The sequence below is a fragment of the Diorhabda carinulata genome, chromosome 1, assembly GCF_026250575.1.
Source record: "Diorhabda carinulata isolate Delta chromosome 1, icDioCari1.1, whole genome shotgun sequence".
NCBI lineage: Eukaryota > Metazoa > Arthropoda > Insecta > Coleoptera > Chrysomelidae > Diorhabda > Diorhabda carinulata.
Window position 1 is genome coordinate 8889406 of NC_079460.1, and position 283934 is coordinate 9173339.

Below are 283934 nucleotides of genomic sequence, written 5' to 3' on the forward strand. Positions count from 1 at the left end.
CTTGCATGTAATAAAAATGGCACCGAACCGATGATGTTGCAAGTGCGAGATCTTGCATGAAACAATCAGCTGAAATTCATGTGCGCATGTTTTATATCAAGAAATATTGCAACTTGCATTGCATTGCACGTTGTATTGCATCATGTAAAGCGGCCTTAAGACATCATAAACATAATGACCATTAATCCTGTGTATGTGCCTCCCAGCTTCAAATCCATTAATTATGACATCGCTTTTCTACGACCAATGGGCGTAATGAGAATCGCGCTTTGTAGCCGAATACGATAGGTGAGGAAGCACTAATAGTGAACGGTTGGAAAGTAGAATACTATTACGTCGTCCCTCTTATCACTGCGAGCTCAGTCCAATAGAGCTTACTTGGGCAGATGTAAATAACTATTTTATCAAAAAAATACTACTTTTAACTTTGGTGATCTTCAAAAATAGTTTTTGTGATGCTGTTTTGTTTATTATCACTGAAAACGGAATTAGGGCGTAGCGCATTTAAAACATAAAGTAGAAGTGAAAATATTAAAATTAGATCATCTAATATAATGGATGAATTAGTTGATAGAAAACTGGTGATAATAAATCTTAATAATGATTCTTTAAGTAACAGCTCTTCAGTACAGTAACCGAATTAATAAAACAAGAAGGATCTATTATTATATTATGCTAAAGACTTAGGCACTACTCAGCTTAGAGCCGGTATTATTTACCTATCCCGGATACAAAGTATCAAAAGGATTAGGCTAGGTTCACATAATGAACTTGCGCTATGTGTGGCAAGTATTCAATATTACAGCCTTCTGGATGTCGGCGAAGGTGTTTTTTGGTAATCCCAGTTTGGCGATGCTATCGAGCAAGGTCTTAGGCACGACGCCAGTTGCTCACATAATAACTGGGACTATTTCGACATTTTCGCTCTGCCACATCTGTTCAATCTCAATTGCGAGATCCGCATATTTGGCCAGTTTCTCCTGGTGTTTGTGGAAAACGTTATGAGTGTTCGGTATTGCTACATCGACAAGAAGGACTGAATTGACTCTTCTATCAACCACCACGATATTATTATTATTATTATTAATATTTATAAGTAAAACTAAATAAATATCCTTTTGAAATTCAAAACTGTTTGCAGGTTTGTTCTGCTGAAATGAAATGTGCCCAGTCTTCTGTAGCTCATATAATGTTAAATGCAAATGGTTTTTCTTTTTTCTTTCTCATTAGTTAAATATTGATTAATTTTTCTATACCTAGTTGCATATTGCATTATTTCATGAAATTTAATAATTTTTTTGGAGTACTCCGTTTATTGTATGTATAGAGTAGAGAGTAACCTACGCCGTAGATTGTCCAACGACGAGCATTCGGGACGACCAAAAACTGCGACAACTAACGATATTATCAAAAAAAGGTTACCAAATAGTACTGGACGAACTTTGGATTAATGTGAGAGAGGTAGAAGAGGCTATATAGATATCAAAAGAACGCATTTGCAATATACTGATCGAATAAGTGTGCATACGTAAACTATCCTCGTGTTGGGTGCTGCATTTGCTAACTTTGAAACAAAAGTCTTCTAATGAACATGTCCCAAGCCTCATCGACGTGGTTTAAGCAAATTTAGTCAGATTTTTTGCATCAATTCATAACTGTAGATGACGCCTGGATCCACACTATACAACTGAAACGGAAAAATGAATCTGCTCTGTAAAATCAGAGACCCGAAAAGTGATGGCCACTATTTTTTGGGATAGCCTTGGTATTATGTGCTTTTCCATCAAGACCATGCACGCTCGTACTTTGATGATCGCTATGGCTAAAATTGATTAATTGCACTTCCAGTTGGTTGACTACCCACCGTTTTCATGAAATTTGGCCTCCAGCGACTTTTCTTGTCTCCTATTCTTAAAATTTCACTTGCAGGATAGATATTTCTATTAGACAAGAATTGCAGAAATTGCATCCGTAAACGTTTATTTTGAGAAGAAATTCGGCAACTATTATTTGGAAGACTTCCAGCATCGCCAGAATCTTTATAAACTTGAAATGTGACTATGTTGAAACATAAAAATTATAATAGAAAAAAAATGTCTTGTTACTTTGTTAGGACGAAAACTTTTAAGACAAACCCTGTATTATCCGAATATTCTATTCACGCTTACAGTAGATCACAAGTAATAAGGAGTAATCCAACATTTTGGATGATGAGTGTAAAATAATAACAGTTCAGTTTAAACATTTTTATTGATTATGAAAACAAACATTATAACATGAAGTAAAAGATATATTAACATTGAAAATAAAAGGTGCATATTTTGAAAAATTGTTTTAATATAACTTATACAGGAGAAGAAATTAATAAACCCGTCCAGGAAATTGAAAGCTGTATAAACAAAATTAATTTAATCTAGTATAATTTACTGAAAGTCATTATTTACGATAAAAACGCGTCATTAATTAAAATCATTTGAAATATATTGGGTACAAAGATAGGTCCAACAGCATTTGCTCTATGCTTGGATTAACAAAATTGACCTCCGTGTTGAAGTCAAGCGTCGCTTATCAGTTCTTTCAAAATAATCCAAGGGATTTGTTTAGTTGTTTATTTTTCCAACCAAAAAATAGTTTAATATTTAGTTTGATTACAGTTCAAGGCGTTTAAACAAGTGAATTGTTATTAAAATGTCTTCATGTTGGAAAAATGAGTTAGTATGGGAATTCATGCCCTGACTTGTAGATGCATGAAGTATTGAAATTGGCATCAAGTTGATACAAAAATTAGCTGCAAAATCGGCCCCAATGTGCGGAGCCAGCGTAACGGTGATGATAGATTCAGATTCAGATAGAAAGAAGATTCAACGAAACAAAACAAGTCTTCGACATACAGAAAAAAATGTACAGAATGCACAGTAAAGTAAGATTTTGGGTAAGAAATAATTCATAGATAAAAGTTAATAATTATGATTTTTTCAATTAAAAATATAATTAGCAGTTTATAGTATAGGTTTGTATAATAGTAGTAAAACCTCATTGAAAAGACAAAGTAAACATTAATTCGACGTTTTGTAACGTAGAATAGCACAGTAGAAATAAAATCAATGATGGTTAAAACAACGACGGGCGGCTTCTTCCAATATGAAGACCAGTAATGTATCTATATTGCAGCATATCAATGGAAGGAACAAATTTCTTCTCGTACGTTTGTATTAAATCTTGCCGTATACACCTATTTTATATTTTACTAAATATATCTTCCTATAGCTCCCATTTGTCCCAACTTGTGATATTATCTAGAATTAATAAATAAATATCAATAACTTTGAAGTAAAATTTTGAATATACTAACTCTTCTTAAAAATATTATTATACAGAGGAAACAGCAACAATAAAAAGAACTAATGCCAGAACTCTAAGATATGTCATGAATTTTCAACAAAAATATATTTGTGGTATGCTCAATATCAAGCTCTAAGCATGGTAATTTATAATTTTTTGTTGATTTAAACTCACTAAATTACCAATAGCTGCAATTAAAAATTAGTAATAAAGCAATATAACTTTATAAAGGGGGCATTCTGTACAGTTCCAAAAAACTCTCAATGACAGTTGTAGTAAATTCTTAATATAAGTCAGTAAGTGAGGGTTTGTATTTGAAAGGGTTTTATTTCAAATACAAATATCATATCATACTAATCATATTACAACTGTACACAACATTTACCTGGCGCTAGATAGTTGGGAACGGAAAATACCGATTTTCCTCCCATGGAGAAAAAAAGGAATGAACGATGAAAAAGACGTACAACTAATGAAATATACTCGAGATATAATAAGCCAACAATAACGAACGTAGACAAATAAAAAACTACAATATTTAGGATTTTTTTGGAAAGAGGGTGTTGAGAAAAAAGCGTGGAAATTACCAAAAGGGAAAAATAGAGGTAGAAAGGTAGAAAGTACAATATGTTGCCAAAACTTATTTTGAAACAGAAGAGACCTAAAATCAAGAACATCTAGAAACATAAACAATATCAAAAGGTCTAAGAAATTAAAGAAATTTATATATATTTATAGGTTGAATTTTATGTAGCTTTACTCTTATTCTCCTGAATAGTTTTTTTGAAATACAAGACTGAGCTATCTACGGATATTCGAAGTTAATTCAATATATATGTTTACCCGAATATTATATTATATGAACAGAAAATATTATTCTTACCCAGTTTGGTAATTTTCACTTCAGCTTCATTAGATAAGATATCGAGATAGAGTTTGCGTACTTTTTCAGCTGCATACGTTATCAATGAAAGCGTTAGCACATTGAAGATGCGGAACAATAATATTACAAATACAAGTAGTGATGAGTACTTTGCTACGTTCAACATGTTACGCGCGTTGTTCTCCATATGTACTGCTTGTCTTGTCTGCAATAAGTGACGTGTTAGTTAAAATATTTTATATGTTGTAGAAACTAGCTATTTGAGGAAGAATTCCAGAATGGATCTAGAATCTAAAAAATTCGAAATTTCACTAAACGTAAATTTAATATTTCAATTATCTTTGAAATATTAATATAGGATTCTGAATATTTTGAAATAGATTTGGCTCTGGTATATGAAAATGAAAACTTTCATTCACATATTTAGCGTTGACTTCTTTGTTTCATACCGTTTCAATCCCATTGTACTGTATAACCAATTGAAACAGTCAGTATTGGAATAGAGCTAATCTCAAGATTCTTTGTTTTTGTAGACCATACTCATTTAAAAAAAGTCTTCTTAATATACTACGCGACATTAGAAGTGCCAAGCCCATAAACTATCGACCATGATTTTTTCCCAACATCATACCATATTTATGACAGGCTATGATTTCCACATAAACATTTCTTCTTCAATATATTCACAAAGACAAATTAATTAGTAAAATTTTTTTCTGATAAAAAATGGTTGTGAAAGCTGATTAGTAGAGTTATTGTTAGTTACTGCGAGTATCGGTTAATGATGATCATGCATGTGTATCATATGTAAGCAGAAAAAGGTAGAGAAGTGCGAAGAAAACTGCTGGTTGACCGAGGCATACCACTGAGTGTCGAGATAGGAGCTGCAGGTAACTAGCTCTGCAAGACCCTTTTGCTACTACTCGTACAAATGGTACGGAGACGAAGATAGATCCTTTAATATGGTCTCTTTTCCTGCCGTCCCCAATTAGTGCTTTCTGTGATTGCTGACACTTTTGTTACTGTTTGAGCTGGTGCGAAGAACGGCAACTCTGGGAGGGAGAATGGCATTATATTGTAGTCGGAAACGATTGGCGATTCTATTAAGGGGCGCATGAAGATCGTTTAAGGTAAAACTTTCCTGTGGAGAGCAGCGTGATATAGAGTTTGCTGCTGAAAAGTATGTGCATAGTATTGTTAAAATAATGGTTTTCTTTTGGTAGCCAATGACATCGTTTTTCAAGGATGTATAACAACTAATCGAAATGTTGATTATGTCCTACGAACCATCTCCATATCCACAAGTACCCTTTATTGTACATTGAACTATGGAATCTATCCAAGAAGTTTGCATTAATGCTTTGCCACTGCTACTTATGTCACTTATGTGGAGAAAATAAATAGGAGAAGGCTGTCGAATTTGCACCATATTCTCAGACTCTGGAGTCGTTAATACAATAAAATGGAGTTACCCCCGTTTGTATTGATGGTTAAATACTAAAACAGTGTCTTCTTAATATCGAAGGGTGAATTATTATTTCTAATGTCACTGAGTATACGTGTGCGTCATTCAAGTATAACGAGGTGAATTGTATACTAATTTTTCACTGTTATAATTTTTATTATGTTTGAATATTTCTGTATTTGTGAAATGTTCAATCAATAACTTATATAACTCTGGTAATAATAATTTTACGTTTACTGTTTGAATATTATTATTGTCCTTGAAAATTCTAAGATCTTATTTCCTCCCAAAATTCTCCCATTTATGTAGAATGTTTTATCAAAGAAATAAATTATCCCCTGCTTCATGTAGCAGTTTCCAATTCCACTAACGGTCATAATAATAATAGTTTATGTTTCTTAATTTTAGGTCTCTCCTGTTATGAAATTAGTTTTTACTATAATTTTTGAAAGACAGATAAAAGTTTATTATACAAAAATTATTAAAAAATCTAATTTTATAACTGAAGAGAACTAAAATCAAGACGATTTAGAAACATACATATATGAAAGGTCTAAGAAATAAGAAATTGAAGAAAAATGATAATAGTTTACTATACCGTTTATGGAAATGGATTAAAGACCAAAAGCATAGACTCTATATATTTCGATTAGTTTGTTTATCTGTAAATGTTTTTTGTTTTGAATTCCAGCCATGCCATTGCCATACCACGTTATTAATGTGATATGATTATAAAGAATCATATTTATTTTATCAACTGTTATTGATAAACTCTATTTAATTTCACTTTAAAATATTTATTGCCAGTGATATTAGACTGTTAAAGAGCATATACAGTGCTTTTCAGATAAAAGTATCCACCTTTAATAACTTTTGTAATACTGGTATTTAGAAAAAATCCAAAAACACGTCAATTTATGTTGGAAGGGGCAAGCATTATGGCTTATTTAAACTTACTGGAAAAGCCACCCCCTCACCCCTAGCAGCATCCCCTTTATTTTTTTAAATTACTTTTCATATTTTTTATGTAAAATTTGGATACTCCTCTTTGAGCTGATTTCAAAAATGTATAATACTTGTAGGTTAAAGTGGTTAGTTTATGAGATAAACAATTTTTCTTTTAAGAGCACAAATTTTACTTATTATTTACTTTCACCTTATTTGCCTGTACTAAAATGGGTTGTACAACAGTTCAAACTCTTTAATCTTTTTAACTGTGCTATTTATTATGAAGTTACAATAAGTGTTCAAAATGAGTATCATTCACTTCCATACAATGGTATAATCTATTTTGAAATGCCTCTCTGACATTGCTTAATACGGCTGGATTTAATTGTCGACATTCATTTTCTATCCTCTCTCGTAAATCATCCAGAGATTCTGGTTGGGTAGCATAAACTTTTGTTTTTAAATACCCCCATAAAAAGAAGTCTAGGGGTGTTAAATCCGGTGACCTAGGTGGCCACTCCATCATCTGCCCCCTTCTACCTATCCAACGAGCGGGGAATGTTTCGTTTAAAAATTGTCGGACAGGCATAGCATAGTGTGGGGGAGCTCCGTCTTGTTGAAATACCAGTAAATCTTCGGAAAGGTTATCATCATTTTCTATTATTGTTGTAATACGTGGGTCAACCCCTTCCCTGAGTAACTCAAGATATGATTCACCATTTAAATTTCCGTTGATGAAGAAAGGTCCGACAATGTGGTCACCTAGGATACCACACCAAACGTTTAACTTTTGGGGATGTTGTGTATGGAATTCACGCATAATATGTGGATCACTTTCAGCCCAATACCTACAATTATGCCTACTTACTAAGCCATTTAATGACCATGAGCATTCATCAGAAAAGCAAATATTGTTTAACAATTGTGGATTGTTATTGATAATTTGCGTCATTGATTTGCAAAACTCTAGACGACGATCAAAATCATCTTCATTCAACTCGTGCACCAACTTAACTTTGTATGGGTGGTACTTGAATTTATGTAGAACTCGGAAAACTGTAGAAGATGAAACACCGATCGCTCTACTTGTTGTACAACCCATTTTAGTACAGGCAAATAAGGTGAAAGTAAATAATAAGTAAAATTTGTGCTCTTAAAAGAAAAATTGTTTATCTCATAAACTAACCACTTTAACCTACAAGTATTATACATTTTTGAAATCAGCTCAAAGAGGAGTATCCAAATTTTACATAAAAAATATGAAAAGTAATTTAAAAAAATAAAGGGGATGCTGCTAGCGGTGAGGGGGTGGCTTTTCCAGTAAGTTTAAATAAGCCATAATGCTTGCCCCTTCCAACATAAATTGACGTGTTTTTGGATTTTTTCTAAATACCAGTATTACAAAAGTTATTAAAGGTGGATACTTTTATCTGAAAAGCACTGTATATATATATATATATATATATATATATATATATATATATATATATATATATATATATATATAAAACTGTAAAATCGATATCATCACAATCGGTATCATAACAATGTCTAGGAAAAACGCGCATTAATGCAAAATATCATTTTTCCTAAGTCTCTATATGAAACCTGTAGATTTGGAGAAATATATTTTTTTCTGTGAAATAATACTATGTGTATAAGTTCTAAAGCCGCCGTCAAGCATATGGAGCTCTGCAAACCACATTTGATAAAACGATGTTTAAAATTATTCATCATTATAATTAACTTGAAGAGGAAAGAAATAATTTGTGAAGTTGGAATCAAATATATGAATTTACCACCTACAAAGTGGTATCGCGTCCATCGTCTCGACTGCTTTTGAACTCTGATTGGGTCGATACGTCGCCGTGAGATTTTCGTAATATTTTCAATGTTTCCGAAATACTAATTTGAATATGCAGTTTGAACAAACTTTCTTTTCGATATTCTCATCCACAAAACACTCGAGATGGAATGAGTATAGTATAAAAAATAATGACAAGCTTCTATTACCACATCGAGAAAGAACCTAGAATTCGACCTACAAGAAGAGTCATGCTGCAAAGCCAGTGCCACCAAGAGGAACCATGCTGCAAAGCCAGTGCCACCAAGAGGAACCGACATGGCCTTCCTATACCTACTTAAAGATAATAGATGAAAAGATACTTTCAAGTTTTCTCAGGACTCTTTCTGCTTATAATGAAGAATCTTGAAACATTTCCAATACTAACTAAAACTCTTGTACTTCCCCGTGGAATCGCCGTTGGACATTTAGCGAAGGATCTAGATCTTGCTTTTTCTTGCTAACAACTGTGGTAACTGCTTATCTTATTCTTTTATAACTTTCTTCCTTTCTGTGAAACAGAGATTTTTGGAAACTTTCATCGCGTTTCAGATGTTTTTTGATGACAGCACCGTTTTCATTAATGTCTCTAGTTGATTTGTATTCAGAAACTTCGACAGGACGGGTACTGTGGGGAATCATCGTGTGTGTGTGTGTGTGTGTGTGTGTGTGTGTGTGTGTGTGTGTGTGTGTGTGTGATCAGATTAAAAGTTCAGTCATCCATGAAAGAAATCGATAAACTTCATAAAAGACAAAGATTTTTCTCGCGAAATATGTTCAGTGTTTAAATATCACTATGAGAAATACAATTTATTTCTTCCTATAATTTGAAATAATATAATTAATTGAATTTACTATAAAATATATTATGAAACTCTTCATTCTTGAATTGTCCTATACAATGGTAATTTAAATTTTGAATTTTCATGTCTAAAGAATGCCTATACATGATAGTGCCGATAAATTTCTGGGATACAGAATCAATTTAAAAATAGAATCACAACTTGATGAATTTTTTTCATAAATATATCAGATTATTGGAAAAAGTTCGTTGCTATTTTTCGTTGAATAAACAATTACTTACCTTCGAACACTATAGTAACGCACTACCCAGTATTTCAGTATAGTGAAGACTTCAGTGGTGCCTCTCTTCAAACAGGTATTACTACAACCATTCGGTACCTCTACTCCAATGAAATCTATTGTATATTCATGCGGGAAAACAAAGTTTAAAATAGCCAATGATTATTGATTATACTCATAAGTACTATTGAACACATTGTTTACACCAACACTCATAATTACACTGTCTGATTTTATAACTGACGTTTTGACTTATTACGGTCTTTATTAAAATATAACTTGACACTGACAACTTGCATAATTATATCAATTAGAACACCAACAGCATGCATATCAAAAATATTTTTCTCAGAAGTTATTTTTAAAAAATATGTATCAATTAAATTATTCGTAGTTGCATTAAAATATATAAAATAGAAGTAAAAATCATTGAAATTTCTCGTTCCTATGTATATGAACTATTTCTAAAGATTCTCTTTTTTATTTATTTGATTCCAAATTTCGTCAAGCAACATTTTGACGAACGTTTTCCAGGGCGTAGGATTGGTTGTGGAGGTCTCATTACCACTAGGTTTTTGTTTATGGGGCTGGAGGAGAAATGAAGTCTACAAAATAAAAGTGGACCCACGGGATGCACTAATTAGACGAATTGAGAATACTGCATTGCTTGCTTTAATCTTTATAAGATGTTTGTCAAATAGCAAAAACTGCAATAGAAGAAAATAATTATTCTGAAAAAATGATATATCCAAGTAAAAAATCAACGGGATACTATTATCAAGTAATGAACACAACAGAAACTGAATAAATAAAAATTTTAATAAATATGTTACTAGTATAATTCATAGACATAATACATTATCCTTGAAATAATTTGTGACGCTGTCCATATAGGACAGACATCTGTCTTCCCTTTCTCGTAGCAAGAATATAGATTCAGGCAATTTTTGTATTTTTCTCTGCAAATCTCTTAGGATACGTAATACATTGGATTCTGCGTGTTATGTATTTAATAGTAGTAAATATAGTACACGTTTATGTGTTTATCGACATTCTCTTCACAGTATTTTCCAAATTTATCTAAAAGACAACTTTTTAGGTGTCTAGTAGGAAATTAGACAGTTTTCCTATTTGAAGAAGCTATCTGCTTCAAAATTAATACTGATGCATCAAAAAAATCAACTAACAGCGACAATACAGCTTGCGATGGTGATAAATTTCAATTATTTATTCTTGATACAAGGGTTGTGGTAATGAACGGAAAAATAAGTACATATATAATTTTATTTATAAAATCAAGACATACATTTATAAAAAAAGAACCTTAAGTAATATTGCGAATATAATTTTCATTGAACCACATTTTTATCTCATGTAGAATGGTGGTCAATGCAAATAAGTCGTCGATTATAATATTTTTATAATCTCTTTCTAAATAAAGATACAGAGAGCTATCTAATGAATCTATAACTACTCTAATATCATAATAAAACTGTGTTTAAAGATTTTACACATTTTTATAATAAATTATTCGAAAAGTAAGGACATATTTATATAATCAGATCAGTACCATGTAGAATTTTCTAAATTCAAGGAAAATTCATTAAAATATCTTGAAGAATTGTATCTCAAAAGTTTTTCAGATTTTACTTCTTTAAATGACCATTTGTGAACATGAAAATAAAAAAGCGTTAGTCAGGTACGTTCTACATTTTTGTGAGTCCATTTTCAAAACTCACATCAGTATGTATTATTTCTGGGAAATAATAGATATTTTTTTTGGAGTAATTAAACGATAAATTAATATGATTCTATATTTACGATATAACGAAAATAACCACTGAAAATGCATTCAGACAATTCCTTTGTATAAACTATAGAAATAAAACTGCATATGGTATCTCGAAAAAACAATTTCTGTAAATTAATTTTAATGGATTTGAAATGGAGAATCTTACTACCATTTGTTAATAATATCGTCGATATTGATAGCAATAAATTGTTAATTACATGTATTAAAACTAAATTTTGAATTATTGCACATTTTGGAATAAAATGAAAATTTGAAAAATTACTGAGCTTTTGTGTTACATTCTTCAACATAAGAGGTTTTGAGTAGTTCTTATCACAACACTTAAGATGCGTATATATCTAAGTCATGGCTGGTCAGTATTTACATTTCTAAAGCTATTTACAAAAAAAATCCCCTTTTCCGTATCCCTAGATACAAGAATTAGTGTTTCTGTACATGACGTGTTCCGATCATTTACAAATTTCAATTTTGAGATCAATGGCGACCAAGTTATCAATGTGATCCATAAAACACGACATTTTCCATTTGCAATTCTCTTGCTTAGTTTTACAAATCATGCGTTAATTATACACAAAAGTTGAAGTCGGCCAATGTGATATTTCTCAAAACTATATTTTTTCTATGACTCCTAAGATTTTAACTTGACACTTGTTCAAAAAAGGTCTATTTAACATAAAAGCAAATTTTTTTGGATTGCAGAGAGTTCCCATAACGTTGATTTAAATACATATTAGAATGAACAAAATGTACGTGTACGTGTAATGAATCCATATATTTGAGGTTTTTTGAAAAAATTGTTCTTATATTTAACCTTGAGTGCTTTACAAATATTATTGAATCAAATATCGGCAATTAATGACCTTCATTTAAATTTTCAAAATAATAACACAAGTGATGACCAGAAAAAAAAATATAAAGCAGCAATGATGTAAGTTGGATTTTCCAAAATGTCGAAGGACTAATCAAAAAAATAATGTATTCAAACAATATCGAAGATAACAGTATTGGATATCATCTTATGCTTCAAAAAAGAAATGAAAGGTGTAATACAAATTTAAAGCGAGAATTGCTTGGTTAATATTTTAGTATATCAAATTAGACAACATCATACGAAATGCGAGATTCATTTGGTGGCAATGTGTATACAATATTTGCCAAAATGAGTTTAGAAATCGAGAGAAAACATAGAGGATTCCAAATAAAACGTAGGATCAGATTATATAAGGGATTATAGTATAGAACTTCCCATTGAGATTTAATATTGTTTGAGTTGATTATATACAAGTTTTCACTCCTATAGATATTCCTTTAACTTCTAAATTGGACATTCTGCAACTGATTTGATTGAAATTTTTGAACATAATCGTAAACAATTAAAAATCTAAAAATAAAGTTCTTGTACTTTTGTCTTTGTATTCGATAAAAATTGAATAATCTTGTGATCAAAACTGTACAATTATTATATAAGGGACGTTTTTTTGTAAAACCGTAGGTAGTGCAAAAACTCGTGCACAAATTATTGCTAGAGATTACATTACATTTGGAATATCCACTCTGTTTTTTGGAGAGAAATTTAATTTTTAGCAATTCTCCTTTATTGAAATAACTACAATGGAGCTTGAATTTAGATTAACAAAGTAAATATCAGGCTTTCTACAGCTGCATAAATTTCGAATTATTGTATGGAATGTGAAGTTGGTTATTGGTTTGAAATATATTTAATTTTCTTGTTACGATGGTATTTCAATTTTTAAATGTAATAAATTAACAACGTAGCATAGCATATTAGTTTTACTTAAGAAAACTTCTATTTTTACTGAAAATATGACATATGGGATGAGTCATTTATGATAATTATCTTTTTAAATGCATCGATTACTAATTGCAGTTGAAATTAGTATTTTCAACTACTTAAGTTTCATTTGAAATATAAAACGTCTTTACATAACTCGTATAGAAAACAATAACATTTACTTTTTAATAAGCAAATCATTATCTTTGGCACTAAATAATTTTTATCGGAATTAAACTGGCACCAATTAATGTATATTAAAAAAAAAAGAAATATATGAATAATTGTTCTTCCATCCCACATAAGTATATACAAATTTGATGTCTACTTTAGATATTGTATGACAATTGAAACAGTCAATTCATCTAAATGTTTAGGAATTCACAGCAATTAAAATTCTCTAATTAGTTTGGAATTTTATTTATTACAATATATGATATAATTACTGCACTACAACAATGGCTCATCCTATATTTAGGTTTGTAAAACATGTTGAGAGAATACTGCAAAATAATTTTGTGATGTGGTGTTTCGAGGAGCACCATCAAGTTAATATATAAAATTATATATAAATCGATGTAAACCCTACATTCTTAATTTCTAATAAAAGTATTTAAATTCTCAGAAACAAAAACATTGCCACCATGTAAATAAAAATTGATAACATTAAAGTTACATTGAATGTTAATGATCACATTAATATTTTACAAATATAAACGTAATCATGTCCTTAATAAACATAAAAACAAAAAAACTAACAATAACTTAGTTTGATTATAAATTGAATTGAAAAATCCTTGTAAAATCAACATTCTAGACACTATAAACAAATAATAAAGTTCTGATAAACATCGCTCTTAAAAATTACATTGTTAAAAACAAATCACAACAAAAACTGATAATTCATAAGTACGAGTACGTAATATCAATGGCGGTTAGTGGTTCATCAGTTCCACAAGAGTAATGTCGAAAATATCTTCGTCCACTGCTTTCAAATCTATCAAGAAGAAATCTTCATTGCAGTAGTACGCAACCATATCATCATCAATCTTGGCTATAATGCTGAAACAGAAGTTTAGTTGTATGACATATGTGAAAGTGAATTTAACATTAAATAGTTTTCAATACCCGTGGTTAGTTTTATATATACGAGGTTTGACGGAAGAGTCACTTTTTAGGGTCCGAACATACTACTTCCAGCTACGGCGATTATATTATTACTTCTATTATTATTATTATTACTATTTGGTAATTAGTTTTAAAACTCATATAAGCAAAACTGCTTCCATTGTTGAGTAAAGATGGATAAAAAAGAATTTCGAATTTTACATGAATCTATTAGAAGTTTTAATAATTATTAAATAAATAAATCATTTTATAAGAAAAAAAAAAGAAGAAATCGAGGAAAAGTTACATAATTATTATCATAAAAGGGGCCCGTCCCATGAAATGATTTGTAAGTGAGTTTCTTTTTTTAAAAGTGGCCACATAAATATGATGATGCTAAAGTCCGACAATGTCATTTACTCGAAAACTATTCCCAAAAATGGTTAATAAAATTTGTACGATTGCTTAATGTTGATCAAAAGTTCGTTTGCATTGAAAATTTAAACGAATGTTTTAACAGTAAAATCTAAGTGAGTTTTTTTGGCGATATCTTAATAGTGTATGAAACTTGGATACACCATCACGGCCCAGAAACAAACAGTAACAATGGAATAAAGAAAAAACTTTCTGTTCACAAACAAAAAAATTGCTTGGAGGAAAGCGATTTAGACAAAAGAAGAAGTCATGTCAGAGGGAAACGCATATTTTAGCGGAAATATTATTTTTTAGATGGTTTGAAAAAACTGGAAACGTTACTTAGTCTGTAAAGGTGAAAAGAGATTATCAGTTTTTTTCATGGTGAAGTAAGTTTCTCATTGAAAATTCATCATTCCGTCAAACCGCCTTCTTATGATTCAATCAGATATTATAGTGAACTATTTGGCTTGGAATTTAACTTAGAATTAGAAACTTTTTTAGAGCTGTTTTACATGAATAATTTGGAAGATATTATATGTACAAAAATTAATTTAGAAATCTCTATGTGTATTTTTTATTTAAAATATACAAGTGTATCATACATATCACAATTTAAATCAACGTAAATGATTTTCAAATATATAAAATTACTAATAAAGCATTTAATTGCAAATATTATTTGATGGAAAAGTCACGAAGATGTTCTGTACCCATTATGCTACTCTCTTGATAAGTAAACAAGCATGTCATTCAACATCAGAATGCGAGTTTCTTGACAAAAAAGTAAGGAGGTAACGAGATCAGAAAAAACATAGTGAGAGATCTGACTCCACTAGACTACTATTTTCAGGGTAGTAGTTTATTACGCTAAGGTCGGTTATATTCAACTTTCACTATTAAATTCGAACATCCATTTAACTTTGCAGCGTGTGGCAGGTTTTTGACATGTTCATGCCTGCGCTTAATTTAAGAAATAATAGAAACCACGCGAAAGACGACACCACCCTAATATCAGTAGGCATTGTCTCAAATTGTTGGAAACTATTTCTAATATAGATACTAGGAAAGGGTTTCGGTATGATGTTTTGGCATAATTTTTTTTGAATTAATGTTTAGTCATGCATTTATTTAAATTTATTATATATTTGAGAGTTTTGAGTCTTGTAAGTAGTTAGTAAAATGCGAACTGAAAAAAAATTCAACCAGTTAGTGTCCAGTTCACTATTCACAACTACTCCAAACATTTGTCAAAAAATCTTAACTTACCCTTTTCTGTTTTTGCGATACAAGTTATTTATACTTGAAGTGCTAATTTTGTACTTATTCTCAATCTGCAAAATAAGGAAAACAGAATTAATTTTTTTGTTTAGAAGGAATTATGGATTTCTGTCTTTCTTAATTTTAGCATAGATTTAGAAGAAGTACTGAGCTTTTCTCTAGAAATTAAAATGACAAGTACGTGGAGCTGCAAATGTGAACTGTTCCCACGTTGGTGTTTAAAATGATGTTAATCCAACATGCCAATTTTAGTTTTTAGTGTTATTAAAAACGGAATGAGATGTGTAAAAGCCCAGTACGTCCAGGTCCATGCACATTAGGCCTAGGGCTTCCAGCACAAAATATGTAAGTAAAAGTCAAGCGTTTTTCAAACACATCCTCATTTTTCTAAATTCTCCCATGAATATACTTACATAACTATAAATTTTTTATTTAGAAATAATGATCTATACATACGAGGGCGGTTTGACGGAACGGTGATATTTTAATAAAAAATTTACTTAACTGTGAAAAAATATTCAATTTGCCCAGCGAGTTTCCAATCTATTCAAACCATCTAAAAAATAATCTTTCTGTTCTGTAAAATACCGTTCGTGATGGTAGACCTTCTCATTTGTCTGGACGCAAGTTTGGCAACAAAAGGTAGGTAGAATGAGAGATACAGATAAGGTGAATATGGTGAATGATGTAATAAATTATATACTTTGCTTGGCTATTTTTCTGCAACAGAACCGGACGAATGTGCGACGCGTTGTCAAGATAACATGTTTGGCATGTTCGTCATCAAATAAACAATGAAGATTACATATTTGGAATTCCAAAACATGAGTTCCCGGGCAAAAGCGGTTTTATTTTCTTCGGAGCACGTTTCTTGGATAAAGTCCATTGTTTCGTATTTGTATTTTTGTTTCTAGGGGTAATGGTGTACCCATTACCCCCAAAATAACAAGTAACAGTATAATAACTGCGATTAAAGTGTTTGTCAATTTCCTCAGTCAAATTGCCCTTGTATAAGAAACAAAGTTAGTTTTAATAATATAGGGTACTTTATATATTATAAACGAAGTAGGTCAGCGAATCAGTAACATATCGATTCCTGAATATTATTTTGCACATTCAACAAAAATTAGAAGTTTTGAGCGTAGATGTAGTTTGACCATTTTGTACAACCAAACAAGAAAATTTTTAAATTTAGTTTCTTTAGAACTGCATCACACACCACCCACAAAAGAAACCTAAAACAATCCCTTGGTATAAATGAAATATTTCGAAGACTGAATAATAGAAAATTATCTAGCCACAGAGTTGAGAGTGTATAGTAAGGTTTCGTAAAAGAGCGAAATTTTGTTTTACAAATAAAATAATTGGGTCACGCAATATTATCGATGATATAAATATTCTAATTCGTTGGAGTACATTAAGATAAAAACAGAATGAGAATTTGGAAGAAGAAAATACTGAGAGACCGAAGTAGAACTTTTATAAAATAGACATATACAAAAGCCACAATAGAAGACAATGGATTGAAATTTATTCGAGATAAAAACTTACTTCCACTTACGTGAGAATATTATTTGCATTTGATTGAAGATGTGAGAGGAAATAATTTTCAAAACATTCGTTATATTTTGAAGTAGGATTTAACTGTATTTTCACAAAGTCGGTGATGATTGTGCCAAAGAACTTCATGAAATATGACAAAGAAAGATTATTCGATTATCCTAATCACCAAAACGTAGAATAATTTGTAGAATTATTTGTCTGATCCAATTTGATTTTAAAAATATTTAAAAGGTAGAAATAAAAAATAGAAGGCAATTTAATTTCTGATACTACAAAAGTATTGATTTGCAATATTTGGAATCCATATATATATATATATATATATATATATATATATATATATATATATATATATATATATATATATATATATATAAACAAGTGTTTATATATGTGTGTGTGTGTGTGTGTGTCATGAACCCTTTCAAGGTCCTTTGATGGTTTTTAACCTCTTCGAATATATTATTTAAGTGATATTAAACGGTTGAATTGTTAGTTTTGGAAAACTGTATGACGACTTAATGATTTTATGCTGAAAACCCATGAAGCAAATAAAGCTAAGCGTTATAATATTATGTAAATAGTTGAAAAACCTGAAGCAGTCTACTTGTCGTAATTAAAATAAATAAATACTTATATTCATGTTCAGAATAAGTATATAGGATTGTTTAAACTGTTTCTGCCTAGGTTTTTCGTGCCTTAGTTCAATATTCTTTAACTTACTGCATTTAGAAGTCCAGCCGTAGTAGGAGGAACAACATGTAATGGAGTATATACATCTTCATTCTCTTGACGTACATACAACATCACCCTCTCACTCAATGGTGGAGGCCCTGTTCCACCTGGACCTCCCATCAATTTAGTCCTCTTAATTGGTGGAGAAAAGACATTTCCATCCGAGGATAAACTACTGTCTAATATACTGTTATCCTTCTTGTCTGTTTCCGGGGGAAAGTGGTTGTGGAATTTGAGGGTTGGTGTGGTGGGAGGTTTCGAAGCTGTATGTAGAAGAAAAGGAGAACCTGATGTCTTCACATGATCTACTGGACCACTGAGAGAACCATCTTCTTGTGAATAAAAACCTTGCAGTTCCATCGAAGTCAGCTGGAAATATGGAATATATTTAAGTAATTGGCTTTAAAAATGTTCGTGTGAATATTCGTGATTACTATAGGCTAGTAGTTCCCCCTAACATTTTAGAATCGAAAAAGAAAAAAATACAAAAAAGACGAAATATTCTATATAAATCACATTCTTGGTCTCCGAAAAACATCTTTATATCATTATTTGTACAAAATCCTGTAGCAAAACGTTCATTTTTGAAAAAAATGCAAAAACACGTCAAGTAATACAAAACTGAGAGAATTAATGAGTAGTAGAATAAAGTTGATTGATACATTTATGAAAAACAATCACATAAATAGAAGAATTAAAAAAAGTTATTCAGTAAGAAAATCTCTTTTCTCCCAATTTTGTACAGATCAACTTTATTATTATGGGCCCTTTAACAGGAAGAGAAAGGATAGAAATTCAGATAATGGTAGGTTAGACTTCTGAGTAGTTTGTAGTACAGTTATCAAAGAAAGAAAAGCTGCACCTATATAAAAATTCAACTTTTCCAACGAAGACTCAGGAGTCAGTCATAATTTTGTGAAATTTTCAAGAGGCTTGGTAATAAAAATACAAATTTCCTCAATAGTGGTACTGATTTTGTTCATTGGTTTATCATAAGCCTATATAAATATTAAAAGAGGGTTTCAATCATATATTCAAAAACTCACTTTGTCGATATCTTCTGCTGGTGAAAATAGTACAGGAGGCTTTGTGAGATCACTCATTGTATAGAATTCTGATCTTTCGCACATGGGATGGTATAACTCGTCCAATTTTTTTCTTCCAGTAGCTGTCATTTTACGTTTGGCTGCTCGCCTTTCTTCGTCTCTTGTCTTTCGCTCTGCGCCCTAAAAATTTAAACAATTAATGGGAACTTATTTTTATCTACCAGATTAGTTGAGTTGTAAATTATTTAGCAATATACATGATCAATTATGCTAGAATGTGTTCAATTATACATATCGAGTCGCAATCTTTGATAAATTAAGGTATTTTTTTACTTCAAACATGGTACATTCTAGTGAAGAACGAGTTCACATTATATTCACATTTTTTGAGAACTGGAAGTATGCAAAAAGAAAAACAGAAAATTCATTCAATTAGCCTCATAGAGACAAGCAACTTAATATCACGCACCGATATTAGAGCTATAAGAAAGTTTCAGCCAACAAATAAATAAGATTGGGGCGGTGGAAGTAGCAACTTTAAGGCATATTAATTTAGATTCTACAAGTACAGACGTCTCCAGTTTTACAGATAAAATAGATACTGATGCTAAGTTTCTTCGATTTTTGTTTTTTGTTTGAATGTTACGTTGTGGTAAATATTGAATCGATCTAATTGTCTTTTCTTAGCTAACGAAACTCTTGAGGAAACGAAATACAATACCAACATCCTCTTAAATTAAAAGTGCGAGCAGGAATTAATTATCTAATATATACCAATTTAACGAATACCACCAAATATCGAGGTGAACTTTTTTCTGTGGCCTACTCTCTAGATTATTTAAAATGCTTCATAGTATATTTAATTAATTAAAAGTATAAAAATAGTAAATTTTCATACTTCTTCTAATTCTTCAATATTTAAACTAAAGTATTAATTATTGTTCAAATTGATTTTATAATAGTTAGACATATTTGGATGATCATTGTATAACGAGATAAAATAATTATTCCTTACCTTATCACAGAAAACCTTTATTTGGCAGTAACCCCTGTGGAAAATTTGTGAATCCCTGGGATCTTCGTAAGTGTCTATTTGTAAATGAAGAGGTAGTCCCTTTACTCCTTTTTGACTACTAAAATCTGTGCTTAAGCACTGGACGGCAATGTTTATCTAACAAAAAAAAATAAACTCTATCATATCCACATAGTATAAATGTAAGTGATTAAATACCTTTGCTGGGCTTTCTAGGGGATTCCAGTATACTGCTATCGCATTATGAGCTACTTCTTCGATACAACCTACTAAACCTACACTGTTTTTCGTATCTGAAAAATTAACGTGCATAAACATCAGTATTCTGTAAATTGAACGTTATATTATAGAAAACGGAAACAAAAGTATTAGTATATGTGAGTTGTCCGCAGTGGCGGACCAACAGGGGGCGGAAGGCCCCGTGCCTCCGATCCTAAACAAGACTATAAAAATATGCTTAGTACCATCAAAGTTTTAAAATAAATGGAGCGGCTCAAAAGAAGTGCACTTTTGAAGATGATCAATTCTCACTCCTTCTCAGGACGTAAGATGAACTACACGTCTTCAGTGGTAGTGCAATAAAAAGAAACCAAAATCATGCTTTCGTATATATTAGTTGTTAAATCTCTAGATAAATTATATTCGTTCTTTTCGTCTTTTACACTGAGATAGCAATTACTGAAAGAGAAAACTGGAAAAAACGTTTATCGGTACTCGCTGGAGTGCTCATTACGAGTCAGTAAAAGTTGTAAAAGAAAACATAGAGACAATTGTGAGTAGTTTGGAATATTTTCAAGATCCAACAAAAGCACATCTAGACACAAGATCAGGAGCAGATCTGCTCCTACCGGCTAATTGTGATTTTATTTTTCTTTCCTATATACAATTCTGGATCGCTATACTGGAGGAAATGAAGTTCAACAATATTCGCAGTCTCCAAAGATGATTCTGGATACAGGTATTACCAAACTAAACTCCTTGAATGAGTATTTAGTGACCGAATGAACCACGATTATAGACAATGCTGTAGCTTTTGGTATAAAAAAATGCAATCACATAGACATTAACATCGAGAAACGAGAGGAAGAAATAAGGTAAAGAGAACGATGCCGGGTGAATCAGGTCATGATACTCTCGTCGTCACGATACGGGGCCATGGAACAAATCAATAATATTTTCCAAATTATTGAAATAAAGTTTATGCTAGAAGCTTCAGATGACGCTCTGGCTGTAGCAGTTGATAATATAATACAAATTTATGGTGAATTTGACAAGGAGCAAGTTTACCAAGGAATAAAATCACCGTAGGCATGTAAAAGCCATCGATACGAGTATGGACGTTGCTGCCAAATGGAGAGCCCAAAAAAAACCTTTAATTTATAATAAAATGGTTGGAGTCGTTACCCCGCATTTTGCATCTCGGTTGGATCATGCGAGAGGAGTTTTTCGAAACTTAAGCTGATTAATCTAGCCGTGCTTTCAATAGCAAGAAAAATTTCGAAAGAAATCGATTCCACAGAAGTTATTGAGGAGTTCACTAAATTAAAGGCACGAAAACACATAAAACACGCAACAAAAAATACAAAAAACTATCTTTGATTTATTTTATCTAATGTTTTTTGTCGATCGATTCGTATTTTATATACATTAAATAGTTTTCCGAAAAATGTCCACTTTTACATTGACACTTATGCTGTTAATAAACGCGTATGAAATCAATTTTCGACTGTTTCATCTTCTAAACATTTTTTTCGATTATTTTCGAGCACCAACATTGCCGGACATTATCATCCACTGAGATTAAAACGCAAAAATTGAAATAATTATAGTAGCGAACAATTTTTTTTTTGGAAATTGCTATTTGTGTGTCGTTAGTTCTATTTATTATTTGAGACTTGTAGGCCTGTGAAACTTTTTCTATCTTCTACGTGATTTTTTCCAACGATATTAACTAGTCGATTATAATGGAAAATATGGTTAATAACAAGTGAAATAGTAGTGACATAGGACTCAAAACATCATCATCTCCACATGCAGTAAGCAAATTGCAAAAAACAAAATTGAAAAAGTAAAACAAAATGCATTGCATTCTAACAGCTGTGAATATAAGCAGTGATAAATATTTCAAATATCGAAAATAATCTTCAAGTTCACAGTAAGCTCTTCAGCCACGGGTGTTTTTAATTGTATTTTCAAAAAATACTACGTAAATAATTTTTGATGAGAGATTCATAACAACAAAAATATGGTTCGTTATTTTGTAGTATCAATAGTACAAGTAGCAAAGTACAGTATGATGTAATGACTAATGTGGAAAAAATCCATTTAATCACCCTATAATATAAAATAGTTGTTCACATCATAAAAATATCGTTCTTGGGAGACCTCATTCTGCTCCTTAACTTCGTCTCACATATTAATAGCTTGTGCAACCACCAAAACAATTGCGGTATACAGATAGATTCACATTCGAGGGATGTCACCACATATTGACAAAGTATTCTCAAAATATCCTACAGCATATTTTGAATAGTGCTGTTCTAGCAAGGTGCCGTCATGGAATGTTACCGTTAATGTGTCTAATGAGTGTCAGTGCGTTTCTGCCCATTTTGATAATTTGATTGCTAAATAGCAAAATACCAGCTCAATTTGTTATCAAAATTTTATGTTCTTTCCAGAATACAGCATTTTTTTTATTCATTTATTTCCAACATAAAACTTAGATGAATTGTGTAGAACTAATTGAGTATGTGAGGTGGTACATAATGTATGATATGTTCTATAAAAAACATACTGTAGTAGCTAGTCTGCTATTCTTCATCCAAAATTAATCATCGCTAAGAAGTTACGTTTACTAAAATGTAGAGAATTTGAAAAAGTGCTTTATATGTCGGGATTTCCTAGTTCCTTCATCCAAAATTCGAAAATTTACACTAATTGATTATATGTTTTGTTCTTGTTTACAATAAATAATTAGTCGATTTATTTCTGTTTATTAGCATCGATAGCAATGTGCCATTTATGTTCAGACCTCTTTTTGTTATTTTCATTATTCAACTGCATATACTAATTTTTTTTGATAAACTAATACACAAATATGGCCAGAGAAGACTTAATAATAAATTTTGACATCTTTTGATGTCATACGTAATTATTTATATTTCGCATATTGAGTTCATCCAAATCCTCAATGACTAACTGACATTCATCATCGCTCTGACGAAACTACTGAAGCTACAGTCATAAAATTTACACAGTAGGTTCCTTTTACAACGTCTAGTTTACAATTTAAAAAAAAAAACTCCCATATCGGAAATTTCGTTAATATTACCCAAGAAGGGTAGAAAAGGGGAAAAAGTCCTTCAAATTCAGTTTAAAAATAATCTAATTTATCAATTGAGATCATCATTGATACTTTTTCATTCGACTGTATCCTTTACAGGGTATGCAGAGTATCCACGGCTTATTAAAAAGTGTTTAAACCTTTTTAAACAGTAGGTACTCCAATAAACTCAGCAACTCAGCTGGAAACTTGAGAAAGTAGCATAAAATATGAACAAATGTCTTTGTTGACGAAAGTGCGCCCTAAGAAAGAATTTTGGAAAATTCAACCACTAAGGACGCAAAACGAGGGTAACAGGATTATATGAAATATAAGATAATAATCTTTATTAGTAGTGATATACAATAAACTCACTAAATTTCAAAACTAGCTTCAAGAGGGGTGCAATAGGAAACTATATTTTCCATAAAATTACACAGAAACTTTCACCAAAAATTATTAGATACTTATTTTTCATGAATAAATAAACTAGGTTTACGAATTAGAAATTTTCATGTTATTGTCTCTGAACAGAACTGCGGGAGTACCTATTAACAATACAAGTATAGAACGAGTATAGTGACAATTGTGAAATATTTTTTTGTATTTCTAATTTATTATTCAGACTATTTAGTCTTATTCTAAAATTTGATTCTAACCAAAATTTCCGTTTTATTTTGTAAGTTGATTCTAACCAAAATAATCTTCAACGTCCTTTGACAAATAATGAAATATTCTTAATAGTTTGATCATATCTTATTAAATTATTGTTTCTCATAATATAAACACGTCTTGAAATTATATGGATGGTTATATATTAACCACTTATACCTTCAAGCATTTAGTTATTTGATTTATGTAAAACATTTTTGCAGACTAATACGACTTGAAGGCAATATAATATTTAAACACTGTTGGCGTTATTTTAAAAATTATTATTTTTGAAAGAGTTATAATTTATTGTATCCAGTGAAGATTACATAAACAAATATGATTTATAAATTTGTTCCACGTAATTATTGATACGTTTCACGTCTGCTATTCAACAAATTAGAGCTTCAGCACGAAATTTATGGAATGCTATCAAAACTTTTGCTTAGGAACTATGTTTAACGACATGCAACACAAAAATATCTTTAGAAATTATTAACAAAAAAGTGCAATGCGATTTCAAGCAAAATATACATCAAACTTACCACTTCACGTTTGGGGTATAACGAGGAGCATGAAAAGTAAAATATATGTTCAATTATCAATAAATAAATCTATTCACCACAACAAACTTCTTTAATAATTTTAATATTGTGGTATAAAGGTATAACAAGTAACTATTGTTTGTTTAATTAGTTATTATACGATTGGTGCCGAGTCAATTATCAATAATATTATTGGGTTAAGTAAACACAGTTATGTTCACTTAGTAATGAAAAAAATTTAAAGAAACTTTTTAAATGATAAATTACCAGCTGTTTTTACCTGTATTTGATGGTATTTGGAAAGAATTATATAACCCTCATTATAATTTTTTAATCAACAAAAATGTATACATTTTTCTTCTGATTTGAATTTTAGAGTACTTAAATACCTGAAATCAGTCCTTTTCAAATTGGAAATACTCCACTACAAGAGATTATTTTTTTTCTAATATTTTGTTATTAATCTATGATTAAAAAACCTCAGTTTAACCATATTAACTAGATAAAAAAGGCATATAATTTCCACGTGAAAATGAATATTTTTTGTATAACTATATATTTTTGGGGCTTGATATTATACTTAGGTACCCTTCTTTTTAACTAAATTTAAGTAATTTTCTTTTGATTACGACGAAACGAAACAGATTGAAAATTTTTATATAAAATGCGCAATTAAGTAAAGTAATTACATACTTATAACCTGATATTTTAGTTTGAATAGGAAATTAATACCTTGATCAGTAATTCTATTTGTAGTATGGAGAGAATTATTTTGTTCAATAATAATCATCAATAAATTATCTTTAAATGTAAAAGGAGAATATGTCTTATTTAACTGACATATTGAAAGAAAATAATATTTAAAAATTCATATTTATACGTTGTTATTCAACTCAGAGCCTCCACTAATCAACATTAATCATTAGATTAATATATTAAACCGAATAGAATATTTTATATCGATATCTAGATGGAACAAACGTACTAAAAAACATATGTCCTATAGATTCATGTTGTAATAGGATATTATTTCAAAATTTATCAAGATTGTACAACCTTAACATTTTTTCATGACAGGTTCAAGGTAGCATTTTTGAATACAGAAACATTGCAATGATTTGTTAAATAACCGGTTTCTTAATAAATAAAAAATGTCAAGGCTATGAAATAAATAATCTTTTAAAATTTTGATTTTCCCAGTTCTGAAAAATAGTGTAGATTTATAAAACTGTTACGTTGTGTACATGTTACGGTTATTAAATATTTAATTAATATTAATTGGAATAGCCTTCAGGTTGTATAATTATTAACAATTTTAGTTTTGATTATATAAAAACGTTTGTGACTTTTCTAACGCTAGGAAACGGAATTTTTAATTAATACTTTGCGACGATTGCCAAGTATATGAAAATATGACTTTTATTTAAGAACGAATTTTGATACTTAAAAATATGTGACATCAAGTTGAATGATGGAATATATTCATTGAAATCTTGGTACAAAATAACGAATATAAATTTGAATTTTTCAGTTTTCAGATATTCGGAAGTATTTTTTTATTCAAAATTTAGCAATTTCTGAAGGAGAGATACAAAAAAGTGAAAGAAACCGTTTTTTTCTACAAAATTACAATTACTTTCGAGTTCGAGAAACGGAACTGGAAAAAAAAATATCAATTGATATAAATTTGATATAAAGTATCGCGCACAGCGTCAATTATAGCAGTGACAAGTGACCCAATCATTACAAACAGATTAACCGAAATCAAGTTGCGAGCACAATCAAAATATGTGACAGAATAGAAGGCATATTTTTCGAAAGTTGGTTTTTTCTCACCTTTTTGGCGACCGTCATGTAGTATATTCATCAATACAAAAATTCCTTATCTCTGAGATCATAAAACACTGATTTTGATTTTTCAGGAATTAGAATATTATTGGTTGTTATTTAAAACAATCTCGTATATTTAATTGCAGATTTGAGTATACATAATATACATATAAATTTTTGTTGAATGTCATTATATATAACTCCTACATAGCTGAAGAACAAAATAATAGAATCGATACTACCCACTTAAAACCTACGCTTTGAATATGTTTCTCTGAAAATGTTAAAAGTTCCCACATTTATGTTACATTTCTTTATTGCTCCATATTACCAATCCTACTACAATAATAATTACATGAAATGATTCTAAATCAAGTGGAACATGTGTTAGAGGCTTACAAATTTATTTGAAAAATTGGAGAAAATGTAGGAAATATGATTAATATGAGGGTTGATGGCGATATTGCTTGTTTCAGAGTATCACTGACATTTACGGTGTGAATTTACATTGTTGAAAATAACTTCAATTACAATATTTTGTCATTTGATTGCGTTCAGCGTTTGCAGTTAATTGATAAGTACAGTTCCCAGAAATTCCTAGTACAATTATGTTTCATAACATTCGATGTGGATTATCACAAGAGTGCATTAATGAACCTAATACATTATATAATATATAAATTCTTATCACATTCAATGAATTCAATCGTGGCGATTTTCACTTCAGAACCAAATGCGTTGTACCTGATATCATTAATGTTGTCCATGAATTGATTAAACAAGATCGGCACGTGATATACCGTGATATTGAAGCATCTATATGTTAATAATAAGATACTACATGATGATTTAACTATAAAAAATCGATCATCGACTGCAGAGGTGACAAATTACGGATAGATGCATACTATCCAGAAGCAACCACATAACTACGGAGCTTTTCAAGACGTCTCAAATTAGATAAAAGTTATTCGCGCTCGGATCAGATCCAAGCATATTTCTTTGTAATTACCTGTAAATTGGTTACATGTTGGTTATATAAGACTGTCAATTCGAATGGTAGATAACCATTTGTTTGCCAGAAGTCATTGGAGAAATTTGGAAAACGTCAAAAAAGTAGCGAATCATTTTTCGTCATGTCACGGAGCTAACTGAATTTTTAACCAGTCCGAGTTTATCAGATATTCACCATACGAACTTCATTTGAAATCCAATGATTTATTTCTGATCAAACAGATCAAAATATAACAGCGAGGCCAACAATTTTTAACAACATAAGAAGTCGTTTTTGCATTTAAAACGCATATTTTGTAGCTACTTCAGTCGGAGTACCTCGAAAACAAGTAAACAGCAGCCCTCATATTAATATGAAATTAAAAAAAAATGTATATAGCCGTTGTCAAATATAAAGCACGAAAAGAGAAATAATAAAACAACAGGAATGAAATTACTGTAGAGGATTTATCATGAAAGATTAGAAACTTTTCGAATGAGTAGGTAAGAAAATATTCGGGACTGCACTTGAATCTCTGTATTAATAAAAAATAAAGATATTTTAAAAACTTTTTTCATTTTTGATCTTCGAAATGTAATGTGTAATCTTACGTGTATATATCCTTGCAAATTATCCATAATTATTAGAAATCTGGTATGTTTTACATCATGTTTGGCGTTTCAATACTACATAAGAAATATATGATAAATATACTAACCTGCATCCAATATTCGTTGTTTTACAGAATGCTGTCGACCGTGCCAAAACTGCCAGGCTTTAATTTCATCTTCAGGACTCTTTTCTTCTCGAAACATTAGCATAACGATGCTCTGAAATCAAATTGGGTCATTAAAAATAATTCGCAAATCTATGATAAATAATTAAACTGATCCTTACAAATCCTGCTATTCAAACTGCTACATCGATATATATTTTACCGATTGATTTACAGTTCCTATTATTTCATTATTATTATTCATGAAATATATACTAGATTAGATTAAAAAAAAATATTTGATGAACTTGTTCTTCATTTTTTTAGGAGGCCTATTATTTAAATAAAAATATTTAGTTCTGTTTTTCCTTTCTATGTTTATCAAATGTTGTAGTTAATGTTTGACAAAAGTTAGATTATTAGTTTATTTTTCATTTTTTGTACACCTTTGACTTAAAGTTACTTTAATGATGTTATACATTGCTTTAGTTGAAAATGATAGTTTTTATAAAAAATTACAGAATCGATTCCCATTCATCGCCACTTTATAATAACTAATTATTTTTAACTTCGAACTAGAACATGTTTGCTCATGATAACAACATAAATGATGATATACGTATTTAATAAACATCGGATCATTAAAAAGTCAATAGAAATAAATACAAACATAATTGGAATCAATTAATGTAATTGTTTTATCATGAATGTACAATTAAAAGCAATATAATGGTTTCTTTGCGTAAATATTGTAAATTATTCAATTACAATTTACCTTGAAATTAGAATTGAGTGACCCCTTTGATATATGGTCGTTCACACTAGCACAAACTAGTTAATATTACAATTTACATTTATCTATTTCCATCAAAATATGCAGATGAAATCTGGTCTATCTAGAGCACCATTTGAGGAGCAATATTTTTCCTAATACTCTATATACAACAATTGTTACTATAGTTGTTCCCTAATTAATTTTATTATTGAACATTGTCACTTTCAAGAGTGATATATGTATTCCAATGCTCTTTTAACGTTCAGAAATCTTTTGAAATTGAATAAAAAAAATTCTATTCAATTTCGAAATATACTTCAATCTCGGCAATTGCTCTTTCATTGGAGCCACATTTCTCTTATCTGAGCATACTTTTGAGGTATGCAAAGAGACAATAATCACTGAACATGTAGAGTACTCTGTATGGTCAAGCAATTCGTTCAATTTGACCATGATTTTAATCGATTTTTGACACGGTATATCATCTTGTTCAAACAAAAGGTTTTTCTTTTGGATTTGAGGACTTTTTATACTTCTGCACTCAATTCATTCAATACTGCATGGTAATATTTACTAATGTGACCTTTGTCAACATAGTTGGTCGACTTTTTCTGGGTGATGTTTATTCCGCTGATGCTCCTTTTGACTAAAGTACAGTGATGAATCCATGCTCATTCATTGTACCATATTATCGCAAATTATCTAGTTTAATCAGCTCCAAACAACGCTTTGTCATCATCAATGTGTCGGTGAACAAGTGCGGCACATATTTCTAGCAAAACTTTCCCATGGTGAAATGTAAAACTACACTGCTTTCTCATATCTCGCCGCCTCTATCAAGCACATTGATATGTGATACAACATCAGTTAAGCAAGTTAACAACGTAGTAAAGCATATGCAGTGCCATCTGTTGGCCAGACTAGGGGTTTATTGAGTAACGACGTACATTATTAAAAATTAAAAAGATCCAAAAATCGTTCGACAAATAATCATTCGCATACTACCATCCCTATCTTTACTTTTACTATCAAAATAATTTGATGGATCACATTTACAAGTACAAGGTTTTTATCAACAATTAATGTTTAACAACAATTTTCTTTCTTAGAAAAATTAGGCAGTCGATCGGTTTCAAAACGATCATTTTCTAGTACCTAAGCTGTGATCACATATTATGACGAATACCTCACCCATTTGTCATCCATATAAGGATTAGTGTCGTTCAAAGAAAAGTAAGAAAGGTATGTCAGCGAGACTAAATTTACTGTGTTGAATCTAAAAGCATATACAAGATACAAGGTGAGACAACATAAATATTCAAGTTATAGAAATGAATGTTTATCGATTTTTATCATTACAGAGTTTTTTATATTTTTTAAATATTAAAGTGTTTTTATTTAAATTTTGAATTCTGGAATGAATTTTTTACATAGTGTTTTTATTTTGAGACTATCGTAAGTTTTTAAACAGAAGCTCAAAGGCTAGGAGTAAAGTCTCTTTTGATGATACACAAAAATAGCACATATATTTGTAAGGTCGTCCGATAAAAAGGCGAAATTAACGAAACATTAAAAACCCATTAATTAAATTAAGGGTGAAATTATAAGTGGTTTCCTCTTCTACATATAATTTGTGCAGCAATATAAAAGTTATTCATAATTTCTTGAAGAATTTTCCTCCATTTTTTAATAGTTGCATTCCCAGTTTTTAGGACGCTATTTACTTAACACAAGAAAATAATTATAGCATCTATATATATCTATACCTTCCCGGAATATCTATTTTCTACTCTGGAAGTGTGAGACTTCAACAGCATATTATAGTCTGTGTTTACATCTTAGCTCTCTAAAATTTCTCTAACCTAACCAAGTCTTGTCTTATCTTTTAAAAGCACATTTGGGCTTATTAACAAATTTTCTTGATACAACGCACTGTAGCCGACTTGTTCGATATAGTACGATAGTGAGTATTGGAATTCTCAGAGGGCTTCTTGATCGAAATTATCTTTCTGGAATTCTCTCTGGAAATAAATCCTGTAATATTATCCGCGCCGTAAAAGTTTTGAATCAATTTCTACGCGATAATTGGATTTTGTCTCCATGTAGTAACATGAGGATAGTCACACTTGTTCTACTGACTATACCTCGTATCATATTTAACCGAATATAAATCCAGTGACATGTAAGTGCTTCTTTCCACAAAAAAATTATTCTGCCCTCATTGAAACAAAATTCTATAATTTAATGTGAATGTGATTTGTTGATACCATCAGGGTATGCATATTGATTATGATTCTAATGATGACATTTCAATGGGGTATTTCAAAATCTAAAAACAAATGCTTATGAATCAACTAGATAACCATAATGTAAGTCTCACGGTATTACAGTTGAAAAAATTGTTCTTAATTAAAATCTTCTCAATCTGATTCTGATATGATTTTAACTCATTTTACTAGTTCTTCACTCCACCGTTCACAAAACTCTTCTAACTCCCTCCAATCATTTTTTCCTTGGTCTTCCTCATCTTTCTCTCTCACCTTCTCCACGTTTCAGTATTCGTTTTATCCATCTATTTTTCCTTTATGCCCTAATAATCTCGCTCTGCGTATTTTAATTAAATGTGTTCTATTTGGGTGTTTATACGAATGTTCTTCTGTTCTTCTTCTGTTCACTCCATCTCTTTAATTCCACCGTAAATCTTTCTGAGCATTTTCCGTTCCGTTGTTCTTTTTTGTTCATTATACACTTTTTGCTTGTAACATTTTTTATCACTCCTGCTACTTTACTGCTTTTGCTTTCCTTTTTTCTATTTCCTTCTCATCTTTTTCAAGTACGACGTAATACCCTTAATCAGTTGCATTAGCATTAATATATGAAGAAACTGTATTTAGGAAAAATATAAACCGACTGATCTCTCTGTACATACAGGAGAAGATGTGGCAGACGGTATTCTTTTAAATTGTATCCACGTTTCAGAAGAAATGTAGGTAGGTACCGTTTTATCGACTAAGTAGTCTATATAGCTTCAGTTCATTTCAATGACGTACAAAATCTATTTCAAAAGGATTAGAATTATTTAGTTAATCAATTTCCAGAAATTTTTCTTTCTAATTTGATAAAACAATGCATGAAAAACTCAGAAACAGTGCTGTTTTACGAGGAACGGTCTAAATAGTATCTTTTCAGGATTACTATTAACGAATTTTATTAATATATCCACCACAGGATATAGAACATCCCATAATTGAATTAAATGGTCGATCTTACAAGAAATTCTCAAAACTAAGAATATTCGATACGTGTAAAGGATATCAAGTACAATGAACTCGAATAAATTAGTATTTTACACCATCAGTAACAAAACCAGATAAATAGCTAAAAACATTATATGATAACAGTGGCAAACTTTAATAGAAAATATTTGTTAAACCGTTACTATAATAGTAACGCTTAATGGTATGAAACTATTTTCCGGTTGGAGTCTTCATCTGAACCACGACGACATAGTTGACATATTCATGATCCGTTATAAAAAGCTATTGATATGTTGGTTATTATGATTTTTAGAAGTGAATTACTTTATACAAATCAGTAAGATATTGGCATTTGAACAATTTAGGTATATCTACATATTTTTTCGTTCTATTCAAGGATTTTTTGTAAAAAAATAAAAAAAAGGAATGTACATAACGGAGGATGAATTGTTTGGTACAATTGGCATTGGTATTTCATTACTCGATTTCTGATTAATTTCTTAAGGTTGATGGAATGTTCATGCCCGCATCAAGTCGAACATGTAATCCTTACCTATAAGGTAGTACCAGGGGTTATTTACCTCCAGGAATACAATGCAACAAAAACATTTTGCAGAATTTCGATTTTTTTTGTCTTTGTCTCAGATAGGATAGTTGGATATTTTTTAGAAAATTATTAAGAATCAGTTGATAATGAAAATTCTATATGAGCACAGCCAATTACCGGACGGTTATGACTAAAAAACCAGCTTAGTGACATTTGTTGCCTCTTATGGTGTAATTATTGCTATAGTTGAAAAACAATCCAGTGGCGTTAGAGTGACAAGGTAATATCTAAAATATTCTGTAATTTCAAACATCCATTCGAACTAACTTTTCCCAAAAATTAAAATAAAATTGAGACATTTTTAAAAAATTATGAATATCCCTGAAAGTTTAGTATATATAAATACTGAACTCTTTTTATACCAGTTTTTCAGAACATGAAATATGACATGTTTTTTCCATTTTTAGTTCTCGAGACTGAAGAGTCATTTATTTTGTCATGGACACATCTAAAGTGAGTGTTGTAAAACATCGCTCATATTTCAAATAAATGATTATTAAATGAATGATACGAGTTCTGGCTATTAAATAACGAGACAGGTTACGAAAAAGGATTTTATTACAAAAATTATTCTACATTCGAATGCTCCCCTTCAATATACTCCACTCCCCTCGCTTTTCCACACGTTTTTCCATTGATTGAAGCAGTGCTGGAAGTCTTCTTTGGCGAGTGTCTTTAGGAACTCTGCCGTTTTTTGCTTTGCTTGTTCGATGTTCGAGCACTGAAGTGCGCTTACTGGTCAAATACTGCTTCACAGATAGCGCGTTATGGCAGGTGCGTTGTCCTGGTGTAAAATCCACGAGTTGTGCGTCTACAACTCGGGCCGTTTTTTACGAACTAGTTCTCGCAGTGTTGCCAAAGCCGACAAATAATAAGTCTGGTTGACAGTCTGACCCTCTGGAACCCATTCAGTCATCGCGATACCGTTAATATCCAAAACAACGGTCAACAGTGCCTTGAATTTTGATATCGACATCCTTGCTTTTTTGACGCGCACGAGATAGAGATTCGTCCCCATAGGCAACAATTTATTGCACTCAGTCGGAGTTTTTTCAATTTAACTAGAAATTTGAGATTGATTCGTCACACATGGTTTTCGGAACGAAAAAAACAACATATTCGTTTCAGACCACTACTGCACAAATAGTATTTTAGTGACGGAATGTGTTTTGGGACGTGCATAGACAAGATATCTAGATACCCAACGCACTACTTTTTTTTACCCTACCCGTCTAGGGCGCCCTCTAGGCGTGAAGTCTCATTATTTAATAGCCAGACCTCGTATATCATATATGACGAAATATACATGGTGCTATAATATCGACAAAAATAAATTCTGAAAACGTTTTTATTTAAAAAATTTCAACCAGTTAATTTGATTCAAAGTTGAACTAAGTATTATGTTCTAAAATTTAAAGTAACTGTTTTATGTATTTTCGAAATTATTGCTCACAATTAAGGAATTGACAAACTATTAATTTTAACTCAACATTAACCTTGGTTATAATCTATAAACACCAGTTTTATGTATTTTTACGACTTTTTAACTTAAGAAACGAAAACAAATTTTAAAATATGCGCTGTTCCCAAGGTACGTGTTTGCTTATTTGTATTAAATGGTTACAAAATTTCCATGAATTAGCAATTTCCAAGAGTCCCTTCATGCCGATAATTTTAAATGGGTGTTAAAAACCGGACCCCTGCTTCAAGTTATCTATTAAGAAAATATAGTAATGATTTGTGTCTCTGGATAAAATAAATGTGATCATTTATAAAGCAAGATAAAATTTAAAAAAAAGGGGGTTAAAAGCAAGGATACGTATTAGTATCGGGCTTTTCAAATACTATAATCCGGGTTCAGGTAGATAACCTATCAATTGATCACGGATCCTAATCCAGAACAAGACTTATATCAAAGTTTCCGAGCGTCGCGTTCAATTTTCAGTGAAAATTCCAAATTTGAATTATGATTTATAATAACTTTTGATTTTCATCACTATTTTGTGGGTTAATTCTTCCATAATATTTATTTAGTTGTATAATAGTTTATTCGAGATTAGAATTGTTATTAAGCAGTTATCAACGAGTTACCCCCTCAATGTGAATTAATAGTAGAGAATATAGATAAATAATTTTTAATGTTTAAAAAACGTAGAGGAAATAAAACAACCCATCAGCTAATCGCATTTACCCATTGGTCTACCAGGGTAGAAAGGATTTTATCAGTTTCCGAACGGCGTTAGTTTCTGAACATTCAGATCATAATAAGGTTAACCCGAAAAGTCCTTATTACATACCTAAAGAGATTCAAATGATAAAGTTTTTTTATTTTGTTGACTTGAAAGATTGCAGAGTAGGTAGATAATAAAAATAGAAGAATTTGAAGATCAACAAGATGTAAAGAAACGAAATATAAATATTGCAAATGTTAACGAACACATGCTTCAGATAATATCAACAGAACCGGTTTTTAAGAGCAGAAAAGTCATAAGACATTATTATTGAATAACGATAATAATTTAGTGCAGCAAAATTCCGATTTCAAATAAAAGATTCAAGAGTCATAAATGAGCAACATACATTGAATGTGCTAGTTTTCAATTTAATATAAAAATAATTAAAAAGAAATTAGTCAACTGGAATATCGGTACATGAAAACATTAGACTGCAAACTCAAACGGGGAAGGAATCACCACCATTAATGTGTGTTAGAATCTACGAGAGATGGGACAGTACCGATTTGTTTCCAATTTATTGGTATTTCTTTATTTTTGTATTTTCATTGAGTTTTTTATTTTGATATTGAAAATGATGAAAATAATTATATTTCGACGTTTCGAAAAGAGTGAAAAAATATTTCAACTCGGTTTTTGTTGCAATCAAAGACAACTATAGAATTTCCAACATCAGTCGTATGCAAACACCCCATCCGGGTGTAATCTGGTTCTACATATTTCTGAGTTATGGTGGTTCCATATTTTCTGAATATATATGAAGAATGGTATTTCTTCTGTTCAAATTGGCATATTTTTTGTTGCAAATAGGTCCTCAATTGAAAAATAGTCCAATTTTTGTTGTTTGTCCTTATCGAGATAATCACTTAGATGTTTTCACCAGCACATGCAAAAATAATTATTCTCCGTAAAGTGGCAGAATTCACAAGAAAAATGGAAAACGATTATTAAAGCCAGAGGAAAAGCTGTTCGGCATAACTGTTGTTTGAGTGCGTTACAAGTACGTCTATTATTGTAATCGATAATTCCAAAACAGTCGTAAAAGCTGGTATGCAGGAATTGGATACAGTAATTACAGCAGAGGTAATGAGACTAGTCCAACTATATGGAACTGATTACATTGTGCGCTATTTCACCACTGTATCATTGCGAGCATTATTTCAATCATGTCAATGAAGTACTTTAAATCATTAATCCACAACAGATATTTCAATTTTGTCAAATATCTAACAATCCACAGGACGATGATAGATAACAATGTTGTATTTCTTTCAAGATAGTTGTTTGTGGAACTATAAACTTGAAATATTTATACACACAGAAAGCAGATAATATCAAAATGTCAGATCCAAAAACATTGTGGCTTATTAATTGCAAGTTTAGTGTTAACCATTAACTATAATGACAAAAAGAAATTAATAACAGAACCGATTTACGTTAATGTTAATTTGATGATCAAAAATGAATAATACAATCATTATCATTATATTTGTTTTCTCATTTTAAGTGAAATATTTAGTACTTGTAACCTTCTCCTATAAAAAATTGAAATAACCGATTTATTTGAACTTCTATTGAGATTGAATGAATTTTATTATTATAAATATTTTTTTCCATTTTACTCTCCGAATAACATAAATTGGTTTTTCCATATATTAAACTGAACAATGCCGTTTTTAACTCCAAAACGGTGTTTTATGTATCCGCATTAAAACAAATTGTAGATGAAATATATTGGTTGGCTGATGTTTTAAGTCTGATTTAAAGAGTTAATTATATTTAACAATTTTTCAAGGTAAGAAACTTCAATTACTGAGCTTAATGAAAATTTATGTATTCAATAAATTGTATTCAATTACTTCAATTAAATGTATAAAATTGTGTTTAATGACAATTACGCCGGTGGCATCAAAGATGAAAATATATTCAAGTTTGAATAAAATAATCTTTAATTTATACTGAAAATCTACCGTTAGTTCAACAATTCAGTATTCAGTACATCCGCAATTGAGTTGCAAAATTTATTGGAAATTGGACAACTTGTCACTACGGACACTAATGTACAGGGATAATCGACGACATTAAATTCCAGTGAAAGTACAGTGCTTAGATTGTTAGCCAAAAAGAAAGAAGGAAGAGAAAAGTCGATGAAGGGATAAAATTGTAAAAGAAAATAGTGAATAAAGCCAGATTGTATGTTATATGTTTAATAATAAGATCAGAATATAACCATAGACTTTTAATTTTTTTAAACGTATTACAAGCTCAATCACTTTTCATTAATCATCAAAAACTGAAATGCCCGCATTTTTCTTACGAGTTATATAATACTGATAAAGATTCACAAAAATTTTTTTTAAATAGAAATGCCAATACCAATATATAGTCAATGAGCAAGATAATAGCTAATACACTGTCTAAATTTTTATGAACGTACAAATAAATCCCACATCCTCTATTAGGAATTGAAATTTGAAAACTTGCTTTTCATAATTACCCTCATAGGACAGGCTGCAGCTTCTTTCTGGAAGCTAGTTGACTACATTTTTGCATAGTGTTCATAACCATATTTAGAGATACACATAAATATTATTGCTAATGTGCCTGTAAATATTTTGTATATCTGCAACAAGTGAGATATTAAAGAGCCAACACTGTAACTAGATTCTATATCTGTATTATTTCTTATGTAATTAACCAACTAATCACCATTCTCATTATTTGTATCGAATGCATCAACAGAAATCTCGTTTAAGGCTGATGAGGATGTTGCATTTCTTGTTTTTATTATTGCAATGCACAATATAAGGAAATCTAATTAATTTCAAACAAAAAGGGGATGTTTATGTTTAAATTATATTAGTTAAGAGGTAAATATTCATTTTTCCAGTTTATAATTCAATGCGGAATATTTCGAATCATAAAGTGATGTATGTGATTGATATAACCATGTAGTCTAATACTTAATGACCGCCAGAAAGTTTTATAGGATGGTGAAGGTGCCGGTTAACGATGGCGTTTTAGTTCTGAGTAAACAAATTTGTTTATTAGAGTCTAATTATTGAATACAATTCTGATGTAACAAATCGTACTTATACATTATCCTGAAAAGTATAAAATCTTGGAAAATTCGTTATAAGTACGTTGCAGCTAAATTTTACATGAAAATGGTTGGACGATAAAAAATATTTGTTGTAAAAATTACTCATGAAAGTAATAGCAATAATTTACACATACAACTTAGCACAGGAAGTCATTAATTAATTCTTCTTGTAGATATTGCTTGTGTTATTATTTTAAATATTATAATCCGTAATCATTTGTTTCAAGCTTGTGACAGGTACTTTTCAGGTAGTACGTGTCATTGTTTAAATTCGGCATGCAGGTTATGAACTTGGTTTACGTATCTGCATATATCTCGCTATTGCGTTTCTGGTATTACTTTCTGTCTTTTCTAACGGAATAGAGAAAGTGTGATATTGCACTCAAGCATGTCATTTTGGAAAAGGAATCTTTACTGCCATGTACTATTCCTAATCACAAAATCTATCATTATGTGATTTAGAAATTCCAGGTCCACAATGGAATCTATAGTAAAAACGGTTCTATCATAATTGTGATCAGAATAATATTACGAACCATTCTAATAGGATATGAATATTAAATAAAACCAACTGTTGCTTACCATTTGGCTCACGCAGTTTTGTAAAATCCTCAGACAATAATTTGAAACTTGCTAACAGGTGTTTATATATCTAGTTCATATATTTATAGTTTAGAAAAAAATGGGTGTCTTATAATGCTTGGTAAATACTAAAGACTAAGTAAGTTTCTGAAAAATATGGAATCTAATTGCATCCCATTAAAATTATATTTTTGAGAAATTAGTAACTACATTTTTTATTAATATAGTTAGAAATCAATAACTGTGAGATGAAATAGCAGCCCGACTTATTAAAAAAATCTCTATTAGTGGTTGCTTACGTCATTCAAGGAACATTTTAGCAAATATCAAGTTTTTTGCTAAGTTGCAGAACTTATTGAAGTGAGAAAGTACTGATAAAAATGGCAGAAACCTAGATATCTCTTAGGTCGCATCGTAGGAAGTGAAATTTCTGATATAAGTAGTTATTAGTCTTCAATTTGTATCCTAAATACCAAATTGGAAAACCCCCATCATCCTTTGAGTGTTGAATTTTCTGAAACGTTGAAATACGTAGCAAGTAAATTGAAAGATTCTAGCCCTAATATTGATGGCCTTCCATACAAAATTCCATTCTCTTTTTAATCCACCTAGGAGTGGAAAATCAAAAAATCCTGTCTTAGCTGGAGGTTGCGTTGCTATCAAAATTTCATGATTGTAGTTTTACTGTTGTAGTTTCGGCTAAGAGATGATAAACCAATTAGTCAGAACATGATCTTTATATGAAAATCCCGATCTTTTCTACTCATTTCAAATTACTTCCTTAAAAGGTAGCCAATTACATAATTATTGGTAGATAATTGATCAAAAAATAAATAATTTTTGATGGGCCTAAAAGAGTCATCGAGAAAAATAAAGAGGACAATCTTCGATACCAATGAGTTGTTCAGAGAAACCCAAGACTGCAATGTTTTCTAGAATTGTCGCAAATCTGCACAAAATTATTAATACATCAGTAAAAAAAAGAATTTTTACACTTTAGTTAGATTTGCTAAGTAGTCTACGAAATCAATGAACACAAAATATCCGTAACTGTGTTTGGCTTCAACTTATTCATCATCTAATAAATTTAGGACTATACTTGGCAATAAGCAGAACTCGGAATAAAACTCTTACTGTAAAAATTCACTTTAACCGACCATAAATATTGTCGATTGAAAGAAAAATAGCCACCGTTTGATTCATAGAATGCTGCGGTATCATATTATAGGGCTGATCGAGGATCAAGTAAAATATTTTTTGTCGAAAAGCGAAGATAAAAATCGCGACTTCAAAAATTCTAAACAACCCGTCAGCTGATCTAATTCACCAAACTATAATCGAGTAGAAAAGATCCTATAATATGACTGTAATCCAATTACTTCGTTGAGTTTCCGAACACAGTGACGGGGATCCGCAATACATTCCGATTAAGCAGGATAACTCGATCGTTGTTTCTGAAAACGCCTTATCTATCTCACAAATCTACCATTCCAGATCATTGTTTTGTCATGCTTCAATATTTTTCGCAAAAACTTTCTCTACCCGGAAGAAATTATACAAATATATACGGTATTTTGAAGTTATTAGAAATCACGCCTTATTTTTTGTTATTTTGAATAAAATTAATAACAGGAGCTATGGGAAAGGTAATAATAACCGCTTATAACTAATGAGTTGCATATTGTGATCTACAATTATAATTAATTTACAGGATCTATTGTATGTTGATTTCATTTCGATTAAGGACTCGCCTTTTTCATTAATCATTCACATAAAACGTGTTTTGTTTGCTCTAATTGTTCTAATTTGCGTGGGATACAATCAAATGATATATATATATATATATATATATATATATATATATATATATATATATATATATATAATACCATCTTTATTTGTATTGCATGAAATAAATACAAAAAGGAAGACTTGATATTAAATAAAATGCAAAGAACAAAATGTCATGTTTCTAGATTCTATATGAAACATTTCAAAATTGTATTGTATTGTAATGAGAAATTTTTTTTTTAAATTGTATAGTCCCGCAATTTAATTTTTTTCTTAGGGCAATTCTGCGCAATATATATGAAACCAACAACCTGTAGAATTAGTTTGTGGTTTCTGACTATGTTACCACAAATATAAGATAAATATAAATTAATAAATATATTCTTAGTATTTTTTAGGTTTATTGTTGATATTATTTTTGGTGTTTTAACGTAATTTCGTATGTGAAAATGAGAACCTACTTTGATATTTGATTTAATGGATAAACCTATCACATAAATATCGAATTACAATCCGATTAAAAAATTCAAAATTCAAATTTTAAATTCGACAACGAAGCAATTAATTCTATAGTTGAAATTTATAAAAATTTTAAATTTTATTTAAATTGCTATTATTGATAGGAATATCGATTTGATGTATTTTAACGATTCCAAATGATTTTCTCTTTATGTAATCAAGCCTGTTTCAACGATTTTAAATTTTTATCATTAAATGTATGTTTCTTTATTACAGAAATTTTTTATATCAATCTATTTTCCATATATCAAAATGTTTGTCCTGTGCAAACAGCAGCACAATAACCATAAGAAACCTCCTTTATGTCGTTCATGACTTCTAGTTCTAATTACATATTAACATAATTTAACTGCTACGAAAGCCCTTGTACATAGGATGGGTGTTTAACATTTTGATGTTTAGGAATAACTATCCTTCCTTTTGAATATGATATTCAGTTTTTCCAAAAAAGTTTTCACATAATGCAGTTCATGCTTTTTCATTGGCCCCACTTCTAAATTTAGAAATTGAATGTTGGTTAGCTATCTCAGACTAACAAATTCATTATGGCTTTTTTAAGATATAGGATTATAAGAAATCACGAGTTCAAAAATCTTGGGGTCAAGTTCTTTTGTATACTTTTGTATGACATTAAGAACAGTCATTGATAACAGGAGGGATGTCCGCAACGCCTTTTTTGTTACTACCTTGATGAACGCTAAGTCCAACTTTAGTCAATCGTTGTATTACCTGGTTCTTAATGGTTTATAAAGTCAGAGGGATATCAGTTAATTTATAGTTGTACACGAGTGTACAGATGCCGTTTTAAAATACTGCTTATAAAAACTGAGAAACACTCTTTTAGTTAGTTAGTTTTAGTTATACTAAATTGTAAAAAATAATTCATAGTTTAAAATGACGCTTTTAGTAATAACGAATAGAAAATAAATCTTGATATAAGAATAAAATTTCTGATGAGAAGATTGATGTAACTAGTATATACTGGTAAAACTGTGGAATGTTTTGTATGATATTTCATACAAAGCACTCTTTTTTATTGACATCAATTTTCTGATCAGTAATTTAATTCTTATTTGATTATTGCTGAAAATGTGTTTGGTAGTTTTTATAAACTATAATTATTCAATATTTAGCTCAAATTTTCAATTTTTTATACCGGAAAATAATGGTATATTGATGTCCTCAAAGTACAACCAAAACATTAATCATGTTTATCGTGATATTTTATTGGTACAGTAGGTATGTTCAATACAATATTTTTATAAATTAACTTATTACTGGATAACTGGAACTGGAACTGGAATTTTCATCAGAACTATTTATAAATATATCGTTCTATTAAATAATCAGAAGCGTACTTCTATTTCTAGCATTTGTTAATATTGAATTATAAAAATATAAAGATAAATACTTCACGCATATATTCTAACCATTACTTTGTTTTCAATAGATACATACATTTTAATTAAAATAAATCTTATGATCTAGTTTAAAAATCAAACATAGCAATTGTTAGTCTATCGGTCAAATCGAGACATAGGTACGGCCCTGTTATTATTAGCATTACAATAAAACATTTACAACTTTCACTGATATGCCCGTCAATGCAGGTCAAAATGAAATATTTCGAAACAGTTACAATTAGCTAACAGCGTATAATCTGATCCCCTAGCGTGTGATAAATCTCGCTGTCAAATATTTCCTTGTTGAATATTTGGATTATAGACACGCATGGATAGAGAATTTAACGTGTAGGTACTTAATACTACTAGTAAATGAGTATAATTTTTTTGAAAACATCAAAACAACTTGAAAGTGATTAAATTGAATAATAAAATTACAAGTTAGGACAATATAACGTGTTCCAAAATTTGTTAAAAACACAAGATATCGAATTTCTAAGAATGACAATGTATTTGTATATTTTCCAAACGAGTGAATTGTTGTTGTTATTAATCGATAAATGTATTCATATACAAGGTGTTATCAGAAAATACGTTGAATGAATTTTGACGGCAACAAATGGTATAGATTATATACCCACATGTATTAAGACAATCATGAGTTTTATTGAGGTCGTGTTTGCAGTAGAACGGATCTTCAAATATGCATTAACATTTATATCAAGATTTAAAAAGTTGCCGAAAAGGCTCATAAAACGTTGAAAATCTATAAAGGTTGATACTTTTAGATGAATGATTTGAAAGTGGAAATGAGACAGAATGAGAAACATTTGGGATGACCTTCGCACTCAAAAATAAATAAAACGGTGGAAAAGTGGATGAAAATTCATTATAAGGGAATAACTATAACAGAGGTACTAGGACGTGAACAGAAGTAGATATGAGAAATGGGCTAACAACTCTGTTCTTAGTCGCGATGATTTTTTAGCCACTAAAAGTCTTCCACCCCACACAACAGATTTAACATTGCACTCTTTTCAAAAATGAAAAATGTACTAAAACGGAGAGCCACTTGGAAAGAAGCCTTCCTGAAACGCTTCTAATCATAGATTGAGTACACTTCTAATTATGGGTATTATTTTTTTATCACACCTTGTTAAATTATATTTAAATTGACATATATTGAGATAAAATGTACTCCTAAACTAAAATATCTGTTCATATAATATTGACAAATATGAATCGTGAAGTAGATGTATGTAATATACTTACTGATAGATGAAAATTGGTAATAGAGAAAAGGCAATTAATATCCATAAAATTTGTTTAATAATAAATGGAATTATTATTATATCAACTTACCTTTACAGTCTGTGATTTGAGTTGTTTATCTGGATCTGGTAAATATTCTAAAGTAATTCCATAAAACTGTCCTTTATTTATATACGTAATTCTATCATCTTCTCTTCTCTGCGATGTTGATATGGGAGTCTCTAGGTGATACTTGAAACCGACGGGAGAAAAACTGTAACAATTTCGAATTTAAAAAAAAATCTAGATTACAACGTATGTTTCTCAAAACTTTCAAAACGATATTTTTGAAGATACGTTGTTGGTGTATAAAATGGTCAGGTAGTTATTGCTGACCCCGTGACCTACGAAAATAAAATTATAAAAAGGTAATTGTACATGACACGTAACGAAATTTAGTGAGTGGAAAAAGCAGCCTGGAGTATTATACGTGCAGTTGTGAATCACCTAAACTTGTTTAACAGGCTTTTACAACTACAACTGTTTCACGCCGCCGAATGACATAAGGTACTTGTATCTAGGTAGTGTCAGTGGTCATATCGACCGTTTGTCCGGTTTAAGATATTTTTCAGCCTGTTCAAGTTTCAAAGTAACAAGCAATTGACAATCCGTTTATTTTTCTGTTCTATGCGCATAAAACCCAGTATCAAGAGTTTAGGCTACTTCCGAGAAATATTTGATGGGCTCTCACGCCACATAACGTTTACATTTTATATACGGGGTATTTCTAAATCCATGTAAAAAGTTCAGATAGTTAACAAAATACCCTCAGCTCACAATTTTTCGAAATATATCACAAGCTCACTTAAAAACGAGAAGAGCCGTATCAGTCATTTACAAGTTGAACAAGTTTGGAGATTTTTTTCAGATATCTATGTGTAACAAGTGAAATAATTTATTTATTCCTACTGTTACAAGTTATGCATTATAAAATATGAAAATGATGTTTCTTTTATATATTTTTTTGTTTCCATTTCCAATTAGTGAGTGTAAAGATATAAACGTGATTTAATTTGTTAATTTTAAGCGGATCATACCTACACGCTTGAAAATTATTATTTATCTTTCGAGATGCGAATATAGTTCGTTATGGAGAATGAATTGAAAATATTTTAGATATTAGGGTCGGGGATGCCAATGCTAATCCATTGTAATCCATTGTAAGGTAACAGAAATGTCGACAATATACTTATATGCACTTTGCGAGTCCATGCTAATAACAAAATTCTATATTTACTTGAATTCAAGGGAAAAAATTAACTCTTATTTCTACTCACTCTTCTAGGAATGATATCTTTGGAAAGAGTGACTTTTTTTTGAAGAATACATTTTATTTATTTCCGGATTTTATTAGCACGTCTCGCGATTTTACAATGTAAAGTATGTACATGTAAAAATGAATACATACGCAAAATCGGAAATAGGTAGGTAGGTACTCACATTTTTGGAATTTGAATTTTATCGGAATCGTTCTGACGCCCGAAATCGTGCCAAGGTCGGCTTCTACTAGTTGGTTGATTCCCCGGAGACTGGGAGCTGCTGTTACTTCGTTGAGACAACGATAATGGATCCAATAACGTAGGATTGGTCTGACACAGTTCTGCATAGTCGAATGACTGAAACAATAATGATTGATTGAAATTTAGAAACTTATGGAACAATGCAGTGATGCGAATGACACGAATGATGAGCTTGGGAGAAATTGATAAGTAGTGATTAAAAAAGATAATGTCTTATGAGCGATAAAAGCAATCACTTAATCGTGCTGTTCGCAGTTCCTGCATTGATACTTTCCATAGAAGAGATTTTAATTGAAGTAGGTCTAGGGCTCACCTGCTGCAGCGTATTCTGGTCGCGAGGCGTGATAGCATCGGCGCCTATACCACTATCCGGACTTGGGAGATCAACGGTAAGACCTGCAGCAGCTATAACACCTTTTCCATGATATGTCGACTGACGAACGTATCTTTCGACAAAACTTGCTGTTGTTCCACTGCTTGCCGCTTCATCTGCGTACGCTAGCTGATTTTGTCTTAATTGTGTGGAATAAACAGGTTCCGGAGTTCCACCTCCAGACGCTACTGTTGTGAAATATTCGCGATAATAAGGATCAGCTACCGAAAAAGTTGTTGAGCTACTTGGTCTACCGGTGGAAGAGTAAATGGTAGAATTACCACTGACACTTCCACCGGCCATCGAACTTTGTGTACTATATTGGATATGATCAGTATATGGTATTGGTGAAGGAGTACCGCTATCACCACTATGAGGTGCGTTGTTCATGGAGGTGAATATCTGCGTTGTATACATCGCTGGTTTGAGGCCATTCGCAGAGATAAACTCAATAGGCCCCGTGCTTGAACCGTCTGCCAGAAGACTGCTATGTGTTGAGGTTGGAGTCCCGTTTATAGATCTAGAACCGTGTTGAGGAGATGTAAGTCCGTGATGACTCTCGTCTTTGATTGAGTTCACATCAACAACCAGATCTCCAGTGTGGCCACCAGCTGAAGACACCAGTACGACCTATAACCACGAAGGGATGTTAGCGCCATGCCTGCTGCCCTAGGTGGGCCCTAGATCTAACCTACTTTTAGCTAATCAAATTCTACTTTTCATATCATGCACTAATTACTAGTAGGTATTAATCGAAAGAAAATATGATTAGATTTAGAATAGAAATAAAAAATGATTCATATATTCACGTTTCAATTTCAACCCTACTTTGGAATGTCCAAAGAATAGTATCATTCCTAAGTAGGAGTACTGTATTAGGTACAAATACCTACTCGCGACCACATGCACTTCAATCGCACCTTTCACACTAAAAATGAAGCACGAATCACTAAATAAACGAAACTATTTTTCCAAAGAAATACACCACTAGCTACGTTTGAAAAAATGGCACTGTTGACACTAATTATTCACCTTAGCTCTAGATTGCTTGGGGATGATTATTGAACCATCGAGACTACCCGAACTCGGTGAACTACAGTCCAGTTTACGATGATGACTTAAGTCCTCGGGTTCCCGTTTCACGATCTGCAAATTCTGTCCGCCAGCCACAGGCTGTGTATACCCAACGTGTGGATTAATAAATAAGCCTTGGAACTCTTGAGAATTAAGCTGACCGGCAGCACTAAGAGGCGGAGTCGTCAATTCTATGCCCGCCCCGCTCACCAAACCATTGGTTGCCTTCAGTTGCGACGTTAGAATGCCTCCGGCCTGGGAACCTGCCCTGCAACAAATATGTTACGTCATATGTGGATGTAGTGATAATAGTGGGGTCTTATAACATCAATCCGACTACTTTGAGAACCGTCGTGTAATTAATTTGGTCGTTAAAACGTTTGATAAATTAACAAATAATCGAACGTGATTGCGGTGATTTCACGACTTTGTTATTAAAATTTTATTAAACCAAACCCTTACCGTATTTTTAATTTTTTTTTGTTATATAACGAGTAATAATAGGTATTGCAGAAAACGGTGTGTTTGAGGTTATCGGTTTCGGTAAAATTTTATCCAAATATATTAAGCTGTGGTAATAAACTTCAATTATTACGATTTGGATTTGGTAGAATATTGTGAGTTGGAAAATATATATACAAAATTTTTCAATATTTAAAAAAAATACGACAAATTTTGAACTATATCAAAACGTTTTATTGAACAAAATCCGTTGAAACGTTTTCTTATCTGGTGGTTAAATATACCTACTATTAGGTACTACGAGTTGTTGCTGTGAGAAATAGTTCGCATTTGTTGAAAAAACCAACTATGACAGCTGATTCAAATTAATTAAGTGATACTGAGTCGCGCCGGTCAAGTATTAAAAAAATCTGTTATAGTATGGTAACTTATTGTACAGTTATAAGTTTCGACTATCATAAATTTAGTTTATCAAAAAGATATTATATTAGTAACTTTAATTGAATGATTCATTAGATTGAACATTAATTATATGAGAAAGTTTTATATAATTTATTTTTGATTTACTGAAGCTATTTTGGAGATTTTTCGTTGGAACTGCAGAAATATTCTAATTAACAAGTTAATTTGACACTTGATAGGAATTTAATAACTATGGACTTTCACTAATATGCTCATCTAATAGTAATATAATATTTGAAACAACTTTTCTCAATAAATATTATTAATATTTTATGTATTTTTAGGAATACGATAAGTTATTGATATTTATTCATCTAGTTTTATATTTAATAGAGAATAAAAAATATACTTTTATCATTAATTAATATATTAGAAAATATTTGCTTAGTTTTCTAAACAAGAGGTGCGTTATTGACAGAAATTCCAATTAATTTCGCTTTCTTGTTAACATCAACATTAACATTATAAAAATATTTCATAAATCAGCATCCTGCCACTATTTATAATAATAATGATGATATAGTTTTGATGAAAATTATTATTAAACAGAGTGTAACTCTAATTTGGAATAAAAAGCAATACCGTCTTTCAATATATCTAGGGGCAATTTTTTACAAATAATAATAATGTTTTCGGGGTGATCCCATCATAGTTAATTTTGTTAAAAGGAAAAACTGTCATTTTTATGGCTATTTTTATAGGGTTTCTAAAGCTGTACATAACTACTACATATCTATTAAATTTTTATTCCTTACAATTACAAGATAATAAAAAAAACATTTTAAAAAACCACTAATTGAATTATTTTATTTGAGCACATGTTCATAATGTCAGATACCCATTGACAATATCTGACAATAAAACACAATAGGAATTTGTCTTTATATATTGGGGCGAAGTTAATATATAATCATGCATGAATTTTCATGTGTATAATATCGACAATTTTGTCGATTTATTTCGCCATTCAACCGAAAGTAGATTAGAAAACAGAATGTGTATAATTTATACATTATTTGTTCTTAAAAATACAGTCCTCCATCAGGATAATCTCCCACTAATTCCTGGAGAATTTTGGGTTTGTAAGGATGCGTTAATGTGGTATAATACTATCACAATAAGTTTGATACCTTCACTATAAGAGTTGTCCAAGCTTCAAAACATGACGTTTTCTAATTTTCTGAATCAGGATACCCTCTATACATGATTATTGTGTACCTATGGAATATTTCCAGTGGAAATACTGAAAGATAGATTCCAGCATTAAAAAAATGGTATTGGAGTTATTGAATTTATTTCAAATTCGAGGCTATGGTGTGTATGAGCATTTGAGACCGATGCCTTTAAACTTTTTAATAGCTTAAAACTTCTCCATTCTTTTCTGTCGGCAACGGTTTGCCATATTTCGTAAGCTAACATATACTTTATTCTGAATCTACTTCTTCTTCTGTCTGTAAAATATTTGGGCCCATCTTTAGTCTGGTATTATTTTAAGGTTCCTCAACCATCGCAGATTAGTTGCATCAATCAAACGGCCAATTTTTTGTTTACTATATAATCACTTTTTTCTTTCCCGTCAAAGATTTTCTTAATCATCTTTCTTTTCCATCTGTCGATTTCCTCTTTTCACTTTCTATTTAGCATTCTCAACCTTCTCTACGTTGATCGGTTTCGATTTCTTAGGTTCCATATTGAACGTGCAATCCACTTTTTAATTCATTTCAAATGTAGACAGTTGATTAAGTTTTATAAACATGATGATTTAATAAACTACATTGTCTCTAGAAAAGTTAATATTTCATAATAATGTATATTGCAAATGTATTGGATTAGTTCAAATGACAAAATATTTTTTCGTTTTACTCCGAAGAAAATAATTGGTAATATTATCGCTAATCAAACATAATTATACAATATATATTAATTGTATCAAAAACTCGAAAGATAACTTTGCATAGGCTTTTATGCCTCAAAAAATTCATTCATTTATTGTTTTTTAAATACATTATTCATTCCTCTTATTAATTTAAACGACAATTTTCAATGCATTGTAAAAGTAAGCTCCTGTACTACTAGGCCTAGTACCTAGTAAGTACTCACGTGTTCGTGTAGATTGGCGCGTGCACTGGCGGCATTGTGAAGGTGACCTGGTACAGGTCGCTATAATCACGATTAGCGCCAAGCGGCCAACCAGTCTCTGAAAGATCTAACGCCAGATAAAAACTCAGAACCAGCTTTTATTACTTTGTACGTTTTGCTGTCTGTTTACTGCGAAATCGGGAAGACAAATTAAGACAAAATGGCAAATTACATTTTGGGAACAACTAAAGGTAGAAGTAAGAGCTGATCAGTGTAAAATTTTTTGCAAATCTAATACGAAAAGCAAAATATAACAAGATTCATTTAAAAAAATATATTTAATTGAAACATTTTCGTAAAACCAGGTTATCCGCTTCAAAATAGTCTCCAGTACAACAAATACATTTATTCCATCTGTAGAAATGGCTATCAGGTCCTTCCTCATTTGTATCTTGGATTCTTCATTGTTGTGAAATAGGAGCAAGACAATTTTATTTAACGTCTTCATCGATTTGGACAGTTGATTAGCGTCCAGAACATAGTCAACAGAACAGTTAATAAGATAGAGAGAACGAAGTATGGGGGCTTGTTCAAGTGGGCCCAACATGCTGATGGAGAGAGAAAGAACATCTTCACTCTATTCTGATCGCAATACTATTCCGGTTATTTTTTGGTACCCATAGTGTGGGTACGTGGAGCAGTAGTTTATATATTCTGATATTAACATACAATTACTCTTTAAATAACAATTTCAAATTTTCTATTAAATGATACCATATATTTGTAAACTTGAGTTATAAACTCACGTCGATGAATATTACGATTTACTAATAGCTTAACTTTGTCAACAAACATTTGGATATTGGATAGCTGGTACTCCGTTCAATTTTGTTTATATTTATTGTTATTGCCCACACAAGGGATTCTCGCCTTACACTTATCGAAGAGTGACTCTACAGACTACAACTACTCCAACAATCAAAATTATACTGACTATCGAGCGCTTCTAAAACTCTAAAATAATGATATTATACAATATGAGAGAAAAAACGCCCCGACACGGTGATCGGCTAAGATTCCTACATGTAAACGGAATCTTTGGAATTTGGCAGTATGTTGTACCCTAACGGTGCGGAAAAAATAGGTTAAATCTCCCTAGCTTAGCTCCGTACATTCTGTATACAAATGGGAACTTCCGGTATAAACCAAAGTGAATTAGAGATGTTAAAAAATGTTTTTGGTGAACTAGAAGATAACAGTTTCGTACAAAAAATGTACAACTTGAGCTCCATTGTTTGCAATGATGAGTACAATTCAAATATGAACTAATATACAGGTGACCAATATTTTGATACCATTGCCGACGATATGTATGAGGTATCTGAATAAACCTTCATTGTTCTAAAATTAGGATTATTAGTGCACAGTTTTTTTAAAGAAAATTAAGTCGGTAATTATAGAAATATATGTTTTTCACACTTGATATTCGGTAACTTGACGCGAGAAATGAGACGAGACAAGAGATTAATCTCATCTCGTCTTACGGAAACACTATTTATATTATTAATAAAAAAACTGTTTATTAAAAACAAACTGGATGTAAATGTTCACGATAAGTGTGTACAATTATACCAAAATAGTAACTGCAGAAAACTCGTTCCTCCTCGATACGAGATATAGAAAATGTTCAATAAAATGAAAAAATCGATTAAAAGCTTCAGTTAAAATTAGGCAAAATATGTCCATTTTCATGAAATATTTGATAAAATAATTAATTTAGATTGAGTAGAACTATCTTAATAGCAATAGCAATAGACAATTTAATTCAAATTAATAATAAACTTCGAAACTAAACTAAGTTAACTACTACAAGCTCCTGCTACTTATTTATCAACAGCTACTCACTTACTTTTAGTATTTACTTGTAATGCTGTTTCTGTAATGGCAAATTATCTTTTCCATGGTTACTTAATTTTTCTGTTATTTTCAAAACATTTCACTAAAAACTTCTGGACTGCTATCGTACTCGATAGCAGTCCACCAAAACCTATTTTTTTTTTCTTGGTAATTGTTACTATCAAATTTAAATAAACATAACATAACCAACCATTCTTTCGTATTTTCTCAATATCAACTACTCTCAAATGTGATCTCACACTCGCTCTATACTGTATGAACATTAGGTAAAACCACAACAGTGGTTTTACCTAATTTACCTATAATTTCAATAATTTCAATGATTTCAAAAATTCATTATAGTACATTATAGAGAGAAAATATTCAAAGGACATTTGGAAGTCTCAAAAATACTCTAGTTTAAAATATAATGTTTGCAAATTATTATAAATAAATTACACATATAAAGGTTCAATACTTTTTAATAACATCACAATTACCTCCGAGCCGTTACCTATATTAATTATGCGAAGACCTTAAAATAGTTTGTATTTTTTTCACCTTGTAAATTAACGTAGCCATATCGAGATAGACTTGTTCATTATTGCATATTTTTAATGCTATTTTCTTATTTTAGGTTAGCACTGTATCTGAAATGAAACGATTTAAACGCAATCAAAAATACAGGCAAAGTATGTTTTAGTATTGCATATATATTTTTTATTCAATTTATTCAAGTCCCAATTTCTTATAATATTAATCGTATCAAAACTTACATTAATGAATCCAGTTCAGTTACGTTGAAACTCGTCTTAACAATCATTTAAACGTGGTTAGAATAAAAATAGATACAAAACAATACTATCCTGTTAGACATTCGAATAAAAAATTTGTACAAAAAAACAAATTTATTCATAGGCGTTCATTTTATTTTTGATATACATTTAATAATGAGTTTCATACTCATTGTCGTGCAGTTATTTAATATATAATTTTTATATATAAATACAATACTCAAACATTAATATGTATATTTTTAATCGTGAAACAATTGGAATAGAAAAGTGTAAAATAAGTTTTGAATTGACTGTAATGTATATACTACAAATATATTATCTACGTATACCTATGAACAGAAACTTAAACTTTTACTGATTGGCAATTGGAAAGACTATATTTTATAATATCAATTAGTTATTCGTTTCTTAAAACAAATTAATTCAATTATGTAGGATCAAGTAACGTCATGTATATTTTCGAAAAAAGAATAAATAGTTGCACGAAGAAAAATCTAGCTTATTCTAAAAATTAATGTGCAAAAAGATCATATTTTGTAAACATGTGTCAGCATTTCTTTTAATGTAAAAATAGGATTGTTGTGAACACTTTCAATGAATATTAGTTAATTCAATTGTGAAATTATTTAACTTAACTTCGCTTATTGTAAATTGGGTTTTTTTGTAATAATAATTTTTTTAAAAATAAAGTTTATAAAGTTAAATATATCTACGTTTTTCTTCGAGGGACAACAGGAACTTCAGATCGCTGAAGATTTTTGAGAAATCAGAAAATTGAAGAAAAAAAGAAAGAAGGATGTGAATAGGATAAAGAGAAGCCACAGAACAGGATCTGAGTGGGGATGGAGTAGTTACATGAAGAAAAATCTAGATTATTCTAAAAATTAATACGCAAAATATCATATTTTGTAAACATGTGTCATCATTTATTTTAATATGAAAATAGGATTGTTGTAAATGCTGTAAATTTAATGAATATAAGTTAATTCAATAGCGAAATTAATTAACTTCATTCGCTTATTGAAATTAGATTTTTTTGTAATGATAAAGTTTTTAAAAATAAAGTTCCGAAAGTTAAATATATAATTAAATAGAAATTCAATATATATTTATTTCATCTTTTAGTAGTAAATTTCTTTATGCTTTTAAATAATTAATGAAATGAAATTTGATTTTTCTAATGACATCATTTTAATTAACAGTGCCAACATTATTTAAACAATATTGAAATAAGCATTTCCTTCTATTTTCACAAAACTCCTAACGTTCATATCGTACCTATAGAGATTAATTTCAAATTGAATTTTCAAAATATTTGAATGCTCAGTGTTGATAACTACGGGTAAATTTTATGACAGAATATTCTTTCTTATTTTTTCATCGTTACGCTTGGTAAAGATTTGAATAAACTTTGAACAGATGGCGATTGTCTACGCACTTTTGACAGTGTCATCACTCATCTCGTATTATTCTACTTGTGCCGGGCAACCCTTTCGATTTCTTATACAAATTCAAATCCATTGTGCTTTTTGCCATTCTTATTCATAATCAAAGTGGGTCCTTAATGCGTACTGAACATATAATGTGTAGTTAGTATTGGGGAACACTTCCTTCTGAAATTAGACGCTGAAAATATTGTGTGAATTCTTTACATTAGCTATTAGTTTATATTCTAACAGAGATTTCACAATACTTTGCTTCGTTTTGAAGTGAATCTGCAGAATTTGATTCGAATTTTTACCTAATGAGCGAGTCAGTTCCTATTCAAACTTGAAGCTCTTACATAAAATGGGTGTGTTTTTGGTTTCCCATATTGTATTTAGATTTTCTTAGAGTAGTTGATTCGGTAATAATAATTGTATGACTTGGAAAATGAATCTAGATAAAACGTGATTTTGATATTCATGCTGCAGGCAACTATTTGTAAATTTTATATGGGATAATTTTAAATTTAGAAATGTAGGTATCAACTTATATTTTTTGCATCTGAGTAGAAAAATTTTTCGGTTTTTCGGTTTTGCAATTTTGTGGAGGATATTTTCGAAAATTTTCAGATTTAATTTAATTTATCATTTAGGTTTATAATCTTTTATATATCAATTCTAGACAGTTTGTGGACTACAAAAGAAATATATTTTGTAGTTGAAAATAACAGTATTATTATATTAGAATAGATATGAAGTCGAAGTTTACTAGAATGGCCTAAATGTATTTCGGCATATTTTTAATACATAATCCTTAAACATTGGTCATATTATATATATATATATATATATATATATATATATATATATATATATATATATATATATATATCTAATGGCGACATTCTGTACGTGGAATGTACTATTTCCGACAAACTTTTTACTTGATGAATACTGTTTGAATATGAATATAGACACATATTTTGAAATAATCCATAATCATTAAAATATAGCATTCATTGATTATGGATATAACAATCCCAGTGTATGTTCATAGATTCTACTAGCACCAATAAATATTTATTAAGTAACGGTAAAGTCTATGAACGCTATAAGTAATTTATGTTAAATCTTACGACAAATAGGCGTGACTTCCACCCAGTGTTTAGTAAATATTTCAAATCCCTCCTTCACTGATCCATTTTTGTTAATTTGTTATTTAGGAATTTACTGACAAATGAAATGGTAATTAAATAACTGCTAAATTGCCGACTTCAGTCTGGCATCCCAATTTATTAAAAAAAAAATAAGTGCTTACAGAAGAACTAGTTTGCTCACAATTTCTCAAGTTAATAGATCGTATTTCTTCTGTTTCACGCCTCTTGTCTATTATTAAGAGTAATAAAAGTAACGCGTTTACTATTTGATATTGATAAATGGATCGGAAATCAAAATTAAGCCTAAAATCGAATAAGGATGCTTATACAAACTTTAACATTTATTTTAAATAAATTACGTGATCTATGCTTGAGTTACCAATTAAAATAAATTTCAATATCAAACCAACACTAAATCCATCTTCTGAAGTTTTGATTTACTCCACTATAATTATGGACGGAAAATAACTGATATATTGAAGTACGACCATTCTGTGTCATTTGTTGCCTTAATAATGTGGAAAATAACAAGGTAATGTGTCTGGTGAATATAGGAAGGTATGCTAGACTTTATCATATCAATTGATATGAAACTTCATCATCATCACTTAGCAAAATTTCAAACACCGGAATACGAAGAAAAAAAAAGAGTGATTGATATCTTGAATAAAATAGCAAAACGTGGGTAGCGATATGGTTGCACATATGGATAAAAAACGATAAGAAGATACTGAAAAAGATATTGTCTCTGCTATAGAGAAGTATGTAAATTTGAAAAAAGACTATATCGAATTCTGGATGAAAGAGAACTATTCAATTATATTTGAAGTGAACATAATATTATTGCTAACACTATTACACTAACATTATTAATAATAATTCAAATGTATATGTTTATTATTTTCGCAATTAATTTGGTATATCTACATTATTTTAAATATAGTAAGCATGTTGGTTAAGGAAGCAATATCGAGGTACTATAAACTTGAAGAGAGAATTGAGAGCATTATTAAAATATAAAGTGAAAACGTTGTTTTCATGTTGTTTCAATGATCTAGAGGTTACTTGGCGATCCTGCCTTGGAATGGAAGAATTCTAGAAGCTATACAAGATACTTACTAGTGGAAGTGCGTCACAGTGTAATAGGAAAAACATGGGAAATTTGAAATCACAAGAGCTAAGAGTACTTAACAGTAATTTGATAGTGTAGCAAGGAGTTCACGTCTCTAAAGACATAAATGTGTTGTTTTACACTATAGTGATTTTTTTGTTCCCGATGTTCCCACTGAAGTGTTTTGAAATGTACTGGAGAAATTTGAAAAAGCGTTAGCAAAGAAACCTCGCCACTTCCAGAATCAGCGTTGCAACCGTCTGGTGATAAATTTATTTTTCTGCGAAACTGCTGTGTGTACCAACAATTAAGGTGATAAACAATTTTCATTTTGTTTTAGTGAATATTTTCAATTACTTTGGTGATTATATATCAATTATATACCAAACTATATGCTTATAAATTCATTACTAGCTAAGTAAATAATTTTATTTAAAGGAGCTGAATAGGTTTCATAAGTATAAGGTAATGTATAATATATTTAATTTTGCATTTTTTGTGTTAAAGATTAAAGTCAAAATATGTAAATAAAGAGTTGGCTTTATTAAAAAAATAAACCGTTGGTAGTTTGTTTTGGTAACGGTACGTAATCCTTAGCTACTGTGTACCCAATAAAAAAACTACGAAGGTACTTTATCCTAGATAAATCAAAATGATTCAAAAGAGCATGATGGTAAAATTTAATTCTATGTTTATATCTTACCTACTTCTCATAAGGGGCGTACGTTACCTTAGGCAGATCTCTGGGTTACCAACAATATCCTACATATGTAATTTTAATCCCTTTTATTAAAAATGTTATCTCGGATCTGCATAGTAACGTGATACTGATAGTATCAGGTTGAAGACCCTAAGTTCGAACAAATTATATTTTAAAAAAGATCTTTGTGACCCCCTACGTGAGATTTATACGTTTGTTATTTTAAACCTTAAAATATTCATTTCGATTGCTTCTCACTTATTTCTCCTCTGATTGAATTTATAACTCTACTTCATATTCAAAAAGGGATCGTACACTAACACTTTTTTATGATGGTAATAAACTCTCGGCCTCATTTTCGCTACGACATATTATCGATACCAATATAAATTCTTTATTTGACAGTTTGTCCCAATTTTTTACTGCAGGCAGTACATAAGATTTACATTCTATACCAATAAGAAAGTTCAATTTATTATCAAGCATCCACAACCATTTTTTATTAGGTTTAATTTACTTTTAGAAAACAAATACTAAAACAAAAAGATTGAATTACTTCATTCCCTAAACAACATATAATAAATAGCAATTTGAAGATAAATATCAAAAGATAGATCACCCTTCGACACAGTAATTTCTAATTCTCGTACCTAGGCCGCTGGTAACTTGAATAGGTTAAGTTGTTGTACCTCATCAAAGACTTTTCTAAGCTTTTTTAGGAAACGGGTTTTCATTTCATCCTTAATTGTCTTATTTCATAAAGTTGATATATTCTAGTACAGCTTAAGGGAAGTGTAATTAATTAATTCACCATCGCTACTAAGCACTTATGTAGTTATATTTCTACATATTCGAAAACCTTGTTACAATCAACAAATGCTATTTATTCTGAACTACGTAATGAATGACATACATTATTTCTTTCTACGTTCAGCTTGCTCTTGAATCCGATTTATATGTCATTATTTTGGTCCTCGCAACTCTTGCATCCCGATGTTGCCTTTTGTTAACATATTAGGTTTTCCATTATAAATGTCTCAACCTGTTGTGTGATAATTTTGTTTAAATGATCTAGTTATTTTTCTCCCAAATTACGTATTGACACGAATCTCTTCAACATATAAACAATAAACTCATAATGCTGCAACTGTGAAATTTCTCAACTTTTCCATTTTTTGCAATACCAAACGCATATCACCAATGGTTAAGAGTTTAAAAAACATAATCTTGGTTACGTCCATGTGATTACTCAGCTGTCAATGAATTTATATGCATGAGTTTATCAAATTTTAATTTATGTTCGAATAATTTTTTATAGATTTATTTAAAGATAGTGCAGATTTTCCAATTAATCATGAATATACTGAGCACTCATTATCTATACGTAGACAACTGTCATCTTCAGTCATGTATATAGATCTAAGCCTCCTTCAGTTTCATTCGGATTTAAAACGCCAACGAGTACAGCTTATCGCGACTGTAATATAATAGACCAGGAAATTGACTATACAGTTTGCATGACACTAGTAATTATAGCACATTTTAAACAGCATGAAAGGGATGGTAGCGTCTATTCTGATATAGAGATTTGAACGTAAATGTATAAAATACATTTATTTAGTTGCAATACAAAAAGTACCTATATAATAAGATTCAAATGAAACAAGAGTGTAAAGAAAGTGATAGAACTGAAAGAACACTAATTACAAAAAGATGAAAGATGAAAAATTATTTATAATGTTATTTTTTAAATAATAATTCTATATTTGATTTTTGTGTATTTGATCACTTCATTTTTATTCTAACACACCTGGTATTGAGTGAAAAACATATCACATTTTTATTTTCTAAAGCTCTTTATACCCTTTAAGCGTTTAAGTTTCAGTTTTCACTTTCCTGTTCTAAATTTGTTCTACCCATTCCTACTCAATTCATTCGTTTTTCCTGTCTTCCTAATAAAATCGTGCTCAGGGAATTTTGAGATCAGCTAACTGCATGCTAACTATACGAAAGTTTCATAGGCTAATAGTACGCAATTGACTTTCTTCCACTCTTTCCTATATTTCGTTTACCAGTTCTGAATTGCCTTTTCACTCTAGGTTTTCTATTACGTCTGAATGACCGTTTTTTGATTTCTATCTAAAATCTGCCATTCTCTTATTATTGTTCAGATTTGTTTTCCTCAATAAATTCCGTCGTTTGTTACTTGCTTTTCTTGTTTTAAATTTATTACTTCATGCACTTTCAGTTCTTCTGTTTCTTTCCTGTGCGGCTGTGTCATTTTCATAAAATTATTTTTTTCGACATCTTGCTGTTTCTATGAGAGCTCTGTATTCTTATCAGATCATTTTGCAACATAGATAGCAGTACTGCACTCTACATGTATGTCAGTAGTTACGTGACATTTGTATTCTCTCCTTATTTCAGTACTCACTTGGTGCGAAATTGTTCTCTTTTAAAATTTAAATAAGAATGGAAAGCTGTTAAACAAACTCATCGGAAATCGTCTTTTCCAGGAGCCTATAGTGCGGACAGTAAATATCTGAATGCTGCTCTAGACATTCGTTACTCCTATTTAATTGTTAGGAAAATATTAATTACATTAAAATATACTTGTCACAAGGTTGGCAAAAAACAATTTTTAGAAATTAATTAGCTTTTATTATATTATATAAGTAATTTCTAGTTAGCTACTTGCTTCTTGGTATATACGTTTGAGTAAATAATGTGGGTGCTCTATAGTTCGCGTGTTTTTGAAGTATTATTTCTATTTAGTTTGTAGTAGCCTCGAGAAGAGACTTTATTTATAGCTAGTTAGGTCGCATGTTTAATAAAAGTCATTCAACTATCCCGCCTTTGAAATGCCCTCTTTGCCTCCGCATTTTCTCGCCCCATTTCATCTGCATCGTATCTGTCGGAGACCCTCTCATCAACCTGGATCTTTTTTTCCTACCCACTGCTTCAATAATATTATTAAACATCGTTGTAGAGTGTAAATAATATTTAATTTTGATGAAGAACCTATTACAATCGAATTCATATGAAAATATATAACAAAATATATATTATATCGTGGATCAGACAATGAAACACCAAATATATTTTTTGTTCAAAGAGAACACTTCCCGAAATAGTACTATCACATTAACAAATCATCCAAAATCTTTTCCAACCTCATTTTCAAGGAGAAATTACCGGAGATTTAATTTTATTAATAGAAAATTGATTACTGGTAACTTGCAAGTTTAAAAATACTGCTGCAGCCATATTGAAGGAATTTGAATAGATAACATTAATCGACTTTTTGGTATCTAAAAACTGGGCATGACGTTTAAGTACTTTCATTTATTTTCTATTCTATCTTCTATACAGACTTTCGGGAAGAGTTTTACTTTAATAAGTAATGAAAAGTCTCAGATGTAAAAGTTGATGACCGACAGAAACGATATGAATGAACGAACTATCTACCCATCACAAGCTTTATTTAACATTTTCAGGAAACCAAACTCATTTTGAGACAAAGCAAATATAGTTCTGGAAAATTAGCTGTAAAATAAGTTCTAGTAATAGAAAATCATTTGTAAATAATTTTATATAATATAAAATAATGATGTGATGACTGGTTTTCGATAGTGTTTTGTATTAATTTAACAGTTTCGATTATATTGTTCCTCAAATACAAAGCATTTACAGAAAAACTTTCTCTCGAGAATTTGGGACACTCTGTAAAATGTCTGATATTATCCCAATTTTAAATCAGTCTATTTTCTAGAAGGAATTTAAAAAAGATTACTTGAGTTACTTACTAGTGTGTAGTGTCAAAATTCATATAAGAAATTCTTGTATTAAGGCTATGCATTATTTTCCGAAAATAATAATTATTATTAGATGTTAGATGTTAGATTATGTAACGGTGATTTAAATATTCCATGGCTATCAATAGGAAATTTAGAAAAATGCTACCAAAAACCACATGGGTCAAAAGTACATGTATTAATATTTGTTTTTCAAATCGCCGCGGGATACCATGAATAATTTCCAGTATTTTAATCGAACAGCCTGTTATATAAATAAGTTCCAAGTAAAAGTTCTTGGTTCTTGCAACACTGAATCTGCAGAAATTATGCAAACCGTCTTGTATCCAAACAGCCGCAATTCAGGAGATTTTTTTATATTAATCCCATTGTATGCTATAATATATAGTTCAGTGATACAGACGAATGCTATAAATTTCATCGAGGCATTTTTATTTCTAAAAGATTCTCATATATTTAACGCTTATTTTCATCCCAACCGTTTCAGCTTCTTTTGTTCAGGGGCGTATCAAATAGTATACGCATTTTAATGAATGTCTTAAAAATTTATTATAACAATGTATATCGTTATAAAAAAAGTGATATAAAGCCATATCTAATGTTTCCAGTTTTGATATACGTGGTCACACAATGATTTAAGATTAATGCTACACGTTTTGATGAAATAAAATGCCACCCACCAACTAATCTGTATTTTAGCTTTTTTGAACTATTATTTAACGTTATAAGATCATCTTATCAACATTGCCAACCAAATATTTATAATAATTATTCATTTCCGGAAACAACGAAATCTGATATTTTGAAAAGAGTCTACGATAAAAAGTATAACTAAACAAATTTGAAGCTTCATGTGGGCGAAAACAAATGAGGGGAGCATAGAAAGCTAGATATTTGAATAAAATAAATACCATCATACTGTTTGATAATAGAAATAATGAGAAATGATCTATTTGTAAAAGATCGAAATTAAGTGGAAACATTCATCTACAGGTCTTAAGAAGAAATCATAAACAAAATCAATATAATAAATTGATTTATAGTTAGGATGTGAAACTCCGATTCTTCATGACAAGATAAGATTTGGTTAACAAAATGAGGAGATAATGAAGTTCAATAAATCATTAGGATACTACTGTCCATTTGAAATTGGTTGGCACAAATTGCTGCGTACAAGAGGGAAATAGATGAGAACAGCTAGGGTGGTAAAGGCAATTGGACACTGATACAAAATCGATTCGTTCCAAATCGAGAAAAATGAAAAGATTTATAAATTGATTACATAGTTCATCATTCATTTTATAGTTATTTATTTCACGATTTTAAAAAATATCTAAGTACTTATATTTACTTTGCTTGATATTTGACGCAAAAGAAAATACAATTCTTTGCGGAATTGTAGAAGTCAAAAATGCAAAAATTTATACATATGTTTTGTTACGGCACAACCAAATTTTACGTACTATCCAACTTCTGACTGAGGAAAAGTACAGATAACATTACTAAGTTAAATTGAGGCAAGACCAATTTTTTTCCACTTTAATTTGAATTATCTAGTTTTTGTTTTACGTTGTTCATAATATTATAAATTAAATAATATAGTGAAATAATAATTTGTTATCTTTAATGTTATATGATTTTTCAGTTGTATTTGAAGATTTGAAAATATGTTTTAAATAAGACCAAATGATTGCAACTAAAATTGTGTAAAATTGAATTAGATACTTACGACCATATATCAGCTAGTTTGTCTTTGGAATCAGGTAATTTATAGTATTCATAAATCAGTCCCATCGCTGTTGATTGATCTTCGGCACCACCACCGATGTTAAGCATGGCTGTCGTGGCGGCTGTTAAAGGATGTTCGTAAAATGCTCTCCAATTATGTTGATCCTCGGGAGGGGCCGCCCCCTCGGGCAATTCAGCCATACCACGTTGACCCACCACTGGTAAATCACCGGCTGCGTGCGATGATGTCGAATCAAGACTTTCTTTTCGTTTTCTACAAAAAAAAATACATCAATATTAATTTAGATTATATGGAACATAGTTCGAAGTGAAAACGTACATTTATCACTGCGTGCATATACTTTTATATTTTATATTATTAATCAAAAAGTCTTTATCTTCTCTAGTTGTCTACAGTGCAATAATATCGATATTAATAATGATAACTGTGTCATTTATAAAGTTCTTGTTCTTCCAAAAATATTACTTCTTACTATTTGTGTCAACGAGTTTGTACAAACGTTTGAATAAGGTTAATGCTTATCAAGCTATTAAGCAAAATTTTCACACAATAAAATATAATGGAGACATGAACTATTAAAATGTACAGTAATATTTATTGCTGCATTCAAAAAATGTAACGTGATGTTCACAAATATTTAGCAGTTACTTCAAGTTAACCATATGATACGAGTTCTCTCAATTTAAAGAAATATCTGGTACCCATTACGTGTGTAATACAAATGTAAAGACCGAGTTACACCTACCGAGTAGACGGTCCGGCAATGTATTCGGAAGAGAAAGTACTCGGCCGAGCGAGGGGCGAGTACTTTCGGGAGAATCAGTGAAAAGAAAAGAAGCCAGTGGAATAAAGTTTGTGTATGAAAAGTGAAAAGAGAATCATAAATGAACTTTATTATTATATTATCTTATCCTCATATCATGCCTCCTTTCAATAATCACGGTCTTGTCCATATTCGTTTTTTTTTCTCCTAGGTATATATCCTCTTCAGTTGCGCCCAATCACGTAGGTATGAGAAAATTACAGTAGCTCTTAAAAAATTTTCTCATTTATCATTTCTCGGAGACATGTTAACATCGCGGAACACACTCGACAACTGTCTCGTCTTGACCAAATGGAATGTAATCATCTACGGTAGGTGTAATTGGGCCTTAAATATGAAGAAATCTAGATCAAAGGCGTAATAGAAACTTTTTTATGTGACTAAAACTTAACTACGGTGAAAGATTGCTGAACATATTCTACCAGTTACTGATTGTCAATATTTATAATATAATTTACTAATTAAAATAATTTTTTTTGTGGAAGAAAATTTTTCACCTTCAGACAATAGGAACAATTCTATTTGTTTAAGTGTATTATTTACTAGAAGCTATATATGATCGTTATAATTCTGGAATACATACCCGGGTAGGTAGAACTAGATTTTTAAATATTTTCTCTAGTGGTAATTATAGCAAGCCAACTCAATGTTCGGTTATGAATTTTAAACATTTTCTCTAACCAACCGTTGCGGCACTCCCACGGTTTGATTCGAAAATTATAAATTGAAGATTGTGCATAATAATTTTTAATCTTCACTGACAAGTTATGATAATTATTGTGATAACTTCACTAGTTACAAATTTTATTTTTTTATTATATAGGTGCAAACATTGCCACCGTGCGATTTTCCAATTTGAAAATGTAGTAGTAGAAGGTAGAATGATAGCTGTCTAATGTGTTTCGATAAATTATAGGAAAAAACAAAGATTTATTCATTTGGAGTCGCACGAAATCATTTGAGTGCCACAGATTAGGCTGAAACAGATCTATCGTTGGCGGATTATTATATACACAAAAGATTAACGATCGAGGTAATTGAAACACTAATAGTTATAGCAGCCAATTATCTTTAATAGAATTAAGTTGAAATTTCTAGAATCATTGGCGATATTGATACTGAACACATTGTTTATGGTAACACTATATCAACAGTCACAATTATACTGTCTGATGTGTGTTTCAATAACCAAGGTATCGTCTTTAGAGAGTGACGGTGAAGTGTACTGATAGCGAAACAATGTAGTCAGTGTTTCGTATCACTAAAAAATCATCCGTTGGAGTTATTGAAAAGACCGATAAGCATTTATCCAGTTAATGGATTAGGTAATAAAACTAAGGTTTGCACTGCTATATTTTTTTGAAGAAATAGATTTCTTATTTCCATTCATATTTGCTCAAAAAGGAAAAACGGATAATAACGAGCAGGTTTTCTTCGAAATTTATTGGAAAAAACTAGTATACCGGAAGAAAGAGCCTGCTTTCAGAAACAGAATCAGTCTGAACAACAAGCAACTTGTGGAGACTCTAACCGCATGAGTGGACAAATGTCAAGTAGTAGTAGTAGTTATTTTCGACGGCCTTACAGCCCAAAAAACACTTAAGTAATGGATGACGGTCACGAAAACCTTACACAATTATACCATTGTTTTTGATAAAGTTTCTAACTATACATTCCACTTGTTATGTCGTATTTTAATTTAATCAATAGATCACTTGTCAAAGTTTCTTGTATCAATATTATATACCTACTCATTTATTATTATTCAAAATTTATTGCAAAATTGGTTATTCCAAGCAATTAATAAACTATTTAGAACCAATCGAAGCAAAACCAAACAGATTAAAATACATGAATGGTGTGGCAATATTTCACTTCCTTCACCTTGACTGGATTGTCGTGACTTAGGTTTTTAAACGGCGCCTTAAACGTCCAAAAACTATTGACATAATTAATCAGATAAATAATAGATTATTTTAAATCGAATATTCCAATTTAGAAATAGATTAAAATCAAATAAGTTGACATTTAGAAGTTATTACAATAAAACTAGATCAAACAAACTTTGTTCTAAGCATAGGTGTTACCAGAACAATATTTTGGAGGTTCCTTATTATCATTTAAAATGGATTTCTCTGCAACTGGTTTTGTCATCAGGATGGAATTTTTATTATCCAAGGGAGTGTAAATCTATTAAAGAGGGGACGATTTGGAAAAATAACTGACAAAAAATAAGAACTCGGATAACAAATGTTACTATTAAGATTATTAGAACAATTCAAAATCAAATTTGAGTTTCTTCTTTTTATAATTTTGAATGGACTATGTTGAAATTTACAAACTGCAATAAAACATTTGACAGTGTGGAAAAATGTGTAGTTCGTGGAAAGATGATTATGGACAGGTAAAGGATACAATTGCTTTTTAATTATTTTGAAACAGAAAAAGAATTCAGTTGTGAAAATGGCAGATGGTATAGAAGTTATTAAGGACAAATTTTGTATTGTAATTATATTCAGAATAGAAGGCGCATTGACGCACAGAAATCTGAAGCAGGGTGCGGAAAAAATTGTTGAATTTTGTAACTGTTTTAGCTCTTGTATTCACTTTTTTTAAGTGTGACGCCCCTGATGTGTGAATACGCGAAAGTTGTTTAAAATGACAAATAGCCGTCTCAATAGAAATATAAAAAAGTGCACCACGCCCTTTTAATTAAGAGATATCACTCCATATCTTCGAGCGAGTATGTTCAACAAGGAAAGAAACACTATTTTAGATTTTGTGAAATTATATTTTCTCTAACTTTTCTTGTTTTAACTTTCAAATCCTATCGATATATCTCTTTATTTATGTGACATAAAACCGTGTTGCACTTTCGACTGCAATGTTATGCATCTTTTGTAAAAAAAAATCATTACATCATAAAGCAAAGTGAATAATTATGGTTTACTTCTTACTAGCGGAACGTTATTTGTATACCAACTCTTATTTTATAATACAGGGTGTTTTTTCATTTCTTGTAAACGACAGACGCAAAGATTTTTGTACAGAACAGATGCGACACCAGTTCCAAAAGAGAAAACTAAGCAGCTATTATGGTTTCTGTTAATTGGAATATTCTAATTTATACAGGGCGCTCTTTTAGATAACGGCCATTGAAAGTATTGTTCTCAAATAAAAAATGGTGGTCGTATATAAACACTATTTCGAAAATTTGATGTAATAGTCTTATATTAAATGTCTTTATATTCGGAATTTTTAATTTTATGGTCATTTATATTGAATTACGTTATAAAATGCTTAATTTTATGGAACATTCTTTGGAGAAAGTTGTACATACTATATATGTTTAGAAAGCTTGAAAATTGAGCTTTATTTGAGGCTGAAAGTATCTCCCAATTATATCACTCTATTATATTCGAACAAGTATAATAAACGATTCCCTTATTTGATTGGACTTTTTGAATCTATATCAAATCACCCAAAATCCATTTCGGCAATGAGCGATCACAAAATACTAAGTGTCTTATAATATCAGTATTAATTTGAACACTAATAAGTACCTACATGGTACCTACTATTTAAAAATATATTTTAGAACTGATTCAAGTTGGATGATAATAATCATTTCTAAAAATTTTGCATACGGATCGGATTCCACCTTGTTACCGTACTATATACATTTATTAAGTGACATTTCAAATTACTTTTCTTCGTATATGTTTGCTGAATAACTATTTGGAGTAATTATAGACCAAAAAGTTTAAATGTTCTTGCCTCATCTGTTGCCTCTAGTTAGTACTAATCTGAATTCACCCGATTAATCTCAATGCTAAGTCACTTGATTGATTTCTTCAATGTAAATATTAAATTGATTGTCAGTTCTTTAGAAGATTTGCTTTCAGGGCTAATGATTAATTAATTAATTGAGGTATCAATGAGTTATATTCTAAATGTAAATGAGTACCCGAGGCATTGTTCTCTAGATTTTGTAAATCCAGAAACTAGTTTTAATGATTTAAATCATTTAATTGAAGCACTAATAAAAGGAAACATAGTGTATATAATATGTTTACAAAACAAAATGCATTTGATATTTCATAGGACTCAAATACTTCACTTCAAAAATCTGATTTAAATCTATCAGATTGGTTGGTGTATCAAAATACGACTAATAGATTCATAATATCTATCTATCTTCAGGCTCTGAAGACGTAACTTGGGTATTGAAACGCACATCAGACAGTGTAATTGTAAGTCTTGGTGTAGTGGTAACAGTGAACAGTGTGTTCAGTATGAATGTCACCATAGGATCCAGAATTTCCGACTTATCTAATAGTATTGACAAAAAGTCCTTTTCATATGAAGTGATGATTAAAATAAAACAGATAAAATATGGTCAAATATGCTTAAAATGCTTAATTTGATCAATATGCATGAAGCGCAACATAATTTAGCATTACGATTCATTATGCTACAAGGATTACAAACTATCGGTTGCAGAATAAGTAAATTATTTTCCGCAAAATGGGAGGATTCTGTAAATTTTGGTCATTGTTGTGTAGAATAGATAGAATTTCTCACATTCCTATAAAAATTGATAGAATCATTCAGACGTAGAGAGGACCCATATAGAATGATGCTAATGTTTAGATTTGTTAGGTTTACAAAAAAGTGTTAGTCATTTGAAATTAATATTATTAAAAATTTTTCATATCAAAAAACCAGTAGATTTTTCAATCACAAATTATGTTCAAATATCATGAATGCTTTGTCTTCGTTATTAGTTAAAGATGTTATTGTGATTAGATACTACTAAAATTTAAATATGTTCAGCGAAAAGAAAAGATATTATAATGATTTGTTTCAGTGGTCATAAAATAATTTATGATAAGGTACCTCACTTGTGTAATTATGCGTATTCAAGTCGCAACCAAACCACCAAAACTACAGTTGGAAGTTTATGAAACTTTTTGTAAGAGAAAAATCCTTAAGCGTTATGCAAAGTTTTATAGAAAAGTCTTTTCCATCTATTCGGTAAACTCTATATGATGTTAGTGTAGGATCCGTTTATAAAATACAATTACGAAGAATAAGTTTTAGCCTTTCAAAAATCAAATTTCTCCCAACAAGAAATGAAGGTAACCATTTTAATGACATTTGATTTCGACACATCTTAGTACAGCTCAGTATATTTTTTCAGTCAAGCTTTTCAAACCAGATTACTGGTAAGGAGAAGCATAACAATTTGTTCTGGAGTTAGACAAAACCCGATGTTCGAGGTTAACTAAAAAATGGAATCTGTAACATAGAACAAGTAACAAATCAGTAATTGCGTAATTCCATATGAGTTTTTTATGATGGAATTATTTTCTCCTTTTAAATATTTTTGTAAAAAAAATTCCGTATACGATTTATCTATCTAAATAATTAATAAAATAAATGAAGTAAGGTCTCCAAAGTTGTAATAGATTCAATAGATTTTATGTAGGAGTAAATTTTCACTTCTTATCAATTATTATTACCCACATATTTTTTTCTCCATGTTAATATTTGATTCTTTCTGTTAGTTCTAGTTAACTATGTTTCTTCTTGGCAATATACCCTATATATAAATATAGGCAAGGATAATAATGGTAACTGTAGTTTGAATTCATTATTTTCCTGGATGGAAAATTTTTTTGTATATCTATTTATTAACTAGATAGGATTGTAACATCTTAATAAAACTATCTGATGGTAGCAAAAACTTAAATCGCAGTATTATTTTTACCGTTTTAATCACATTTCTCATTGCCTAACACAGTGTCACAGATGGTTAATCCACTAAGTATCACATCACTAAGTTTATCTTTGAATAATGTGTACGTTGCAAAAAGTTCGTATCACTAGTGAACTAGTAACAACATATCAAGTTGGTTGTGTCATTAATTTAAAATCTTTTTAAGTCGGCATTGATTTTAAATGCTCGTTATAGATATTAAAACACTAATAATATTCATAAAAGGAAGAACAGTTATGTTTTACATGTAATATCTATTGAACAAAGATCGATTAGACGGAACATGAGACGGGAAAAAGTATCAGATGGATCACTTCTATTAATTAATATAATTATTTTTTTAATCTGATTTGAATGATGAATGGTCAACGTGATGTAGTCTAACTGTAAATTATTTTACAAGAGCTTGTTAGTGAAAATTTAAAACATCGTCCCATCTACATAGTTAATGTTATTTCATTAAATGTTTTCCCATAACTTGAGAATGAAAAATTCAACTCAAAAAACTCGATTAGATTTTCTATGTTCCACCTCCACACTTTTAAAAGTTGCCGAATAAATGAAACAAAGAGCTAACTCATAAATCAGAAAAATTCAATAAATGTTTTACACTAGATTTATTTTATATAAAATCGTCGTCGTTCGATTTCATAAAGTTAAAATGCATAAATAGATTAAGATCAATTAAAAATTATACTGGCTCTAGCTATGCAAATGAGATCTTCCCATTCCAATGATTAGAAAAAAGTATCGGGCCAATTTCAAAATAAAAAAAACTGCGATGGTCATCGTTATGTTATGCAATACATTTATTTGAAAGGTATTAGCACAACCAATATAAAAAATAAACCAGATTAAACTCTGGGTGAGACTGTTTCTTCGTTATCAGCAATAAAATATTGGGTATCAGAGTTTAAACGAGGCCGTACGACCTGCGAAGACCAGCATTGCACTGGTCGACCTAATGAGGTGACGACTCCAGAAATGTTGAAGAAAATTCTCAAAGCCATACTGGATGATTGTCGATGGAATGTGGGCAAGCTAGCAGACAAAGTAGGCATTCATAAAAAGTGCAGTACATCGCATATTAACTGAAAATTTGGACATGATAAAGCTGTGCGCAAGATGGGTGCCACTTTTGCTCCCAACGGAACAAAAACAGCGTCGTGTGTTTAGCAACAATTCACAGAAATAAAGTAGAAAAAGAGAACTGACTCCAAATAAGGCAAATACCGTATCATCTGCAGGTTAGGTCATAGTGTATGTTTTTTGGGATGCGTGTGGGATATCTTGAGCGAAGAAATCAAGCAAAAACAGCCGGATTTGGCTAAGAGAAAATGTTGTTAGTTTTTAAAGTTTAAATTGCTACCTATTCACCAAAATTAGCCCCCTCGGATTATTTTCTGTTCCCAGACTTGAGTAATGTCGGCAATTAATGGCTATTTTAAGGAGCTTGGCGATTCTTATGATAAAAAGGGTATTTTATTGCATATTGGTGGGAAAAATATAAATAAATCTATTTTTCGTGTTTTCTTTGTTGGGACCATCTTCTTATGCGAACTTATATTTTCGAAAATGTACAAATTTGAGAAAAAATAAAAGCAAACATTATCTAATCTAAGTACCTAATAAATTATTTACATATTTACACGCATATGCTTTTATGGACTGAAATTCAGTTATTTTATTATTTTTGAGCTCCTTAATATTAACTAATAAAATGCTTAAATTAAAAATACATTTAGTATTTTTAATATTGCGTGTAGTATCCAAAGTATTAATTTTTATATATATTTCAGTGTGAATGTTTTGAATCATCCAGAAAATAAAAAATATGTGGATGACTACAATAAAAAGTACTATTAAAATGACTAAAAAGGATTCGCCTGCATTTGTGGTTTTATTCAAATCTGCTGATGTTTGGGCCCAGTTAAGTATAGTAAATATTGAATCTTCTGAAGCTTTACTATTTGGTTAAATATCCATTATTTGAAATCCAAAAAAGTCGCCAACTGTTTACTTACTAAAAACATCATACCAAAACAATAAATATTTTTCGTTTCAACCAATGCTGAATCCTGAATTCTGTATTTTTTTCCACCAAGATTGTGTAAGGTGGAAACTAAAAGTGTCGAGAGTACTAGCGATGCTTATGATTTTTCACGAATTTTATTCTTATGTTCCCATTATACAAATCTCGACAAGACAGCTGCCATCCTAGTTTTGACATATGTACAGATCAATAAAAAAAACATTTAATAAGAATTGAATTTGCCTCTTTTGCTATTCGCACTTTGTTGCCTCCTTTTTCGTGCTATTTGTTGAAACAGAACTAAATAGATGCCGCTACTGTTACTCGACATTAATTATTTATTAATTTCACATGTACGTTTTAATTATTATTACTTATTATTTGACTTCCTAAATTAAATGCGTAGAAAAATATTAATTTTATTCAAATAACAGTTAATAATCCAAATTTAATTGGTTAATAGGAGTAACTAATTCTCGGGAATTTTTTATAGCTTTTATGAGTGGAAAAAACTCAGAGAATATTTTGAATATTTAAAAATTTGATACAGTGACATTGAAATGAAGGATTTGGATGACTTTGGTTTGGGTTTTATAATAAGAGTAATATAAATTATATTCATCATAGGCAAAAAACAAAAAAACAAATATCAAATTTTCAAATACGTGTTTTTTTTATTTCATGTTTTATATATTTTATTGAAAATAGATGTGTTTCCTAGTAGATTTCTATTAGTTCTGTCTCTTGTTCTTTTCTGTTGACATTACCATCACCATATAAAAAATTATAGACGACTTAAGACTATGGAGCACTTTTTTAATGAATTTCATATTTGCTGAAATGACAGGCTTCTACGCAGGTCCTAGTACTCTTATGAGATTTCCTGGTATTTGTTTCAGTTTTAGTTAACTTTGTTATATCTGGCCATGAGTTTTTGTAACATGTATGTTTCCTACCTTTTAATGAATATTTTGGATAACACACTTTACGCCATATTCTCTTGTTCACAAACTACCATTTTTGAGAATTGTCAATATTAAAACATATTAACTAAAAAGCACCAGACAACTTAAGATAATGAGTGTTACTTCTGAATTTAGGAGAACATTCAAAAAAACGTTATTTTTAACAATTGTCACAAATTTCATAAATTAAATCATTATTATTACAGCTTGTTTACAGTCAGTAAGAAATGTTATTTTTTGGATTAGTATTAGTTGTGGGGAAGTATGCATAATCACGTGATTGTAGTTTCGGTGACTGAAATATAATAAAAACGCCAACTCAACCATTCCACTTATCAATTTTTAAATTATTAACTTCAGTCAGTCAGTCAATTTGGCCAACATGCGTGCGTGTTATTCAATTTTGTAACCACCGACGTAACGTATTAAATTTACAAATTGATTACTGTTGTATGCAATTTTTTTTAATTATGAACATGATCATGAATCCAGCAATCGACGACGTGGGAGGTGCAGTGCGACTTTAATAAATATTCAATCGTTTTTATTTACTCCTGTATAGCCGTAGGGTCAGTCAATTCTTTGATTTAAATGATTTTAAATCGCTGCGTGATTTAACATTGAACCAGATAGTACAGATTATACAGAACGTACTTGTAATACAGAAACAGTCAACAAACATCTAGTTGGATTATAATTTTTTATTCAATATTCATTTTACACAAACATTTCACATGATATACACACATAAATGGAACCGGATCAGTGACCTTTTCCCTTTTGAGAAAATACAATAAACATTCTCCAAACTATTTTACCATAAAACTTAGACTAAGGAAATATAAACCAAATGAAAAACTCAATGCATTTTAGTAAGATCTCTGGATACTAAATATATATGAAAAATGCAAATCAATTGAAACAAAAATTTGTAACAAATAGAAAAAGTACCGAAATTTTGATAAATCAAACGAAAAAAAGGATAGATCTGATTAAAAAAATATTTAGAACATAAACAAGTGAATAAAGGAAAAAGACTGAATTTTCAAAAACTAAGATAAATTTCTTTTATCAAACGAAAAAAATTGCCTATAGTAACCTGGAAAGACAGTATCACCATTCATGTGATTTATTAGGCGGCTAATACAAATAGATGATTAACATTATTGACAAAAATTTGTTTTCCACTTTTCCACATTACACTAAGCCGATGTATGAAACATTGGATACGCTAACAGGGCCCAAACCTGCAATAGGAATCGCTTGATGGCGGATCAAGGAACAACTTACCTTATGGTCTGGTAGATCTGAAAATAGGACACGTGGAAGTCGGTGATCATAGATACAAGGCCGAAGGCCGATTCTGGATACTCATCCTCTGCAACTGTAAAGTAACGCCAGGAGAATTCTCCAATACTGGACGAGGACGATTAATGAAACTACAAAGGTATTTCTTAGGTTACTAGGACCGACAAGATTTCACCATTATTAGTATTGGTATATTAATAGATAAGCAATAGAAATATTAAGGAGTTCGTATCTTAGATAATGCAGGATTAGATGAAATCTGTGAGAATGAAAATTCCAAATGAAAATTTAATACCAATTTGATATGTACTATGTCAAGATGCAGGTGGAAACATATAGCAACAACAAAAATAATTTGCCCCTGAGAAAAATATGACGGATATTATTGTAATTAGCATAACTGGAGTACCCGCACAGTTAACAATTAGATTCTCAATATATATAACGGTCAGATAATAAATATAGAGTAAAACAGTGTCGTCCAGAATAATAGAAGAATATATTTTATCAGTATTGTTCAATGGAATGGAGTTAAATTGGTAGTATTGACAGGACGTCAAAGTTAATGGAAAAAACTGCCGGAATCAAGTTTCCTGAAATCTTTAAAGTTTTGAATAATATTGGACGTCAGATGCAAAATATTAACTAAATAATAAGCAGAATGCAGTTCAATATTACGAAACAACTAAAACCACCGTTACGGTTATTTTAACTCGAAAGTTTCAATGTTAACTGATTTGTACGTATATAAAGCTTTACAGAAACGTGTAAGTGTAAATGAGAGTTAAATCACGTAACAATTAGCAATAATTAATTAATAAGTCCATGAGAAAAATACGGTGTTAAACATGAGGATAAGAATAATTTAATGAAAAATTCTATGCATGCATGTAAAGATTTATGAGTCGTATATTCCTAATAACCCATTACTTAACTTCAGGCTTATTTAAATACGATTAAACTGTAAATTCAAAACCGTGACCAAAATATATACATTTATCAAAAAATTTTAAACATAAAAATTCCACACATCTGCTAAAAAATGTCGCATGGGCTCCTACGCTTTTTATGTAGGCTTTGAATGACAATGAGCCTTTTACCTGAAGCTTTTAAAATACTTATATATAAAAAATATTTGATTGTTGGATATGGAATATAAATATACTGTTAATTAAAATAATAATTCGAGGTAGGGCAAAGCGGGGTCACTTGATCCACATTTTGTTCAAATCAGTTTAAGGTACTTTCAAAGGAATAATAAAAAAAAGTTAAACTTAAATCAGTCGTTTATTTACTGGGCCACAGTTCGAGATAATGAAACGATACTAAATTTACCTTTGAAGGAAAACAGTCATATAGCTCAAATGACTGTACTGGCGGGGTCTTATGAATCACCCAACGGAGACATTGGAGCCATTGGGTAATTATACAAACTCTTATAATTCAGTTACTGCCACATTTCATGAAACATAAAATGCACTGACACCAAAGTTTACTTATCATTAGCGCAATCTTGGCAACTAGTGTTCCATTTGCGAAAAAATAGTCTTTATAATTTTTCCGAAGAAATATAAACGTCACAGGAACTGAGTTTCCAGTAGCTGTTACATTAGTGCCACGTTCTCCTGATACATAACCAACAGTATGCTTTCTTTCATCTGCTATTAGTTTACCTGGTTTCAAGACTGTTGTAACAACAGTTCCGTCGATGTTTCATATTCTGGAAGTTGGAAATTGATACTTATCCATAACTTAATGTAGTTTGCCATGAAACAAATCGATGTTCTGGTTTTCTAATAGATAGTCTACTATTCCTGTCGAGAAAAGTGGTAAGCCATATACATATTATATTATATGTGACGGTGCATCCATAAGTAAGCCAAAGTATATTTGATGGACTTGAACCATAAAATATAAGAAACTTCCATGCGATAGTTTTTCTTGTTCAATTGAAAAAACTTGGCGGGTGTAACTTTCAACTTATTAACATACCTCGAAAGCGTAGTTCTATCTATTTTGTTATCTTTAGCAGCTTTGCCCAAATGTTTTCTCTCAAATGACTTCTTCCCCGAATTCCGTCTAGTATTTTAAATAATAATTCATTGAAAATAATTTATTAATTAAACTAAAACTTCAATAGTAATCATGTTAAAGATAAAATACACTTACTTGATGACCATATGATGATATTCGTAGTTTTAAAACCAAATCTCAATGACACAATGTTTTTTTATTTTTAGCACTAAACTTCCAACATCACGTGTTGTCACTCAAAACGAACGATCAATGGCGCGGGTCTCTCATCATCCCCCTGTTTCATCTTATACCACCCGCTCATAGATATGACACATCGTGTGCGAGATACTATACGTGGAGCACTAGACCCCGCGTCTCTAAAACCCCGCTCTACCCTACCTGAATCATAAGTGCGTTGGAGCCTCATGTTTATTTGTTGATAAAAAACATGTTTGTGTGTTTTAAAATGTTAACAACTAATCGTATCTGAATTAAATTAGTTGTCATGATTGATTCAAAAACTGAAAGGTGTTTGTGGGGTATACTTATCAATGTCGATTGATTCAATCGTGCACGTTTCATAGTAATTAGGTTTCATATTCAATCAAAAATTGACATTCTAAATTTTTAGTTCGGAAACTATTGTGGGATTTTCAATTAAATCAATATTACACAACAGTTCACCAAAAAATAGGAAAATACATTTTAAAAACAAATTAATGCTAATTCTTCATAATTAAATAACCCAGAGATGTTATCAGTACGGCTTAAGATTCAACCTTCATTCAATAAAAATTAGTTTAACATCCGGTTGCATTAAGATGTTCATAAGATTGGTTGAAAAATAAAAGGCAATTTTTAGTCTTGTAATTATACTAGGAAAAATTTAATAACAATGTTTAATAGATGGGCACTTTAAGCTTTTGAATGAATATAAATTGCCGTTTAACATTTGAAGTAAATTTTTTAGTACAATATCATTTGCTAGTATAAATGGAATTAAGATATAAACAACTATTGAAGGTGGCGTTTTGAAGCCATAACACTTAAGGAATAAGCAAAATTTTAATTGAAATAAACTAACAAAATTAAGATTTGGAAAACACATGATCGGAATATTGATTCCAGACATATTGATATTGCAGTAATTTGTAAAAGCAATTGATTTATTGCTAATTGAACTGGATTATTATAAGATGTAAAGAACAAAACGTGAAATTTTACAAGACATCTAGTTAACTTTCATTATTTACTATTATAAAATTGTGGCAAATTTTTATTGCAGTAGAAGGAGTGGTTCTGGATATATTAACTCATTGGTTGCGCAGTTTTTTCTATTTTATATAATTGTAGATTCTATAAATAAATAGCAAACAACAAATAGAGAGAATAATTTATTAAGATATTTGAAGCATTAGTAATATTAATTCATTTAAGAGGCATAGTTTATAAAAATCGTATCGAAGACGATCCAAATAATTAATTTTTCACACAAGTCTCTTTTTTATCTTAACTATTCAAATATCATATATTTATAGAATTTGAGCTAAAAACCATGGGATATTAAGATTTCATGATTCCGATGATTCAATTCGCTGAGTTTGTACCAGTAGGTTCTAGATCAAATGGAATGTGAGAAAGGAATATTTTAATAATACATCGTTTTGTACCTTACTGGTTTTGTCACTATTCATATACAAAATGGAAGCAGCAATCAATTGAAATTATTGAATCATAGTTAGAGATATTGCTTGAATTGAGTAAGTCTTTTTTATCATTGAGGGCTTTCACGTTTCTATATATATATATATATATATATATATATATATATATATATATATATATATATATATATATATATATATATATATATAATCATATTTGAAAATTTTACTTTTATTGTCGTATTTTTATCATCGAATGTAATTATTCTGTTTCTTTATCAAAACAGACAGTAATCTAAAACCTCCCCTCAACAATCTTTTTCTGTAATATTTTGCGGTATACTTTAGCAAAATAAAGAATTTGGTTGTAAATAGGATGTCTATTAAAAAAATAATTAGTTTAAAAAGGAAAATTTTCACAGAATAAACGCTAGTTAGAAGAATACTAATTTTCATAATTATTGTTGCAAATAGTTAGAATATCAAAATTATCAAATCAATTTGCAACTTATCAATCTTGGTATAAGCGGATGTTTAAAATTAAGCGCCATTTTTTAATCATGACGGCTTAGCACTATTTTTTGTAGGAACCTATACTTTAAAATCAGATATACTTATAATGTAAAATGATTATATTATTATTGTTACATCAGTATACTTTTTGTTGTCATGAGTAAATATTTGTGACCACAATTGTTTATAAAAACTTATCAAATGAATGAAAGATCACAAGATGACATATGCAAATTATATTAAGATAAAATCATTTGTAAAAATGCATGCATCCATGAAAGTGATTAGCATCTCTGTCGTAGTCAAGAAGGAATATCATTGATGCGCCGGACTTTACACTACATTTGCGATATCTCTGGTTTCTGGTAAAACATTGAATTGACATGACCTCAAAGAAAAAGCAGTGTTTTACTTATTACTATGTAACTTTTCAAGATATTGAAGATCGACATTCCACATACATTGGACATGCTATGATAGATTGAGACCTGGTAGTATGGATCTGGAGTGATAGGAAACTGAGAAAGACAATAGCTGCGAACTAATAAGGTAAAATGACCAAGAAGAAGAGGAAAAAGACAGAAATGGAATAAGTTATGTGCGTTAGGTAAAGCAATATTCATCATTGTGCCTCTCCTGGGAAACTATAGCCAGGAAAGATCTGTTGAATGTATCAACCTAGGTAAGAACAATATAAGATAAACTAACAGGAGTCTTATCACTGAATTGCCGCCTCAATATACACCTGAAGACGCTAGATTTAACAGAGTGTTCAACGTTTAGATTATGTTACGTATAGGACAAAACCTCTATCCACATTTTCTCGACGTTTGAGTCACTACGGAGCTCTATAGCATTATATTCAGGATACATCCCACATCCTAGATCTTTTGTATCGCAGTGTTCTTGACACTCTAATCAAACATTATCTTTGCCACCCCTAAAATATAAGTACAAACCAAGTTTCTTACAGTAAGGGAAAGTACAATTTGAATTTGAATTTGAATTATCTCCAGCAAATTGCACGTTTTATGAAATTGGACTAGCTTGTGAAATACAATTACATTACTATAATCACAAATAGTGGTATGATAATAGATCAAATCATAGGGCAAGACTAGACTAGAGACTAGACTTGCTGTGGCGGCATTATTGGGAATGTTTTACTAGAAAATGTAGCAATAATAATTTGTCAATTATTTGTTAGTATTTTTGGTTGACATCACAAGGAACCTAATTATGACATATACATCATTGAAAAGTAAACATTCGAAATATACTTTACGAGAAAGGGATTTACGCATGCTAAGGCGTACTTTCAATGAACAAAATAGGTAACCAATTATACATATACAACTATAAAAGTAGTCGGATGTATTGATTCAAGTATATCACGTAAGAATTATAAACGTATTTTTCTATTGCAATAATTTGTAGTTAATAAAGTGTCCCATTTCAGAAAATAATGTACTTATAAATTATTCAAAGACATTATTAAATGTTATTCGAAGAGGAGTGTCTGGTGTCCAATAATTTTTGCATACCACTCCACTATGTGTCCCATTGCCATTAGTACGTTCTTAACTTATCCATTTACCATTTTTAATGTTGTTTCTGTGTTTCTTTATCATAAAGTTATCTTGATGTCTCTCCTAAATAAAACTTAATCACTAATTTGTTTTACGTTTTTTTATTTATTTTTGTACCTTACCATATGCATGCCTGAAAAGTTATTTGCCTCGAGGTTCGAGAGTGACGTGCTCAAAATCTATTTGAATATATTCAGTATATTATATATGACTATTATTTAAATGATCATAGATATATTTTAAAGTTATATAACGACATGGATAATATTTTTTATGAATTTTACAAATATTTGCGAATGTTTAAGAATAAAATCTTTTGAGAAATTATGATTGGCGTTTAAGCTAAAAAATTTTAAAAGTACATAAACCAACTAGATCAAAAAGTATGTATTGAGTTTTTGTAACATAGGGGAATGAATAAAATTAAAGATATTTCTATACATAAAGATTTTGAAACTATACTGACTGATATAAAATCAACACTAAAATATTTTTCAACTATTTTAAGAAGGTGAAGAATCTGCCGACATCTCTTATAAAGTATTAATTAAAAACATGTTTTTCCAATTATTCAGTTCAATTAAGTTTGGGATCTATAGCGAGTACTTCCAGTAGTTCTTTCATATTGTAATATAGTGAAAGTAAATATCATAAATACTCGCTGTTCATTTTTGTTTTGTTTGTTTTATGATGTACCACAAAAAAAAATCTTTCAAATGCACTAATTCTAAGTAGCCAATTTTCTGAATCAGTAGTTTAATTGTGATATGCAGATGTAACGTGGTAGTGTTTAGTGGGCCCGTATTTTCGTGAATCATGTACCCTTCGCCCCAGTGACGGGTTGTATTATGTTCTCTTCTAATATTTATATACATGAGCAGTGCAAAGTCTAATGCATTCAACAAGATGAGACGCGGAGCACAACGTATCTTAGCATGTAGACAACAAAAGGATGTTTTTAGAGAGGTATGTTTTTCTGTGTGGTATGTGTGAAAGGTGTCCGTGCATGAAGGTATTATATTTGTTCATAGAGGCAGGTAAGATTTGATGCTGCGCTTCTACCTTCAGCACTTTTATATATCAATCACGTTATGAATGGGTATCAATATCATTCGTACGCTGATGACTTCATGACATGTTCAATTAAAATTATTAGGGTTGATTCATATCAGTAGCTATGATAATTATATTATGAATGAAATAATAAAACAGTCTTATAGAACTACAATCAGTATTGTGGAATTGGACTCATTTGAATATGTACTTGATAATATTATTGCTATTATTATTAATAGCATAAGATGTAGAAATATATGAATTATTTCAAATACAACTATACAGTTTAAATAATTAATTTTAGACAAATTTCATACTGATTCTGAAAAACATTATAATTACAGCCTACTCAGTCTGCTGGTAAAGGCACCACTGAGAATTGTAACAAATCATAATATTACTACTACGCGGTATGACAAAAAATGTGGTGAATTATCTGTATTTTATTAAAAGCAAATGAAAATTGCAACTCCACTCGGATAGTTATGTTTTTATTGTCTGTTTCCATAACTTTGTGGAGTAGAAGAAAAAAAAGTTATCTATATGCTCGAGCCAAACATTGATCTTAACAAAAAGCACACATTTTTTTATTGTAGCTTAACAAGAGTTATAACATACGAGATGTGATAAAAATACAATGCATAATTGTATTACAAATTACAAAGGCCACATGAAATTTGAACCAACATCCTTCAAATTCCTGCGTTTGTCTAGCAATACACTTATCCCAAAGCTGTAACAGAATTCCTGGAAGACTTTTTTCGAAAGAATTTCATGTGGTATCTATCACTTTCATATGTCGAAACGTTTCTCTGACTAATTTTCACTTACAAATCGTTTATGCCACTTGTCAACAGTCCTCAAAGTTACTGACTTATACTATAGAGTATAGACAGTAAGTAATTTATACTTCTACATTCATTCACTATCTTTTTCGGTCACACCTCGTATGAAAGTAACGTTATGAGGTTATAATAATAATTAAGGAAAGTTGAAACTAGTTTTGGAAAATACCAGCACATTGAATATAAAGAATACACTAGATAGAGATGGGGATTTGGAATCCTTGTCGTATGACGTACGTTGGAGGTCTATTTAAACTATTTGTTCAATATAACAAACATTCCAATATATTTCAATAATTATTTAATAGTTTTAACGACATTAAAATCGTAAGAATGAATCACAAATTTAAACCAGTAGATAATAACAAAAAGCTTTCCGTATAGAATTCGGTCAACCACTTGACTGATTTTGTATTACTTTTGCACCACAACAAATTACCAACCGGTTTTTCAAGTCCTTTCTGAAAGGACTCAGGATCTAGATAATATCTTAACTGTGGTTTTATAAACATAAAAGAAAACCGGTACCGTCGTTACTGCTCTCAAATAACAATTTTGTTATTATTTTTTTTTCATTTATATAGGGCATATATTACATTGGGTAGTAACGGTCGATTATTATTGAACTTTTATTTGTTTGATTAAATACTTTATAGAGCATTTTCACATTAACTCACCCGCTAACAAACATTAAATAATTTAAGCATTTTATGATATGTATATAGGTAATATTGTTAAATAACAACACAAAATCAAATTAACACTTCGCGGCATTCGATTTCGTTCTATGAAATATTACGAACATATTTTTGTTGGGTAAGGAGGTAAATTAATTATTGTATCAAATTATTTCTACTACTGACACAAAACATTATCAGCATATTTTTTTGTTCTTACGATTATCTGTTTTTTGTAAATCGGTTGTACAGTACAGAGTAAGTGTTCGAATTGGCCATGACTCCTATTATTGAGGCGCGAACTGTGGCGGCTAAAGTGGATGGCCGCGGTCACCAAAAAATTGAGAATATACTTGTGTATGTCTTTCTAGTGTCCAACTAGTATTTCTTCCGCAGAAAGAGACTGGTCTACTGACCTTCCTGACAAAATCAGGAAGGAATACAACATCTAAAGATGGCAGCTTTCTTACTTTTAATACTTCAAGAAACCAAACGTTTGAGGCGCAATTATCTACAAAAGGGAGGTAACTTCATGCAGTTGGATTATCTTCTAGTATTAGATCGGCGGAGGTTACTCAAAAACACAATTAGAAACTCACTTATACGTGTTAAAGTGTGATGACGGCAAGGCTCAACCATGTATTGTCGAGTGACTCGACTATTTGATGGAGAATTAGTTGTACAGATTATTGCTATTAAACAAAAGGAGCCCCGTGATTACCCCAGTCTGTTAGAACATGACGGGGTTCAAATCACACGATTTGTTTCGCCTGCTCGCAGTTATGTTTGGAATGAAATGGAGATATATATGCAAGCCTCCAGAAAGTTCCACAACTTATTTATACAGAGTGGAAAAATATTGCACAAGATGTAATAGAAAATATAATCCAAAGGATGTCTTGTAGTTTACAAGTTGTTTGTTTTTTCTTTCAACTAAAAGAATAAAAAATTGTCATAATCCTGCATTAAAATCAAAATTAATTTGTCCAATCCTTGCTACTGAGCTTTGTGTTTGAACCGCGAACAATTAAAAAAAACTAATAATTTATAAAATCGTTTCAAATTATGAGGTTGTCCCTATTTTATTGTTGGGTATGCATATGAATTTTCTAATATATAGTATATTTTTCGAATTCAAAATAAATAAATTTTTACTGATATACTTGAAAAACCTCGATGATAGAGAGTTTAATGCTCGAAAGGCAATTTGTACTATCTGGGAAATAATTGTGGTAATTAAATATTGATATTATAATTAATGGTATGATATGGTGTAGTTTGGTAGAAGTATTTGATGTCATCTTTTTGCTTTGGAAAAAAATCCTATGTCCTATGAGGCGGTTACTGAAACGTTTTAGTTTAATAAATTTTTCGAACCTAGCAAAATATGTAGAACCATGAATCGAGGTATTATCAAAATTTCGCCTGTTTAATGGGTCTTGTCATTGAAAATTATTATTTCTCATATTAGGAATCAGAATATATAGTCTTAAATTCGTAAATATACATGAAAAATATCTTTATCAATTTTAACTTTTTTTCAACGTAAAAGCATATATTTCCGGACAAAAATTTTTATTTCAATTTTCAATACAGAACCAAAAACTTTGCATGGTTTTGTGAATTTGTCTGTTATTAGTCTTAAGAGGAAGGAGTCTAACACTGTCTTGATGGCTAATCTATCAGCTGACCACCACAAACTATCTATCTGTTTAGAGCTATAATCAACTGAACACCCATCTAACTGAAAAAGTACTTCTAATTTTCATTAATTACCTCCTGAATGGTATCTCACATAAACAAATTATACTGATATTTCCCACACAGGAAAAAGTTTATAACTAAAATAATTCATTTATTTCTGATTCTACTTTTTATTCGATGTTTTCTGTATATAGTTTCCTATTCCAAAGCCTAGAGCTATGTAATGCATCAACTATTCAACAAATTTCTCTGAAATTTCTATCATTGTCTCCTAAAAGATGTATTAGTTCAATTCCTTCTCTCACACTCTCTTTCAGCCATGATATACAATAAAATAACAACTCTATGTAAACAATGTTAACGATATGAATGAATTTATAGTGTCACTGAAATAACCGTCAACAGTAATATAATTTCCACGACAATTAATATTTAAATGTTAACATTAGATTAAGTTAAACAAAATTTCCATGATCAACTATTAATACAGGGTCTTTTATAACCTTATGTTAGAGCGCTTTAGATTTTATTTTATCATAACTGTGTTAATAATAAATATTATTTCTAAAATTTTTGGAACAATTGGGAATCCAGTGTCGTACATATGTTTTTATGGAAAATTTTCCACTTTTAACTATTGAAAAGTGTTGTTGTATGCCTTGAAAGTAGGATTAAATTGCTGCTCTATTACTTTACTGTTAAAAATATCATTTATGTTTACTATCTTTTTTTAAGTTTACACACATGGTTCCAAGTTTTTCAAACCATCACACAACTATCTTTCGGAAACTCCGCAAAAGCCGTCTTCATCTTTACCATTACGTCTCCATATTGTTTCCTACAATATTATTTTTTCAAGATTAGAAAGAAAAAAATAAACGGAGTGAGTCAAAGTGAATTTGGTAGATGAGACAATAAATCGTATCACAGTTTGGCTATTTTTTCCACAAAACGAATGGACAGGAGTATTGTCGGTTTTCTGCAACAACTTTTGGAATCCTGGAGCACTGCGGCTATGATGGTATTTATTTTCTTGGAAACACATTATTCTTGGGATGAAGTCCATTATTTTGACTGTATCTTGGTTTCTTGCATAAAATGGTATATTCAAGTGTAACATAGCGATAGGAAACTTTTACTTGGATCACGTTGGAGGATATTCATAAATACGTTTGAATTTTCAATACGAGCGAGTTCTTGATCAGCATTAAGCAATGGCAACAGATAGATTTGGGTGAAAGATTAACTTCATTTTCTATCTCACGAACATTTATTTAACGTTCGCTTATTACAAACACACTTATAGGTAACCATTTTCAGAGTCGCTAGACAAGTTCCGGACGATCAGCATCATCCATGTTTATATGGGTACTTTTAAAAGCAAAGTACCACTTACAAATCATTCCATAGGAAGGAGCCCTTTTAGCATAGTCTTTACTTACATTTTCCTCGGTTTCTTCAATTGTTTTTCCACGTGAAAAATTAAGTTTTATCTACACTCGAAATTATTTTTCAACCATATTTACCTAAATAGTTATCTATAATGACTATTAATATCAAAAGATGACAGAAACTAACAAGATAACCATAGTAGCGGGAATATCTATTAGGGGAGTCTTGGTTTTAACTATTTTCAAAGAAGAAACGAAAATCATCCAATAAAACATCCATGTGTATTTCTAATTAATAATTAGTTTCTCAATAAAAGTAATTGAACGTCTCTATCGAAGAAATTGCATTTTTTTATTGAGTTTAATAACATTTGGCATGACTTGCTGGTTTTATCGTTATTAATTAGATATCTATCTATTTTTACTTATTGTGTTTTCAAATGTAATATTGCGGTATTAAAAACAAGTCTAGGCAGTATACACTTTTCTTTATTGGAATCTTATGTAAATATTAGATTATAAAAACAGAATTATATTAATAAAATACGAACCTATCAGTCGTATATTTTCAAATGTTAATATTTTCTGAACTATAAATATTTTTATTACATTAACCAGAAGAAACTAAGTGCTGGAATCAATTTTCAAGTTTAACTAAATTTACATTATAAATTAGTTCACAGACATTTCAGATTGTTTATAAGATTATTTTTGCCGGATACAATTTTAACTATTTATATTATAGTTCGTATAAAAACTGTGTTTAATGTTTAATGACTATTAATACAATTACAAAAAGGTATGATAGTATATGGGATAGTAAGTAATCTTGTTTTCGTGTTTATTTTAACGCTTTGCTAAAACGCCTGTCCTCAATATCTCAAATTATCTTCTGACTGGGCGGTATTCGTTCAACTTTGCAATTTTTTTAAAAATTTGATGATTTGAAACTATGAAATAAAGGACCAGACAGAGCTGGGATGCTTATAGCATGAAAAAGGCTGTTCAAATGATGAATAATGAGAAATGAGTTCACAAATAACCGCACAGTCCTATGGTTTCCGAAATTGATATTACAAGATAAGCTCAGGAAATTGAAAAGAAAAAGACTTCTTTGTAGGAACAATTAACATCAAAAAGTAATCGTTCATTATAATTACCTATTACATATGCATATAGTAGGATATACTGAATTAAAGGAAAAGTTATTTAGTCTTACTAGAAAAATATTAAGGAGTTACACTTATCAACATGCTGAACAAAACAATATAAAAGACAAATTTCTGAAATGGCAGCAAGACGTGAGATTAAGAAACCAAAGCAGCTGCACGAGTAACAAGGTAACCGTTTTTTTGAAATTTTTGAAAATAATAGTATATTATAATATAAGTTCCGATGACGATGAAAACGGGGCTAGTGATGAGGAAGTACTTAGAATAATATATTACCCTTACTCGTATAATTTTATTGTCTCAGTTTATCTCCCTTCCTATTATCATCATAGTTTTTTTAGGGAGGTTAATTATTCCGATATAAGATTAAGTCGTTAGCTGTAGTGGTTTTTAATGTTTGTCAAAAAAGGATAATGTTTCTTACTTACCAGTGATCATATCAGATGTCCAGAGCAAGTCGATCATCAAATTAATCAAACAATGAATTCGTAATATTATGAATTTGATATTATCAATAATGAAAAATTAAAGTCCATTTTGGCTGATCAATTAATGTAAGGTTTAAAACAGGTTGGCTATTTATATGCCCCGTTAAAAATAGGTTCTCAGTGTGGGAAAAAAGATTTTTCAATCTGTGATATGAACCAAGATTTAATTAACCGTATGGCATCGAGTGAAAAAATGTATTGAACTACTTTTTATGGTGTACGAAATAATTAACTTCTGCTACAGGCATTTACACTGTTCGTCAAAGCACGCCATATAGAATATTGATGAATCGACGAACAGCCAATTAAAAAACTTGGGTTTACGTATTTACTACTAATTAAAGGTGAATAATTGCAAATACTGATGGAATTCAGAACAGAATCGACACTTTCCAATAAAACTTAGAATTGATTATCAACTACTTACATTACATAGGCGGACAATTTTATTACATTTGTTATAGAAATAAATGAAAATTAAAATTGAACAATAATGAAGATTTTAGTTAAAATAAGTTTAACATTCAATGATAAATGATTCTATGGTAAATGATAATGTCTTCGTACATAGCGTCCAACTCCTCTTTTATTTATATAGGCGTATTGCCTTTCAAAAACAAATATTTAACGACAGCTGGATACTCAATTTTTTCCATTTCCAATAGCTGAAATTTCAGTGAGAATCCTTAACCCATGCGCAAATATATTTCTTGATAAGTTGATAAGTGCTGACACTTTCAGGTTGAGATAGGAAACTTTTGAGACAACCTTTATAGATGACAATGTGTGGACGTGCATACTTTGTAGTCTTTATTCCAATATTAGTTGATCCATACTTGAAAATGTACAGAAAATTGGAAAATCTGGAGATATTTCATTCAATTTACAGAACGAATCTAATTACTCTCCTAGGAAAAACGTCGGGGAGAATTTTTGTTGTAAACTTAATATTTCACTGTAACTAATTGTTTAAAATATAAAATTGAGAAGTGATGTAACCATCTCCAATTAGGTCCAGATGAAGTAATCATAACCGTTATATGCGGATGACTTCGGAGAAGACCGCTTTAGACAATAAGGTGAATTAGAGAAATAATCAATAAATAAAAATATACATAAAGATAACGGTAGGAACAGTAATAACGTCTACTTCTGCACTGTAGTTTATAATTATTTTATAATTTCTTATATAAATCAGTTGCACATTTGCAATAATGTTATCAACAGTAATATCTCTAACCATTCAAAACCCACACACATACCAGAGAAATGTTTCATAGCAACATTTAAAAACGTTTCTAATCGTTGGCTATAAATAATACTACATCCAACGTTGAGTGTGTCATGGGAAATTTGTATGAAATAATTGTTAAATGCTATATTATCATAAATATGTTTGGTAGAAAATTAAAAGAAAATAGAAGGCAAAAGCTTGGTTCAAAAACAATATTTTGTATTAACTAGAAAAAACAACTCAACAACAAATTTGTAGCGGATCATGAATAATGTTAATAAAACATTCGTTATATCGAGGATGTATTGATATCTAGTTAGCCTAGACCAGTTCCATGCTTAAATAAAATATTGCGTTACCATAGCAACGAACAATAACTTATTAGAAGTGTCAGTGTAAAGTTTGACGTCGAAAAAGTAAACCAGAGTTACGCAATAAAGATGTCCACCGAAATTGTGAAAATCGAAAAAATGAAGTATCGAGCCATCATCAAGTACCTGTATTTAAAAGGGTTGAAAGGTACGCAGATTTACGAAGATATGCTTAATACCCTTGGTGATCAATGTCCTTCGTATGCAACCGTGAAAAATTGGAATGAAAACTTCAAAAGAGGTAAATTTTCCATTGAACATGATGACCTATCAGGAAGGCCAGTTTCTGTGTCAGTCCCCGTAGATATCGATGCAGTTCATGACAAACGGATATCTGAAGTACTGAATGTTTCATACGAACGCGTACATCATATAGTTTATGTCAATGTGGGCATGAGAAAAATTGCTGCAATATGGATCCCCAAATGTTTGAATGTTGACAAAAAGCGTGCAAGGGTAGAAGCACCAGCACCGCGTTCGACCTGTGCTCGATTTGAAAACGACGTAGACTTCCTAAACCGAATTGTTATTATGGATGAGACTTGGGTATATTTCTACGATCCAGTTCTTGCTTCAGTTTTTTAGGATTGATTTTTTGGATAAGGGAGATCACTAATCGACATTACTCACCACTCTACGGAAAAAAATTAAAGAGAAAAGACGCGAAAAGCTATCCAAAGGTGTTTTGTTTTCGCAGGACAGCGCCCCTGAACACAAATCTCATGTTGCCATGCAATAAATTCGTGAATTAGGGTTTGAATTACTAGAACACACCCCTTATTCATCGGATTTGGCTCCTTCCGACTATCATCTCTTTCCTCAACTGAAAAAAATTTCAAATGTCGTAAATTTTCTTCCAACGAGGAGGTAATAAAAGCTGTGGAGGTCTGGTTTGCAGAACATTTTTTTGCAAGGTCTAGAGACGTTGCAGATTCGCTATAATAAATATATCCAATTAAGAGGAGAATATGTTGAGTAATAGAATATTTTGACATTGAAATTTTTCAAAATATTCTGGTACTTATCAATTTGTGAAAATACTAATACTCATAACCTGTCAGAAAGTTGATATGGGATATCATATACTAGTCTTGCTCTAGTTTCAATTTATTGCCACAATTCGTCATCCTGTTTTTTCAGCATTTTTATTTGTTTTTCTATTACCTCCCGACTATGCATGTATGTTTTGATTGAATTCACTTATGATTCGTTTTTATTTCGCAAATATTATCAGTTATTTATATCAGTTTAGTCACTTTTGTATAATTTTGATACCGAAATATTGATTTCTTACTTCTCCATTCATTACATTGCACTATTGAGCCCTGTTCTAGTTTCGTGTTTAGAATACTGCATGCTTCTTTTGGATTTGCACGCTCTATAAATTTAATTTTCATTGAAATATTGTAATATTGCGAAAGTTGTGATGAAATATATGATATTTACCATCTTCTTGTTTGTAGTTTTACTCCAACATATGTTTACCAATAATCTTGTTACCAAACCTAGTTAAGTACTGAATATATGTAGTAATATAACTTGGTGTATTTTTAATATAAAATGTGTCCAGTAATTCAAAACCTAATAATTGTATTATATCGCGAAGAAGTAGCCCCGAGGAGAAAATTTATGAAGGACTAAAATTATAGCTTGTATGTCTGTAAACATTCTGAGATTTTCATGGTATTAAAATGCATACCTAGATGAGTTATTATTATAAAATGTAACCAACAAGGGCTACCCATCACTATATAAGGTATAATTTTCATTAAAACTGTGCTACACTTTGATATTCAAAAATGAAACTCGGTAGGCTGTAATTACTTTTAAACTACTTAACAGGTTAATTGACTATATATCATCAATTGGTAGGCTATTATTTTCAAAACCGGATGGTCGCTAATAGTTTTAAGCTTTAATGACATGTTTCGTACAGATTTTTTATAATGATTTATTCATTCTTTCTAGCCAATTCTAACACTTATATTTCTTTAATAAAACAGTTACAGTTAGTATTTTTCTAAACGTTATTTAAAAAGTCATTAACTACGAGCGTTCACTACAATAGTGATAATACAAAATAATTCCCGAGCTTTTTAATTGGATTGGATTTGAGACTGTTTGACGGATTCATTTTATTGCTCTAACACAAGCGAATTACTATAGACAAAGTGACTATAAATGGCAGTAAACTGAAATAAAATCAGCTCAAATCCAACCAAAAAATATGGGATTGAAGTCCGAAATAGTTTTGTAAGTGCTAGTCATCAAGAAGAAGCAATGATTTATTTTTTTCTGCCCCTTTTTTGAAGTTAGTGTTAGTGTTAGTTATTGTATTAAGCGTAACAAATTACATCAAGTTCGAAAACATTAAAAGATATATAATTGTGGCCTTTCGGCGTTGTTTATCCGATCACATAAATACCCGTTGTATTAACTCCACCAAGGACGGACATTTGTGCCTGTTGTATTTGTGCAGAGGAAGGCGGACGAGCATTCAGAACTGGTGATTCGAGCGTCCAAATGATCGCTTAGGCACCTTGCTATAGATGTACATTATATCGCCGCATTGAAGCTTTTGGTCTATTTTCATTCTTTTGACTGCAAACCCCTATCGTCAACGGTTGAGCTGGTGCAAAAAACAAAAGCTCTTGAATTCGCGATTCTATTGACTGCTGAAGAAGGCTAATAAGCTACCGTGGAAATAACGTGATATTAAGTTTGGTTTTAAAAATCATGTTGGCAGAACTATTGGAGTAATGTTTCGGGGGACAGTATGATGATATTCTCTTACAAATTACTCTATTACCTCTTATGAAAGTTCTCGTTTAGCATGTTCAACATGGAATTTCTTCAACAAGTTGTTGTTAATATTTTGCTATCCCAGTCACCAGATTTAAATACCATCGAATGGACAGAATAGGTAGAAGACTGTTCGATTTGCGCCACCTTCAACAGACTCTGGCATTGTGAACTATCTTTTTTCTCAATATTAATAAGATTTCAAGCGGGAAATAAGTGTTCAGGCGGGTATTTAGTTCCACATTATCAATTTTTTACTGAGTAAATGTTAATACAAGTTTTTGAGATTGTCATCGATTAATTATTGATTTTCTTACTTTCTTAATAGATTCTTTATTAGAAGAAACTAAACTATGTCAACTTGGAGGATGTAATACTGAATTGATTCACTCGACACAGTCTTAATAAAAAGAAGAATAATGTGTTTATGAAAAGTGAAGGTCCATGAAAAAGGTCTATCTAAATATACCTCCACACAAAATAGTTGAATGGAAGTAGCATTTTTTAGATATGGCTCATATGTTTCGGCTTCTAAATGGCAAATCAAAAAGGAATTAAATTAAAAATCATAACATACATTCTGTAATTTGTGAAATCTTGTGGACTCGTTTATACTTTAATGCACAGTTATACGCAAATATCTGTATATCTACATTGTGGAAAGCACAGTCATGGTTATAGTAATTCCATGCACAAAGATAAATACCGACAATGGGTATAAAGGTCAAAGACATTTAATTACCGACAATAAACTATCTAACTTTTATTAAACATACTCGTATATTGAAAGTAGATTATGAACACAAACCTTGCTATTGACATTGTTCAGTAAATATTTTTGATTTGCAATTAGTTATATTGAATATTTTAGAACAAGTTTATTACATTGATTTGCCTAATTGGCATTTCCTTAATTGCGCAGTTTGTATGCAGTCTCAGAATTATTTTTAGTGCCAAGCAAGCTTCAATTGAAGGAAATTTATACAAAATTAATGCAGGTCATTTTCACTACTTACATGATCATTCATAAAAACAGTAAAAGCAATTAAAATCTCAAGCAGGATGTTTACTTGGAAATAAACTTCTTTAGAAAAAACATTCATATATAAATGATGCAGTCATTTTATATTTTATTATTAAAAAAACACTTATTTGATGATGATGTTCCTACTCATATAATAATTTAAATTGTACATCCAAATCCATACTGATGGTACAAGAAGGTTGAAACAACTTACAAAGATGATTATGTTAACGAAAAAACTGATCTTCTAATCACTTTAACCACCCGTTTTAGTATAGTTTTTGATAATGTTTTAAAATTAAAATTTTATTTCAATTAACAATTTTTTTTAATAAAATTCTATAGCTATTATAACTTATGATAAATTTAAGTTAACAGCTCATGTGTTGGACTAACAGAAATATATGTAACGAATTTTTCAACGGGGTAAATATAATAATAGTATAAAGTTTCAATTAAATTGTTTAGGGTGTTTTTTACTTTCTCGTTTCTGTATACATCAAAAAGATCATTTTTAAAAACATTTCACATACATAGTAACGAGAAGGCTATAAATGATATTAAAGACAATTTGAGTAAAATTAATAATTTTATTTCATAAAATTATTAATGTGGTTAAATATAGATAGATTTTGACATTCATGATGTTGGTGATCTATTGATTAATATGATAATGCAAATTGTCCCTGTCATAGTATATTTTGATATGACCGAAATGGGTCGAAACGTCAAAAATTATATCTGCTTAAAAACAATTTTCAAGTAAAGAGACAAAAAAACCAAGACGATTTGACAGCAAAAGCGTATGATTTGTTTATCCTTAAAGTCAAGAAACTACAATTGACACATGAGTATTATAGATTACGAATAATAAATAATTACCCAGCTTTTGCTAGAAAAAATTATTTACAATATTTAAGATTCAATACACAAGGCTTATATTTGAAAATCCTGCTGTATTTTAAAATGGCAACAAATCTGATTTCATGATTTTTTGTAGAACAAAAGTAAGTTATAGAAATTTTCCATTTTCTGCTCTGTGTAGTATTATTTAACGACTGACTAATAACACTTAATTAGGACTTATTTGAGTAAATTGAAACAGTAATTAGTTGTTAGTTTGTTCGCAATGTCAGTTATTGAAAAATAGTTAATAAATTCACACAATGGAATCAAAACTACTGAGTAGCGAATAGCGATAATTATAATAACACAAAGGGTTAGTCTATTCTTGCGAAACTACGTGAGACATTACAGTTCAGGTAGATATGGACAAATGGGCAGCAGTGGACGAGGGAACATTTATTCAAACCCATATTGAGTGTCCCCTATTATGTTATTCTATTCCAGGACGGTACGAAATAGTTTTGATGATGGGAAATAACTATCAAGTGCACATTTTCATCGAACATGATAACTCACAAATTACTTTTGTTATTATAAATTTATTAAGTTCAAATGTAGTTATCATATTTTTATTACATAAATAGTTACTACAATTATTACAAGATAATTATTACAAGGAAAAATATGTTATTCTAGATATGATCAAAGAATAATCACCAATTATTATGACACCAACAAATAAAAATTTTAATAATTTTTCATTTTAGATTAGTTTGAAATTTCTGATGATGATATGTCTATTAGAAAGATGATATGTCTATTACAAATAAAATTACCGCAATAATTGATAATTTGCCAAGCAAAAGTCCACAATTATCAAAGAAGCAGTCAAAATGGAGTAGAAATTATCAACAAAACAGTGGTCGAGTGGTCAATTTACACTAATTTCTGTCAAAACTTTCCATTTAGAGATTATAGAATATGAATCTAAAAAAATTGTACATTAGTTATGTATTTACAAAGATATATGATGTATTATGGTCAAAATAACAGAAATTACATCTAATATAAGCTTTTGTCAAGTATTAATATAGATTCCTGTGATAAGATATTTACTAGGATGTAATTCGGGCAATAGTTCTAATGTTTCAAAATGCGAATTTCCGAACAGATTCAAAAACATATTTGCAATAAGACATATTATGAAACCAATAAACTAAAATAAAGAAAACTATTTCTAAGAATTAAATAATAATACCCCTTTTTTAAACGTCTCTATTCACTTTGCAAATACTTTGTAATAGTCTAAGACGGTCCTGATGAGAACTTATGGGTCGTGTAGCCTCAGGTCATTTGGGCTGTATCTAACCCTTATATCGTCGTCCAGGCCCTTATATTGTATCGCAGGTCTTTTTGTGTGTACCCCTGCTAATCTGACCATGCTTGTTTTATTTATTTGTTATACAACCTTAGTGAACTAAGGAATTTCTATTCCAATTACGGAGTCTAGAGAATTTGAAATGATTTTATACAGAGTTATTTCTAACTATAGTTTGTATATATACTGTACATTTTATTTTTTCTCTCATTTTCGATGTTAGCAAGATAACAAATATCAAAAATTTCGAGAAGTTTTTTGATCATTTATCATTGCATGCACTCAAAAAACACATTTCTTCTATATAGCAGTTTTTGAACACATTTACGAATGTTACCAATCAAGACCCGTGTTATGGGATGCCTCAACTAAGGGAAGATGAATCATCACATTTATTCTGCAGGTGGACTTCTGGCTTGGCCGCTCCCAGTGAATCACTATTTAAACTAATCTGAACACGGATGTTCCAGAGAATACCTTCACAGGTTCAAATATGACGATTCCCCGGAGTACCCAATATGTGCAAAAAACAACAAAAGTGCGGCGCGCGTATTCTACCGTGTTTCAATATGCTTCGTCATACCTGGAAAGCTGCAATAGGAGTAGAAGTGACGCCTGAAAAACTTGGAGGCTATGCTGTTAATAGAGACTGCTCGAACAGCAACGAGAAAGTTCACCTCTGAGGTGTTGGAAAAGACCTGTTTAGCTAGATCTTCCCCCGGGAAGTAGCAAAAACGGCAGTCTCGCGGTGGAAATAGAGGTCAGAGGTATAGAAAATATTCAGAGTTCGACATATCAAGCCCTGAAGATATGTAACAGTATTTTTTAATCAAGCCTCGATCTAAAAACAAACTATTTAAGATTCAGCATATCGAATGAATGTAGAAATAATAAATTCTATAAATCCATACTATACATCAAAGCTGCATGTCGAATAATCCATTATAATAGATTAAATACTGTAACGGATTTAAATATCATTCCAAAACGACATTGTGAAAAAAAAAATGTAAAAGTGAATCTCGATTTAATTAATGAGTCTGCTCTTATTGAAATTTAAAATATATTATAGCGATCAATTGTAGAAGTAAGTGAAATGCACTGATAATATTGTGAAAACGGGGTTAAGGCCATTTTTATAAGTAGTGAAACAAAATTGGTATTGTAAAATATCGTTAGATTGCAGTTCAGAACTACATATTTATTTTGGATAGACGATATAAATCTTCATAAAAGGATAACATGAGATTTATAATGCAAAAGAATGAGAACGCACCGTTCGAGAGTGACATATATGAATATATAGCACTCAATTGCTTATTTCTGAATCACTGAATTCCTATTATCAACAATTATTTATTTACTGTAATACTGTATGATAGAGCAACTGATAAATGTAAATTGTTTAATTTCAGGTTAGTATTAAAAATCTACGCTACTGGACAATTGCGGCTAACACAGCAATTATTAGTGGTTAGGCTATTGAACAAATTACGTCCATAGACCATGAAGTAGTTTTCTCGATATTTAGAAGTTTAAATGATTCAAACTTAATGAGGCAGAATAATTGTTATTAGTATATTTATTATTATTATTGCAATTGTGTTTTCTGCTTTTTTTAGAAGTAGTGGATACTGGATAAACGATTATGTAAGAAAAAACAAAAATGGCCAGTTCACATATCCAATTACATATGTATTCACTTATATTTTTTTACTCAAGCCGTGCTAAATTCGATTTTCCTATTTGAATTACAGCTTATATCCATTTTTTATAAGGATTATTACTTTCCCTGCTAAAATAACTATTAGCAATTTCTAGCATTTCGATTCAATAAAATGAAATGATATTACAGGCTGTTGAACATTTATATAGAAAACACAGATAAGATTTGGTTATTTCCTTTGCTTCAAAGAGTAAATAAAAAATTCCTTCATTTGCTCAGCTTTTGCCCCATAATCTAAATGATCTATTCCATATCCGAATACTGTTTTTCTGAGCTTTAATGATGGCTGCTCATTCAAAATAGATGTAACTTGTTATAAAAGTTGTGACTTTATAGACATATTATAATCAAATGCAGGATTTCAATAAAGCATTCGTTCCTAGTTCTATTCTGCACTACCAATAGAGATTTCTATCAATCGAGATTTTTTACAGTCGGTGATCAAGATGACAAGAGAAAATGAACACTAGAATACAATAAAGCAAAATTGTGAAGTGGCAATAGTACCTATATTGTATTTACTTCCACATAAACCAGGAGCTTTCAAACTATTTTCGTGGACCACTTTCAAAATATAACAGGTTTTGATTAGTTCAATCATATATTTGATCTAACGATGGAAGTCTTTGTGGGTCTCTTTCAAATCTTTCAATCTTACGTAAACCATAAACAAATATGCTCAAAACAGATAGTGAATTTATATTCCGATTTCTGGGTGTGTGATAACTTTGATAGTATTTTGCATTTAATTTGAGGACCCCCAAAATATATCCGAATATCCGAATGGCATATTGGAATATTAAAACATTGATTGAATCTGCGAAACTATACTAAAACTTAATATAATACCAAGTATAAATTATAGATTAAATTAATGGGAAGCTATAAAACTTCACATGACTTATTTACAATTCAAATTAGTTGATTATTTCGTAACATTGAACAATTTTTTCTATCTAAATTAGACAACGTATAAACAGCAAATAAAAATATGTTAATACTTTTTATGGAATAATTGGTAGTTGCAAACAATTTTTTTCTTCTTCTATAAGTATAGTTTGTTAATGCGCTACTTCTGACAATTATTTACAGTAACTAACAAGTAACATAGGCTATGAAAATTGTACGTTCCAATCGACATTAGGCCTAGGAGCAACAAGATCAGCCTATTATCAAAAGGTTATAATTATGAATACTTCCACTGTATTCTTTAATATATGTATTCGCATTAGTACATTTATTCATAAAAGGAAGGATCATGTTGAAAATACATATGTGCTTGCGGTGAATGGATTCGGATAGTTAAATATAATGTCAAAAATTTTAAACTTAAATTTCGATGTAGTGATAAATTGATTCAGAATTGCGAAAAGCTCTTGGTATCTCAATTCTTTCGAAACCCAAACCTAGAAACATACTTCATTTAATGATATTGCTTGTGGTTAAGAGATTGGCACAATCAGCAAAAACAAAACAAAATTAAATAAATCAAACAGGCACTAAGTTTAAAGAAGCCGCTCTTTGGTAGCTGGTTCGGGATCCTGGGATCCAATAATTTTTCACATCTATTTTTTCGATAAATTAGCAGCAAAGCTACAATAATCAATCTTTCAATTTCAAAATAAAAGCTTGCGTGTTTAGAGTGATACGTGTCAATGGAAATGCTAAACTTCAACTTCCTTATGTGCTTTCAAGAAGAATAAAATCAAATTGAAACAAATTCATTTTTTCCGGGTACTTAAACAAATTATCGATACTGTAATTAACAAAGAAGTGTTATCTTACAGGGTTACGTAATTTTTCTTTTCATTATACTAATACATCATAAAATGGACTGACAGTTTTTATTTTACAAAGTAATGTCTTTAAAAAATATGTCATTTCCCAAAATAGATCTTAAATCAAGATCATTTATTGAGAAACATTGTTTTCAATTGATGCGGTAAAATGGCAGTTGATAATAGTGGAAAATAGCAGTTGAAAATAGTGATAATAGATTTTTTGTATTGATATATTGATAATAAACTGTTTTTTGATGATTTTAAAGTTGATCACTAACATTACCATTAGATTTCTCCTATATAACATTCACATCTTGATTGTCAAGTCTGCATTTGCTTGAATGAGCTGAGTCATTCCAATTGACGCATCAAAAGTCGCGTTTTGTGTGTGTTAATATATATATGATTTTGGTCACAATTCACAAACAAATGTAGACTTGACAATCAAGATGTGAATGTTATATAGGAGAAATCTAATGGTAATGTTATATATAAATTATATATATATATATATATATATATATATATATATATATATATATATAATTTTATTAAAACTTCTTGAGTTCTTAGGTTGATTTTTTTATTAGAATGTTATCTTCTTGATGTGTCGCTTCTGAATAGAGGCGTTATCAAAAGACTTATAATGGAAAAATGATTAAAAATGATTGTTGATATTATATAAATTTGATGAAATTAAATGCCATTTTTTGACATTTAAAAAATATTTCTTACAACATTTATATAATATTTACAATAATTTTCAAAAATTTTTCAATTATAAGTCTTTTGATAATGCTTTTATTCTGAAGCTCAAGAAGATTTAAAAAAAATATATATATCCACTTAAATGGTTGAAGAAAGCAATATATATATATATATATATATATATATATATATATATATATATATATATATATATATATATATCAATCAACGTTATTATATATTTTGGGAAATAATGAAATTTCAAAACTTGTTGGACTTGAGCGTGTCTTGTCATTCATGTTTCGCGATCTATCTGAAAAACCTTACACTAATTTGTAAAGGTTTTAATTAATTTCTGACATTTCTCAATCAAATATCCTCGAAGTGCTATTAATATTTTATACTTTCGGATATTTGGTCATGCGTCTATAATCATTTTTCTAATATTAATAAAACTCAATTTTTGACAATTAACTGATGCAACCTTTACATATCTTTTCTAAAATTTATCATTTGGTAATATAGTCGTTTCAGGTTTTTGAAAATTTGTGCAATGCTACAGCTTATTATATAATTTTATATCATAGAATTAAGTAATGATTGCCTCCTTTATTTATGAATAACTTAATTAAGATTGTGAGGAATTAAACCAACATTCTTCTCCAAAAATCAAATCTAAAAAAAATAGCAACAGTTTTTGCATAAGGCAGAAAGTGGGAATCAGCTCCTCAATTTGTAACATTCACCATTAGGCAAATGATTTAGTACTGAATATAGTAACTTGTGCCGTTAGCAGTTTGAATGAAGAGGATATGGAGAGAAAGATGTCAGGTAGACCCAATGCAAGTGACATTAAATGGACAAACGAATCATGGTTAAGGCATTGAGAGCGTAAGAGAGAGATTAAAAGAATGATACAAAGTAAATGAAAAAGGAAGTACGTATCGGGCAATCACAATCAATTCTCAGATAATAATTAGTTTAAAAAAATATCGTAATAAGAAATGGAACGTTCTGCGTCTAGCTTCATCAAAATAAGAAGAAAATCTGACTGCGAAAAGATTGCCTTTTTAAACACACTTATAAACGACAGAACAAAACAATCAAATAGAGAAACCTAAAAATTGCAGGAATAATTTCACAGTGAGATAAATATTAAAAAAGTATATTAGTCAATATCAACTGTTTACATAAAAATAATAGGAAAATAATTAAAATGATCTTTAGTACATTGGAACAATTTTACCGTTAAGTTTTCCACGTATCCTGTTTATATCTCATATTTCTTAATTGAGTGCACACCTACAAAATTTTATAATGTTACCTCACCTATGAAAATGTAACCGCTTCTGTTATGGTACCAGTTGAACTACCAATAAATTCGTGTGCGTTTTAATAAATATTAACTGAAATTTAAATCTGTATTTCGAATCTCCATTGAAGAATTTTAATAGAAACAGAATCCAATTAATATATGATAAAGTACGGCCACTATTCTAGCTCCGTTTAATTTAAGGAACATATAATCAGTCATTACATAAATCATTTGAATACGGTATTTTGTATTCAATTTTTAAATTATTTATAACTCAATTTCATTTCTTTTTGTCCATTGCAGTCATCTTTAGGCTTTGTTTTTTTTCTTTCCAAATTCCAAATTTTGAAACATACTTTTCTCTCATACGTCATTTTAATTAACTAAATTTATTTTTTACATTGTTTTTGATTATATATTATTATACAGAATAATTTTGGTATGGTACATTACTGATGCTGTTCAAGGAATTAATGTCCTATTCAAAGTAAAATATAAGGCGATAGGTATTCAATTACGATATCGGTCAAAAGTTTTTGCTCACCTCATAATCCATTCTCTAAATTTCAAAATAATACACTTCAAGAAATTTCTCATTCATATTGTCATGCCAAGGTCGAAACGGTGTATTATAAGCCAATAATAATAGTGTTCATTATTTATTTATTTTTTATACGAGCTCATGTTTGTATTTTGTCGGTGACTGCGATAAGTTAAAACTTGCAAGTACTGGCCGATTTGTTCATTATTCTTCAACTGTAAGTCATTTCTTCGGTTTTTATGATTGTAGTTTAGTTAAAATTCAGAATATTTGGTTCTTATCCAATTAAAACGGTGAATAATAAGGTTAAATGTAGCGTATTAATGGAACTGCGTATCAAACCAGAATGGTTATAAATTTTTTATCATTGAAAACTTGTAGGGCTACAGACAGTATCGTTTTCCGTATGCCTGAATGTGTTAAATAAAATATTTTGTTTAGCTCTCAACTACATAGACTTTCACATACAAACCTTAACTTTTTCTCATTTGATTGTATTAAAAAGGAGGATCATAGTGAAAGTAATAAAGAAAAATGTTTTAGGGAAAATTTAGGGAAAAAGGACAGAGCTACGAAATTGTAAATTTCATATAAAAAACTAGTAGATTATCTAGTTACACTAATACCAACGTGAAGACATTGTATTAAATACTAACGAATTATGATTTTAAACACAAAAAACTTATAGTACATAGTAAATTTATGGCAATATTATTTCCTAACAATAAAAAACATCAGACTCATCTAGGTAGACAATAACTTACATTGCTCTTTAAGTGGGTCATGCTCTAAATAGAAATACGTTATAATACTAGACTAAAAGACGGAATGATATAATAGGAGTTTTATTTGAAAATTTGGTGAGAAAATTTTGTCTATCTAATATTCCAATACAGTCGTATTCGTTATGGACAACGCGTCACCGTATCACTCCAAATATCAGTAGAAAAGCTGAAATAATTGCATATTTTGCATAACGCCGTCCAATTATCTGACTGCCTAATAAATTCATAATTTTCTTTATCAAAAAATTACTTAATTGAATTGATAATCTCCACCTTTGCAGCTCAATTAATGCCGAATAAATTTCTGCGATTGTAAATGAAAGAACTAAAAGTGAATCAAAATCTCCATCATAATAAACTGATAAATGTAGGTTTGCAAAAAAAATTTGACAGGTTTTATTTTAATACTTAGAAAGTTCATTCGATTTTATAATACAATGTCACGATTTAGTAGTAATATCAAAATGACAGTTATATTTCTTGTATTAATGGAATTCATAAATAGTCCACTTTCAATTCAAAGAACTTCTTTACTGATATGACATTCATATATGTTATATTCTACTTTATTAATTATGAATCATATTATATCATCGTATTATTGAAATATGGAATCTTTAAATATTTAATTATTCTGTGAAACCCAAGTTCATTCAAACGTCACACATAAATTTTGTCATCGTGTGGCAGATTGAAACGACTTTTTGGGAATATTTAATGCTAATAATAAATTAAGTTTTCAAATAAGTTTAGCATGATAAAAACTTTCAGAAGTTTTTGATGCGCATCTCTAAAATTTAATGATTTGCCAATATTTACTTTTCAATGTAGTAAGTACTAAACAGAGGAAACGAAATTGGATTTCTGTTTCTACAGAAAGCTTAGAATACGACAGGTAGATTTTTCGGTTTCATGCCATACATTTTGTTCAATCCAAATTCTTTAATTCTTTAATCTGTTCCCTTTAAAATAAAATACTGAGATTGCTAGCGTATAAGTGATCTTATTATTTATTGTGTTTCAGAAATTAATAAATTACTTAATTACATTTGTATTGTTTAGATCATATTAATTATATATTACTATAGTATGTAAAATAACTATAATAATTATAATGTAGTTTTTTATCAAGAATTGACTCAAGATTTTTTATTAATTATTTCATAAAAACAATTTTAGAAAAAGTTTATATAAAACATTTTAATTTTCTTGAAAATAACGTATTTTAGTATCGACTTGGTTTAAACCGCATTTTTTTTGTGTGTCATGTATATCTGGGAATCTTAAAAAATATTTATAATATACAAAAACAATTTCATTTTTAGTCGTATATTCACAGTTACATCAAAGTATGTATTTATAATAAATATTCGATAATATATCTCGCCTTAATGAACGTTAATTACATTTTTTACTGTAGTATCGACCAGTATAATAGTCGTTACTATTGACGAAACTAAATTTTGTTAATGAGTTTTATAAGTATAGGTGTCAACCGGTATATCAGTCGTTAAATGATATCCGGTGTATCTCTAATAGAAAATTTTTTATCATCAATAGTCTCTCTTCAACGAAAGAACCTGTTTTGAATCAATATTTGTCAAGCGCCAAGGGGTATCTTTACCTTTAATTTTGTTGAAAACGTCGGCTGTTCCGTGTATCCTAATGTTAAAAGACCACTGTGTACACTCCACTCACTACGTCACTCACTTGTGTCAACAGTCACTGTCATAAATGTATACCACATGGTAGTAAATGATTACTGTGTGTATAAAACTGTCCTTATAGGATAGTATGTTGTTTGTGCGATGACTGTAGTTGGACTGAACTAAACTAAGCTGGCCAGCCAGGTGAGTCGGACCGGACCGCCCAGCGGGCTCCACAGGTAGTCACAATTTCTGGGGCCGTTTTGTTACACGCATGCGTTTATTTTTTATTTTTTTATTTAAAAATTCATGTGGGACTTCTATTGTTATTGGATTGACCCTTTCGGACCTTTCTTTTTGGACATAAAAAATACAGTTAGCAAAGTCCGCGTTGTTTGAACTTTGCTAAATATTTAACAGAGAAAATATCTCTATTATCTAAGAGAGCTTATTATGATCAAAAATTGGTTCACATATGTCATTCATATGATTACTGAGTAGTTAATGTCACCAATTTTTAAACTTAATAATCAATGAAATAAATCTATTTTTTAATTTTTTATAATTTATATAACTCTATATATTTATATATATATATATATATATATATATATATATATATATATATATATATATATATATATATATATATATATATTCTTGTTAGTTAATCTATAATTTGTGATATTTGTGTCTTTAACAGTACTGTTAAACTTTATTTCCTGAAATTAGTCAATTTGCTTTTTACAATTTATTTGTATGATTTACTTGATATATAACTTATATAGCATATATACCTGCAAAAATATTGAGTGTAATGGAACAACCAAGTAGAGTTATTTGAAAACCACTTTCTACTATGGCGGGAGTATCTTATACTGTGGACTTTAATTTTGCTTGTTGCAATCGGTACTATAATAGCCCCATTGCAGATCTATATCACCACCACCCACGAGATTTCACTAAGTGATGACGTGTAAGGAACACTTAGGCCATTTATCATTTTTTGCTTCATTTCAGAAACATACTGACCAAAATGGCACTTAGGTAGTTTTAAGTTTTAAGTGACTGTGTCACATCGATAACGAGAAAAATAAGTGTTTAGAATTATATACATTATTTTACAATTTATAAAGGTTTACTCTTATTACTCTTAATTATTAGTCGGTGATAAAAATACATAACCTGAAGTTTTTAAGTATCCATGATTATGGAATATTAGAAAATCATATTTATTATAGGGGTAATATATTTTCAGCTTGGGGGTTGTAGTTCACGTGGTCTTAGCGAATTCGAAGGGTCTGGAACGGGATAGTTGTTTAATAATCATGAAGATAAAGTGACTACTTGTGTATTTCGTAAAGAAACTGTCGTTGCACATTGAAGGAAAACTTCTGAATGAGTAAACTGAGAGACACATATATAAAGGGTTTTCCAATAAGAGGTGTTATTTTGAGCAGCCCGCTATTTCGGTAAATGTCACTTTTGAAGCTGTCATGTTTTGACATTTGACAAGTATAAACTACGCCATTAATGAAAATGGAACGATACACACTTCAACAACGCAATGAAATTATTGAAATTCACTACAAAAATGGTGAAAGTTTGGCAGAGATGGTTCGTAAAACTAAAACATTTTTGGGTCGACGTGAAGCACCTTCTCGGACCGCAATACAGAAATTGGTGGAAAAATTTGGGCTGTTGGGACAAGTTAGTGATGTGAAGAATAAAACCCGTGCACGTCGTTCAAGAACAACTGAGAATATTGCTGCTGTAGCCCAAAGTGTTGAAGAAAACCCAGGTTTGTCCATTCCTCGTCGTTCTTTGGAATTAGCCATTCCACAAACGTCATTACACCGTATTTTGGGTCTTAAGGCTTATAAAGTTCAGATAACACAAGAACTCAAGCCGACCGATCATCAACAACGTCGTGTCTTTGCTGATTGGGTCCTTGAAATGCATGAAAATGATCCGGAATTTAATCGAAAAATCATCTTAACTGATGAGGCCCATTTCCACCTTGGTGGTTACGTCAATAAACAAAGTTATCGAATCTGGGGCTCGGAAAACCCAAGAGTTATTGTTGAAAATCCTCTTCATCCTCAACGCGTGACTGTTTGGTGCGGTTTATGGTCTGGCGGTGTCATTGGACCTTACTTTTTCGAAAATGAGGCTGGAGCAACAGTTACGGTAAATGGATTGCGCTATCGAGTGATGATTAATGATTTTTTATGGCCGGAATTGGATGGTATTGTTTTGGACAAAGTTTACTTTCAACAAGACGGCGCTACGTGCCACACAAGCAACGAAACCATCGATCTTTTACGGGAAAAAATTGGCCTCCGAGATCTTGTGATTTTACACCTTGCGTTATAATGAAATAAACATCCGATCATTTATCTCAAAAAATGGCATTTTTCTTTGAATATCAAAATAACACCTCTTATTGGAAAACCCGCTATATACATGGAAATTAATATCAATAGAACAATGAAAGTCTATTTTTGAAGATTTTTACATAATAGCTGAGTTCAATCCCCAAACAATGGCATCCAGTTTTGTCATCCTTCTGAATGTTCCTAGTTAATTCAATCAATAACTTGGAAAGGGTTTTTTAAGGATATTCCATTATACAACCAAATAACAATTTTTTTCGTTAATTTCTTCTTAATTGTGAAAATTTCTCCAAATTTAGCCAACGTATTTTCGAATAGATAATCTATTGGTGTACTTGTTTCGATTTTAACATTGTTCTGCTCAATGATCTATATAACCATTTAAACAAAAATAAATTTAGTTTAGTTAATGACTTTATAGCATGTTGCAAATACTGAGATCGTCCTAATCCTAAATGCACAAGACATCCTGAATTAAAAACTTAGTAACAGTTGATGAACAGAGGCAGTACTTTTTTAAAACAATTGATATGTTTATAATTAACTAAAGCAACTTCATAAAATGGAGATAAATCAGAAACCTTTTTAAATATGATAATGGCAAATTAATCAACTAATTTTATTACTTACAAAACATTATATGTAATGAAGACAACTCAGTTTGAAAATGAAATTAAAACATAAATTAATCGAGAATTCTAAAACTAATTAACTAATATTGGTCGTTTTGGCCTGATTTTATTTGATTATGTCTTTTTAAATGCTTGGAGCATTACTAAATAATATTGAAGAAATGGCATCATCGTTATTTTTGCTAAATAGCAACATTGTCATTCGATAGCTATTTTTAGTATGTAAAGTTGCAGACAATCAAACTTTTATTCCTCATAAAAAACAACTAATCATAATTGAATTCAATTCAATGAAGCGAATAATCCATAGACTACCGATAACTCTATAATAAGAAGACTAACGGATAAAGATCTGGCTTTTCCATCTACCTATCCGTCTGGCTGTACTCACGAATATGTCACTATGAGGATCATTGGTATGTACATGGTTAAAAACCTTAGCCAATCTTCACTTTTTGTAAGAGTTGAGATAATCTCTCATCAGGCGCGGATTCTCATCCGACAAATTTCAACGATTATATTATGATTATTCCGAATTACAGATTCTTATTGTATATTAAAAAGCAAATAAGAACGTGTACCTTCACTTTTTATCTCGGAACTGCTATGATAATTACTGAAGGCCATATGTTTTCTCGAAATATTGAATAATTCACGTTTTCCATTCGATACAAAATATAAGGATTCCACATTTTGCGGTTTTGAGCAATTTAGGTTTCTTAACTCCCATGACATGACATGATTTATTTATAAGAAGAAAATGTATACATATATATAACTCTAAAGGTCTTTTTCTGAAGAAAGTTAACTACTTTCTTCTTGGAAACCATACCGTATTTATATCATTACGATTGAAGAACAATCTAGTAAAAAATGATACTCGTAAAGATTCGCTCTCAGAGGTATGTGAGGCATTTGTGAAAACGATATTTTTATTTTCAAAAATAAATAGTTTATGAAGGATTTAATGATAAATATCGTTTGTTCATTCTTTCATCTAAATTGTTTCACATTATGCAAGATGAATTATACATATTAGTAAATATACAGGGCTGTACCAATTCATATCAATGATAATAATTCTTTCCTGATTATTCTTATGTACATTTGCGCACAAAAATTAATTCAACTATAAATAAATCCTTTCAGATCTACTGGTGAAGTGGTCAAAATTAATATTTATAATGGAAAATATCATACAATGATGAAATGTGTATGTATATTTTGAAGTTAATTACTGGAACGTAATGCTTCAAACACGTCTTAACGTTTATACGCCTCAAAAATTTGATATGTATGATTATTTAATTATTCTTTTAATTACACTAACAACAGGATCGCTTTTAACAGAGCTAACACTAATGAGTACTATTCAATTTGAGTGTTGAAAGTGATATTTATATATTAATTCAATAAAATATATGTATAGAAAATGTTGTTCTAATTCCTCCGCTTTTTATACGTTATTGCTATATCCTTCAAGGAAAAATGAATAGTATATAAAAAGTAAAAATTTAAAGGAAAAACTATCTTGACCTAAATTAAGGCAATAATGATTTGAAAGGAAAGCAGTTCTTTGAATTCCTTTACCTCATTTAAGAAATTTCCGAAACGAATAATATTTCATTCTTACTGTTGTTGACCCGATATCATTAAGTAATATATGAGAGGTCGATACATGGAGGACTTTACACCAAAAAACTTCCAGAAATCGCTTATATTTGAAAAAAATTAATTACGGGAACAACTCCATTCTAATTTAACTAGAGAAAAATATACATAAAATGTTGTTGAGTATGCAAACTATTCAAATGATGCCTTTACCGCTCTGGAAACTCACAAACTACGAGTTTTTCCAAATTCTACAAAAACAAATTAAATTTGATTGGTAGAAAGACAAATTATCATAAAAAATTCATATTAAAAAATATCTTTCTTACAAAAAATGCGAATTAATAGATCACCTATAACATGAATATAAAAATAGAAATCGTTTTAATCACAACAATTCACTGGAAGATTAAGTTGTTAACGACATTTGTTTATTTAAAAACTTAGGCCAACGGTAAAAAATGCAGTATAGTCTCTCGCGCCGAAAACGAGAAGACTTTTTCATTTGTTTTTTAATAAAAAATGTGTTCGAGTGGCATTATTTGAAAGGTAATTTATTTTTCTTTACACTATTGCAATTTCTTAATTCATGAATTAATTCGGAAGAATTGTTTGAAACGATTTAATCTAGCTTCTAATTGTTATAAGCTTTCAATCGATTGAAAATTGATTGTTTTTGTGAAAATATCACTTTTTCTTATCTAAAAAAACTAGTGAGCTCTGTCTTGTATTGTTTCTATCATGTTGAACTCTCTATAAAGTTGAAAGACGTTTTAGAATACCACTTCATAAACAAATTGGGGAAAAAATTTTGGAGCCCCAAAAAATCAAATTGTTTGCTGAAAATAATGAAATATTCTCTTGCTCAGGTTCAAACATTGTACTAACCACAAACCTGTCAAGTAGTTCACTCATCTGATCTGTATGATGTGACAATTAAAAGTTAACTCAAAGTTTAGCCAGTAGATCTTATTATAGAAATTACGATAATGAAAATCAGTTGAACTAGAGAAATGAGAGTTTCATTTAACTTGATCCAGTATTGATCCATTAAATTTAGACTTAATTTTTAAATTTTGTTAAATCAATCGAACCAAATTTCACAACAGATCGACTAAAATATGTATTCCAAATAAGCACAGAATGTGTTCTCGAATTTTCACATATAGTTAAAAATAATATTTTAGCATGTAGCCTGTAATTATACGAACAAAAAGGACACATTGTGGTTACATGAATCATAATCACCCAGAATATTTCCAAAGATTCACTTAAACATAATAATGGTGTCGTAACCATGGTACATGACACCTGTAGAACCGAAAGCCGATACTAATTTGTCATTTGAAACTGTTTCTTGTATTCTTCAGACTGCTTAACAAAAGGATAGTACTTCAAAGTCTTCGCTGGATCTCGATTCTCGAATTGCTCAACTTTCGTTTTTTGTTCTCTCTTTTTAAACTGAAAATCGATCATACTTTAGCAAAGAAAAAAATTGTGTGGCTTTGGTATTACGTTGAATAATACATAAAGTATCAATTCACTAAAATTGGAAATGTTAGCTCTGTGACTAAACACGGGCACATAAATGATAAATATCGGTTCAAATAAAAAGTTGATCAATGAAATATCGAATGCTTGGGTATGAATACAGAAATTTTTTTCCTCATTTATACGATGGATCAGTAGATACTTGAGTCTAGAGCATATTTCTAATTACGTAAGGTACTTTTTTTATAAAGACGTTTTTCATTGTCAATGTCTATCAAAATAAAATACGTATAAAAATAAAAATTCATTGATATAAAGATATAAATTTTAATAAAGATTAAAATAGGTCGAGACATCAATTTTTACTTGTTTTTCTTCAAACTAATTTTCTATCAAAATGACTTGAAATCAAGAAAAAAAAATGCATATATAGTTCTCACTTTTACTTTAAATTCTCTATTACTTTCTAGTTCTTTGGATCTGATCAAAACGTTGCACTATGCTTTCGTTTGAAAGCTCCAATTTGAACTAAAGACTTTGTTATACAGTACCAACAAGCGCCTCATTAGAACTGAGTTTAGACCGCCCTGAAAATATGCGAGAAGATCGAAATCAGTCATAGGATTATGCTTCAGATGTCAATATAACACAAAAATCGATCAGATCACATTCTTTAGAAAAAAGTGAATTTAATATTCGCCGTGGCGTTAACTGGGAAAGTAGTTATTCTCCTTCTTTGTTGAGGAACGAGGAACGTGTGTGTGTTATATAAATGTTATATATAAATAAATGTGAATATACATTTTCATGAGAAAGTTATGTTTTCTTCCTCTCATCATTCAACTATACTATAAAAGTTCCATTTGTCACCCCAGCTCTGTCTCATATATTTTAATATGTGTATTAGTACTAATTTTTTATTTTACAGATATTCTTTGTATTTGAATGAAAGTTTATATCTAGTTCGTTTTAAGAAGATACCCAAGTATGATTGAAATAATTAAAAATAGAGAACTTATGACATAATAACACTCACTTTCTCTCGCAAACTATCAAATGTATTCATATGCGAATAGGTTTGTGGTGACATGAAATTCATTATCCTAATACCTGAGAATCATTCTTTCGATGAAACCGTTCGACATATATTTAATAATATAATATAATAATAAAAATAAGATTCTGAATCACTCATTTAAAAGGTTGTATTTTCTTTATTTTTTAGTTAAAAATGTACTTTGAGAAGTTTCACTATTTGAACGTAAAATCTGTTCTCGAAAAAAATGTATTCAATTTTTGACCACCTTGTGTATGTAAACACGATATTAATTATTTTATAAAGTTCGTGCTACTTCACCTAAACTAAGCTAACGCAAATGAAGACAGTCTCAAACCTTGTAGTGGTAATTTTACCAACATATTTGTATCACAACCACGAGAGGCTTGAATAGCACAAACAGAAATACATAGTATCGGATAAGTATACAAAAAGCGATGGTAACCACAAATAAACTGGTAAAATGATTCCAAATTCTCCTTCCCAAACGGATACTGGACTTTTGTTAAACTAATAACCTTACACCTACGATTATGAAGAATGGTTTCTAAACAAAAAAATTTCTAATGACTATTTGAGAATATGAAAATGGAGATAGAAAAATTATGTACATTTAGTTTAAATTGCCTGATATTTTCTCTAAACCAGTAGCTCTTCTAATCCGGTAGTTCTCACATTAAAGATCTACTTCACGACACGTCGAGAATTTTTATAGTTCGGCGTGAACCTTGCTTTATAATTAAATAGAAAACCGAGAGATATACTTGACAAAAAAATTAATCGTTCTTCGTTTCACTGTCTGTTATCAGTAACTATGGACTGATTAATGAAAGCTTTCAGTGAGACAAGATCATTAAACAGCGCGGAATCGTCATCAACAATCTGAGAGGAAACCTAAATTTTAATTACGAATGCCGTAAATCGAGCATAGTGAAATTTTCGAATACGGTGTAACATGTCCTTTACATCATAGGCGTACATTAACTAAATGTAATTATCTAAAATAAGCTAATGGAAGATATAAAAATGATACAGTATACCAATTCTCAACATATTTTCAAATAACGAATTAAGTATTATTAAATCGTATCGAAACATTTGCTACCATAAAGATGTATGATACTAAGTTAATTTTATTTAATACATTGGACATTGCAATCAAATTAACAAGTTATAAACGTCTGAGTGTGTTTTTTGAAACTTTGTTTATAATATATTTGAACATTTTGTAATAATGAAATATAAATAAAGTCAATGAAGTATCAAGGCGGCAAAATTATGAATTAAATAAACTCATTATTGTGTAAATTGGATTAACCATAATCTCAATCCGATATGTATATTGCTGTAAATTATCGAATCCCATAAAGGTTTCTAATGTATGCATCGAAATTATATTTTAATTTTATCAAAAGTTAATAGTTGTCTCTCTCGTTCTTGATGACGAATTTCTTAACAGCCATGGAAGCATTAAAATGAATATATAATTAACTCTTTTCAACAAATAAAGGTCAATATTCAATTCCTTTGGGTTTCGTATCATAAATATAGAAGTTTATAGATAATAGAGAGGCCCAATTGAGAGCTACTTACTTAGAAAAAATTTTAGACTTGAACCGTGGATCCGTAGACTCTTAATATTTCAGTAGCTAGAATGCAATTCTTTATTAGCACTGGTAAAAAGTTCAGTACTTTCTTACGAACAAAGACGTACTGAAATATGGTTATTTACCTACTAATCTACGAACGAATAACAATTGAAAGATAAAATCACAATCACAGCAGTGGACGTAGCGTATAACGCTACTTCTACCTATCGATAGCGGTAGCGATCGGAAACATGTTGAGAATTCGCTGTCAATTTCCAATTCTGTCAATTATTAGATTTGACAGGTGTATTATTGATAGTCTATTTTGGTTGCTTTTATTAAACTTAACAAGTGTTGCATTATAAAGTGATAAATATGGCGTAATTTTGACTAGTTTCTTTTTAAAGGTTTACGAAGTTTATCCACATTTATATGTATATAAAAATAATTCAAAACGAAATTATAGACAATAACTCATGCAACTCCAATCCATTTTCCTAATCTTCATAAATGAATTCGATCATTTACCTTCTAAAAAGGGCAACAACTTGACTTTTGATCACAGAATACAATTGATTTAACCGATTTCTGGTTTGATTCTGTATCAGCTTTTGTTCAATTTTCTCGAGTTTCACTTTGATGCGTATGTGCGACCGAATGATTCCACTACAGCTTTACAGCATTTCCTCAACGGTTTCGTCCGTTGGATGCGACCAATGTGTCACAGTATTTAAAATAAATTAAACTGATATATCAATTCCAAATTTTAATATTTATTCCCAAAACAAATAGTGTCAAGCTACTATAAGTGTAGGTAAATAACCTTGCATGGTTCAACCGTAAAAAACAAAAATTATCTCATGTCCTATTATTCCATTTCTGGATTTTTTTCGGGTCTATGGTATTTTCAAATATGTGTTTTTCGTGTTTCACTCACAACTGTTCTACACCAAATAAGGTACAAAAACTAGTGACACATGAAAGTTTTATATATTATTTAGATAGTAAGACACAACCTTTTTCCAATTTGTTCTTCATCTACTCAAAAAATTTCTACTTCTGTTTCTGTGCACATATCTATCAAAAGCAAACCTAAAATAACATCGCAGTTCAATGCATGGACCTACTTACTTACCGTTTTGTAGTCATCATGCGAACCAAAACCAAATCGTGTTTCGTTGGTGACTCTAACTCAAATTTTCACGGCAGTGATTTGAAGTCAAAAGAAGAACAATTGTATATGGTATGAAGAGGGACCATAGGCTGAAATGCGGTGAGTATAGACAACTGGAGTACCTTCGTTTTAATTGTCAGTAATTTGACATGTAGTACCTGCATGGATTAGCAGAGTTCAGAGTTGACTGTTCTTGTAGACTAAGCAATTTGATGATAAGCTGAACCAATAATCTCCTATCACAGTTCCATATCAAATAAATTAAATTGTATCTACTTTTATAAAATATTGGATGAGCTGGAAATATATAGTTCCATTAGAAGGTGTTTTAGATAAATATTTAATAGCTTATCTGTTGCAACATTTTTTTAACATACATAATACTTTAATGTTCATATTGTGCATCAAGAATCATAATTAAGTTTCTCAATTTGAAACGCCCATGGTTTCAAAAGTTCACGTATTTCATTTTGTATGTAGTTGGTCACTGGTAATTTAGGGTTCAGCCCATCAATTTACTTTCAGCAAAACACTTTCTTATTCTCATTTATAATTGTAGCTGTTTGTGCAATCATAAAAATAAAGCAAAAAAGTTTATATGAAAATGTAGATGTTGTTATTTTTGAGGTATATCTCAAATTATTTCAGGTTTGGACTGACCACTGGCAACATTTGGTGAGCAAACGATGAAAATTTGAGTTAAAGAAATACCCAAAGTATTTTCATGATTTATTCACTATTACGTAAAAATAAATAATTTTTGTATTTTTCCATTTTCTATAAGGTACTGAGGAAATTGAACTAACTCAATCTAATCATTCTTCGATTGATGACTATGAAAAGTTAGTATTTGTTTACGATTAAATAAAACTCTTATGGTGAGAAATCATAATCACACACTTAGAGGATACCTTCATCTCAATCAATCTGTTAGAAAAGAAGATAAGCAAAAAAATATATTCAAGGATAATTATCATATTTAGTGTATTTACTCATAATCGAAAAACAATAGAACCCAAATGCTCAAATCCTTCTATTTATTTCAAAATTGATAGCATTATTTAATCTTTTAAAAATCTCCTAAATCAAAGCAATGTATAATGTACCAGGTTGTTGGCGATAATAGCAATATGTTTGGACTGAAGGAATGTTGGTCAAATGTTAAGTATATACTACTGAAACAGATTCATTCCATGTTGTCGGAGTGATTTTATCGACCTCAAAAAAGAGAAATAATGGAGATTTTTATATTATTGTAATATTTTATATTGCATCTTACCGTTTCCCATGATTGTAATTGATGATGATATAATTTTCACTTACCTGAAATAAACAAAACAAAAAACGAAATTAACACATCATAGCTTCATCATAATGGATACTGTAAGTAATGATAATGATAATGATCAAATCTTGAAGAAGATCAGCAAATCTAAATAAAAAATTGTGCAATAAAAAATCTAAAAAGAGAATAAGGTATATTAGTGAAAATGTATTTTAAGACACCAGCATACTTCGAACAAAAAACTGGTAGTGATTATACTGTCTGGGTCATTTTGTAGCATCGAAAGGCACACTTTGCTGACCACCATGAAGAACTTTAGTAGTAGCGCTTTTGTTATCCCGTCACGGTGCAACAATATGCTGTTACACTGGTGTATATGTCCCAGGCAGCAAATAAAGAAATTGTTCATGGCTTTTACAACAAGCTGCAATATGTTATGCAGAACACTCCATCACGAGAGATCACTATCATTGCTGGTGATCTAAATACAACAATAGAGAACTTCAAAGACAACGAATACCTTAAACATGTTATTGGCTTTTCAATAGAGGAGAGAAATAAAAGAGGAAAACTTATAGACCTATGTATATAGAATAAACTGATTACCACCAATACAACATTCAATCAGCATCTTCGACGACTCTATAATTAATTAATAAAGCTATTTTATGATCAATCAAACATGCAAATTCTCAATTCTGAATACCAAAACATACCCCGGTATGTGGACTGCTCTCGGACCATCATTTGTTAGTCACAGCTCTTCGCATTAAATTGAATATCTTAAGAACAATAGTTAAGACAAAACAAATAGAAATATATTCGTCTAAAAACAAAATTACAGGGAATTGATGGACAGCGTCATACAAAATATCCAAAACACAGAAGGACAGCGAAACTGTTTGGAAAAAAATCGATTACAAATACACATATTCAAATACTATCAAGAAAAAATACAATACCTGCTAAAAAGCTTAGGTCTGCCTGGAAACGTGGAAACTGATAGGGTAGCGAAAAATATGAAGAAAACTGTACTTAACGAAGAACACCAGAGACAAAAATATGAGTATCAGTAGATCAGAGATCTCAGTAGACATTTACAAAAGAATTTCGGACAAGATGAAAACATCTAAATAAATAAACAGGGTAAAGAAATACAGTGAGGAACATTATAAAAAATATCTTTAGAAAATTAAAGAAAATACAATAATGTAAAAATCACAAATTCTCGCTTCTGTCACACACTAGCAAAGGGCTGCTACATATTATAAATAAACGACTCATTGACTACGTGGACAACGAAATTGTAATGCACCATGCCGTTTTTATGAATGGTAAAGGCACCCAAAATCAAATTTCAACATTAGACAAATGATAGAATGTCCTCATGTCATTTATGAAAGGGTTTCGACTTTGTAAACTGAAATATAGGTTATGGAAACTACCTGACCAGATTTTTTAATCAACTTAATAAAAAATTATCACTTGGAAAATATTCCTGTAGTAAAAATAGAAGATGTGATGAATTGAAATTTCCACTACACTGGATGTTTTTTATCACCTACACTATCTAACATCTATGGCGAGGCTATAATGAGGAATTTGCTAGATAAATGGGAGAGGGGAATTCTTGTTAGGAGAGATCGACAAGGAAAGTTGCGTTATGCTGATGACACCAACAAATTGGCTGAAATGAGGGAAAAAATAGCGATTCTCTTGAATCCATGATAGAGCGGAACTGTGGAAAGTTTAGTCTAACAATAAACAGAACCAAAACAAAACTCATTAAAATGGATGAGATTAACGTAGTAAACAAGACCCTTTTACTTGACGATATCGAAAGGGTGAACAACTTTATACCTATATCTGGGCTCAATAGCAACACGGGTGGATACATAAACGAAATTAAGAGAAGAATAGCTTTGTCCAAGAAGGCGATGCTGAGACTTGATTTGCAAATAAAATAAAATATGGAATAGCCAAGAACCCCAAAAACCAATTTGGTCCGAACTTTGGTCTTCCCAATATACTTTGCTTCTGATTGATTGTGAGGTTAAGTTTGTTGCTCTATTTTTGCACCATTAATTTGAATATCTTGATATATTCAAATATAATGTGAATATGAGGTGATAGATATTAATGGATGAATGCCATTCTCTAGAAGTAATAACTTCTACTTTATCACAGTATTTAATAATTTTAATTTACTTATAACTTAAAGTATTATTGTCGTTCATATTATTAGCAAGATGTATTTTTAATAGTGGTTTATTCAATTGTATGTTTTTAAAGAATAAATTATTGTTAGCATGTAAATAAGCCTTCTTTAGCTTTAAATATAAAAACATAATTTCAAAGTTTTTTTATTACATACTATATTGTTTTTATGAGCGTATATCGAATTACGAATTCACAACGAATTTGCAAATTGTTTATTTACAAATATTTAATTTTTTTGTTTTTCACATGACTCATAAATTATTTTAAGAACCATACACTCAGTTATACAGTGTATAATGATAATATAAGAGATGACCATATATAAATCATTAAAATGACATTGTTGCCATTTAACAATATCAACGATTACGTCAAATATCTAAATTGAATCACCTTGTATATATAATTATTGTATGTAAAAATCTCGATTGGATCCAAGCGTAAAATAAGTTATTTGCACTATTGGATCTATTCCAATTACAGACTCTCTCTGTACTATTTGTAAAAAGGTACAATACTCAATTCGGATAATAAAAAACGGTCCTGACTCAGTACCTTTATTTTATTGCCTTCTGAATAATGAAGGCGATTCAACAACAAAGTTACAAGTACTTTTACCATCATTAATCGTTTTTTACTTGCAGATATTCTGCAGATACTATACTTAATCACGAAAATAAAGAATAACAATCGTACTGTTGACAACTATAACTGCATTTTTTTATGTAAGATTTTATCAGAAATTTCGAATGGGTCATTACGTAAATTTGAGTGTTGATTTAGAAAATATGTTTTTAAGATTGAAATTTTCTGAATAACAGACATATATACCATTAATGATGATGAAGTATCATTTAGGAGTTACATTTTTAGAATTACTTTCGAAATATCAGATACAAAACAACATAAATTAGGATGAATAATCAAAAATTGGATAAGAGAATTGGGTGAAGGATTCAAGTATATTTAGAGACATCGACCACTACACGAAACTTTTACTTGATTCAATGAAGATTTTTCTCAGAAAGGAATAAGATGACTACACATAATCGAGGCTATATTAGGAAAATTTCATTGTTACTTTAAAATAATCTATTTATATCATGGTTGCAATTAACCCAGGAAAACAGAGATTGAATTATTTTTAATTTCTTAAATCAATCAATTAAATATAATGTTCTCTTTAGAATTAAATCTAAAAACATAATTGAAAATTAACCATTCGTTGATACAATTTAAGTAAAAACAGTTGAACAAGTAAAAAATTTTTGGAAGCAATCTGTACTCGATATAAAATGACTATTAATAATATACTGTTCATTTTCGTACGAGTTTCAAAATAAGAACTGATGAAACCGACAATAATAGTACCAGGAAATTCTTGTGGAGAGATTTCGATAACGAAGCTATAGAAAGATAATTTGAAGGTAACCAATGGGAGTCTATGTCAAGCGACTCCGCTTTTCTAACGAATGGATGAATTTTGTTTGTGTTTATTTATACTGAAGGAAATTTTAATATTTATTACAGATTGGAAGCTTAAGCTCCATTCAGTCCCTGACAGTGACATAGCCTGTTTCGCAACTTTTATCTTATGTTTTCGGATGTATGTGAGGAGATAGCTATACATTTTGCAACAATCTTTTAAAACGTCAATATTGTCAGATTCATTAGCATCAATAAATTCGAAATACCCCTGCTAAGAAAAAACCAAAAGAGCACTGTAATAGTGTGAAGGAGCATTATTATGTTGGAATGTTATTTCCAAATTAACGAATTCATCTGAAAGTCAGATAAACCTCATCAGTAAAATTAATATTCAAAAACAAATGGACAAAGTGGTTTTCCAAAATACCTGCAACAACATTCTAATGTGACGATTTGCCGATGCCTTACATTCTGTATATTTATATTTTTATTTAGATAAACTGCTTTCGTCATTAAATGAATTGTCATAGTCTGGCTGTGGGCTATTTTGCGTCTTCATATTCTAACAAAATTCTAATTATATTCTTTGTCCGAGAGATGATGACTCGTATTTAATTTATAAAGGAGAAATTTGTTTTTTTTTATTTGAACATCATGTTCATCGTATTTTGACTGACTTTACATGTAGATGTAAATTAACTATCGCTCAATTTTTTATCTCATTAGAAATTTGTGGTCTGCCAGATCTCAAACATACGAAGAAATTACAAGATCCCGCAACGGGATGATCAAGAAACCAAATGAGCACAAATATTACAATGTGTTCGGAAGGGCAAGGGAAGAAAAGTAGAAAGTACGGGCGGATGATAGATGTTGCAAAGAAGATAAGGCTACAATCACACGAAACCGGAGAAGACTGTAAGTGCAAACTCTTAAAATGTTTTGAAAACGTTCCGCCAGCTGCAAGGCAAAGTATAAGAAATTTCAACATACTGAAAAGTACAAACAAACAGAACATTTAATTGTGGTCCGATCAGTGTACACCTTGTTCAACGGCGGAGACCACGTGTGGATGAAACGTCCGCAAAATTTCACGACGGGTCATTTCCATACAAAGTAAGATTTTCTTGCGATGACGAAACAAAGAAAAGTTGCAAAGCTCGCTGAAAATGGCTGGTATGGCTCCAGTAGACAGACGTGGGAAACATAGCAACAGGGCAAATAAATTAGACACAAAAATAAAGGACGCAATTATTGAACACATCAAATCATTCAAGGGCATTATAGTATTAAAAAATCTTCAAAATTGTATTTATCGGAAGAGTTCAACATTAGAAAAATGTACAAGATGTTTATAGAACAAGCAAAGGGACATGTTGAAACCTATCGTCAGATATTTTAGAAACAGTTTAACATTTTATTTGGGTATCCCAGATCTCACAGTAGCTGCGACGAGTTTTTGGCAAAAATTAAATCTTTGCAAGCACAAACGTTGACTACATCAGGAAATTAACTAAATCAAATTAAAGCTGAAATCAGAAGACTGGAAACCAGAAATAAGTTGCATAAACTGAATGCTTTACAGTTTTACAAAAGGAAAAAAGTTGCTAAATTTGCAAGTAGAACAGATGAAACTGCATGGATTTTGCAAAGAACCTGCCATTTCTTAATATCACTACAAACGATGTTTACTACAAAAGACAGCTATCCGTCTATTCATTTAATATACATGTTCATTCTACAGCACAAAGTATTTTCTACGTATACCCAGAGACAGTTGGCGGTAAAGGAAGTGATGCAATTTGTTCCATGTTACATCACTTTCTTTACGATTTTCTGGATCACCGCGTAAAGAATTTGGAAATCTGTGACTCCTGTGGAGGCCAAAACAAAAACTATACGCTCTTCCGCTACATTCATCACCTAGTTAATTTTCAAGGAAACTGGATTAAGTAAAAGTTTTTTTCCAACTCGGGGACACTCTTACATGGAGTGCGACAAAGATTTTGGACTAATAAAACAGAAGACTGTAGTAGAACTGTCTAGTGAATGGATTCAAGTGTTTCGGGTAGCTAGAGTTCAACCGAGTCCATTTGCCGTGTTGCAAGTGACACAAAGCTACTTCAGAAGCTGGACCACACATATGACTTTTTTATACAGGAAACAGTGTCCGTTCAAAACACGTCCGTCCAGTTCGGGAGCTCAGAGTTGTCAAAGATCATCCAAGATTTGTATTGCACCGAGCAACTTGGAATGGTATGTGGGAAAGCAACGTTTTTATAGATGGACACAAATTGCGACTGGACACACATGAATTTGAACTACCCGGGTACTTGTACAAAGGGAGGCTTTTAAAGTTTGCACAGCCTCTTTTGTTAAACATACAGGGTTTGAAACTTTAATTTTCCTCTCCTGTAAATTTAGGATTCTGTAACATTCCCCTTTTTCAACCTGTAGTCTTCAATTGAAAAACGAATAATTACAAAACGTCGAATTTGAGCTGACAGAAAACATTAGAATATTTTACAACTTTACAGTGGATCTGGAATTTTGAATTTTGATATTAACTGATTTATTTCATCATAACTTTGCTTTTTTTAAAGCCAGTTGACAAAACTGCCATAAACACAAACAAAAACAGTATAATTGATTGATTGAAGTTTTTATCTACATATACATATACCTCAGAAGCTTCACGTATGCTAAAATCTTTGGATAAAAATATAGGTAGCACAACAAAGTTTATTATCGAATAAACGAACTGGAAAAAAAATAAATTCCAAAAGTAATTTCTAGTTATTTAATAATATTAAGACCTTGCTGTGAAAAAAATGTTGACATTTTGACTAATTCATTCTTAAGCTGATTTCAAGAGGGAAACTGTCCTTGAATAATAAGCAATGGAAATAATAAAAAAAAAACAATTTTTCCTAAAAAATTATAGCTAAACATTATTTATATAATGATGAATACATGAGAAAAAAATTAATGAATAATAAAGGAAAAATAAAAACTATCATTTATACATTGAATAATTCCTTTTCTTCATAGCCTAATGAACTATTGATTCTAGTTTTTTGTTGGCAATTTAATTAATTAATCGAAAGATCGCTCACGATAAGCTTGTTAATTGAATTTCAAATAAATTGGTCCCAGCTTTTCATTTTTTTCTTTATTTTTTTTATTCAAGAATTTTCGTTGATTCTAAAAACTACTGGTATCCGACTTAAAATAAATTGTTTGCTCTATCCCATTAATTACTACGAGCCTGGTGCCGATATCCACTACCTGAGAGTCTTGTCTGGGTAATTGTAAAGTCCAATATCAATTATGCAACAGACAGAATCACATTTGCGCTAAAATAAAATATCAAAAGTTTATTTTTAATTTCGAATTATATTGTTACATTTCGCCGTATATCTAATGTTATCTCTCAAAATTTGAATTTGATAGATAGATTAGTTCTATAACTCATATTAAGAAACTGGGAAAATGTTATATAAATATTATTCTGAAAGTTCTCCGAACCATGGAATGATTTGTAGTAGTACTCTGCTTTTAGAAGTGGCCATGTGAACAGGGATGATGCTGGAATGTCTGTCATTTACTGTGAATAGAAAGTATTAATAAAATCATGCCCTTATATTAAGTCAAAGAATAAAACTACGTGAGATATCTGAAGAAGTGATTATTTCAATACAATGGATATACATATAGTATTTTGCCTGAAAGGTTACAGAGGTAGGTATCATGATTGCTTAATGCTGAATAGAACCTTACTTCCACTGAAAATTTTAACAATTTTTTGGATATCTTCAAATGTAATTTTAGTGAATTATTCCATCGATATATAACATTTGGGGAAACTGGGAAACTTGGATCATATCATCATATCTTCATTCGAGAAACACACTCCTAACGAAGCAAAACCTGTTTTTTGCCAATAAGGCCATGGGTACGGTATATTGGGACTCTAAATATATAATCTTCATTGAATATTGAGAAAAAGCGAAAACAATAACGTTCGTATATTGTTGCGTCACGATTTATTACCTAATTTTAGACAAAGGAATGGGGGATGACAGTGATCAGGGCGTAATTTGCGAAGTTTCCGATAGATTGCTTTTTAAATGATTTGAAAAGCTTGGAAACTTTTTTAGAGAGTAGAGCTGAGAAGAAATTGTGTTAAGAAATCGTAAATACTTTTACACAATAAAGTAACTTTGTCATAAAAAAGTTATGCTTTCGTCATACTGACCTCGTACACTCGAAGTTACTTCAATGGAGCGGTTAATAATTTTACAGAAATTAACATTCTTCCTACTTTCAGTCTTCATCAAAATATGTCATCCTATAGATCTATCCAACTATCAGATCCTAGATGCTTAGCTATTCAAAAAGTAAAAACTGCATTGAAAGAAAATTATTATCCGGAAAAAATGATAAACAACATATTCAAGAAAAGGTTCAATTAAAAAACAGAACAGAAACGAAACATCAAAACATAAAACATATTTCCTTACCATATGTACAAGGACTTTCCCAACAACTATCAAATTATTTCAATAAATATAATAAAGGTATAAGTCATAAAGGAGATAATATATTATCCAAATATTTAACTGAACTAGAATCTAAAACACCAAAAAACAAAAAAGTATTATTATATATCAAGTGCCTTGTACTGATTGTGGCAGCCATCTCAGTATTTAGAAAATAGACTAAAAGATCGTCAATATGAAGAAAAAGGCAAACTGCATCAACGAACCACGAAATATCGAAAAAACATAAATTCCATTATAAAGACTCAAAAATTCTTGGAACGGAAAAGAAAGTCCTTGATGAATTATTCATGCAGAATGCAAAATTTTGCACATTCCTAGGAACGAAAAAGTTATAAATGATAAAAAAGGCATAAATAATTTGAGTCAAAGTTATAGCTCTATATTGTAAAATGTAATATACCTAAAAATAATTTAATTGATGACTTCTACATAATTTTGAGATGTAAAAACCAAGGCAAAATTATTTTTTTTTGTTAAAACGGATTTCTATTTTGATTTTGATATTCATGATGTAGGTGATGTATTGATTAATATAAATACGCAAATTGTCAGTGTCAAATCATATGTCAAACAAATGTCAAATTTTTACCTGTCTTTCAAAAATTAAAAAAACTAATATTATAACAGAAGAGACCTAAAATCAAGACGATTTAGAAATATATACATATTTAGATCTAAGGTCTAAGAAATAAAAGAAATATACTCATATATAAAATGTCTCTGTATAAATATTGTATTTACTTTCAATTAAATAACATGTTTCATGGAATTTTGTAGAATTGAGGTGAAAACGAATAAAATATTATTACATTTATCGCCGCTAAGGCAGTCCCTGATAATGAACTAAACTACTTCCAGATTTACCCTATAAATTTCAAGGTTTTTATGACCAGATGCAGGCATGGGTTCTCCGACCTCCTGCACCCACGTAAAAGCTGTTCCAAGATCATTCTTCTAATCAATTTATAAGTAATTCATAACTTTCAAACTCGTTATGTCATTTGCGTGAAGATAGAGTGACGTGGGTGGGTATTTGTAACAGTCGTGATTCTCTCTTCTTATAGTAATAAAAGTGGATAAATATATTGAGATTATCATCGACAGCTTCTGCTAATTTATATATAGCTATCAACTGAAATTCTAATTTTCACATGCAATGTTGTAAATAGCAATCGAAAATAAATTATGAATAGAAGCTTTAACCGGAAATTTTACTGCATCTACAAGTATATTTGTACCTAGTTCGTGGAATATTGGGTTGACCACTCTTAATTTTGAATTACAATTGATTTAGATATTCATTATTTAAAATAATCGTGAAAAATTGTTGGTTGCTGAGATTTGTTAGTAAAGAAATAAAAGCGTTATCTATTTTGGATCTTTTATATATATATGGATTTTGGCTATATATGTATAAGAGTTTCAGTATTGGGATCGTGGCAAAATTAAAAACTGAAGTGTACTAACTCAAATATATTTTCTTCGCTTTCGAATACTTATGTATTCAACGTCTGGGAATTAATTAGTTAAAAATTGCGGCGTTTCAAGTTTCGTTGATTCTTTTAAAAACTAATGATCATCAATACCTTAATATTTCTGTCAAGCTTCAATTTGAATATTGTTTTTTGACATCGTTAAATTTTATGTTTTTTTTAAAGAGAGATAAATCTTTCGATTATTAAATTCATTCGCTCCATTCCCATTTATCATTTTTTTCCTAAGAATTTGGGAGCTATCGAGAAGTGTAAAAGGTACTAAGTAGTACAATGGAAATTCGGTGCCAAGGGCGATAGGGGTACCAACTATGATGGATGATGACTGCAGGTTTTTGTAAAGGCGAAATAAGACCACACAAAAATAAAGAATAAAATGTACTACAGATGAATATTATACATTTTTTATATGTTAGTTCGATGTTAATGATATAAATATAGTTGATACATAACGTTAAAAAGCATGTAAAGTTTTTTCAAATAAATGTAACCCTTCTGAATATGGATTTCTAATGTTAACAAAAAATTTTCCGTGTTATAGCTTTTTTCGGCTATTTTAGTTTTTAGATAAATTCATTGTATTATCATCTTCATATTACAAGATTTTTTTTGCCTACCAGTGTTATTATTTACTTGAAACGTATCATTGTATCTGGTATTTTGTCTAATAATATTATTTATTATGATAGTTTTAGTTCAATTAATTGAAATATAGAATATTTTGAAAATATTTTTCAAATTTTTCGTTTGCAAATGATCAAATTATGGATTATTCAATTCAATTTAACTACAAGTACTTTGCCACTCTTACTAGTTTCATATAGTCTTCACGAAATTTGAAATTCATTTAGCAATGCAATCAATCAATATGCCAATATTATGCCAAATAACCACCACCAAATGTGTGCAGTAATGACTCTAATGATTTCCAAATACAATGAACTTAATCATATCACCACATTTTATAATTGAATGACAGTTTTAAAATGGTTTTTCGTTATTTTATACCACATAGTGTTGCTCGATTCGTCTTATTTTTGCATGAAATGACAAAATAACATTTCGTAGGATTCAACAAAAAACTTCTTTACTTGCTCACTTTAGAAATTTGATAAACCAACTTTATTTATGATGTCAACAGCTACATTATTTTTTGTCATGGGCATTTAGCGTCTTTGTCATTATCATGAATAATATTTTATTATGAGTATATATACCTGAAATAATTGCAAGGTTGAAATTTATTATGCAATTTTTAAAAGCATATTAAACTTTCTCCCAAATATTCTCTTACGTATTTTAAGCCCATATTACTGATTGAATTGGATATAAATGATTTGAAATTTAATGATCAAAATTTCAAAAGGCTTTTAAAACATCAGCTTTAATAAGTTTGATTTATGGAAAATATATTAACATCGTTTGTTGTTTTTTAAATTTTCTTCATTAATTATATAATGTGCTCTGATTATTTTTAATCTTCTGTCTGATTATATACCAGTTCGGCAACTTTTCAGAGCTTCAGATATGTAGAAAGAAAGAACGAAATATTTTCACTTTCACTCAAGAAGTTGACATTTACTTTGGAGAATGGATTGAATACCGTATGCACCAAATATATTAAAGTAAAACAATAGTTTAGTATCATTTACATTGAAATAAAATTGTAGCATTTTAGTCCGTTAATTTACCTTCAAATTGAATAAATAACTAGACATCGGGATCTTAGTAATTACCTACCTCAGCCTGACTAAATTTTTGTTCAAATGATATCTAAAGATATCTAAAGAAAAGCATCGTCAATTAAGCACTTAAGAATTTTACAGTAAAATAACGAATTCTTGAAAAATTTCACTTCAGGTCCAATATTCACTATTACATCCAATAATACTGCTAGTATATGTTTTTTGTTTTTTAAATAACATTTTTGTGAGAGTATACTCTGACATAAAATTTGAATACAATTTTGGATTTTGTTTATTTGCACATATCGTATTAATAGCTTGTATAGATTTACTCTCTAGTAAATGTCAAAATCAACGGATTTTAATAGTATCTATGCTGTTTTCTATTAATCTTAACGTACAAAATCCTGCGAAAACATACGGAATTTCAAAAGATATGCAATGATTATAATGTACTGTTTGTAGAGTTATACCACACCTATTTTGAATTGTTCTTACAAATAACGACTAAAATTGTTTATATCTTTAACCATTTAGTCTATTAACACCAGTAAATATCTTAAGCAATTGACTTAGTTAACAACCTACTGAATTGCAAGCGACTTTTAAATCACCAATTAAAATTGAAAATATGAAATATTTTTCTCAATTGACTTTCAGGAAATGAACACTTGATGTTAAGTATATATTTGACAGATTATTAGAAATTTATGTCGTTGTAGTTATTACTCATTTTATTACTTGGAAGTAATTACTTTTTAAATAAAATTTTTATATTTGCAAAACAATTTTCATTATTCTGTACCGTGTATCCGGATAAGATATTCTGTATTTTGAACAGAATTTTTGCGAATGCATTTTTAAAAACAGGCAGCTCTGATAACAATATCTCATTTCAATATAATATATTGTTCGATAATATTTTTTTAGTGATTTGCTTGCTTCATCTTACCAATCAATTCTAATATCGAAATTTTGAGAATATCAAGTTCAAATATAAATCTCTAAAATTTAGAAAGCAAGTTTAAGATATTGTTCATATTCGAACATGTGGGTCATATTTGCTATAGTCCAAATTAATACGGATATTCGCATCACCAAAAATCTGAAGAGTATAAAGGAAAACTATTATTTATTGAGCTAAGTTTGAATAAAATATTAGATTTTTTGCCCCACGAACCAAAAGGAAGGTCCGAAAAAATTTGCCGAACCCACTAAGGAGTCTTTAATGAGTGGAAAGAAAAAGCTATGAAATTAGGTAGAATACATATTTTTCATATTGCAGAATAATTGATTATATTAATCGAGAAACATTTGAATAAAACAACAATAAGACTAAAATGATTGCTATAAAATTTGAAAACAAGATCAATTCAAAAAACTGGTTCTCATGTTTTATATTTCGAAAAACTCTTAATGGGATATTTATGGCTGTTTGATAGAATAAAGCAATTCAAAGTTAGGCTCAATTCAATTTCAGCCTCAGATAAAGCTCTACATTTAACCTGTTTCTGTATTTATATTTCAGAGAAGTATATGTTGAACAGAATATTCATTTTGTACACTGAGCCGGAAGTCAATTAAAGATTGATCTTTAAAAATTGCTTCTAGAGGCCTGTCACAAGATAACTCTATAAGTTTTTCTTTTTCCAGTATATTTAGTTTCTGTTTCTGTTTCTGAACTAGTTTCTGAACTTACATTTCCTTTCCATTTCCTAAGAAATATAAACAAATGTTTGTAATATAAAGAGAATCGTATTTGATTACTTGAATAAGAAGAATAAATTATAATGTATAAACTTGTAGATATAAGTTGATATTGATGAAATAATTTTGAAAAACAGAAAAGGAAAAAAGAAATGAAAATATTTAAATTTATTATAGATTTCTTAACCAACAGGCAGAGAACAATCTGTTTTACAGTGGGTGTGTTCTTCAATTTTTGTGTTTTACTTTAATGACGTTTTACAAAATCCGCCATCACAAGATTAATTTCGCGAGCCCCCTCTGCAAACCCCCCAGGGGTTCGCGAACCACTGCAGTATGGGATTAACATTATCGCTTTCTTATAAGTAAATAGAAAATAGTTATGTTGATTATGTTGGTATCAATGAGTGAGATTTTCACGCCCTGATTCATAATTTGGATTCAATATCAATACTTCTCTAAAGTATTTTGAAATTTGTCCTATATTATTATTATTATTATTATTATTTTTATTATGTGCAGTAAAATATGTATTGATGTATTTTACTCGAAGAGTATAATTTCGTACAATTAAATTACGTTTACAGATTTAGCTTAAATAATTATGTAATCAGAGCAATATCGGTATCATATTCACTGTTGCTGTAGAGTATGTTCATTCTTGTATACGTTTAACTTATTCTATTGTTTTCTGTTCATATTATGTTACAACTTAGGAGTCGCATTTTAAATGCGTATTTAATTTCTGCCACCAGATAGTTCTCTTCGATATTGTGTGACAATACGACTGAGTAACTAATTTGTTTTAGTTTCATTCCTAACGCAAGTTAATAAGTAACCATCTATATAATCAAATGTCACAATTCCTTGCGTAGAAATTGTTTAAAAGACTATGATTTATAGTGTATATGTTAATACCTGTAGGCATTAACAATATTTATAAATTATATCCATTTCGTTGTTGCATTTCTGTGCCCCAATTAATCTGTAATTGTACATAAACGGCCACGGCATATCGTATATCTCATTGTTTTTTGTAATAAGCTACATTCGCTTTACGTTATTAAACATTCTCTGCATTCCTCGGAGGGTCGGTTATACTTGCCTGATTTCGGTTGACATTCTATGAATGTTTTAAATCGATTTAATTTTTTTAATTTCAATAATAATATGTAGTTGAATCATCTATTCCTCGAAAATTATATTCAATAAATAGTAAACACAGTAAACAAAAACAATCTTTCGAATTGAATCTTTATGTAATTTTATGCTAATATGGGTACTGAACTATAGATTAAGGTTATTTATATCATAGGATCATAAAGCAGAACCACGTTTAGTTTGAAAAACTAGAATCATTTACAGCATTCAAGCGTGTCTTTTGTTCAAATTATCTGCTGATTAAATAAAGCGACAATCAACGTCTTTATAGAAATTCATAAAATATACTGACTGAAAAAAAAATTGCCATAAGTGTTTGTTTGAATTAAAAACTTTTTTACATTTTGACACGAATTGAGAATGCCTAATTTTTCAAGCTCTATCAAGTTATTAAGATATTTTCATATGTGCTTCAAAGATTAGTAACACTAAGTTAAAAAGAAATTACGACGTCATTGAGATTTGGAGTGCGTAAAATTTGCCAGAGGCTATGGCGAGTGACGTTGAGAACTGCCATATCAACGAGCGTAGGCTCAAGAAAGCCTAGGTCACAGAGCCAGGAGTGCTAGACATACTGAACATACTGTTTACACTAACACTGCACCATAACTCACAATTTAACTGTTTGTCGCGCGGTTCAATAACCAAGTAAAGTAAAGATTGATGGTAAATTGATTAGGTTAGTTCACCTTAAGTATCTGAAGATGATAACTTGGTTATCGAAACGCGCCTCAGTGAGCTCACCAACAGTTCTATAAATTCCAATTTAGCGGCTCTAGACGTCGTAGAGTAATCACGGAATGACAAAATCGTCGAACTAGGCTTTTGTCTCTTAGAATTCTGTTTAACAGCACCTGCTGAATAATCGAAAGTTTTTGAAGAGCAAGGAAGGATAATAATTGTTATGCGTAGAGTATATAGCCGATTACGAAGTTTAAACTTTTTTCATAACATCCACACTTAGCGCTGCCTCTAACAGCTGAAAATCGTCGTAACTGCCTGCTTTGGTATGGAGAGATGTCAGTGAACTAGCAACAGGTTATCTTCATTAACAAATCGCATTTTCATATAGATTTGTCTCTATGGTTATTAATGTCTCTGGTATAGGTCTTATTCATTCAATAAACAATTCGTTTTGATTTTTTAATTAATAATATACCTAGAATATTGTTGGGGGATGGTGTTAAGTCCAATCATGAACATTTACGAGGTAAACTAATACTTTATAAGAGCAGAATAATGAACAAACATGTATACTAATAATGTTTACCAACTTATTAAAAACTATATTTATAGTTTGAAAATATGCATATCTTGTCAGTTCATAATGGTTATGACCACACCTTATCTAAATATACATTAGCCATAATCATTATAGCTACATTGAAAGTTTATTGTTTTATAATAAAAGAAACAAGGGATTTGCGCAAAATTGCATTTTATTTTATATATATGTATACAATTTTTTTCTGAGATGCTTAGAACACTCGATTAGTATTTTCATGTGCAATTTTTTGTCTAAAATTTTTATTACCTATCAATTATAATACAATGTATTTCTATACATTCTCATTTTGAGGAAAACGCAGTAAAGTGAATATTTGGCAAAAATTGTAGTAAATTTAGTTGTAGGACAAATGTTTTTCGAAAAATTTTGGGAGAAAATATATTTATTTGTACCTAATATCCTTTTAGCTTTTAGCTCCATACACTGCTCCCACAGATGTTCAATAAGTTCGATACCCTTTTTATAATAAGAATCATCAAGCTCTTGAAAATAGCCATTAACTGCCGACATTATAACTTCATTGTTGGAAAATCTTTGAGTCACTGAGCCACTTTTTCAAGTCTGAGAAAAGAAAATAACCCGAACGGGCTAAAGTTGATGTGTCAGCTGGTGCTCTGTTTTGATAAAACAACACTTAGCCAAATGCGACCGCTTTTGCTTGATTTATTCGCGTTGCCATAAGTTCGCATAATACTCCCCGTTGATATTTTTCCCTTTCTCAAAATAGTCAATGACAATTATTCCACGCGCATCTCAAAAAACCGACGCCATGGCTTTGCCTGTAGATAGAACACTCTTTGCCTTCTTTGGAGTCGGCTCTCCCTTTTCAGTCCATTATTTTGATTGTTGTTTTGTTTCAGATGTGAAGAGATGGACCCACGTTTCATCCATGGTTTGAAACGTCCAAAAAATCGGATTTTTTTGTGAAAGATTGCTAAAGACTCGAGGAAACGTTTCCACAACGCTGTTTTTGTTCCATTGCGAGCAAACGCGGCACCCATCTTGCGCACAGCTTTCTCGTGACCAAATTTTCAGTTAATATTCGATATACTGCACATTTTGAAATGCCTACTATGCCTACTACTCACTTTCCATCGACGATCATCCAGTACGGCTTTGTTGATTTTCTTCAAAATTTCTGGAGTCGTAACCTCATTTGGTCAGTGCGATGCTGGTCGCAGGTCGTACGGCCTCGTTTAAACTCTGATACCCAATATTTCACTATAGTTAATGAAGGAGCAGTCTTACCAAGAGTAGAATCTAGTTCAGTTCTTATATTGGTTAGGCTAATGCCTTTCCAATAAATGTATTCAAATTCACATAACGATGATCAATTTTTTTCTTGTTTACAACTCACTACAATGCTGTATAGATTGTGTACTTTCTAATACAGTGATATGTTTCAAGCATATCCTCGTATACTTTCATTGATAGATGGTACAAAAATAAATAATTCTTCTATTCCTCATTAGTAACATCCAGTAGCAACATCAAACATTTTGGTAATAGTAACACACCTCGCTACTCGTATTGACAGTTAAAAGCAATTTAATTTTAACTAATAGCTATTTTTTTTTCTATAATTGCCATTTTGCGTCAGATTAGTAGCATAATGGCTTTTAACAGATTAAGATAAATTTGAAGGAATATTATATCTATTTTGTGATTGAGAGATATGTAGCGGTATGAATACACTTATCATACAAAATTTTTAACAGATAAATATGGAAATTGATTAATATGGAACAAAGTCGCAATATTTCGCTTGATTTATATTTTGCTTCTTGTCCACATTGAGGATAATCTTCTAGATCATTTGGATTTTTGTATTTTATCATTTTTTCCAATGTAATTATACAAGAGTCATTTTCGAAGACCAATCGTGCATTGTGTCCGCGTATCCTGTCGAGTGAATAAGTTTAAGGTGGTGTTCTGTATGGTTAAACTGCTTCGTTTGTCGCAATTTCAATCAGTACCATCAGTACCTATCGCCAACTATGTTGTTCGCTCATTTATTTGGTTTTTAAATGCCAAATTATTCGTCCTGCTGAAAGTCATTGAGAAAATATTGATAATTATGGTTAGGGTGTAATAAATGAGAGAAATAATATGCGAAAATCGTGCAGGTTTTTCAATGAAGGAAGGACAAATGTTCATAATGAAGAACGATCTGTACAGCTTAGTATCATAAATGAAGACAAAAATTTCATAATTGTCGCTCAACTATTAAGAAGCTCCATCTGAAATTTCCAAAAGTGTCAAGTAATTTATTCATTATTATCAATTTGTCACTGATAAACTCCTCTACAAATGAATGTATGTGAAATAGGCAGAAGAAAATTATTTGTCTTTTTAGAGCGCTATCACGAATATGGTGACAAGGTTTTGGTTCACAAAAATTGTTTTAATATAGCAATCCATTAAATGGCATAATTCAAACTCTCCGACATAATCAAATAAATTCAAACGAGAAATTTTATGGAGAAGAATGCCAGTAAATGTTGTGAAAAACGTGCAAAAATGACAACAAGTTGAAATAACTGAATGGGATCCAAAATCATTATTAAAATCGGTTCTTACTTAGAAAATGCCCCTCATAGAAGCTAATGGATTCGTAATACATTCCACAATAGGGTAAATTATATTGTCTCACTTTAAAAATCAAACGCACACTAAAAAACATGCATAACCTCGTAGTTAGTAGGAAAACCTTTTTCGTACCTCGTAATTTTATTCACTTGACTCCAAAATGACTTAATATTTATTTGACTTTGAGTAGAGTCATTTTTTATTCACATCTTTTGCAATCACCTGCGCTCTTAAATTTTTGATTGGCTAGTCTACATATAATTGAGTCTTATTTCCACTTAGCACGATACTGTTACTGTTTTCGTCATTAATTATATTTACCGCAATACATCACACAAAGTGCAGTGGTACCTTCGTGCGCTAACAACGAATTTCAATTCTTTTAAATATAAATAATTACTTAATCAACTTGGTTATGTCTTTTGACAAGTGCGTGAAATGGAACTACTTGATTTTTTGATGACTTAATTGGAATTTCGAAATAATATCAGTAGGTAAAACCGACTGGATGATTACTGATCTTGTTCTGTTAATTACCAATAAAATTGTATGCGCTCTGAATCAATTATATATTATATTATGCAAGCGCGTATGAAAAAATTATCTGTAGAAAGTTTTGAAAATGAGTCGATTTTAACAAGTAAACAGTTTTCAATTAATCACTGCAACAAAACAAGTTTTTCTCTTTCTGAATAGCGACGTTCATTGATTTAATGCAACAGAAAATGATTCCGAACGTCCGCAGCAAGACATTTATATTTATTGATAGAGAACTGTTTCTTTTCAGACACTGAGAAAATATAGCTATCAATTTTGCAAGTGTAAATTGCTTTTAGGTTACACAGATGGATTTATATTCATCTAATAATTGATCTATAATTCTAAAAATGGCAATAAACACGCCCTTTTCTAATAATTATTTTATGCAAATAAGAGGCTTAGTTTGATATACATTCGGATTAAGTATATCACGGAAAGATTTGGCAGGTGTTAGAAAAAGATTTGTAGGCGTATATAATGACCAGGTTTCTCCTACATTTATAAAAATATAAAGTATAAATGTCAACTTTCTTGCACAATAGATTTTGTTAGCTATTTGCATATTTATAGTCTTAATTTAGCTACGAAACTGTCACCGGAGGAAACATATATATTTTACCAGTGTCGTACATACTTACCTCACTATACACAATGCTGTTCACATAATATAACGCCACAAATATAAAAATTTCCTGTCAAACACTAATAAATTAAAACTTTTGTTGGCAACAAACTTGAGTTCACCGTCCTGTGTGGGAGTAGATGCCTAGTTTATTAGAGAAAAAATGTTATTTGGTTAACTGCAAATTACTATAAAGTCATACTAACAGCATAAGTATACCAATATCAATTTGATGGACAATCGCAATTGGTTCTATTTGAGTTTGAAAGTAAAATTGCCTGACTGTTAAATTTTAAATTTAGCATCTGCAATAATACAGTTACAATTTGTTTGTGGTATAGTATTCAGAATATAAATCAAAGCAGGAACCATTCTTTTATGAGAAATTGAAAAATATTTTGATTTTCTTGGAGTGAGTAAAAAACGAAGCTCACATATAACAGATGAAAAGAATTTCACTAAGAAAAACACATTTGACATAAAAAGATGTATCTTAAAATAATGAGTGAATCTTGTGGTATCATTAACAATGTTAGTGACGTCAATGAATACATGAAAGGGATTAACGCCAAAAAAACCCAGGAGCAGTTTTAACTTTGTTGGTTTTTAAGAATTATCTATACAATATTTTAACAAAAATCAGGAGTAAAATGGTTAATATTGTCCATGATATTAATTTAGACAGTACATATTATATACGTTATACTTATATACGTTATTAATTTCTTTAAAAAATCCATCTCTTCAGTTTTTTATAGAAAATTTGAATATTCAACCATTCTTGTTTGTTTATTACTTAAGATGGAAGAAACTTCTTCCTCGGGGAGGATTTTATATTCTAGCTGTAACCCATACAGATAGTTCATTATAAAATGAGAAAGGATATGCACTCATCTCCTGTAAGATCAGTAGCTTGGAAAAGGATAGCATGGATCACGGCACAAAATTGTCTAGAATTTGTTGATATAATGTTCATAAGAATCCACACCTTTTTCGTTATTATAGGAGATGTAACGTAATAATAAAGTTTCGTTAATATTTGTGAAAGGTTATTCGTTTATCTTATATATAAAAATGAATCTGTGTAATGTATATACGCCCATAACTTCAGAACGCTTGGAATAAATTGATTAATTCTTTTTTTTATATTTGTTGTTGCCACGGCAGAGTTTGTATACGAAAAAGTCTAAGAATCGATTAATTACGCAGAAGATCTTTTTTATTGAGAATTTGGTGACAAAGGCACTCCATACCCAAATCTATTAAAAAAAAATACGGAATAGAAATTCATTTAATTTATTTTATGATCCAGAAACACGGACGCGGCTGACGGTTGATGATTTAAATATAAATATTTAGAGTAAAATTTATCGACAAATAGATTCATTTAAGTCGATCGATTCCATTATCGATACAAATGATAATGATAAATTCATTGGATTTACTGTTTACGGGGGCAGACAAGCCCTTCATGGGACCTGAACCCTTCTGTGGTATCAGCTATAGAACAATGGAAAAAACACTGAAGAAGAAGGTAGATAGGAGCAAAACCACATATTGTAACAAACTAAAAGGCCGAGAGAGGCAAAGACTCTCCTGAGAAACTATAACCAGAGAAGATCTACGAATACTAACAGTAGTCCTATCGGGGCACTGTCGCCTCAATAAACACCTAAAGATGCTAGACTTAGCAGATAATGTGGCGTGCAGGTTTTGCTGCACAGGGGACGAAACCTCTATCCACATTCTCTCGAAGTGTGAAACACTAAGGAACTTCAGAGCACTACACTTGGGAGCGCTTGAAATAGAAGACGGAGATCTCTGGCAATTGAAGCCATCCCACATTCTAGACTTTTTAATAGGAGTGGAATTAATGGATCAGCTGTAAGCACCGGGTTCCCTAATATTGAAGCAAGAAAGGGGACACAATAGACCCTCTAGGTCGCAATTTTAATAAAGGCCAATCGTTAGAAGTGTCTAGAATAAACCCTAAATTGCCATGTATAACAATCGGCCATATATAATTTTCCTCTAAAAGGAAAAACCAAGAATATTGCATATTACAAGGCACTAAAATAGAATATAAGAATAATTTTAAAAATATTATTTATTTACTGTAATTTAGTAAATAAGTGTGATGAATTATATATATATATATATATATATATATATATATATATTCAAATTCAATTTAGTGACAAATAAATGTATTTCAATATTTCTCAATAAACAAATTAGTATGCTGAATACATACCGTCGTATTATTTTGTTTCAGTTTTATTTCAATAAATAGTCCTATTGAAAACCGATGATATTGTTTTTTTAAATTTTCTCATTTAAGAAAGTATTTTAGGTATTCAGAAAATATGGCGATACGAAGTTCGCCGGGTCAGCTAGTTTTTATATAGAAAGTGTCATAATTTTTTTTTCAAAATAGGTTTGAAATTAGGTCAAAACTTTTCTTAAAAGAATTTTTTTTTCTTAAATGTATGATTTTAGAAACGCGATAATTCAAACTGGATGTACATATTGCTTAATCAATTATACCGTTCCCGATCTAGAAGGTTCCTGATTTTGAATAACATAAAAAAACAAAATCATAATGATCGGAGCTATATCTGATAGCTTTATTGCTATAACAAATATATGCGCTTGAACCATGCGGACTTTTCAATATATAGATAGATTCGCCAAGCAAATAAATAAATACAAATTGTTTGGATTGCAAAATTCAATCAACATGTTTTGTGTCAACTATACAGTATTTATGTATATACTGCAGAGTTTTTGTAATATTTCATTTTAGAATAATTGTGCGCATTATTCACATACATTTTGAGGCAAAACATCAATAGTAGGTACCTATACTAATAACAATAATTAACTGTTCTTCAACTTCAGTTGAAGTATACATAGTGAATTTTTCGAATACCGATTTTCATTTACCGTAATAGGTACATTAATATAATCGTGAACCTATTGACCTTTTTATAATTAAAACATTACTAGTCAAGTTTATTCAATCAAAATCAACCATTTGTTTTAAAATATCTATAAAAAACGTTCGATAACACCTGTTATTGAAAAAATTTATGATATTTCTAGTCAAACTGAACTCACCGACCAAATATGAGAGGATATTATTTTAATTATTTACCTAAAATGTAAAAGTATATATTATTTATGGATTTCAACCATTTTTTCGGTTGTTAAATATAGAACACATTTTATAGTTATATTAATAACTAAGATATGATAATTCAGAGTTCAAAACTTTCTAGTCTCACAATTATGTAACACCTTGTATGAATAGATGGGCATCGAAATTGTTTTAATTTTTAATATCTATTAGAATGATTAGTGGAGAATGAATTAACATCAATATTTAATTAAAAAATTCCAATTATATTCAACTTTAAGTCGTATTATTTTTTTGAGAGTTACATTTCCTAGTTCTTAAGTTATAGTTTTTGTACATGCGTAGAGATCGCTTCTGTCTGTATCTCTTGTAAGGGTTTGGTATTTTCTAAGATTCGTCCCCAGCAAAAAGTTTAAACTCTATCAACGTATCCAACACGGCCTATCCCTTTCAATCATTGTTTACATTCAAATTTATACCGGCATTAGTTGATCTGGAATTATGATATTTCTATAAGATGAAATCATTGGTTTATTCCAGTATTATTACTTAGAAAGTGTTTTCACATGTCACCAATTTCATTACATATTTTCTCTATCTTATTCACCCTACGAGAGCTAAATACAAGATGATCTGCATGTCTTACAGTACATATTCTACAAATCTCTCTAATATTGTCTCCTGAGAAACTTCAAACTTTTTCTATCACACTTAATCATAAAGTAATGGTATATGATGAAATAAGAATTTTAGATGAATAATATTGCCAATATTTCGGTGTTACTTGAAATTACATAACATAATTTTTACGGAATTAAAACTTAAATGGACATTTTAGGTTTTTTTAGTCACTAAATGACTGAAGCCTTAAATTTAATTCAGTTCTTCTGATAAATATTGATCTTACTTTTAATATCTTCTTCGACACTCGTAGTTTCATTTTGAGTATTATTGAAAACTAATGGCCATCTATTGAACCATTGTATTCTTATGTAATTTTCTGTTAGCTAAGGAAGTAGCTCTTTTATTAGTTGATATGATGTGAGCTATACTGATGGGTATTACTCGTAATATGGCTGAGTAAACTTATGAACAATCCATTACATAGTTTCCATTTGATTTGTTTCTAATTCTCACAACTTGTTAGTGAATATGACATTGATAAAATATTCTTATTAGTATAATTATTGAAATGCATAAGTTAGTTTGATAAATCTTGTGAAAATTAGAATTTATCTACTAGTTCGCAATAAAGATTTGATAAACAAAAAAAATTCGTTTCATATCATAACTATTTTCACAAGTAGCACTTCAAGTTTGTCACAATTTATCTTTAAAATCTTGTTATTTATATCTAAACACAACGCTATCACTTTTATTTTGATGAAAAATGACACAATCATAAATTGTTGACAGAAGTATAACTTCTACCTGGAGTTCGCAGACTTATCAATGTTAAAAGGGAGTAAATGAGAAAAGTGATGAAAGTAATAATAATAACCTTTAAATTTGATTGTTTTCTTGGAAAAAGAAATAATTCTTCCAGTAGTCTTTTCGATGTTTTTTTCAACAGTTCTCAACATATTTTCCTCGAAAATTTGCGAACCATCGAAATTTTTTTGAAAAATACGACTATTCTTATATATGAAACAAAAACAAATTAGATGAGTTCGAAATATTACCATAAAGCTTCTGTTTACGTTAATTCTAAAAATATATTTTCGAAGCTATGGTACACAGCATGTCAAAATTACAACGTATTGGCCAGAGCAAACGAAATGGCCGAGAAATAAGCGAAAATTGAAAAAAAAAGAAAAACTCCTGTGTTCACTTCTTAAAACTGGTAAGTTCCAATTTAAAATTCCTTATCAATGATCTATTTACACCAAACTCAGATTGTGTTTTGAACAACAAATGATAAAAAAGGGAAATTTACAGGAAAAACAAGAGTAAACCGAAAACTTATAACGACAAGCAAGCAAGCAAGAAAATGACATTAAATAGATTATATCACCTCCTCAAACAAAAGCGTTTTATTCAAGATCAAATCTAAGTGAAAGTCGTTGATCACGCAGCTTCAGCAATTCCTATTTCACCCTTAGTCCAGAAACCATCTTAAATCTTCGTGGGCTATTCCAAAAAGAAGAGCATGATAATTTCAATCCATGAAATTTATTTGAAAAGTCAATAGACCTAATTAAAAGCATCTAACAATCACAGCAATGACCAACAATAATGGATGAAATTATAAACAAGGTTCGGCGTGGCAAAGATTACGAAGTGGGAAAAGAGTATGTATGATGTATATTGGAACTCAAATCAAAGAAACAACAGGGGACAAGCCTATTATGGAATAAGAAGGAGAGGACGTGACTGTTCTCTTTGTTCTCTGAAAATAATTTCTACTCCATAATCATCAAAAAATAACTTCTCTGTTCTATGAGTATCGACATCCTTAAAAACCAAAAAAAAAATTCTCTAAAATTGGATCTTGTTATTAAACTGTTTTTATTTATATTCATCCATGATGATTTCTGATAATATAATAAAGCTAATAATATTGAAAGTGTAGTATTTATGTACGATTATACAACGGACAGTTGTAATTTGTTAAATTATTGTTATTAATAACTTGCGCTACTCCAGCTTTATACCTTTTGAAATTACCATCAAAGTTGTCGAATCATGTTCGAGTGGAATTCATTTTTTCTCTCTATCCATCTACCAAATAGAAGTTTTAATTATTTTTGCCGGTATTTAAGCATCTAATAAGAACCTTGAATCTATATATATGTTATTAATTGTTTGTTTTGCTTCACGTTCGGAAGAAGTTAACAACACAACTATTTGACCACAGCGTACACTAACGATTTACGGAATTTATTTCGTAAATGAATATGAACATTAAATTTGCTGTTTGGTATAAATAATTTAAATAATACTGACAACGAATCGTTAATTTTATTGTATGACGTCGAATTAGGTCTCAAATAGAAATGATGTTTATGTGGGTTTTTTAAGATCGTTGTCAGTTAGTCTTATTTATGACAGTTCTTACTGTAATGTAATGATCAAAGACGTGCGCATTCGTAGCTTCACTAACGAACAGCAGTGTTTATAAAAATCCAGCATAAAACAATAAATTCTAATTTTGTAATAATTCGTATTCACCGACCCACCACAAATATAAAATCAGATGCTAAAAAAATGGTACAGCGTTAAGTATTATTCTATGTTTATATTAGCATGTTGCGAAACAGCTGATGTATTGGGGTGGTGTTCGAATAACTACCCCGAGACAATACCCAAGACTGTTTTTTGCAGTTGAATATCGTTTTAATAGAGATTTGACGCTTGAAGATACCATGCGTCCCCATTAAAAATCATTAATTTTTTCAATAAAAAAATTAACTTATTTTTTCCATTTTGTTGTTAGTAAGATCACTCCAATAAAGATATTTAGTAAATAAATGTTATGAAGATACATTAGTATTTCAAATCTTTTAATAAACTATCTAATTCCACCAGGACTTCGTCGATTATGAATTTCTTTTTATTATAGACGGACTGGTTTTATTTCAAAGGTGTTATTTTAGAATCTTTATGAGAAACATTAATTAAGTTGAAATTTATATTCGTGGATTCCACTGATTATAAAATTTTTATCTAATGCTCATTTAAAATGGAGATAAATTATAATTATATGTTTCTTAATTTCTGATTCGTCTTGTCGGTTATACAAAAGATCTCTATCCTAACTCTCCTAGTTTTTTTTAATCAATGGACCTATCTAATATAATTATAGATTTTATGGAATATAACATAGTTCAGACATCACTATAATTTCAATTATAGAGTAAATTTTCAATAATACTATTTATTCCTATTCCAAAGATAAATAGATTGTAATAATTTTCTATTTAAGTTTTTACAAATGATATCCTCAATGCACGCGTTGAATAAGGTATTTGACGAATTTTGAAAAAGTGGTATAAATGATATATAAACTTCTAATTTGACATGCTAAATATTAATAATAATTTCTCATATTATTATCGCATTTGAAATCAATGTTTTAACTTCCCTCTAAAACACTCGTTACCAATATGGCGTGGCACAAACGTCAGTATATAGTATCTTCGTAAACAGTTGATGGAATTCTTCAGTATTTTGTGTTTTAATGCGGTATATAGTGCCTCAGTTTACTCATACTTTTTGGTTAATACATATTCAATCACAGGCCTACATCAATAGAGGAACGACAAAAATGATAACAACTTATTCTAAGAGATCCACAGACCCCATCGATTGAAATTTAAATCGGTATTCGTATATTTGTGAAGATCACTCTGATTCAATTATGAATTGTTAAATTTATTCTCTCAATTCCATAATAAATATTATTGGAACAGTGAAATAATAAACTTAACCTAAGTAACTTACATATCATATCTTCAATGTAGATAAATAAAAAAACAACCCATCAAGCAAATAGACAAAATAAAACTCAATTTATATATAAATCCATCTCTAACCACAAGAAAACACATTCACTGGTGCACTGATAGCCAAAACAATGCAATATAAATGGCGTTTACTATATAGTGATGTCACTCGCAGCTTATTAGTACAGCGACTATTTCTGATCACTTAACAAAATTCAATCAGTTTCTTTCATTGAAATTATTATATTTTTAATAAATGATGAAAATAAATATTTGTTTTAGCATTTTTTAAGACTTTTAGCGACAAATAAAAATAATTTTCAATTTATTGTTACCATTGACAAATACCTTATTGTATGAATTTTCTCCCAGGAAGTTCTCTGTAGCATTAAATGCTATCCAATGATAAGAAAGTATGTGTTATTCTAAAAAAAAATTTATTTCAATCACCAGTATATTTGATTAGTAAAACTAGGTACTTATAAATTCACACATTTTATGACACTTCGCATCATTATGCTTAGTGCATTTTAATAATTGTTTTTCTGAACAAACTCATAAAAACACTTACGATTACCATGGTTACTGTAACACCTTAAGCACTATTACAACACGGATATTCAGATATTTATGGGAAATAATTTACTAGTGTAATAAACATAAAATTTCAATGGAAGGTAACAGGTAAAAGGGATACCGGTCAAAACATTTTGGTGAAACTGCCGTTAAACATCATATTCTTTGTATTCTTTATTTATAGGTGCACGATGGCATATTGTCACGTTGTTTAAGCTATAAAAAATTTAGTATATGAGATTGATAATTCAATAAGGTTTCCTTATTTGAACTATATGTAGTGTTGGATAATTAGATAACGGGATGAGAGAAGTTTGAATATTTTTAGACAATTGGTCGAAAAGGTATGGTCAGTTTTGTGCAGTTTTGGCAAACAATATATTTTAGGGGCCATGGCATTATAAATTATCAATTTATTTGCATGTGCTAGCGAAATATAGAGTTGATCAATTTGAAATTGGATGAGATTATTATTTTGTTTTTGATATGATTTAGTAGTAGGGCCCTGTTTAATTTGATTGTAAGTTTTCTTATAAGTCAATAATTCTATTGCCTTATTATGATAACCTTCCGATTTCATAATAACAGCTTTATTAGATTTATCTGCTATCAAAATTGTGAAATGTTTGTTCTATTTGATTTTAGTTAAATTTTGCCTTTTTATGTTCTTCAATTTAGTTTGTATTAGTGATAATATTTTAAGTATCAGATCTCATTTTATTTTTAACTTTATTCAGATGATTGTTGCAGAAATCAGTATTGCATAAGATATCTATTTGTCCTAGGTAATTCTCTGTAAATAGAAATATTCTCTGTAAAATTGGGACCTAAAGATAGAACTTCATTCACTTTATTTGGTCTAAAAAGTAGAAAGTTAAAGAAATAACTTTGACCTCTTGGAAATTGAGCAATTTTATTACACTAGAAGACGAGCACATAATAATTAATAATATGTTTCATTTTGCTTTCATAAGCTTCTTTCTTTAGCGAAAAATAGAATTCAACATTTGTTTTCGTTGATGATATTATCAGAGCCTGCATATTGTGATGATATGTCCCAAAAATTTTGTTAAGAAATTATCACTGAGTATTACATGTTTGATTTCAATACTTGTTCATTATCACATTTTATATAAATACAATTTTTTAGAGTCAGTTGAGATAGTACACAAAATTAATTAAAAAATTATATGTGGCTATTTTTGTTAACGAGGTTAAAACAAATGACCTGCCGTAGAAACGTTTTCAATTACATTTTATGTCCAATTTATTTGTCACGCATTGTAAGCTGATAATTAGTTGTTGTTTTTGAGCCCAAGCTCATAGTTTTTTAATGACTTGCTAAATTATATATCCAATACCGTTATCGACAAGGTTTTCTCATAATGGTAAGAAAATGTTAATTTAGGATAATCATGCTAAAGTAAAAATAATTTCGTCTGACCGGGACTACGAAATATATTTTCCGGGTGTACTACTTCGAAATCTTGCTCATCTAATTCAACTTTTCTCATTGCATTATCGAACTACTTCTACAAAAATAAGCCGAATCTTCGAAATAAATGAGATATTATTAATATTATAACTATTTTCAATCCTGACAAGAATTAGTGGTTCTCAATTTTTTGGTAGTGTAAAAAGTTGTTTTCAAACCAGTACCAACATAAATCAAAAACAGAATGAAGGCTGTTTACGATGACTACCACGTGCGGGAGGTCCTGTCTTGATTGGCATTTGGAAAACAAGTGTTCCGAAAATTCTACATGAGCATTGAACTGATACAAATTTGTATGCCTCGAATTCTCAGCGAAGTGCAAAAGCAACATCGAGTAGAGCTTTGCCGCGAGGATCAAAAAAGTGTAATCCGATCAGTTGTAACGGGTGATGAAATTATGGTCTTTTACAGTGATCCGACATCCAAAAGAGATGCCATGGAGTGACATCAGAAAGGAGAGCCCGTGCCAAAAAAGCAAAGATCACTAAAAGCACCAAAAATTTTGAGACTTCGAGGGTATCCTTTTGACTGACTTTAAGAAACCAAATACAACCGTGAAAGCTTACTAAGGCAGTTGCGTCGAAAAATTATGGAAATAAGTTGCGGCAAAATCAGCCGAGGTGTGCTTTTTTTTGCTTCATGGCCAATCTCCAGTCCAAACTTCTTCGCTTTCCAAGGCTACACAAATGTGGCTTCAAAGCGATTGAGCACCCTCATATAGCCCTGATCTGACCTTGACCTTCTATTTTTTGTTCGCAAAGCTAAGGACCAAGCTGAGGGGTGAAATATTTAACAGCGACGATGGAATTAAGTAGGTGGTGTACGAATATCTTGAATCTAAAGATGCATCATATTTTTATAGTGTGACGTTCTGAAAAGTGTGTGGAAATAATAGGAGATTATATTGAAATTAATCACCTTTTTTTTATTTATCACCAACTATGAACCTCACGACTTAACTTGATTTGGCAGTTGTGTTTCCTCTATGTTGGAGACAGATGCTGAGAAAAATGCCTATGAATTTTCCGACTATACAATTACAATTATTTAACTCTGGTACACTTTTCCATTACAGTTACATCCCCAGATATTTTGTAAAACGTTATTTTACGCGCTATACCCGCATATATTCTCACATTTTTCTAATATCAGTTTCGCAACTCATTTTCTTCGGTATAAGTATTTTGATGTATTAAAATAAAAATTAGGTGGATTTATTATGTGTTCTGTTCTAATTGAAATTATATCTATAAACTGATATCTCTTCCACTTCCTTATTATAAAAATATGAATACGTATAGTTCCACCATAATCCAAACGTCTGTATATAATCCAACAGAATTATAATGACCATAATCTTTTGGAGATTTAGTTGTTTTTTTTATTTTCAGTAATATTCATTGGAATGAATATTTATTAAATACTTCATAAAAAACTCTTAGAGAAAACAATAAATTTGAAAGATGCAATTATTAAATATTTTTAAGTGTCCTTGTTTTAATCGTACTATTTGCATATTTTACATAAATAAATGATTTCAGCGAGAATGAAAACAATAGATGAGAACAAAAGACATGGATATTCTTAAACAATAACATTGAAAGAACATTGACCGTGATTTGAGTTGAACAAAATCTATATAGTAGGGAGCTGATATTGTATTTTATATGTTATATATTAGAAAATGAGAATAGATACAAGCTGATATACAATAAAGTGCGACCATTTTACCGGATTATTATCAATGAAAATATCTCTTTGTTCTCTTGCTATCTTGTTTTATTTTAAACTTTTTCGTCTTTGCGATGATTAATAAATAATAAGAGACACCATTCAATTGAGAATTGCGTCACGCCAGTGGCATTGGGTGTTATTGATATTAATGTTCTCAAATAAGAATATACTCGATTGAACAAAAATCATTGAAATCGCCGAATATAATAAATCCATTATCAAATTGCTCAAATCATCGAAGGTAACTGAACAATAGTTAGAATACTGAATAGGCCATCAAAATAACCACGCATACCTTTATATTCGATGAATCAAAAATTGTAATGTAGTCAAATAATAGTAGATTATGAATTATTTCAAGAATGATAAACACTGTGGAGAGAACTACTTTTGATATTGTATAATAGAAAAATAACATCAACGAGCTATGAAATATTGAAACACCTTCCTCATACAAAAACGCTAAAAACTTAGACGTATGTAATGAAGTAGGCAATTAGGTACCTTCATAAATTACAACAATCGTTCTAATCTTTATAGATTGACAGCATTGTAAATACTTAGATCATTGTATTGGTTTTAATTTTTTGTCGACAATCAGTTTTTCAATAATTATAGATAATTATATAAGCCTTTATCAATACGACATAATTCTAAGCCCACACTTGTTTTCAATTTTACTTCCAATGTTTTCGTTGTTCATTATTTATGGTAATGTTTAAAAAAGAAGGATTTAATTCAATGTATATTACACGCATATATTTTGATAGGGCTATTATGATTAAAACAATTTTCGAAGACAATTTTGGTCATTTTATTAAAATCCACTTTGCTGTTATTTGTATAGTTTATTTTAAGAATATGTTTCCCATCCCTTTTTATTGCCTAATTTATGTGTAAAGTTATGTGATTGGATGATTATGCTTATATTAACTATAGTTTATTTCAGAGAGGAATAAAATCTAATTAGGTATGCAAAGGGACCACAGAGTGACCCAATTATTTCTTTTTATCAAGTTCAGGTAGTACTACCCGGGTTTGGGTCAATATATGGGTTTAGCCTATTGTTATCCATTCACAAACACTGAAAATAGTGTGCCAAAGGCATGAAGGTAGGATATTCGTAAAAAGAAAAGAATTTTATTTTAACAGAATAAAAATTAGACATTATGTACATAGTATTAGGTACACTTATTTTTTATTGAACATTATACAAAAAATATACAGAAATTAAATTATAAATATTCTTCGTTATCTGAGGAACTGTCATCATGTCACCAAAATAGTCTTCAAAAACATCTGAACCCATGTCCTATATGGAAACATATGGACGTCTTTCCCCTTCACCTGAAGGCACCTTAATACCCGTTGACAGGCCTTCCATGAAAGTTTGGCGAGCACTGGTTATATTTTTGTCTTGATACATTTTTGGGACTGTATAACCTTTATTAATCCACGTCTCTTCAAGGTAAAAGATTTTCTTCTGCACTGTTCTTTACTGCTTTATACTTCTTAAGTGCATTTTCGTCGCCAACAAACAATTTCATCGCTTTCCAGTAAAAGTGCTTTACGGTCATGCTTTTCCCAGATAAAATCCATATTTCTCATATCACAGAATACTGTCATCCTGACGAAGTTCCATTAAAATCGTATCTAGGATGGGTATTTCTTTTTTAAAATAAAAAGAAAGAACTTTTCTTCGAATTAAACTTTTGGTGTCTTCATCAAGGACTTTTACTGGTATGCCTGGACTTTTTTTGGGAGGTGAACACTATTTACGGCTTAACAGCAAATACTGATGCGTTATACTGAACAAATATACTTATAAAGGTCTAAAAATTTTGGGTAAGGCACCATTGCCCTTACGGCGCATGGTTAAGCCGAATCTGAAATAGGGTTGGAATTAGGCAGAGGCACTAATAGAAGGTCAAAAGCAAAACGTAACAGTATAATCTACTACCTAAGTAATCCCTACACAATATTTCAAGACTTACACCCATGGCCGACACTGAAATTAAGCCGAACTGGACGGATTTCCCCATTTTATTACTCTATACCTCTCTAAAATAGATTATAACTAAGTGAGGATTTCCTTAATCTTTAGTTGAATTTATTATATGCTTTAATCATAGCCCTATTAGTTTACATTTCTATTTTAAAATAAAACCTGATAATAGTAGTGAAAAAATGAATAACATATATATTTGGGAAAGAATGGCTGTGAAGTTTAAATCTCAAGGGTTCTTTTTGGAATAATCAGAAAATTCATAATCAGAATAATATCTCATTTGCAAGTTTTGTTTCGGTATGGTAAATAAACCAACAGAAAACTCTATATAGAAAACTACATATCCCGAAACTGGACATAATACTGCAGTTAGAGCAGATTGAGCTCCTATACATGATTATAAATGAAACAGTAAAATATAATACAAATAGTATATAAATAGTCCGCTTATAAAAGGTACGAAATATTTAATAAAATATCTGACATTGAAAATATAGAAAATTATAAGTTGTTGGGGATAACACTGAAGTTACATGTTGTTAGATAGAATTAATTCAAATTATTTGTCCGGATATTGTGAAATAATGTAGGTATTTTCGTGGCATGAGCTTTTCAAGGAAAATTTTGGTGATTTTTCACATGCATTAAAGTCCACTATGCTGCTATTGATATAGTTTATTTAAGGACAAGTTTTTAATCTCTTTTTATTGCCTAATTTATTTGTAACACGTTATAATTGAATAATTATGCTTTTATCAACTCTCTTAACGTCAACATCGAATAAATTTATGATTTCCTTAATCTTTAGTTAAATTTAATATATTATTATAAATGTTTAAATACTCGAATAATAATCCAATCTAACTGTCCACAACTTCCTACAAAGTTAGCTACAAAATTTTATACATACTTATCTGTAACAAAACTAGTATTTTCGGAAATTTTCCAGTCCCCGGATTGAAAAATAAGGTTTCTAATCATATTTTATTTCTTCCGAGAGCGAAACAATCATTCAAACTATTCCATCATTTTTTTAGAACAATTTTTGCTTTACTTCAAAATAGGCTTTTATTCAGCGATGGCTTCTTTAGAGCATATATTTTAGAATTTAGTGTTTGTGGAAATTTATATTTGTCCATCATTTCATTCAAAACACGGTGAACGAAGTTTCTTTTACATATGAGTCAGCTACTTTGAAATTTCCTTCTTTCCACATTAATTCATTGTTGTTGTTAGAAAAACGCGGTGCCAATATGGATAGAAGCTTTTCCACACGCTCAAATATTCATATTTTTTCTGCATGATCTGTACTATCTGTGTCAGTTTCGGTTGCAGCTTGATATCATGTTTTTTTGAACTTTTTTTATATTATCTGTTGTAACCGCTTCTTTTACACATTCTGATCGTTGAAAATAATCAGTGCTTGTACAGCCTCTTTTGAATTTCGCATATCAGTCAATTATTATTGATTTTCCTGGAGATGAGTCGGCATAATATTTTTCAAGCCAAGCCTTCGCCTTAACGGTATTTTTTATGGTTGGAAAACATACTTAATCAACACCCGAATTTTTTTGTTTGTTTATAAAACTTCAACAAATTCTGAGAAAGAAACTATTGGAGGGAATGAGCTCATTTGGCAGATGTCGTTATATGTGATCCTATATTATAAGATTAGATTCAGAAAAATGGCAAAGTTAGGTCAGCCATTAAGACCAAAGTTAAGCTTTAATTTTAGAGTTATCAATAGTCCCGGTATTATCTATAAATTATATTGAATTGCTCTAACATTCATTTGAAAAATAAAACGTCACCTATCTTGATGTTCCCAGTTAGGCAAATGATTGCCACTTTAGGTAGGAATAGAATTTTTAAGAATCTATATATGTGTGTATGGACATTTTTTAACTCAACTGTTATTTAAATAATAGAAATTGTGTGCTTTTCCACTATTTATTCAATATTTGCGTTAATTTGAAGGCGCGTTCAGTTTTTTTAAGTATCACTTTACAATGAATGCAATTGAGAAGTTATTTGGAATTTTACTCCTCTAATATCCATCTTTATTTATTTACGACTAAAAAATTTCTTCTGGATAACGGATTATATTTTATGAATTCCTTTATGACTTGGTACAAATTTGCATTACGTGTTTAATACAAACAATCAGTCATAAAAAATTATTAACAATGCAATTTTTTAGTAAATATTTGGTTATTTAATCTTGTCTGAACCCGTTTGTGTGTCTACAACTCACTGTACTATGTTTTTGAATGAACATTATTAAACGAGAAGAAAGAAGTTATACCAGTTTCATTTACACTAATTTCTTCTATTAGCATTACAAAACATTTCTTTACATAGCTCGTTACGATTCAACTTACTCAAAACTTACTTACCTTTGCAAGGCCATTTTCAGTCTGGTACTCCCACTATTGAAAACACCTACTACTGGTCTATGATCCCCACGTTATCTGATTAATATAATCCTTACGAGGGGCTATCAAAGAGTTCAATGGCGGGAAAGATTGGTTTCCATTAAAACTATACAATTTGTAATGTTTAGAACATTAATTATTGCTGCATACATTATGTAAATGTGATAAAATAAACATCATGGTTTTTATAAGCAATTATGATGTTGATATGTTATAATTTCGAATTTTTCTACATCCCAGTTGAGCTCATATACATAAAATAGCTCTACCAGTCTCACAATGAAAAATTAAGTGAGATGACTTAAGTCCGGTTTATAGATACTCTCTGGATAATAGTTAGAAGTTCTGAATTTAACGTTTACAATATTTTTTAGATATGTCATCAGTTATATAACTTTTATTGTGAAACTTTGAAAGTGGAAAATGGAATTCTTCTCATACCTTAAGTTGCAACTCCACCAAACTTTTTTCCAAATGCAAGGCTACGTCTATTTTAGGGTCTTTAGAAAACTCCTCAAGAAAGTAATCTCAATATTCCAATATACCTTTTTAATTATGTAGTTATAGGGAAACAAGAAAACAAGAAAAAATTCAAAAGTACATAAATGTCGCTCAACCTTTTCTTAGATAGGCTAGTTAAGTGAAGTTACTAATTGAATAGTGAAATATTATTACGAACTTTCGCACAACTCTTTATATTGTACTTGACACAAATAACATGACTATTTTAAAAGTTGCGATTATATAATGATTTAGAAAGTGATACATTACACCAAAAAATTCTTGAAGAAGTTTTAAGTTTCTCCTTTTATGAAAATTTTTTTATTTGATTTTAGAACATCATCATATCTTCGCAAATTTATCTTTCGCTTTCTTCTAGTTGCTCATTTTACACCCCCATTTTCACATTTCGCTAGACTAGGAAGTATTATAGCTTATAACCTCGAATAGTCCTGAATCCTTATAGATTCTGAATTTTAGCTTTTGAACGATAACCCCCGATTGTCTACATTTTCTATTTCAAATAAAATCTAATGCTAATATAAATCGAAAAAAATGCATAATATATGAATTTCGAAATGAGTGGTGGTGAAGTTTCTACTATGAAGGGTTATTTTACGATACGGAATCAAAATTAGCCCAATTCACTGGAATTTTGAGTTATTTTGAGGTAATAGTATCGAAAAATAACATTTTTGCTAGCTACTACGGTTACATGTAGGTGGTAATTTTTTCTCTTTGGTTATTTGTTTATGTGATTTAGTATTTATCACTAGTTTGTCGTGATTATTGGTATTTAATCATATACAATAGAGTATTGACTATTTCATTTTCCGTTCTAAAAATTTATAATCAGTTTTCGCCTTATTTGCGTTATTTGTTGCCGATATGGAATTACATGTGGAAAGAAAAATTTGAATTTCATTCAAATTATCCGAAATTCAATTCTAAAAGTATTTTTTTGATAAGGTAGACTTGCTAGTAAGGAATTCAATACAAAAGTAAAATCTAAAACAAATATTTCTATATCAAATAATATTCATATACGTGTTACTAGGTTTAAGATAATGTATTTCAATTAACTGTTCAATGATAAGCTTGAATAGTCCGCTTATAAAAGTTACTAAGTATGTAATAAAATCTCTAATAATAATGCTAATATAGAAAACTATATGTTGTTGAACAGAAAACTAAAGTTACATATGGTAAGATGGAGTTTATTCATGTGAAATGTCCGTTAATAGTGAAATAATTTAGGTATTTTCATGATCTAAGCTTAAAGTACTGAAAAGAGAGTTATATTTATTTGTTGAATAGAAAGAGTATTGGATGTTGGATGTGATGATATTGGTTCTTATATCCACAACGTCTGTGTCCAAATCCAACGTACCATTAATCTGACCAAATCTATTTATTTTGCTACAAAATCTACAACGCTATACTCTCAATAACAATATCTTCTGGAAAAAAAATTTGTAAATTCAGGAGAAACATTTCGATGCGTTCGTTAAAGTGGAATTAGATTGTGTAATATAATTGAAAATTGTGTTTAACATTCTTAGATTAATCAAAAACATATATTGGATATTTAAATTTAAATTTATAAATAATAATATCCAAGGAATGGTCCTTGTACCAACTCACCTCAATGATTACATTACTCTCTGTGTGTTGCAAACCTTATCCACGTTATTAGTCGAATTTTTCAAGGAAAAATTAGACTATTACGGTAGGCATGACTAAGCTACAATTCTTATCTTCGTCTCTCAAGCAATTGCTATGGGTCCGATTTGGTTCAAAATTAGCATACATGGCTTTTTTGGCGGCGGATTGATGTTGTTAGGGTTTGGTTGAAAACAAATGAATATTTCGAGAAGTCTAAGTGCAAAAAAAGTGGTTTTTGACCTTTGCTCACCTCTGCAGGTCAAACGAAAAGCGACTGAAAAATGAAATTTCACATGTAGGTTCAATTAGTTGCGAGATGATTTCCTGTCTAAGGTCGAAACTTTCCATCTCTACCTCTCTCCATTTTATGGTCATTTTTGTTATATTTTCTTATTTTTTGGCCAGAAAAAGTTTAACTAGAGGGTTCGAACTTCGCATGCAAGTAGGGATGATGTTGAAGAATTGTCTTTCTCAAGTTCAAAGTTTTCTTCTTCAGTTCTTCTAGCACAAAACGCCCGAAATCATTTTGATCGTTGTAATTGTTGAACTGGACCGCCTTCTATTTAATGAATAATACGAGTATGATCGTTGCTAGGGTGATTTTTTTTACTTCCCATTTTCGAAATTTCTTGTCATTATGACAATTTTTGTTGTCAATTGGAATTGAACAAGAGGGTTCGAGACCACCGGGTCTATTGAAATTATGAATTTTCATTCGAGAGAGAGAGAGAGTTAACTTGTGAAATGAAAAGTTATTGAGGAATAGCAAATTTTCCATATAAAGAAATAAGATTGAGAATTGATATCATTTCCAAGAAATTCATTTTATGTAAAGATTTGTTTGTGTATTAGTTAAATTCTTCATTCGACGAAAAATTCGACTTTCGTGATGGAGCTCTGCTGCTCACGGCTTTTTTTTCAAATAACTTAAATTACATTGATTGATGAAATATCTTTGATTCGGTTAAATAAAAACAAGTTTGATAACTCAACTTCTCGGTTTTATATTCCATTAATGGATTAGAATTCTCAAGTTTTTTAAAATTAGTAATTTCATTCAAGTATTCAGTTATAAATCTCTTAATTCGTAATTAGCAATATTGAATAAATTATGCCAAAATAAATGTGACTAATCGAACGACCTCAAGTCGTCTAAAGATAATTGGTTATTCAGCTAATAATTTTTATTATTTTAATCAACATAAAATTTTATTTTAAAATGATTTAGGTGTGTCTCATTTTTAAATAGTTATATTTTAATTAGTCTAAGTTATATTGAAACCGATTTTGTTTTTTTTTAATATATTTGTTGCGGTTTAAATCCATATTTCAAGTAATAATTTTGAAAATTACATAAATTCAAACCTTGGATTAATTTATTATTATAATGGGAGGTATAATTGTGAATAAATAACATATTTTATATACTTGTAAATACTTGTTGCATGTATATTTTTCATCTAGCCACGTACAAAATGCCAAAGAAAATGTCTCGCACAAGCTCTTGTAAAATTCAAGCAACCCAGATGTACTGTAAAATTTAGAAGTTACTTGTGATAAATGTATCAAAAAAATTTTACATACCAAACATTCACTCAGATGAAATTCAAAATCAAATCTTTCACAAACATTATAAATAAATATGTATTTACTTTCATATATATATATATATATATATATATATATATATATATATATATATATATATATATATATATATATACTTCAATTAAGAAAATCTAGATATTGTTGCGATATTATTTCAACATATTATGTAAATACCTACTGTATATAGGTACTTATAAATTAGAATTATTTTTTCTCCATAGTTAGTTAATTTGATCTCGGACAAATAATAAATTGTGAACAATTTATTATTTTCACATATTACTTAAATCCTGATCTTTTATAGTTTAAAATTCTATCGAATATAAAAAATATATACTCAAGGCGTCAGCTTGCTATGAACTGGACCGAACTAAAATCAGATTGATGAAATGATACCGAGGCTGTCATAAGCGATTAATATCTAGAACTTCTACGTTACGGTTTTCAGATCCATAACAAACTATTTAATGGTTCCGCTGATACAAGCAATAAAATCTTTTACCTTTATACAGACTGTACAAAACATTTATTACTCACCAAAAACTTGGTTGCCCTGTTTTTTATCACTAAATTAATATAGAATGAATATAATTCTTTCCAGCATCCATTTTCTCAGGTCATTGTGTATACCCTAACGACAGAATTTTTTGTTTATTTATAATAATAATTTCATATATGTTATCTAAACTTAAAACTCCGAGAATCATCTCCTGAGAAATAAATACAAATTGTCTTCTTCAATTAGAGTTATTATTCTGGTACTCACGATATTGGATAACTTATTTACAATCGAAATGGTCAAATTGGATATCTAAAAGGGATAACCTAAAACGTTTCCCAGAGATATGCCTGAGCCGTACCTCTTTTTTGCTATACATATGGTACGTTTTCAAATGATCAGCACTGATAAATAAGCAAATAAAATTGTTTACTTGGATTGAAACAAGGTCCAAAACTTGTGGAGCTATGTGAGTATTTTCCATGTTACTAATAACGAAAAATATTTTTGAACAACAAAACTTTTTAAACAGGATATCTTCAATCTTTTGTTCCACTGAATAATATTTCAAACTATCATAAGTCAGCCATCTTCAATCTTAAAATATCTTTATTCATATTGTAGAAATCAAATAACAAATAACTGCCATCTGAACCTTGTCCAAGGCCGATGATCTTACAATTCAAGCAATATTTTTTTATTGATTATTATATTTAGAGCTTAGGAAAAAACTATTCAAGCATCCAGTAGCTATATGAAAGTACGTGCGCTTGATTTTATAGATGTTTAAAGTTAACGGACTACTTTATAAGCTATCACTAACATAGATGGACATTTAGTTCAAAAACTATTTCATTGGAAGGTTTTGACTGACAGATTTTAGAATCAATACATTAAGTTTTGATTATTATCTACGAATCAAAGTTTAAAAGGAAGTATCAGTCACACATTAGACTGTTATTAATATTTTGCAATTAAAATATTCATAAACTTATTGCCTAACACATACGGTCCTGTCAGAAAATATTCTTCGGCTTAATCTAACATACATTGATGTCCAAATAGATTGGATATGTTCTCCAAGTGAGAAAATTATACACTCTACCTTAATCATCTTTATACGTCGTTTAAATATGAACGATTACTTAACTTTTCACTTGTTAGATCTTTTTATATGTTTCTCTAGATAAATCGTTTTGACTTTAGGTCTGTCTCTTTGGTTAGAAAAAAAAACAGGTAAAAATTGACGATGCGACATATAATGATCCTTCCTTAGTTGCTCGAGTATGTAGCAGCCATCTTTTAAATTACTCGAAGTTGCATTAAAATTGATAAAATAAAACTATAGATTTAACTCAAAACGTATGGATATTTTTGCTCCCTTTTTCTTTATATGTATGTAACCATTTTCAAAAATTTTAATTATGCATATGGTCAATGTCAAGTCATATTTTGATAAAAACTCAAAAAGGTTGGAACTCCAATTATTATCAGTTTTTTGGAACTAATATTGTATCAAAAGAGACCTAAAATCAAAACGATTTATCAATATGATCAATTACTTTGGGATTTTCTATGTAAATTTAGAAAAAAAATTGAGAGTGAGTACGTTCCAACCCTACTGATGTAAATAATTATGTACGTAATTTTATTTTGTAAAATTACAGCTGGATAATACATTAATTCGGTTATTTTTTAGGCTCATAGAATAATATCAATGGAAATAAGTAGTTGTATTGATACCAAGCTTAACACTTAAGTAGTTGAGCATGAAAATAAATATCTTGAAATGGGAGGTTAAACTACCACCTACTGCCATAGCTCCTATGTCGTATTCGCTGTTATTTATCAATACTAACATAATAGATGAAGAGAATTCTGGATGAGATTACGGTTAATAATTTCAAAATTAGAAACAACTTTTAACGAGTCTTACAGCCCAGCTGATATCAAATGTCACTCTAGAGCCAATAAAGTGTTTTTCCTTTTGTTTGTTAATAAAATTAGTTCCACTTAAAGACAAGGGTTCAATAAATTTAAACTTCTCATTATAGAAACATGTATTTAGTTGAGATCAGGTTATTCCTGCACAAGTTTTTAGCTTTCTCAACCAAACTGAGGGCGATTTAGAAAAAATAAATGAGTACTAAAAGAGTTCATTAAGGCAAAGTGAGGATTTTTATCTAGGAAGTTTTTTTAGAAAGTCAAATTCGTTTTTGACTTGTACACTTTGTAATTAATTGAAAATTGAAAACAATAATTTTTTGTATCATGGTACGTGAAAACAAGAACATTGCCTTGACATTTAGAACGGATAACCACATTATATTAATATGCAACTGATCATGAACAGTATACGTATAATTAAGAAATAATAAAATAACATATTCAGCTTAAAATGCCATCGGCAACATACATTTTGAAGAACAAAATAGTGCGGTCCGTTAATTTATGAACGTTTTTAAGGGCCAAATTACGTTTCTTCTCTACACAGATTTAAGATATGTAAAGGTCGAGGCGACGTTTAGTGAATGGAGTTAATAAAAAGTAAACAAATCACCGCTTATCCATTAAAATTATATGAATGAGCTTTGAATATTTGTCAATTTATCATAAAAAAATAATTAAATTACGTCTTCTGAAGCGTGTTAGTAATAGTCAAATCAGCAATTTTATATCACATTTTTGTAAAATATTGATGATTCCAATTAGGAACTATACTTTCGAAATAATAATCAGAATTAGCAGTTATTTCTAATTTAAATTAAAACTATACTCTCAGTATCTACTGCTATCAGAGATATTAGGGCTTTTCGGAAATTATAATTCCCGGTCAGATTCGCTAATTGCTGATCCTAACCACAGTTTGCTTCAGACGGCGCCTTCGATTTTTGCCTGCGTTAATTTCTTCATGATATTCCATGTTTTTAACACGCTTATTAGTTTCACCTGTATGTGGGTTTGTTTTTTTGTTAGCTTGTTTGTAACACTCCTTTGGATTGAGAGCAAGTGGCTATCTTTATAAAAATTTCATTCGACAGAGGATTCGAACCTACGTGTTGGAAATTAAGGTCTTCGACAACTTTACCAACTACACCGTTATGGCTCGATCCCAGTTTCGACGAGATGTAGGTATATAAGTAGCCAAGCTCATTACACAAGGCTGGTATCAATTAAGAAACTAAAAAGGGAAAAATGAATATAGTTTTGAAAAAAAGTAAAAAACACTTGTTTAAAGCACATCAAATTAGAAAAATTTTAAATAAGATTAAAACTTTGTTCCATATTTCTCGTAAATCGGGCGCTCGACATTTTTTACACAATAATACTAATATTTTTCTTTCATTATTGTTTTAAGCTTATTTTTAAAATTATTTTCAACTTAGTAGTTCCATATGCTATATTTTTTGTGTTTTTAGTTGTGCAGTCGAATAATAAATTCAATGTGGTTAATAAGTGTTATTAGAGATTCTCTCATTGATACAGATATCAATATTCTATTTGTATGTTGAAAAGCTGAAAAATGCAGTAACTGCAAACCTCAGTAATCTACCCATTACTCTGCTCATAAGAATTAGACTGAAATAACTATAATTGGATATCTAATAACTTTTAGATTTCCTATAAAAAATAAAAAAACAAAAGAACAAACCCATCAGCAGGTTGCATTTACCCACTTTTATAATAATGTAGGAAAGATCCTATCATATGGCTCTGAGCCGTTTACTCTGTTGGGTTTCCAAATACTCAGATCGTGATCGGGTTAAAACGATCATAATTTTCGTATTTCGTATTGTAATGTATTCGCTGGGTATATATTCCAATGTATGAGCTTATCGCCAGGTTTGAGATAAATCAACGGTTGGATATACCCAAAACATACTAGTAGTGAAAACGAATTGTGAATAGTACATGTGTAGGATGAACAAGAAGAAAAAAATATATTGTCATAAATAAGGAACTCTGCAAATAGATACATCACAAAAGATACGATACCGACATATATCAAAGGCGTATCCATTGAAGAGTAATGAAATTGTGTTAGCATGTCGCTAATTTCTTAAAATATTGTTCATCGATATCTCCAGTATAAACAATAAGTTGGAGATGAATCTGTTTCTCAACCTCAAATGCGAAAACTCCAACCGTCAGGATGATAACGTAATCTAATTAGCAATTTTCATCTCAGTACTACTTCGATATTGACATTTGAATGTCTTGTTTTCACTCTTTTCATGGTTATCGAAGTAAATCATTTCTCCTGTCACATGTTACATGAATACATGCAGAGGTAACCGTCGATGACTTTCAATAACTTCTACAACTTGGTCAAGGTTGATTTTTATGGTATATGAAATTTGGCAGGTCGCTTCTTGACATCATATTTGCCGGATTGAATACGGCGACCCAATTTAGATATCTACTTATTGTATGATTATTACTTCTTCACCAAGAACTTCCAAGATCTGACTGTGAATGTCATATTCTTTGCAAGTTTCAAATCTCATTTTCACGCGAGGCCAATTTTAAAAACGTATTGTCATTTCAATCGTCCTGTGTCGGAAATATACACTACCTACCCTCGTACATCTGTATGACAACTTAGTCTCTCCATTCCGAGGAAACAGAATTCTATAGATTTGTAGTAACGTTGTCTTCTGATCATACCTTGAATATTAGTGAGATTTAAAAAATATAAAATTTTGGATAATTCACTTTTTTAAATAATTCATAGATTCAATCGTATACAGGGACGATTTTTTATAAAACTCTTCAGATTATATCTTAGTTGAAACTATTGTTTGTACTCTAATGTTATTACGTACTACTCAAGTTAAACATATTTTTATCATAAATTAAGTTTATATTTATAATGCAGCGTTGGTCTTAGTTATTAGTATTTTGTTGTAATTACAACATAAATTAGCAATAAATTGTTATGAATTGCCACTGAGCAACATAGTAGTTAGATGCTATTGCAATAAATGACAAGATTTAATTACTTTACATATAGTTTTGTTAAATAACACGATCCGCCGTCACAAATATATTACCAGGCGTATCCTAATTACATCTCTTTTATATATCATTTATCCTTTGTAACTTTAAAAAACGAATCCGTACTTACTGCTGAACAAATATAATTTCATAAGTTTCTCGTCACTATTCTAGACAATAACCTTCTTTCACGAAAAAATGGAACCCTATATAAACGTAGATCTGAGAATTTTAATTCTGTCTGGAAGATATTAACGTGCGAGTAGAAAAGAAACCTCTGTATAGTATTGATATATTCAGTGCATATTGAGGATTCTACTTTTGTCATTTACAGCCTCTCATTTGATATAGATCACATTATATATATTAAATAGGATAAATTACAATATAATACGAGGGTAACGGTATATATTTTGAAATAGAAGAAAAAAAAGTGTTTTCAGGATAATTATTTTATTTATGTTTAAAATAATCACCGCCGACATCAATGCACTTTTCTAACTGGAGCTTTCACAACTAAAAAGTTTGGAGACACCTTTGAAATGAACTAAAAATAAATTTGAAGCCACTTTTTGGAATGCTCTAAAAATATGATGAATCGCTCCATCTATCTTATTTTACGTCCGTAAATGTTTCTTTAGGTTAAAAAATAACCATTAATCACTTTTGATCAAATCAGGCGAATAAGGTGTATGTTAAATGAGTGCTAGGGTATTTTCACGTAAAAAATTCAGCTGTCTGCTCCGCAGGGTGTGACTACTTACTCATTGACAACTGCAGAGTTCATTACTCAAAATGCAGTGTTCTCAGCACTAACTATTCTAGTTTCGTAGCATCTTAAAATATACAAGGGCCTCTTTGGTAATTTTATTTGTTATTTTTCTTGCTGAATGTGAATAAGTTCTTCCATTTTCGAAAATTTTTGTTGAAATGAAATAGCTGCAGCATTATATTGACTACCAGTAAAATTGTTCTCAATGTATATGTATATGTGTGATATGTAATATATCTAGGATTTTCTATACCTTCCAAATACCATGGGTAGCACTGAAGAAAGGGGTAGGTATGCTCATAATTTTCTTGTGTATAACAAATAAGACAATGAAATAAAAGGTTGATAGATGCTCCATTCAGAAAAGGTACTGAGATTCAAGATTGATTTGGATCAAAGACAAGCTATTTTATTGTTGCAAGATGTGTGTGTTACCTTGTCTCTTATATATTATAGCCAGAATTTCTGTAACTATAACTTCTCTGCATAACATCCAATGTATATTAGATCTTTTTTTATAGCTTACTTGGCATCTGTCAGTTCGCAAACATATGCAAATATGCAAGTCTGTTTTATATATACTATATTGAAAACTATTCCCTTGAGCAGTGGCGGCGATTGGACGTTAGAAGTGGAGGAGGACAAGGTAAAATCTAAATTTAAAAGAGCTTAAGAAATTGTTTCATGTTATAGTTTGCTTTTAGCACAGAAATTGTCATAGATTGTTTAATTAAGTATATAATTATCACATACAAAGAAACAAATATATATATATATATATATATATATATATATATATATATATATATATACGTATGAGTGGTTTTTTATTGGGGACTTGGCAACGAAACACCAAAGTGGACTAACTTTAATATATGTTCCGAATACGTATGAATTCATCGTTTGGGAAATAATTAATTAATATTTTCGGTGGTATAGCTGGCAAAGACTTCTTTATAATGCATATGTATATATATACGTATAAATAAAAACAATGGACAGTAATCCTTATTCTACTTGCTACAACTCTTCTCAAAGTGCTTTAAAACAACGCTAGAGGTCTTGATTTCCACCTGGCATAAATTTCCTCAAATAGGTAGTTCTTGATGCGTTTCAAGACACTGAAAAATCATCCTGCCGTTGCAGTGGACACAGGGATAATCGAAAAAGTTGCAGAAACTTGAACAGATTAGAGAATACATTCTGGTTGTGAACATTTTCAGATATAAATTGAGAAACCAAATTTGGTCCAAGATGATGATCAATTTGGTCTGAATCATACTTCATTTTTAGAATAACATCAATTTTTGAGGATAAAGTGTCATTTTCCACACCAAATGTGAAACTCACAACAAAACTCAGTTATTCTTCGTCGAAGCCGTCGGCAGTAATTCCACGTTGTAGAGTAGATCCAGCTTTTTTTTAAATCATGACCTTATATCCTCCCTATTTAGCAAAGAGTGTTTCTTAAAAATAGGCTGGAGGTGAAGGTGATGAACATCTCCTCCTCCTATTTTATGTAGAAGTTTTTTTGCGCTGAACTGTTGTCTCCTGAAAGCCGTGTCTTCCATAAAAATAAAGTGCTTTATTTAAAAACTTCCTTCATTTCTTAAACTATTTATGTTTGTTTATAGTTTCGACTTTTATACTATCTGAAGTATAACAGCTAAAACTAGTCTACAAATGTATTTTATTCATTTTTACGTAGAAACACTATTACTTTTAAGTTATTGCTTTTTAAATCGAACTAATACAAATTCATTACCAACACGAAAAACCCAATGAACGTTTTTGTTGGTAAGAAGCTCGCAGTGATCGACTCTTGTGAGGGCATAGGAGTGTCTTCAATCGCCCCCCTAAAAATCCTGATTTACTAATATCGCGCAATATCCGTATATTTAACAAGTTATTACTGAAATTAAGAGATATTACAAACATTATCTAAAAAAAAATTTCGAAAAATCCGAACCTCACAAAAATTTCTACACATACGCCTGTGTCAGATATTCTTCGGATAGAATGCAGTTTCTAAATAGCATGCGCAGTGCATCGGACAGTGGAATGACCCATACCTGATCAGCCGAAAACGAGTTTTTACTCTTTCACTTTAGAACTGCGAATAAAAAAATCGAATACCAAATAAATGATGAATAAAACAGAAGACGTAGCCAAGAACGTTGATTGTTTAGGAAGACAGCAAAAACTGTACCAACGTTATCTTGTTATATTGTTAATTATTTGACAATTTTTAGTACTGACAGGTTGAATATTAAAAAATGCGGAAAATGTTGAAATATTTATAATGTTTAAAAAATTCGGAAGATATTTATGCAATTTGGTACATTATACGTCGATATAATTTATTTAAAGATATATTGGATTTCAGACTAATTGTATTTATCCGCAGAAATGTAAAAAAAATGATGATGGTGATTCTGTAAATGAACAGGGTCGTACTCGATAGCCTCTGGATTATTTTTAATTTTGCAATTCTTCAATTTCGGCTTCCTATCATTATTGAGGTTATTATGGTTTTATGTAGATATGTACAGTCTAATACGTGAGCAATTATATACATTTGAAATAAGACAAGCAATTACATCTAATTCGAATTCACACAGCATACGTGACTAATATTCCGGTTGTCGGCTTTATAAACTTTTCGTTTTATAGAACTATTTTAGGTATGTTCTAATACTGATTAATCTATCTTGCGCCTAATTTCAAAAATAATTACTTTCTAACATCCAACGGAAACCTTTGTTTTCATTTAAATATTCAGTCATTTTGTGAACTATTTTTGAGAGAGTGAACAATCAATTGCTGCGAAATCGTCCACATATTTTTTTGACATAAATCTGTGTGATGTGTTATGAATACTTGATTTGTCTGATCATTTTAAGAGCGCTTTGTGATTTTTACAATGTGACGAATGAGGATTTTTATGGAAATTTCTATTCCAAATAGAAATTTCTCTACATTAGCGCCAGCAATGTTACCTAAGACGAAAAAAAATTAATCAAACATAACTACAATATATTTAAGAGTGATTATAAGGTCGTATAGTTTTTCTAGTTATATTTTCAAATAACACACTTTATTCAATCTAAATGCGACCTTCTAACCTGAGAAACTATTGATTTCGCATTAGAAAATGATTTGCCTAATAGATATGTTACATTATTGAATGTATGAATTATGTTAACAGAAAAAGGTCTACTCACTCGAAAGGGATAACATTATTCTTGAACATACCTGCAACAAAATAATCATTAAATATGGTTAAAATGTAACGGTTTCTTATAACAAAAACATGTATCATTAATCTTAGTCAATGGGTAACTAAACTAAAATGTAGCAAATAGATAGATTATAATATAATACCCTTAATATTACATTAATATTTACGGTATGTTTTCGATGGAGGATACCTGATGATTCTAAGCACTAATGTTAAACTGACTGAATATACATATATATACAATATACAAAATGCATTTTCTCCTTCTACAGGAATGCAACACACTCTTATTTATCAATATCAATTAACATTTCCCTTTATTCATAACATAACCCCTGCCTATGTTCATTTGCCCATAAAATAATACAGGGTGAGTCGGGAGGAGCGCACCAAACTCTATGAGTGTATTATACACGTAAAAATAATGTAAAAAATGTTCTTATACGATTTTCATTTGTTTTTTGAAGTTATGGAGTAATTAAAAATGTTCATCTAGCTTTCCACTTATATCTGAATTTTAACATTATCAAAGTATGCCATGATCGAGGCTCAAAGGCATTTGATAATTCTGATGTTTTGATGAACTGTCAATGTAAAGTGAACAGTAACTGAACATTTAATTTCGAATTTATGTGATTGTTAGTGTTGCAAAATGCCAGATACTTATTCAAATTTAGAATATGCAAAGATGGTGTTTGTATATGGTTTCTGTAATGGAAATGCTACAGCTGCTGCTGAAGGATATCGTCAACGTTTCCCAGACCAAAGATGTCCTGATAAAAACGTATTTATTAGAGTTTTTAACAAATTGTGCGAGATTGATAAGCTTCCCAGGGCTAACATACCATCTGAAGGCGCTACTCGACAAGGTGGTGGAAGTAAAAAATATTCTGCATCTAGTAGATACAACTACTAGCTCACGGAGAATTGCCACTCAATTGGTAATTTCACAAAAAAGGGTAATAAACACACTCCACCAACAAAGTTTATATCCTTATCACGTACAGACAGTACAGCACCTACAACCAGAGGATTATGCTAACCGAATGGAATTTTGACGGTGGATAAATAATAATTATCGTGTTGTATCGAGTGTACTCTTTACGGATGAAGCTACATTCACCCGTGATGGCATTAATAATACTCGTTACTATCATGAATAGTCGGACGAAAATCCTCACGCAACAGTCGAAAGCAATTTTCGTCGGTTTTCTGTAAACGTGTGGTGTGGTATTGTTGACAGTTATTTAATTAGCCCTTTTATTTTGGAGAATCGTCTCACCGGAGACAACTACCTAAATTTTTTACAAAATGAATTACTATGAAGGCCTACTAGCGGATGTAAATATCAGAATGCAGATGTACTATCAGCACGATGGAGCTCCTGAACATGTCGCTCGTCAGGTCAAGCAACATTTGGACGAACGTTTTCCACGGCGTTGGATTGGCCGTGGAGGTCCCATTAATTGACCTGCAAGATCTCCAAACCTCACACCACTAGATTTTTGTTCATGGGGCTGGAGGAGAAATGAAGTCTACAAAATAAAAGTGGACACACGGGATGCACTAATTAGACGAATTGAGAATACTGCAGCCCATATGAAAGAAGAAAGAAATGAATCAATTGGGAGAGTAAAAAACGCTCTTCGCAGACGAAGCAGAAAATGTTTAGAAGTTAATGGCGGTATTTTTGAACATTTATTGAAAGAACGCTATGATTATGAAAAGTTTTATGTGATAATTTGTTTATTTCTAATATGCTATAACTTGAAAACAAATGAAAATCGGATAAGAGCATATGAGTTTTTTTACATTATTTTCATGTGTATAATACACTCCTAGAGTTTGGTAAGCTCCTCCCGACTCAATCTGTATATATCATTACCAGCCAAATTATGATTCTTTAGTTCACTACTCTTGAATGCTTTGCTGTAATTACATAAACCTACTAAAACAGCAAAGTGATATTTTCACTGCAATTAAGCATAATAAGGAGAGGATACTTAAAGAAATGAATCCAAGAAATTGGACAATAAAATGAAAGAGAAATTGAACGTAACTTATGTTGAAAAGATTAGCAAAACATAAGCACTAGTTAGCTTATAAATCTTTGCAAAAGGACAACAATAGATGGATAAAGAAGATGTAATAATCGGACACAACAGGAAGTATATTCTCCTTGAACAACTGAGAATAAAACGATAAACGAAACGAGATAATACTTTTTTTTAATTCTCAATAAAATCTCCTTTCTAGCCACTTTCCAATTTATTTCGTACAACCCAAAAGTATTCCATGGGAAGTTCCACATAATACGCATTTCTCTCTATTATCGCCTCTTTATTTGTATTGAATCGCTTTTCTCCAAATAATTTTATCAAGTTTGAAAACGCAATAAATCATAAAGGAATTCTGCTAATTTCTCTTTTTTGAGAACAGAGTCGAAACCTGTGAGCAAATCAGTATATTATTGACATGTTACCGCCCCCCTCTTTCTGTTTCATCCACTGTGACGTTTCGGTTGAAATATCTACTTAATTAACTATCTCACGTACTTTTATTCGAAAGTCGTTTAGTATGATGGCACGAATTTTTACAAAGTTTTCTGGAGTAGTTGTTGTAAATGACGGCCCCCTGAAGATCAGCATCATCGATGATCATATGGCCACTATTACAAACAAGGAACTACTAACAAATAATTCCACTTTCAGGATAATATTTACGTAACTTTTGTACGATTTTTTCATTTGTTTTTCCAAATCAAAACAAAAGGAATTCTTTTTTTTCCATAGTTACCCAAAATCGAAACAGTTTCTTCATATGATTAGTAATGATGATGTATGTATGAAATCATATGAAATTTTGACATATGACATCAGAAAAATGACCAAATCTAACAACATATAACAACATCACTAAAATGTCATTATTCCGTCATACCGCCTACAACTAGTGTCAATAAATTTTTCCATAACTTTCAATTGTTAAGGATGTTCGAGATTTGAAGATAATTAAGTAAGAACGAATCGCTTTCTAATGATGTGATATATTTCATTTCATTTTGAGGTATTTACCTTAGTAATAAATACAATATTATATTACAAAATATACACTGAATTGAATAATGAATTGAATAAAACTACGTGAATTGCAATTTCTGCTGAAATTATATCAATTAATCAATATGTTATTACCAACATTTTAGTTCCTTGTAGATAATGAATACGTTTGATCTTTGCAAAAAAACTATTCGTTAAACGCAACAGCGCAATAACATACCAAAACGACATGTGGTTGAGGTTATATAGGAATTAAAAATATCGATTGTCGTGATAAATATCATTAATAATATATTACACTCATTTGAAGATATATGTACTGTCTTTCAGAATATATTATAAATTTAAGAATATGACGTGATTTCCAGTACTCATACAGTTACACGTTTCATTATATAATAATATAATTGATATTTAAACATTTAATGGAATTATCAAAAGATAAAAATATTTCCCAAACTTGAAATTGATGTTGTCATATGAACTAAGAGTGTGCAAAGATAAAATTCGCAAAGAACACCATCGAGTGTATTAAATACTTTGCTTGGATTGCCCCCGTTCCTACATAGGCTAACGTATTTCCGTCATGGCAAAGGAACACTTGTTGTCTGTGGCAGATTGAGGCCTTGAAAATAATAATTGCCGTCTTCGCCGTCAAAATAGGCTTCTACGTGTATACTCGTCTGATGAAAATCTCTAACATTTAAGTAGAACTTTGAGGTTGAGAAACAGGGAGATCATATTTGGTGAATGCGGTTGGTGGTCAAACAATTAGTGAAGTTTATCAATAACAACCACCAATGTGCGAGAATGTGTATTGCCCTGATGGAAAATTACTTTCGTTTTCTTAAAATATGGTCGCTTTTATGCAATCCCTTCCTTTACTTTATAAATCGATTATGTGTAATAGTCTCCTGTTTTTCTTTATTAAAGATGTAAGTCGTCATGATTATTCAAGCTGATGAAACCGTCTTAACAGCTTTTTCCTTTCAGAAATCTACTGCTGAATCCAGCTTTCATCTACATTTATAAATCAACACAAAAAATCCGAATTATTTCGCTTAAACGGCGTCAATAATGCTCATTCAAATGCGCTTTTGACCCAAAGTGTTCAAACGCTGCTTCCAAAACGCAGATAGCCTACACATATGTATGATTCTTCAGTTACTATATGACAAATGTGTTTTTTTTGATAGGCCGATAGCTTCTTATATCTCTCTAGCCTTAATCCAACGATCGTTCAGTACCATTTGGTTAACTTTTTCGATGATATGGATGGTTGTTACCATTTTTAGCCGTCCCAAACGCTCATCATCAGTCAGCCTGTTACGGCCAGATTTGAATCCAGCTGCGCAAAACTTAGGATCGTGAAGGATGGTTTAGTCTCCTCTTTCATTTGCGTGGGCATAAAGCTATTAAAAAGCAAATATTTAACTGCAGCAATTATATTAGAAATTAATTTCTTGAACTTTTCTGTGTATGGAGCATGAAACAGATAGCAACTATATTTTTAGCTTTGATATCCTCCGTAGGAATAATATTGTGATACTTCTTCTCAGATTTATTTTTGATAACTGTATGTATTATTTTTTTCATGGAAACATCAATGAGAATCTACTTACAAGGATTGCTCAATCAATTACTTGATATCTTAATTGTTTTGTTTAAAGCGATCTAAATTTGCGTGATATACGAGAACGTTAACTCAATATTTCCTTATCAGAATCCTTATATTTAGGTTAGGTACTGAAAGTCAGCTTATAATTAGATCATTTATATTTATTGTTATAAAACCTCGTTTCTCAGAAGGTCGGCTGTAATAGATATCCCGAATATAAAACATTCAATCGACTAATTGGCGCATCAGAGTGCCACTGCGAGAATCAGTTAATTATGCAAAGCATTTCATTAATGGTTGCTATTTCAGTATCTACGGATTATGTGTAACGTTTTCTATATAATCACCCGCGTAAAATGTTTCACCTTCCATCCTACGACCAAAACATAGTCATACGTATTATTTTCTAAAGGGATGCTTCAAAGCAAATTTATTTTTCTTTTTCATGAAAAACTATTGAAAAACAATATGCGTAAGAAAAAATAATATTACGTTACGTGGTATAATAAATAACTGGACTAACGTTTGACACTATTTGTTACAAATTACAGCCTCCAATGTACCCCATCCAATGTGTACACGACTTTTTCATTGTTTAAAGCCTTCCAGAGTTTTTTCTTTGATTACTTGACTTGATGTACTAAGTGATTCCCTATTTTTCGAGAAATGCTTACACATATTGAACTGAAGAATTGTCATGGTTGAGGGTCTAGGACAGGGATGGGGAAACTTTTTTCGTGCCAATTTTTGTTAGCGAAATATATAGCGGGCCAAGCTGTAGCTTTACATAATTTACTAAAATAAAAGTATTACTTTAATTTTTCTGAAACGCTAATTTATTGTGCAATATTGAAAAATAACATTTTCAATTGCAATTAATTGAACTCAAGTTAGCTGCGAAGTAAAAGGTTGAGGAGCGCTGGTCCTTGTAGGAACATGTGACATGTGGAACTGTTTTTGTTTCTGCATGACTTCATCATAAGCCGGTTCCAAGTATGATGCTGAATTGTTAACAAAGGAAAAAACAGCTCATCCGGAAGCCTATTACGAATACAATTTTTTCTTAGTTTCATTATTGAAAACGTTTGTCCGCACAAATATAGCCATTATTTTCAGGGCGTGGGCAACTATATTTGGGTATTGTGTCCTAGATAAGGACTTATAAAATTCCAATTTGCTGGTGTTCAGAAATAGTTGCTTCAAATAAGTAGTGCGTTCGACGACGGACGCACCTACTCGAGCTTCATTTTCGGTTTTCGCTCATATCCCCGTTCACGCTCGCACATGTTGTTTTATGTGCGACGTGCACTGCCATTACTAACAATTGATGAGAATATAATTTTTGATAATACAAAAGCTGTACTTGATTTTTTTTGTCGGATTTCAACGTTTTACGGGCCAGAGATGGCCCGCGGGCCGTAGTTTCCCCATCCCTGTTCTAGGACTACAAAATTCATTATTTCAAATTCTCACGTAGAGCCATGGATACTCAGGCGCGGATATTTTCAAAGTTTTCGTTCATTGAGTGCCGTTCTAATAGTCTTTGGCCGTATCAAGGCACACTTTAAAGTATTCAAGAGTCCGGAATAAATATTCATTCAGAATAATTCAATCGAGTGTTGTCAACTGTAGGCAGACTTATCTAGCGAGCGAGGGTGAGGGAAGGAGCATCAGAGGAAGTCATGTTCAAATATGTCGTATCACATTCGCCATATGCTGAGATCATTTATGCAATAAACTCATATAATAACAATTTGAAAAAATGTTTTTGAGAAAATCTCGACTAAAATATATAAAATTTTATTTTATGTGAGGTAATATGAATTTATTTTGTAGATTTTGTTTATCGTTCAATTTCATTAGTGGTTTCACTGTAATATTTGTTGCTTAATGTATTATCCAGAACCGTGTTGATGGGTATTCATAAAAATAAATCCATTTTCAATTTAATTCCACATTAACTCCTGGGCTCATAAGTGAAGACATAAATTGTAATTACATTTCTTCCTCAAATGACGTATACGTACAATTTAGTACTGGAGAGACCAGAAACAACTGGCTCATTGTAAATGATTCTTCTGTCCAATACAACCCAACTCAATTGGATTTTTCATTGTCTAGATCCTTGTTTTTTATGTCCTGTCTGGAGACTCATCTTCAGGAAGTGGTATTCGACCCCAGTTGAAATAGACCAGCTTTTTATGAGAAGTAAAGTTGAATATTATATATATATATATATATATATATATATATATATATATATATATATATATATATATAGTACAAGGCACTTAATATATTATTTTAATTCTTTAAAGTTCTTGCTTCAGTCTTTTAGGATTGATTTTTTGGATAAGGGAAATTACACAATTAAAATTAGTCCAAGGTTTCAGAAAGTGACATGTATTTATTATGGGTGTCTGAAATTGTGTTAGTATAATGAAAAACTACTCATCGGTAGGGTTTCGTTTCTGTTGCACATAACATTGTTGGTGCATAATCTACATAATATTGAGATTGCAATGCAGAAGCCTGAAAATTACAGACCTGTCTGAAAAGCTTTCTATCACATAAAATTTATTGGAAAATATATTGGAAATTCTTTTATTGACAATTCAAAAAGTTATGCCCACATTGAAGAAAATTATTGAAACACGATTATGCAAAAAATAGACCAATTCTATTTCTATTCTATTATACTTACTAAATGCACTGACAAAGAGTTATTAACATTTGGCTTGTTGTTATGTGATTACAATATATTCTGAATGTACGCCCCTGAATACGAGACTTCATGTGACTGCTATAAAGAATAATTTTTGAATTTTAAACTCAACGTCTTGATGGCTGAGCTATTTTTCAACGACCGAAAAGTAATTAACAATAAGATGAACAAAAATAATATCTTTTAAACAGATAAAAGTGGTAACAATTAATGTCAAGTACAGAAATGGACGTATTGAGGTGCGCCTTTATTAAAAGAGATTGACTGCCACACGGAATTTAAGAAAAATTCTCTTTAATGTCCATGTACGGAAATTTGAATAATTGCTTGTTAAAATTGAATTTAAGCAGAAATCGGAATATAAATATAATGGTATTATTTGTTAGCCTATCAATTCACTACAAATTCATACATTTGAGGTTTTCAGCTTTCACTCCATATTTCAGTCGGTCATGATATCTATTAATATTTCTAAAAAAAGTTTTCCTAATGAATCAGATTTGACTTTCGCAAGTAATTTTAATATATATTTTTTATTGATTCCCTGGTAATAAATAGTTATGTCTCTAAATTGTTAATACTAGTGTAACAAATTAATATGATAAATCCATTCAATTATTTATACAAATAAAAAGATTGAAAAATGGTCAAAAATGCTGACCGCTCGTAGATTTTGGAAATTGAACTCAGTATTGCGGCCTTGAGAAACACCATGCCGTTTATCTTGATGTTTATTACTACATATGGGACAGTTATGGCACTTTAACGTAAATAGTGTTGTGTAAAATCACAGAATCTAGATATTTCACATATTTATTAAAAACACTCCTACAATAAAATTTTCAACCTTATTTTATATTCAACATCAGTAACCAACCTCGATTCAAAATATAATCTGATGAGAGATAAACAATCTTTTTTCTCTGAATGTTCAGAAACCAAATCTTTAAAAATCTTACTCAGAATAATGTTCTTTTTAAATAATTTAATGATTAATGAGAAGTGTAATATTTTCGATTACCTGATTGTTGAACGTAGAAAGTTTTAAAGCTACATTTCTAAATTTTGAAGGTTGTTGATTGTAAGGTGTAAAGGAAGGAAAATGAATTGAAAATACACCCACCAAAACATGCATGAAAATGTTAGTTCAGAGTATATATGAAGATAATTAAAAGATTAAGCAAGTTTGAGTATGGAGAGGCAGAAAAATAACGAAATAAGATAGATAACTACCCCAGAACTTTGATATAGAGTAGTTTGATATAAAATATGTGAATAAACAAAAGAAGAAAAGAGTTATAGACATTTACTGAATCAGAAACAACTACTTTAAGATGTGTAATAGGATAAGTCTCTATAATATAGTGGAGTTATAATCATTATATTTCATTCTATAGTTAATCCTCATCCACTATATGATATTGAAATATGAATTCCGATGCTTTGAGTTTTATATAGATTTTAATATCAAATACAGCCACTCTGTACGCAAATTTTTTATCTACATAATAAAATGAAAAAAACCTACTGTACAAATAAATGATTTAAATTTAAAGGGATAAGTGCATTTTATAATTTGTCAAATAATCGCACTGTCAGCGCTAGGGTGTACTAAATAAACACTGGGAAGTACGAGACTATGCATATAGATCATTAATTATTTTTATTTTTTTTTGGGACCCTTTTTACCTGCTGTGTAAATAAGCATTTCTTTAAATTAACGTTTCTGATGGTCTGAGAGGTACCCAAGGTAAAACCCAAATTCAAGGATGCTTTTCTCGTGTGTTTAAAACGATAGTCTGAAGAATTGAATAAACGTAAATTGTTATACATGTGGAATTTGTTAATCGAAAACATAATTCTTGTCGATTGTATACTATGAAGGTCAACAGATGCTAAGACATATTGCAGACATATTATGGGTAAGAGAATAATGATTTTGTTCGGATCATCATCGTTAAATTTGTTTGTCAGATATGCGCTAAATTCAAGATTGTTAAATTTCGAAGAACGACTATAATAAATCATTAAAGATATTTGCGTTTATTTGGTATGATCTTTGCTTCCATCCTATTGTCCAGAATCAAATTATTACTGTTCAACGAGTAACTATAAATTGTTTCTCCTCAATTTGGGACATTGTAAATAGATATCATTTGGTTTTCTGACTACACAGACTTACCTATTTATAAAAAACCAATTTAAAATTTAAAATGGCCTATAGATATTGAATTTATGCTTCCTTAAACCACATAATACTGAAGGATCTTGCTACTATCGAAGCCTTCTGATACCAACAAATTTTATTTTAGAACTGACAACACTGTAGTTATATCTTGTACTCGTATGTATATAGGTATTTGACGGTGTCATTTAGGTAAAATACTATCCGAAGGAACTATTGTGTGGAATTGGGGAAGCTCAGTTTTTGCAGCTGATCTTTTAATTCCTATACCTTCGGAAAGTTTAGAATATAGTATTGCTCAAGCTGCTATTCTACTTTGTACGCTCCCAAGTGTAATGCTGTGGAGCTCCGAGTTATTTCACACGAGAGAAAGTGAATCGAGCTTTCGTTGCATCCTCTACTAAACCTAGCATCTTCAGGTGTCTATTAAGGCAGCAATGCCTTGAAAGGACTCCTGTTTGTATTCGAAAATTGATCTCAGATTTATGTTACTTTTTCAATGGTATCTTTTACTGTCTCAACTCCTTTAGATTGTTCCAGTTATTAGTTTTTAATAATAATAGCTTATACGCCCCTCTTTAATAGTCTGACTGCTATTTTATTTCCCTCTATTACAGTCTGTCTCGTATTTCATTGAAGGGTAAGTATTATGAATGCCTAATTTATTTAACTTGTTCAGGCATTTCCAAACCAGCTTGATCTATGATATTGGAGATGAGAATTATCTACCGAACAAGATGATAATACTTGGTAAATTTCCTGGGTAAGTTTTCTGGGACCGTCTACATCTATTCCAGCTCTCTCTGCAGCTTCAGAGCCATTCGTATATTATTTCGCATTCTTGTTCATTTCTAGTATGATCTGATTCCATTTATTTATACAGCTTAGTTTTGAGGTGAATTTTTTTTCAAAGCTAAACTTTATAGGTATTCAATCCTGAGATTTAATAATTTTTTGAGAAAGATTTCGATTTATTCCTTGTGACTACTTTGAACATTTTGAATAAAGTTTTTCCTCTACAACATTCAATAGTATATGGAGAGGTGGAGGATTTAGAAACACTTCTAGTGCAGACTTTGGGCATCTTTTCATGGCCCCAGTTGTATATATGCAGACCAGTTCTTGTACTTTCGAACTATTAAATTGAAGCAGTTGAGTAGTTTAAGTTTATAGTTCTTTAGATGAGGAATTCTTTGAATTGGACTATTCATATTGAACTCTATCATCCTCTGCATGTTACACAATTATATCAGTTGCATAGAAGGGTCTTTTCTCCATCGCCTTAATTTTAATGAGCTAATTTTCCTGGTTTTAATTTCACGTAGGCTATGGGCCACCCTAAGTTTCTAGTTGCCTTCATTACTTTGATTGTATTCTATCTCAAAAATGGGAAATTACCTTTTGTGAAATAGAAATTGTCTAAACATGACAAGTTATTGTGAAAATCAAGAACGATATTTGAACTTTTTCGGAAACTGGTAATACTTGTATGAGGCTATCACAAAATATTTTGGAATCTAGAATATACGGTTCATAGATTGGAAATTATCAATGAATCACTTATAATCATCTATAACTTTCATGGCTGCGCTCTTGACTTACCATTAAAAAATAATTAACTAACACACTCAATGCATTACATTGAATTTTTTTTAGAATACTAACGACTCGATCTATAAGAGTTAAATCTACTTAACACAAGAAAAAAAATTTCGTCAAATCCACCTTGACCCAAAAACCCAAACTTCCTTATTATTCTCCTTGAATTTATTTTCAACAGACATCACATTCTACTTTATATTTATTGCACATAAATATCCGTCTTAATTATTTCGGAATTTTTGTTTATTTTACGATTTTTTGTTAATTACTCTGGGTTATTAAAGTTTTAATAATAAATTTCTGATTATATCTGTGTAGACTTAATTATGTTTTCTTGATTAATAAACAATATAATTTAGGATGCATAATGAAATCTAAATTTTCACAAGGAGTCATTAAAATCAAAAGTAATACAAAACTGATTCACAAAATAACTCTCAATCTCCATTTGAGCTCTATGGATTCAGTGGTAAGTAATTAGGGTTGCCCCAGAGGAGTTCTATTTTCTCCAGGGACAAACAGATTTGTTTCTAACTTGTATATTTATCAACTATTTTTGGAGGCACACGTATATTAGGAAATTCATTTTTCTGACCACTGAGTAATACCCTCATGTTTTTTAGTCTTGATATATTGTTTTTACAAAATAGCATTATATTTAAAAACAAAAATATAATTTATAAAAATAAAATGACAAAAATATTAATGTCATTGTTACAAAAGCCATCACCTACATAGATAACTGTTAATTTTAAGCAATCAAGTTTTCTATTCGTATATTATCTAAGAGCTGAATGCTACTACATAAGCTTGTCCATTCAGCCGAGAATCCGGATCAACCTTATAGCCTTGCATCTTGTGGATGGTCGATACTCAGACTATTCAGTGGCTAGAACCATCTCCTCGCAATTGCGACAAAAAGGTCGATGAGGATCACGTTCTTTGGAGGTTGTGGAGTATGATGTCTAAATTTCATTAGAAAGAGCTGAACAGCAAGTTTTTATTAAAAAGGGGACTATTTCTGTCTGTATATTCTTTCACATGTTATTGTCATGAAAATAGTTATTTGTTTACTTCTTAAAAAATATGATCTTAGGAATTTCACTAAATTTAGAAAGGAATCAATATGATAATGATAATATGATCAATAATATTCACTGAGCAGTTTCATTTTACTAATAAAACTTCGAAATATATTTTATGAAAGTTACTTTTCCACATATTTTCCCAAAATATAATCTTTTCTCGTCTATTTAAATCATTTAATTTCTTAAATAGCAGCATGATATTGAAATATACTGTTTACACCACCACTACACCAACACTCATAATTACACTGTCTGACGCGCGTTTCGATAATTAAGTGTATTCAGTATGAATATTGCCAACGGTTCCAGAAATTCCAACTTATATATCTATATCAATTCATTATTTTTCACGACATCTGCATTTCTTCGCTATTAATAGGTAATGGTTTAAAAAGCAATAATTACTTCATATCGTCTATTCCATTTATTACTGGAAATGTCGACATCGAGAACCTCAGTATCGTTAACAACCGTATATTTCTGCATCTGCTCTAAGTTTGTAGCAAGAATCACCATAGTCTTATCACCAAGCTTGATATCAGTAAGTGTACACCCACAGAGGAGATGAAAATGAATAAATTTCACATATTTATATGATAATATGTTTCTAGAACCAAATATATGTTCGAATGAATTGATAAGTCGAAGCAACACCGTATCTATGATTACGTTTTAACAGAGAGTTATATGGATCGTTATATGGGAGTGTTAATAGCAGGTCTAAAGGTTTACTTATAATCACAATACGTTTCCAGATATTCCTATTCATTTGAAGCATTGAACTGATTTCGTCGTAATTAAATTTCAAAAGGATGAATTCAATTCATATGGAAATCATCTTAATAAATATATTTGTTCGTTTACGATATTTTTATTTTGATGCTAACAAATTGCATCAGTTAATATCACATAAAAAATGAAATTCAGAGATTCGAATAAAAAACTTTGTTGTTTTAATTTGATAAATATTAATTTGATGCGAAATTAACATAATTGGTAAAAAAATTTATTTATAGGATGATGACGATATAACTAATGTAAAAATTTTCCATTACTGCGATAACAAACAATTTGCAAACATAAAAATAGATTCATGACGATTTTAATAACTTTGCATTGATAATAACAACATATCAATGATTATTTTCCTATTAGACAGCCATTAGTCTGTATTGTTTATACAGCTTGTATGAGAATATGTTGGATTTGGATATCATCGAAACCAGCGGCGATTCCTCAATAATTTAACATGTGTACGTGCATCCCCAAATTTGTCTTACTACAATTTTGATAATTCTTTTTAATTAAAAGTTATTCATAACGTAAGAAATCCAGCCGAAAAACCACCGTTCGCTTTTCACGGTGCCAGTTGCGATAATTTCGTTCACTGCATATTAGCATATTAGATCTGATTGGTCAACACCCAGTCCCCCTCACCTCTGCATTCAATCGATGATCGAAATTTATAATAGTCCATGTGCACATATAATTGGAGCACTTTTAGCTGATAATTGGTATTGAATTGAATTTATTACAAATTGTCTCATTATGCGAGTGCGATGAGAGTAATAGTGTTTAACTCCTTTCCCTGTTCATTATTTGGAAGCTAAGGCGAGGCATCAGAATAGACAAAATCAGACGTTAGAGATGTAAAGCTAATAAAAACTCTTTTTAGAAGTACAGTGGGTGAAAATAGTTTAACTACCATCGTAATCGATGAGGCTCCGAATTTCAATGAATTCGTTGTGTGACATCTACTTTTTCCTCTATTGTTGTGCACTTCGAAAGTATTGAGCCCTACCGCTAATTGAACCTAAATAATTAATTACATTCCATTTATGCTTCTCCATATAGTCATTTCTACAAATATAATATCTATCTATATCAATTCTGTGACAAGTTATGCTTTTTTAGTGAAACACTATTTTATACAAATTTAAAACCTTCAGCACTCAGCACTGTAAAGTTGATGGTGGTTGAAAAGTTATAGATAAACACCATGTATAAATGAAGGTACAAGAGCAATGATTTATTGTAGATTAGTTTTTCAACCACAATTACAATAAACATTATTATTTCACAAATAATCGTTGAATCTAACACAGGGTGAATAAAAATGTTTCTTACTTGTTAAATAAACTTCACTATATTCAAGTAATTATTCACAGTATTTCTTATATCTAAGCTTGAGAAATTTGCAGATATTGTTTTGAGAAAAGGACAATTTGATGAATTAAGCTTTTTTCGTTTTTTGTTAGAATAGAAGATTCGTAAATAATGTTTTTTGAAATATTTCGGATACTTTGTAACCATTTTTTTTTCTAGCCTCATGCCACTAAACCATTTTGATTTAGGTGTCTCATGAATAATTTCGATTTCTAATGTTTACTTTGTTTATTAAATGATCATACAAAAATGATAATCGAAGTATAGCCCATTGTAGCAAGCTCATTGAGACCTTGGTAAAACCATTCTTTGGACTTAGATGCAAAAAATTGTCGCACTGCATTTTCATTACCTTCTTTGGATTAAATTTTTTCCTACGCAAGAATTCCGCAATGGATGTTAATAAATAGTAATCTGACGGTGCAAGACTAAAAGCTGAATGTGGAAAAGATCAATACAACCAAGTTCTTCGTTCTTATTCCATGTAACTTTCGTAGTAAATAGTTTACCATTGTCTTGTTGTAAGAGAACCCGCTTTCGGTTAACTAAACCTGGGCATTTCTGCAATAAAGCCTCATACATTCGTATGAGCTGTTCACTATATACCTTGGTATTGAAAGCTTGACCATCTGGAATGATTTTGAAGTACACTGAACTTTCATAATTCCACCAGACACACAACAAGACTTTCCGCTCGAATCAACCTGCCTTTACGACGCCGACGGGCTCTGGGAATTGTTTTTTGTCTAACCACTAATTTTCCATGTTTGGGTTGTATAAATAAATCTATTTTTCATCGCTAGTAACAATATGTCTGATAAAACGATCATATTTCGATAGAGCAAAAGCTGTTTCGCTTGAATCATTTTTATTCAACTTCATACTAATTATATTTTAAGAAACGTACTGCGTCTTCAATAAACATAGAGAGAAGAATTCATGCCTACCATTTCTTCACGTTCAAATATCATTTTTGATGGTTGCAGAACAATTTCATTTGAATATGAATGGAGAATATTGGTGGAAACAATTTTTTCATTATTTGCTTACTTTTATAATTATTGTGTGATGATTTGAAATAATTCTCAAGAAAGATACCATTTTAAACCTCCTAATCATGAACTTTTGATATGTATCAAGTATACAATGTTTTAACTTAAGATTCAGCCTCAAAAGTATATATTTGTGAAAAAATATTTCTTTTCACGTGAAAATCATAGTACTCATTTTAATTAATTATTGTGGCTAAAATAAGTTCTCTTAATCAAAATGAAATATCACTAACGAAAAATACATCCACTTTAAATTAGTCTGAAAAGGGTTTTATGTGTCAAAGTGCCTTAAAATTCAATCAAAAGAATGTTGCGAGATTGCGAATTTACTCAAATAACAATCAAGTAAAGTGATGAAAATAATGTAAAATGTACACGATATTGATCAGAAGCTCAATGTCCTATTTTGAGTTTGATATGTAGATAAAAAAGTTTCAAAATTAGTTTTTTTTATAGTTTTTTAAGACTTAAATAAAAGTCGAAACGTCAAAATTTATCTTTCTTTTAAAAACTATAAAAAAAACTAATTTTAAAACAGAAGAGACCTAAAATTAAGAACATTTAGATGCATTAATATATATAATAGTCTGATCGAAGTTTGGGTCGTTCGCTACTTTGAGAAATTTATTAATAATCGGATGAATACAAAGTGTTTGTGCAGTTTTCACATCTTCAAATTGTGAAATCTATTCCCAAATATTATTATATCAGATATCAAACTCCTTTTCACGTAAAATAAATAAAACCTAATAATATAATTTAAATGAGTCATACGGTGTTTATGTATTACCGTAACATGCTCGTAAAGCACGGTTGGTGCATAAATAAGCGAACAAACGGATATAAATAAATGCAAGGCACATGATGAGGAAGAGCAAGTTAATATAGTCAATATGGTGTGGGTGAGCACGTGGTATAGTTGATATTCTGGTTTGGGACAACCCCAGTAGCTACTACATTATTAAAAACCTACCTCAACAAACTTTTTGTAGAGGTTACTCTATTATAACAGGTTTCATAGCTAGTTTTGGAGCTAGTTACCATCATTACTTAAATCAGGTTTTTGTACTCTGTATACTTATACGTTACTTTTCATTATTCATCGTCTCGCAGTGTGTGTGTATATATTTACATCTTTTTTTATATAATGGATTTCTATTTTATTTTTTTAATACCTACAAAACTGGTATGTACATATTTGAAATTTCAAGGGTATGTTTATAGTTTCTATTATTAACTTGACATATCCTTGCCTATACAGATGATGTTTTATTAATTTATTATTGTTGATTTTACCAGCAGTGATCGATGATTTTTGTACGATAATAGGTTGGACTGAATAAATTATTTACATACAACAATTTTGTTTGTATATTTTGGTGGATTGGGAATTGGAAACACTAGTAAAAAATGAGGCGCGGCAATGAGGGTTAATTTTTTATTTACATGAAACAAAAGCATTTTTCAATTTAGTTCAAAAACGTTCCCTGATTTAAATGTCATTGAACTGTAATTTTAGCCCAGGCCTCATAATATATAAATAACTTAATAATAGCCTATGGTGTTTTGATATTCATTAATTCACAGTTTTATCTTGTTCCTACAGAATATTGAAAATATAGAAACTAAAATCAAACGGCTCATAAAACATTAGAATTGGGGATGTTTTCTACTAAAAATATCCAAAATATATACTAAATCTAGAGAAGTGATTGATTTTCAAAAGCATAGCGAATACGTTTAGCTGATGATTTATCCATCTTTGTATTATTTATCAAAAATGACATATATTAATTTTACTCTTTTTTATTTCCTTTCACTGGTACGTTAAATTTAATCCTTTTTAAATTAGCATAGAAATAAACGAATTTCTCTAGGAAGCAAGTTTTTATCCAAAGTTGTTATCTGTGTTTCTGAGAATATATTTAGATTCTGCAGATTTACTTTGAAAATCTCGTGAATTTGAATAGAAAATTTGATTTATATTGACATATTATATTCAGTAATCTTGAGGTAAGAAATTAACCAAGAGATTTCGAGAAGAGATCGAGTAATCTTCGGTTAGGTTAGGTTAAACAGGTCTTTCTACGTATTCAGGGAATCTATCCAGTCTCAACATTCCACGAGTCAAAGAATTGTAAATATCGCAGGAATAGAGTCCGTAACTCTCTCGTAGGATATGCCAATCCATTTTTCTATTACGAGGAATGCTAGTTCAGTTTTAAGATAGACAAATAAAAAGAATTATTTTTATAGAATATGCCATTATTGTTTTCAAAATATTTTCCATTAAGATCAATACACTTTTGAATGCGTTGAAAACAATTGTCCAAAACATGTGATTTGAACTCATCAACCGCTTCCTCAAGTGTGGAAAAACGTTGATCTGCGTGAATAAAAAAAATCATTGGGTGCCAAACAAGGACTGTATGGAGGATGACCCATCAATTAGATGTTTTGACTGTTCAAAAACGTTTTTGTTTGAACTTATTTGTGAGAGCTCGGACGTCCTCCACGAAATTTATCCTGTAGCAATGTGCAGCCACGATTAAATTCGGAAAACCATCGAAACACGATGGCTCGAGATGGTGCTTCATCACTAAAAGTCGAAGCGAGTTGATCGGCACACTGACGTTGGATTAAGCCACGACCTAACCTAACCTAACCATGTCAAAGTTTATGATAGCAATGTCAGATTTGACATACTCACATCAGTGTTGCTATATCTCAAAACTTAAGTATTAACCCTCATATGACCTAACTGGTCTGGAACAAAAGAAGTGGTCAATCAAAATCATTTTTCATGTTTTTCAATATTTGTTATAATTAAAATCAAAATTTCGGACCTATGCATTGTCTCCTATCAAATACAGTATTCCGAAACTATTTAGTGGAAAGGGAAGAAATATTCCACCTTACGAAATTACAGTATCCTTTATTCGGATGACGTGACAAAAATTGTATGTTATCGAGGACCAACAAATCTACTTAGGTCCAGGATTATGATTATAGGAAAACCAGCTTCATGATACATTCATAATAAATTCTTATCATACTATAACTGATATTCTAATTTAGACCAATCATAATCCCAGTTTAATTCTCATGAAATTAGTATTGGTCACTATGATTGAATTCGCTACTTCGATGCAGGTAATTATAAGTTGTGTATAGAATGTTAATTGAAATGTAGTGAAATATAAAAGGAAGTGAGAAGACATAAAACGAAGTAAAATCTCAACATCATGCTAATATGTGGCTTATATTAATCGTAAAATGTGGCAAACCTAATAAAGACCTAATTTATGTAAATTAGAATTCATAATCAATGGGTTTTTCATGCATCCTAATGATATTCTGCTTTCTGGCACTTTACCAAGTTTTAATATTTATTCTCGCATCTGAATAGCTGATCATATTTATATAAGTTTTTTTTTCATTCAATATTACACTAATTTAAAACCGAAATAATTGTAAAGTTATAATAGAATATAAACTGTGAAATATTCAATTTTTCCGCACAAATAAACAATTTGTAAAACTTGTTGGAAGATTTCAAAATTTCTATAACTTTTCTTCACTACAAATTGGTGCTGATAATTGGATCCATACAAACGAATTTCCTTTGTACATTTACTCTTATACAACAATTTTAAAGTAATAACAATAATAATAAAAAATTACCGACAGGAATCTAAAAGAAAAAATAACCAAGAACTTGCAGCTATAGCTAAGCACAAATTCAATGCTGGGATGTCAATTTTAATACCAGGGAAGACAGTGGAGTAACCAATGAGCCTAATGGATGCACAACACTTGAAAACTTGATTGAATGAGGATCTAAATGAGAAAATAGTTATTATGGGACAGCTAAGAGAAAAGGCAATACATCACACATCACTTATAAATTTTGAAAATTCTTTCAACGTAAATTCAACATATTTCACGCTATTAGCCCTTCAACGTTGTACTGAGAATTTGTATCCTTATTCTACTCAATTATTTATTCCTATAAGTTTATTTATTGTGAATTGATATACAGATTAATCGTACAATGTACATCTTTTTCCAATACTTGTTTCTGCAACAAAAATGCAAAATATGGGTGAAGATAATCATTACAAGAAGCAATTATGTCGATATTTTGATAATAATTTCGCGTACAACCGAAATAATTCGAAAAATTGCCTGAAGTACTTTTATAAGAAAATGTATATCTTCTTCCAAATCTTTCAGCAATTTTTATTGTAAACAATGGGTCGAATTCACAAAATGCATTGGATAATCAATTATTCCTTGAGGCATTAAGCGGCCTTCTTAAAAGCCGCTTTCATTGATGCATATCTCACGAAAGTCCAAAAAATGAAAAACAAGAACGATTATCGACAAAGTACAACACGCTACGGTTTTGAAATCACCCTTCACATTGTATTTTTCCTTATGTTACGAACTGGTATCATTAATTGGTTTTCACTCTTGTTTATTTAGTCAGTTGTTGAATATAAATGAATATATATATATATATATATATATATATATATATATATATATATATATATATATATATATATATATTGGGTGTGGTTATCTATATCAGTGAAATAATTTAAGGTCATTGATTGAGCACCAGCTAAAAGCTAAAACAGATTTATTATATCCTATCACATTATCATCAAAGATTTAAAGGTTTAAGCGAAGTATTTTTCGTGTAATTACAATTACTGGTATTTATCGCACAACATATACATATCTCAAGATGAAATATTAAATAATTTTAGTCGCATTACTAATGAATTGGCCAGTTGTCTTGGTGGACGGTTGTTTTTTTTTTCAACCTTGGACCAAGCTCAAAATCACATCCGATACCTCTTTCACAATTTATATAAGAAGCATTTAATCCTTTACACGAACGCCTCCAAAAGTTTCAGTCGTATAGAATGCACCATCAGTTCTACGCACAATGTTATAGGTCCCACTCTATTGTCTATTCCATGTAGCGAGATGTCTAGTATTTTTCTAGACTTCCATTTCTTCTTCTCTTAAATTATCTGTAGGTTCTGACCATTGTATAAACTCCTAAGTTATTTATCACCTACTAGCTCAAAACATAAAATATTCTGATCTAGATCTCTCTACAAGGGAAGAAATATAATTTTGTGCATCAACTGAAAATCAAGCCATTTTGTAGTTGAATCAAAGTCAACAAAATTCTCCTATTTTTAACTAGAGATTTTGTATGTAACTCTAATCAACATGGTATGCTTTTAGATTACTATTTCCTTAAGATATGGTATCATGAGGTTTTACTTCTTATGAAGTAAAACCTCATGATACCAAAATGATATTTGACAGAATATTCTTGAATCATATTATTATTAATTATTTATATTATTCGATTTTTTAGTAGTCTGTAACCTGTATGATTCTAATTATTGAGAAGAAATAATTAGGTGTGAATTTTTTTCTTTCGTATACTATCAATGTATTTTGATTTATACGAAAATATTGCAAACAATGTTTGTTCAAACTTCAACTAATCGACAATTTCCACAAAAGGAACAATAGCTATTAGTTAAATTTTTAGTGCCAGAGAAGTAAAATTTTAGTGGTAATAAACGAACATCAACTTGAGGAGGTTCGTTAAACTTGAAATTAATAGAAGACAAAAGGTCATTCATATCACCAAAATATTCATTTTTTATGTATACTCCTACTCTGTGTAAAAATTATAGATAGAAGTTACGTTGTATGCAAAATAAATTTTCAGTCACATTTACAATGTGGTACGTTCGTTGTACGGTAAAATTGATCTTTGACCCTTGAAGATTGCCAAGGCTGGATATTACATTGTAAAATTTCAGAGCTGGCCTAGCCCTATTTGATTACTTTTCATCTTCTCTAATTGAAAAATTCGCTGTTAGTGTTTTGTTATCAATAACAAACTACACAATGCTATTCATAGAAGATAATCTAATTATCGCTTTTTAAAAAAAAAGAGCTCAGTAAAATATTCTACGCGATTTTATGTGGGTTATTAACAGGATAACAAACACAATATGAACGACAATATAAATTTTTCAGTACATGTTAATGTCTTTTAGAAAGTGGAGTAGTTGAAATATATCACTTATGCAATCCATTATAAAAGTGGTGATGTTTTTGCTTCTCTCCTTTGGTTGATGTTATTACGTGGGCAGGATGATATACTTTACAGTCTACCTATTCTGGAGGCGGATCTTTATTGATTAAAGCGTTCGCATGTTGTATTCAAATTCCCTCAATAATAATTTGGTCTTTTCTAGTTGGATAAATTAGAGGTTAGATATAGAGTAAAATTCAATAGTCTAGGCTTTCTGAATCTGTGTTTTCAGTATTTGGTAAACATTTTTGATGGATTTTCTTAATTTTTGTTTTTAATTTCTTTTAATAATTTTACATGAGAGAACAAAATATTTTTTATTTGTTGAAAGAGAAAAAATTGTTTTCCCTTTATTCTCGTGATAAATCGAGACAATAACTAAAGACACATCTCTATCCAAGAGTTAGACAAATGCATTTATCAGCTTATGGGCAGTTAGCCACAATGGTTGGACGCATGCGAATCACCGCCATGCAAGCCAAAACCACACTTGCATCTGAAAAAGGTGAAATGTATTATTCTTCATCACCTCTTCACTTTCATTACCAAACCATCACACGTGAAGTGTATGATAATAATTGAGCTGATAACACACGACCGTATAGTGCGAGAATAACGGTGGAAGAACTACGACATTTGGGACCTGAAGTTCTCCAATATGTATATTTTCTAGGTATTGCTTCCTCTGATTACCGTTTTTTTCCTTCTTGGAAAATATTTTAATGATGAGAGGGCGTATCAAAAATGTATAGAACCTTATAAATAAATTTTATAATAGTCAGAATAAGATGCTATCTGAACGGTGAGGACATAAGTAGTTGAAAACAACGAGGACTATACCGTTGATTGAATTGTTTTATTTTATTTAAATAATTTGATTCAAAAGTGTATGAAAAAGTAATTTTTGTTAGACCGGTAGATTTGTTCAAGAAATATGAGGTAAAGATATATAGGATTTCATTTCAAAATACTTTTTACCGATTCATCGTGCTTCACCAGAAGTAGTTAAATAATTTCACACAACGAACATATGTTTAGATAAAAACCTGGATGTCAACAGACAACTCCATTTTTATTATAAATTTCGACTCAATCTATGGATAGGAATAATCAGTGAACATGTCATTGTTTTACACGCTAGGTTTAATGGTGGCATGTATTCTTAGTTCTTATAGATAACATGTGGTTTTCATATGATATTTCACATTACCTGTGAGGAAATATCTACATGAACAGTTCTGTAATGACTAGAAATACTAAACTTGAAGATGGTTGAAATACAACGAGTACCTTTAGAAATGTGTTGACATATACAAATGCTGCTTCTTCACAACATTTTATTAATCTATTCTGAGTAATGTCATAGGAATTTATTAGAGTGAGAGTAGTTACTGAACATCTTTGAATAACATGGATCCTACAGCAAAAGCGGTAAATTAACCGCAGATACGGAATTTCTTAAAAACATTTTAATGTCTATTATGTAATGAACCGTACCAATGACCTAGGTACTTAAACTTGAAATATTATTATATTGTGGAAGGTAACAAACAACTAAAATTAGTTTCGTTTCTATCTTGCCACTTATTATATCACAGATATTTGAAAAGAAAACTTCTTTTAATTTAAAATAACCTTTAATGAATCTCACAAAAATTATATTATATTTATAGTATTATATTTATAGTGCAAAAATTTGAAAAGTTGAATCTTGGTAATAAATATATTAAGACGCGTTAATATATATATATATATATATATATATATATATATATATATATATATATATATATATATATATATGTATATAACGCAGTGCTTTTCTGGTATTCAATCATTTATAGTTATTGGTAAGTAACAATATAATTCAACTACTTCGCTAGAAAATATTTCCTTCATATGCTCTTCATTCGTCCTGGTTAGAAAGATTTCCCATGAAAATTAGGATTTATTACCTAGCGCAAGCCATGTAAATGTTATAGTTAGGTGGCAGTATATCTACCGCAAAAAGGAGTGGTGAAAAAATCCCATACCACAATTTTTATTAAATGAGGCGTATAAGACTGTAGATTCAAAGGAAGCTCGTTAGATAGAAGCGTGGGTTTTAATAAATTTGATATATGCTGTCCTTGTAGAAGTGTTCATTATCAGTTGCGCTTAAAATATTGCCCAATAACAATAAATCTTGACAAACATTTGTGTAACTGTCTTAATTATGATAAAACACGGTTACATTTAGAAATAGGATTAACCATGGGCGGTACCTTCTATGCCCTATTACCAGATCAATAGATTATATTTTTCGAGTAAATATATAAATAACGCCATCAATTTTACTTAATAAATTTCTGTTAAAATAGTAAACAACATTGCTTTAATTGAAAATTTATAGAAAATATGTTTCTAATTTTACTACCTTAAATATTTCGGCTAATGAGTTGAATAAAACCTAAGGAAAAATTATATCCAAATGTCAAACAACATACATATATAACTAAGTTGGAATTTCTGGAACCGTTGGCGATATTCATAATGAATACATTGTTTGCATCACCACTACACCAACACTCACAATTACACCATCTGAGGCGCGTTTCGATAACCAAGTTATCGTCTTCAGAGACCGAAGGTAAACACAGTTTACCTGTTGTTATTGTTGTATGAGCAGTGTATTCAGTAAAAATACATATATCATCATAATTGAAAACTACAAGACTTGAGACATTTCATGTAGTTATTGTGAGGACTGTCTTATCTTTTCAAACACGGTAAACGTAACCAAAACACAAAATGAAAAGGGTTAGAGTGATAAAGTAGTCCTATTTTCACATGAAATAAGCTAAATATTTTTATAATGGGCTTTCCAGCAGTAATGCTCTTGCATTATCTAAAATATATTTTTTTCATAATGATATACGTATTCTCTTTTAGCAATTAATTCAAACGTTTATTCAATTGCAGTATGTTTACGTTGAGTCATTGTTGATTACGTAGTAATAGCAAAATCCAAACCATGAATTTAAGTGAAATATCGTGACCATTTTGTAAAAATGCAAATTCCTCTCTTTCGCTGATAAATTATTAGTATAATAACGAACATACTATTAACTAACGCCAAGATTATTATTGAGATGTTTTTTTTTCCACGATGAGTATAATAAACAATATATTTTTTGTTCGACATGAGTTTGCGAAATCAGTAGAACATATGCGGCGAATCGCAAAAACGCTGATGGCCGCTCTGATATCCATAAGTGTATAACGATTTCAAAATTACTTACTAAACTTGCATAAGTAAATTAAATGAACTCTTTAAATACCTTCTAAATGCCGAAGAAGATTGTAACTATCTAAGATTGTAATCGCAAATATCCTAAAACAGAATATTTGTCGTTTTTCTGACGACATACACTTGTGCTTGACAAAATATATACTTTCGCTATTAATGCAAAGCATATTCTTGAAATAAACATAGAATATGAACAGGACACGTAATTTTACTCAAATTTGTTCAACGTAATCTAATCAGAATATGAAATGTCTTCGCGTGAAAAAAGTAATGAAATGTATTTCAAAATGCTATTTCAGCCAGTCGTGTTGTAACAAGGCAGAAATTATTTTTTGAACAAGTTTCATTTGTCTTTAATGGCGTTATCATTATATTTTTTCGGAATAAAATTCTTATTTTTGAAAAATGCAAAACATTAACATGATAATCTCATCAAGATGTTTTTTGATACTTTGCCTAAATAGCATTTGTTATTATAAGTTTAGTTATTTTATAGTTTGCCTAAGAAAAACATGTAATACTTCACTTTGTTCAAAAATATCCAGCATTTTATACAATGCTTAGGTAGATAAAACTCAATATCTTTATCCCTGTAATGAATATTTGATAGGGATATCAAAGGACAAATTAGGAAAAAGAGTCTAAGACTCAATAATCTTGTTATTTCAAAAGGAAAAGTAAAAGATTGGGAGGTATATTAATAATTGATATTACTATAATAGATTACTTTCTCATTGGAAGCATAAATGTTTCATTTACACATACTGCTTTCTACGGTAAGGTAAAGTGGACATTCGGATCGCTTAAAAAGCGAAGAAGCATTCGTAATATATGTATAACCAATGAAAGTTAAAGGTAAGCAAAATAAATAAATCTGAAGATAAATTGCTGAGTATTCATCATAGAAAAGTAACGACAAATTTTGTGATATTATTGATTGTAAAAATAAAAATTAGAGCATTAGATCTAATGGGAAAATTCAAAGTACACAGAATGTAAAAATTGTGGTAGGACAGTAGAAAATATTTGAAATTTATATAACGTCGTTAATTCATTTATTTTTAAAAGTGCATACCGGTTTACAATTAAGTTGATCAATTAAATTGATATAAACTTTCTTAATGTCGGTTTTTAGTTAATTATAGTTTATGTAACACAAATGTATTTTTTTTACAAAAATTGTACAATTTATAAAAATTGGGTCGAAACAATGTTTTGTTTTGGATATCACGCGTCTTCATTTTGCGTGCATAAAAATCAGTTACATAACCTTGTTTTGTTTTGGAAACTTTCTCCCTTCATTTCAGATATTCACTATAATTTATTTTGCATATTGATGAATATCACTGATCCAGTTTGTTTCAGAAGGTTCATACGTCATTTACTGATTATATAATTTTCTGTAATAACTCAATTATTTAGACATTATCCTTTAGATGGTAGTTATCTACACGATACAAATTGGACAATAACTTCATTTATATATTCTATAATACAATTTTCCCTAATAATGATACATACTTCTGTATTTAAAAGTTTATTAATACCGAGATATACATACTATCTCAAATAAACTTCACAAACTTTTTTAGGTTCATTCTTCTTTTGTCGGTTCATTCTTTTTATTTTAGAGATGACTCCTTTAAACATGAGAGGTGATTTTTTTCTCCTCCACTCTCTATATGCCTTTATATTTGACTATAACTAACTGTTGTGTTCTAACACTATTAAAGTCAATATTTATAAGATGAATACCTTGCAAATCGGTCACTCAAAAGAGTGATGCATAAGCCTATTCACAAGAGAATAACAAAGATAACCCGATGTCAAAGAGAGAATTATTTAAACTTAGCTTTTGTTTTTCATGTATTATGGATAAAATATGCGATACAGGGGATGAAAGCTACACAGTGAAAGAGTACTTAATAATTTCACACCTTTCACAGGCACTAGTTTGTATCTCAACTGTATTTAAGAATTATCACAACTTCTTTCTTTATTCTTGTTAATCAGATCATATTCCACTTTGTCAGTAATTTCTATACGACCACATTCGTCAAAGTTCAAAATATGTCTGTTAAGAGGCGATGAGCTTTAGGAAAACGTAGGTATGGTCCCAGCACTTTGTTTCACATGTTTTAGCAAGAAGATTATTAAATTCCAATCCAGTACCTATGAAATATAGAATTCATGTAATTTCATCTTATTCTAGAATTGGAAAAAGCCCATGAAATTTAGGTAAGGTATTTGAACCGTTCTACTCTCATTATTTGCTATTGCTATTTCGCTTGAGGTAAACTTGGAACACTGAAGGTTAATTCATGTTTCAATTTTTTCCTATTCAACGTAAATTTTCTTTCAGGTATCTGTCTATTCGCTAAAACCAATTGAACTGTCCTTTATATTTTTTTCACTGTTTCTGTCAATCGTCATTGTGTAACAAAAGCAATTAATTATCCTCATAATCAGATTCAAAATAATAGAGTGGCCGATTGAAATATAGATTTTAGTAGAACAGAAAAAATCATTATAGATTATAAGAAATAGATAGGCCAAAGAAAATATTTATTAAAAAGTAATAGATGACGAAAGAGACAGAACTTAATGACGAAGGATAATAGTGGAAGGAAATACTATGGAATTAAAAAGAAGAATTTTTTTGTATTCAATAAACTAACTATAAAAAAGGGTTATCGCTATACGATTAAGTGGTGATCCATTCTCAGTAAGAGATACTATTTTTTTGTTTTCACTTATCAATATTTTCTAAATGTCATTTATGTAACTTTAAATAAGTATCTTGTTTCTAGTACATATATTATCCTAAGTTGTAGATATATCAAGACAAATAGTATAATAACTTTTTATAGGTACATTTTCTCCGTCACTTTCTTTGATAATGTACTGAACATTTCAAAAAGATTAATGTGACCTGGTATCAAAATTATTTGTTTTGATACTGTCTAGTATTTTATAGATCTATAAATAACAACCGCGTTATATATATTAGAATTGGTAGAGATTATTTGTTGAAATTTATTATGGAGCGGTGGTATTTGTTCTGATATGTTGATAAATCTACCTGTTGTGTCATTGCCCTAGTCGATCCCTTGAGTCAATTAATCAATTTTGAGACCCATGTCAGCCACAGAAACTTGACAAGAGATAATCTTGGTAGTCGAATGACATATTAGGAGCATAAAGTTGATCTATCGTGAGAAACGCTTCGTGGATTCATTATTAGTTGTTGTTCACCTATTTACGAATTATTTGCTACCACTCACAATAAACTAAAGTTCTGAATGGGGAAAATCGAATTCAATTTACACAATATTCTATATCTAAAGAAAAAACAGTAGGTTTTGTCTTAAGATTCACCAATATTGTTTATTATGACAATTTCTAAATATTTTTACTGAAGTTAAAAAACTACGCAATAAAGTTGCAATTCTCATATTTGTCAAAATAACTCAATATAAGATGTTGCACAATTTGGTTTGTCAATCAGAATATTGGTAATGGACATGAAAATGATATTTTCCGACGATCACATACCAAAATGATAAATTTTCATTTCACATTATGCAGAAATATTTCCACAAGTGTGTGGTCTGCAAAATGAGAATCATAATTCTACTCATTCTTGTCGATATCTCATTTCACTCACTATATTTTTCTGTAGGCTGTAGGAATCATCGATCGGTTTAGAGGACAACCTATAGACACATATCATTATACAGTGAGATTGAAAACATGCGAAAAACTTACCAACAATACAAAATTTATCATGTTTCAATCCATGTTTACTATTTGATCTCACATTATGGGCAGGTGCGTTGCTCTCCGGAAAATTTTGATACCACATTCTGTCAGTAACAGAACAAGTTTCCTACTTGAATTAACAATAATCAAAAGGCCAATGTGCGTCAGCCATATGGCCTAGAACATTCAAGATGAATGATATTTATCTATTACTCTTAAAAAATGATAAAAACAACAAAACAAACAAATTCTTTCTTGGGTACTTGTGAAAATTGAGATTTGATTTGTTTATGTAAGAACTACGTTAACTGTCACCATATTTTCCCTTATGCAAATATCCACAAAAATAAGTTCAATTTATCATTGTTCGTAGAACAAATAGTGTGAAAAACTGAAAAGAAAATAATTTTTACTCTCGACTCTCAACATTCACACTCGTATGAAACTTGTAACTTCTCTCGTTTTGTAATATAACAATTTATCAATAAGCTTGTTTCTTGATTTGTATATTACGTTGTGAGCAATTCTTTATTCAATTTTTAAAATGAAAAAATATAAAAAGTATGATTGTATGTAAAATTTGCGTCGGCCATAATTTCTGCTTAGTGGCACTAGTGCATTTCAATCTAAATAGAAAATGAATTCCGTTTTTTTAATATGACCTTTAAATTTGATATAGTTACAAATTATGATGTTGCTAAATATTTTCATTTTCAACTTTGGCTAGTGATTAATCTATGCTGGTGATACTCGTATTCGTTTTAGTACCGATATTAATTTATTCTATATATCGATCCACCAACTTTTATTTCGATCTTTATCTCAAAGAATTGCTAGAACTTGTCAACTTGACGAGAAGAATGTGGAATAAATCGATATCAGAATCAGTCGAAAGAAAAATCCAAATATTTCGAATTGCTGAGAGCACTAAAAATTCAAATCGGTTCATATGCATACTTCATTCAAGTGTATCAATTAGTTTACGCCCAACAGCATTTATTCCCAACGAGTGTCACATCCCAATCAACAATTTGAACGTACATTAATCAACAGATTATAAAAATCATTGTAAACTAGTGAAAATTGGAGAATTTACGATAAAAAAGTTTTTGATGAATGAATAATGAGAATATAGATGAAAATAGAATGAGTAAAAGGAGAAATAAAAAGAATATGATGATTCCAATGAGACTACAGTATACAAAAATTTTGTATGGATTAAACTTAAACAATTGAATAGTTGCTCTATGAGAGATATCAATAGGCGACAACAATAGAAACCTGAAGTATAGTAATTCAGATATCCTGAAAAATATACGTGTATCAGGTAATAAATTGTACTTGCATACCACACCATACTTTTCAGGATTGACAACCTTTAATTAGTCCCACAAATCCATCCATTTTTACGAATTAATATGTTTAAAGGACCATTAAAATGCCGATGTCTAAATTATTCTATCTTTCAAAACACCTAGAACATTTGCGCAAAAAAATAACTGTGTGTCCGTTTCCACTTTACATAAAGTTAACTTTTTTTAAATTTTCCCGTTGTGTACGCATCTACAGAATTAAATGTTAATTAAAGACCAACTAAAGAAAAAATATAAGCCACGGAAATGAACGCCCTAAGAAGAGTAAATAGAACGTCAAAGTTAGATCGGATCAGAAACGATACAATAAAAGAGGAAATTAACCTGAAAGAAGCAATTATAGAATAGATCAATGAGAAGCAGTTGATTTGGTACGGGCATGTGCAGAGAATGGGGTATCAAAGATTGCCAAATAGCTTTTATCGAATTATCTATAATATCTGTTTCGAAACTATAAAATATCTACTACCATTCACACAAGACCGTTGAGCAGAATTAGTTTGGTTGTATTCTTTCTATGTACTGTATTATTTCTGAGCATTAGTTCTTTCACAAAATGAGAAAAACCACAATTTGGCCGTTTAGAGAGCCGAAAGTTATCACCTTCATTTTTCACTGTATTGGTGTACTGTAGAAAAAAAACATGTGATATCCGCCTTTTCGAGAATTACCTTTTTTCAAGCAAATTTGACTGGGCTAATTGTGTTTGTATGCACTTACAGAAACCAAGAGCGGGGTAGAATAAGGATTATAACTATAAGTGAAAATTAATTATTTGAGAAAAATGCTTGACCGAAATTATTCTGTGTATCGATAAAAATGTATTATTCTCATACATATATCCTTCAATTTGTTAACGGAGCTCTATTTTTTAGTTCAACTAAATCGTTTCGTGACTTTTACGGTGGAAAGGATACCAAACAAATGTCCTGTCTGAAAGTTTGTACAAAAAATGAAAATGTAGAAGATTTTCCGGGCTCTAACCAGTCTTATAGTCGTTACTGGAATTATTTATTTGAGTCTGAGGGAGCTGAAATTTCTATATTCCACGAAGTAGTTATTGAGAATTAATTTCAAAATCTCCGCAAACCATTTCCACTTTGTTTAACTATTTCCCTTTCTTGGATAGAATCGAGGTTCGATTTAATACATTTGGAAGTTTATTTGCAGTTTATTTGTTATTCACAAATTCTATACTGATAAAATGAATAATATATAAAGATAATGTAACATTTTGTTCCAGTTACAATATATTTTAAAATGATAACATAATTTGCGTTAATTTGTTGCGTTTACTCCACCGTTTACTCAATAATCCTATTTAATTAATTACAGAAATGAACTTAACAACTTATTATTTCAAGGAAACGTAATCTTAAGACAAGGCTTTGCTATTAGTGAAACAAATTGAAATAAAATTAACAAAGTACCTAATTAGTTTCAAAATTTTAAATGCAATTACGATATTAAGTTTATGTGTTCAGGGTGTAAATTTAAGTTGTTCACTTGTCCAATATATGCAAACCTACTCTGTAAGAACTGAGCTAGTTATAAGTAATAAAACAACCAACATATCACATTACCTTTGGTAACATTCATTAACATATTTTAAGTATATAAGTCAAATCCTCATGAAGTTTTAAAGCCTCCAAGCCCTTTGAAACGGCAACTGAACTGTGTGGTTGTCAAGGTATGCCAAGATTATCACCGACATTCTGATACTCCCCAGTCCACAACTTCCAGTACAAAAAGTGGTGTTCTCAAATCATAGTTAAATTAAATGGCGCCAGGAGGCAAAAAAATATAATAACAATGACTTCATATCTGAACTAAATCGTATCGAAAACCGTAACAACTAGGAAACCTAGAGCTCCTATGAGAGTTCTCAAACATATAAACCAATTTTTAAGGGAACTAGGCCAACCAAGTTTTCAAGGTACTAAGATATTGTGAAATATTACTAACTTACTCAATGTAGTGGAGAATATTTTGATTTTATCAAAACGATATATAACAATGGATTCAAAACAATTTTGTTCGTTAATTTATCAGTGCTTCTGGATGAAACAAAAACTGTACAAGCTCAGCAATGATTCTCTGAAAACAACCATTTGTTGTTGGTTCGCTGTGTATCAGGTGGCAGTGTACGTGAATATTTGACTATGAGAAAGCTTTTTTCAAAGTGGGTGCCGCGTTTACTCACACTGGATCAAAAACAACAATATGTTGATGATTCAGAGCAGCTTTTGGCCATATTTACAGGTACTAAATCAGATTTTTTGTGTCGATACGTGACAATGGATGAAACATGGATCCATCACTTCACTCCAGGAAAAACGATCATCATTTGAGTGGATTGGAGTCGGTGAACCACGTCCGAAGCGTCAAAGGCACAACAGTAAGCTGGGAAGGTTATGACTTAAGTATTTTGGGATGCGCATGGAATATTGTTCATCGATTATATCCAAAAGGGAAAGACAATCAATAGCGAACACTACATAGAGTTGTTGGGTCGTTTCAACAAAAAAAACTAGTCTCATTTGTCGAATAAAGAAACCACTGCTTCAATAGACAATGCTCCGATTCTCAAGACGATGGTTGAATAACACTTCGAATTGCTTCCTCATCCACCGTATAGTCCATATCTGGCCCCAAGTGATTACTGGCTATTAATGGATCTTACAAAAATGCAAAGAAGCAAAAGTCAAATCCTTCTTCAAGCACGGCATCGAGAAATTAGAGGAATGATTAGTTGGCATGATTGTATTGCTCTTGAAGGAGATTAAATTGATGCATAAAATCGATTTTTGGCAAAGAAATGTGTTTTCCTTAGTTGTTCACACGACTTATTGAGTAATGGTAAAAAGAATAGAACTGATTCAATTGAGTTGGTCAGAGATAATGAAAAACGTTATAGTTGATACAAAACCAAAAAATTAACAAATAAATGTATATAATAGTAAAATAGTATGAAAGATATCAATACATAAATATGTCTGTGCAAACCCATGGGTTTTACAATACGAATAAAGCTTAAAAATAGTCACAAGTTTCGTAGCTATCAATGAGGTGATAAAGACAGTGTGAACCAATGAGTATCCAGATAGCATTTTCAAAATTCCAAAAGTAATAAATATCCAGAGAACAGAATCAGAGCCAAAAATTAAAAATCTGAGACGACATGTCAGAGTTTCCTTATAACTATTAAAAAATTAAGTGATTGTACTCTGGCAGATTCTTGAGATGAACAAATTTTTAACATTCCTATTATATATTAAAGATAAGATTTGAAATAATACGAAACAAAAAAGTAAAGGACTTAAAATTAAACAGGTGGAATTAAATCCCAGCGAAAGAACCAAACCGAACGTAAACACTATGTCGGAATGAAAATAACTTAAATGCAACGAAGCTTAACAACTTGATGCTAGACTGTTTTTTAAATGTAAAAGACTAGGTCAGAATTTTAATTGTTTTTTTAGATTACCATTATAGTACGCATTTATGCATAATAGCTATTTTCGCTTTAACTATGAAGGTTGAATATTTTACAACTCATTCGCTCTAGTATAATGACGTTCTTCTATTCGCTTGTTTGAAGAATGAGAGTACAATAGGTATATAATCGTAAACCAAGACTTGACAAATAGATAAACATATACACACCGATAAAACATAGGTTTTTCGAACAGAGTAGGAAACAAATATATCACTAATTTAATACATAAATATAAATATTAGATACTTGTACAAATGTTTTCGTAGAATTCGCGCTATTATCCAGATTATGTGGAAATAATCATTAGGAATATAAAATATCTTTCAATGATTTGACGTTGTTTTTATGAATTGTAGAGTAGCTTTTCTTTCGAAAATTCATTGAAAGAGTCCTAAAATTACTAATATTCAGTTCAGTAATTTGAATTACAGATATATTACATTTGAATATGTTAAATTTTTTCTGTGTGAAAATTGTGATTGTTCCTATATACAACCTTCACGGTTCATATGTCAATGTTAAGTGAAATTAATTATAAAACAAATAAATTACGTGATACTAGTACAAAAATGGACCCTGTTTAGATGTATATTCTTGAATATTCAAGCAGTAGATAATTTTGAAATCAAATGCTCAGAATCCGAAATCATTAGAATTATTCTTTCCACAATATTCCTCTATACATAAAAAAGTTATCAAGTACATGCTCAAGTAATTATCATATACTTGGTTTATAAAAGTCCTTGTAAGTACGTTTAACAATAGATATATCCATTCACCTATAATAATAAGATACTAATCTATTATGATTTATTTTGTTGATATTTTCTATATCTCAATCATTGACCTCCGTTAAAGCGAAATACATTTTCTTAATCTGTAGGTAAACAAGAACAACCTCGTAATGAGAAATTATCTGAATACAATATTTTAACGATTCCATTGAATAAAGATATCAAAATATTATTAGGTTCAATTTGACAGTTTCTAGTACGTTTTTCAGAATTTTGAAATAAAGTTGAAATTTTTCGATACACTTTCTTTGTTAAAGGATATTCATCGAATATTATACAATCTTGCTGGTTCAATGTTTCTAAAGTAAATTGATAAAAAAACAAACTTATTATACATTTCAACTTATTAAATATAAGCGAGGATTGTTCCCTTAGCTCTGCAACTGGACCGTGTAAAACTCAACTCAATTTTGAAGCTGTTGAAGCGCGCCTACATTAGAAACACGAATTCGAGAGAGTCATATATCAGTATCAAAGTGAATCGTGTTGCGCGGTGATTAAATACTTGCGCTTAAAAGCGTTTATTATGCCAATTTATTTCGCAAATCATGTGAGGCGATAAAACATATTGCCGAGAGAATTGTTACATCAGCATAATCCACCCAGTCAAAGGACCACCATTACAACATTCGCAGTTGTTTAAGTAGGCCTAGAATTTTTTCTCCAGATTTTGCCACCAACGATTATACACTGTTTCCAAATCTCAAAGTCACTCGAGCGGTCAATTAGTGGTGGGCAGAAGTTTAACAATTTTTGAAGACGCATTAGAAAATACTAGAACACTGTTATGTGTTAACTTCAATGAAGATTATGAAGAAATATATATATTGGCCAATGGGGAGTCAGCCCTCGTTTATTATCAAGAATCTCAAGAAATTAATAAACAGATCACATGATATTATTATTTGATCAATGAGCTATAAAAATACGCTTTCATGAATATTTGGTAACAGTGTATTCGTGAGAACATTCTTTCTATATAATGCTGTAGACATTCCCGAAAAATTTTTAATAGAAGGCTTACAATCAAGAATTTAATGTGTACCAAATATATAATTCATATCATCAAAAATTTTGATAGGTATATAAGAGTTTTAATTGCAATTTAATTATGACCCTAATATCTGTACCACTCATATATTTTATTTCTGGATTCAAAAAATTTTATTTTCTATGTTTTCATTATGTTTGGATGGAGTTTTTTCAGTTAATCCAGTAGCGTGTTGCGGGGATGGTTGATAGGATAAATACAATTTAATTATGAGCAGCAATTATATCGTATAATGTTAAAAATTCCTTCAAGATAAATCTAGAGAATTGGTTAATAAGTATTACTATTTAGTGTTAGTGCGTTTTGCTTCACTATCGTAGTTTGGAATTAATTCAAAAAAGCATAAGGTACTTCTGATATTTGTAGATTACTGATAAGAAATATTTAGGTTCAAAAGGATTCATATATAGATAAAATGTTGTCCTTGCTGCTGAACATATACATTCTTATCAAATTTCTCTTCATTATACGCTCACGTCTCTCAATTGGCTTTATCAAAGTAATCGCTCGAATCATAACCAGTTCATTACTCCTCAGTTATGACTGACTATTATCCGCAATACATCTTTTATCGGTCTGATTAAATTGTTTCAAAGAAACAATGATCCAGTATTTTAAAAAGATATTGAAAATATTGTCTATTAGGGTTTTTAATATCTCTCTATATTTCTAGGTTATAATAATATATCAAATATTCATTGTTAAAAAATGGAAGATTTTGGACTGTCCACCTGGAATACAAGCTTCACCTTTTCATAAAAGTCTAGATACCTAAGCAAAAGAGCCAGTATTATGACGAGTGAAAATTTTTATCGAAGCTCAAATAATCTAAATTCCCAGCATTTGAAGTTCCTCCAAATCGTTTTTCCGATTCTTGCAGGGTTTTTATAAATATTGAGCATCAAACAAATCACACACGTCAAAGGATTCAGATTTTTATGCGTTTTTCTTTACTTGATCCAGAGATGTTCTTTCATTGAATCTAGGACGCACAATGAAAATTCTTTTACAATTGACATTCATGATAAATTTTACAACTGACGATTCACAAAATATAAAAAGTAGATACTTAACTAACTGCGCAACTATTCTTTACTATGTAATTAACATATAACAGAAACTGAATTAATATTTTTGAGTACACAACATTGTATTGAATTCGACTGAAATTTTCCAGGCTTTCACGAAATGATAATTTATTATCGCTTTCTAAAGAAATCTACCATATTGTCACGACAGTATTATCGGCCAAATGTATATTAGATAAATTAGAGCATGGCTATTTATTAATAACCATTCGTTCCGTAATGTTCGCAAAATTCTTCCTTTTTTTATATATTTATGCATATATCATAATAAGAAAATAATTTCTAATGTCATTACAAATTAATTTAATAAATCTCCACCACTGGTGTAACACAAAACATTTTTTCTATGAGAACTGTCCAGCGCCATCAAATGAAGTAGGTTCAAGGTAAAATAACCATTTTACGTTAATTACAATAGATAGATGGAACTTAAAATAATAATACTTGAACACCTGTAAAATGCGCAAGCGCAGAGGATGTTCTTTAAAGTGTGTGGGCTTGATTGTCTGGTATTAGGCGAGATTTCAATACAGGGTGATCCAAAGATCAGCTTTTATCATTAAAATCGCGCTTGAACTTCACGTTTTCTTAATTTTGCTTTATAAAATACTGCAGAGATAATTATATGAAAATAATATAGGAAACATATCAATTTATTAACAATATAAATGTTGTCGTAGGATTCCGTTTCTGAATCATAAGTAAATAGTCTGACAATGGAACACAAATATTGTTTACATTTCTTTCAGTTTGTTCTAGGGCTTCACATCTAGGTGCTCTGATACCTTTATAGTACTTTATAGAGTACTTGGATGGAGTGGCAAATACTGATCTTTTATTTATTTATTTTTTTTTTGGTTCATTGTTCGAATGTTTTTTAATGTTTGCTTACAAATATAATTCGCAAATAAATACATGACGTGCGTCCTCAACTTAAATTCCTTCTCTACAACTGAATTTTTATATGTTATGAATTGATCCAGGATTGTCCAGAATCCATTGATTATCCAGGAATAATCTTTTCAGCTTCAGCCGCAGATAATATTTTTATTTAATGATTTCAATTAGTATTTTTTAAGCAGAACATTTATTTACTGTTGAATCCAAATATTTGTGTTTATTTGTTGTCTGTTTCAATGGCACAGAATTGTTGATTTGCTTTAACACAATTAATTATAATAAAACATTCTACTTACACCTCCACAAGTCTAATATTTTCTTAAAAATTGAAAGAACACAAGTACAGCTATTTTTCTAAGTAGGACATGTTATACAGTATTATTGAATTAGTTTCTATTTTATACTTCCCAAACTTTTTCAATATGGTATTCAAATAGGTAAACTTCTTCAAAGCGACTAACTCCACATTCATAAAGTTATTATTTAATATTTTGAACGTTACGTCTTTTAGAAAATTCAGAATCATTTTTTGTTATTCATATTTCACCAACATTTATGGGTATCCTGATCGGTATATCAATTATTTATATTTAACGTATTGGAAGATTTTAACACATGTTGAAGTGGTATATGAATTCAAGTATTATACAAAAAGTAAATTACAATCATTTCTAAGACTAAAAAAATAATCCTAACACATTCATTTATGTAGAAATAGAAAGCTGTGACCATATTTAGACATATATCGTGTTTTGTATCAAAAGAGAACGAAGTTGTCAGTGACAGATAAATTTATTATTCACATTTGAACACTATTGGGCATTATAAAAGTTATATCCTTTGACGAAGTTCATATATTTTCAAATTTAAAATAAAAATGACTTATAATCACAGTTTAGAGTACTAGTACGATACTAAAGTTCGTCAGACAATAATACATTTGAAGTAGCAATAGTAGTAGAATATTTTATATTCCAGTAATATCAACAGCATTTCCCCTAATACTGAAAATGAATACAATTATTATCTATCAGCTTCATTTTCTAAGATAACGTATGTGTACTTGAGTCAAAAATCACCACAAAATTGATATGATTTCCGAATGAGGTAAAAACTTATCTTTCTAATTATTTTCTTGAATCGGATACTTGTGAGTAAGTTCTGGTGAAAATTGACGCTGATCAATGTCTATCCGATAAGACAACCTTAATTGAAAAGAGTAAGTTTGGCGCTTCAGTATTACCAAGGAAAATTTTCATTACTGGCACATTCATTGTTCCATTTCGGGTCAATCGAATATTTCTGCTTTCAATATCTCTCTACTTAGGGAATATATTCATAACATTCACCATTTGTATCAAGAGCCTTAAATTGCTTCATTATTCCAAATTTTATATGTAATGGCGACCAAATATTGTTCTCTGGTAGCCACACTTTTCGAATACAATTGTCGTTTCAAATCCCTGCCATCCATAGACAAATAAAGTTTATTTTATAGATTCACTTCGTGGTCTCATAAAACAAAATTCTAATCCATAATCCAAACATATTTGCCGTATGTGTTCACGATATCAATGGGTAATTTTGTTAAATATATTACTGTAAAACCATATGATACTTTAAACATTCAACATATTCGCAAAATATAAGTCATTTTGTCAAGAAAAATATTTTAGCAGATTCTTCTCTTGCATCCGGTATATCGCAATTTCAGAATCAGGAACCAGATTTTTTTCTTTTAGCATGAGGAATAATTTAGTCATTTAACTTGTTTTGCTAAAAAATTATTATCTACTGTGCGGATCTCATCAACAGCCGCTTCAGAAGCACTACTGAAATCACTACATATCCATATATCTATCATATCTATCCATATCCTCACAAACTCTAAAACATTCTCTGGCTTGGTTACTCAACAATGAAGATATTCGATCAAGCAGTAAAGCTTTAAAGTGCGCGTACATCCTTAATTAAGAAGACATGGGATTAAAATGTTAATCAGTTTAGTAAGAAGAGACAATCCAAAATTTCATCATTTACTGGAAGTTAGGAACCTTATACGGTTTACTAGCCACATCTTTTTTAATCATTATTTCTAAATTACACTTTTTGATAGCAAAAAAAGTTCCATTATTATCTGATTCTTATTTTAGTAATGAGTAATGAGATCTCAATACATTAATAGCTTAAATCAATACTTTGTTATTGTTAAAGTACACTAATGCATAGTCCTGCATAAACAATCACGAATATAACTTGTACATATAACATTTTTAAGGTTGATGATCTTCACTCTCTTACCATGATTCCAGCCTTGAACGCATTGCTTGTTTGGTGAAAAAAAGGTAAACAGTTTTTTATTTGTTGGATTATCATTACTAAGAATTATGTTTCCTTGTAATCCATAGCCAATCAACTAATGAAAAATACTTAACGTGTGTTGCATGTCTTGTAAATTATGAATCTAGTCTCATAAAACCTAAGCAGAACATTATTTAGTAAATATATTACTTGGTACGACAAATATAAATATGAGGGAGCTACCAAGTTGTAAATATATACAACTTTTCCACTTGTAATCCCATTTCCGTTTTAAAAACTGTGAATATTTAAGTGAATTTGAATGAAAATAATTTTATATTGAAAAAACGATTTCGAATTCATTATTTCTTTCCAAATATATACTGAATTATTATCAAAAATATTTGCAAGGATGGAATTAGGAGAAAAATGTATTTCTTGTATTGTAACAATACATTGAGAACAGAAAAACTCATATAAGCAATAATTAAAAATAATGAAATTTGATAACAAAAAATTGATAATGGGATAACATTCGTAAATTCAAATCTAGGCTGAGAAGAATAATAATAGAATCGTTTAAAAAGCAAAAACCTAACAAAACTAGGATTCATAGAGAAAAGTGAAGTTTGGTTTTAGGTAGAGAAATACCTACAGAATTGTTTGGTAGACGTAACCAACGACATCAATATGGAAAAATATGATCAGCGAATGGATTAATAGGTTCGCCTAATGAAGAATGATTTGTAAGAAACCAATATTGATTTATTTACATAACTGATCCACATTTTCCGAATTCTATTACTCAAAATTCGGCTGTGAGTTGGTAAATTTCCGAACGGTCATAGTTGTGAATTGATATTATTGTCGCTATAACAGAATGACATCAGCACTGAATTTAAATGATTGAATTATTTTAGCTATGTATTTACACGTCTTGTTTGTTGTAATTGAAGCAAAGGGAGAAATGGTACTCGTCAATATGAACAAGTTGAAACTATCTATTATTTATTAATTGAATTGTTACAATACTTTTAATGCAAACGATGAAAACCTTGAACCAACCTTATGCGACGAAAAACAAATTCAACAAACTTTATTAAAACAACAGTGTCTCGCTTTCAAGGACACTTTTATTTCTTAAGTGTTTCGAATGACTAAGAAAATGACAAATAATATTTTTTATAGGGATTGTTGCCAAGTGATTTACGATTTACTCAATTTAACTGTCCAATAAAAGGTTCAAAGTGACTATAAAAAAATACTAAATTTTTCTCAGATTTAAATGCATAATTTGCTTAATTTTTTTCCAAAATATTGAGTGTTTCAACATGCATCCTCGGAAATATAAATCAAACCATAATATAAGATATTTAATTTATATTATCCATTTATTCTCTTGCTTTCACTTAGAAAAACGAATTCATCAAAATATACTCAGTAACATTAGAAGTATTACACCCAAAAAGAATTATTTATTGTTTGACATGTGATAGTGTTTCGAATGAAATGATAACAAAATCGGGGAGTTCGATGTCTTTTTGTGTTAACTTGCTGTTCCAAACAAATTTCAATTCGTGGATAAACTGAGCCAGAATATATGGTGCAAATGTTGCCCTTCTATGTATTTTCCTCTTTTATTCTATCCACACACCGCACATACATATAACCATCATTGCAATACAGTTAATCAAAATCGATATACGATTTTTATTCTGCTCAAAACGAAGAGATGAATTCTCAAAATCTGTATAATATATGTACAGTTGTTTCTTCAAAAAATAATGTTTTGCTTTTGCGAACATGGTCAACCACAAATCGTTGATGTTATCATAAAGTGAACGAGATATATCCTTTATGGTGTCAAAAATCAAGTTCGGGAAATTATTCCTTCTAGGTATCACACTTCTAATGCCATTGAGTATATTTCTAGAAATCATTGAGACTGAAAATATGAATTAAATCAATTCAAAAACGTTATTAAAATTGAGAAAAACACACACAATATAAGTCCCTCCAGAGAAAATGAAATACTAGTTTCTCAATTTCGAAATCAAGTTGAACTGTATTCGTAGATTTGAGTAAATAACTAGTAATGCCAGAGCGAAAGAAACTAGGATATTATATCACGTGCTTCTGTAACTGTTGTGAAAATGGTCAATGCCATTTGCAATTGATTCCTGGAGACGACTCGTATAAAAATAAAGTCGGTTAGCTGGAAACTGTTTTATACTATTAGAATTGACTGTACTGCCATTTTTGTAAAACAAAAAAATGTTTTAATCCTTATCAAAGAACTATTAGTCTGTTACTTCCAGCAATCAAAACTGTATGTCTTGAGAAAAAACATGTAATAATTATTGTTAACAAGTATTCAGAATAAGTAATGCAATGAGGAGCAATTGTAAATTGCAGCGGATGACGTGGATATGCAAATTGTACAAGGTACCCTTTAGGCATCTTTTTGAAACTATTGTAAATTGCAAACATCTGTCATTAAAATTTGAATCTGGTGATAAATTACTATTCTACGTAGTATATCTTATCTTAATTTACTCGCTATCAAATAAAAAATGCAAATAAATTATTAATAGTATTACCTTTAATTTTTGTTAACCTCCTAAAAATTTTAAACTTCATCAAGTAAATCAACCCCTGTATTTTATGGAAATTACGCTGTAATTTACATTTGTTTTAAAACATCAATTAGTTATTGATTGAAAACTTTGAAATAATCTAGGTTATTACTGAAGAAAACAGTTATTAAAATTTAAAATATGTTTACTATTGACAAAATTTTACCTACAAAATATTTTAAAAAATTTAAGGAAATAGGCCAGGTTATTAGTTAATAAAAGGAAAACAGAGAAAAATTTGAACTGAAAACCATAACTGGAGATATTTATGGAATCGTTGGATCGAGTAACAGAGAATTTTACTGATGAGTCTATGATTCTGAGAATTTAGAATTTACTATTAAAATTCTGTATTGTAGATACGTATTATATCCAAACTAGTTTCCGTCCACGTATCATGAAATTTATAACGAAGACGTAATTTATTCTAAAGTTCTTATCAACGGACAAAACAAACACTCGCAAAAGTTTTAATCGTTCCTACTCCGTCTTTATCTCAGCCTGATAACAACATCCGTAAGAAATGAATTATAAAGGGAACTCATATTATAACTTGCTTTTCTCAAGAGAAATACTACCTGAATAGAAGGAAATAATAATACTTTGAGAAGAAAATTGACCCAAAACTAGTACAATTGAAAGCTTCCTCGATACTTACTTTAATGGCTAGATATTGATCAATCTGTTTTTCCAAAAGGACATAGTTCCAAACATTATTATAAATTAATACAAATGCTGTACACTGCTTATATCACACGTGTAAAATATTTAACAAATTTCCATTTGTTGTGCCAAATTTATTGTTAATTTGTATGAGTTAATAACAGCAGCTTTATTTACTGTTATAAACTTAACATCATATTGTTCATACATCGGTGACGACGATATTTTGAGATAAAAACAAACTAAAACTTCAAAGTAATTATCATCTACATCAATGCACTTTTGTGCAACATTTTTTAGAATGGTAGCACTTATTTCATTAAAATGATATCTTTTCTTGATCACTCTACCCTTATTTGAAGTGTTAAAACATTATTTCATAATTTTCAATTTGGTTTGCTATTAACGCGTAACTGATGAACAGCAGAGTCATCACCAAGCGATATTTGGTCTCTTTTAGATTCGTTATAATAACGAAATGTAGATGCTCGTTTAAGGCTCTGTTGTTCATTTAAACCTTCCTTGAAATTACGGTCACAATTTCATATTTCGATGGCAAATCGTATGTATCACTATTCAGCTGTAGTAATAGCTTACTAATTAATGATGGTGGTATTTGAAACGGCAGTGTTGTCAGCTTTAACAAGTTTCGATGCATCTCAAAATATACATAGTGATCCTCGTATAAAGCGTAGATGCAATTCATATTTCATTAACAGGATATAATTTCGAGAATCGACAAAAATATCAGTGATTAATACATTAGTGGAAACATGTATCAATAATTTCTAATTGGGAAATTTACCTTGACATCCTTTTTTTAAATCCATTAATTCAATAAAATTGCTGCTTAAAAACTTCTGAAGATAAACACTTATTATTGTTTTCTACTAGTTTGCTTTCTATTCGTTGTATGAGTTGTCTGTAAAGATGACACATTCACGTGGAGGGTGTAAACAAAAATATCAACAATGTTGTAAAAATTCTTGTGAATCAATTCAACCGTAACTTTTGCAATAGAAGTGATCTCAATGGAATTACGGATTAAGAAATTGTTATGAATATGAAACATAAACTGAAGGCAAATGCGTATGTATCACTATACTGTAAATAAATGATAAAAAATAGAAATATTCACAATAACGATACCTATAAAAGGGTTTGCGGAAATTCACTTTAATAGATAATTGTGGAAAATATGGGAAAATAATTGAAGTGAAAAAATTTATAATCCCAATCAAATACTCTGAATTGATGCGAATGCAAGAATTAAAATCTATTACAAGAGCCATTTACTTATATCACGCCAAAAATATGAAATACTTATTTGTTTTCATTTTTTATGAATAAAGTTTTTTTGTTGCAGACAAGGTTTTTGACGTTTTGATTCAATTTCAGTGTTTATAACAAAATAAAACATGGAGAAAAATTAATTATCAATTTAAATAATATATAGTTTCATTGAAATTTTTATAATAGATTTATAAATTTTGCTCAAACTGATCAGATATTTTTTATTGTTTATATATTCCCCATTTTTTACTTATATTAACCGTATCGAAAATTCTACTTTTTTGTATTTGACACTATTGTAAGGGTTTTCAAACTCTATGTATGTATATGTTAAAATTGCCAGTGTTACCTTATATTTTGAGAATCATAATTTTTATGTTTCTAACTAGTCTTGATTTTAGGTCTGTTCTGATTTAAAATTAGTTTGTTCAAATTATGAAATTTCACTTTACATTATTAATTTGTATCAGTCACTTAAAACTATTTCTTGGAATAAGTTATGTAATGATTAATTACATAAAATAATTAAAGTTTTTTAATAATTCTTTCAAAAATTATAGCAAATGCAATCAATGCAAAATTTATGTCTCAGTCTGATATATTTTGATAAAATAATATTTATATTCTATAATGATTAAGTTAAGATAATATTTGGCATCGGAGATAGCTCATTGCAGATCTTTTGTGAGTGGGTAACAGAAAGAGTTTCACTTTTAAGAATGAAACCATACCATTGATATATTTTTGTACTGAGACACATGATTCAATCACTAGTAAATGATTTACTGTCAGAATATCATAAATTGATTACTCGTATAAATATACTAAGTAGATTATGAAAATAACTAGTATATAAAGAAACACTAAAATAATTATTAGGAATAGTATGAATAAACAGTTTAGATCAGATACAAAAAATAAGGGAGTTCAATCCACTCTTATAAAGGTAAATCATATAATTCTCATTTTTCAATTAGGCTTTTATTATTCCTTTAAATAGATATATTACAATTCAATGTATTTCCTGTTTTCCTAAGTATTTCTATGCTCTTTTTTTTCTTTTCTTACGGGAACCGAAAAATTATATCGTTCCTGCGTATGTCAATATTTAACTGTCATTTGTCAGCTCATTTATAGCTTGAAGTCTTGACAAAATGATATTTTAAGATTATTGTGACTTGTTCACTTCTAATGATTGGACTTTATTGCGCGATTGATTGCCAGTCAAACACTTGGAGAATATATCCGGCATTGCATGCCTTTGCGATTCGTAACGGTTGTAGCGCAAAAATTGCGACCAAAAAAATTTGAGATCTTCATCGAAGTGCATTAAACGTTCGTAAACGCCAAAGTGAGATCCTGTGTGTTTAATCTCTCTGACTCCCATCGATCAGGAAAGCGAACAACATTAGATAACAACATTTCAGTTGGAGAAAATCCACGTGAGATAATTGAGGAACTCTAGAACACCCTTAACCAGTCTTAGGCTATTATGCAATTACATTTGCTGCAGATGGGAAAAATAAGCAGAGCAGATATTTGGTTCTTTCATAATCTGCTTGAAGAGAACAAATCCAATCAATCAAATGCAACATATTGCATCAACCGAAAAATATTTGACGATAGTCAACGGAAAAAGCGTTATTCTGCAACAGGACAATGCAAGATCGCATTGTGCAAGACGATCCTTGGAAGAATTGCATGAATTGGGGTAGGAGGTACTTCCTGACCCGGCACACTTTTTCGATATCGCACCCTTGGATTTCTATTTGTTCCGATCACTACGAAACTCCATCTCAAGATTTTTTTCTGAGAAACACATTGATTTTTACTGATCCGGCAAAAAAAATTTGCACATTAGCAACAGAATGTTGTTAACGAAGAGTAGAGTATTATTGGTTAAAAAAAAACTTTTATTGTTTGAATTTAATTTAAGAAAGCGATATTACTTTTTGGTCCTTTTTTGTATTCATTATTTTCGTTGCCTTTTCTATATATTAGATTTAATGTTACCATAGATTTCTGGTTATTTGACTAATATTTCTGAATATTATTCATGATTACTAGTTGATGAAATTATCAATTTCAAACGAAGGATAGACATTTCGAAAGGAATTATATCCTTAAATATGTCATAAAGTTTTTTGTTGAGAAAATAAAAATGAGTGGGTAAACTTTTAACTAATTGAACATGAGTACATTATATTTAACAACCGTTTATGTCAATTTTTAAGGGAATATACGTTCATAATATGATTTAATACTATCTGCCCCCATGATGATAATATTTACCAAAATACAGTGAAATTTCATGACATTGTTGTCAGCAATGTTTTTGGTTTCGTTTTTTTTTTGTAATATTTTCAGGAAATGCGTGGTCAACCCCACAATGAAAATAATTATTTCTGTGGAATAGTTAAAGGCTATTTGTCAATTATATTGGTCTCATGGGAATAATAGCACTTAATGACCACTTCATTAAAAAAGATGATGGTCCTTTTCGAAATTTGTTAAAACATTGTTTGAGGTCATTATATTGTCATTGGCGAAATATATGTGTAAACGAAAAATAAAAATATTGGAAGTAATTTAAAGTTACTATACTTCGTAAAAACATGGGTGAACGCCTTCAGTCACGAAGTTCGAAAAATAATCATTCCATTTTTGGTATGTCTGCCCTTGAGCAATCTCAAACAATCTATAATATGCAGTCAATGGCGCACGAAAAGGGATATTATAAATGTTCACTACAAACGGCCAATTTTAAAATGGATTTTTCGCATAAACACAACGCTTTTCTAAGAAGTTTCATAAAATACTGACAATCATAAAACAAAATTGTTGTTACTTAGGACCGACATCTCAATATTTATAAATCAGATTAAGAAGTCATATATACAATAAAATAATAAAATTGCATAAACAAAGAATGAAATATCAACAATCATATAACTGAATATAAAAATTCAATTATGCATTTGTTGATATTCATTCAAATGCATATAAAAGAGAATTTTTAGAAAAGGTTCATAGAAATGAGGAATCTACGAATATTAAGAAATTTGATCAAAATTTATAATTCTGTTTTATAAATGTCAATGTACCTGTGGATTGCTTCTCCTCCATGATATAAAACATGTGACTAAAAAAAGTTTTAGTATGGTTAAAACAAATTTCATATGGTAGTTGATCAATTGATTGATATAATCGTACAAGTTGTCAATGTCAGATTATATAAGATGAGAAAGAAGTTTTATGTTGAAAAATATATTATTTTCATTAATAGAGACTTTAAATAAAGATCATCGAAACACTAGAATATATAGCAAAGTCTAAGAATTAAAAAATTGGAAAAATGTATATATCGTGAAAAAAAATTTATTCGGCCATAATTACAAGTTAAAAAAATCATTGTGCTATATAGTAAGATAGCTATGATAATTCATTAATTGTGAAGAGGTACTCTTAAAATCGAGAACTATATTATGTTGACTTTTTAAAGAACCTTGAAGATGAATTCTTTGTTGAAATAAATTAAATAGATAATTAGTACCTACCTTCTGTGGTATACCAATCATCTCAAAAATATGGAATAAATAATACGCTAAAACATTAACCTTGTAAAGTTTCACAAGTATAATACGAACCAAAATTTACGGTATATTCTTGAAAAGTCTTCTTGCATTGAAAATTTAAGGTAGGAAAAAATGATAATTATAAAAATCTTTTTCCATCAAAATCTAGAAATACGCGTTAAGCCATTAATCAGACTAAACAAAACATCGAGAATGCCTATATCACCATCAAATTTATAACTTTTTTGTAGAACGCCTTTAGGATAAGTGTCGATTAATTTTTTTCTCTTATCATTTCTATCAGTCTATAACAGTAAAGTTAAAGTGCATATACCCTATCTTTGACAGATATTGAAGGTAAGTATTGATCAGAAAAATATATCGTCGAAAATGGAACGAAATTTTATACACTAATTAGATCAGTTAATATGCTATCAATAATCAATTGAATTCAAAATATTCCATTTAATTAAATTTTTTAGTTGTATTTTGTGTCTTTGCTTGAAATTAATAAGTTAATAAGGTTTTGTTTCCACTAATTTTATTTATAACTAAGTGTTTTGTTTTTTGTACGCATCTGGTACTGTGAGGTAAAATCAGGTTTTAATTGGGGTATGTACGTTTTTTTTTCATTATGGCATTGGTTGTTATTTATAATTGGTCTTAAAAAGTAGGACACACTATACACATACAAACATTTTAATATAATTTCACTTCATTGCAAATTTCAATGCTATTGCAATTAAACTGATAAAAAAATCAGTATTTAAAGTACTGATATTTCATGAGTACTTTTGCGCAAAATTAAGGTGATTACTTCTCTTTGAGCGACATATTCTTGAATAAATAATCAACATGTCGACCTTTGGGTAGCCTGTACAGAATTACTTTTTTATAGCAATACAACAACGTCTGTATACTATAAAAATTGATGGAAATTTCCGACAATCTGATTTCTCTTGTAAAATTATTCGTTAAAAAATATTTATCAATCAAAACATTATAATTATGAATATAATACGCATAATAAATGTTACAAATTGATAGTATGAGTTAAAAAATAATATTTTATTTGTTGATAGTTGTAACTGCCTGGTGACGAAACTGCAGTCGAGTATTCCCAAAAAATAGAAAAAATTAATAGAAAACCTATTACTAAAACAAAGATATCTAGGTCGTTTTTGGTATCAGACTCTTTATTTTCAAATTACCAGAATTGTACCATTCACCATATATAAAATTGGCAGCTATGAATTTTGTATGGGACATTCATTTCGTCTATCATCGACAACAGTTTATGTGAACGGGGGTGGTGACATATATAAATTTCTTCAATTTCTTATTTCTTAGACCTTTTGATATATTAATGTATCTAAATGTTTTTGATTATAGGTCCCATTTGTTTTAAAATTATTTTTTTCATATTTTAAAGTTATCAAACTCCTCTCACCCCATTATTTAATTATTTGAAAAATATTTTGAAAAAAATTTTATATCAAAACAAATACTATATCAAAAAGAAAGGGATTTCAAAGAAAAAATTAAAAGTATCAAAATTCCTAATGAATATGTATTTATTTTGTTAGAAGTGGTTTCTTTATATACAAATATTCCTATTACCATTGTGAAAAAAATGTATTAATAAAAAAATGGGACAGAATTAAAGAATATACAGAAATACCTCAAATTGAATTTATAAAAGCTATAGAACTCACACTTACAACAACATATTTCAAATATGAAAATGAAATATACAAACAAATTGATGGTTGTGCTATGGGAGCTTCCATTTCAATTGTTATAGCACAATTAGTAATGGAAGATCTTGAAGAAACGGTTCTAAGCAAACTTGATATAGATATTCCATTCTTTTTCCGATATGTAGATGATTGCATTACTGCTGTATCAAAAAATAAAATTAAAAACATAAATGAAAAATTAAATTCTTGTCATAAAAAAATTCAATTCACAATCGAAATCGAGCAAAATAATAGAAACAATTTTCTTGACGTCACATTATATAAAATTAACAATAACCTAAGAACAGAATGGTATAGGAAACAAACTTGGTCCTCAAGATATTTAAACTTCAATTCGTGTCATCCTATGTCACAAAAAAGATCAGTGATAATAAGTCAGATCTCAGATAGATCGATCCAACTATCAGATCCTGAATTTAGTTGCTTAACTATTCAAAAATCAAAAACTGCATTGGAAGAAAATAATTATCCGGAAAAAATCATAAATAACATATTGAACGAAAGGATAAACAGATACCACAATCAATTTAAAAACAAAACAGAAACGAAACATCAAAACATAAAACATTTTTCCTGACCATATGTACGTACAAGGACTTTCCCAACAACTCAAATTATTTTAATAAATATGATATTAGTATAAGTCATAGAGGACATAATACATTAACCAAATATTTAACTGAACTAGAATCTAAAACTTCAAAAAACAAAAGAATTAATATTATATATCAAGTGCCTTGTACTAATTGTGACGCTGTCTACATAGGGCAAACTTTGTTATATTAAATGGATCATCTCATATACTTTGTGTTCTTCGAAATCCTTAAGAAATATGAATTATTTTCCATGTAATATTTTCTATACCTAAATTCCACAATTATAACTACATTTACAGTATCTCCACAGGACATAAACATCTAAAGATTTGTTTTGAGTTGATGCAGTTTTTCTGCCCCCCGATTTAGATAAATCTTTTACTGAATCAGTTTTGTTAAACTTTTTTACTAATTTACTGACAGTAGATCTTGTTATGGGATTTCAGTTAGGATATAAATTATTATATATTATAAAATATATTATATAAATATTATTTATATAACATAAATATTATAAAATATCAATTCGTTCTCTTTTAGATAAACGATTCATTGTGACTTTCAATAAACTTCAACAATAATAATTTATTGAACCGTCAAATTTGTTATTGTAGCAGTTGTAGCCCGGACATTTAGGTATGGGGGACATTAGATGAACAATAATAAATATTTCTTAAGGATTTCTAAAACACAAAATATATAGGGTGATCCATTTAAATAATAAAGTTCATTATTTTTCCGAAAAAAAGAAAGATGTAACAATAATGTAGATACATACCACCATAACACCGACCGTATCGCAAGACTCTTGTACACAAAAATTTAGAAAAATCGTACAAGCCGTTTCCGTGATAATTGAGGCGTTCCATGCATAAAAATCACTCTGTATATCATATTTGCAGCAGTTATCAGAAAGATTTAAAGATATTGTGATGTAATAAAAATATTTTTCTCACTTCCAGTTCTCAACACCATTAATAATATTCAATAAATCCATGCAGATCAGATAATATGCAGTTGTAAATTGAATAAGGTGTGTGTTTTGTAGAGCAACAGCATGATTACTCAATTTATCAATATGCGTACTTTTTTACAACCGAGTTGAAAAAAAAAGACCTTATTGCCAGTAAGATACATTTAACAGCTACTAAAACAAAACCAAGTATGAGTATGAATAGAAAATTAATTCTCTAAAGTTTAATAAACTTGCGAGATTTACGACAAAATACATAGTTAATAGGTGTGTACTATCTAGAATAACTTTTACATATCCATAATCAATATTGACTAAGACTGTGGGTTTCAAATTAGCAAAATCATACATAGACTGAGGTTTATATCTCTGCATATTTTTATTCATTGAATTCACATAATTACATTTACATAACCAACTCTATGACTTTGTTTAACTTAAAGGTACTTATTCGAATGAGATAATAATATCTTGATATGTAATGATCAATTGCAAATGCATCGTAACTATATAAAAAATTATATGAAGTAAAATATCAGAAAACTTAACGGTATATCAATTTTATCATAGTTACTGAATCTAGTTTCTTCTTGGTATCGTTCTTATTGATATATACAGTTATGGAAATAGGATATTTAATTTTCCATGATAATTTTAGAATCAAAAGCTATTGAGTAAAAAATTCAATCTATCATCCTTGTAAATCAAATCTCTTAACGTTTCCTCGAATACGAGAAATGGGTTACAACAACCAATCTCATTTCTCACAGCAGAAAATAGATACCTTAAGAGCAAATCTCCATAACATATCTAGTGTGATGATGAAAGTGCATCTATATATTTCTTCAGCCTCAAGATGATTCGCAATCTCTTTTGTATCGTGGGTGACTTTTATCCACTTAGTTTTAGTCAACTTGATTTTACCACCTGTTTCCAATCAGCGTAATTAATAAATAACATTCGGTTTTGCGTCAATCTTATTATATTCTATATTTTACCGATGTTCACATTTGTTATCAACCGATATTTCTAAAAATGGTTTGTAAGAACAGAATTTGCATTTTCAACCAAGACCTATATTTCCTCTTTTTTGTCTGAAATAATATTTTCTCAATTCATCTATAAACATTTCTTCATTGGTTCAATAGTTATTTCGGCTTTTTCATAAATGATTGAGATTAAATCAGAGTATTTTCGAGTTGTAATTCCCACTTCTCTTAACTTTTAGAAAATAACATTTTAGTAGGATAAATATATTAAGTTTGTCTATTTTTAATGTATTTTGTCAACAATCAAGCATTTTTTCACAACTCAATTATAAAACAAAATCAATAATATCTCCAATTACATATAAACGAACTTCAGATGAAAGACATAAACAAAACTTTACCATTACGTTACATCGCCTTTAGCGGCATGGATTCTCATGGGCATTTACAAGTTCTTTAGAATCTTGTGCCGTGAATCCATGCCATCATTCCATATTTCTCGAAGCCTAGCTTTCAGCTCTCTCACTGTGCTTGTAGGGCATATTCTCGCGTTTTTTTTTTCGTTTTATGCCATAGTCTCTTTGGGCCAGGGCCAGAGCTGCTCCAAACACTTGCAAACGATAGATTATTGTTTGCACTTTCGACAGCGTAAAACTTTACTTTACGCAGTAGTGCGTAAAAAAGAATATTAAGGTCTACGTAGCGTAGTGGCTAGAGTACAAGGCTTACTTGCGGAAAGTCCCAGGTTTAAGTCGCGCTGATTCCATTTTTTTATTTTTCTACTTGTTAGTTATAATAATTTTTATCTACGACCACCATTAAAATTGAGCATTTGAAAACGCAACTTCACTATAACACCTAAAAGAGTCCGAAAAAGTTCATAACTTTTTAAATAGGATAATCATTATAACACTCTTCTTATTCATATTTTTATCAAGTTACCTCAGATAATTCTCTGTAATTGTGATAATATTGTATGGTCATCGTTATTTTGTACAATAATCTTCAAATTTTGATTAATGAGCTAAATGAATGTGGAGAATTAGACTCCTTCTAAAATTACAGAAATTGCGTGCAATGTAACTCCAAACCTGCTTGTGGCAAAGTCAAGAAAAATATACATATGGCGATTTTTTCATGTAACACTGAAAAAAATCAAAATTTAGACGCAAAAGGTTCTTATTGCATAATTCCTGGAAAATTCAAGCCAATGTCAATGGAAATCTACAACGTTATAGTCCCGTTATTCAATGTTGAAAACTACAAAAAATTTAGATTTAAACATTGATAAAAGTATATTTCATAAAAATATTTTTTAATGTGGTCGAAGAAACAATATTTTATGATACTCGAGCGTGAAGTACTTTTGAGCATTCGTTGCGAAAAAAGGGTGCCTTTCATTTTCTCTACTCCTATATTAATAAGTATATAATATATTTCATAAGGAATCAATAAAAGCGTTATAGCTTCTTCCAACGAAAAATTACCATTAAACTTCTGTATTTTGATAAAATTTTCTCTAGAAAAAATATTGTATGCAATTCGTGTGTAAGGGCCTTTTTACGACTCTTGTGATTGTTACAAAATTTACATTCATCGAAAAAAGGCTACTTCACTTCCCTTCTATGTTAATAAAATGAGTATACGTACAACTGCTAAAATGTATAATTAACTGTAAATGAATCTAATCAAACAGATGGATTAGAATATATTCTGAAATTTTAACATAGCATTCATATCAAGATAGTGTATATGATTGTGATACTGTTATTATTAACAGTTGTGTAATATGTTTTATACGTTTTTTATGGTTGAAATTGTTAAAGTATCATCTATATCAGTATATATATATATATATATATATATATATATATATATATATATATATATATAAACATTCTGTAATATTACCAAAATGAACGTAAATTGGAGTCAAAAGCGGCTGGGCCTTATAAATATATCCAGCTTATAACGATAATAAAGAATCAACCATTATTCCAATATGAAATAATAATAAATAAAATAGAAGGAGTTTTAAATATGGAAGTAATATTATTTCTTAAATTCCAGATGGTAAAAACTTTATACCTGATGTTACAACTACCTTAAAATATGGACTGTCGGATAAAAATGCCCGATAATGCTATTAGGATTCGAGACGTTCAAAAACGCAGATTGTAAACATAGCTATAAATTTACCATCCTGGACTAATTAAAGAATGACAACCTCTTAATTCTTAAAATAAAATATCGTAGATTACCCGCAATCCATTATTACAACCGAACGAATATACTTCTGAAATTTTCGAAAATTTTTCAATAATTGTTACTATTTAATGAGAAAGAAATTATTATTATACTAATTTATTAACAGAGTAACTCATTTACGTAATCTTCACCTTAGTCTTATATATACAAGGGGAAACGGGGATAATGAAATAAGGAATAATTACTTTTTATCAACTTGATAAATATATTTCAATTCAAACTAGTAACTGCGAATCGACCAGTTGGTTATAGCATTGATAGTATGATTTAGATACGGAATATAAATAATATCATAATATACTAAGTAAAATTCTTAGGAAGGAATAATGTTCTGATAAATTCATAGCCTTACACCACTCTGTCTCCTGTTGCTGTTATTCTCTCCATCAGCTCAAACGTTGACAACGTGGTCCGCACTCAAAGGAAGCACTAAATAATATGAAAGAGTCCAAAGGTACAATTCTACCTCCCTCCCTACCTATGGTAGTACCAAAATACTACCAAAACGGTCACGCGTATCTTGACGTTCGGTGGTATGCCTTGGTTCACCACTTAATTTCCACATGACAGTCATTGCAGTACAGATAAAGGGACGGGAAATTGCGCTGTAGGTTAAACCATCATTTCGATAAGCCACAACTGTACTCTGGTCAAATTTGGTAACATGATCACTGAGTATATATTGAAAAAAACTTCACTTGTAAAACTTCTGCTTTGATTCAAAACCTTCTGACCTTTTCGCTATATAAAAACAAAAATGATAATTGTATCAACTCCTGAATTAGGAATGGTTTTTCAGGAAATTTTATATTGTTATGAAGGTTAAAAAAGCTATTACAGTTTGATAGTTAAACATATGCCATATAGAATATAACACTGTGCAAACATTTTGTTGGACAGCCTCGCCAGCATCTTGTTTAGCTTTGGCTCAATCTCTATTATTTTCTTTATGAAATAATAATCCAATGAATTTAAGTCCATATAATTTGAATCAGATATTAGTTTCAATTTTATTCAAAGCATTATGACTTTTCTGTACGTAAGATATTTTTCCTCCATCCTGTATATTTTTCAATACTTCAATAAGTGTTCACTACATAGTAAGAATGATTTTTCTTCCATAATTTTAAATCGTACTGGAGGTAAGCTAATAGTAAAATTAGATAATATTGGAATATTACCTGAACACCTGTACATACATGCATTTTACTAAAATAAGTTATTGTATTTCAATACCTTCGTTTTATTATTGATTACCACTGTCAAAATGAAACTTTATAGTTGAATATATTTAATTTCGTTGTTTGCGTCATTTCCCTGAATATTGTATCTGACTCATCAAATGTTTATTAGATGAAAATTGTTAAGTATCCAACATAATCATAAAAAAAATATTGATATGAATATATTAAATTATAATGAAATATATTGATTTAGATACTAAAAGGGCGTACTCTAGAAATTAGATGGAAAAACAATAATAATATTAGTGAAAATTTAAGATAATTCTGTATAAATATCCATAACCATGAATTCACATATTACAATTTGAAATACGACCTTGAAATATTTCTATGGACTTGGCAAAGTTATTTTACGTTGTCTGCTTTTATTCTCGAATATAAAAGGAATATTATACAGTAAGGTATCCGTGTATTTAATATTTGCTTGGAACTAATTAGAATACAATTTTTGGATAGTCTCTTTCACACTTTTAAAATGAAGATGATAACGTTATACATTGAAGCGTGTATAATAGTAATATAGTAGGTATTAAGTTAGTTTGTTTTATTGCAGTTCTCTCTCTCTCGTCTCTTTTGAAACACTAATGGTGATATGGAAAATAACTACGTTCTTTAATTACTTTTATTATAATTTTTAAATGGATGATTCAAGAATATTAACTTGTTTCTCCATAAATTCCAAAATAGTATTTTTATTGGAAACTAAACAATAATATTCATCTAATAAAAAATTAGAAAAGATAAGGGCACTCTCACTGATAATCTAATTCATTCGAATTATTTATTTTTTTAAAACTGCAGTGAATTCGAAGAACCAAGAATAATAGAGTGAATATCTCTTTTAATGTATATCTGACATAATTTCAAGAACAAATGATGAAAATATCTGCATTTTTGTCAGAAACATGATAGATGATGCAAGTATATTAAGACAATTCGACAAATCCGTAATATATCTGATATCACATCCATAAAAACCTGTTTTCATCGTACAGATTTTTCAGAATATCGGCCATAAACATTTAGGAATTAGATCTTGATCCAAACTAAATAAATAAATTTTTCATCATAGCGGAAGTATTAGTAGAAATATTGTAATTTTAAATATATTTCAATTTGAGCTTATATCTATAAATCAAACAATTTCATAACTATATTGTAAGGAAATATCTCAGCACACAATATGTAGCATATCTCTAACCTTCCTCTCTTACATAGTGTTTCTAAATAATAATTCCAATTCGAAATAATTCGTAAGCTACTTAAAACAGAAATTTAAACGTACATGATCCGTCCCGTGAGTTAAGCAGCGTTCAATATTTTTGAATCATAATTTATCATTTGATAACTGATACAAAAAACAAAAACACAGTCAACTATGAAAGATGTGAAATCTGGATTCAAAAATTGCGTATTGTATTTGATTTGTTTCAAAACTCCACATAAGAAATCCTACACCTTGAGCTCTATAAAGCTGGCTACGTCTAATCCAATTATTTTTATCATAGTAGCCACACGCTGCTGGCACATTTGAGAAATAAAATTCCTTACAAAGACTTATTTTACTTTCCTACAAATGGTTTGAGAAAAAAAAATACGTGAAAAAATCCTTGCAGTATATAATGTAGGAAAGTCGTTTACAAAACTATGGACAAAACATCACAAGTGCTAGAATCTAAGGGAGGAACTAAAAGCTCAATACTTTGGGAGTATAATTTAGAGAAATGAATACATAAGCATCAGTAGTAAAGTGAGAATTCATAAGGCTTGGGTGAGATTGGTTATGAAGCAAGTGATAGAAAATATAGATATATCTTATTTGATAGTAAAAGAAGTGGATAAATAAATGAAATATGTGGAATACAAAATATTAATGTAAACAAGAAATAAGAAATTGCCATATGACCGGTTAGTGAAAATTGCGGAAGACAAACAACAAACACACACTTCGACCATCTATGAGATGGTATGAAACAACGGAGACAATTCCAAGTGTGCCTAGGAACTCTTGAAGAAAAGCCAAGACTTATTCCTTACGTCCGAAAAATAAAAAAAAATAAACACCCATATTTATAGCGTAATGAATAACTTTTTCTCTGTATTATTCATTCTATAATCATGAATGTTAAAATTAGTTGAAAATTGGATCATCAAGCTGATAATAATATGGGAATGTATCATTTTGTCTAAAATAAGTACTAGTATGGTTTCAAATTTATGTTAAGGCAGAGCTAAAAATTTTCGTCAGTGTTTTCTATAATTTCCTGGAATAAGAACATATACCTTGATCCAATTTTTCGCCAGTTACTTTTCCAGTTCCATTCTCTCACTGAAAAGCAGTGTCGAATGCGATAATTTTTTCCATAAAAGAAACGGAAATAGGGAAATGAATTACAATTAAAATATATATACACTACAAAGACATTAAAACATCCTTATATCAACCGACTGATTCAATCTAAATCTTTTGATAAGATAACAATAAGAAAAAAAATTGCTTTTGATTGGATCCCCTCATATATGGAATAAGACATAATGTCGTAGACCTGGTCGCTAAAGAAGCTCTGAACAGTGATAGTGCGGAATGCGTGAACTTTCTAACTAGTGCCGATATCAAATCAATACTCCAACATAAAGTGCTCTATGAATGCGAATACAAATGGTCAACGTCCACATACAAGCTTCCGAAAAATCGCGTTTCTGTCTAGGCCAAATGAGACTTACCTATAGCTACTTATTCAATGTTAAACCTGAACCCGAATTGCAAACTGACTATAAAACAAATAATCGCAGAGTATTAATATTTTAACAAAGAAAGATCATCATCCAATCTACCACTCAGAACAATATCTAAAATTTTAGGATCTAAATATAATATAACCAACTTAAAAATTATCTTGATCATAAACCCAATTTAGCAAATACCTGTAAATGAAATACCAAAATTCAACTCGTACTCTTAAAAAATTTTATCACTAATAACCAGAATACAGTTGATGTAAATTTTGTAAGAAAAAAAACATTTTGGTACATTCTATAAAGATTGTAATTAAAACTTTATTTCAATAGAGAATCCTTTAAACTATTAATATAATTAATGTGAAATATGTAATTGACGTTTTTTGAGTCACGTTTCTTTGTTCACTGTTCCATTCCATTAAGAATTTTTTGTAATCAAAATGAATTATATATTATTGAAACTATTAGACTTAAATGGGGAGTGGTCTCTGTTGCAAAAGAAGATTTTCTATTTAATTTTGCGAAAGTTTTATCTAATAAATACATTATAAATTTGCATTATTTATCTTTTCCAGGTTTTCTTCTAGTTTTTTGAAATAATTGGATTATCTGAAACTGAACAACAATCAATACTTACTTGAAGTTATATCTTATAAAAATAAATTGTGGGAATAGAAACATCTATCATTATTTAAAAATAACCCATAAATAATAATTGAATCCCCGTAATATTCCCTTATTCCTATGTTCAATAGAGTTTTCCAGTAACAATAGATCATTAATTGATTCCAATTATCTATTTCTAAAATAGTATCTACAATCCATTTGATGATGGATTATGAGTTGTCCAATGAAAATATAATAATTACCTTTCTCTCGATTATCAAACAAAAGATTAATATTGCTTTTTCATTTTTCTCCCTACAGTTTTAATTTTTATCGTGTAATGAGAATAGCCTTTTGTAGATACTGTATATTTAAGTATCATTATCATTTTTATCTCTGCTCTGGGAGAAGCACCAATATTCCCAATCTGACTCGATTTAGCAGTTTATCATAACTAATTACATTTTAGTAATATCTCGCCCTCTCCTAAAGAATTAAATGTGCCGCATTCTTTCTGCGTTTTTTTATCCAAAAATTCAAGATAATGTGAAACATTCTCCACTGCGGGACGACCAGTTAAACAATTTCATTCCTCCTCAAAAAACAGCTTAACTGTTCTCAATTCAACATTGATGGAGAAAAAACTAGAAGATTTAGACAGATAGTCATCATACTGTAGCATTTTTTTCAAATTTGAAAGCTCTAGTTGATAATATTATTTAAATAGTTGAGATCGGTTACAGAAAATGGAAACTAAACGGTCTTGTGTTTTTCGTGTTTTCATATATGAGTATCCGGTATATTGTTTACGTTTCTGGTAAAAACCACTTTATTAACAATTATGCTACGTATTATTGAAGTCATTAAATATATTTTAAGTGAAAATTTAGATAAATTATGAAATTAGCCAAGTAGTATAATAGAAATATTCTAATTTCGATTTTATTGTCTAAACTTATATGCTGGAGGGAAAGAAGTCAAACTGTTGATGAATGCTATCCAATAGATTGCTTCGTTCATAAGAAGAGTTAGATCTCTAGTTTAATAAACCTTTTCCGAAATTATGAAAATATTAAATACACATAGGATAGGTAGAAGAATTACCATAACGAACATACAAACTACCAATACATACACACTTGTTTTACTCACACATAGTTGCGCGTGAGCCCGGAAAAAATTATCGTTTAACCAGTAACAAAAGCGGTGAAACACATGATTTGAATTTGGTGGTTTCCTACCAAATTATATACTATAAAATCATCAAAATCAAAAGGCTATCGAACTAATGTTCAATCCACCATGCAACAATTTCATTTTTCGATACTTTCGTTGATTTCAAAAAATATACACTGTGTGAAATAAATGGAAATATTCAGAGATATGCAGAAATCTGAAAAATTATCAATGTTCAATCATAACTCATTCAGAGCTCTACCTACCTAACCGATGATCAAAAATAATTTTGTCACTAAATCCTTCAACTTCCGGTACTGTGTTAAATCGCGAATTGTACACAAGTCCGGAATAAAATTATTACTGCTCATTCAAGCGGAGGACATTTTAAACATCTGTTGTATTTGTAACCACTTTGGTTTTGAGAAAATATATTGTTATTTCTCAAAAACCACATAAATGAAAGCAAAAATAAGATTCAATTTTTAACGAGATTTTCGATTATCCTAAATACGACTACCTTTGATTTAAAAAAAAAATTGGGTACCTATGGTTGGTTGCAGCTAAAGAGGAATTTTATTTTATTGTCAACTTAAAATTAGTGTTTCGCCGTTACTAGCTGAAAGTTGAGTAGCGATAATATTATTTCTGAACACACTGTGGTCAGTTTCATCATTTGTGTCACCCTGAAGGAATTTTCAGGTTTTTTTTTTAGAAGATAATTCCAGAACTATGATTACAATGTATATTAAGGTTTTAAGGGAATAAATCCCTATATTAGCGTTGTTATAATAAAAAAAATTATCGAGTTGTTGAAATTCAAATAGTTACTGTTATGTTATCTACTGCGAATATAAATAAAAAATAAAATTAATACAGATTAACCAATAGTATTACACATTATATATATATTATTTAAACACGTTATCATGTGCGTAAAATATACGTTAAGAAAATAAGTGTCAACACTATATCTTTCCTATTACATTCAATATTGCAGGATTCTCATCATCTTATAAAAATGAGGACATCCTGTAAAATTATAACCTTACTCACACACAATGACGTAGTATTAATAAATGTGAATATACTGAATAAAAAATATGTAGCAAATGATCTCTCTATTAATATATGAAATATAATTTTCAAGATACCAAGGTAACTAGTAAGGTTGTTTACTGAGTTGATAAACATTGCCGTAAACAAAAATAATTTAATACAACATTGTGGACTTACCTGAGTCCAACTACCGGAACACCTGCCACATCATCCACTAACTCTGAAAGTACTAATACCGTAGTACCAGGCACCTGTGCTTGAGGATACTGTAAAAGTCCTTGGCCATTCCCCTGTAGAACAACGGACACTGTTCCTGGGGGACTACTGACAGTCTGCCCACTAGAATTTACCATGGAATTTGTACTACCGTCAATTAACACATCTGTTATCTGTTGACCATGAATTTGATGTGCACTGATATTATTTATGGTTATTTCTCCCGTATTATCCGCGGAATATATTTCAAGACCTTTTTGATCTGGAGCAGTTGTATAAATTACAGTTTTGTTGCCGTCTTCGTATATTAAATCTATCGGAGTATCATTTTTGTCTGCAATTCCTTGAGCATATATATCGTCTTCTTTGTCATATAAAACTTCTGTTTTAACCTGAGCATATAAGGGAGCTCTCCCCATGGCACTTTCCTCCTCCATCTCTTTTTTGAGTTCCATGACATTGACCGGTGTCATAGTTGCTAACATTGCTGGAGATCCTGGATTCTCCCCCAAAGGCGATCGATCCGCTGGAGAAGCTTGAGGAGGTGGTGGAGACATCATTCCATGATCCACTTCCACCGAAGGTGAAGAATTAGAGGACAAGTTATTATATTGTCTACGAGTCATTATGGCATCAAAAGTTTTTTTTTTATCACAGAAGTAACTTTATTGCACTTGATTACGTAGTAAAGTCAGGTTATGGCACTGCTATGGCTATGAAACTACGAGTTATCAGTTACTTTGTTTTCTTTAGTATGTTCCGGGACAACAATTAACCTGAAAACGGAATAAATACAATGAATGCGTGTTAATACATTTGGTCATAAAAGACACGTGGAGGAAAATGTTTACTACAAACGATACATCTTTACTACTGGTACCGGTTTAGATCAACTCTATTATTTCAGAACCAAAAAAGTGTGGTTAAAGAGCAAAGCTGGTCCGGTTTAGCGACCATGAACAGGGTTGATGAGGAATACTCCGGCGTTGGTGTAGACGGTAGCAAACCGGAACTTCCACGTGCCGGCGTCGGGACAGGTTTGACAACCATATGGAAGGATATATATATATATATATATATATATATATATATATACTGAGCGCGAATTCTCATGGTAGCGATTAGGTATATCGACTGTATTTATAACATGAGTCCAGACATCCTAAGAGGGAGAAATTAACCGGTTCCAAACTAATTTTTAATTAATCACAAATTATTCCCTACAACAGGTTAATATTTATATTGCATTACAATATTAAATGTAATTTTTGTTATTTTCGTGTGAATCCAAACATGTAAACAAACGACAGTGACGGCCAATTAAAATTTGAAAAGCGTATACGTATACGAAGCCTGATTGGAATTCATGTACCTACAATGAGTAAATCGGGATTGGTTGGATATCGGAAATTTCTCACTATTGGTTGTATTATTAGTCATAATTAAATAATCTGGGCGTGTTAGTGAGTAGGTAAGAACCTAAAACGCAGATCGTTAAAACTATGGCATACTACTAAGTAAGAAGAACTTGAAAGGGCTAGCGGCGATCAAGGTTAAACTAATTTGCATATTTCTAAAATTATTTTCTAATAATAGGTTACCTAAGAAAGCTCGTAGACAACCGGCGCCAAATTCTGAATAACGGCGAGAGTGCAAGTGCAGATAGATATACAAGCAGGTAAACTAGTAGGGGCGTAACGAGACGCCATTCAAGATTAAGAGTGAGCAATAGTTGATGAACAGGTCTGCCAGTTCTCGGATAACAGGTATTATTGTAATCATTCAATATTGAAAACAACTAGGTGTGAGTGAGCATGCTTGCTGCCCGGCCGGTGTTTATATGTTAAGTGACAGTGAACTATTTACTATTTTTGTGATAATTGAATAAAATGATTTGTTTTCAAAGGAAATAGAGTAAAGCAGTGCCACTAGTAAGTGACTCTTCACTTAAAACTGTTAGCTGATTAAAAACATGCCAAATAGGTGTTTGTTTTTACCTATAGCTGCAGATCGCGGGTCGTGAAATCCCTTTGTTTGGCTGGTCGGTCATTCACAAGGGCGAAAGAGACATATTGACGGGGCACGCACTACACCACACGGACACACTGCCCGACAGATTCATGCTTACCACTCTCTGACAACATGCATTCCCCAGTATTGACCAGAATTCTATATTCAATCACATACTAGCGTCTACAGGTGTTTCGAACTAATACTCTACTGACTGTTAGTTGCGGCGGCTTAAAGTTTATCGCAAGTTCGGAGCTGCGTTCGCGCACCTCCTCTCGTCGGTCCTATGAAATAGCTAGTACCTGATGAGAGAAAGAATAACGTGAGCGCGTCTTTGATCGTTTCCGAGGCCGCTCGCTGCGTTCAGAGCTGTGTTCAGCCTCCGGGCCCCCGCGGCTTGGCTCACTCACTTCGCCAGACCGATACCCTCTCTATCTCGCTTCTTCGTACTTTTCCTCTCTCTCTATTTATTTCTCTCGCGCACCACGCTCTCAGTCTTCACCGAATACGTGGGAGTTTTGTTCGCTTAATTCTTCTCATCTCTGCGCGAGGGCACCATCGCTCGGTCTCGGAATCATGGCTGCCACAAGATATCTCACATGTAATAACGCTACTGTTGTCCTTAAGAAAAATACTATTTAATAAGAACATTCAAGTCTCTTTTTCACGTATTTTAATAATAATAAAATGGATTAAAAATAAGTTTTGAAAATAAAATTATACATGTACTACTTATTTAATAATAATTCACATTTTCTCACAATATATTCGACGGATATTATACGGGATAAATAGCTTTTTTTATTTATTTATTTGAACGTATGCTTACATTTTTATTAGGTGTTTGCTGAAATTTACTGAAAAAAGTATAAGTAAATATATCTCACTACTATGTTATGCAAATCATTCATTGTTTATTACATTTACAAATAGTATTCGTTGGAAATGATTAAACGATTCGATAATAAAATTTGTAATACATTAATCGGTGAATCCATTCGGTATTTTTTAATGTATTGTATATATATATATATATATATATATATATATATATATATATATTATTTAGTTTGTTGAGCTAATATCTTTCGAAATCCTTGAAAACCTCTAGAAGAAGGATTAGTTTCTTTCTATCATTTGTTTTTTCTAATTTTGAAGTTGTCTCATAGATTCAGTCTAGTTTGTAATTCGAATCATTAAACATATATAGACGCAATATTATTTATTCCAATGTATTGCTGGTTGAAAAGGCGAATGCTATCTTATCTTTAAATCATAAAAATAAAGTGGAATTATTTTATAACATACATTTTGAAAAACTTTGCTGATTCAATTCACTGCCATATTTATCATACTGCACAAAATGTGGGCTGAGGTAAAAAACCTTTCTTAAATCACCCAACCAGGTAACTAAAAAGTTTCACTAATGCGAAATGTACTGAATCATTAGTTGTTATTCATAATTTTAATATGGGCACAGTCAGGTAAGATTTTTGTTGAGAATTGTAGATACATTCTCAGATATATAATATTTCTAAATTTTCGAAAGAACTGATCATTCCTCTTGAACGGGGGAATTACATTCAAATTCTTAAGTAGAAAAACTATTTAGTAAATTTAGTTGAAGTTATGTTATTTCTTTCTCTATTAAATCATTTTTATCTCCTTTCCAATTCGAGAGCTGGGTCAAATGTTTCAATTAGTTATAGGTTCATTCTGTATTCACCTGTGGCTCATAAGTACGTAATAGTGTTTTATAAAAATTTAGCACAATATCTGTAAGTTAATATAGTAAAACGTTTTTCTCCAGCTCGACATTCTGTTTAGGAATCTTGTGTGATCGAGCGTTAAAATCTTTTATAAACTAAGCTTTGCTGTTTGTTGTACCTTTCCTATGGATGGGAAAGGTTAAGTTCAATGTCATTATTGTTTGTAAAAATTATTGTGTGTTAAATCGGATATATATCTCTCGATTTTACGATGTGTTGTTTATGTTGAGAGGGATTTCTTTTTAAATTTGATGTTTAAAAGTGAAAATAAATTATTAAACTTATTGTGAAGTGTCTGTTGGTATTTATGTGTGAGAATTTATAAAAAGAACAATCTGTTAATTCAATCTACTTCAACATTTTGGAACAAGAACGAAATATATCTAATACCAGTAATGAAAATAATCGTTAGTACAATTACGTACAAACCAATCTAATGCACAAAGTGGAAGTGAACTTATCCAAATATATTGACTGTATTACTGAAAAAATCGATTTTCAATATCTAAATTTCCAAAGAGTTAATACAAACTTTCGATACATTTGAATAGATGCATTAAAAATTGAGTAAACTCATTTCTTTTTACTTCAAACATTCTTACTCCTACACTTATTCTTTCTAGCTCTAGAATAACTTCTATCGCACTTCCGAAATATTGGTGTAGAAAAAAATATTATTATAATTTAACCGCGTTTTATTGAGGCTCGAATTAGATTTAACATTTATACCCACATAGAGGATGTAGTTTAAAGTGCAGTATCTATGAGATTGCAACTAGAAAATTTAGCTAGGAACTAGAAGCGTATGAACATTAGGTAATTCTGTCTTGTCTCAGACTAGGTCACACTCAGTACAATTGCTTCACTTTCTTCCAATATCCCGTCGTTTATTGACGACGCAGTATATTTTTATAATAAGTATGGAGTGCGATACATTGAAATTCGTATATTAACATTATTGGAGCCAAAAGTGTCATGGCAATAAGAGAAATATGTGAAATTGAAGGAAAATTGTTTCAGTAGTGAAGATTTGGCGCTCGAAGATCGTTATTACTCAGTTAGTCCACCTGCGTAGGATATTAAGATAACAAGGGACGCAGTAGAAAACCGAAAGGAGAAGTTGAAAATCCAGTACGATAATTTTGTGCATCTAAGCCCAAATTATAGTTTTATGAAGGTCTTGAAGAGTTTGATGACGTTGTATTGAAACCCTAGAATACGATGGGGTATACTTCGAATATTGAGACTTTCTTTTTGTATGATTATTTAATATACAAAGTGAACAATGAAAACCAACATTATTCATGAGATATTTCCTTTTTCTAATTAGTCTAGTACGTTTTAGTTTAGAGTTCAAGATCAACGTTGCCTCCTTCATTACACACAATAATTCATTCAATCCTGACCCACATTCACTTTTTTGACAAATAATGTTCTTAGATATTTGTAAAAATACCATTTGGTTGTTATCGTATATATTATTTCAAATTAGAAGTAGTTTATGGTAAACGTAAACATCATTGACATTTTGTGAACAGAATTAGTATTTTTTTCAAAAAAAATTTGTTTCACAGAGATATTCTTTATGAAACGACAAATCAAGTAAGCTTAACTGCGAAATTTCTCATAAAAAACACAGCATAACTAACTCAACTGATCTTTTTAACACTCTATATTTAATTTTACCCTCTGTCTAATATGAATGAATGGATGTTTTGTGGAGAACCTCTCCAGCAATAAACCTCTTTGAAATCTTAATCTTTGTCTTAAGAGTTTTTGTTTTTTTTTGTTTTTATATGTCTCAATTGTTACCTAAAATTATCCGTGTTCATCAGATTTAATAATGCATTCTAGGATAAGAAATACACTCAGATTCTTCTTTGGTTATATACACTGTGGCTATTTGGGTGAAACTTAAAACTTTCTTCGTTGGAAAATTTTAGACAAACAATCCCGAAACATATCAAAGTGTGAATTCAGTTTTACTTTGTTACAAACTTTAATAACTATGATGACATTATGAGTACGCCGAAAGATGGAGTCACACATTTTTTTAAACGGTAACATTTATTTAAAATTTAAATACGTTCATAGAATAGAAACGAAAATATATATAACGATGAAGATTTGACTAAATTATTGTTTAACAGTATCACGTCGAACAGCTGTAACTTAGGGAGGAATTTTATCGTTCGATTCTTAAATATTATTGAGCAAACTGACATATGTATTTTACTTTAAATAAAACCTATAATCTATTCAGTAATAATGACATTTTTGGAATGGATGGAACACGACTTTATCGTCTTTCGAAATTTTTTGCCTATCCACGAAAATTTGGGTTTACAGCCCAAACAGTCATACACTATAGAAACAGCAAGCCTTAAAAATATCATTCTCAGTGTTAAATAGCTTTGAAAATGTTTAGCGGTTCCTTGATTTCTATTTGTAGCAGTGTAAAATCCCGAACGACAAAATAAATATATTTCCTAATCTGGAAGCATTCCAGAAATAATTGTTCGATACGTGTTTTTAATGTGCTTGTTTGAAAATGTTCCGTTTCCATGTAATAAATTTAAACGTTACACAATACCTCCTAACGGAACCTCCGATTATTAGTGTAAAAATATTTTCATACCATATATATTATATTAATAGTACTAGAAACATGTAGAATCTTTCACTAATTCAGTATTGTATCGCATGATACCAAGTTTGAAAGAGTAGAATACGCCTTATGTTTAACATTCGCTTCATCATCAATGGACCATCGATAGGAACATACTCTTGAAAAGACTGTACCTGAAAGCTTTCTTAAAACTAAAGGGTTAGGACCACAACCATAAAAAATGTGAGTTAATGGTCGTCAGAGTCTCGGTTATTTCATAGGCGGATTACCTGGTTTTATTCAAGTCTACTGGAAATATTTTCAAAATTATTTAGCAGCAAGCTTATAGAGTATGAATAGTCACACATTCATAGCAATAAAAGTATGGTTTGAAGATTTTTTAGTTTGCCAAATTAATCTTGAAGCACATATGTAAAATATTGTTTTCTTGATTTTATATCTCTTTTAATGGAAAATTAGTTTTAAAAAAACAAGTTAAAATTGACGTTTCGACCTATTTAGGCTTTTATCAAAATATGACTTAACATTGATAACATGTATAATTAAGTATGTTACTCAATAGGTCACCTACAACACTAATATTAAAAATGAAAATTTGTTTCAACCACAGAAAATTTTTTATGGTTCTTTATTTGTTATATTTAAACAATAGATAGAAATCTTCGATTTCATTATTCGTAGTTGCATAGACTTCTCGTTCTTATGTATGTGAACTATTTCTAGAAATTCTATCTATCTTTTTTTGTATTTCATTCCATTTCGATAATTTCTGAATTTTTATAATTCTATGTATGTTTTTCGATATTTTCTTTTTTACCGTATTAATAACGTTTCAATATGTTTTCCAAAAACTGAGATGTATGTCCTATACAAACAAACTCAAAATAATTACACAATACACAATATTAGTCCTTCTACTTTTAGGTGTTTTAAATTTTTGTTTAGTTTAGTTTAGTTTATGAAAATAATTCGATAGTTGTTAAGAAAATTCTTGTACATATACTATGGAAACAAGTTTAGTTTCTGTTTCGTTTCTTAATTGATTATAGAATCTGTTTATCGATTGTAGAAAGAGGCAGATAAAGAGGATGAAAATTGAAAGAAGGAAGGAAGTACACAAACAAGAAACAGTAAAGATAAATAACCTCATCTTTGAAGTAGGAGACTTTTAAATACTTAGGAACAATGATAAGCTGCAAAAATGACACAAAGAATGAGACAAAATAAATAATTCATGTCGCATATAAGGATATAAGGTATATAAAAATACAAAATCATTATATGCATAGCAGAGCAAACCGGGTAACCAAATTAAGGCTGCGATAAAAGCAGTAGTTACATACACCGCGGAAACTTTGAGACTAACAAAGAACAACTGAGGATATATGAAAGAAGAACAATTAGGAAAACTCATGAACCAGCGAAAGTTGAAAATAATGAGTATAAAGAGGACTTATGAACTGTGAAATTAAGAATATATTATAAAATGAGGCTACACTAAACACTACAATTGAGCAAAAAAAATACAACGGTACGGATAAATTGAAAGAATGGGAAAACGGCAGGGTAAAAGGAAAATTACAGAGTAGTTACCCAACAAGAAAAGATTGCCAGGAAGAAAAAAAATAGATGGGAAGATCAAATTGTACCAAAAAAACTTTTAAAATTATCAAATAGCGGTACATTTTTGACAGTATATTATAGTTAATGCTTTTTTCACTTACTTTTTCCAATACCGTCTGATTCTCACCTATTTTATTTTCTTCTTATTTAACTTATATATACATAATCTTTAATCAGTTTTATTGGAGTGGGGTTCTCTTCCGAATTTCTTATGTAAGTCATATATAAATTTAGTGAAATTATTCAATATAGCAATTTTTAAATGACGTATTACTGCAATAGTCATTACAATCTGCCATAAATAATTGTTCGAATTTGCAACTCAAACAAACATTTCTTTGTTGTGTGCTGTAGCTAAGCAGTTTGGTTTGAACTTTATGAATAGAAGATTGCCCTCAGACATTATCCTAGAGAGAAATGTTTGTATTGTAGACATAAAACGACTAAGAACGAGGACAATTCAAACAATTGATAGTTTGTCGCAGGCTTTTATCATTAATAAAGTTATAGTCATATAGAAACTAGAGACTAGAAATTATTAATTCCATATTTGTTCCAATAATTCTTATTCTTAGAATTATGGATTATATTCTACTGATAATTCTTCAAATAGTCATTCATTTGTAGCAAGAAAACAATATTTATTTGGCGAATATGAAGAATAATGAATAGTAATAGCAAAGGAAACTTTTAATATAATCAGCATAACGATAATGAATGATAAAGTAGACTAACTGAAAAAAAAAATTAGGAGGTGATTAATAAATGAAATTCATGTAACAGGTAAGAATATTCAACACTAATATGAGAATTTATGATAAAAACACCTTTAAGGTTACCTATGATATTCATAAGATGTAACGTTTTTTGGATTCGGTTTTTAAATTTCGAAGTCATTCTCATTTTTAATTAAAACATTTCAAATGAAAATAGAGGGGAGAAATGAAAGATTCCATATTTTATTGAATTCTAAATAATTGCTTGATGTTAGATGACGAAGCAATGGATATTAAAAAACTGTATTTAAATGTAACATATTTGCCTTGACCCTCTGATATATCCGCCTGTGGATTATTTACCACAAAGAAGCTGTGAAGAGAGATACAAAGTTTCAAGAATTTAAGATAGATAGAGACGGCAGCCAACAAAAAATAAACAGGTAGATATTTTATATTCGATTTATAATGGGAAACACTGCGTACTTTCCATCTCAACCCGAATGGTGAAAAGAAATCAAAAAGTGTTTTAAGTATTTTAGATGTTTTTATGGATCGAATTTTTATTTTGTAAAACAAACAAAAATGCATTCTTTATTTGTTTATTTTAATAAACCCGAGGGAAGGATACACAAAATACTACTAACTCTACAGGGTTGCAATATTATATGTAATTAAATAACACCCTCACATGGAATATTGCGTATTCCAGTGTTACCTCTTACTTTCAAGGCCAAACATTCATTTGTTATTTCTACAAGCGTGTTGGGTGTGCTATAATAATAATAATAATGACATGCCAAATCAAGGCTATATGATGGGTGTTCAGTTTCTGTGAGGCCACATACAGTAGCCTTGGAAAGCGAAGCCGTGTGGACTGGAGCATTGGCATGAAGCAAGCTTACACCTTCCCTGATTTTTCCACGCCTTTTTTCGATATTTATTTAGGTTAATCAAAATAATACACTCGCATTCTCAAAATATTGTAGCCATCCCTTTTATGGTGCTTTTCGTGACATTTGCTTTTTTGGAACGAGCTCTTCTTTCTGATGTCAATCCATGGCACTCTTTTAGATGTCGAATCATAGATCAAAGTTTCATCACCCGTCACAATTGATCGAAGTAAACTTTCTTGGTCCTTACGGCAAAGCTCTAAATTCGAGGCTCCCAGCACCTTGCATTAACTTTTGCCCTATTTAAATGCTCATGTAGGATCCTTAGAACACTTTTTTTATAAATTCTGCGTCTGTTTTCAGGCGCCGATCACTAAGAACAATTTCTTTCACAAATTTAATCTTTTCTGGAATAATTACCGTCACAGGACCTCTTGCACGTGGGTCATCTTCTAAAGATTCTCGTCCCCAGCGAAACAACTTGGGCCAATTTTTAAATGTTGGAAGTGATGGAGACAAGTTAGCGTAAACAGCCTCCATTTTGTTTTCGATTTGTGTTGGTTTTAATCCTTCTTTAGTCAAAAGCGCCAAACTCAATTTTTCCAAATAAATTGACTGAGAGGTCGTTTGAGCTCTACTATAATAAAATGGATCGAAGCAGCAAGTTGGAAGTTTGTTGAGACTTGTCACTGACGCGTGGGTAAAAATTTTTGCGAACATTAATAGACATTCACTCAAAAATATACTGATCAAAACTTATAGCATTTGTTTAATTTTTTGAAATGTCATTATAATAAGCTGTAATTCATACTGCTCTGATACCATTTTAGTTCAATTTATGATGTTATTTCCACTAGATAGTATACTGATGTGTATGCCTAGTAAGGAGATATTCCATTTAATGAGAAAACATGTGAAAAATGTAATGATATATGAACACAGTTTTTTCTTCATATGATAAATAAAAAATAATTGTTGTATTCCCCATATTTAATGGTAATGAACTGAAAGTGCTGTGTATTTCTAACCTCAAAATACTTTTGAAGGCTTCTATTTATACTCAAAAATAAAAAATAGAGCCGCAAAGTACATTGAACTAATTATAAAAATTGCTTCATTTAGAAATCGGTTTTAAATAAATTCATAAAGTATCAGACAAAATCTCAATTTAATGTCCAATCAAAAATAATCTTGTTAAATAGGAAAGGGATGGGTAATATACGGCCATGTCTGTCTAATACTTTCAACTACATTATAAACTTATATTTGTAGCAAAAAATATTTCGTAATTTCTCGTAGTTTGAAGAATATTTCAAACTCGGATAAACATCAACACGTACACAATAAATGCCAAGGCCATTCAAGGATTCTGTTTTTATCAGAAGGTTCAACCATAAAAATATGTTTTATGTGCTTTATACCTTTTCAGGCGTTTCAGAAATTTTATGTTAACCTTAAAAACTTCGTAATAGTATAATAATACGTTGTTACAGAAAAGGATCAAAAATAAATCAACATTTCATTTGTATTCCTCACATTAATTTGAAGTTAATTCGTGAAAAAAATCCGTACTCCATTCATAGTATATAATCATACACGAAAAAGCAACAAAAACTAGTTTGTTTTATTGGTCCAAGTTGTGTATTCTTAACAGTTTAGATTAGTTGCAGCTTGCGAGGTGCAGTGTGCAATCTATTGTGAATCATAGTGTGATTATAGATAATTTGGAAGTGCCGCGTGAACGCCAAAAATCATTCCTGTAACAATTAATGAACAAACATTAATAATTGTTTTAAATCATTTCAAGACAAACATTTATGTAAAAGTGTGGATGATACAGTGGAATTAGTTAATAGTATGCTTGATGTCGGGAAATCTACGATTTACAGATTTCTTAAACAATTTCAAATAGAAAATTATTTGAAAGAAACATGAAACAAGAGGACATGCGATCTTCTGAAAGAAATAACTTTTCACTGGTAAAGCAATCCAAAAAGTCTATTTTAATAGAATGGATCGATATTATATTATGGAAAAGAAATTACCTTTAGGACTATAAAAGAAATGAGAAACCAAGATGAAATATATTTAGATGAAACAGGGATCAATGAGGGTCATACATCGAATATATTTTGGTAAGATGAAACTGTTATAAGTCGAAGAGAGACTTTTTCAAATAATTTATCTATTGGTTTAAATCCACCAACAGAAAATAGGCGCAGACTGATAATAATACACATTGGCAGTTCGAATGGTTTTGTTAAAGATGGTTTCTTGAATTTTGAATCTACTCGTTAAGGACATGAATGCTGATGTATTCAAAAAATGGTTTGAACAAATGATAGATCTTCCTCAGAACTGTACAATAGTAATGGATCATGCAAGTAATTTTTCTAGAATTCTAGAAAAAATGGCTAAATAAAAAATTAAGTTCCATACGGGTTCTGTGAAGAAAACTGTATTCTTTGTGCTCCTTTCATGAGAAATTCGAAAAATAACAAATTGATGATATTGCAGAAAATCGTGAAATTATGACGGTTAGATCTCCAAATCATAGCGAACTGAGCCCGATAAACTCGATAGGTATGGGCACAGATCAAAGAAGAAGTTTCAAGAAAAAACAATTCTTTTGAAATGAGTGAGGCTGTAAATGACGTGAAGCCTAAAAACTGGAAAAAGGCAGTTAATCATACGGTTGAAGAAGAAGAGAAAATGTGGAAGTTGGACACAATTACTGATGAAATGATTGTAAATATTGATTCCAACAGATCATCTTCTAATTCCGATTCTGATTTGGATTTATAACTTATATTGGTGAGTTTTCCTTTTAAAATTATTCTTTATGTACGTAAGGTTGTTTAAAAAGTTTGAAACCTTATACTTATTTAACTTGTACGATATTTTTCATACATTGTGAGAAAATGAAACATTTCAGAGAAAATTGCACTTTTTTAGCATCAGCAGCTTGAAAATTGTAAGTAGATTAATTAGGTGAAAATATAAGTTTACACCCGATATAATCATTATATTCGTGCAAATGTTATTTCATACGGAAATACTCGAAGTATAACTTGACCTATGGATTACGAATGCTTCATCATTTTATTACTGTCTAATTCATAAAAATAAACTTTGAAATTTATTAAAAAATAAAATTTTTGGCGTGAATTGGATATTGGGATAATTAAATTCGAAATATATATAAATAATGAGTAGGAATGTTGAAATTATGAGAACATACTCATTAATAATTAATCATCTATTATAGTTAAAAGTTCAGTATATTAAATTTGACGAAAATTCGTCTTCAGATTAGGTTTGGTTTAACATGATATTTCAAAAATTAACATTTTTGTTATTTGTCTAGTTGTCTACTTTAAATTCATAATTAAATCTAAACGCATTTAATAATTTACCTCTTCAAAGTTCTGAACCATAATTACTTTTGGTCACTCGGTTGATAATGTATTCCACCTAGAAGTTATGGAGTCAAGATTATTATGGTAAAATAAGACTGAATTCCAACGGATGAAAATAAAAGGTGTTCTTAAATTTGAAAAAAAAGTTCCTGTAATTGTTACTTTGGAAAAACTTTTGTTGTGATGTAACCTCTAATGAAGGAAACAATAGAATTTTGTTGCTTTCAAGAAAGATATTCTGAAAAATTTGACGTTATAGAGAAATGACACTGAAATCTATAACAAAGGGGGTAAAAATTAGATATTTGTGTTATTAAAATACAAATATGATGGAGATTATCTTCGTTCTAATAAGACAAATAAAATGTTATTTGTTTATTATTAAACATTTAATTTCCAAATTGAATGGATCTATTTTTAGTTCAAATGGATGAGATATACTATTGATTCAATATTTATATTGTCACTTTTTTTTTCGATAAAAACTAGAATTGTAGAGATACCGTAAATAAAAGAATGGTATTTACTCGCCAAGCGGGTAAAAATGTTGAAGAAATGAGTTGAGATTTTGAAAAACATAAGTAATGCTTGGAATTGTCGGAGAGTCAAAAAGGGCGGTGATCTAACTTAACAGAGAATCAATATCGCTCATTCGATATGTTGTTTATATTCAGTTACCGTCATGTGTTAATGTATTTCATTACATCCACATACGGCGTTGCCAATAAGGTACAGTATCATTGTTGTTTTGTTTAATACAGATACCACTTAATACAGTTCTTTAAGAGATTTTGAAACAAATACCTTAAAAGATTATCTTTGTGAAAAATCTACATTACAATGAGCTTAATAATTTTCTTGGGGGAATTTTCTGTTTCTTTGCAGAAGTTATGAAACGACCATCGTTTTCTGAACTATCAAATGCTTTTTACGCAGCATATTCAGACTCATACTTGTGAAAATAATTGAACCCGTGTTGACATCCAAAGCCAAAGTAAAAACATATTTGGGAATGATGAAGAGTCGAGAATAAAGAAATCCCGAAATAGACGCAAGAATCAACCTATCGAGATAAAATCTTAGTTGCATTATTTGAATTACGAAAGAATTCATTGATAAATTATCGGGATTTTTAACAAATAAGGGGAAAGATAGTTTTAGAAAAATCATGGTCAAGTCAAGCATCATAAATCATGTCTCTTAAACAAAAATTTTAGTCTGATGTACTTCCCGGACATATGTTACAGAACACACTCGCAACAAAGCAGAATTTATAAAAAAAAGTTGGTGAAATTAAAGTAAAGCTTTTACAGGAAATAAAAGAACCAAATGATAATTATCCACCTCGTCTGTAGTAAATTTAATAGCAGATGCATAAATATTCTTTGGCTCTTTTACAATGTACTCAATTATTCATTTATATACGAATTTCGTTTTTCCACATTGCTTTAAAAATTGTTCGTAACCATTCTTTATTTTCTTGTTTTCTAACATTGTCATTAATTCAAAAACCGTAGCTGCTATACTTTTTTGCAATTTACAATAGTTTGAGAAATTATGCATAACCATTCTTTATTTTTTTAGTTTTTCTTATTAATTTTTAGAATTTGTTATCACTAGAAGAAACTTCTTGACCTTGATTTTTTGGTAACTTCTTGATTCTATTTATATCAGACTATGATAACAATATTAATGTTTCATATGGTAATGAAAAATTTATTCTATAAAATAGAAGTAGATTACTGATCACAATGCCAGCGATTTTGAAAAGGGTAGAACTTTTGCCAACTACGCACACACTCTATCGCCGCATTCGAAATATTTACTTTCCATACCATCCCTGTTTGGAGCTTACTTTGACTGAATACCATTGTTATCAATATAAGAGATGGCGCAGAAGGGCAGAAAGATGTAATATCTTATCTAGTGATGATTCGCAACGGATATATGGAGAGCGACATCATATTAGATTCGGTATTGTGAGGCTTATACACCGAACTGTTAGAGCAGTGGTATAGGAAACTATTGCTTACGGTAGTCGATTACCATCTGTCCATAAATACTTTTTCAGCAAAACAACTCACGTCCATCTATCGCACGAGGATTTTCTTTAAGAAATGGACATTAATATTTTGCCTTGACCACCTCGGTCGCTAGAGTTGAATTCCATCGGACATGTTTGGAAAGAGATGTATAGGAGAGTGTACTACCTTCCATAAGCTCTAGCGCAATGAATCCACGAAATTAAAATTGCTGGGAACGAAGGACGAAGAGCGTGTATAGCATAATATCTGCTGTGTGAGTATGAAACGTTGAATTTGAAGAGAAAGATGGAAAAAATGTAACTAGAAGTAATACATGACAAAAAATTGTTTCTAGAGCTGAACTTTCTTCTTTAGGCTAATACCACAGATAGATTAACAAGTCTTAATTGAAATTTTTATCATTTTCTGACTAATCATAACAATCTTGATATAGCTGGCAACAATGTCCACATCTTGCAATGTTGAAAAGCCATTGTAACATAGCTGCACATTTTTACATCAAGATACAATTATCTGTTTACATACACAGTGCGTGAAACGATTTTCTTAAATACAACTTCAAAATGGCGGACAAATGTTAACTACTTTCTTATATCTCTTCAAATGGGTTTTTACAACGTCCCAAGAGATACACTGAATTGCGACAGAGCTTTTATCTTTCCTAATTGATTCAAACGACGTTAAAAAAACATCGAATAGATCATTTGCTTCAGAAAAAATAGAATTGTTTTCCGTTATGTATAATAATTAGCTATTCTGTACTTGAACAAGGAAATCAGTTGATTGTTCGTCTATACATCATACACCAGTATAGGAAGCTATTGACTCTGATAATAAATACTTAAATTTCACAATAGGAATTATTCAATATTCATGGGTATTTTAAGTGGTGATTGTAGGAGAAAGAAAACTAAAATAAGATTTTTATTTTATATGTCAAACCAAGTTTGTTTATTCATTAGATTAGATAACCTACCAATTATTCAAAGTTGATTCATCACCTAATTTGGAAGTGAAATAAATTGAAATATCGAATTCCTTAAGATGCTAACCATTCACCAGAAATCATAGATAAACCAAATACATGAATGAAATATGCACAAATAAAGCATAAAACTTCGAAAATTACCTTCTGACATACTCAACAAACCAATATATCAATTTCTTCACTTCAAACTCTTTTTTAAGGATTATTAATTATTTTCTACGTAATAATTCAAATGATATTTGAACTATCACTAGCCATTGCGATTTTTTTTTGGTGACAATAAGTAAACGAATTCAGCTAAAGTTTTTTAAAATTTTTAAACCTGTCATGTTAATTAATAACTTATAATTTCCCTTTGGATTGACAGCTGTCACGTCATAATAGAAGAGGCATAAATTATTTTTAATACATATTCATTTTAATCTGGAATATAGGTACATATACGTTATTTACTGGTAACAATCCAGTTGTTTTCGAAATTTATTCCTCATCGCTTCGATTTATGTTTTGGTTAGGTTAAGGTTTGATGGAATGGGTATTGTTGAGAACAATTTTTATACTATCCTTTCTGCTGATTCCAATCGATCTACTTGGGGATTTCCGCGTTTTCCCATATAATTTTCACACTATCTTATGGGACGCTCATTCAAATTGCCTGAATTCCTTGTCAGCCACTTACTGTCTGCGAGTTTTTTCGATCTTGAGAAGTTTTAGTTAAAACTAGATTATATTCAATTCTACCTGTAAAATTGCCATGATGATCTGCTTCTTTTCCAGCTCTCCAAGCCAGAAATAAATTGGATGAGTTTTCGTTTGTGTACTTTCCGCTTGTACGTTTGTAACAGCAACTGCACTTGACTTCCTTTTTGGTCGGTCTTTTTGTAGACTCCGATTCTTTGCATCTTGCGCGGCCCTTGCTTATGTAAATTCAACATCTGAAAATAGATTGAACTTAAGCTAGAATTTGAAAAATCACATTTCTTGCTTTACTATTTAGCAGTTGACATGCACATAATTTAAAACAGGAAACTATTTTAATTTTCGTTGTTAACCTATCCTGACATAAATGACATAAACCACAAAGGAGATAAAAATTATCGGCTGGAAATAAAATAATTATCTACCTTTACCATAACTATAACGGTTAATTTCAATGCTTTCAAAGGTCATTCTATGGAGCAAATTTAATGCAATTCAAAGAGATACGATAGCTAGCCAAGAATACCAGTCTTACGATCTTATAGTTTTTAAATTATCGATACTTTTAGGAAAATTTTTTTCTAAATTGTGCGAAACTCAATTGAATTGATTATATTATTATTGTTAGTAACAAATTACTTCGAATTTTCGTATTTTCAATACAATAATTCTCATCAACTATCATCTTCCACTCTCTTAAGACGTAGCTCAGGATTATCTACTTCTCCATATTTAGCTCTTTTTCCTCAATGTCTTTTTTCCTGTCAAATCTTCTTTTTCTAGTCCAAAAGTTTCTTCCCTCGGCTCATTTGATTTTTTAATTATTAGCATTGGTCTCACCAACGCACCTAAACTTAAACTAGACTAATTTCGGTAGATCAACCACCATATTTGATGATATAATTGATAGTGGTAATTGTAACAGTAAATGATATTTTCTCAGAAAATTCAATAATTCCGAAGCTTTATCTGATACATACATAGAACCCATGAATTAATAACAAAACCAATATATCGTAGTTAGGTATTCTAACACTGTTTTTCGTGTACATGATTGCGCTTAAGCATTTATTGGATAATTACAGAAAATTTATATGTTAATATAACCCAAGATGGATTATAATCGACTTACATACTTGCAATGAAAATAATGGGCTGTATCATAAGTAATTTTCATGCTCGTTTAAATTTGATGGAAATAATCCGCCTCGGGAAATAATCGTTAATCTATAGAATCTCTTGTCAATGCTTGTATAAAGATTAATAATAATCTTTAATAATTAAAAAATACGGATGTCATAATTTAGTATATATACTCGTAATAAGAGAATTTACCCAAATGATCTGGTAAAAATGATAGAAAAATGTTAAAATGGATTTCAATAAACAAAATATTGATAAAATATCAAATAATGAGCTGAATATATTCGAAAATGGTTGTAAAATTCTGATTCCACGGCGTTAGAATATCTAGGAAATCTTCCATTAATCTATAAAAGGCAATATGAATTATTTGTTATTTCAATTCGAACCATTTTCGGGAAATGTTTCTGGCTACTTCTTATGCTTACCAGGAATCTTTAAATCACATATTCTCTAAAAGTTTAAACACGATATCCTTTGGATACGCGTGGACCAAAAAGAATGCCTAGATAGAAAGTATTTTACATCGGGACGGCTATTTCAACATAATCATTTTACAAATATGTATTTATGATTAAACAAACGGAAATTATTTTATGTTCATATTCGTTCCATTTAAAGTTTCAAGAACATCTATTTCTTATTGGTTTTTTAATATTTTTGTATATATGTAATACAAGTGGTACAAATAAGACAAACAGGTATAAATAATTATATTTTTTTAGGATAGAAAGAAGGCATTTCAAGTAAATTCGAACAGTCCTAAATGATCTTTGTTGTTCTAGGTTTCATTATGACTGAGATTGGAATGTATATGAGTTCCATTTGTGTAAAAAGTTCTTCTATTGTCCCTATATTGCTTCACTGTGCTTAACAATTCGAGGTGTGAATATCGAATTGTAATTTTTTATTTTTCCTCATCTGAACCCTATCAGATGCATTTCTTTTCAAAGCGATTTTCTACACCCACGTAATTGAATATTTCGGACGTAATCCTAAGCAACATTAAAAGGTTCTTTTATTAGCTGAGCTATATTTACGCCATATTATCATGATAATATTCGTGGCTAGTAACATAATGACATATTTTGATCCTGGTTAATATCTATTTTTTCATCCGCAACTTAATATTTTTTGTTCATTTTCAAAATTGAAATCTTTCATATAACAAATATAATTTTATTTGATAGCTAAATTCCGATCGGAACTTCTACTAACGATTAAAAAAAGTATGTAATTATATTGGATGGCAACTTCTTCCGTTACACGCACTACATAATTAATCTTATGAAAACCGAAAAATATCAACTGCAACAGAGTAATGTTATTTGTACATGTAATATTAACATAAACACACATAATAGTTATGTTTCCACGAATGCTGTCGTCAAAATAATACCATAAATAATCTTATAATTACCTTAGCGTAGGTACGCTTTATTTTCTCAGCATGGTGTTTCTTACAACAGGACTTGTTACTCGACAGCCAGTACTCTATTTTAGACCATTTACGCATTTTATGTAATTTGTGCTAGTATCATAAATGATAAGATCTCTTTTAGGTGCACGGTATTCACAGGTCACACCATATTCATAAAAACTTACCAAGAAATGCTATTGTGCAGTTAGTGGAGAATTTGTACATTAAACATAATTCCAAACAGTTTCAAGCTTACAAAAAACTTTGATATACATCAGGTGGTAAACGCTGCCATGTACCTATTACAAAAATTGTTTTTTCTTTTATAAAAGTAACTAAGGACAATCTAGGTATAACTAATTATAATACAGTAGACAAAACTTCATTTTCTAGCCATACTAATTATCGTAATGTTTGGCATTTGTCAACTCAAATTATTAAGTTTGTAGAAAATTTTTTCCATCCTTGTATTTAATGAATATCCTGGTGTAAATTTGTAAATATTATAGATTATATAAATATAATGAGAGTATTAACATACAAATATTTAAAAAAAAATTATATCGGAAATCAAGCAATAAAGAAATTGTAGCTGTTTAAAACATTTTCTATTGCCAAAAAAAAAAAGGTTCATATTGATACAAAAATTAACCATCCACTACGTATTATTTTTATTATTCGTTATCTTTTTCCTAAATGCGATGAGTTTCTAAGATATTCCAATGAATTTTCCTAATTTTGTCCAAAATCTCTTCTGTATATGTATTTCTGTAAGTGTGTAATGAGTTTTAAATTATTCCGACTTTTTTCATATCTTGTTGGCTTATTAAAATGAAAAATACTTTCCCGAAGCTCTTTCCTACGTTCTCCCTCCTTTACAGTGGTGTGGGGCGGCAAAAATACATAAACGAAACGTGTTGTAACAATAAATGCAGAAATAGGTTATATTATCCATATGTGTATCCCTAAATTATCAACATATTCTTTCTCTCCCTTCAGGCCGTCACTGTAGACATTTTCCTTTGCAGTCTTCGTAATTTTATCTTATCTGACATTTACGCGTATTGAGTAAAAAGACTTTGGAAATAAATTGCTATTGCGTTTTTATATCAAAGTGAAGAGAGAGTTGTAGCAAGATAACTCAAGCTATCTTGTGAATCTCTACAGAGACAGATGTCCAACCATAAATTTGAGCCAAGGGTCAACTACAGAAACTACATATTGTGTACATTGCGTATGGCGAATTGTTGAACATGTGTATGTTTTTCCAATAGCAATTTAGGAAAAATTTTAATTTTCAGTTAGTATGATCAATAAAAATCAATAAAATGGAATGAAAGTTATGGATAACTTAAAACAGCATTAGAATCTCAAGAAAAATTCCGTTTTTCCAATACATCTAGCATCTAGCATGAACTTTGTGAACTTTTCAATATTTTTAGTTTCATTATCCCATAATTGAGTTAGTATATATATCAAAAAATGCCGTTCTACCAGTACCGTATTTGTGTAAATTGGGTGGTACCTTTTACTGAATTAGTTTAGTGAATAGTCGTGGAACGTCAACGTGAATGAAATATTAAATAAATTAACATTTGAATCAGTGACTTTCCAAAACTAAACACCGCTGATATCTACTACGAGGTGCGGCTATTAAAAACAAACCTGGTAATATGAAATATTTTATTTTGGTATTATACATATGTATATGTATATATAGATATATAAATTTCTTTAATTTCTCATTTCTTAGACCTTTTGATATGTTTATGTTTCTAAACCTTCTTGATTTTAGGTCTTTTCTGTTTCAAAATTAGTTTTTCTTAAATAATTTTTGAAAGGTAGATAAAATTAACGTTCTTTCTGTATCGTATTGATGAATTGATGATATCTTAGTCTATTTTCTAAATACTGAGAAGTCTGCCCTATGTAGACAATATAAATACGCAAATTGTCAGTGTCAATATGATATTTTGATAAAGACTTAAGGAAAAGCCGAAACGTCAATCTTATCTAACTTTAAAAAATTATTTAAAAAAACTAATTTTGTGACAGAAGACACTTAAAACAAAGAAGATTCGGCCCTTTTGTCGATAAAAACATCCCCAATGGCTCGCTATTGCAAGGAGGAGTACCTACTGACTAGTTTCGACGTCGTTACGTCTCATCTCATGTATACATTTTACACACCTTATTTGCCATCGGAATATATATATATATATATATATATATATATATATATATATATTTTTTTAATGGAGGGGATTAGGAATCTGCTCTCAGACATCTAGGCTGATCAATATTGTGCCTAGATAGTGTCGGGTTGGCTATTGGCTGTTGTACTGCCGACCGACTAAACCCTTCCCCCTCATACGTGGATTCACCTGCTGAGAAGAGTGCTGGAACTACCGTTAAGTATTATTCCAGCATTCCGAGCGTTGCTTTACACTTATTTTAATCTGTGCTTACTTCTATCTTCTTCTTTTGTCTCTATTATTTTCTGGATCATAACCGATACTATGTTCCATTTTTTTTTCATCCTGTAACATATTATCATGGTGTAAAATATTATCTGGAGTAAGTGTTTCTCCTACACATTGTTCAACTTCAATTCGCTGTGGGTTCCATTTTGCACATACGAAAAATGTGTGTTCCGCGTCATCCATTTGGCTACAGTACGTGCATTCCGTTGTATTACTGATTTTAAACCTGTGGAAGTATGCTTCAAAACAGCCATGTCCTGTTAACATTTGACTAAGATAGTAGTTCACCTCTCCATGTTTTCTGTTTACCCACGTTCTAATATTTGGAATCAGTCTTCTAGTCCATTGTCCAGTTACTGCTTGTTCCCATTTGTCCTGCCACCGATTTAATGTTTCAGTACGTATCTCTATCTTCTCATTCCATTGTTTGCCTTTTGTTTTGTATCGTTCCTCAGCCTGCAGTTCTATAGGTATTATTTCTGAAATCACTAACAGCGCGTTTGTGGAGACTGTGCGGAAAGCACTACATACTCTCAAAGCTAACTTTCTTTGCACTTTTTGGCAAATATCCCTGTATTTGGCATATTTCAGCGTTTCATACCATACGGGAGACGCATATAACAAAATCGAGTGAGTTACTGCACATAACATTTTTCGTTTACTTGCTGTAGGCCCATTTTTTTGCGGCATTATTCTACTTAGAGACAAAGCAGATGCTTCTGCTTTCTTGCAGACGATTTCGATATGTTTTTTCATTGTAGCACCTGTGTCTAGGGTTACACCCAAATATTTAATTTGCGGTTTTGTAGTGATTTCGTTATTCAAGACTTCCGATGGTGAGTCTTCTTGCTTCCTTTCGATCACCCAAAAGTACCGCCTCTGTTTTTTCAGGTGCAAGATCAAGTTTTTTTCAAATGCATCCATTCAGCTATTCTTTGAATAGCGATGTTAGCTTCTACTACTACCTGTGTCTTTATCTTTCTTGTTACTACTACTGCAAGATCGTCAGCGTAGGCCACCAATTTTACGCTACTTGGCATATCCAGTTGCAACAAGTCGTCATAATATAAGTTCCAAAGGAGAGGGCCAAGTACCGAGCCCTGTGGGACACCGCAGGTTAGTTCCATAATGGTATTACCTACAAGTAGTGTCCGGTCCGTTAGATAACTTGGTATCATGCGCATTAGATATGGCGATATGTTTCGCTTTTTCAAGCTGTCAGCTATTCCTCTCCATGGTGCGGAGTTGAATGCATTTCTTACATCTAACGTTACAAGTAAGCATATCTTACGGTTTGCCCATGCCACATGTTTTGCTTCTTTTGCGATTTCTAGAACTCTAGCTAGTGCATCCACAGTGGAAATACCTTTCTGTACCCAAACTGAGAGTTGCTAAAACCTCCTCTTGCTTCTATTTCTGCAAGTAATCTATTTTTGACGAGGTGTTCAAGAATTTTTCCCATGCAGTCCAGGAGACATAGTGGCCTGTATGACGTTTTTAAATCGTCCGTTTTTTTGGGCTTTTCTATTAGCACTAGTTTCGCCACTTTCCATATTTTGGGAAATTCCCCCGCATACAATTGTCTGTTCATCACATCGAGGCACTATATATATATATATATATATATATATATATATATATATATATATATATATATATATATATATATATATATACATTACATCGCTCTATACGAATCTTCCATTATTCGCGACAATGCAGAAAGTCTTTTTTCGTTAGTTCCTGCATGAGGCGGACCGCTTTCGACAAAACAAAAAGACAGTCCCTATACAAACGAAGGTGAGGATATACTAGTTTGTCTAAAGACACCTACTTGACATCGCATCCCTACAAAGTAAGTTTAGTACAAGAGCTTATGGAAGATGATGTTCATCAGACTTATCGGTACTGGGCTACAGAAAATCCACACTGGATGCAAGAGTACCGTACTCAATACCCAGAGAAAGTTAATGTTTGGGAGGAAATAATAGATAATAGAGTTATTTAGTCATACTTTTTTCAAAGAAACCTTAACAGGTCCTCGATATTTAGAATTTCTTCAAAGCTTCTTGCTACCTGAATTGAACCGGCTGTTTCCAAACGGAAATGATTTATGGCTGCAGCAAGATGGTGCGCCTCCACACTATACTGTATTGGTGCGCAACTATTTAAACAACGTCTTTCCAAATCGGTGAATAGGTCGAAGAGGAACAATAGAATGGCGACTAGGTCACCTGGTTTGACTAGACTCCTCTTGATATCTTTTTATGGGGATACTTGAAAAGTAAAGTGTACCAAAATAGACCACAAAATATCAATGAACTCAAAGAAATACGTATTGAGATTGCACAAATAACTCCGGTTATAGAGAAGGTTCGAGAAGAGTTCGCGGCACATCTTTTTCATTGTATTTTAGCTGAAGGTAAACAATTGGAGCACTTAATTTAGGTTTCGTTGTATTTAATGAGTGATACATATTAAATATTTATTGTAATAATAAGATTTTGTTAATTTTTTAAACAAATACAAAACTCAATTACTGTACATATTGATATGGCTGAATAGGTATTTGAAAGACCTTTCAAATAATGTATTACAACATCCACATTTCCATTTAAAAATTTTAGTGATGACGTCATAACGCTCGCATAGATGACGTCAAAAATAAAAAGGTATCCCGATTTAAAATAAAAATCGACGGGTTTCAGGATTTTTCCTCAAAGTTACACCATACTGTATGTTAAACATAAATGACTCAATATCAAGCCTCAAATGTATGTATTTGTAGTGCTCATTTCAATGAATCATTGTTGATGAAGTTAGATTTTATAATTAAATTAGAATAATAGGAACAAAAAATAATCCATTTTTAGTAAGTGTGTTTGAAAATTTAAATCAAATATTCTGTCGGATTCACTCAAAAGCAAACAGACAAACAAAAAACGAAGCGAAGTAAAGAAGAGTATGTAATTGGAACTTGCTGATTTGATTTTTTAAAAATATAGTAAAAAGGTTACTGTTTGTTATAAAATACAACAGTATTTATTCAATTTGCAAGATTAACTAGTTTATAAATATATGACCGTTATAAAGATATTTGTATAACTGAGAATTCGGCAACATTTGAGGTAACCTATTTTGAAACTAAAATTATGACCAAAATTTCTGTATTGAATTCTTTGGGAAGTAATATATTATTCAGAATTTCATACGCATCTCACCTACTAATTTTATAGCTTCATAATGTAACAGCAGTTATAAATTCATCGCCATTTCCTTGGAAATTTTTTGTTTCTACTGTATATATTTTATGGTAATAGGAGTTCATTAAAAATTTTTGTATAATTTAACGATTTTTCATTTCCTTGATTAATCACCAATTAAAGCAGAATTAGTGATGGACTAGACTGACATCATATGTGCTCTGTTATTTCTCTAGAATGAAATTATCATTCCAACTTCCAGGTTTATGTAATTATCGATTTTTTTAAATTTAATAAATTGAATAGTAAATATATCCATTAAAAATGAGGAAGTAATGGTAAATATTGAATTGAATACGAATTGAATGTATCGTCCAGCTATTGTGACTAATAATTTCAGAAAGTTATGGAGATACAGGAGTGCTAGAAATATGATTAATACTCCTGAATATTTGAAAATAACTATAACTTACACATAAAACTGGATTTAGCTTTTTGCTTCCAATAAATTAATATTTTTCAATTTTGAAATTCTGAATCCTGAAATGGACAAAAACTGAACTAGAAGGTATTGAGAGGTTAACACGAACAATAATGACGAAAAACAACAACCGCCACAGGTGATGGAACTACGTGAATTGTTTCACAGGAAATAAGGAACCTCAGTCTTACATTGGATTATATCCAAGGCGGATAAGGATTACTCACCCCTCAATCTCACATCGCCAGAATCTGACTACTTGAAGATACTATTTGACACCGAGAAGCTGGAACAATGGTCACAAAAGACACTACACGTTAGACTACACGACTTCAACCAGCATGTTCTCAAAGAAGCTTCAAACAGATGGCTTACTAGCGGAAATCTCTTTCCAGAGACCGAAGGCTTATGATGGCTATCTAGGATCAAGTTATTAACAAGAATAACTACATGAAAAATGTTGTCAGCAAACATCAAAGACCATTCAACATATAACATCTGCTTGTAGTGTTTTAGCTAATACCGACTATCTACACCGGCATAACCAAGTGTGCAACATCATCCACCAGAAACTGGCCAACAAGTTCGGTCTTCTTAATACTTATAGATTGTAATACAAGTGCCAACCGCAGAAGGTGCTATACCGAACTATAACGTTCTCAACAAACACCAGGAAAAATTGGCCAAATACAAGGATCTTGCAATTGAAATTGGACAGAGCAAAACTATAATTCTGTTTCATGTATATATCAAATTAATATATGTATATTATTCATTTTTTCGTACAATGAAAATCGATTAAAATAACACCATATAAAAATTAATTTTCAAACATTTGTTTCATTCAATACATCAGTTGAAGAAATTGATTCAGCCCTTTACATTGTTAAATATTTATTGAATATTCTGCATTATTAAACAGAATAATTCGGTTCGTAGTACAATCAGAATTACTATTTAAGGAATTAATTAATCTTTTATTCCAACTCAAATATCAGGTAATAATTATTATTACTTCCAATTTTATTGCGCATTCTATAGAAAAATTATTAATCTGTTTCATTTCGTTTTATAGTCAAAAGACTAATAATTGACTTAGTGACAAAGGAATGTATCTCAATAAAATTATATGAAGATAAACAATATATTAATTGTGAAATATCAAGCCTCAGAAATAATAATTCTCACGTGTAAATTACAGTGCATTATTGTGGCTGAAGTTAGCTTTTTAAATCAAAAAAGAATACCGGGAACAAAAGATACATCCATTTTAAGTCTGTATTTCAACTTTAAAAAGGATTTTAAGTGTTTAAGTAACTCAAAATTTAAATTGTGTTGCGTTAATGCGAATTCACTCATATTCAACAAATAAATAACATGAACGCAAAGTGAGGAAAAAAATGTAACATCGAGAAATGCGATTTCCATGTAATCAAACCGTAGAAACTTTAAAGAAAATCACTCCTCGAAATTTTATGAGTTCTACTTTGAATGCACTACGTATGGTATCATAATTGTGACTAGAAATAATTTTTAATTAATCAATGTAAGTTTAAAACATCTATAACCTTTTACAGCGTCTCAAGTCAACACTTAAGCAAGAATATTCGAATAAAATTATTTGTGTATTACGTTTCAAATAAATGTTAAGCATTTTATATAATTTATATTAACGGTAATCTTTTCCTTTTTTATCTTCAAAGCATCTCCATAAATAACCATAGTGCCTATTTACATATTCTAGTACAGTAGGCAAATGCATAATTGGACTTACAATATATGCGGCTATTAACGCCAGAAAACACAGTAGTGATGTAACTATTTAAATGTAGTTGGTGATACATTAGTAAATTGTTATTATTTTACTTACAGTAACAAATTCACAATATTTCAGTCACAATACTGCAAGTTGATTCAATCATTTCCAGTAACATCCATAATGACTCCTAATTTCAACTTAGCTGGAAAACTATGTGTGTGTCGAAATATTAGTTGTATTAGTGTTAACCAACTCATGAGCTGCTTAAGAGTTTAATGAAGAGATCCTTGTCATTATTTTTTGTAATATAATATGCAACTTTCCAGATATTAGTTATTAATTTGGTTTCACTGAAAAGCAAATTAAAGTACAAATTTAATCATGTATTAGATTTGGATAGAATTGATGAATTGATCAATGATAACAACTGTTGTGATTGCAATTAAACAAACGTCTTAGCGAGGTAGAAAAAATACCATTATGGATATAAAACTAATAGAAATGAGTTGTCCTGTGACTTTGGTGATTCAATCAAATATTTTTTAAACAAAAAACAGTAAGTATCGCTGTTACAAAGAAGAAGAAAAAACCAAGATGCTTGATCAGCTTTTACAAAAACATTGCTCTTTGGTAGTTGGGCACGACGGACTTATCAGAAGGCCTGTATCCGTAACGGCTCTAGACCGCCCACTGTCTTAACTATGAACTACGGTACTAATTTTTAAAAACAATTCCAAATTATTTCATATACTTCTATGATCCTCTAGCAATACCCTTGAGGATATAAAGGTTGGTATTAAGTTATGCATTTTGGTTAGTTAGCTCTTATATATCAATGTTTGTAGATACAACGTTAAACTGATTAAACCAAGGGGATTAAAAAAGTTATCAGATATAATTCCACTAATTATTGTAAGTGGACAAATAAATATAGAAGAGAGCTGGAATCTAAAAAACCAAACAGGTTTGCTTTTTGCTTTGGTTTCAAGTCATACACGTAACTAGTGGGTACATAAAGTAGTTAGTGACGTATAGGGAGGTTAGATAAAATAATTTTAGGAACTTACAGTTCATGTTTATAGAAGATCAAATGGCACGTATCTCCATTTTTAGAGATTCTTTCCTAAATCAACATATATATTTGTCATCATACGAGGATGTATTGATATCTAAGTTAGCCTAGACCAGTTCCATGCATAAACAAAATATTGCGTTACCGTAGCAACGGACAATAATTTATTAGAAGTGTCAGTGTAAAGTTTGACGTCGAAAAAGTAAACCAGAATTACGCAATAAATTAAAAGAAAAAAAAGTTCACAGAAATTGTGAAAATCGAAAAATTGGACTCCAATTTAGAGTCGAAATTTGATCCTATTTAACTTTTTTAATAATAAATACAATATACAATATATATATATATATATATATATATATATATATATATAGTAAGGGCATAAAGACTGCATTGGTTGGGGCATATTGCCAGAATAGAAGAAGACAGGTGGGCTGGGTGAAAAGAGCCTTAACAAGTGGAGAAAGTGCAAAAAGAAGAAGAGGGTGTCCACTTAGAAAATGGCGTGAACAAAAGGAGTTGGAAAAAAGCATATATATATATATATATATATATATATATATATATATATATATATATATATACAAGAAAACGTACTGGAAAACATAAAAATCAATGTATTATTTCAAAACGCTATATTTTTGACTGTTTAGCTGCAATTCTAAATGATAAATATAATGATTTTCTAGATTATTTTAATATATTCAACCCTAAAATCCAATTCACAATAGAAATAGAAAACAATAACTATATAAAAATTTCTAGACATGACACTCATTAAAATTGATGATAATAAAATTAAAACTAAATTATATAAAAAAGAAACATGGTTTGAGCAATACCTAAATTATAATTCACCGAAAACACAAAAAATATTGTCATTATAGGATTCGCGAATAGAGCTATAAAACTATCTTTACCCGAATATCACTTTAAAGTAATTGAAAAACTTGAAACCACCTAAATAGATAATCAATATCCTTAAAACCAAATTATAAAATTATTTATCATCGTTTATATAAATTCCATTATAATAACTTAAATCTACATTGACAAACAAATCCAGAACAAGAAGAAAAACATATATACATATATAGCTTTACCTTACGCAAATCAATAATTTGTAAAACTAAAATATATCTTATACAACTATAACTTTGAAAAGCAAAACTGATAATACAAAAAAATCGAATGTTATTCACTGTATACCATGTTTAAATTGTCCAAGAAATTATATGTATATATATATATATATATATATATATATATATATGAAAAACTTGAGTAAAATTTATTATAATTTATAATTTAATCAAATTTTCAAACGTATAAATCGTTAAGTTTCTAAGGTAGGTGAATTGATAACTAATATTACTCTTCTCTGTTACTTTGTGACATTTATAAAGAAATATTTTCAACAAAAATTTTATTCCATGTTAGTTGTAAAATATAGGCTAAATTTCAAATCGCAACAGTATGTATTTGTTAAAAAAAATATTAATTTTCATTTTTAAATTAAGTGCTTATTCTTATTAATTATTATGGCTGAAGGAAGATTTTCAAATCAAAATATAATATTAGGAACAAAACTAAATCCATTGTAAGTGTTTTAAGTTTACAAAGAATTTGACTTATGGAAATACCTCAAAATCAAACTTAGTAACATTGTAGATTCACCCACAAACAAATCACAAAGTAGAGAAAAAAAGAAGCAAAAAATGGTGGGCTGGTACATCATCATGATGAATAAAAATTGCAGATACATGTGAAAATATTTACTTAAATTATAGTCTTTATGAAACCTTGAAATATGCTCCCGATACGCCACTGATTATGCAATAACTCTTGCACTCAGCTACTTAATATTTCAATATAATTAATAAGCTCTATGCAGGTCCGGGTTACCGCTGTGAATGAATTTTTAAGTTACTTTATTACCCATTAGATTTTTTCTCCGCTTTAATTGCTGTAAAATATAATCGGGTCTTCTGTATGAATCACAAAAATGTCTGCAGTTGATATATGAATCTTCTTTATATTCGGCTCAAGCAAGAATTATCTTTGGTTAATTAATTGAGGGATTAGCTCCAAGTTTGACAAGTCTCAGATATATTTTAGTCTACTATGTACGAAGCAATAGAAGTATTATTTACTTAAAAAAGGTAACAATACCAAAAAAGGATCTTTAGGAATTTGTAATCTAGTCCTCATAAATTTTAAAGGAAATTCGAAGTTCCTATTTTAGTTTGAATGAAATAAAGTTTACCGGGACAATTATTGAAAAAATTAACGCTGGTTTTTCAAGTCCAAAAAGAGTATAATCCTCACATCATTAAAACAACGTCAATATATTCTTATTTGAAGCATACTACAAAATGAAGTCTAACAAAATCTATTCAAATAGTTGTCAAGAATAGCAATAACGATAAAGACAAGTGATAATGTAGAATTAATCAACCTATGTTCAAAAAATGAAGATAGTAAAGCATAGCATCCAGTGCTGAACTGGAGTCAGAGAAAATCACACTCTCTCTTTTTTATTCGACTCCAACTAGGAAAATTAGTAAATATACAACGAAAGTGTGGGTATCTTATTCGCGATGATTGGATGGTGTTCTGAATGTTGTGTATATTTAACTCCATCGGCATCGGTTGTGTTAGATCCTCAGTATATATCATACTTGTCAATAAAATTTTATGATATGAACTTTAGTTTCTATTGATGCTTTATTAATATTGGAACAAAAATGATGAACGCTACAAAAATGAAAATTCATAGAAGGTTGGTTATATAAGATATAAGGTGGTTTATGAATGAGATGAGAATACTTAAGAAAAAAGATGTAGGGATGAAAAAAGAGGAAACGGATACAAATATACTACAAGAAAGTATGAGAAATTCATAGATATTCAAATAAAGGTTGAGACATGTGGAAAAGAAACAGCAGGTGAAAATCAATCAGTGAACGGGAATAAGATGAAAGTCGCTCAAAATGAGAATGGTTTCATTAAATATTGAAAATATAGAAAATTACTGAAGGAATGCAGTACAAAACCGAAATTGAGGGTAGGTGAGGTCACCTATTCAATCAATATTGGTCGTGAAAATCGTGAAAAAGTGAAAGAAATAAAAGAAACGATATGAGGAAACTAGAATGAAATATCGCCATCAAATGCTTAAGCGTTCCACAGAGAGTGAAATAGAGACACAAGTAAAAATTTGTCATAATTGTTCAACTACGTAGGCCAATTGAACACGCCGGTTACAAAAAAATTATCGAAACAAATTAGATACTACTAGAAAACCTACACTAAAGAAATGTTTTCGAAAAATCTGAAGCCTTCTATCACCTCTACTTCTCTAACACGCCCCAAGATTCTAATAAAAAACTTTAGGCCTGTCTACAAAAAAAGACATGAAGGTACGAAAGTGGCAAACGTTTTTTATGATAAGGATTCTGTAGAAATGTGAATTGGCAAACTAAATTGGACTACTTACTCATTACTTTAAATTATATATAAGTTCGCCGCCTATGTTTCACTGTAATGTTTCATTAAATATATTGATTTTCATCACAGGATGTACATGATACAAAGTGTAAACTGTACAACATTATTTACACTTTACTAACATGAACATTGAACCAATATGTAAAATAAATTAGTACTGTGTACTTAATTCACTACTACATTTAAGTATTTATATTGCCTCACTTCTGCCTAACGTAAGAAAACAACGTTTTTCAGTAATTGTCTCAGAAAAAACTCAAAAGCGGCTTACCAAGCAAGAATTCAACCGAAATTAATTGAATGTCACAAACATTTAATCAAATTACACGGATTAATGCTCTTTCAATGCTTATTGGATGTGAGTATCAACAATGACTATAACAAAAATTTAAGAGATATAAGCACATAGTTTTTCGAAATTATTTCGTTATCAGGTTGACATAATGAAACATTTACTAGAGGTAAAACGCATCTTCATTAATTAACATTATTAATATTCCTACATGTCGTTCTGTTCTTCCACTAGGAGAAGTGCCATTCCCCCGCAAATATTTAAATTAACCCAAATGTTGGATGACTGGGAGTGCAACGATGAGGAAATCTGTGATATTCTCTTGCGGCAGCTCTACCATTACTATTACAGCATCCATATTCTGTGGTCCAAAACTGAAGTGGAATTTTAAAAGAAAACTTATATCAAAGCTATCACAATAGTACGTAACATAGGTATACACAGAAAGAATATGTATCGTTGTACACATAAATAACGGTAGATAAGATGAAAATATTCCAAAGAATGGAAAAAACCAGCTAGACTACTATAAACTCCTAGAAAACCTTATATTTTGACAACTGGAAAGAATATTAATGAAAAATAATGGAATCCACTTGCTCCAATCGTTCTTAAATGCTTAGAGAATATTGGGATTGACTAGAGAGCTGCATCATTGAAATGTAGAATTCTGCATAGAGAAACTGGTTGTTTGGCATCTTATAATGAATTAATGCAATTAAATTACCACCGCATTTCGGTGGTACGATAACCTAGAAAACAGAACTGTAATATCCACCTACTTCATAATAGAAACGAACACTTGTATATAAAACTCACCCAATTATAGCTCGTGATATAAAAAAGAGGACAATTCAATCCAATCGAGAGCCTCTTGATTTTTACCAGGAGATAAACATGGAAAACATGACCTTCATTCAAAGATAAACACTGACGTAATAGATTATTTGTAATCATATATAAATTCTACACTCTGTATAAAGAGTCATTATCAAAAGATTGTCAGAATTGAAAAGAAGAAGCGAATATGGGCCAGCTTTTTGCAAACTTGGACGCTTCCACTCGCTTATTTAATAGAGTTCAATATTGGTTTCTTTAGTCCATAAAATAACAGCGCGATTTTTGCGAAACATTTAAAAAAATTATTATGAGAAAAAGATTAAGTCAAACTGAAAAAGTCGCGGATAAACAAAAAATTAAATTAAGAACAACCGAGAAACTAAAGTGATGGGTGACCAATTATTATTATCTTTATAGTTTAAGTTCACAGTAATGTAAGATGGATACGATTTTAATCTCGTGTGATTATTTAATCTCGATATTTGTATTTTGTGACGCATATAACTCTAATATATATTTTTCACTGCCACGACTCCACTCAGATTTTCCATCCATACCTTGCACATATATAAAATAATTTTTTAACCACTTCTTCCTAATATTTTTTATTGAATTGAGAGAAAAAAATGTATTATTATTAATTAAAGGTGAGCGCATCTCGTGACCAGTGAATTAGACTTCTCACTAATTACGATATGAAATTTTTACTTTCTACCATGATTATAAGCTAATTAAACTTTATATATTCTGCATATATTAAACCTTGTTACCTAGGATACTTTTTATCTTGTTGATTACCATTTTAGGTATAACTAGTGTTGAACAGTTAAAAGTAAATCGTGTTCAATTAAACTGCTCTACCCATAGATGATTATCCCAACCAAAAAATTTTCCATGAAAATATAAGTGACGTTCATGAAAACTATCATTTGTAACACGTGAAAGTTATAATGTTGTTATAGTACTAAGTAATAGCTTCATAATATTTATTATAAAAAGATATCCTGTGACGCGTCTCCCTGATTAGTGTTGGCAATAAACTCAAAAACCACTTATCGGATTTTCATTCGATTTTCGATTGATAGCTTGATTCATGAAGGAGGCTTGGCTCTATGAATTGTTGAGATTTTATGTAAATTTGATTGAAAATAGACGATAATTGTTGGGAGTGTCGCAACTGCCTGGGAACTTTCACATATTAAGCTGATGCGTAGAGAGAGCTTGCCAATCCTCTATATATGCTACCACTACTTTGTATTTGGTTCAATTTTCTTCTTCGTTCTCTTCAGATCTCAATCTGTCTTCATGTAGGCAACTGTTCTCTCTGTCCATTCGATCGTTCATTTTTCTCCATCTAATACCTTTGCGATTAATCACACATATCATAATCGAAAAGCTATGGTCTGCTGTGAGTTTGGTGTTCAATACAACAGTATACTGTGATGCTTTCTCACCAACGTAATTATGTTTAATTTGAGTTGTATTTATTAGCAATCCCATATTGGCGATAAAAAGAAATAGTGGATTTTTCCAGTTTTCCAGTTAATTAATTTTTTGTTTTGCATACTTTCTTTACCTATAATAGTAACAATAGTAATAATAACAATGATTATATTATAGTAATAATTAAAATAGCAAAAAACTTGTTTAGTATTTTTTGCAGCAGATATGGCACGTGGTAACAGAAGAAAGTTAGGGGTGCGCCATTACAAAAATTACATAGAACAAAAACTGTTAGAAGCTGTTAATGCTGTTAATACTGTGGAGCTATAAGCTTTAGGGAAGCCGAAAATCAATTCAACATTCCCCGCAAAACCATCTTAACAAAGTTAAAGAGAAACACTTGGAAAATGTTGGCCATCCAAAAGCACTTACAAACATCGAAGAACGCCACGTTATAGATATTGTTATAGCATTTGCAGAATTTGGTTCACCATTAACGATGATAGAGATTAAGATGCTGAAAATTTGACTGGACAGTTTTATTCGCAGATACAAACACCTTCTGACTAAAAGACACTGCCAAAATCTAAGTCGCTCTAGGGCTGAAAATACTGAAGAAGAAATGAAATATTACTTCAACTGCCTTAGAATTACAGTAGAAGGAGTAAAGCCTGAATATATAATCAACCACGATAACAAGCTTAAGCGATAATCCTGACACTCAGAAATGCATATCTTGTAGAGGAACCAAATATCCTGAGAGGTATATGAATTCCATCAAAAGTGCCGTTTCCCTCATGTTTGCTGCAACAGCCACCGGTGAATGATTTTACCAATATACATTGTGTTAGCCCAACAACACAGTAACTAACGATTTGTGAAGCTAGAAAAAAACTTTCGGCATAAACACATTTGCAAATAAAAATCTCCCAAAACTGTATAAGTAAAAACAATACCGTTATTTGCATAGTTTATATACAGAAGCTCTCTGTTTAAGAGATCTGTAAGTTTCATATCGTCTATGAAAATATTTTTATAACCTTCAAAAGAGTTGTGGGAATAGGTGAATTAACGTAGTTATTGAAGTTTGTTAATCTATCATATCAGCTTTATTATATCTGTGGTTTGACGGTTCCGTCTACTTACATGTAAAGTAATTCTGGATAATGTTACAAGTAACAATTTTGTTCCATTATCATATTATTTTCGTGATAATATTTTTTTTACTTGTTCAGAACTAGTCCATTTTCAGGAAGTGTGTCATTGAAACTTTTGATTTTGTATTGTTGCTAACTTTTTGTGAAAGAATGACTTTTAGCGTTTTATGATCAATAACAGAGTTCTCTTATAGTCCTACAGTAGCTCTATATTCTTGTTCTGTTAGAATTTTTTTGACCACTTCAATAATTATATTCGGATGAATAAGAGATATTTAAGTAATTTATAAACGTGTTTCTAACTATTTGGAGTACCATTCGGCTTCCGAAAATTGTTATATACACGGTTATTTTTCGTTAATTAAAAAAAAAGTTTTCCTACTTGGGATATGTTCAGGAATAATTTAGTTAAATACCTTTCTTTTCCACCCAAGTCAATTAATTTTCTTCTCACTACGGAAACGAAACAGAAAGTTAATTTTTATAAACATTTCACAATAATTGAAACCAGTGGCATACAAAGTAGCTTATTGTTGTCTCACTGAGACACAACATACTCTCAGTTTTTTCAATCAAATCAATTATTATCTATGGAATTTAAATTCAATTTCTAATAAAATAAAATCAAAACATTTCGGATATTTTTCTAAAAACGCAAAAATGAAGTCACCTTAGCTATTTATAGAGTACGTCATTTACACAAACGAGTAGAGGTGAAAATCTTTGTAGATTAGTGCGAATTAATGAAAATTTAATTTCAGTGATACAAAATCACACATTTTTGAATTAAGTAAAAAGCGAATTCAATTTATTTAACTGACTTTTGAAAGGAAAGAATGTTTTGAAAATTCATTCTTATATGCTGTTATCTCATTATACTACTTGGCTTGAAGTAAGGCCTTGAAAGGGTAAAAAAGAAGTAGGTAGAAGATTTGTTTACGTTCGACTTTTCTTTTTTTCTGTTTCCTGTTTTATTTTTTATGAAGTATCGCGTGTAGAAATAAGTGGACACTTGTATTTGAATTGTAATATAAATTTCTAGAACTAAAAAAGAGGTTTATTAAATTGTCATTTGTTTGAAAGGTCTTCACATGAAATACCTATGCGAGGATTACTAAATAATTGATAATAATTTGCGGACAAATGACGATGTATCTGGATGAGTTTAAATGAGCGGCTGGTTATTGAAATACCAAAGATATGAAATATGTTGGTGCTTAATACATAACGTATTACTCAAAAGACACTACCTATTAATTAGATGCCGTCAATTGGTCTCCATGTAAGCATTGCAATAAAATGAAACGAAATGTTTAACTGTTGCCATTAATTACAAATAATGTTGAATACCGGATGATAAATAAATTAAAATTCATAAAACCCATCATAATATAATACGTTATTTCAATTAATACTATGAAAATACCAGTATGCTAAGCATGTTTAATACCAACCCCTTAAAAAAGAAATGGAATTCACCAGAAGATGGAGCTATTAATAGATAAATTTAAAGCCAAAATTGATGTTAGAAGCAAAAAGTAGAAAAAACAACCTCCAGTGCAAAAATAAATTGTGGCGCCATTGACTCATTTACTAAGGAACAATCGATAGACAACTACCTCGAACATCTGGTGTATCTAGGGATGTTGCAAAAAGAAGTCGATGTTAGAACATAAATATTTTGAGAAGTGAAGCATCGATTTTAGAAATATCGAAGTTTATATCGATGATGGTATATAGATGTTTTTTAATAGAAATGAGACAATACTTCATTTATTTTTAAAGAATAATCATTATTTTATTTTAGCAGAAAAAAGTATGTATTAATTCTTTAAACACAGAAATAATTAAAAATAATTTTGACAACGTGGTGCCCAGTAGGCGGTTTCTCTCCTGGGTGATAGTAGCTCCAGCTTCAGCAAATAACCGGTCACTGGGTATCGAAGTTGCCACAACAGGCAAATAGGTCGTAGCTAAATTGTGATTCCCGGGAAGTAACCCTTCATGTCATCCATCCCACATCACCAAAGCATTTCTCTTCATAGGAGTAACAGTAGAAGACCGGAACATATGAAATTCTGTTTCTGCCTTAGTTTCATCTTTCGTAATTTTTTTTTCATATTATTGTGCGTCAATATTTTATGGTAGCTCCATATGTCATTTGCATTATTATCGCCTTTTTCCGATTCGTGTCCGAAGACTGATTTGGACTTGTTTCAATGTGGGCGACCGAAGTAACTTCTTCTTTTTGAGCCCATTTGTATTACAGAAGAATCTACGCTTATGACTAAGAAAGTTGTATGTTTGTGCGTGTAGCTGACATCGCTTTTAAAACATCATTCATGAAGAACGATGTTGCATCAATTTTTTAGGTTTTGATATCGATATGCTGAAACATCGATGTTTATGAACGATATGACGATGTTAGCATCCCTAGTAAATTCCGATAAATTTCACTCTAATAAAATAAGATTAGTTCATGAATTTAACAAATGTAGTCCTGATCATCGTCTTCTATTTGGTGGAGAATTCAGTGATCCACCCACATCGATTGAACGTGTTTTTCTACTGTTTCACCTTTATGTTTAATGGTGAAGTCAATAGACAAAATGTATGGGTTTGCATTTAGGAGTATTATATTATCAGATATTATTTATTAACGGAAATCTCCATGAAACTACTTACTTACATTTGTTGAAACAAGTTATTGACCCAACATCATCGATACATCATGAAGTGTAAGTTTCCAGCACTTTCTAATTATAGGTGTCCATCACCGGATTTATCTTTCCATAGGGACACTTAAAATCTAAAATACAAGTTACTCCGCGTGCAGATCTTTCAGAGTTACAATAAATAATTGTGACAGCTCACTGACACCAAAGGTATTTGCAACTCTAAAATCAAGATGGATCATTGAGTGGAGATCTGCGCAGAGCATTTCAAATTTGCCGATTCTTATTTGCCGTATTCGTATCAATAACTTCATAAATACTCCTATTCAATTTGTTTAAGTTTACATATCTCTATTTTCTATTATCAATAAGACATATATTCTATTTATATGTTCTCACTTTCTGAAACCGCTACATGTATTAATAGTATTCCAAAATTCTTTCAATACTTGCATCACACCATGTTAATTTATACAAACAATTTTCTCGTTGTTACCCTGTAAATAACTAATATGTATTGGAATAAAGTCAATTAAATATCAAATACTGTGTCGGTGATGAACCGAACGACAGTGACTGACTTCATAACTACCTTTTCAAATTTTCATAAGCTTGCTTAGTATTCAATCGTCACCAAAAATACTAGTTTACACAAATTATGACTTTATTCATATACCCCGAATAAATATTCATAAATGTTAACCTATTTTCTTTAAACCTAGAAGTATTAGCAGAAATATTTCCACATCCAATTTGACTCGGTAATTCGAATCAAAATATATTAGAACATGACGATGAAAGTGACTGTAGTTGTAGTTGTAGTTAAATCTATCTTCACTTAGATTTTTTTTCTGAAAACTTAGGAAGTACGAGCATTTTCATCATTATTTAAATATTTTTCAATAGCGTCATTAGGGATCTAGAGGTGAAAATATAAATAATATAAAGATAACTGCTTTATAGTAAGAGAAACTGACTCAAAAAATTATAAATAGAAGGCCAAAATTTGTCATTTCCAATTTTTTGCTATTGTTCATAAAAGTTTTATAAATATTTCTAAAAAAACACGTAGTAAATTGACTAACTTTTACCCAAATGAACAATACAAAATATACAATAATTTTCAGCTGAAGTATAAAAACCGTGTAAACTAGTGAAATTATTAGCTAGACATTTCTTTTCTAAACTATGAATATATAAACTAAATTTACCGATACCTATCAATTATTCTTATGTAATTGTCTCTGATGATTTATACAAAACTGCGCAAGCTAAATCACGGAGAAGATTTTAGCTACAATAACTTTTACTTTAAGAAAAACCATTTTCATAAAACTAATTTTTCATGCATTTTAATATATTAGATCATAGCATGATCTCAATATGACAATTCTTTTTGAACTTTTTCATTCACGAACCACACCAAAATTATAATTTGTTTGTTTCCTTACACATTATTATTAGGTATTTTCTGAAACAATAGTTACAATCAATCGATATTTTCAATATTACCCCCATGTGGACGTCTCTGTTTGGAAAGTAAAACTACGGCGGTATCTCGGGACAATGCTGGTTGTCAGTGGAGCGCATTATGTAAACAGCAGCATCGTACATGTATAGAATACAATTTCATGAGCATTATAAGAAATTGGCAATTCAATTGACCCTTTGGTCGATGGTCGGTGTCCACAGTATTCTTTTGCCAAGTAAGAGAAAAGAATTACACCGTACCAATCATTCCTTATCTCAAAAAGCGCACAGAAAAATGATTCCTTTGTATTCAGATATTTCTTAGTTTTTATACTGCATTATATCCATTAATGTAAGCAATTATTTCAAAGAAGGTTTTGCTAGCACAAAACTTATTTTATTTTTTTTTTTATCAACAGCCACTTGTGTTAAAAAATGTTACGAATTTTTAATATATATTTAATATATATATATATTTATATATATATATATATATACATATATATATATATACATATATTTATATATATATATATATATATATATATATATATATATATATATATAACCTAACCAAATGTTCTTGATTTAAGGTCTCTCTTGTTTTAAAAAAATTTTTGAAACATTAATAAAAATTGACGTTTCGACTTCAGTCTTTATAAAAATATTTTGAAATATATATATATATATATATATATATATATATATATATATATATATATATATATATATATATATATATATATATATTATTGAATATGAAGAAAGATAAGGTCAGTAAGGATCCAAAATACTTTTAGCATGTGCTCTTCTCCTTACAAAAAATTAAAAAGGATAATTTTATTTAATAAGCACCGTACTACTCTTACCGAGCAATTAAAAGTTTGCACAGAGGATCATCATCATGTAGGCAGCAATTGGAAATCATTCAATAGTAAATAATTTCTAAATAAATAATTCCCAGATAAATATCGAGTCAATCAGCTAATAAAAACATTTTTTATTTTTCCTTAATTTATTATTTCTTAGAACATTTGATATGTTTATAAAAAAAAATTGCAGTAATTACTGATTCTATGAGCTCCATCAACACCATTAAACAACTCTTTCCCAAACACCCACTAGGTTCCCTCATTAAAGCCCAACTATACCTCCTCCGCCAATCCAAAGCGTGCGTCCAAATTATCTGGGTCCCATCGCACACCAATATCCCAGGAAACGAAAAAGCGGATCAATACGCCAGAGAAGCAGCAGATAACAACAAAGCAACAATTGTGCGCGAAGTGATGGTCAGTGATTTCAAAGCGGTAATAAAAGCGAAAGCTCAGTGTAAGTGGCAAAGTGAGTGGAACAGATCGCAGTCAATATTGAAAACCATCAAACCATACGTTAAACCATGGAAAGGTAGCCCAAAAAGTCGCGCAGATCAAATAAAAATCGATCGCTTAAGGCTGGGTCACACTAAAGCAACACACTCCCATCTATTTAATAGAGAAAACCCACCGATATGTGAAACTTGTAACGAGAACCTTAATGTTGAACATTTATTGTTAAACTGTCGAAAGTACAGAAATGAAAGAATACTTAACAATTTTCCAGACAATATAACCACCTTACTCAATGAAAATTGTAATAACGCAAACATAATTAAGTATTTGAAAGACACCAAATTATATCACAAACTATAATTGACATGTCGCTAATAACCTTTGTAGTTGAAAAATTTGATATGTTTCTAAAATCATTTTGATTTAAGGTCACTTCTGGTTTAAAATTAGTTTTTTTATATAATTTTTTAAAGACAGTTAAAAATTTCACGTTTCGACCTGTTGCGGTCTTTATCAAAATATAATTTAAATCCTTCTATATACTTACTTCTAAACAAATACAGCGAGGATAATTGATATTTAGAATAACTAAAAAAGGCAGTAACATCTATTTAAATATTCATCAGTATAATTGTTTCAAATTAGTTAAAATTACAATAGAACGGAGGGTCACAATCTCGTTGATATTTATGAAGTTAAAAGGAAATTAAAACTAGGAATCACGAGCTTGGTAAGTGATTTCAATTAAGGTGTGAATATGTTTATCAGATTATTATGTTTGAGCATTTTACTCGTCGCGCTCCGTTTCCTTTACTAAATAACTAATTAGCTAGAATGTTACGGCACCCTATTAATAATGTGACCTATCAAATTGCGAAAACTTTTTTAAAACTTAGCTCCTAGTCACCCACATTCACATACCTTATATTTAAGCTACCTATTTGTTTTGAATAGCTTTCTGCCATTTAAGCAGTAGATTTGCCTGTATTTGTATTTAGAATATATTTTCGTTACACTAGATGTTCAATTGGAATTGAACTAAATTCAAGAATGTATTTGTTTGTTGTGAAAATCTATGGCACTTCAATTCCTCTTATGAGCACGCACATTCAGACATCTACAATATTCTCTACACCATGGATATTCGATTAGGATATCATATTATGGAAATTAGAATAATACGATTTTGTCAGAAACTATTTCTATCACCATCCAAAATATGACCATTTCTCATAATTCTATTACCCCCATTGCATTCTAGTGAACTAAGAAGTCATGATTATATTTATTCCACCGTTTCTCAATTGTTTATTTATTCAAAATAATATCAACAAGTTATCACAAGATTATTAAATATCGCTGCTCAGAGAAGTTGAGCCGTTCACCTTCTAAAATATTTTAATCTCACATATAGGTAGAAGGTAGACAAATATTTATTTATTTAAAATCCTACAAATTCATTTAAGTGCGACAGATTTAACCTGATATGGATATGAAATAAAGGATGAAAATGACTAATAATTCTGGTAGTTTTAGAATTAATCGACGAAGTAATTGAAAGACTTATATGTGCAACGAAATATAGACTCAAGATTCATTGCAATGAAATTATTTCAAACTTATACCAAATCAACATCAATATTATATTGTAGCAGACGTACAATATGTGGTCCTGGTCATGGTATACTGTTTTCAAGTTGGTTGATCGCTCGTCATATCACTACCACTGTTTTCTGTTTTGCGTCAATCTATTCGGAGATTCGATACTTTTCTTGATCAAATGTGTTAAAGCTACAAGAATCTGCCCTGCCCGCGTTTGCCTTTAATCTGCCTTTGTATTATAAAACAATCTTTGTTGTTAGTCCTCATTTGTGCACAAACGTTTATAGTACAGTAGCACTCCAGTTCTGACACATTCATTCTTTGAACCGTCCACGGTATTGTCAAGCAACAATTCAAAAGTATCTATCTGCCTGTCGCCTCATCTAGTAGTTTTCCAAATATAATTAAAAACAAAAACACTGTTGTTTATATAATTTGATCTGGTAATATTCCAATATTTTCATATATTTGATGGTTGCGTCAACGCTAGATATTAGGGTAATTCCGGGTAGGTAATCATATGGGAGAGATGGCCTATTGAAATAATCTATGGAACTATTGACTAATTACAGTTTTGACTTGTAATAATATTTTTCTCTGGGTACAATTGACAAAGATATGCTGGTTGCAAATGTTAGATATTACATTACGAAAGCCAGAAAGTGTCTCTTTAGCACGAGCCAACGTCATGAATAGTACGACAGTAAATGCATATTTTCAACTTCTGGAAAGCGTAGTTATTCAAAACAATAAGATAATATCACCAAATTGAGTATTGCAGTCGTTCAGCATACGTTGTTACTCAGAAGAGTGCTAAAGCGGTTTCCACAATTACTTCATCTAAGAAAGAGGAAAGGAAAGGAAAAGAGGAGAGGATAATTAATATGGCTTGTTATAATTCTGAAGGGACTTCTTCACCACCTTCTTGTTTCATGAAAGACAAGAAGAAAAAAAAAGGAATTTGAAGATGGGCTCTGCCCCCAGGATCATAACAGTTCGTGCTTCAAAAATCAGCATATATCACTTCAGAGCTATTCTTAGAATGGATGTAAACACAAGTCATTCTACTGCTAGAAGGTCACTTTACTTACTATAGTTCCGTGGAAATGTTGGAATATACTAATCAGATAAGATTATTTTTATATAGATGCCGAGTCATAAGTTGCATTTTCCCCAACCTTTAGATCGTTCGGTATTCTAATAATTCATAAATGAACTTCTACAGTGTAGACTTTGGCTAAACCAAAATCCAAGACATCGTATAACGAAACCTTTTTCGGAGCTTTACAATGCTTGGGAGAAAACGGCGTTAGCTGAAAATGCAATTTCTGGCTCTAGAGGAACAGGATCATATCCTTCCGATCGAGAAGCAGTGCCAGATAACGCGTTTATGCAAGAATCCAATTATCCAAACGATTCCTCAAACTATATCAACAGTGGAGGATAATTTAGATCCATCTATCCAAAGTTGTTCTAAGAAGAGATCTTGTTTATAGCGTCGAAAATTCCTTTGAATATTACCACTGTGTCGAATATTTCAAATCCAAAATTTCATTCAATGACGATCCGGATTACACCCCATGTCAAATTTTTCAGGAAATGCAACCTATTCCACAAAAACTAATTGAAACCCGCAAACAGGCAAAACAAATTGGAACATCACTTACTTCAGAAAAAAGGAAGAATCCGGGAAAACTGAGGCCGAAAAAATTTTTGTACGACGCATTTACAGAAGAAAGTAGTGAAGATAACCCATTAATAATATTAGAGAATAAGAAAAAAAGTTAAATGAAAAGAACAACTGTCACGGGTGTGACTGATTTCGAATTACATAGTGTGCCAATCTGGGTTAGTCAGCCCAAAAATTATGCCAGTATTAGAATTAACGAATGGCCATCTTACCTTTCATGTTATAGCCATCTCACCCGGACACTTCCAATAAGTGATTAAATTAAAAAAAAAATGTGCACTGATCTGGTAGGAAATTGTTATTTCTGTTAATTAATCAAAGAGTTAATAAAGTTAATGAAGATTTATATTGTATTACATTATAACAGCTAGAAATTTTGTTAGTTATATATATATATATATATATATATATATATATATATATATATATATATATATATATATCAAAAATATCAAAGATACTAAGAATTCACAAAATATGTTTTATCTAAATTAATTCTGAATTAATTGATACGAATAAATTGTGATTTATTATATTTATTTTAGTTACTTCCAGTTTATTCACACCAGTACGTGTTAGTTGTATCAGAAATAAATGAGTTTTTCATATTTAATCTCATCGTATTTCACGAATATCCAACTGAATTATGCTGGGTCGTTAGCGTACCTTCATTTTTCACTTGTAACATGTGTATACCCTCTTGAGGAATGTGTATTTTAATGATAACCTTAACCTTTTAAAGATGAAAAATACCACCTATCATTTTTATTAGCAAAAAGCATCTAAAAAATTGAAAAATTCGTTTTAAATGCCACCGAAAATGGGCATACGGAATTTTAAAAAAGGCAGTTCAATGTGCCATAAAAAATACAGTAACAAACCAAAGAGGTAGTTAATATTCACCCCTTAGGTTCTTATAATGTCTTGTAAGGTAGTATCTCTATAAATCATTTATTAAAAAAACTCTCAGTTTGAAAAGGTGTGATGATAATCGACTCACCCGGAAGAAGTAACCCTTGTTGAGGATACAATGGCTGTTATTTTTTATGAAGTGCATAATATTGAATCTGCACCCGTTTACGAGTCTTCTGTGTGTGCTTGTTCACTCGAGAAAATTTCATTCGTTCTAATTAAATGTGATGTTATTCGTTTTCCTAAGTAAATAAATCTTTTACGGAAGGTTTACATCCGAATAATCTCACTAATGAATTCTTTGTACTACCATTGTAGTAATCAAATATTTTTCCTTTGTATTAAATGCAATTACATACTTAAATAGTTCTAGGTGATAAAAAGTACAAAAATTCATATTATTTAATCATGTTATTGTAGCCTTGATTATTACGAAGGTTTGTTTTGGACATAAAGTATCAAATGTAAAAACTTTGCAGTGAGTTACATGGCATTTTTTTGTTTCTGTTGCTTTACAATAACGGAGGTTTTGAAGTACCAGATAATTCTTTTTGGGAGAATCTCTGATAAGAGCTTCCAATGGAATTGTATACATCATGTTTCTTGAGTCCAGTTCAGTTAATATATCTTTAATATTTTGACTTGATATATTGCTCTGCTTTAATTTTTTGGGTCCGTTTCTCATGTGCTTAAAACTAGAACTAGAAGGCAGTCTGACAGATTTGTTTAAATAAACCATCCTATTCTTTGCGGAAGAGTCTTTGGAAAGTTGGTACTCTTGTCACACATTTTTTCATTGACGATTGACGCAAAACACAATTCGGTGTTTCACAGAAACGTTATTTTTCGTTCTAGATTTGCCTTGGCAATAAAAAGATTTTTGCCAAAAGTCATCTATGTAAAATTACTTTAAGATACCGGTCTTAGAAAAAAAATTCACTCACTTTTGATATCAACTTACCTAGTGTTTGAATTTAATGAAATAAAAAAATCTGAATATATTTTTATAAAGTTGTTTCTCTTTATTCAAAATGCACCAAAACATAAAAAATAATCTTTAAGAATGATTTGAATAATGGATGCTCATGATGAAAGAGTTGGAAAAGTATACTGAAAATATATAGAAATTTAAAGGAAAATATTTGTCTAACAATAAACTATTTCTTTCTAATAATTTGTGGAAACATACGCTCATGAGTAAAGTTGAAGTTCATTGTCATGGAAACTAACGTATAGTGTGATGAGGTGAAAATTATTAAAAATGGTTGAATGTATGAAAAACTGGTTTAAAAATAAATGTATATAGTAATATCGTAAATTGCAGGCGTTTTATTATATTTTAAATACAGTGATAAAAATTTTGTTCTTAAATAGTTTAGTTTATTATTTTTACACATTCACATTTGAATTTTCATCAAGGCATATATCTCAAAACATCATTATTTCTTCAGAATTTGCAACCATAATATTTTGAGTGAGCTTCCGAAGTCTCAGGCAGAACACAGTTAATATTGTTTCACTTCTATAATATTGTAATAAAAGTATATATAAAATTATATTTTCTATATGAATATAAAAATTTGGTGTACCGAACACAAATTAGTTTTCAGTGTATTAATCTACCATCAAGGTTTTTGATTATTTACAAACCTTTGTATAAAAAGCGTTTGGCAAAATAAGCGTGACCGAGTAAAAAATATATTTTCACTTTTCGTAAAAACTTTTTTGACATCCTTATGTTTCAGAACATATTAGCCACAGCCTCATAATTCTCTGTTTAAATTGGAATAAATTAATTAAAAGGTTTATATAAGTATACTGCTATAATATTTCTTTGAATATTTTTGTATTAGTTTTAAGCTGGATAATTTGACGTTGTCAATTCTTGTTTCTATCATATCCCTGATAAATACAATCTGTCTATTTCAAGACAATAAAAATTTGTTATCATTTATGACAAATGACATGATAAATATAAGAAAAGATCTAATATATCATTTATTGACCATAGGTATGCAGTTTGTTTTTAACATCACAAACCCTAATACAATACGATCATCTCGGGGTACGTCGAGTTGATCATACCTCTTCAGTGTCATAATAGCTAATTTAGGTTTTGGTAACTCTTCGCTAATTTGGTAAACTCTTCAATAATGTATGTGTTACTTACTGAACAATTTTCTATATGACCATATAAGTGAGAGATAGTAATCCCTTTCGCCATATGTATTTACTACAAGTCTAGAAAGATAGCGAGTTATTTCTTTTGGGGAAAATGGACAGTTGTTCATCGTAGCGATGGGACGAGTATCTCTTTCAAGAATGCCAGGTCTTCATTCATTTATAGATTTTGTGAGGTGGTACTGTAAACCTTTGGAAGTAGTGTCAACGTTAACGTGTGAGGCTAGAATTGCTATATAATTTGGAAAAGTGGCTAGTGTATCATTTGTATGAAGTAGATATAGAATTGATCCTAGTATGCTGCCTTGTGGTATACCAGATTCTATTTTATATTTCACTTAAAACTGTCTTTGTATTAGACAACACGTCAGCACAAAAAAAGTGTATCGTTACCTCAGTTTTATTTTGTACAGCAGTCCTTCCTGGTAAGCCTTGTCGACAGCGTGGGTAACAACAACCACACAACAATATCTTTTATATTCGAGGTTAGGTTAGGTATTTTTCTTATGACTGTATGTGCTTGTTCTATGGTGGTCTGATGGTTTCGGATGCTAAACTGGTTGTATCCCAAGGAAAATCTCCTCGAACGCTTCAGATATAGGCAGGAGGCTGATAAGTCTCTATAATTCGACATCGGTTGGGTTTTTCCGCATTTTTGATGATAAATATCTGGGCTACTTTCCACTGGGGTGGAAAATAAGCTAAGCTGAGGATGGCATTCAGTTGAGTTGAGTTCCAGCACGCTGAATTATAATCATGACTTATGAATAAAAACTAATACTGAGGCTTATTTGTTGATAAAAATTAGGTACATTCTAAATAAAAGTGGAAATATGCTCGAATTTATAAGAATTAATATGTATTAAAGTTGAGATTATATTAAAAACTATTTGTAAATTTTTTAGAATGTACTATTTAGTAATAATATAATGAAATAAATAATAATTGTTAACTTGACAAACCTTCTTCTGTTTAACAATTAACTCAAGCATTTACTTTCTAAACACTTCTCTCGGTATGTACTGTTTTGCACTGTAATGAGCTCTAGTAAATAATCTTGTTCTTGTATGACATTGATGAATCAAAAGACTGAAGCAAACACTATTTTTAAAAAGAACCATGAATTCTTACGCTTATTTTCTCGAAGCTGTCACATTCCGATAAATAGCAGTGTCTCTACACATCTAGTTATAATTGAATATCACAAAGAACAAAAACAGTCAATTTATTTTATAATAATTAGATATTTATTTATTTTTTAGTATGAAGGATATTTGATGCAATAGGAATATGAACTTCTTCAGTACATTTTAGATGAAATATTCTCACAAAATAATACACAGCTCATAAATAAAATGAATATTTCTCAACAATTTCATTCGGGAAAGTTTTTATAACACTAACATTTTTCATGCGACATCCATTGCAAAATTATTGACATTCAGTAAACGGTCTGTTTAACGCAATTTGTTCTATGAATATTTCATTGGAAGTCTAGCCACTGTTTTACTTGGATATATAAACCTGATAAATTGAAAACATTATATAGTCCATATTGGTCAGAAGCTTAACATTTTACATGTCTCAACTATTTCTTATTCAGTGCTGTTCAATTGAAATTAATTGTGACTACATTTTTTTAATTAATTGAGGTTTCTCTAATGACGAATGAAAATGTCATACAAACATAAAGTAAAAACATTACTAATTCTACAAATGCAAATGTTGAAGTGAAAGAAATTTTGGGATATTTATGTCATAAACTATGAAAAACAGAAATTTATCAACTTCCCTACCGTCTTTATGTAGGGATTAAATACGGTCGCATGTCGCTTTTTTGGTGGTTTGCCAATAACATCAATTACTACTTTTCTTGTTGAGAAAATTGTTAGACATTCACTAATATAATGCCAATTCATTAGTTTTCCTTACTCATATCTTCTACAAGTGGATGTATAAATTATTCTGATTCTCCAGGTCGTAGCCTACAATTTTTGTTAATGTTTTTGGGGTAATTTCCATTATAACCTACACTAAAAACTCGCCCTATACATTTAACAGAAATAAGTAAGGTTTAAGTCCCTTGTATCTTAAAGAACATATTTTGTATTTATCTTTTATTTATTTATAATCGGTGGCGACACGGGGTGAAAAATTTCTACTGTCCATTGATAATATTTCAGCAGATTACGCTTTGTTTGTATTTACCATAGTAGTATCTAAACTATATTTCTGTTAAAATCTATATTTTATAATTCTTTTTCAACAGTGGCGGCTCGTACTAGATATTCTGCAAGGATTACGAAAAAAAATTTGTCTTTGTTTTTGTCAAATTTCAATTGATTTCATCGGCTTTCGTGCTGAAATGACATATTGTTGGAACTATTGCCACAAGACAAAAATATTAATCACCAAGCAGTTCTATGCGGCTTTACAAAGGTTTTTATTTTACTTTACTAATTTACTTTTATTGTCTTCAAAGAAAATTAGCAATGGTTCAATTTTCAAAAATGTCCTAAACAGCCTTACCACATTCTACAGTTCCAGTAACTTTATAATGTTGAGAGATTGTTTATCAAACGGAAATCAGAGAATTTCATCTAATTCAGCAAAACAAATCATCGAAAATGCCACTAGTATCGGAAGTATAGCTTTCATCATGTCCACGGACAGTCAATTCAAAGGCCTTCTTTGAAATATTTTCAGTACGCCTCTATATATTCAACGAATAAGTTGGATCTAATTGAATCATGATATTGAATAATCCTAATAACGCATATTCCATGCAAATATGAAAATGGCTTTTAGAGTTTTCGTTTCTTTTTGTTTCAAAAGTGTTTGTAACGATGACCCCTATTTCCTTCCAAGCTTTATTGCCACAAAAAAGTAAGCAGAGAAACCAATATAGTGTACTTCTTACAACAACAACGATTCCAATATATTTCTGACATAAATGTTGATTTTCATGTAGCTTTTTTCCGTACTAATACAAGTTTTTTGTATATTTGGTTATGGCCTATGAGTCACGTTTTCAAGTCTATCTTTTTTTCGTATCAATATTTACAAAACCTCTTGGTATTTGTTGAGTTAAAAACATACTACATAAAAGAATACAAATTTTATTATAGTATATTATTATTAAATGTAAATCACGCTAGATACTTTTAGACCGCCAGGATTATAAATAATAATCGAAAGATAGCTCAGATTATATTGGTGCATCCCAAATGACTAATAATAATGCAACAACGTGATTCGGAAGGTAGGTAAATTATTCAATAGGTCGACTTCACTTAATGCTGATACCATTTTTTAGTTCATTTTTCGAGAGCGCTGCAGCACTACAACGCTTATGCACTAGCCGCACCTGTTCAAAATATATCGTCATATATCGCAATCGTCAACTTTCTAAATTTACTAGTTGCAAGTTACTGAAAAGAGTACTTCCATTTTTAATATATTTATTCTAATTTAGTAAAGACGAAAAATATGGGACTTTTGGTTTGAATTGTTTCTATCAATTGAGTTATATGATCATACATTTTCAATGGATTTTACAAATTAATTCCGTCGATAACATTAAATCAAATTATCCACCTGTCTTTGTTATGTATATTATAGTGAAATTTTTGTTAAAATTTTGTTCACTAGAGAAATAAAACTTTGAATAATGTTTGAAAGACCAGTATTTTGCAATAAAAAATTATACATTTAGCAATTGAATGGAAATTACAGGTAGTCATAATAATCCAAAAACCAGTTCTGAATTTTTCAAAATGGGCCTTGTCCGTTAGAACGAATAATGGAAAACTTCCTTGTCAGAAATAGGAATCGAAATGGGACATCAAAAATTGAAAAAAAATCCCCTAAAGTAAGAAAGAAGGTATATATGTTTTCTTCTGACGGACATCCTAGTTCTCACGAAACACATAGCATGTGTCACTTGTAAAACTGGAATGTCCAGTCTTGGTCAGTTCGTTAGGGTTGAAGCTCCGAGGTCACGGGTCAACTTCGCTAATGTAAGGGTCATTTTAATACGTAAAAGGGTTGTATTCCCACGAATAGTCGCTTTGTCCATCAAAGATAAATGGGGTGGGAATACGAATGGTCAAGTGAATATCCACTAGGTTTGAAGATGAGCGCTTTTAATGTCGTTTAATAAACAAAACTGGTTTTCGCGCAGACCGGCTTTTTCAATTCAATAAGGGATAATATTTTTAAAAACTACGTCTTTCTTTACTGTCGGTATTTTTACGTTAATGTTTTGTTATAGTAGGGTGTTTCATATGTCTCTAATGGTTGGTCATTTTTAACCGGTACAATATTAGATAGTTTCCATTTTTTCCATGAGTCACTATATTGTAATAACGGTTCGTTGAAACCATCACCTTTATAACGAAATATTCGTTACTTGATAAGTAGAAAGGATTTATCCATAAAAAATGTAGAAACATAAATGGTATGGAGATGATTCATACTATAATAAATAATCAAAAATAACGACTGTCTGTTGTTTTTCTAGTACTAATAAATTAGAATTAAATGATTTTTATCTAATTATAGAGATATTTTCGAAATAAATAACAATGTCGTGTCAATATTATGAATAATAGTTTTCCTCTAGAAATAATATATAAAAAAAATTATATATAAAATAATCGAAGATTACATATACAAATAGAAGATATTATTATGAAGCAGGCTCCACAAAGATACTTAATATAAATATTACGTCGGATTGGATTTCCCACATCAAAATTGTTTACTTCATACACAACACAAATGTAAAAATTAAGAGAAGAAACAAATAACAAACCAACGAATAATAATAAAAGTAAATGGAAAATATTTAAAATAGTAGGAATACATTTAAAAAATGGAAACAAACTAATAAGAAAAGTGATGAAAGCAAAAGTTAATATCGAGAAAAGGGCCGTGGCACATATTTCGGTTTTCTTCTTGCAGCGAAGTAACGTTCGCGTGTTGTTATATCTTCTGTCGTTATATAAGGAGTATTGGAAGAAAGATGAATAACAAAAAAAGGTGATTATTTATTTAATACATTCTCCCTTTATTTCCACTTACTTTTCAGAACGTCTCACTGACGATTCTATGCCATTATAAAAATATGATGCTTCTATATGAAAAAAAGAAAACCTAACACCTCAAAATAAAAATGATACGAAGAATATATGGGCCAAAAATGTTGAATGATGAACAGTGAAATTGGAGAAGTTTTAAATGAAGAAACTATCACCAGATTTATAAAATTGCAGGGAGTACGATGGGCTAGGACACATTAAATGAATGAAATATAATAGTGAAGTTAAAATAATAACAGAATGGAAACCCTTAAGAAACCGGCCCAGAGGAAAAGCAAAAAGCCAGTGTGAAAGTTAAGTAATAAATAATCTGAACAAACTCTAGTTTAAAAAAAATTAATAGAACTTGGATTGACTCACTGCGTGAAAGGAGTCAGATAGCTGTTGATTGAGCGGTTACTATTACTATTGGAATGTACAATCGATTATATATATTCCCAAAAATGAATTAAAAGGATACCCAGAAAGTTCCAAATTATTGTAGCCATCACTTTTTTATGCTTTTCGTGGCCTTAGCTTTTCTGGCACAAGATCTCCTTTCCGATTCCACTCCATCTGAATCTGTTTTGGATGTTGAATCATAGTAAAAGACCATACCTGTTACAATTGATCGCGTAACACTTTCTTGGTCCTCGCGGCAAAGCTCTCAAAATCGCTCACATTCCACTCACCGCTGAGAATTCGAGACACCCACCTGTCATATTTTATCTTCATATAGGATTCTTAGAACACTCATTATGTCATTTATTTTTGTTGGTGTTAATCCCGCTTTAGTCAAAAATTGTATAACAGCGCGCAAACATCTTAATTGAGTGGTATTCGAGCTCTACTACAATAAAGCTTTTTCAGATTTGTCACTGACGCGTGCATAAAGAATTTTTCAGGATAAATATATGCACGAGAATTTGCTATAGCAAAAAGTGTGCACAGCACTAAATGACCACGCAAAATTTCTTTCCGTTCTCGTCCTTCCATGATTCCAAGGCGATAGCTGAGATCTTATTTGATAAATACCATTGCACACTATTAGTATCACACCTTTTGTCACTTCAAATTTCCACCAAAAACGTCAAAAATTTAAATTGTTTGACAACCACTTCCAATGAACATGCACACTTTAAAAAAATTTGACACGTTTGGCAAACTATAAAATTTGACACACTCTATAATTCAGTTTTTCTATTTAATGTTATCAGTATAGAAAACTATATTATGTCCAGTGAGATGGTATCTTTATGATTATTTTGGAAAAATGTATATAATGAACAGATTTATTTAAGACGTAGATCTAAGAAGTCTACATAATTAAAAGCATTGTGGGGTCCCAGATAACTGAATAAAACACATTTTATCCTGTTTCACCACCAAACAATCCAGTTAGTCTAGATCAGGTATATAGGAGAAACAAGTGGATTTGGATTACTGTTACAGCATCATTTGTAATTTAAATTTAAACTAGTCCTACTGGTTTCAATATTACAAAATATGGTATCAGGTACACCTTTTTACTTTAAATTTTAACTTATTAAGCACAACAGGTATTTAAGTTAAGGCAAAGTGTTATAGGTATGCAGTATATTTGAAATATTATGCGGGTGTAAATATATATATTTATAACGGTTATATCAAATAATAATAACAAAAACTATTGTTTCTTTCTATAACTTTTTATTTGTGAGTTACTTTCCAATAATATTATATTAAAATATTAATAGTGAAATATTATGCTTTAAAAAAATGTTTCGTCTTTATCTCTCAATAAAATATTCATAATGAAACCTATGTAGAAGAGTTATTCTCTTATGTCCCATTCATTTAGATGAAATGAATAAAAGTAACTGTCAAGATGATGAAAGTCAAGAATTTATAGACAACAAGTAGGCAAAAAGAATCTTATACAGACATAAATATGAAAACGGTTTTTTGTCAAAATTTATATAAAATAACTGACAAATAAACCCATCGAATCGATGATGTCAAGCTGAGAATATGTTCGGTACTCTCCTTCTACCTCCATTTACCACATATAGGTAGACAAGACTCTAAATCGACGGATCTGAACGGATCTGACGAGAGGCTATCTAGCTAGCCATTATATTATTGATTTTTTTTCCATTCCTTTCGACAGGTGGCTCGCCAAATATTGAATGTAAAATGTTTTGAAGAATATATCTATACATTTACATATCGTGTGACTTTGTAAACAGGTTTTTAAGTATGTCGAATCAAAATGAATTAACCTGGTGGTTACTTTTTTTACTTAAAATGGGCTACAGGTGATACTGCGTTTTTCAAAGTGCCTGACAAGAGTCGGTTTATTGCACGATGAAAAACATTCAAACCAAATGATCATTTAAAAAAGTCAAACAGTTTAACTGGGGCTAAAGAGCTTTGTAAGATAACCATTATATTAATAATTAATTATTGTTATATTTCAGAGATCCTTTAAATTTGCGAGAAATCTTTAAATAAGTAACACAACAAGATCTGGTGAGAGGTTTAGCCGCTTAGCAAAAAACTATTTGCAATCAGTTGCGGATACCAAATTTCTTGAATCAAAGTCACAAGATATTATAATAAAATGATTAATATACTTTAGACATGCAGTTGGGAACAACGGTGAATATATCGTTGAATAAATTACTTTCTTCTATTTGAATCAATTGGTTCAAAAATGTATTGCAAAACGACATTTATTATTATTAAACCCAACCATCAATCTCTTTTTTTAGGAGAGTCACTCTTTTGGTTTTCGTAAGTGTTTATCTACTTACAACCAATGAATAACACAGAAGCATAGCAATATGAGCGTTCACATCGTACCCAACGTAAAGCAAGAAAACGCCAATTCTAGGCGTCTTTCGCCCATCTGCTTACAAGATGAAAATAAGTTTATATCAAATTCTATATATTGAGAAATATATTACAATTTAGCTGCCTGAAATAGTCATTTTTCTTATTGTAGATAGGTTTTTCACTAACAAACTAGAAGTGAGTTCTATAATAAAGTAGATTTAGATTTGAACTAAGGGATATAAGAGTTGTAATTTTCACATTTGTTCTTATAACGGAAAAACATTAGAAGTTTCTGAATAAACAAGAATTGTCCAGCTGAAATTCCATAATATCAATTTTCAACTAACAATATGTGGAAAACTTAGAGTATATTTGACAAATATATAAGGAATTACATTTTCCAATTTGGCCCTACCTTAAAACAAAGATTTGTATCATTCAAACGAATTCGTTTAAATGAATTCCTTTATCTAAAATTAAATTATTTCTTGAGATAATTACCTTGCTTCGCCTTGTTATTATATTCAAATGTATTTTTTATTAACCGAAATAAATTCTAGACTTAAATTCAATTTATCTGAATAAAATTGATTTATTGGGTTGGGAAACCAGTTGCCTATAAAAGGTAAATTCTAATAACGTTCTGCATATTTAAAATTTATTTGATTTTCAAGTATTTCATAACTACCAATACCATTCGTTATATGTGTAGAACTAACTCATTCTATAACTGTTACCAAAAATCGAAACCATAAAACGGACGTCCATATTTATTTCACCGTTAATTACCTACTTTTTTCATCAGTCAGTACTAATGTACTTAAATAGTTGCTATGACAGGCATATTCGTCCTTTGGTCCTTTCAGTCAGTCTTATTTTCTGTTTTTAAAGGATCAGTTATCGAGAGTCATATAATCTTCCAGTTCCAGACCATTTATTATAGAATCGAAATGAGGCAAGGTAGTCGTTAGGAGTGTGTACTTCAGTAATTAAAGCATAATTAAGAATGAATACGTAAAGCTATGAATTGGAAGAATTATATCATGTAAATCGGCCCACGTTTATCGTGGATTACATTTTTCATTTAATCAGTACTGGCTAAATAGTCACTTCCAATAATGAAAGAAATCAAATTGTCAATTCTCCACTTTTTTTAGTTTTTCTGTCGTGAAATTCAATTTTTAGATTCTAGTCTCTAAATTGCTAGAGATTAGAGTAATATCATTGTTCAAATTAATCTGTTTGCTAGAGATATTTTCTCACACTCTCTGCTGAATTTAGATTTTCAATCTTTTTTCTTGATTTTCATGAATGCTACAATATTACCATCTCATGTAGATCATTGCTTCTATCTATGTGTATTTGATTTTTTTTAATCATCTCTATAGTTCCGTAGAAATTTGTATTTTCGGTTTATTTGGGGAAAAGGAAAACAACGATCATGTTTCTGTCTGCGTATATTTTAAAGATAAGAAAGTATTTTCCATGTGTTAGAGCATAAGCTTATTTTTAGCGAAATCTATTGTATCTACTAGTTACTTCTTTATTTGTTTTTCTCTGTAATCTATTTTTTGTGCCCAACTTTGCTACAGCATTGTTAGTACATCATATAAACATAAATTGCTAGACAATCCAACCGTTGTGTGCTGGTGCATTGTCTATCATTACTTTCTTCTTAGCCAAATGCGGCCGTTTTTCCTTGATTTCTTTGATCAAACGTTGCAATAAGGTCGCATAATACTCGCCGATGATAGTTTTTTCATTTTCAAAATAGTTATTGAAAATTATCTCACGCGCATCTCAAAGAAACGACGCCACCACCCTGCCTGCATATGGAACAGTATTTGCCTTCTTTAGAGCCGGTTATTTCTATAAAACAGCAGGAACAGTCCCACACAGAGTAGAATCTAGTTCAGCTTTTATATTGGTTGGGCTAAGGCTTTTCATATAAAAGTATCGATGACTAATTTTTTTTCATGTTTACAAATTACTGAAAAAGTTCACTATTTATGGCTGCCGAACAAATATTGAACAACGTGGGATCTTCAAACTTAAAACATATTGTGTACTTTCTAATACAGTGGTATTTTACAAGCAACTACCGCCATCTCTAGATCAGACCAGGTACTTCTAGGAACATCCTCGTATGCAATAACCCGAAAAGGTGAATATTTGAGCTTGGATTCCTGCAAATGATATAATAGGCTATCTTTTAATCAATTCAAATTGGAATTAGAATCTAACATTGCTCCATAAATAATCTGCCAACTTTGAGAATGAAATCGAGCGAATCAGTGGCCAAAACGATCACCTGATTGAGGGAACTTTAAAGGACAAATAACACTTGCAATTATCTTGGTCATTGTTGATGTGTCAAATAAAGTTAGCTGGGATATTCACTCGAGTTTAGCAAAACGTATACCTTTGAAAAGTTGTCTTACAGATGACATTCATTTGATATTAAGTGAAGTCTCCCTTTCTAAGTTGATTTTTGTATTTTTGTTGTTCTTAACCTAAATTCTATATCAAACAGAAAATTATATAGATTTTGATATTTTTGCTAGTTTCGGAATTCATCAATTAGATAACTCTCCTGATACGTATCGTCGCTTAGTTCTAACACAGCGTAAGTCAAAAATAACAAATTTTCAGGAAAACACAAAAATTGCGCTTCTATCTATCATAATACATATATTTTTTTTAAAATTTATGAACATATAACGATTTCAACATTTTGTAACTATCAGTTATTATCAGATATTAGATTCCATTTTATTGCCAAACAAACAAAGAACAGTTATATAATTTGCAAATTCTTTTTTTTTCCCCTTCCCTTCTTCCCCTTCTATTTTCATGGTGCTTCCAGCATTTCATCAAGGCTCTATCATCTTTTGAAGATTCATTATTATAGTTTATAGTGCTCGAAGCATTTCATGAATCAACTAAGTTTGAAATATCTCTTTCGCAGTTAATTTTTTTGTTGCCTTCTTTATTTCATTCTGAATTTATGTGAGTGGGAAGTTCATTAATGATGAATCCCATACAGTAAAGTTCTTTGAAGTACTTCCACATTTTTTTTATATGGTCTTTGTTTATAATTTTTATTTTTCATGATCTGTTTTACCTTCAATTTGCTTACATTTTTCTTAACTTTCATTGTCTCTATATAATTTTTTCTATCATTAGAGTATGTTCATTATACATTCCTATTTGTAGTTTTCGTTAACAACAAATTTCAGAGGCACCTAAAACTTCTTTTCCAAAATGTCTCTTTATATTGTCAATATTATCAATAATTTTCTCTTCCTTAATTTTGGGCAGCACGTGGAAGCAAACATTAAGTATTGCTCATTTGGGGATCGAACATATTAAGTATAACTGTATAGTTTAATATTTGATTACTGACTTAAATGACTCATTGGAAACAGTATCTACAACTAACCAAATTAAATTCAGTAACGGATTAGTGGGTGGTGACATTAAACATTAATTATTATCTCGATCCTTTTTGAATAAAATGTCTGATGTTCATAAGTTTGTGGTCAGCATTCCTTCATAATTAATGACATCCGTTTTTTTACGCTCACTTAACAATAACTCCGTTTACAATCCCAACAGCGCCATCTTATGTTTCAACACATTAATGAATTCAAAACTATACAGTTAGCAACGTGCAGTAGCAGATTTAATTGAATTATTTGAACAACTGAATCTCGATGAAACAGGTGTTAGATTAAAAAAAAAAACGAACAATCTGCTCAAGAATTTCATCTATAATAGAATGTAAAGGTGCCTGACATAACGATCAGCAAAACCATATTATGTACTACTAATATCTGATGTTTGAATATAACAAAAAATCAATAGCGGTCAACATTTTCGCATACTACAATTTTAGCTCTTGGTGTTCATAACGAAAATGAAAGTCGATTTTTGTTTTATAAACTGTAAAATAATTGCTTTATTATGTCCGTTGAATCAAAAATTTGTTTTGAACAAAGTACATATCCGTAAAGTATCATCTTTAAGTAATATGATGTACTAAAAGAACCTACAATGCTATATTACAGGTACCTTACTAAACAATCTGTTATTGTTTCTTTACTATGTAAGTCACATAATAGATGGCGCGTAAAGTATAGATACAGAATATGATTAATCCATGCATACAACCATTTAGTGTATCCTTTTTAGATATAAGATGTGGAGATTACTCAGGCCTAGCAGATACTTTGGTCATTCGTTCGTCTACTTTAAAAATATATTTGAAAATGAACAAAATGTATTGAGAGATGCCCTGGCCTTTCTACCCATATTTGGCATAAGAAGTGAATAATATTACTATACCACAAAGTTATTCTTAAATATCTTCAAGTAATTGTAGTTTAAAGATCTATTTTTAGACAGTTTCATTTAACTGAACAAAAAATGGTTTTAGTTTGGTTGGGCAATTTCTACTACAAAATTGACCCGTTTTGTTAACTGCATCATTTTAGCTAATATTAACATCGCATAATAAAATCAGTTCTTATTCTTATCTTACCTAAGCGGAAACATTCATTTCCACGCTTTTCTAAGACTCATTTAACACAAGTTTGGTATTCGCTTTTTTTAAGAACTTATAAACCAATTGTTTAAATAGACTTCATCATTTAAACTGTT

General features: G+C 30.2%; 1 protein-coding gene across 3 annotated transcripts; it reads right to left on the reverse strand.

Moving 5' to 3' along the window:
* Positions 1 to 10830: 10830 nt before the first annotated feature.
* On the reverse strand, positions 10831 to 226139 carry LOC130901901 (protein grainyhead). 3 transcript variants are annotated; one of them, XM_057813571.1, is made up of 14 exons: positions 225920 to 226139; positions 223884 to 224698; positions 62587 to 62859; positions 46913 to 47222; positions 45821 to 46510; positions 45428 to 45603; positions 44039 to 44201; positions 28409 to 28520; positions 20547 to 20641; positions 20331 to 20486; positions 19316 to 19495; positions 18258 to 18638; positions 15960 to 16024; positions 10831 to 14231 (listed from the first exon to the last, which is right to left on the reverse strand). In XM_057813571.1, exons 2-14 carry the CDS (start codon positions 224546 to 224548, stop codon positions 14105 to 14107), a joined length of 3393 nt encoding a protein of 1130 aa, XP_057669554.1. In that variant the 5' UTR covers positions 224549 to 224698; positions 225920 to 226139; the 3' UTR covers positions 10831 to 14104. The 3 variants fall into 3 exon arrangements, with proteins under 3 accessions (XP_057669554.1, XP_057669573.1, XP_057669563.1); XM_057813590.1 differs by lacking the exon at positions 45821 to 46510; XM_057813580.1 differs by lacking the exon at positions 15960 to 16024.
* Between the last annotated feature and the right edge of the window lie 57795 nt (positions 226140 to 283934).

Coding starts and splice junctions, on each gene's coding strand:
- LOC130901901 (XM_057813571.1), bottom strand. CDS start 224,548: ATGACTCGTAGACAATATAATAACTTGTCCTCTAATTCTTCACCTTCG. Junction 18,639..19,315: donor CAGCAGAAGATATCGACAAA/GTGAGTTTTTGA, acceptor CCATATTTCCAG/CTGACTTCGATGGAACTGCA. Junction 14,232..15,959: donor TATCGCAAAAACAGAAAAGG/GTAAGTTAAGAT, acceptor CTTCTGTTTCAG/CATTATAGCCAAGATTGATG.